Below are 235,947 nucleotides of genomic sequence, written 5' to 3' on the forward strand. Positions count from 1 at the left end.
GTGTGTGTGTGTGTGTGTGTGTGTGTGTGTGTGTGTGTGTGTGTGTGAAGTGTCTGAGGCTGGATTTGAACTCAGGTCCTTCTGACGCCAGGGCCAGTGCTCTATTCACTGCACCACCTAGCCTTAAGCTCTGTCTTATGTATGAAATGTTCCCTTCTTCCCCCTCTCCCTCAAGTTCCATCTTTCCCAAACTCTACTTTGCATTTATTGGTTTTGCATTTATGCTGTATATGTATGTTTTCTTCACCCCTCTGTTCTCCCTCATCTCACTCAATCCCTGTGAGTAAGGATTGTTTCACACTTTGAACTTGTATCTCCATCGTGCCTTGCACCTAGTGGGGTGCTTAATAAATACTTGTTGATCGGTTGATTTGACTAATCTTATTTCTTTCACAGTATCTATTTTTCCTGATTCTGGCCATTTCAATGTTGATAATATCAGAGTGTGTAAAATTCTGGTAAGTTGTGAAAATCATTTACTTCATTTTAATTTAGTAAAACATTTGGTTGAATTTTACTTTTAAACAACTTTGGGCATAGGAAAACCAGTCCTATTTAGCTTTTTTTTTTTTTTTAAACCAAAATAGCCTATGTGAGATTCTCCACCTGAGATTATGATAACCTGAACAGCGTAATAGAGGTACCACTGATCATTGATGTCACCTTGTGTTCAAGTCCCAGTTACTTTTTATTATTTGGATATTGCCTTCTAAGATTTGGCTATTTTTAGGTTGCAGAAATTCTGGGCTTTAATTCAAAATAGGGTCATTTTACATCTCCATTTAAATTTAAAATTATGTCTTTATTTTTCATAATGTTTGTTGGACTAAACCAGCAAGTTGATCCAGAATGGGGCTGACGTTGGCAGATTGCCATCTCACCTTAATAAAATAATACTTGTCTGTTGTACATTAAGGTTTATTCTGATGCTAATTATAGTATATGGATGGACCTGAGTTCTTAAAGTCCATGCCAGTGAAATGTAAGCTCTTACAGTCTTCCAGATTGGAAGGGACCTGTATCTGATATCTTAAGGTTAGATTAGCTAAATTCAGAGAACTTTATCACCAGATTCACTGTGGAGTAATAAATGTTTTCATTTAAAATAGCAACTCTTCTGGGTCATAGAACACGATCTATATCTTTGAGGGGGAGCACCACACCAGTTTAAATCAAGTTGATTTGAAGCATATTAAAGTTTTGCCTAATTCACTGCATTGGAATTGCATTAAAGATGTTTTGGTGAGGAGGGCATTCTGTGATTATTTAGTTCATTTGGGTCCTACCTAATTATGTTTTGCTATATTTGTTCATAAGCGTTTAAAGAGTACTTTTGGATTTTCCACCTACAGGTGTTAGGCCTCGAGATATTGATTATTTTCTTTTACAGGGCTCTGGCATCCATTCCTCTTCAGTATTGCATGGTATGGTTTTTAAGAAAGAAACTGAAGGTGATGTAACTTCAGTGAAAGATGCTAAAATTGCAGTGTATTCTTGTCCTTTTGATGGCATGATAACTGAAACTAAGGTAGGTAGATTTCAGTTGAGGAATTAATGGTCTCAAAGATGCAATTGTGAGATATGTACTCACTTCCTGAAGTCATAGCCAGAATATTCATTTCAGAAACTGGGTGCAGCCTTTTAGCAACAGCTATGTTCCATATTCCTGAACCTGGAGTCAGGAAGACCTGAATTCAAATCCTGCCTCAGTCCATAACTTTTAATCTCTTTCTGATCCAGTTTTCTTATCTGTAAAATGGGGATAATAATTAGCATTTACTTCACAGGGTTATTGTGGGTATCAAATGAGATGATATTTGTGAAGTAGTAGGTGCTTAGTAGTAAATATGTTTAAATTATAACCTTTACACTTTGAAACTCATAAAAAGGAAAATAAACAATTCTATTCTTAAGGGAAAATGACTGACCAATGTAACTTTTTGTTAGTTTTGTATGGATAACATTCCCTTGAAAAGAATAGCATACAATAAGACCTATGAACTCGCAGGGCTGGGTGGGTGCATACTTACTCCATCTACTGCAAAGTTTCAGTAGTACTCTTGGATTTCTTCTAGGGGTTCTGTGGTCTTGAGAATCTATAAAACTCTTTAAGAATTATCTCCACAAGATTGAAGTTTGAGGAACAGAGAAGGGATCTTTTGGTGCATCTTTCTCTTCTGTATTATAACAGACATGGAAGGGAAAGAACCAGGTTGTGTTTCAGAATGTACACATCAGAAATTACATATGAAAAAAATATTTAAAATTTTTTTTTCATACTTTAAATAAAATTTCATCTTGACAGGGAACAGTGCTGATAAAGACTGCAGAAGAACTAATGAATTTTAGCAAAGGAGAAGAAAATCTTATGGATTCACAAGTTAAAGCTATTGCTGATTCTGGTGCAAATGTAATCGTGACAGGTGGCAAAGTTGCAGATATGGCTCTTCATTATGCTAATAAATACAATATAATGTTGGTCAGGTAAGAATTGAATGCCTTTTTATACTTTTTAAGAAGGGTCACTTGCATATTATTTCATTGCAAAAAAAAAGTCAATAAAAAGTATATTTGGGGTGTGTATGAAACCCATGATCACTAATGACTGATTTTTATCAGTGTCCTTCCCTAAATCCTACACATAAGATCTACCCAACAAACTTGAAATCTTCCTTTAGAAAAGTGGTCCTCAGACTTTTGAGTCTGAGGACCCCTTTTATGCTCTTAAAAATTGAGCCCTCTCCCCCAGTGAACTTTTGTTAATTAATATTTACCATATTAGAATCTTTAAATAAATCTAATATCTATAACCGTATTAGAAATTAAGCTGTTTTGGTATTATTATGAAATTAGATTTTACCTTGTGGACCCCCTGAAAGGAATTCGGGGACGCTTCTACTAACCACCCCCACTCCTGCCCTATGAGTTTTTGAGAGCTGCTGAAATAGGGTACCCATGATTTAGTCTGTCTTCTTATCCCCAAACTTGTCCCATGAACAGCCCAGCTACTTTACCCCATTTTCTGATCATAAATTTCCTTGGTGTTATATTTAATACTTGCACACAAATCATTGTTGGTAATATGATAGAGCCAATTTATATTCTCTGAGTCACTTGGGAGTCTTGATTTCTTAATTGTGGTATTGCATGATTTGTAGCCATATAGCATAATCTGAAGAATACTGATGTTATTTGGAGCTTTCTCTATCAGGAAACAGCTTGGAATCATTTATAGTCATGTAGCGTTTCCCAAAAGCAATCTAGACCTATTCATTTCTGGACCAGCTTAATGTCCACCCTCCCCTGTGCCCTGACCCCATGTGTACAAATCCTGTGGGGCAGAACAGCAACTTGGCTGCTCACACCTCTTGGATGAAATGGGAGTCGCCAATTCTAGTCCTGTTGTGATGGACGACCACCAGACCTTACCACCTAAATTAACACCATGTTCTAAGGTCTTCTGAGCAGTCATCTGATCTACTTATGGGCTTTGACATTCACCTTGTTGCTGTGCTCTTAGGATTTCAGGCCTTTTCATATACCCTGAAGCTGAACTATCTTGTTTCCCACCTCCCACCCCAATTTGAGTTGAGTTCCTATCCCTTTTTAATTTGCATTAATAAATGCTTTTTCATTTATTCATCTGCACTGCCTGTTCAAGCTATGAAATAATTCAGTGAATTGCCCATCAGATGCATGCAGTAATCTGGTTAATAAGTATATTTCATCTACTCATTGTGGCAAAAAAAAAATCAAAAATTGTCATCCCATTTATGTATGTGAAGTGGAAGGGGAGTAGCGTACAAAATAACTTACTAAGTAATTTTCACATTACATTGAAACCTAAATGGCAGTGAATTTCAGGAAAGCCTTATAATTTTCCAGATGATTTAGGTAATTTTATAAAATAGAACTTTTTTTTTCCTATTTAGCTGTGTCAACAAAAATACTCTAATTCCATTTAAAACTAGTCTCAACTAAAAAGATTGAAGTTAGATTAAATAGGATTGTGGAACTGATAGTGATGATGAAATTCTGACATTGGTTTAATTTTTATTTGTTGTCCTTCCAGTTCTGTATATGAAAACTGAGTATCTATGGGTTATGAACTAAGCATTTTTTAAGTAAAGTTTTCTCAAATATTATCAGATGGTTTTTAAAAAACTCAAAACCTGAAACGCCCAAAACCTTTCTTAGCTCATGGGCTATACAAAAATAAGCAGCTGGCTGAATTCGGCAATTGGTTGTGGTTTTCTGAACTGGTGTTGCTCTTGGCTTCTATATATTCCTGCTTAACAGGTAAGCAGATAAAAGTGTCAAGGCAATTCCTGGGATTATTTGGTCTCCATGTTAACTTAATAAGAAATTGTAATGGTCTTTATTGGTGTTCTTTAATTTTTCTGCTTTTTAAATAGAAATTTAAGCTATAGTAATACCATGCAGTGTCTTCTCATCTTTAGCCTTCTAATTTGGTATTGACTTTGACTTTTGTCATGTTGATAGCTCACACACAAACTACTGGTTTAGAAACAATTCCTCCACTGATTGCTATTTGTTTCCTGTCTATTAAGTTAAAAGTGTTCAGTTGTGGTTTTTTTTGAGATGCTTTTTGATGTTTGCTCACCAAACTGTCAAAAGTCAAAAGAGAGAGGCATAATTGCTCAAATCTTCTTTTTCAACACTTCTAAATGAAGCAAAAAGAAATGAAATTGTAGCTAAGTGGAGGTTTTCCCTGGAAAAGCAAATAATGAATCTGAGAAAGGGGGACTACCACTTCCTTAGTGCTAATAACTTTTGTAGTGTAGCTTAAAATTACATTAGCTTTTTTTGGCTGCTATATCACAGCGTCATTTCATATATTGAGCTTATACCATGCTAAAACTGACCAGATCATTTTTAAATAAACTTTTATAAAGTCCTGTCTCCAGTATCTTGTATTTTGGAACCCATGTAAAACTTGACAGAGATTTAACCCTATTAAATTTCATCTTATTCATTTCAGAGTCATTCAGATCTCACTTCGGCTTTATGTACTCTATGAATTTTATTTTTAGGGTTCCATACTGCAACTCAGTTGATGAAAAAGGATCTTATATTTAGAGTACGAGTAGTTCAGTTCAGAGTCTGAAAATTGTGGGTTTTAGCACCCTTTGTTGAGCCTTTTTTCCGTTGCTCTTGCCAGCCTCACTGAAGAAATAGAAATTTGTACTAGACTTGGAATAATTTTGTATTTTTCTTTTATTTCATGGATTCCCATGGCAAAATAATTCTTCACAAAGTGGCAAACATCCTATCAGTGAATTAACTTTATTGGTCTTAGGACAGTAGGCAAAAATATTACTTTTTTTGTGGGTCACATATTTGAAGTCTTTATAGCTTAGAACTTGCCTTAGCTAAATCAGAGCTTACACTTTCCTGATATATAGGCTTTGACAACTCAAATAAGCACACTTTAAAGATAGAACTTATATGGAGGATTGAGAAATTCTGTGATTTATGTCTTTGGGGTTTCCATATTTCCCCTTTCTTGATGCAAGGAAGTACCCAACCAAATACAGAGCAAAGTAAGGCCCTGTTTGAACATAAGTTCCATTTACTTTTACACTGAACTTTGCTTTCATTTGCTGCTGCATGACAACTTCAGAAGGAAAAATTATTCTGGGAAGATATAATAGAGCATTAGGCAGGATCAAAAAGACCTGTGATTGAGTCCCAGTTATTGTCAAACTTCTGAACTTGTAAAATAGGAACTAAAAACTGCACTTGTAAGAGGGTTGTTGTGAAGAACATAATCTGTAATGCCCTGACTATGAAGACATATGTACAGATCACTTTTCATTGGATCATAGATTTGGAGCTAGAAGATACCTTGTATATATCACTCCAACATGCTTTGTCTTCCCCACTTCTATCTTACAGCTGAAGAAACTAAGAACCTGTTTATTAGGATTTGTCTAAGATGGGGGTGGCTAGGTGGCACAGTGAATAGAGCACCAGCCCTGGAGTCAGGAAGACCTGAGTTCAAATCCAGCCTCAGACACTTAACACTTATTAGCCATGTGACTTTGGGCAAGTCACTTAATCCCAATTGCCCTGCCTTCCCCCCTCCAAAAAGAAAGAGCAAACATGATTTGTCTAAGATATAGATAGTATATTCCAGATCTGGAATTTGAACATAGGTTCTTTGATTCTCAAACCAATTTTTACCAACCCTTTCTAAATGTGGCAGGTTATTGAAAGAAACTATAAACTGAAGGGCACCAGAAAATTCTACCATTAGAGCGTTTCCTTGCAAAATATTTTAGGGAGGATTTGTGGTAGAAAATTAGTTTCATGTGCAATCCGTAAGCCATGCCTTTTTTGTATTGTTAACACAGTGAATTACAAGTTTTGTTGTTTTAAAAGGTTGAATTCAAAATGGGATCTCCGAAGACTGTGTAAAACTGTTGGTGCTGTTGCCCTTCCTAGACTCGTAAGTATGTTGATAAGTTCATGTTTGAAATGTTTTTATTACTTTGATTATATTAATAAAATTCTTTTTTCCAGACTCCCCCTGTACTTGAAGAAATGGGCCATTGTGACAGTGTTTATTTATCAGAGGTTGGAGACACACAAGTGGTTGTTTTTAAGCATGGTAAATATGCCTTTGAAGAATAATTGCTTCTGGTTGACAGTGGTTTTTTACTTACCTTTTTAAAAAAAAATAACCTTTCAATTCTTACAGAAAAGGAAGATGGTGCCATTTCTACTATAGTACTTCGAGGTTCTACAGATAATCTAATGGATGACATAGAAAGGGCAGTAGATGATGGTGTTAATACTTTCAAAGTTCTCACAAGGGTATGTGAAAACAAGCTTGCTTGTTGAAATTTAGTTTAATAGAAATTTTTTAAATACACTGTAAATCCTTTTCATGTCCTAAAATCCTATAATCTTCAGAAGGAAAGATACTTTTCTTGCCATTACCTTATTTCCAATCATATACCACCCCTTAATTACCCCCCACCCTTCTATGGGATAGTTTTGAAGTTCTCTTTTTAGTTAACACAACCTGCCAGTGTTGGGGCACTGTAATGAAACTCCAAATATCAAACTACTACAAATTTGAACTCTTGGTATGTCCTTCATTATAGGATAAGCGTCTTGTACCTGGAGGTGGAGCAACAGAAATTGAATTGGCCAAACAGATCACATCTTATGGAGAGGTATACCAGTTTATCTGTTGTTTGCTTCTACTTTGGTCAGAATTAAAAATCTTACAACGTTTTATTTTATTTTGTTCTCAGACATGTCCTGGACTTGAACAATATGCCATCAAGAAATTTGCAGAAGCATTTGAAGCTATTCCTCGGGCATTGGCAGAAAATTCTGGAGTTAAGGCTAATGAAGTGATCTCTAAACTTTATGCAGTACATCAAGAAGGAAACAAAAATGTTGGATTAGATATTGAGGTTAGAGGACAGCTATTTTCTTTTGCATATACAACTGTAAAAGTTTTCAAATTTTAGCATTCACATGACTGGTGGAAGCTTTAGTGATATAAAATTGTAGTACATTCAATCTCTCACTTGGTGCCACTAAGATACTTAAGAATACAGGTTTCACTGCTTAAGAAATAGCAAATGCTCTGACATAATGATTTTAAAAGTATTTTTGTGGCTTATGATTTGCATTTGGGTGTATGCATGTTTAGAAAGAAAAAAATATGTAGTTTTGTGTTTTATTGGCAGGCTGAAACTGCAGCAGTAAAGGATGTGTTGGAAGCTGGCATTCTAGATACTTACCTTGGAAAATATTGGGCTATCAAGTTGGCTACTAATGCTGCAGTTACTGTACTCAGAGTTGATCAGGTGAGTAGGAAAAAATAAAATTCTAATAATTAAAAAAATAATTTTCTAAATTGAGTATCTTCCCCCCCAAAGATTACAAAGTATTTTCTATATTAAAATACGATTATGTGTATTTCAGCTAATTTAAGTGAAGGAATTTAAAGGATTTGATGTCATTATTGAATAGCTTAAGAGAGCCCAAGATAGGTGAGGAGATAGAGTACTTAGATTATCTAGGATACTGAAAGACCTTGCAATCAAAGTCTGTGATCCTAGAGAAACAGGGAGTGCCCCCTAGATGTTATAACACGTTTTGCTTAAGTTTCTCACTTTACTGATTTTACAGTTATGTTTCATATGGAATATTTTTTATGTTAAGCTTGGCATTTATATACAATATATTAAAACTATAGAGTCATTAAAAGATTTTCTTCTTCTTTTTAATAGATAATCATGGCAAGACCAGCTGGTGGGCCAAAACCTCCAACAGGAAAAAAGGATTGGGATGATGATCAAAATGATTGAATAGGTTAACTGAACATCTCAAAACATCCTCTTTGTATTTGAAGATAATAAAATAAATACTATCAAATTTTTATGGCCAGTATTATTCCACGTTTGTTTCTTTATGGGGGGAAGGGTGGTTTTGACCATTTTAAATAGCAGTGTATTAAAATGTCCATTTTCTCATGGATTGAGGATTTTCAACATTAAACCAATTTTCATTTGCTGCTTCTTAGCAGTTTACAGATGAGAAAACTGAGATTCTAGGAAAGAAGTAACTTTATTAAGTGGCAGAGATGTGAGTTTACCAGGATTCCAATGGTCTCATGACTTAGACTTTAAGGCCCATAAAATAGGCATTAAAATATTCATTAATATAAAAATTAAATTTTTTAAGTTTAGAATGACCTAATTTTACAAATGTCAAGATTTAAAACAATTTGTACACTTTTTAGTAGAAGCCAGACTTTTGAAATCTCCAGATTGTTTTAGAAACAAAATCTACCACAATTGCTATTTTAAAAGGTAAAAAAGTTTTTTTAGGTGCTGAGATTTTTCCTTTTTTTATTTTTCCTTTCAATGTTGAATTTTTTTAGTACTTCCTGAAGTCATAACCCTGTGAAGGCTCAAGGAAGTGACTTGACCAAGTATCAGATCCAAGGGTGTTCTGTGTCCAAATTAAGGGATGTTTCCATTGTTAGTTGGTGTTAAACAGCAAAGAGCTTAAACACCTCCATTTTGGAAGGTTCTCTCCCAAGGTCATATCTTATTCTGTTAGACCATAAGGTCCCTTGAAAAGAGCTACTTGTTAACTGAGGTATATGAATTTATTTAAACTTAAGAAAAACTAGGTTTATTTAATAACATATATAATAATATGCCTCTGTAGTAATGTATAATCCTGACCCACCTGGACTCCTCTTTAAGCATTCCCCTGGGCTTTGGTCCTCTCCCTCACCCTGAGGCTGCACTCTGGGATTTTTGTTTCCTGTCCTGCTTTTTTACTCCTGGAAAGAGGTCCTTGCTTGACATGGCTAGGCATGGATTGAAGGAATTCTTCCCCTTTCCCAGGTTCCATTATCTTTCTGTCTCCTTCCCAAGTCAGGCCTCCCAAGCTTTTGATTTTGATAGGGGGTTATGAGAGTAGCTACATGAAGTTCCTTGGCTTGTCTCTCTTTAACCATGGCCTCAGTTCCTACAATAAAATCAGTTCCATTATTCCATTCTATTATTGCTTAGGTGAACTATCCAGGAAACACTTCACAAGATTCTTCATCAATCTTTTGTCCAGTTTTGGTAGGAAATGAGTCACCACACTGAAAAATGTGTTTTTGAATCAGTGTAAATTTTACAATACTTAAGGAAATCAATCCTAGCCAAGTTTCAACACAGCAAACTAATAAACTCTTAAAATTATTAAACCAATAAATGGTATCTTTATTTTTCCTCTCAACGACAGAAAAATAAAACAATTGCCCACTTGTGAGTCTGTTTAGCATTTTCCCTGCAGCATTCCAGGACACATGATCTTTCCTAGAATTTTCAAATTTATGTGAACATGATTCAAGTTGTCTTTTTTTTCCCAGCAAAAACCAAAATGTGGGGTGGAATTCTTTTTCAGATTAATTTTTCAGATTAATTCGCTCATAAAACAGGAGGTAAGCTTGTGAATTTAGAACCTTAGTTGCAGGCACAGCTTGTACATGTGTATCACTGATATGAAACCACTGCCCCTTCGTTGATGCATTTTCAAATTCTATCAAGAAGAAAATTTAAAACAGGATTAAAATACAGGTATATTTTCCCTATTTAGAGTAGCAACAAAAATTCTCAGATATTTACCTTGTGGACTAGTTCCATCAAGAACAAGATTATAAAGATGACTATTTGAAGTTCTTGTCTTCACATAGGCAGTATAATGCCCCCGCCTCATAGTACCACTGTGTTCAACAATTCCGTATAAAGAATACAACACTTTTGTATTTCCTTCAGCAACATTCTGTAAGAATTGAAATTAATTTTAAAGCATTTCAAATTAGGGTAAACATCTCATCTGAAAAGTGTACTACTACTCCTTGAGTAAATGTTATTAAAGAACTGGTCAAAACAGTAGACTGACTTAAGAGTACCAATCAAACAAACAGCCCTTTCAAATGATTAAGATCAGATAAGTTCTCCTGAAAGAGCTCTGTGATCTCAGCAAGTTAAGAACTTCTAGCACTCTTGTCCATATCCTCCTGTTACTACATAGGATCTGCCCAGAAACTTTTTCATATCCCGCGTATATAGGACCTATATATATTATATAGGATCTATTCAAAAAGGTCTTCTGGCACTTAAAATTTTTGTTTAGGGCTAACTTTCAGTTTATTTTTTAACTCAAAAAGCCTCCCATCCCTCAACCCCAACTACACTTCATCCTTATGTGAACGATATTGTAAGCCATAATTTAAATACGACCATTTTTTACTTACCTTGCACTTTATGGTACAAAAAGGAGCCAAATCTATCACATCTGGAAACTTTATGTGCTTGTTAATTTTGCAAAGATTAAGACCAGCCTAAAAAGGAACAATTTATTTTTCTGAAGTTAAAAAAACACAAAACATTTCAGTGCTATACATACTATGTAAAACTTAAGAGAACTAGTTTTGTGTCTGGTTTGGTTCAAGGATTAAGGAGCCCAAGGGGTCCCACCTTTGTTATTTATCAGCAAAAGTCATTAGCGCTCTCTAGGCTTAACTTTCCTCATCTGTTGGTGAATTGACTAGATCTCTAAGGTCCCTTCCAAATGATCCCAATTTTCAAAGTTAGCCATTAACATGCAAAATAATTCTTATGGACCACAAAATCAATCTAGAGCTTCAATGGGAGGTTATCTACCTTTGCTTGTTCAAGTAAAATAGAGGACCCAGACTGATACTAATAATACAGCATTTATGCTTTAAAGTTTACGAAGTGCTTTTTTAAAATAAGATTATCTTACTTAATTCTCTCAAAAACCCTGTAAGTGCTCTTATCTCCATTTTACATCTGAGGAAAACAAGCATTCAGTTTTGGGATTTTCCTGAAACTAGGTCTGGTGCTCTTATCCACTGTTCTACTGTAGAAGTTTAGGATAGTTTATAACTCTGCACTACAAAAATATTTGTCCAGTCTTCTACCTACAAACTCATGCTTAGAGTCTTACTAGGTCTACAATCTAACTGATGTAACCTCGAGCATGAAACTAGGGAGGAGAAGAACCCAAAGGGAAAAGCTCCCTGACAATGAAGTAGCTGAGACAGACACAAAGATTTTCTAAAGATAAAGATCACAGCATCACAGACCAAGGTCAAGGAAAATAGTTAAGTCAATGTTAGGATTTGAGCCAAAATTCTCTAGTCCAAATCAATACCTCCCTGTGATGGTATTATTAATATTATAATACAAAATATTCAGTGATTTATACATGAAAAACTTTTAGTAATCACAACTTCTTTCCATTATGAGTTAATCCTTAAAGAGGCAAAGACTTTCCTCTGGGATACTGGCAGCAGCCTGGCTGTGGAATAAACATCTTGGCCTTTCTTCCCCTGAAACTAATGTTATAGCAATACTAGGGATATTTTCTATATTTCTCCATCAACTTCACACATTTTCCAATTGTCCATATTCTACTTATAATAATAACTTTTTCAATTCTTGCTAATTCCCTTTCAAGACTGAGACTTTAAAAAAAAACACCTCAGGAAGCTATAGAAAAGTATAGTTATCAATGAATTAGAACTAGAAAGGGCATTTGAGACTATATCAAGTCCAACCCACTTACTTTACAGTCAAGAAAATCAAGGCACAGAGGGGCTAAGTGAATTGCTCAGTCACACAACTAGTCCCGATTCAAAATCCTACTTCATGATTGCTTGCCTCTAAAAATTTTACTATATTTAGAGATGAGACTACTTATTGACCAAAGATAAATTGAATATTAAACATTGACTGATACCTGTTGAAATCTCTTTAAATGAAGAGTTAAAATGGGAGGAGCCAGAGAAATCAGCATTTGCTTTTTGGCATTAGTGTAAACATACTTCTTTTCACCTAAAGAAAAAAACCACCAGAAATTTGAAAGACAGCATTTTTTGTAGCACATCAAACAACTGAAGAAAAACCAATTTTCTTTCTTTTCACATTTAGCATATGTGAAGGAAGACAGAAAGACTAAATGGCATGTGCAGCTGACTCCCAACGAGTCCTGGCTTAGATCTATTTTCTAGTCTCCTTGAAAATACTGTGAAAAATTAATCAAACCCACAATGTGGCAGGGATTCTCTAAAACACTAAGAATACAAATACAAGAGGAAATTCCCTACTCTGGAGAGGTTTACCTTTTTTTTTCCTTTTGGAGGGGGGATTGCAGGGCAATTGGGGTTAAATGATTTGCCCAAGGTCACACAGCTAAGTGTTAAGTGTATGGAGCTGGATTTGAACTCAGGTCCTCCTGACTCCAGGGCTGGTGCTCTATTCACTGCTCCACCTAGGCACCCCTACATTTTAACTTTTAAAGAGCACACACACAATACAAAGAAAAACAAAGACAAGATAAAAGGTATCCAGCATTTAGGATTGAGAAAGGTTTCATATATAAGGTGGTGCTTGTACTGCATCTTTGAAGGAAAAATGGGATTCTGTAAGATGGAGATGAGACTACATATTCCAAGAATAGGAGACAGCCAGTGCAAAAGCAAAGTAATATAAATGTAAGATGTAGTGTCATTTTGAAAGAGAAAGCCTGTTTGGCTAGATTACAGAACAGAAGGAGAAGCTGGGAAGACAGGTTGAAAACAGCTTGTGAGGGCTATCTAAACCAAGCAGGAGTTTAAATTTGATCCTTGAGCAAGGAGCCACTGGAGTTTACTGAGTAGGGAAATGACATGGTCAGAAAATCACTTTGGCAGGTGTGTGGAAGGACAATGGGATTGAAGTGGGGGGAGACTTGCAGAGACACCAACTGGGGAGGTCACTGCAATAACCCAGACAAGTGGTAAGGATCTGAACTAAGGTGGTGACTGTATCTAGGGGAAGCTGAATGTGTGAACTGTTGTGGAGACAAAAAATGTAAAATTTGGCAAATGATTAGAAATATGGGTTGGGAACACTGCTGAGACTATAAACCTGGAAGATTACATGAATGATGGTACCCTTGACAGAAATAGGAGTTTTGAAAAAGTGCTGATTTAGAGGGCAGTGGTGCAATGCGAGTGCTATTTTGGACATAATGAGTTTGAGATGTCTCTTGGGCACCCAGTGTGATATGTCTAGCTGATATTTCTAACTAAAACTCAGTAAAAAGACCAGGATTTAGGATATAAATCTATGAGTTATTTGCGTTGAACTGATGATTAAACCTATGAAAGCTGATAAAGTCAGCAAGAGAGAATGGGAAACAGGGAAAAGAGGGCCCAGGACAGTATGTTGGGAAAACCCACAGTAAGGTGACAGGAGAGATACAGATGATAAGCCAGCAAAAAAGACTGAGGAAAAAGTAGACAAGTAGGAAGAGAATTAGGAGTACAGCGTCAAATGAGGGTGGTCCTGTCAAGAAGGATGAGGATTAAGAAAATACTATCAGATGTGGAATTAAGAGATCACTGGTGAATTTAAGAGTTCAACTTTCAGTTGAGTGATGACGTCAGAAACCAGACTACAAAGGTTTGAGGACTAAGAAAAAAGAAGAAATGAGTATAGACAGCCTTTTCTAGGAGTTTGGCTGGGAATGGGAGGAGATATATATATGTGTATGTGTATGTGCGTATGGGTGTATAAAATGATAATTTGAGGGAGTGGAGAATAGAAAGGTTTAGTGAAAATTTTTTAAGGATGGGAGAGACTTGTGCATGTTTGAACATAGCATAGGAGAAATAGAACATATGAAAAGGTGAGGAGGGATGAGTATGGATACACTGCTGGAGAAGATGATGGGAGATGGGATCCAGTACACATGCAATAGTTTGTCATGGCAATGTCAAAGTCCACCTCATTATTATAGAAAGGAGAAAATGGGGAGTGTGAAGATATTAAGATGACAGGGGAGAGTGTAACTAGGTGACACAGTAGATAGAGCACTGACCCTGAACTCAGGAGAACCGGAGTTCAAAACCAGCCTCAGAAACTTACTAGGTGTGCGACTCTGGGAAAGTCACTTAACCCCACTTGCCTCCAAAGACAAATAAACAAAAAAATAAAAAGATTAGAGGGGAGAAGAAGGAGCTCATGGCAAATGGCTTCAATTTTTTAAATAAAGTAAGTTCTCTCAACTGAAAGAATCTAGGTAGGAGGCACTGAAGACCTAAAGACAGAAGGTTTGATAGATCTTATCTTCTGTGGGGAGTGAGACTGGGTATCAAGTAGGAAGAAATAAAATGAAATATCCTACTACAAGTACTGTCCAGTTGAAGTTGGATAATAAGAATTTATAGTGTACCCAGGAAAATAGTTGTGTGACTTCCTACAGCTCCACTCAGTGTATGAATGTGCATGAAAATAGAGGAGGTAGATGGCAAGAGTACCCAGAGCTGGTGTCTAGCAAGGGATAAGGACAGACAGGATAAGGGGACAAGTGATTCTGACAAGAGTAGATTACACTGTGCGGGTAATTAGTTAATTAATTAATTGGGAAAAATGAAACTGAAGTTTGAAAAGCAGTAACAAGCCTGAAAATGAACTAAGGGGTGAGAGGGATTGAAAATCGTGAGGGTGAGAAATAGTTTTAGGGAAGATAAAGGATAAGGAAACCTTTCTGATTAAGAAAATAGAACATTGTGGGTAATGGTGAGATCTAGAATATGACCATTTCTTTGTGGAGTTGAGTTTAGGTCAAGAAATTAAAGAGATATTCAAATAGATGTTGAAATCTCTTAGCATAAGAGCAGGATCTGGGAAGGACAGAAAGAGAGAATGATCAAGGGTGGGTACAAAACAGCCACTTTAACTTGAATGGAGAGGAAAATTTCAATACAATGAGATGGAAAGGAGAGGTTGCCAAGTAATGGCAGGAAAGGGAGTCTTAGAAGTAACAGTGGTGAAACATTTGCCCCACCCAGGATGTCTGGATGTGTGAATGAAGGTATGGGTAGTGTTGGGGAAGGATATAATTTTCTTATAATTGTAATATTTTCTCGGTGAAGCCAGATTTCAGTGAGATTAAATTTACTTTGGAAATTCATAATTTTGTTCACTATGGAAAATCATAATTAAAAAGAATATATTTTTAAAATATTACTTTCAAAGTATTTAAAATATTACCTTTAATATCTGTCTTTGGTCCACTATGCTGCCTCTGTGTACAAACATCACAAAGTAGTTTGTTTGACCCTTGGAGTTTCTCATTACTAGTAAACTGATATAAACAATGATAGATTGAACATTCATCAATATTCATAGCTTCCCTGTTTGCTAGGGTACAAAAAGCAGTTTCTGGTACTTCATTTACTACTTCATAGATCTTTGTCCCAACAGGATAAGTGTCATTCAAAATCTCTATATTTATTTCATCAGGCTGAAGAAGTGCATCCAACTTAAGGTTTTTAAAATCACTGGCAAGGTCATCTTCTTCCTCACTCTCTTTCTTGAGACATATATCATTTAACTTACTAGCACATTCAACAGGAAAAGAAACACTCAGAGGGTCCCCTGCATCATTTGCATTTTTTACATTTTCCTCTTCTGTACAATTTGTATTTTCTGGCAAAGTTCCTATAGTATTCTCTTTGTCTCTTATATCTTTTTGATTTAAGCAACATTCTTCAGATTTTTCTTCCTCTTGTGAAAAGCAGTTGGATTCATCGTCTACTTCTTCTTGTGGTAAAGTTTTACTAATGTGTTGATGTTCTTCAGGATACTCAGTGGAACAGATATTATTGAGCTGAATACTTTTTTCTTGTAATTTTTGTTGCCTTCGTTGGTTCTGTGAAACAAAGCATATAGTTTGATAAAAGACAAAAATAAGCAAAGCTGATTAATGAAGAAAAGAAATATTTAGCAAAGGTGAATCAGCATCTAGGACTCGAGTCCTGACCCTTTACAAGCAAAAAACACAAAATGGTGAGTTCATCAACTCTAAACAATACTTTTACATTTGAGGCCACTTGGACCAGAAGACTACAAGTCAATCAACAAGTGGTCATTGAATGCTTAAATTCTGCTTGGCAATGGGGTATGTACAGTAAGAAATAAAAAGACACAGAGTAAATACTATATATGTAATAGGAACTTGGGGCATGAGTAGTCAATGAGGTGGAAGCTGAGCTGGGCTTTGAAAAATGGGTAGGATGATGAAGACAGAAAAGCATTTGTAAGTACTTACTAGGTGCCAAGTACTGTGCTAAATGCTGACACATGAATATAAAAGCAAAATTCTTTCCCTCAGGGAGCTTACATCCTAATAAGGTTACATCAATTAATCAAAAAATATTTCTTAAATACCTACTATGTGTCAGGCACTATACTAAGCCCTGGGATACAAAAAGAGACAAAAGATAGTCCCTGTCCTCAAGAAACAAACAATCTAATAAGGGAGACAACATGCAAACAAACATATACAAAGCAAGCTATATACAGGAAAAAGAGGAAATAATTAACAGAGGGAAGTCACTAGAATTAAGAAGGGCTGAAGAAGGCTTCCTGTAGAAGGTGGGATTTTTAGTTGGGGCTTAAAAGAAGGCAGAAGAGTGGAGGAGGTAAAGCATTTTAGGAACGGGAGAAAGCCAGAAAGAATGTCTGAAGCTAAGAGTATCTTGTGCCAGGGACAGCCAGGAAGGTAGGTCAGTGTTGCTAAGTCAAAGAGTACATGTTGGGGCAGCTAGGTGGTGCAGTGAGTAGAGCACTGGCCCTGGAGCCAGGAGGACTGAGTTCAAATCCGATCTCAGACACTTAACACACTTACTAGCCGTGTGACCTTGGGCAAGTCACTTAACCCCAATTGTCCTCCAAAAAGCAAAAAAAAAAAAAGTCAAAGAGTATGTGTTGGGGAGGAAGTGTTAAAAGACCAGAAAGTTAGTAGGGGGCTAGGTTATGAAAGGTTTTGAATGCCAAGCAGAGCATTTTGTATTTGATCCTGGAGACAATATGAAGCCATTGGAATTTATTGAGGGAGAAGAGTGACACAATCAGATCTAAGTTTTAGGAAAATCAGTTTAATGGTTCAATGTAGGAGAAAATGAGTGGGAAAAGACCTGAGGCAGGCCAACCCACCAATAGGCTATTACAAAAATCAAGGGGTGAGGTGATGAAGGTCTGCACCAGTGGTGGCAGTGTCAGAGGAGAGAAGGGGATGTATTTGAGACATGTTGCAAAGATTAACAGGCCTTGGAAAAAGACTGGATAGTGTGAGAGATGGTGAGGAAGCAAGTATGACTCCCAGTTGTGGGTCTGAAGAAGTGGGAGGATGGTGTTGCCTTCTACAGTAACAGGGAACATAGGGGTGGATGGGTTTAGAGGGAAAGATAATAAATTCTGTTTTGGACATAGTGAATTAAAGATATTCCTACAACACCAGTAATAAAACAGTAACATATTTCTATAGTATGTTGAGGGTTGCAAAAAGCTTTCTTCAGAACAACTCAATGAAGGAGGTACTGTTAAGTTCCCTTTTTTACAGATGAAAAAACTGAATCTCCATGGTCTATGACCACCGTTAGTAAGCGCCCCAAGAAGGATTTAAACCCAGGTCTTCTGACTCCCATTACTGTGCTTTTTTTTTTTTAATATGCCAGCAAAAGCAAAGTAATAGAAATTTAAGTATATGTAGCATGTGTCAAGAGTAGTCTAATTTGGGATAAATTTTGCTATAACTCAAAGAAGGTTATTAGTGGTTCTGTAGGGCTAACAAATGATGCAGAACAAAAACACTTCAGGCAGAAACAATAGCTTAAAAATATGTTGTATAGGGGCGGCTAGGTGGCGCAGTGAATAGAGCACCGGCCCTGGAGTCAGGAGGACCTGAGTTCAAATCCGACCTCAGACACTTAACACAAAAACTAGCCACGTGACCTTGGGCAAGTCACTTAACCCCAATTGTCCTCCAAAAAGCCAAAAAAAAAAAAAAAATATATATATATATATATATATATATATATATGTTGTATGAGTAAAAATTTCAAATATAACCAATTTCCTTATAAATGAAATATCTACTCATAAAATGAGAAATCGGCAAAAAAAACCCTTAACTATAAGAAAAACATCACATTATAAAATACAAGGTAGAAGATCATTCTTTATACTAACCTTTGCTTGTTTTTTGGCTTGCTTCTTTGCTTTTTTCTGCAAGTGCTTACTTGTACAAGAAGAAATATTATTCTTCTCTTTCATATAACTATTGTTATCTTTCTCTTCCTCACTGTCTTTATCTTCATCTTCCTTTGTTTTTTTGATATTTTTATCATTTATGTTTTTCTTACCACTCTTAAAACAGAATGTAAATTTTTTAAAAATTAGTAACATTATTTTCCAAAGGACTTAACTTTGGTTAAATGTTTTTATGTTGTAATTTAATAATATATATTTCCCTAATATTAAAATTAATCAGGATAAAAATTATTACTTTTTCAAGCAAAAAATAAGAAAAAAAGAAAATGGGTTGAATTTGTGAGCTTTACAGTCAATAAAAGTATAATAGTAATATAACAGAATTAATTAGGTATATAATATATACGAGATTTGCTGTGCAACTAAGAAAATTTCTAAATAAAGCATTCTGTTGTATTGTGCGGAGGTAAATTAACATTATAGCAATTCCCTTTTTTAAAAGAAAAATGATAGCTTCAAAAGAGAGTCTGTTTCAAAAAGGAGTTAATGTCAGCATGGTTTTACTGCCCATAATTATGAGGAAATGAGTTTCTAAGTTAATTAGTGATTTTACTAAATCAAGTCTATCTTTCTTCTATTGTGACAGTTTTGTATCTAACATTCACTCTAAAAGAATAAAATAAATATATTGAAGATATACAGACTTTTCTACAACCTTGCACAAAGAAGCCAGTTCTAACACTGTTATTCCTAATACTTATTAAGTTATAATATACTACATAATAAGACTATTAAGAGAGTTTCAGTAAATCCATTATAATAGTTAAATAAAAGAAATTAATGATTTCCAAGACTTACAGATATAACTGTCTTCTTTAGCAGAATTTAGTTTGTACTTTTCACTATTTTCAGGGAACTTTGCAAATAATATTTATCAATCTTAAAGCAAATTAATAATAAAAAGCTTCTTTAATAAATATTTTAAAGTCTTTCTTCACTTTATCTAATGGTAAAAATTTTACATAAATTAAACTCAATAGTCTTACCTGATCATCTAAAACAGGGAGAGACAAATCAAGGAAAGATTCATGAACCAAGGAGACCTTAACCAAACACCAAAAATACTTTTTAAAGGCAAAGAATTTACTTAAAGCATTACAATGTAAGGAGTTTTGTTTATTTTGAAAGAGAAGGGGAAGGGAATAAGCATTTATATAGCAACTAATAAGTATAGTGCCATAGTAAGCAATTTACAAATTATCTCAGTTGGTTCTCAGAATAATGATTGTTATCACCATTTTACAGTCAAGGAAACTGAAGCAGACAAAGGTTAAGTGACTCACCCAGGGTCACATAGCTAATTAAGTATCTGAGGCCAAATTTGAATTCAGGCCTTCCAGACTCCAGGCCTAGCATTCCACTGTACTCAGAATGCCTGCACTGACTGAAGATACACTAAAAATGCTTGGAATAAATTTTGCTGTAATTGTAATTAGATGTGGTACTGTAAGGCTAACAAATTACATGAAACAAATATATCAGGTAGAAATATAATTTTAAAATATATTATCCATATCCAACTAATTGCTAAATTAAAATACATTTAATTAAAATATACTGTTATTATATCATTATATTATCGACATCACTGTACCACCACCCTGCAAGTATAAATTAATGGAAGGAAATATGACCGTGTAACTAGATGTTTCAGGGGTTCAAGGACTTTTAAAATTAGCTTTATATGACACTATATACACCTGAACTAATGAAGTTTGAAAGGTATAGCCTTATTTGTAAAGTAGAAATTTAAACATATTTTATGTATTGAATACATCTAGTCATAATCAAACAATCTACTTACAGTTTTGCATTCTTCACACATGATTGTACTAGTTAGTTCTCCACCAAATATTCGATCCACAAAGCTTGGTATTGCCTTTTTTTTTTCATGCTCTATAAAAAAGGGTTTAACAAAATAACTGTAAAATTAACAGACAAAGCAAATGGAAAAAAAAGAAACTAGATAGCAAATTAACCCTTATAAATTGTATGAAATTTAAGGTCTCTTAATCAACAAACTTTCAAAGTAGTTCTACCCTTGACCTGGCTAAAGTTGTTCTAGGAACAGAAACTCAATATCATGTAATATTTAGTGAGAAATATAACATCAGCTTCAAGTAGAAATGTGGTGTAATCAACAGGGGAAACTAAAGGTCAGGAGATATATTCTCTAATACCTTTTCTTCTACCATCTAGCAATGTGACCTTAAACAAATCACAATCACTCTGGGCCTCAGTTACTTCATCCAAAAAATTGGGGAGGGGAACATTATTTCTAATGTCTTCAATACCTCTAAAATTCTATAAATATATGCTACTAGAGAAGAATTACATGAGAAATTCTGACATTTGGGGGAAGCAGATTTGGTTTACTAACTAATTTTACCTAATTACAACATGGTTATAAAAATATATGATATACCGTGTTTCCCCAATAATAAGACCTATCCCGAAAATAAGCCCTCCCCTTACTGTGTAAGATTCCTCTAAAATAAGCCCTCCCCCGAAAATAAGCCCTATTGAGATTGCTACTGTAGTGAAGGTGATCCCCTGCGCTACACGCTACATTATGGTACCCTCTGTATGCACCGTCCCCCCCACCGTGAAACGCACGCCGCACTCCGAGCTGCATCCAATCAGAGCTGCAGCAGTGAGCGCGTCATCCTGTTCTTTATTGAATTCATTATTGAATAAAGGTACATTTTTTTGTTCACATTTACCTGTTTATTAAAATTGCTGTCAATGTTCATTAAAATAAGCCCTCCCCTGAAAATAAGCCCTCTGGTGTTTTTCTGTCCAAAAAAATTAATAAGACAGTGTCTTATTATCGGGGAAACACAGTATGCATTATATTATATGCATTTACTTCAATTCAACTGAACAAGCTCCTACATTGTGTTAAGACTCATGGGATACAAAGACAAAAAGGAGAGCATTCTTGTCCTCAAGAAGCTTACATCATTCTGAAGTGAAACAGCATATACATAGAAAAATAAATACAAAATCTTTCCAAAGGACATACAAGACAATTATGGATCAGGGAACACAAACAACAACAAAGGCTTCTTGTAGGATGTGGTATGTGAGCTGAACCTTTGAGGAAGGTAGTCCTTTTTATAAAAAATACTACCAAATACAAGCCAAAGTCCATTTTCTCCTTTCCAGTATATTACCCTTATGGAAGTTAAACGAAGTCAGAACCATTTTCTGCAGACACTGAATATTTATCAACCTGGTCATCTAGGTAACAGAGATGTGTCTAAAGCACAGGCTGTACCAATTACCTTTTTACTGGCCTAGCCCCAAAGAGGTGAAAAATCAATGTTAAAGCAACTGGTAATGCTTTAGGTACTGTAAAACAGGAAAAATGGGGATGGCCACAAGTTTAACTTCCCTAATACACATCAATATACAACTAGAACACACTGTAATTTCCTTTTCTCTTATGTTTGAACTATGTTTTATATTATGTTTGAACTTATATTTGAACTGCTTCAGTGACTGACAACAAAGGTTCCATATATAAAACATCCTCAAAGAAACAAACATATGCTAGCAACACAGGACCTAAAAAAATAAAAAAGAATTTTACTTTGGTATTTGCGTTCCAGAAATCTGACATTACCTTTAATTTTCTTTTTAAGTTCTTCATCTAATTTTTCAGTGGAATTGCCAAATGCTTTAAGAATACCAGCGCTTACTCTCTGAAAATAATAAGTACATATAATATGATTATGTCTTATTAACTTCCGCATAATCACATTATTAAAAGAGGACTATAAAATACTATCTACAATAAAACAACTTTAAGAACTAATCATCTTTTTAATCTTGCCAACCCCTAAGGGTGAAAGTTATTGGTTAGGGTAAGAACTGAAGTATCTCAACTAGCAAACCATCCCTCTACCCTTTATATATTCACATGGGTACTTTTAAAGCACATTACTTAACGAATACAACTCTGAGTAAAAGGTCTTCCAACAAAGTCCTACTAAAAATTTGGAATATAAACACATGACCTAATGCTTAAGAAATTATCTGTTCAATTATCCTGTTTTACAGTTAAATGATTTTCAAAAGTACTTGTTATACTGAATTAGAGACATATTAACAAACATAAACATTTCCATATTTAAAAAAGAGAAAAAAAGGATTGTAGCTTTTTAAAAAAGTATATCATAAATTCAACATGTTAACAAAGCTGCCTTGTTTGTCTGCATCTTATTCTGAACTTCCTTTTATTCTTTTCTGTGCATTAAAAACAAAAACAGAAAAACAAATCAAACTCCCCCCACACATACACATCTCACTGATGTTTTCTTCTTCTTTCAAGGAGCATCATTATGACCAACCTAACCCCGCCCCCCCAGGCCAAAATAAAATGTGTACTCTGTAAAAATTAAACATAGGCATAACCAGTCCAGACATTGGCTGCCTACAAATGTATGTCTCATTCTGCACTTCTGTGAGTCACCTGTATCAAGAGATGGAAAAGTGCATGTCATCGTGGGTATTCTGGAGTAGTAGACTTAATAATCCTTAAAAATTATTACAGTAAAAAGGAACTTCTATATCTAAGGGGCTAATCAAACAGCTTTTTGTTAATAATTTCTTCTAATTTTTACCTTTTTTTTTTTAGTGGACTAAAAGCCCTTAAAGAAATGAAAAATGTCACCAAAGTAAAATTTATAATATTTAATAATTTTTTTTTGCCTTTTGGAGGGCAGTTGGGGTTAAGTAACTTGCCCAAGGTTACACAGCTAGTTTCTGTGTGTGTGTGTGTGGGTGTTAAGTGTCTGAGGCCGGAACCAAACTCAGGTCCTCCTGACTCCAGGGCCAGTGCTTTACTCACAGCACCACTTAGCCGCCCCAATATTTAATAATTATTGAAACATTAAGAAACTGACAGCATGTTCTTGTTTTCTAATTCCTTCTAAAGTCTTTTCATTAAACACATAATGTAGTGAAAAGTTCCAAGGAATCCAAGAACCAAAATTGTGCTTCATCACTGCATGACCACTCACAGGTAGGTGGGCCAGACTAGCTGAAGCAATGGGACACCCTAAGGAAGACATAAGTAAACATGTGCCAGGCAGGTCAAACCACCACCACTTTGACCACTATCTCCATTCAGACCCTGATGGACACAGCCCAAGACCCTCAGGCCCAAGAACCTTGGGAATAGTGTCCTCCAAACCAACAGACCCTCTTCTACCCAGCCCTCATATCCTCCCTCAGACTCTGATGGACATAATCCAGGACTCTGAATCCAAGAGTCTTGGCAATAACAATACTTCTAACCTATTTTCATCAGCTTGGGAAGCAACCCCCCAGTGGAGACAACTGTGCTACAACCATACTACTCAAGACCCAGAAAAAAAAGTTCTCACCAAATTCCTTGGCACTGTCAAATGCTTCAATATCACAAACAGCTATGATTTTATCAGTGGAAACAACATTAAAGAAACATTACCATCTACTTTGCCACTGCATCTTAAAGACTATGGGACCTTTCCCACACCTTGCAGCTGAAACCTTCCATATGTTGTCTCCCCATTAGAAGGAGAGTTCCTGGAGAGCAAGAGCTGTCTCTTTGTATTCACAGGACTTAACCAAGTACTTCTACACAGTAAGCACTTAATAAATGTTTTATTCATTCATTCATTACCAGCCTTAAAATTCTATTACTAAGTCAATGATAAATAAATGATCAGACTATAAAAAACAAATTTTACAATGATAGATTTACCTGGATTTCTTCTGCTCTCATCCCATCCAGTAGATACCGAAGCAGTTCCTGACTATCTTGCTGCTGAGAACCTTTAAATCGCACTGCTCTATTTATTTTTAAAAAAAAAAAAGGTAAAAACTACTAAAATATGAAGCACATTTACAAAATCCCAATAATCACATTTCTAATTTTGGAGTCTTTCCAGTTTATTTTAACTCCCATTTAATCTGATATCTTCTTTAGAAGACCTAATTTCTACTTACTATTTTGAGGATACAAGAAAAATCATAGAATATCTATTTGCTCACCTAACAGAATATACAATCAGATCTTTTCTGTGTTAATCCTAAGCAAAAATGTGTTATAGGCAGTGTCCTATTTGTGGTTCAATATACAATCTGAACAGGTACTCACTTTTTACAGACCTGAGAAAATAGCTCTTTAGGTGTCACAATTCCCCTTTGGGTTTCATGCATCTCATTAAGAAATTGGCACATGGCTGAAGTGAGAGGACCTGGAGGCTCAAGATTTACTTCTAGAGGTTCCTGAATACAAAAAATAAAAATTGCTTTTTTCAATCAACATTAAGGATAATTATCTATTTAAAACATTTAAAATAACAAAGAAACAGAGGAGACCATGGAGCCCATCTAATCCCACACCTTTACTTTATAGATGAGGAAATTTAGATGCAGAAAGAAATTTGCTTACAAGTCATACAGGTGGTAAGTTGTCAGAGGCAGGATTCAAAACCTCTGTTGTCCTCTGACTATAAGCCAAATTCTCTTTCCACTCACTCCATCATATTGTTTCCTTATTTTACAATTTGTTCACTTTTAATTAATGCTATTTTCTGGCCTTTCAGTTTTATGTGGTGTTCATCTTCACAATTTTCAGTTTTAAAAGTGTTTATTTCCACTTATAGACGGATGGGTTCAAAATGCATAAATTAAAACAAAATAAACTAAGGGTAATAAAATAAAATTTCTTTTTATTTATGCAAACACATTTTTTGCAATGCCTGCCAAGATATTTGTGTCAGTAGCATTCTCTAGAATAAAATATGTAGGTAAACAGATGCATAAAATAATAATATATATACAACTCTTAAAAATTATGAAAAAGGGTTTCATAATTATTTAATCAGTTTTATTAACCTGTAAATATTATGAACTTAGGAACCAAGAACATCATACTGAACACTTATACAAAAATATCTTTTAATCTTAGAAGACAATTATTTACTTCAAAGAAAGAAAATTCTCATCATAAACATAAATAAAAATACATACAGTTAGGGATAAATCAGGTGGTTCAATTTTCACTATCATTCCAGACATTTTTACTTCCTTTAATAGTTCTCTTAGTACTAGAGTCTGTGACAAATTCTGGAAATGGATGGGGAAAGAAAAAGGAAAACAAATTACTTTGGATGAAAAGTATGAAATGAAACAAACAGAAAGCAATAAAAGATTAGGGTTTCTTTTCTCATTACAGTTTTAGACTTGGGGAAGGTAAATTGTAAAAGAAAAACAACAGAAGAAGTATACCTCTAAAAATGTATAGTAACTTTATTTCTAAACTGGCAAAAGCTCCATTAGGTACAGGTACATTGCCATGTCAGAGTGTTACAAATGTATTTCTTTCTTGAAATCAGAGTTATATTAGTATATAATAATTATATTCTACTTTCAAACAGAAGCAATTTATTAACCTTAAGGCATATAGATACCCTTTCGAATTTAGGCTCAGGAATTATAAATTTGAAAATCTTCCTAAGAACTTTGTTTTCCAGTTAAGTTTTTTTCCAATTTGTTCAATAGTCAACATCCCACCAATAAAATAATTTGGAAAAATTTTTCTCAGGGTAGCATCCAATTTCCTGAATATGTCCAGCTTTTACATTTGTATTAAAATACCAATAAATATAAACTGACTTTGCATGATTTAATAATAACAGAAGGGTACAAATTAAAAACTCTCAAAGTAATTTATGGCTCACTTATCAATAGGTAAAAATAAATGTTTATTAGTTTATAATCTAATTAACATAACATCAATTTAAAATATTACACTGATCTTAACAAGCATGTAATTCTTTCTCGCATAAATATCAATTTTTACCTCTTACTCCAACATTTATTTTTAGTTTCTAATTAATTTTTTTCTCTTTTTTTTGTGGGGGAGAGGAGGCTGGGCAATTGGGGTTAAGTGACTTGCCCAAGGTCACATGGCTAGTAAGTGTTAAGTGTCTGAGGCCAGATTTGAACTCAGGTCCTCCTGACTCCTATTCACTGCTCCACCTAGCTGCCCCATTTAGTTTCTAATTAATTAAAATTAAATGGTAAGCTCAAAATTTTTATTTCACTTTCAATTTTTACTTCAATTTGGAGTTTGGTGTATGGAGCTCTTGATAAAGAAATTTTGACCACCAAATACTGCTCAGGAACTGTTCTATAATACAGTCTTAGAAAGTTACCTAGAATACTAAGAAGTTAAAAGTGACTTGCTGAGGATCAGTACATGTCAACAGGGGAGCTTGATAAAGCCAAGATTTCCTGATTCTGAGCTAGCTGTATACTACCAAGCAGACTCTCTTAAAGAAAAAAAAATTTCTTCCAACTATGCTACCTGGCTATATAAATCACAGAAGACCAATCTCTGAATCCAAGCAGTAACTTGCCAAAAGGGCAATGGAAGAAACACACAAATTGGAGCAAACTGTCAAAACCTGAGCACCAGAAGCAGCATAGAACTAATTAGGGATGTGTGACTGAGAAAGGAGGTGGCTATCCATGTATTAAGAGCAAAGATGAATATCCTGGGAACTTTATTAATACCTAAGTAATATCAAAATATCTGGACAAAGAAGGTCCCCAGGATCTTGAATAAGCCCTCTCTTGATGATTTTTGGGAGATCACTGCAAGTGATTTGGGTTGTGATTTGCACTCTTGAAGAGTAAATACATAGACATGATATCAAAGATCTAGAAGTTATAGAAAAGTAAAACATTTCATTAATTTATCTCATGCGATCCATCAAAATATTTTTTTTTAATTTTTTTTTTTTAAGCAATTGGGGTTAAGTAACTTGCTCAAGGTTACACGGCCAGTTGTTTCTGGGTGTGGTGCTGAGTATCTGAGCCCAGGATTCGATCCAGGTCATCCCAACACTGGAGCCGGTGCTCTTACTCGCCGAGCCACCTGGCCACCCCCCATCAAAATATTTTATAAAATTCTTAGGCATTTTAATAAACAAGTCCTATAAAATGGTGAGAAGCATAAGGATGAATAATTAACACTTGATCACCTGCATAACTGCATTAAAGAAACATGTATTCCCCAAATTACTGAGTCCTTTCACAGTCACTTGAATAGAAGAATTCAGTGGAGAATTTTCTTTAGTCACATTTTCCTTTTTCTCTCTCTCCTGTTCATTTTTGCTGTCTTTTTCTAATTTTTTGTTTTCAATTTCAGTTTTCTCTTGATCTTTTGATGCTAAAAAAAAAAAGGTTTAAGCAAAGTGTAAAACATTTATTATCACATAAAGGATTAATGAGAATGTAGCTATGCTTGTAAATTTTAACACTACAATTCAATCTGGACCAACCTGATTTTATTTATTTTTTTATTTATAGAATTACAGAATTTATTGACAGATTATGTCAAATATAAATGAATTGAGAGTTTTCAATAGCTCCTTTTATGTATTTCTGATGCCCTACTACAATCTCAGTAGGGCTGTTCCAGACCTTTCATTAAGCTCCCAATCTACACCCTTCTTTTAGTAGGTGGCCTCTTCTTCATTATACTGAGGCCACATATAATGAGCTCCCCCATCTACTTCAAAATCTCTCTGTCTCTCCCCATCTTCTCCTTTGCTTTATTATCAGAAGACAAATTAGACTTCCTCTGCCCTCCTCTCTCATCTTCAATCCCTTTTTTTCTTCTAGATTCTTTATCATTGCTTACCAATAAGTTTAAACAAAAAGAAACCTTCACTTGATCCTACTATAGTCTTATACAATTCTACTCCTTCACTATTCAATTTCTAAAAAGAGAGCTCTAAATTTGATGATTGCATTTCTTCATTTTCTCTCTTCATTTTCCATCAGCTGCTCTGCTTGTTTTTGTCTATATGAACTTCTTGGCCCTGTGCAGGACACCAGCGAGCAGCCAAGACCTTTCTCCCTTTCAATTTCTTTTTCTGTATTGTCTTTCCCCATTAGGCTGTAAGCTGTTTGAGGGCAGGGGCTGTCTTTATTTTCCTTATTTGCATGCCCTATGCTTAGCACAGTGCCTGACACATAGTAGGCACTTAATAAATGGTACTAACTTTTATTCTTCAACTCCTTCCTAATGTAGCTTCTAAACCTCTTCTATTAAAGTCACCAAGTAGACCAATTCAGTGGCCTTTCCTCAATTCTTATTTTCTTTAGACCTCTCTGCAACATTTCACACCATTCCTCCTCCTTGACATTTACTTTCTAATTCTTCCATCATAGCTACTGTTACTCCATCTTGTCTTTTAACAATCTATACATTCATGCAGACCATCCCACATGTTTTATTCATATATGGTTGTTGAAATCTTCATCTTTCTTCAAGACCTAGCTCAGGTGACACCTCCTACCTTACCTAAAGTTCTCAGATGTAAATGAGGGAACTATGTACCTACTTCCTCAAATTTTCCTGCATAACTTTGTCTGGATCGCTTTTATTGTATTTATCACATTCTACCTTGTAGCACACCTATCTGTGAACATGTCACATAATACCCTCCATTAGATCATAAGCAATTTAAGGGCAAGATTGTACCATTTAATATCTCTGTATCTCCAATGATTAAAACAGTGCTGCCTACTGCCCTGGAGCCAACTTAACCTGTCTTCTCGAGTTGCCATATTTTCCAGAAACACTGGACCTGGGGTACGCAGGAGCCAGAATGAGTCAAGGATGAAGTCCCACTTGCCCCATCCCTTCCCATGCTGATTTAATTTCAACCCCTAAGGGTCTGTTTGTCCTTGAGGGCAGAACTAGCTACAAGACAGGTGCCAGTCACTCGACACCAGACTGATGTACAGCTGAGATCCTTGTACAGCAGACCATCATATCCTCATAATCTAGCACTTCCCAAGGGAAAAGAATGCTGCTTTTGCCTTCCTACTTACTCCTGTTCCCCCACTCCTCCTGCTTCCTTCTTCCTCCTATGCCACTCCTCTTCTGAAAGGGAAGAAGCCCCACTCTACCCATGAGACTTCTCCTTTCTGTAACATAAATATTCAAGCTTCTGCCTAGATTGTGAATGCCTTTGTACTTTGTATAGGAGTCCCACGTGCATGTTTATTTCTCTTGTAATAAATACAGTTCTGACATGTCTCTTGGACTTGAGATATTTTTTTGGTTTACATGACTCTTCAGCTTACATCACAAAGTCTGTAAGAAGTGCTATGTAAATGGGAGTAATTTTTATTTATTTATTTTTAATTTGTTGAGGGAAACTTGTTAAATTGATGCAAGCACTAGTTTTGACACTGTAGGGAAGACACGTGTAAAATTGTGATTCTATTCCTTTTCATTCTTTACAAATGGGCAAAGCTCTTCTTGAAAAATGGTAAAGAATGCAGACACAAAAGAAAAATTTTAAAGTGCAACTAGTCCAAAAACCATTTCTGTGGATTAGCAAAGGGAAGGCAGCAGAACAAAAAATTCCAAGACAATTTCAAGGTCATCTTAACTTTACAACTCAAATGCAAATTAAAATAACAGTTCAATAACATATTCACCAAAGATGGCACTTGCAGTCTCAATATACCATTAACATTATTTTATTGTTAAAATACTGAAAAAACAATACAAGGCAAACTTCTGCAGTGGCCTCATATTTTAACATATTTAGCATTTCTGTACTCATTAAAATACAATGACATCTGAAATGAAGATGAACCAGAGAACAGTGAACATGAATACAAGGAAAACATGTCATTCCAATGAATTAATTGGTACTTTGTAATATCACCATTTACAGTCTGATTTTTAACAGGACCTAGCAAATTCTGCATAAGGTACTTTTGGATGTTATTCTGGATAAGGTACTTCTCTGCATAAGTCTTTTGGATATTAAGAGAAGAGCATTTTTTTCACATGAGATAATTATAACCCTGTACACCCCACAGCATGGATGCTAAAGACTATATTATAATGAGAGTCCCACATAATTAGAATTCGATATTTAGTGATAAAGAGTTAGATCTAAATCTTATACATAAGATTCACCAATCTGCTTAAGTGTAGAGCAATATTAAAAATATATATATATATCCACTACAAGACTTTACCTGGTCTTGGAGTTTTGACATTGGTTTGTTTTCTAATATAATCCACAAGTTGACCCAATCGACTTGAGCTGCTATATTGGACCTCCTCATCACACAAGTAACACCTGCCTCCCAAAAAGTACCAGAAGAAAACAATGACCAAAACCAAAACAAAATAAAACAAAAAACCAAACCTCATAGGTCTTAGAATTAAGACATTAACTTTAGATGTCAAATCTTATAAAAAAAATAAAACGCTTTTTTGTCATATCACATAAGCAAATTTTTTCTTTAGAATTCTGTACATCTTGAATAAAGCTTCTATTATCAAGTTAGGCAAGATTTCAAAAACAGTCTAATATCAACAAAAATTCAAACTTAACCTATAAGTGGAATGATGATTTGAAAGGAAAAATGTTAATGAGTTTTATATAAACCAATTTCAAGGTAAAGTTCAACATCAACATATTTACCAGATCTTTATGTCAGGTGAATCCTATTTGAAAGGCCTTGGTCAAAGAAATACTTTAAAATATCATACTATGCACCCGAATACATTAGAATACAATATAACTTATGTTTGTTTCCTTGCAAGGATATTGTTGAAATGGTCATTTATTCTCAGTATCTCTGCATTTTTATACTGAATTGTGGTCACTTTGGTATATAGAACTATATAATAAAAAACAATGATATTTCCTAACATTTTTCTGCAAAGTAGGAAAATATACTATCATTAACTAGAACACCATCAGAAACTACTATATAACCTACCTTCCTGAAATATATTTTGCACAAATTTAACTGCTTAATTTCAAATATATCTGTCCTCACTAGTTCAAAGTCTTTTGCAATCAAATGTATTCAACAGTTCCCCAAACTCACCACACACTCCAGTTGTACAAATTAAGCACCAAACAATGGGGTTCTGATCTTGGTGTGTCATAATGCTTGAGAGCATGCTGTTCTTGAGAATCTCTGCCACAACCCTAATGAAAGTAAGAAGCTTAAAATTATAAAAGTTTATGGAAGAATTCACAACCTAACATGAACAAGGAAAAGATGACTTACTGCTTTAAAAAAGTGAATGTTAGTTAGGGTGGTTAGGTGGTGCAGTGAGTAAAGCTCTGGCCCCAGAGTCAGGAGGACCCAAGTTCGGTTCGGCCTCAGACACTTAACACACACACACACACACACACACACACACACACACACACACACCCCTAGCCGTGTAACCTTGGGCAAGTTACTTAACCCCAACTGCCCTCCAAAAGGAAAAAAAAAAGAATGTTAATACTTCAATTCTTTATTAAAACTTAAGAGTCTTCAAAATAATTAAGGCCAAAATTCAAGTTTGAAGAAGAAGGTAATTAAGAAAAAGTCAGATATATCCTCACTTGTTATAAAGAAAGATTTATTTTGGGGGGGGAAGGGTTGTAGGGAGGAATAATGATAAAAAAAGAAAGAAAAGAGGGTCAATGAAATACTTTTTAAAATCACAGGAAAGAGAGGACATAAGAAAGCAGGCAGGTTTTGATACTTAGGTTAAATTTAGTATGTAATGAAAAAACAAGCTGCATGTACTAGGATCAATGGCTTTAAATACAATCCTCTTTTTCTGTATTTTGTGGAAATGTTCATGCATATTGCTGACTATTGAGTTCATTTTATTTATGTATACACATATATAAAAACATGTGCTTTATATGTTTATATATGTAGAGATTTATAAAATATGTCATGTTCTAAAAGTATTTCTCACAACCATTCCCTCTTTCCATTCCATCCTAACCTTAGTTTAAGTCATCCTTACCTTTCACTTAAACTTTTCAATTCAAGGCAATAAATATTAAGTACCCACTATACACAAAGCTTGGAAGCTAGGTGGCTGAGTGGATAGAGTGCCAGGCCATCAGGAAGACTCTTTTTCATGACTTCAAATCAGGCCTCAGACACTATGTGACCCTGGATAAATGACTTAACCCTGAGGCAGCTAGGTGGAACAGTGGATATAATAGCACTGGGCATGGAATGAGAAAGACCTGAGTTCAAAACCAGTCTCAGACACTAGCTGTGTATGCCTCTGGGCAAGTCACTTAACCCTGTCGTCAGTTTCCTCCTTTGTAAAATGAATTGGAAAAGGAAATGGCAAACCACTCCAGTGTCTTTGCCAAGAAAATCCCAAACGTGACCACTGAGAGTTGGTCATGACTGAAATGACTCAATAACAATATTACAAAGCACTAAGATAAGTACTGGTGATTCAAAGACAAAAATGAAATTGTTCTTGTCCTTAAGGATCTTATATTCTACTGAGAGGAAGCCTATAAGCATTAAAGAACTAATACAAGGTATATTGATCTGAGGAGGGAATCAGCCTCTGGGAATCAGGATTTAATTAGAAAAGAATTACAGAAGATCTGGCACTCGAGTAGTGTGGGAATTTGGAATCCTAAGAGGTAGAGGTAAGTAGGGTATACTTACATTCCAGGCATGGAAGCCACTATGTACAAATGAAGAGAGAGAGGAGTTAGAATGTCAAATTTATGAAATACTAATGCATTGTTGGTGGAGTTGTGAACTAATCCAACCATTCTGGAGAGTAATCTGGAACTATGCCCCAAGGGCTATAAAAAATACATACCTTTTGACCCAGCAATACCACTTCTGGGGCTGTATCCCAAAGAAATCACAGAAGTGGGAAAAAGACCCGTATATACAAAAATATTTATAGCAGCTCTATATGTGGTAGCAATAAATTGGAAATCAAGGGGATGCCCATCAATTCAGGAATGGTTAAACAAGATGTGGTATATGAATGTAATGGAATACTTCTGTGCTATAAGAAATGAGGGGCAGACAGACTTCATAATAACTTGGAGAGACTTATATAAACTGATGCTGAGTGAGGAGAGCAGAACCAGGTGAACTTTGTACACAATTACAGACTGTTGTATTGTATGCGTGACAACTAACTTCGATAGACTGGGCTCCTCTCAGCCAATACAAAGTTAGAAGACAACTACAAAAGACTCATGATGAAAAGGGATATCCACATCCAGAGAAAGAACTAGAGTCTGCAGACTAAAGCAAACTATTTGCTCTCTCTTGTTTGTGTTATGTTTTGTTTTATCCCTTCTTTCTCACTGTTCAGCCTGTTGGTTATAATCCTTTACAATATGACTAAAATTCAACATGAAAGTATTTGTAGAACCTATATTTGATTACATGCCACTATGGGGAGTGAGAGGGGAGGAGAGGAAGGGGGAGAAAATTTGGAACTCAAGAGATTGTGGAACTGAATGTTGTAAACTAAAAGTAAATAAATTAATTAAAAGAAAAAAAAAGAATGTGAAATTTAAAGAACAACTAGTTGATAAGTCTGGCTAGAACAAAGTACATGAAAAGGAATGATATGAAAAAAGTACTGAAAGCTAGGTGAGAGCCATATTTTGAAAGATTAAATACCAACTTAAAAAGTTTGTGTATTTCATCCTACAGCAGGAGTTCCCAACTTTTTTTGGGTTATGAATCCCTTTGGCAGCTTGGTGAAGCATTAGAGAATTCTTCTCAGAATAAAATTTTAAATTTGTAAAATACATAGGATTACAAAGGAAACCAATTATAATGAAATATAGATATCAAAATTTTTGAAACAAGTTCACGAACTCCAGGTTAAGAACTCCAGTCCTAGAAGAAATAAGGAGTCAATGATGATTTTTGAGAATAGGATTAAAACTATCAGAATTAATTTTTTTTTGGAGGGGGGAGGATTGGCAATTGGGGTTAAGTGACTTGCCCAAGATCACACGGCTAGTAAATGTTTAGTATCTGAGGTCGGATTTGAACTCAGGTCCTCCTGATTCCAGGGCTGATGCTCTATTTATTGTGCCACCTAGCTGCTCCAAGTATTTTTTAATATTACTATTGATAGCCTGGATTTCTTCCTCTGGAAATTGGTAATAATTTGCATTTCTCTAATCTGTAGGGATTTTGAGTATTTTTTTGGAGGAGGGAAGGCAAGGCAGTGGGGGTTAAATGACTTGCCCAATGTCATGCAGCTAGTTAACTGTCAGCTGTCTGAGGCCAAATTTGAACTCAGGTCCTCCAGACTCCAGGGCCAATGCTCTATTCACTGCGCCACCCAGCCAGCATTTATTTATTTTTGCATGTATTTATAATCTATTCCCTTACTGCTCCTCATGAAACAAAAATAAAACTCTTATCATGCTTCATCCAGCAAAAAATTTAAGTTAAAAAAAAAATCCCACATTAGCCATGCCTGAATGGATATTTCAGGCAGAATTTTAAGTTCATCACTTCTCTGGAAGGATATGAATAGCATGTTTTCTTTTCAGTCTTCTAGACCAGTGCTTCTTAAAAGTTTTTCCACTTGTGACCCCTTTCTGTTCAAGAAATTTTTATGTGATCTCAGGTATATAGGTATATAAAACAGGCATACAAATCAAACATTTAATGATAATAAATCATAAAGAAATTTTTTTTTAAAACAATTCTTTGTTATACGTATAATTTTACCATTTATTAAAAACAATAGTCTCAAATCTGAGCCAAAGTGTTTCTGGCAGAGTTCATTGGTGTTGCATGGTGTGATGGCATGCACAGTGTAAAGTACACATGTTGTATGATCACAACCAAGGCTGCAATGAAGTCATGCAATACAACATAGGTAAGTGCTGCCAAAAACACCTCAGATTCATTCATTACACATTCAATTTTGAATTAATTTTTAGTCTTTGTGCATTCAGAAACCTTTTATTGTTGCTAAATTTCTCATGATCCCCACATTCAGTTATGCAACTCCATACGGGATCATGACCCACAGTAAGAAGCACTGTTATAGACTCATGCTTTATCACTGCATTAGAATTGAGTTCTAAAGTCTTTCAAGTTTTGTTATCAAAGAGAAAAATCTCTATGATGGTATTACTACATAAATTGTTCTATTTCTGCTAACTTCACTCTGCATCAGTTCAAAGGTTTCCCGAGTTTCCTTTAAATTGTCCACTTTGTCATTTCTATTGGGACAATGGTATTCCATTACATTCATATTCCACGATTTGTTTAGCAATTCCCCAAAAGGCTGAAAATCTCTTGACTTAAGCTAAGGTGAATAGCCTAATAGTTCAATAGAGCATCTTAAGAGGGGAAACTAATTTTGATGTTAATTTCTTTAAAAGAAAGGATGTAGAGATGCTGCCCTGAATCAAAAGATGAAACTTTACATGGAATTATAAAAGAGTTGTAGGGAAACATATAGTTTGTGCCTTCAAGTAATAAATGGTACATTTGTAAAGCTTGTGTAGTTTTATTTCATGATATTAAAAGTGAATTTAAAAAAAAAAAAACCTGTGCTCAGAACCTCAAAACTCCAAGGGAGCACAGTACTACTGAAAGTTTTTAAGAAGCTCATAAATACAAATGATCCATGTTGACCTGTACAGTGATCATGAAAACAATAATGAAGTCCAAGGCTCATTAACAACTCCAACTTCAGCTTCTTCATCTTCTTTTAAAAACTAAGTCACTTTGTTCTATTTTTAGGGAAATATCTCTTTGGTTCATTTCAAAAAAAGATTGCATCTCCACATTAAATAATAATTGAAGAAAATTAAATTAATACTACTTTGATTCCTAAAGTTATCTTTCTATGTCCTTGAGTTGAGCTCAGGAATTTATCTTCCCCTCTGAGTTAGTTTCAAGTTATAATGAAAAGGAAAATTGTTATCTCTCATACAGGTAGCCCTTTAAGCCCTACAAGTTAACTTGGTACCATCACCAAAAGATATATCATCTGTCTCTGCCTGTCCTTGTACAATTAGGGGAGTTTATATCTCTTCCATGAAGATATACCAAGTCATATAGATGTGATCTAGCAAAGACTACAAGATACAGATGGGTCCCATAAAACAATGAATATTCCTAAAGTCACAGAAGGGCAGTAATTAGCCTCACATGAATGCCAGTCAATCTTTCTTAGTACAGTCAATTATAATTCTATAACCTATCAATTTTTCTCCCTTCCTATCAAGACCCTTTCTCTGCTGTCAATTGATAAAGAGGGTACCCTCCTTCTCATTGGAGTTTCTGGCTTCACTGAGATTGTCAGTCTGACTTACTTTGTTAACAATTATATGAGTCTGTTAATAAAATGATTTTGCTCAAAGCCTTGTAGATCTGTTTACCTTTATTATTTTTATTTGCCACATAATTCATATTTATATGACACTTTAAAAGTGGTAAGGAATTTTCTTTACAACAACCTTGTAGGTTAGACAGTACAAGAATTATAATCTCCAATTTACAGATGACAACACTAAGACTGTCAGAGGTGAAGGGAACATGATCACACAATTTTAAGGCAGATTTGAACCAAAGTTTCCTAACTCCACTACACCATGCTACCTCTTAAACAAAACCAAAACAATACCTGATGGCCACATTTAAGACACAGCCAGATTGAAGGATTTTCTTCATTCTCCCCCTCAGGTTTATCTTTTGTTCTGTTGTCAGTCTTGCATTCTTGGCAAACGTTCCATTGCACATTCATCAAAGACTTTTTCAAATTACTTTGTTCTAATCCTTTTCGAATATGTCTGCACATAGGTTCTGTTAAAAAAAAAAAAAGGAGAAACATTAAAGAGCAGAGATATTTTGTTAACAGCAACTTTGCTTTTGAAATGTCAATCACAGGGAGTGGCTAGGTGGCACAGTGAATAGAGCACCAGCCCTGGAGTCAGGAGGACCTGAGTTCAAATCCAGCCTCAGACACTTAACACTTGCTAGCCATGTGACCTTGGGCAAGTCACTTAACCCTAATTGCACAGACTTCCCCCTTCCAAAAAAAAAAAAGAAATACTTGGATGAAAAATGAAATGTCAATCACATATACAAGAAATTCAAACTCAGGCTTCAAAACTTCCTTTCTGGAATATGGCAAATAAGTCTAAAAATAACTGCACAGCACATCATCAAATGCTTTTTTATATGCTATAAGCCAAAACTGTGTCAGAATATCTGTATATTTTGTAGAATACATAAATTTTGTAAATAAATATAGAAATTTTGAAGAAAAAACCTTTTAAGTTCTTAAATATAACAAAAACCATACTTTATTTATACAGAATATTTTAACAGTAAAACTTTTATCACACTTAAAATGTTTAAAAAATAATTTAGGGGTGGGTAGGTGGTACAGTAAGTAGAGCACTGGCCCTAGAGTCAGGAGGACCTGAGTTCAAATCTGGCCTCAGACACTTAACATTTACTAGCCGTGTGACCTTGGCCAAGCAAGTCACTTAGCCCCAATTGCCCTGCCTTCCTGTAATGGGAATGGGAATGGGAATCTAAAGATCCTCCCTACCCTTTAATAAACCTAGGGGGGAATTTGAAGACCTTCCCTGCTTTGAAAGTAAACTCTGCCCTCTAAAAGGCTGAATGTAATCATATGGAGTCTGTAACAGAGGGAATTTGCTGATGGGTGGAGCAGAGCCCACAGAAAGTTTCCCTGCTGTGAAAATAAACTCTGCCACCTAACAGACTGAATGTAGTCACATGGAGCCTGTGGTGAGAGGAATTTGCTGAAGGGTAAAGTGGAGCCCACAGTGAGATGGTGGGAGAGAGAGGTGCTCAGGGTAGGAGATAAGAGAGGTTTGTTAGTAAATACTGATCTAATATTGGTTTGTGGGAAGGCTAAAGGATGCTGTGGCTCTCAGTGTTATTATGGCTTGTTAATTTCTTTACTATTATGATAGAATTGGGGCTTATTGGTTTGGGGATTTGGTTTTCTGGTGTCTAAATAAATGTTTCAGGGGCACCTAGGTGGCACAGTGAATGGAGCACCAGCCCTGGAGTCAGGAGTACCTGAGTTCAAATTTGGCCTCAGACACTTAACGCTTACTAGCTATGTGACCTTGGGCAAGTCACTTAACCCCAAAAAGCCCCTCAAAATTTTTTTTTAAAATAAATAAATGTTTCAGTTCTGTCCTCTTTATGGAGAGCCTGGTATATTTTGTGATCGAGCATCATGCAATATTTACAGTCATGGTCTTTATCATGATTGTGAGCACTGTAAATATTGCATTGGCGCTACACTTCCCCCCTCCAAAAAGGAAAAAAAAAATAACTTAGACCAAACTCATTATTTTAAATAGTTTATAAAGACATACATATATAATATGAAGTTATACTATTTTCCTTCTAGAGTTAATGTTTCATTTTAGTGGAGAAATGCAGTAAAAAAAAAAAATTACATTTGGGGACTTAAAAATTACTTCCTCCAATCAAGAAATAAAATTCAATATACGGTACCTAAAACTTCAGCAGCATCATCAGCCAATACAGTTTTTCCCTTTGTACGTTTCTTTCCCATATTAGCACTCTGCAGATTACCTAACAATGCATAAAGAATTTCCTAGAATATAAGAGAAAGTTAGTATAACAAAAATGTGAGTACATTACATATCAAATTTGTGAAGCAGAAACATAACCAAAACAACCTAAAACAGTATGTGCAAACCAAATCATTTAAAATGCTCTCAAACACTCTGGGTTTCATTCTGTAAAGCAAGGGATCCTTCATTATAATATATCTATCCCAATCTTAACTGGAGAAACCAGGGATTGTGAGAAAGGAAAGGTCTGGCTCCATCCTATCCAGAATTGGGAAATCCTAGATTACAGAGGGAACAAAAACAAACAAAGCCTGCCTACCCTATCCAAACGGACAGGAGAGGATAGAGCCCAGCCCTAGCAGAGTCCTAATCCAGAAACAGAGGCTGTAGTCATCTTGAAAGCCATGGGTCAAAGGGAGTTGATGAGATCACCAAGAAAATACAGAGAGTAAAAAGAAGTGAGCATTGAATAGGACTTGGGGGAATACCCACATGCATAGGGGAAAAGGCACAGATGAGTCAACAAAGGAATCTGAGAAGGAATGGTCAGACAGGTAAGAAAAAAAATCACAAGAGAGTTGTGTTATGAAAGCTAAAAAAGATTATCTAAAAGGAAGGAGTGGTTAATAGTGTAAAAAACCTCTGAGGTTAAGAGGACTGAGAAAAACTGAAGTGAGTGGGAAGAAAGTATAATGTAGACAACCTTTTCTAAGAATGTGACTATTAAAGGAAAAAGAGCAATAGCATGATAGCTTCTTATTCTACTAATTATTGCTGCTAACAAAATGCCATGTGTGGCCAGTCTAGGATGATGGCAAAGAGGGGTGGGAGAAGATCACATACCCTTTCTATCACTTGCATCTCCCCATTCCCCCTGCCACTATTCAAATGCAGACTGGACTCTATTATCCATCTCCCTCTCCTCTCATTTCAAAAGGATACCCACACTCTATAGGTCCCCTGATCCTGTCATTTCATCTACTTCTTCAATTAAGGGTGAAAAGGGATCTTATGTTCTCTCTCAAATTCAATCACAACACAACAATCACAACAATCCTTGTTTAAAGACTAAGGACTGTTCATCATTCCCACCCCCATAACCTGGGTGGGAAAATTTGAGGATATTAGAATCACAGTAACGTGTAGAAAGAGACATATGGCTACAATTTGCTTGGGACCCAATGAAAGAGTGGTGCTAAAAGATCTAAGCAGCATTCTCCCTTTCCATGTGGGTACCCCACAGCCTCTCTTTCTAGATGATAGTGCTAATTTGGACCTCTCTGACTTCAGCCTGCCTATAGCAAAGTCCCAAGGTCCTGCTAGTTATTGCTGTAATCTGAGGGTTTACTGTTATATTTAAAATACTGCTAGGACCACTTTTGTGAGCAGAGGAATTGTTCTGAAAGATGAAATTTAATGAGAACAATAAATAAAGTACTGTACACAGGATAAAATATGCAATGACATAAGGAGATGAGAGATGGTTGATATCAATTCTTTTTTATTTTTTTGAGACTTGCAGTCTATAGTGCACTGGTTCAATATAAACCCACATTATGTGAATTTATACCTCAAAATATAAAGTAAACTTAAATATATAAATACAGTTATCCTTTCTATTGTGGCCTTCCCCTTCACAGTTTTGATACATTTAGGGTCGGCATAAAATATTAGATGGGAACTGCGATCAGTGTAATGAATAACTATGATTCTAGAAAGATGCTACCTACTTCCTTCTCAGAGTGAAGACATTTTTTTTTTTACATAGTCAAACTGGAAATTTGTTTTGTTTGACTATCCACATCTGTAACTGGGATTTTGTTTTTTGGTTTTTAGTGGGAGAAGCAAGGTTAAGATGGGAGGGTGAGAAGGATTTTTGCTGACTGAAAAATATATAGTTGTTTAAAAAAATTCTATATACAGTAGCAATAAAGGAACTATGGAACGTTGGGGTTAGGAGGAAATGCCTACAGTAAATACAGAGGCAAGCAGAGATAATATTCACTTTCAACAACTCCTGAATTCACCTAACTGTACTATCTATTTAGCTCACAATATACCATTTTGTCTATAAGGATACTATGAAAGACTTAATAAATGCTTTGTTAAATTCAGGTAAACTAATTGCAGGGATTACTAGTCTATTGCTGGGAGAAAAAATAAAAAAGGAAAAGCTGAAGGCAGCAGAATGAATTTAACAATCTAGAAATTCTGAGTTCAAATGTGGCCTCAGACACTTACTACCTATATGACCCTGGACAAGTCACTTAACCTCTGCCTGCTCCAGTTTCCTCATCTATAAAATGAGAATACTAATAGCACCTACCTATCAGGGTTGGTGTGAGGATAACATGAGAGAACATTTGTAAAGTGTTTTCCAAAAATATAAATCCTAGTTTCTCAAGAGCTAAATGGCAAAGTGAATAGAGCACTCACTGAACCTGGAGACAGGAGAATCCAAGTTCAAATCCAGGCTCAGATACTTAGCTATATGACTCTGGGCAAGTTACTTAAGTGACTCTCTTTCTGCCTCAGTTTCTTCACCTTTAAAATAGGGGCATTAGGGGCAGCTAGGTAGCACAGTGAATAGAGCACCAGCCCTGGAGTCAGGAGGACCTGAGTTCAAATTCGGCCTCAGACACTTAACACAAAAACTAGCCATGTGACCTTGGGCAAGTCACTTAACCCCAACTGCCCTCCAAAAAAGAAAGAAAAAATGGGGGTACTAATAGCACCTAGCTCCAAGGGTTGTTGTAAGGATAAAATGAGATATTTGTAAAGTTCTTTGCAAACCTTAAAGGGCTATAAAAATACTAGCTGCTACCATAAGCAGCAGCACCACCACCCCCATTACCTAAAGTCATGCTGGTTCTTTGTGATCATGGCTTCTTAATATGTTACAGATTTGCTAGCAATTGAAGTCAAACTCACTGGTCTATATAGTTTATGGATCCTATACTTTTCCTGCCCTGAAAATCAAGAAATTTGCCTTTTCCAGCTACCTCATCCATTCTCTATGATGTTTCAATCATTTCTTACAGGAGCTTAGCATTCACATCTGCCAATTCTTTTAGTACCTGAGGATGTTGATTTGAAATCATAAGCTCTCCAAAGGCAGAGGCTATCTCAATTTTGCACGTGTAAACTCAGTGTCTAGCACAGAGATTGATTTTTGGTTTTTAACTGATTATCAGAGAAGCTAGTTAACCTCTTATTACATCCCTACTTATTTGGGTAATCAGCTTCTTATAGACCAAAAATTTTGTTCTGTCCAAAATCACTACAAGTATCAGCAGAAACAGGCAAACTGGATAAATGGGGTTTTTATTTGTATGTTGTTGTTCTTTTTTTGGGGGGTGGGGGAGTAAAATGATTAGTTCAATTCTAGACACGTTGAGTTTGAGGTAATAGTAACTATATCCATATCCATGTCCCATATGCAGACAGCTAGAAATTTAGGCATAGAATTTAGGGAAAAGAGTCAGGCTCAGTGAGATTTGAGAATCATCTGCATAGAGGTAATAATGAAGTCATGGAAATATTCATTTGTACCCCCCCCACACACACACACCCACCAGTTCTGTACATCAAGAATAAAAAATATCATTATACTCATACAGGGAAACTGAGGCTCATGGTCATTATGACTTGTGCGATGTTATATAGCAAATTAAGTAGCAGGCCTGGGATCTAGTCTTCTAAATCCTAGTACAATGTTGTTTCCAATACAAACAAGGTAACCTTTTCCCTGAATATAACATTTACTGTTAGCTCTATTCCTTTGCTTCTGCTATGCCTTCAGTTTGAAATGTCACCTGCTCTTCTCTATCTAGTCAAATTTTACCCATCCTCTGAGACTAGATTTACGTGACAAATCTCCCATGAAGACTTTTCTGACTATTCCAGTCCACATTGGCCTTTTTGCTTCTCTGAACTCCTGAAACACTTTACTGTGCAATTCACACTGGCACTTAAGTCATATACTTATTGTCTTCGGCTGTTTTGTATCCTCTCAAAGGATAGTGTATCCTAATATAAACGTATCTTTACAGATCAACATATCAGCACGCTTTCATGAGGGTCAACCCTACATCACAAGCTGCCTATTAGATATTTCAATCTATTGACTTGGATACATTTCAAAAAACCTATTCTTCTTCCAAACATCCCTTTAACCGTTGAGGGCTCCTCTATACTATTGATGTAGCCAAGTGGTACCAGGATAAAATGCTAGACTTAAGAGTCAGGAAGAAAGGAATTCAAATCTGACCCCAGACAGTTGCTGTGTGACCCTGGGTGTTATAACCTTTATCTGTCTCAGTTGCTCTATCAGTAAAACAGAAATAATATTAGCACTTACCTCCTCCCAGGGTTTTTGTGAGAACAAAGCGGTATGCTATTTGGAAAGTGTTCTGCAAACATTACAGTGCTATATAAACGCTAGTTCTTATACTTATTATTATTAGACTTCCAATCTCACAAATTCACAAATTTGAGTCAGTTTTTTACTCCTCAATTCCACCTCCCCATCTCCTATGTCCTTTTCTCTCCATTCACCCAGCTACCATCCTAGTTTAGGCCCTCACTACTACTGACTTGGATTATTACAACAGCCTTGTTGGTCTCCCTGCCTCCAAGTATTTCCCCTATTTCAATCTATCTTCCATGTCATAGCATACTAAAGCATAAATCTGATCATGTCATCCTCCCATCCCAAATCAATTAAATAAACTCCAGTTGTTCCATATTAGCACTAGGTTCTGTTTGGCATTCAATCCTCTTATAAACCTGGCTTCTTCCTACCTCTTTAGTCTTCTTACAAATTAGTCTTCCTCCACAGTCCAGCCATAGTAATATACTTGTTTTTGTTTTGGGTTTTTTTTTTTTGCTTTTTGGGGAAGGAAGGTAGAGCAATTGGGGTTAAGTGACTTGCCCAAGGTCACACAGCTAGTTTTCGTGTTAAGTATCTGAGGCCGCATTTGAACTCAGGTCCTCCTGACTCCAGGGCCGGTGCTCTATTCACTGTACCACCTAGCTGCCCCTATACTTGCTTTCTTTCAAACATGATTCTCAAACTTCCATCTCTGACTCTATGCACTGTCCTCCATGCTTAGAATGCTCTCCTTCCTTACATCTAACTCTTGGAATCCTTGGCTTCCTTCAAAATTCAGCTCAAATGTTGATTTCTGCAGGAAGTCTTTCCTAGTTTCCTCAACTGCTAGTGCCTTCTCAAAGTTATTTTGTGTCTAATTTATGTCTTTTACCTATTTATATATGAATTCATTGTCTCCCTCAAGAAAATACAACCTTCTTGGGAGAAAGGACTATTTCATTTTTGTCTCTGTAACCCCAAACCCTAACACAGCGTCTGACACACAACAGGCATATAATAAATGCTTGTTGATTGATTGAAAGCTCTATTATCTTTTTTTGTATTTTCTCACAGGATCTATTAGAATATTAATATATAATAGGCGATGAATAAATATTTGGGATTGATCAACTCAATACATGGTAAGAGTATATCCTAGGGAAAAGGTACAATATCAGGTGAGTAAAGTACAGAGATATATGACAGAAGTATTAAGAAGGAGGAAAATCAGGTGTGGGAAAAGGAGGAAAGAAGGGGTTTGCACTTCTAAACCTTTCATTTAACTGTGGTAGTTATAAAGCCATAAAATGTTAGCACTGGAAGAAAAATTCAATCCCTTAATTTCACAAAGTGACTCCTACAGGGTAACATAGCTAGATAAGCGGCAGTTGGGTCCCCTGATTTCAGGACAGTACTCTTTTCACTACATAAATATCTTAGTCCACCAAAAACTTTAATTGTTGCATGTTGACAATAAGAGCTTTCCGAGTTAATCCTGAGTAGAGGGCCAGAGGACAGGAGATTATGTGGAAATGAGGACCACAGAAGTTCCATCTTCAAAAGTTCACTTTACTTTAAATATAAAAGTAGAGATTTCTGATGAATCTATTCACTTTCATTTTTAAGGGAAATGAAGACATATCAATTGTTAGTGCAAAGTCCTAAGTCATTATTGTTCTCTATTTCCAGGTTATGTTCTGAGTTAATACTGAGTGAGAAATACCGTACATTTCTGAACTATACAGAATATCATGAGGGCATACAAGTATAGTGCTTCAAATATACATAGTAAGTCATATAGCAGCATCTAATCTACGTATTAATGCCATAAAGTCTGAGAGTTTTAGAGGAAGAGATCTTAGGTAAATTATATCCTTAAGTAAACCCATACCACACCTCAACCAGTTAGACAAGTCTAGTGTGGCATCCTCTTCTTTTTCATTCCTCTCCCTCTCGGTCAACTTGTCCTCCCTTACAATATAATTATAAGGTTTCTTTTGAGAATTATCACTAGCTCTTGAGAATGACCTTCTCCTTACGTGTGGTGGCCACACGGTTGTTGTAGGATCACAGTATTTTAGAATCAGAAGGGATATGACAGGCTGTCTAATCACAGGCCAGAATCTGGAGCAGAAGCAGGCCGGGAGAGGTTCGGCACCTGGCCCAAATCTAGGGAGTTCCGCACTGCACAGGGCCAGCGCCTCCCCGAGTTTGCACCACGTGAGGGCGACCACGAAAGCTCTTCCTACCACGTGGCCTCCTGGAGCAGCCCACGACAGTCCCCAAACCCACCCAAACGGTGCCACCCGGCAACTGTGGAACTTCAAGGTCTCAAGTCCAGTGGTCGCCTCAACTGCGCTAAGGGAGGCCACCGCCGACTTCTCTCATTGGACAGTTCCCTTAACTGAAGGAACGCTCAGCCAGTAGGACGGAGCAACCTGCAGTTGGTCAAAGAACTCGAGGAAGGAGGAAAGGGCCCTGAAGAGAGAGAGCAGCTCCGGTGCCTAAGGAAAAGGAAGCGACGTGTGTAGGGCTCACGGTCCTGGGGGCGAGAAGCGGCTGTGATGGCATGTCAGGGGAAACGGGACTCACCTACAAACACTGCTCCCATAGCTGCCCCTCTAAGGAGTCCGCGATTACCCTTCGGCCCCACCTCTTCTAAGTGACGACTTGAGCACTGCTCCCAGAGCCCCGTATTAATTTCCGGAAAGGGGCATTATGGGATAGGAATTAAAGGCTTGAATTCTTCCAGGCGTGCGACTGGTTCGCCTCCAGATGCGCGCGCAGCATAGAGGATCCGGAAACCCTGCTTGCCGCGGCTCCCTGCGGCCCTGTGTGGTCTCTAGTTCTGTGACTGAGACAGATTCAGAGCCGAGAGATTTTAATTCAAAACCTTGCAGCGCCCTCAATTTATCTGCGGGCTCCAAAGCCATTTCTCAAAGGTCCGGATCCAGAGAATTAATATTTAATTCGAAACCACCTCGCTGGTAAACTCTGCGTCGGCCTTTCCAGGGCGCTTCAGGTCTTTTCTCCAGGAAAACGGGGAGTCTGACGGCGACAGAACTTGGGGCGTGGGGGATGAGGGTTATCGGATTCACACCTGTAACCCAAACTTAGGTGTGCATGGAAAAAGCAGCTAAAATTACTCCATAACCAGAAGTAGCACTGCGAGACCGGTATCGTGCAGGGACATCCCGCAGAGTTATTCCAATTTCCTGGAGGTGCAGGTCTCCATCCCACAGTGCCAGAACTACTCCATCCCCTAAACCTGACAGCCTGCTCCTTCTCCAGTGAATTACCTCGCTGTACGTGTAAGGGGGAAGGGGATAGGCTGTTCCTATCCCCTAATTATTATCCTTCTCTGATCTTTCCCATTCTGCTGTCTGAGAACCTTTCTCTTTTGTAGTTTAGTAGAAAGATAACTAGACTCTAGTTTCGAATCCTTGGACTTCTACTCCCTTGTAACTTTGGGCAAGCAAAAGTTGAATTAGATGACTTCCAAGGAACTTTGAGAAGGCTCTAAATCCATGATCCTAGATTCCTTCTCTTCAGATTCCTTCCACCATCTAGTACCTATTGAAAACTTAATTTACTCCTGAAGACACCACACTTCATTGTGACTCTCCCAAACTCACTTTCTTCAGGACTCTCTACATTCTGACCAGATTTATCTATGGACTTCAAAGTCTCCTCATCAGTAAGTTTAGTACATAGATCATAGTCTACCCCAGGCCCCTCCACTGTTGGAATACCTTGACCTCCCTTCAAATTAGAACTGAAGTTGAGGTGAAGGAGAAATAACTATCCTTAAATTTGAGACCTAAATGACAATCAAACACATCTTAATTTAGAAGGCCTAATTGTTTTATGTTTGTTTTATCAGAAATCATGTCTAAAAAAAATTTTTTTAATATCCCACTTTCCTGAACAGCCTAAAATGACTGAAGTAAAGCAAGCTGAAGCTCAGCTGTCTGAATTAGACCTGCTCTCTAGTATGTTTCCTGATGAGAATGAATTCCTAATACACGATCATCTGGCGTTAGCAGAACTAAAAGATTATGTGGAAAAGAGGACCACAGAAGTTCCATCTTCAAAAGTTCACTTTACTATAAATATAAAAGTAGAGATTTCTGATGAATCTACGGTAATTCACTTTCATTTTTAAGAGAAATGTAGATATGTCAGTTGTTAGTAAAAAGTTCTAAAACATTATTGTCCTCTGTTTTCAGGTTGCGTTTTCTTTATCTTGTGCCCTCCCTTTTCAGTATCCTGCAATCCTGCCTGAAATCACTGTCAGGTCTGTTATAGAACATACAGCAACAACAAATGTTAACAAAACTTTTTGCCAAAAATTACATTTAAGAACTAAGATATATATTTTAATAGTTAGGAGATTTGGCATAAGAAAATTCAGAGAGATTTTCTCTGCTTATGTTTTCCAACAGATCACTCTCATTAAGTAGAACCCAGCAGGCCCAGCTACACACAGACTTAACTGCATACCTTCAAAAAGGACACTGTGGAGAAGTCTGCATACTAAATGCAACAGAGTGGGTTAAAGAACATGCGTCTGCTTACATCACAAGAGAACCCGCACCTTCCGTTACCACTTATTCGACAGATGTCACTTTCACCAGACTTTGGATCTATAGCCATCACGTGTACGACAAACAGAAAAGACAATATATTCTAGAATGGGCAACGGATCTCTCCCTCTCTGGATTTAGCATGCCTGGGAAGCCTGGAGTTATTTGTGTTGAAGGTTCACAAAGTACATGTGAAGAGTTCTGGGCAAGGTTTGTTTGTTTTTTTTCTGTATTATCAGACAGTTCATGATGCTGTATTTGTTAAGTAATAATAAATTAAGAATTGATTGTCTTCTGTGTGCCAAGCACTGTACTAGGCTCTAAAGATCCAAAGACAAAAAGTGAAATACTTGTTTTAAAGAGACTTGTATTCTATTGGGTAAGACGGCATGTACATATAAATCCTCTATTTGCATATAAGTATATATAAAATAAAGACAGGTGATGTAGGGAGGGAGGGTGTTAGCAATTGGAGGAAAGTTTTCCTGTAGAAGGTACTGTTTGAACTTGAAGGAAGTGAAGGTGAGAAGGAAGTACATTTCAGTTATGGGTGACAACCAGGGCAATGAAATTGGAGGAGTTCTGTGTAGAAGGAAAAGAGAAAAGGCTAGTTTGGGTAAACTGTAGAATGTTGGGAAAAGAGTAATGTACAATGAAGCTGGAAAAGAATGGTTGAAGCCAAATTGTGAAAAGTCTTAAACCCATCAGAGGAATTTATGTTTTGTCCTAGAGGCAACAGAATCACTGGAATTTATGGAGGAGGGGAGTGACATGGTCAAATCTGCACTTAAAGAAAATCACTTTTCAGCTGTGTGGAGGACAGATTGGACTGGGCAGATACTTGAGACAGGGACTCCATTTAGAAGACCATTGCAGTAATCTAGGTAAAATGTGATGAAAGCCTTAAGTAAGGTGGTGTCTATGTGACTAGAGAAAAGGAGTTGGATGTGAGCTCTGTAGAAACAGAAAATGGCAAGATGTGGTGACTGATCAGATATATGGAATGTGTGAAAATGAGGAGTCGGAGATAACACTTAGATTATGAACCTTGAAGATGGGAAGAATGATGGTGCCTTTAACATAAATAGGATCATATGGAAGAGGGGCTGAAATGATAAGTTCTTTTTGGGATATGATGAATTTGAGATGTGTCTAGGACATTCAGTTTGAAATGTTCAGTAGGCAACTGATGTGGGACTAGAGCTCAGGAGAGAAATTTTGGCTTAATATAGAGATCTATGAGTCATCTGTATAAGCTGTGAGAACTGAAGAGGTCACTAAGAATGTAGAGGGAAAATAAAAGAGGTCCCAGGACAGAATCTTGGGTTACACTGATATTTAGAGGTCCTGATAATGGAAGTTGAACCAAAAAGAAAACTGAGAAGGAAGAGTTAGACAGGTAACGAAAGAACTAGGAGAGAAGTAGGGTCATGAAAATCCAGAAAGAAGAGAATATCCTGGAGGAGAAATTGATCTACTGTGTCAAATTCAGTAGGAGGGTCAGGAAAGATGAGGACTGAGAAAGAAACATAAGATTTGGCAATTAAGAGGTGATTCGTAGCTTTAGAGAGTGGTTTCTGTTAAATGGTAGGATCAGAATCAGTTTGCAAAGGGTTAAGGAGTGAGAAGGGAAATAGAGGCAGTCAGTACAAGTCAGCATTTTTTAGGAGGTTGGCTGAGAAGGGGAGGAGAATAATAGGATAATGGTTTGAGGGGCACTGTAGGTGTAGTGAAGGGTTTTTGTTTTTTAAGGATGGCAAGATTTGAGCATGTTTGAAAGTAGTAGGGAAGGAATCAGTAGGTAGAGAGATTGTAGATTGGATAGACAAGGTGATCTGCTGGAAAATTTGGAATGGCTGGGATTGAGGGCATAATTTAGGCCTTGGTGAGAAGGGCCACATCATCAGAGAGTGGAGATTTGGAGAAGTGAATGGGAAGACAAAATCAAAAGATTTTGAGAAGAAAAGGAGTTCACAGCAAATGGCCTCAATTTTCTTAATAAAGTAAAAGTCAGGGTTCTCAGTTGAAAGGACAAGAGAAGATGTGAGAGGTTTGAAGAAAAGCAAAGGTTTGGAATAGCTGTGGATAAGAAATCAATCAGATAGGCACAGAAGGTTTGCCAAACTACAGTAAGGGCTATGTTAAGGTTAGACATCTTAAATTTGTAGTGTGTTCAGTCAGCATGATTGTATGATTGTCTGTAGCTCTATTCAGCAGCACAGAAGTAGGTACAGAGGAGGCAAATGGCAGGAAAAATATAGGGTTATGGTTAGAAATAAGTGGTCACAGGGTGGCTATGTGGCGCAGTGAATAGAGCACTGGCCCTGGAGTCAAGAGGACCTGAGTTCAAATGCGGCCTGAGATACTTGACACACTTAACTAATCATGTGACTTTGAGTGAGTCACTTAACCACAGCATCCCTCCAAAAAGCAAAAGAAAAAAAGAAAGAAAGAAATAAGTGGTCACCCACTTATCATGAAAATACTGAGCTAGAAATTCAAATAGATTGTAGTTTAAGCTCTATGGCAAACTTAACTGTTTAACTTTGATCAAGTTAGCCTTTAGGTCAGCCATGGAATGGGGTAAAGAAAAAAATCACATGAAAATAAGTCAGTTCTTAGATTAGCCTCTCCTCTAAGCACAAAGAGTGACAATAATTGTAGTAAGCAGCAGTACCACTTACCAACTATAATACCTCAAAGATGCATTATCTGAATGCAAATTCAGCAAAGGTAGCTACATCTTGCCTTTTTGCTCAGCCCCTGAGGAGCTTGGGCTGATTAGCAGGAAAAAGAAAAAAGAAATAAATCAGCTTGGGACAGCACACTAAGGATAAAAGGTTTCTCTTTTGTACTTTTCTCACTTGTTCTTGTGTCTTGACTCTTGGTATACATATCTTTACCATATCCCATCCCACCCCAACCCTCCTTAGATTGGAAGCTGCTCACATATCTGCCTTTGTATCACTATTATATTATATATTTTGCATGCATATTTTGGTCTGGATCTGTGATGTCATTAGTGTGACTAATTCCACCAATTCGAGTCAGCAACTTGTCTTCCACTTAAAAGTCTTAGTCACTAAAGGGAATGAGAAGTTAAGTGATTTGCCCATGGTCACAAAGTTAATATATGTAGGACTTTAACCAGGTTTTCCTTATTTCAAATCTGGTCTTATTCCACTACAGCATGCTCCCTATTGCTTTGCATGTAGTAACTGCTTAATAATGTTTATTGAACTGACATGCTGTACTTTCAACTGAAAGGTTGAATCTGGTCTTATTTTGATAGTGGCTTTATATTGATTTCATCAATTTTTTATTTTTTAAATAAACAAGTATACCTATTGGCATACCAATCTCTATGGTTTTAGGATTGTCAGGGCTTACAGTAGGCTACTGAAACAGATATCTGAAGTCTCTAGGTCTAAAATCCCATGATCTTGTACCCCATCTGAACTAGTAATATTTTACAAGCCATATATCTACAAAATTGGGAGTGCTGAGACAATAGTATAAATATAGTTTCTATAGTTATAACTATTCACAATCAGTTATGGCCAACCATATATGTTCTGGAATGACTACTTCAGTATAAAGGACAAGAGCCTTCACAGCCCAGTTTCTGTCCTGCCTTTGATAACTTCAGATCGTGAAAAGTACATTCATTTTTATTTTTTTTAATATCCTCCAAGGAAGCTGTCAATAAGTTATAATGGATATATTTTAGATTTGGTTTCATGGATAGAATCAAAATCACAGAATGTGACAGTTGCAAAGAATGTTGGGAGCTATCTAATCCAACTCTTTCTCAGAAAGGAATCACTATTACAAAGATACCAAACAAGTGTTATCCAGCTTCTACCTTTTGAAATAAGTGTAACCTTGGCAACCCTTGGTTTCTGTGACTGCCTGTTCTGTTTATGGATAACTTTAATTCTTAGAAGTTTTTCCTTACATCAAGCCTAAAACTGAGTCTTTGAAACTTTTATACATTGTTCCTAATTCTGCCCTCAGGGGCCAAATGGAACAAGTCTAGCAACTTCTACATGACAGCACTTGAAGCGACCGTTTATGTTGTCTTGACTATTCTGTTCTCCAGCAAAAAGATCTCCAGTTCCTTCAATTGACCTTTTAGGACATAGTGCTTTTTACCATCCTGGTTGTTCTCTGGAAACTATAACACCCAAATTGAACACAGTACTACTTCAGATAGATGTGGTTTGACAAAGACACAATACACAGGAACTGTTTCCACTTCATTGCTGGAAGCAATCCCTCTCAATGTAGCTCAAGATCATATCAGCTTTTTTTTTTTTTTTGACACTGCTGACTTAAAATAAGCCTACTGTCCACTGCCTGACACTGAGCTTGCAGCCTATAATTTTCAGGAAAAACTACTATATCCCCCATCTTATACTTGTGAAGTTGATTTCTTGAACCCAAATCAAAGACTTAATATTTATCCCTGTTAAATTTTATCTTACTAGATTAAGCTCAGCACTGCCAGGATTCTGACTATCTAGCTAACATTCAGAGTGTTAGTAATCCTTCCCACCTTCCTGTCATCTGTAGGTTAGATAAATATGCCATTGTGCCTTTAGCTACTGAAGAAATGTTAAATAGCTCAGGGCCAAGCACAGCTCCCTGGCACATGAGTCTGGCCATTTATCCAGTTCCATATCCTTCTTGGGCTATCATCTAGTACCTTGCCCCCTTTTTTTCCATAATAATATGTTTTCAAATACTAATGAATTTTCCAAGTAATAAAAGTCAGGCTCCCTGGCCTCTAATTTGTTGAGTCTAGACTCTTGTCTTCTTTGAAGTTTAGGACATTGGTGCTTCCCCAGTCTTGAAGTAGCTCTTTTACTGCAGTGCTTCATAAATCACTGACAATGACTCAGAAATAACATTTGCCAGTTCGATGGATTCCCAAGGACATAGTTCATCTTCATCAGACAATTTGAATTCCTATGAGATTGCTAGGTGCTCTCTTACTGTCTTGCGTATCAATTCACTGTTATCCATTGTGCTCTGGCCTTTCTTATACAAAGGTTGTGCTTAGTAGAGAAAAAAGCAAAATAACAGAACCTTCTGTCTTTTGTTATCATTTATTTCCACTGTATCTACCATAATCCCTTTCTTTTTCTCAGAATAGTTTTAAAAAATTATTTTTCTTGTTAGCTTTCCTTGTCAGGTTCAGCTCATTCAGAGCTTTAACATTATTATTTCCATTCCAATAGTACCATACTGTGCTTAGGTATTCATTAGGTTATCTGTGCTCACTTCCACCTTCTGTACACATCTTTTGAAAATCTAGTTGGTTGTTAAGTTCCTTGTGCATCTAGTTCAGTTTATTCAGACAATTCCAGTTTTTTTTCTTCTCAGTACAATTGTTTTTCTTTGTCTCTTCAGGATGTCTTTCATGCAAGTTTCTGATCCCTCCTCAGCTGAATTCCTCTGTAGAATTTTAGTTCATGAGATCCTGTCTATTGTTTTATTAACTGAACACTTTAAAATCTGCTTTCCCAGTATCTAAGGTGCATGCCAGATTGTGCTTGACTTTCCTTTTCATTATCAGAAACCCTAGGTTCCTAATAGTTTGTAATTCCCATTTCACCCTGCCTCCAATTTTTGCTATCATTCTACCCAACAACGAGTTCCAAAATAGAATTTCTCCATTTTGGTTAATTCACCTCTCTAAGAATGAAATTATTAAAGCTCGAAGGAGAAGGGAAAGTGCTAGGTACTATGCTAAGTGCTTTAAAATATTATCTCATTTGATCCTTACAACAATCGTGAAGTAGGCAATATTATTATTCCTTTGTGCCAGGCTTGTGACCCATTTCTCAGACTTCTTTTTGTCCAAGTGATTGGTAGTATACCTCAATCATATTTGTGTAAAAATGTAGTTACATAATAACCTATATTTTTACAGCTTTCATATTTTGTCTCATTTGATTCTTGAAACAACCCTAAAGGAAAGATAGAGCAACGATTATTATCCCTATTTTACTGAGAAGGTACCTGAGGCACCGATTGTTGAGTGGCTTGCCTAATGTCAGTGTTCTTTCCAGCGCATCATCCTGTCTCTAATATAATGGCTTCTTATAGAATAGCTCATTTTACATTTTATTTACAATCACTGTGTAAAGTAGCTAGTGTGAAAATTACCATCCTTATTTTATGGAATCCTAAGGATCACAGGTTAAATAACTGGCTTAAAATTAAAACTAAAACAAATTAAAAACCCCTAATACACAATGGCATGATGCTGAATTTGAAGTCAGAGAGCCTAGGTTCTGATTCTGCCTCTGACAGTTTCACTTTGTATAACCAAAGGCAAATCACTTGATCTCTTTGGATCTCAGTTTCCTTATCTCTAAAATAAGGGTCTTTCCCCCATTTAAATATATAATCATCAGTGCTTATCCTAAGTACAATGCTCTTTCTACCACATGCTAATTCATTGAGTATCAACAGATTTCTTTGCACTGAAAGGTGGGTTGGTAAGCCAACTTCTCCTTCTGTTATCTTCTGTTTTTAAAAGTTCCTGAACGTCTTTTACATTTTGGAAAATTTTTCTTTGAACATTTCTTTCCAGACTCCGAAGATTAGCATGGAAGAGAATTTTAATTCGCCATCGAGAGGACATTACTTTTGATGGCACACAAGATGAACTGCAGAAACAAAGAAAATTTTTTAATTTTGAAGAAAAAGTTTTTGATACAAATGGAAACAGAAGAAACCACATGGATTTGGGTCAGCTTTATAAATTTTTAAGTGCCAGGGGATGTGCTGATGTTTTTCGGATTTACTTTGGCATAGAGGGACAGTAGTTGAATAAAGTATACCTAGAAGACTTTTTTTTTTGCCAGTCATGGACTTATAAGTTGTCATTCCTGTTACGCTTGTCTGCTGAGGGACTGATGTGTATTTTAAACTTCCGATTGACACTTTCAGTCAAGATGGCTACCTGAACAAGGCAGACAGCTCAACTTCCACAGACCTCCTCCATTAAACCTAAAGATAGCGCCCTCTAGGTGGTGCAGCGAATAGAATACCAGCCCTGGAGCCAGGAGGACCTGAGTTCAAATCTGGCCTCAGACACTCGACACACTTACTAGCCATGTGACTTTGGGCAAGTCACTTAACCCCAATTGCCATCCAAAAAGCAAACAAAAAAACCCAAACCTTAAAATACCACAAGGCCAAGTAATCATGAAATCCAATGAGAGACTACATTAAGTGACTTTGTCTATCCCAGAATTGCATAGAATGGTAACCAAGAGCACATAGACAGTTGGAAAGCTAGTGTCAGCACAGGCCACCAAGCTAGATACCTCCCTGAAAATAAAAAGCATTTTGAAAGTAGTATTTTTACTTTATTACTACTTTTTTAAATAATAGGAAATACAGATTTACAGTTTCACATACAATTCTCAGACAAAAAAATTGGGTGTTGAATCTGCTTTATTCGCATTTCACTTTGCATAGTGTTGAAGAACTGAAGATAACCTTTAGAGAGATATCTTTTTTTTTTTTGCTTTTTTTTTGGAGGGGGGAGAGCAGGGCAATTGGGGTTAAGTGACTTGCCCAAGGTCACACGGCTAGTAAGTGTTAAGTGTCTGAGGTCAGATTTAGAGGGTTACCTTTATATCATGATGAGAAATCATGTCACTCTTTAAGATCTAGTCCTTATTGTCTGCTCTACCAAATCAAAATTACACTGCCCTCTTTTCAAGGTCTTCCATAATTCAAGTGGACTAAGCACTGTGGAAAATATGTATCACATTTAAGATATCCACTTTTAATGCAATTGTTGTGCAGAGGAGAAAGATAAGGTAAGTTTATGGATCAACTAAATGAAGCAAGGTAGTTCCAAGATAAGTGATTACAAATAGTTCTATAGGAATCTAGACTACTAAGAGATTAGTGTGGACTTGAGTACTTAGGGAAGTCTTTATGGAGGAAGGAACCTTGGTCCTGAAAAATGGGTATGATTTTAATAGGCAGAAGGTAGTGATAACAAAGGTAAAAGCTAGGTGGAACAGAGATTTCTTGCTGGGAAATAAGGTTGGATAGCTAAAATGGGCCTAGAGTGGCAATCAAAAAAAAAATCCAGACTTTGTCCTTGTGGCAGTGGGAATCTTAAGAGTTTTTGAGCAGGGAAGTGACCTGATGTAAATGCTGTTTGATGAAGATTAATGTGCTGTCAGTATGCATGGAGGATTCAGGGTAGGTAACAATTGATATAGTACTTTAAATAAATTATCTCATTTGAGTGCACAGCAGCTCTGTGTGGTAAGTACTATAGATATCACACATTTTATAGTTGAGAAAACAAGCTCAAAGAGAATAAGGAACTTGCCCATAGTCACACAGCTGGTAAATGTCCTAAGTGGTATTGGAACCCCATTCTTCCTGATTCCAAATCCAGCAATCTCTACTATGCTTGGTTCAAGCAGAGAAACCAATAAGGACACTTCCTGTTATTTAAGCATAAGTTGATGAGAGTAGCAGCTATTGGAATAGAAAACTAAAATCTCTTTTTTAGTGGAAAACATGGACAGACATAGGTTAGATAACAATAAATAGAATTGGAATTAGTCAAATAGCCTTACTTAACAGTCGGTAGTGGCTCAATGTCAGTTTACAAGGAATATGTCAGTGGAGTCTACCAAGGATCTATCCTTTGACCCAGGGCAGCTAAGTGGCACCATAGATAGAGTGTATGACTTGACAGGAAGACTCATCTTGAGTTCAAATCTGGCCTCAGACACTTACTAGCTGTGTGACCCTGGACAAATCACTTAACCCTGTTTGTGTCAGTTCCTTATCTGTAAAATGAACTTGAAAAGGGAATGACAAGCCATTTTAGTATCTTTACCAAGAAAACCCCAAAGAGGTCACAAAGACTCAGCCATGACAGAAATGAATGAACAAAAATCTTAGCCCTGTGCTATTTAATATTTTTATCAATGATTTAAGGCAATGAAAAAAGGTATTAGTAGTAGCTACTTTGTACCAGGCACCATGCTAGGCACTGGGAATACAAAGAAAAGTCAAAGTCCCTGCTTTCCGGGGACTCACTGTATCAGCAATGCCATATTCACAATGCCTATAGAGATTACAAATATGCTGATATAATTATCCATCACAAAATACGTCAGGTTTGCCATTTGGGGAAATAAACTAGAAAATTTATTAAGATACCAAAAGACTGAGTCCCAAAACCAGAAAGTGAAAGCCATCAGAGTAGTTATGACATTGGCACAGGTAGATAAAGTAGAAAGCACCCACATTCTCAAGCCTTTAAAACAGAACAGGCTACCTCAGGCAAAGGTCCTCCTCTCCCCACTCACAGCAACCACCCAGCGTCCTGGAAGAGCGCTCACAGCAGCTCCGGCCCCTGGCAGTCCTCAGCAGGAGTCCTAACTCAAAAAAAAAAAAAAAAAAAAAAAAGGGCAACCGCCACCAACTGCCAACCGCAGGACCGTTAGCTCGGCTTTTCACTTTCTCTTGCTCTGCTATGTCAGCACGTCCATGGGGCATGGGAGATCTTTAAATCCCATAACCCTTACACTCACACAATCTCATGGAGACACCATGCAAACAACAATGTACAATCAAGTAGGTATTTACAAGATCATCACAGAGGGAGGGCACTAGAATTAAGGGGCATTGGGAAAGGCTTCCTGTAGAAGATAGGATTTTAGCTGGGACTTGAAGGAAGTCTGGAGGTAGAGAAGATGGAGAGCTTTTCAGACATAGGGGATAGTCACATGCTTATCAAGTCTGTAGATGATAAAGCTGGGAAGAAAAGCTAACACTGGATGGCAGTCAGAATCCAAAAATATTTTAGTAGGCTAGAGCACTGGACTGAATATTAAAATGAAATTTAATAGAAATAAATGGATTCAAGAAATTTCAGAAATACTAGACAGGGAATGCAGCCAAATGAAAAAGATTTGGGTGTTTTAATGAACTTCAGGTTCCTGTGATTCAGTCTGTTTTAGCCAAAAAGAGCTAATAAATTCCTGGGATGCATTAAGGAGGTGAAAATTCTGATCAGTAAACATGTGGAGTACAATGTTCTAATTCTGGCAATGACATTTTACAAGTAAAATTAAGATACTACAGTGAAAATTCAGTTATTGAAGCACATGCAGATATTTTCTGCTTGATGCCATTCTCTAATGTGCAAAGGGTCTTTCCCTATCTAGTTTCATTCCAAATGACCTCATAGAAAGTTGAGGTGAAACCTTCCAGCTTTGCATAACTGAAGGTCTGAAACGTCTGCTGATTTAAAAAAAAAAATTCTAATTGGCTGAGAAGCAAGAAAGTAACTTAAGGAGATGCTGAGCCAAAACTGATTTGGCGTGAAAAAGACTAAAACATATTATCTCTTTATGTTGGTGAGGAAAGCAAGAAATATTTTGAGCTGCCAAATGAGGAGAAGCTGCTTCCATAGTATTTTAAGTTTGAGTTCAAGAAACTGCAGGTCACAGTAAGGCATATTAGGACCTAGAGGAGCCCAGATCTATTCCCCTACCCCCCACATCCTAATAGAACTCTTAAAAATGCAACATTAGGAGTAATGTTAAAACCTAAGAGAATCAGTTATAATGCCTCTATCCAGTCTAGAATTCCACAAAATGACTGCCAAAATCTTATGGCAAAGCAAAGGAAAAAAAGGGGGGAATATGAAGTACAAAATATCAGGTAATGGGGCCAGAGTAGCATCCAGTGTGTATATAGTGAGATTAGCAGAGAGAAGGAACCAGGGGTTCCATCCATGATAGGAGACAAGACCATGTTAACATCCTGGCAGCCTGTACCTAACCCAAAATTCAAGTAGCTTGGGTCTGAAACAGCAGAAGATAAGGCCAGATAATTCCTTTGGAAAGCAGGGCCTACGTTTAGCCACCAACTTCAGGATTAAGCTATGCCTTCCAATATCCAGGAATATGGGGACAGAGTTTGAAACACAAATCCATAATCCAGAAACAGACTGGAAATATGAGAAAACAAAAGAAAACATTAATATAATACAGAACAATCTTGAAAGAAGCCAAAGTTGTAAACTCAGAAAAGAGTAACTCCACCAGTCCAAGAAAAGTTTCAGAGAAAAGGATGTCCTGGTCACAGTAACTACAAGAGAACCTGGAAGGAATGAAATGGAACGACTAGAAAAGAAAGAATGACAAGGGGAGTTAATACCTTAGAACAAAGAGTGGTAAATCTTACCCAGGAATTTGCTTCCTAAAAATTAGGACAAACAGAACAAGAAAAAAAATTTTTTTTTGCCTTTTGGAGGGCAATTGGGGTTAAGTAACTTGCCCAAAGTTACACAGCTAGTTTTTTTGTGTGGGTGTTAAGTGTCTGAGGCCAGAACTGAACTCGGGTCCTCCTGACTCCAGGGCTGGCACTTTACTCACTGCACCACCTAGCAGCCCCTGAAGAGTAACTTTTTTATATTTAATTTTCATTTTATTTTTTCTCAATTACATATAGACCAAAAAATTTAACATTATTTAAAAAAAATTCTCTCCCTCCATCTTCTTCCCCCTACTTGAGAAGACAAACTATTGGATATAAATTATACATGTGCAGTCATGCAAAACATTTCCATGTTAGCCATGTTGGAAAAGAAAATGCAGACCTCAAAGAATAATAAAGTAAAAAACAGTTTGCTTCAATCTGCATTCACACTCCATCTGTTCTTTCTCTGGAGGTGGATAAAATTTTTCTTCAAAAAGTCCTTTAGAATTGTCTTGGATTGTTGTATTGCTGAGAACAGCTAAGTTATTCACAGTTGGTCATGCTACAATATTACTGTTACTGTGTACAATGTTCTTTCTGCTTATTTCACTTTGCATCAGTTCATGTAAGTCTTCCCAGATTTTTCTGAAAGCATCCTGCTCATCATTTCTTATAGATAGTAGTAGCTCTTCACAACCATGTGCCAGAACTTGTTCAGCCATTCCCCAAATGATGGGCATCTATAGGGAAAAATTTGAACAAATGTACAACACTATGATGGTCTAATGTGTATTATAGGGCCTTTAGATTGACTCATTTGTTTTCTGAACACGGAATACCTTTATTCAACTGCCTTTTGAATGCCTATGTAATATCTAAATATTACCTTATTTAATAAATCTTTCCTTGGAAATAACCTGCTCCAGATCTCATATAACACTTTATTTTGTAGCACTCTCATGCATTTACCATTTAATGTTTATTAAATAGCTTACTGTGTTAATGTCTCCTTGCTCTACTAGAGAGGGCAGAGATCATGTGTTTACTGGTCTTTGTATCTTGCTTACGTGTAGCACAGTGTTTGGTACATAATAAGTATTTAATAAATGTCTGTTGGTTGTCTTATTGGCTAATAGATTGACTAGTGGACAATAAGATATATGTAATCTGGCATGAGAATTAGTGACAATTATCTGCAGAAGTTACTTTTTTCTTATGGGGACCAAATTAATAAGTGCTTGGTGAGCATTCCCCCATTGATGGGCATCCAATTTGTTTCCATCTCTTTCTTAAAACAAAAAATTCCACTACAAATGTTTTTGTGCATATGAATCTTTCCCTGCTTTCTTTGGGGTATATACCTGATAGTAGTTTCTCCTAATAAAAAGGTCTAGTAGTTGGAAATTTGTCAAAATCACTTACCATCGGAATTTACTAATATCTCAAAGATGATGATGACAATGAGAACATGCCAAATTTTTTGGGATGTAGCCAAAGCAGTACTTAGGGGAAAGTTTATATTTCTAAATAATTACATGAATTTTTTTAAAAAGAAAGGGCAGATCAATAAATTAGGCAAGCCATAAAAAAAAATCCTAGAAAAAGAACAAATTAAAAATACCCAATTAAACATCAAAATGGAAATCTTGAAAATCAAAGGAGAGATTAATAAAATTTAAAGTAAATACCCCTATTAAACTAACATAAAATTAGGATCTGGCTTTGTGAAAATAAATGAGTAAACAAACAGATAAATAAATAAATAATGGATAAATCAATGAATAAATAGGTAAACCATTATTTAATTTGATTTTTTTTTTTTTTGCTTTTTGGAGGGAGAAGGCAGGGCATTTGGGGTTAAGCGACTTGCCCAAGGTCACATGGCTAGTAAGTATTAAGTATCTGAGGCCTGATTTGAACTCAGGTGCTTCTGACTCCAGGGCTGGTGCTCTATTCATTGCACCACCTAGCCGCCCCATTTAATTTGATTAAAAAAAAAAAGAAAACCAAATTACCAATATAAAAATGAAAAGCGTGGATATATCAACAATCACTGGAGAAGGAAATGGGAAGCCACTTCAGTATCTTTGCCAAGAAAACCCCAAATGGAGTCATGAAGAGTAGGACACTACTGAAACAACTGAACAATAATCACCTCCAATAAAGATGAAATTAAAGCAATTATATTAGGAGCTATTTTGCCCAAACATATAACAATAAAACACAATTTAAGTAAAATGATTATATATATATGTGTGTGTATATATATATATATAGCCCAGATTAACAGAATAAGAAAAAAAACTTATATGACCCCACTTTAGAAAAAGAAATTTAACAAGCCATTAATGAGCTCCCTAATAAAAAATCTCATGGACCAAGTGGTTTACACTAAAAAAATAATTAATCACAGGGACAAAGCCAAAAGGCAGAGTAAAAGCAAGGACTTGTTTGTGATCTCCCACAAACTACTCCAAATAAATATCTGTAAAAAAAATTGACTCTAGGGGTGGCCAGGTGATGCAGTGAGTAAGAGCGCCAGCCCCAGTGTCAGGAGACCTGGGATCAGTTCCGGCCTCTGATACTCGGTACCCACACAAAAATAATAACTGGCCATGTAACTCTGAGCAAGTTACTTAACCCCAATTGCTTTTTTTAAAAAAAAATGACTAAACAAATTATAGAGCAGCAAAAATGCAAAATGACAGAGTGAAACACATTTCCAGCCCAAGACAACCTGGAAGGTTGATAGGAAAGGTCTATTGTATCTGCCTGGAAGAGAAGCACAGACTAATGCTGGCTGTGCCAGCAAAAACTGGGCCCTGGTAAACCTGGAGCAGGCCTCAGGGGACTGAATCACTGGCAGCTGTTGGCAGTTTCCAGAATTATCAACCCATAAATGCCAGAGACAAGGTGAAAGTTCAGTATGGACTTTGTGGGAACAGGGGGTCCAGTAGTGTGTTCTGGCTTCCGCCCAGGGAAGGAGAAGCAGCTGAGATGCAGCAGTATGGCTGCTTCAGAGCTCCTGGCCTGCAGATTGTAGTGGGACCAAGCTACCATCCTGAGGGGTAATTGCTTTTATTTTAACCTGCTTGGATCTGGATCACTGTCTAGGTTGGAGGTCCTGGAGTGAGTGACCAGGTGCTAGAGCCGGTGGAGACTTCAGAGAGGGTAGCTGAGAAAACCCCAGCAATTAGGGACAAAGCTCTCCTCTCTGGAAGCAGAGTTCTACTGTGGCAAAAAGCTCAAAAGTCAAGTAATTGAGTGGCAACATGAATAAGCAAAGGAAACAAAGCAAGCACAGCAATCTAACTTTAGATACTTTTGGGGGGACCAAAAAGGATCAAAGCATGGAACAGGAGGAAGACAACTGTTGAGGACCACCTCCAGTGGGGCTCTGACCCTGACAGCTGAATAAGCCCTCTCAGCATAAAACCCTGCTAAACAGGCTCAGATCATTTCCCCATCCTGAAGGAAGTCTCACAGGCAGGGGCTTAACATCCCTGTGAGAAGCATGGTACATGCTCTCAGCCTGGGAACAAGGATGCTTGCAGTGTTCTGTAGCAGCAATCACCCCAAGCGTCCTCAGGGTTTGCTGCCAACACTGGTTCTTGGATCTGCTTTGATAAAGGAAAGCAACTCAAAATGGGTTAACAAGCTTACTTTAATCAGTCAAACATATATCGTTTACCTAGTTCAGGGGAAAGAGGTCAGCACCCCGAACTTCAGAATATACAGACAGAATTATCAAGACAGAAACAGATCTAGTAGACAGATTTCCAAACTGTCCAACCATTACATCCATACCCAATCAACATCTGGGTTTCAACATCTGGGTTTTTCAAAGCCAGGGGGCTCTGGACAATGGCTTCCCATAATCCAGATTGTTGGGGGCCAGGAAGTAATGGTATATGGGCTAGTGCCTGCTTGCTTGATGTATGACCTTAAAAGGTAATGAATAGAGCTGTGGAAGATGATTGGCTATATGTACCTATAAATTGCTCTGATACGGAAGTCAGATCTCTTTGTCGCGATGTAGCTGAGCCTGAATAAACAACTCCTGCAAACCTCGGGTGTTCTGTCTGGTAATTCCTCCTATGAGGCCGGTGACGACCGAAGACTTACTATGGGTAAGTGAGAGGACGGGATATCAATAGCCCCCCACAACTGGTGCCCAACGTGGGGTGTGGGTAGGGTCCAAGAAGACCGTCTGGGCTATAAATTAGCTCTCCAGACAGCCTCATCGGTAAAAGAGTACCGTTGAGAAGATGGGAGGGGCAATGAGTGCAGGGGCAATAAGTGTCCCCGCAATTTTGCCCGAGGAGAAAGGAGTTATTGCCGCGCAGCTTTACAAAGTGTGCGCGAAGGGTGGCGTAAAGATACCAATAAGAACGTGCCGCCAGTTTGTAGAAAAAATATGGACCATCTGCCCCTGGATACAACATGCGGGGGTGCAGCCAGGCCGATGGGCCGTGGTGGGACAACAAATGGCTTCATATGAGGGAACAAACCCGGGGTCATTAACCCCAACCAATTTCACCGTTTATCCTTAGCAGGCTCCTCTAGTGAGGAGTCGGAGGAGGAATCGACTAGCCGACCTCCTCAATATCTGTGGGAGGAGTTGAGAGAAGCGGAGAGGGGATTAGAAAGCGGGGAAGATGGCGACAGCGAAGGAGCTGGCTCCGCGCCTGTTCGCTGGGAACAAGAACCCGATCACTTTTAAGAAGCAGATAGATAACACCTTAAGTCCCACCTAATTACTCTTTCTGGTTTAGGTGATTAAATTGTGGGTTCGAGTCCCACTTAATTACTCTGGTCTGAGCAATTAAATTGTGGGTTCGAGTCCCACTTAGTTGCTTGTTTAGAATGAGTGGTACATGTTTTGAGTGATTGGTACTGTGCACAGAACTGTTACGTGTCGTATCTTGTGTTTCTGTTGTGTTCTGTCCCTTCTGTGTCTTTGTTTGTCCTATCCAGTCATCAGGTCCATTATGGGCCAAGGGTCATCCACAGCCGGCCCGTGTACTCCTTTGAAATGCCTTTTGGACAACTTCACAGACTTCCAGAAACGGGTCTCTGGATATGGGGAGTCTGTGACCAAATTTAATTTAGAAAAGTTCTGTACCATTGGCTGCAACTGCAGGACATTCCTTTGAAATGCTGTATCTCTTTCCCTCCTTCTTTCCCCTGCTGCTGAGTGCAGGCTGGAAAGGGAGAGAAGGAGAGCAAAATATTGTCTTGTTTAGGTTATATGATGGTAAATGCAAGTGAAAGAGTATAGGAGAAATGTTAAGAAATAAAGTATGTATATGATTTTAAAGGGGCTTTAATCAAAGTCCAACAGGAAGAGTAGACAGTAGTAAAAGCAAGAAAGTTTAAGCATGTGGCAAAGAAAGGAACATGGGTAGGAAGTTAAGATAGGTATAAGTTAGTTGCTATTGAAAAGTGTGAACAGAAGTTTTAAGATCTTTAAAAGTTTGAAAATCTCCTCTTCATTCCACTCTGGCCAAGTGGAGTGAGGAGAGGGTGATGGGAGGGGGAGGGAATCTTTTCCCTCAGAACAAAGAGGCAGGTAGATTAACATTTAACTATTTCCTGCCTGGCTTAAAAGAGAAAAGTTTTGTGTAACAGAATGCAACTAAAAGGCAACTGAATGCATTCTGGTCATCTTTGAAAAGTGTCACTCCTAATTTGATGATGAAGAAAAGTCAGAATTCATTTTACTATTTGGCATTTAGGCAAATTGGAATATTTTCCAAGATTTGATACATAAGGTGAGGTTTTTGGGTTCTCTAGAACTGGGATAAGGGAGTAGGCGCCACTCCCTCTCCCCTTGCTAGGGAAGTCAAAGCTATCACTTTCAAGGAAGTTTCTTAGGAGTGGACACAAAATTTATTGGAGTAAAAGTTGGAACAGCTAAAAACATTGGGGGGAGGCATAGCAGCTATATTGAGGGCCCCTGGGGCATGCAGATGACCCTCTTTCCTTTCAAATCCCGGGGACCACAACCAAGCTCTGCAACTGTGGGGAGAGGAGAAAAGCCTCTGCACTTGGTAAGCCTAATTTTCTATCAATAATTTTGGTATGTGATGAATCGGAAATGCAATTAATGTCATAATGTCATTGTTCTATTATGGTACCTCTAAATTGTAAAATCTAAATTGTGAAGTCCTCTTATACTGTAAAAATTGAGTGACAAATCAGTTTTCAATCTGAGTTTTGTTGAAACTAAAAGATGGAGAAAAAGTTGTGTAAAACTAGCTATGTTACTTTATCAGTCTGCTAACCCTATGTTATAACGTTATTTTCATGTGAATTGGATTTTTTATGTTATAATATCTGATGGTTTAAAGCTTTTATATTTGGGATACAAACAAGTAGTAACAATACTGCCAATATTTACTGTGATAGCTGATTGTCCATTTAACTTTTTGGCTATTCTGGAAATATACAGTGATTATAAGTTGATTGGTTGTATGGCAGCAAAAAAAAAAAAAAAGGATTTTAGTTGAGTATAACTTCATGTGGAGTTTTAAGGTCATCAGATTGGTAATTCATTTGTTCCTATTTCGGAGTTCAAACTTGAGATGATATCATTACTGGTAAACATCTGTACTATCTATGCTGTATGAAAAGCAGTTTCTCTTAAAGTTTTGGAGTATTGTAATTTGGGAAAATCTTAAGCTTCCAAGTCTATCTTTGTTTAAAAGGAAGTTTCAGTTAAGATTGTTTGAAATTGTAAGACTGTTAACTAAGTTATTGGGCTACTGTTTTAATGCTAAAACCTAAAACTGTGACAACTTTATACTGACTAGTTCTGCTCATTCAGAACAGTCGCTCTACTACTGTATAATGTTGTAAAATTACCTGGGAAAGCGAACTTGTATGAAGCTCCTAAACTATAAGCTTGACTTACTGAGAAGCAGCAAAGTCTATGTACAAAAGAGTAAAAAGGATCTCTAACAATTGGCCTTACCAGGACAATCTCAGAAAATTGTGAAGGGAAAGATGTTAAAGGGAATCCCTTATGTATATGAGTCCTGGCAAATCTTTGTGGTATATTGCAACTTAATGAGAGTAAATTGATGTTAAGATAAGAAGATTTGGGGACAAATGGGGATTTCCAAGCCCCTCCTGTCTCTAAATAGTGGTATGGATACCTTTGTATCAGATGGTTTAAGTATGTTGAGAAGGGTGTGAGGAAGTTTTAAGGAAGACAGAAAGATTTGTAACTAGATTTTATAATTAATAGCTCAATCATATTTGAGAAGAAAAGGAAATAAGAATACAAATGCAATATTGAATCATTATCCCATGGACTGAGATTGGGATTATAAAGTTACTGTAGAAAAGTTATATCTGTGTATATGTCATAGGGATCCCAGTGTATTTCAAAGTATAATTGGGTATTAATGCCATTGACTGAATTAATTGTTGGGATTAAATCAGAGACACTTTAGTTGAGAGAACGGAAATTTTAGTGTGAGATCAGATTAAGTATAGTTACAGAAAGATGAGGAATCTTGGGCAGTAGATGCAAATCTATTAGGGCAATGATTTATAAACCTGATGGGAGATTTGACTTTACGAACACCTATGAGGTTCCTTTGAAAAGGAATGTTCCCCACCTATTCCTGAGTCTAGCATTGAGGTGGAATGGATACTGCATGGTTGGATATCTGTAACTAACCTGAATTTAAACAGAATCAAGGATGTTCTATCCTGTCATATTTGGAATGTCACAGGTCCCTGTTTTTTTCCTTCTATAGCAGGTTTCTATGATCGGAGCAGGGAGTCAGTAAAGGATGTGAGCTCTTTCGTGTTAGCCTACTGGAAAATCTAATATTATTTTTATCTAAGATTAGAACATGTACAGAAAGTTATGCAGACTGCTTAAGATCATTCTAAAAGTTTTATGAGTCTTGAACTGTTTTAAAGAAGGGAAAATACTTTTAGAAGAAATTTTAAATCTCTAGTGGGATTTTGAAAGGCCTATTCTATGGGAAAATATGAAGGACAGTGAAATAGTCTGAGTAATGGGTTATACTAGCCCATACTCACCCCACTTCTGGTCAATTTTCTCTTACTCCTTTTTGGCCCTTGTTTGTCTAATCTTTTTGCTAGATTTGTGTTTTTTTAGGCTCAGCACCCTTCACTGGCAGGTGACTCTTCTGCCGGGAACATTGTCCGCTGAGTATCAACCGTTGCCTGAAGTCGTAACCCATCACCCCTTGGACCTGGCATCGGCCGAATTCCGGACCTTGGCTATGGACCCCACCCCTTGAACGATGATACCCTGAGAGGCAGGGAAAGCTCTTCCCCCCTCCCCAGCGGGAAGTAGCTCCGGAGGCTGAGATCATCGTCCTGTTCCCCCAAATGATTTCGGGTGTCATCTGTTTAAGGGGGGAATGATGGGGTACCTGGGGTCTAGGTCAATTTGTGAAACCAACTTGTGAAACCAGTCTGTGAAATTGTAACTGCAATTTGTATTGTAAAATTGTTATCTGTAAAATTCCTTTCCCAACCTCCGACTCTGCCCCTTCCCCCTACCCCACATTCCACCTAGGCAACACCCTTCTACCCCTTTTGTTCTTACTTAATCTCTTGATTAAGTAATCAAGGCCAGGGCTGGCCCACACCCTCCTTTATCCTTGCCTTTTGTCTCCTTAACCACCTGGCCCAAGTCTTATCTAAACTGTCTATTCACATGCTCCCCTTGGTCAGCTCTGACCTTTGTCTATGCATTGAGGCCCCCTCTCCTTACTTTTATTCCGGTGAGGGTGGGCGAGAGCATGCAAATTTGCCTAGACAGAAAAGAGCCCCCATACTTGTACCTCTGCTTTTAGGACTTGGTATTGCCGGGTCCACTGCAGTAGGGACCACGGCTTTGGTTAAAGGTAATGAGAATTTCTTATCTCAGCAAGAGCAAATTGATGCCATAATGGAAATGGGTCTCATGGGGTGCCTATGGCACACAACCGGTCTTTGTGTGACCTCTGCCCCGTACCAAAGATATTCTAGGGCAGCTAATCTGTCCTATACTCTGGGTTCATTTTTAAACGGGACATGGAATAAGCAGTTTACACTGAAGTTAAATGAATTAAGACATGCTATAGTTGTATTGAATTCTACCACCATATCTGGTCCCCAGTTATCAGCATGGACTGAGTGGTTCCAAAACATTACCCAATAGTTTGCCTCTTGGGGAGGTTTGGGGGCGTCAAGTATGGTGTTACTCTTGATCATAGGGTTGCTTGTCTGGTACCTCTGCCGATTGCAGAGAAGACAACAAGGATATATGTTGCTCACACAAAAGGCCATTATGGCCATTGAGGAAGGAGCAGACCCTCAAGTATGGCTGGCTTCCATGGAAGACATGTAACGCTCTTGAAGTAAGACGGGATCCGTTCTATGACGGGCAACCTCTCATGACCCGGCCGCCTAAGACAGGGCCCGAGGGCGTTGGGTTACCGAGGACGGGTAAGGTTCAGGGATCAGGAGATGACCCAAGCCAGAACATCCCGCATTCCCCTACTGCCGCCAGGGTCTGCTAAATTCAGGTTATTGCAACTGCACCGCTTAAGGCTGTACTGGACAAGCGTCCTGATTAAACAAAAAGGGGGAGATGTTGGGGGCCAGGAAGTAATGGTATATGGGCTAGTGCCTGCTTGCTTGATGTATGACCTTAAAAGGTAATGAATAGAGCTGTGGAAGATGATTGGCTATATGTACCTATAAATTGCTCTGATACGGAAGTCAGATCTCTTTGTCGCGATGTAGCTGAGCCTGAATAAACAACTCCTGCAAACCTCGGGTGTTCTGTCTGGTAATTCCTCCTAGGAGGCCGGTGACGACCGAAGACTTACTATGGGTAAGTGAGAGGACGGGATATCAATAGCCCCCCACACCAGATCAAATCACAGAACACATCTCAAAGTGAGCCCCAAAACAAAGCTACACATCAGGGCTTATATAGCCTTCTCCTGGCTCAGAGAATGTAACAACCTTATTGACTCACTGGCCAATCAAGAAGTATCTACTGAAAAACAAGCCTCCCACCCCAGGCTCCAGGTGCACTTTAGCCTAGGGGCAGGGAAGATCTTAAAAATTTACATTTCCATTACATGTTCTCAGGGGAAACTAGCATAATGTATCAATGTAGTATTAACTAGAAGCCTTGGGACAACTCCACTCTATTCTAAAGAGATTTAGGAAGGTTTAGAACATCCTCCTCAGTACTTGCACCCTTATAACAAGGATAGAATACACAGCCATCATGTATGAAGTGAATGGAAACTAGGACATGGTATAATACCAAAGATAGTGGCTTATGATGACTATGCAGTTTCACACTGTATATACTGGACTCTTAGCTGAATAAAGTTGACTCTGATTTCCACCATACTGGAGTCCCATCTTGTTTATGATTCTCAACCTCTGGGTAAGTAATCTTTTTATCTATCTTTTCACCTAACTTTTTCTTCTCAGCTCTACTGCTGTCTGGCAGGGCTCCTCTCTACCATTATCTCAGACTCTGCCACAGAAGGGCAGGGGTCCCTGGGTGGGCGTGGCTCCCCACAAAAAATGAATTCAGAATTCTTGAAAAGCTTCCAAGAAAAATATGAATTGGTTACAGGCCATAGAGGAGCTTAAGAAGGATTTTGAAAATGAAATAAGAGAAGGGGAGGGAAGATTGGGAAGAGAAATGAGAATGATGCAAGAAAATCATGAGAGTCAACAACCTGACTGAAGAAAATAACACCTTAAAAAAATAGACTAACTCAAATGGCAAAAGATTGGCTCAAAAAGCCAATGAGGAGAAGAATGCCTTAGAAAGCCAAATTTGCCAGATGGAAAAAGAATCTCAAAAGCTCACTGAAGAGAATAATTCCTTCAGAATTAGATTGAAGCAAATGGAAGCTAATGACTTTATGAGGAATCGAGATACTATTTTTAAATCAATTGCTTTATTAACTTCTAGTTTACATCATTCACTTCCGCAAGGTTATGAGTTACAAATTTGCTCCCCATTTTTTTCCTACCAACACCCCGAAATAGCAATCCCACTGGATACCCCCTCCTCCAATCTTCTCTCTCCCATATCTTCTCCCATACCTCCTCCGACTTTCCAGTAGGGCAAGGAGGATTTCCATGCCCCAGTGCCCATATATCTCATTTCCCAGTTACATGTAAAATAATATTAATAATACTATATATATGTATATATTTTAAACATTTGATTTTAAAACTTTGAATTCCAGATTCATTTCCTTCCTCCCTTGTCAATGACCCTTACAGGGAAGATAATCAATTCAGTATAGGTTGTATGTGTGTAGCTATGCAAAACATTTCCATAGTGGATATATTGTCAAAGACTGACTGTATTTCCCACCCTTCTATCCCACCTCCCACTTGTTCTATTCTCTACTTTGATCTTGTTCCTTTTCAAAAGTGGGTGCTTCCAACTTCCCTCCCCCCCAGTCTGGCCTCCCTTTCCTCATCCCTCCTCTCATCCCCTTCTATTCTGTAGAGCAAGATATCCTATTTAGTGTATATGTCATTCCTTCCCGAAGCCAAATTCAATGAGAACAAAGTTGATCCATTCCCTTTTGCCTTCCTGTTCTTCCCCTTCATTGTAACGATTTTCCCTTGCCTCTTCTATATGAGATAGTTTACCCCATTCTGTCTCTCCCCATCTCCTCTCATTATATTCCTCTCTCACCCCTTAATTTTACCTTTTAAGTATCATCCCTTCCTTTTAAATTGGTCCAGTGCCCTCTGTCTATTTATACCTGTACACATTCACATATGTATATGTATATATACACACATTCACATATACCCTCCTATGTAAACATATGTATGTATGTATACATACATTCCTATTCCCTTCAATTATTCTTATATTGAGAAAAGTTTCATCAGTTACAATTATTGTTTTTCCATGTAGGCATGTAAATATTTCAATTTTAATAAGTTCCTTATGATTCTTTTCCCTGTTTACCCTCTCATGCTTCTCTTGCTTCTTGTATCTGAATGTCAAATTTTCTATTCAACTCTGGTTTTTCCTCAAGAATGCTTGAAAGTCCTCTATTCCACTGAATAACCATATTTTCCCCTGAAATGTGATACTCAGTTTTGCTGGGTAGGTGACTCTTGGTTTTAATCCCAGCTCCTTTCACCTCCAGAATATCATATTCCAAGCCCTTCGATCCCTCAGTGTAGAAGCTGACAGATCCTGTGTTATCCTGATAGTGTTTCCACAATATTCAAATTGTTTCTTCCTGGCTCCTTGTAATATTTTCTCCTTGATCTGGGAATTTTGGAACCTGGATATAATATTCCCAGGAGTTTTCTTTTTGCGATCTTTTTCAGGAGGTGATTGGTGGATCTGAAGTCCCTCCAACCAGGGGCTGGTCAGGCCCACCTTGAGGCTAAAACCTCGGGCTCCCCTGGGGCTGGGGTTGGCTCCCATAGTGCTGTGCTGGCTGCTTCCTGCTGGCCTGCCAGGCTGTCTTCAGCAGGAGGTTAACTTCTCTGTGTCATTTTGTGGGTTCTGTAGCCCAAAGTTTCTTCAGAGTCACCTTTTACATAAATTGGAGGAGGTAGAAGATGGAGCCCCTTGGAGGTCCTGTTTCTACACCACGATCTTGACTCTGCCCCCCACAATCAAGATACTATTAAACATATCCAAACAAATGAAAAAATAGAAGGCAATGTGAAATATCTCATTGGAAAAACCGCTGACCTGGAAAATAGATCCAGGAGAGATCATTTAAAAATTAATGGACTACATAAATGCCATGATCAAAAAAAGAATCTAGAAATCATCCTTCAAGAAATTCTCAAGGAAAATTGCCCTGATGTTTTAGAACCAGAGGGCAAAATAGAGGTTGAAAGAATTCACCCATCACCTCCTGAAAAACATCCCAAAAAGAAAACTCCTAGGAATATTATGGCCAGGTTCCAGAGTTCCCAGATCAAGGAGAAAATATTACAAGCAGCCAGAAACAAACAATTTGAATATTGTGGAAGCACAATCAGGATGACACAGGATCTGGCAGCTTCTACACTGAGGGATCGAAGGGCCTGGACTATGATATTTCAGAGGTCAAAGGAACTGGGATTAAAACCAAGAATCACTTACCCAGCAAAACTGAGTATCATGTTTCAGGGGAAAATATAGTCATTCAATGAAATAGAGGACTTTGAAGTATTCCTGATGAAAAAATCAGAGTTGAATAGAAAATTTGACATTCAGATACAAGAAGCAGGTAAAGAGAAGGTAAACAGGGAAAAAAAATCATAAGGAACTTATCAAAGTTGAACTATTTACATGCCTACATGGGAAAACAATAATTGTAACTCACAAAACATTTTTGAGAATAGTTGAAGGGAATATAAATGTGTATATGTATATGTATATGTATACATACATATGGAAAATAGATCCAGAAGAGATAATTTAAAACTTATTGGGGGCAGCTAGGTGGTGCAGTGAATAGAGCATCGATCCTGGAGTCAGGAGGACCTGAGTTCAAATCCGAACTTATATACTTAATACAAAACTAGCCATGTGAGCTTGGGCAAGTCACTTAACCCCAATTACTCTGCCCTCCCACCTCCAAAAACCAAAAAAAAAAAAAAAGGTTATTTAGGGGTGGCCAGGTAGCACAGCAAGTAAGAGCACTGGCCCCAGTGTCAGGATGACCTGGGGATTGAATCCAGGCTCAGACACTTAGCACCCACCCAGAAACACCTGGCTGTGTAACCTTGAGCAAGTTACTTAACCCCAATTACTTAAAAAAAAAAAAACTTATTGGACTACTTGAAAGCCATAATCAAAAAAAGCCTAGATGTCATCTTTCAAGAAATTATCAAGGAAAACTGCCCTGATATTCTAGAACCAGAGGGTAAAATAGAAATTGAAAGAATGCACCTATCACCTCCTGAAAAAGATCCCAAAAAGAAAACTCCGAGGAATATTGTAGCCCAATTCCAGAATTCCCAGGTCAAGCAGAAAATATCACAAGCAGCCAGAAAGAAACAATTCATATACTGTGGAATCACAATCAGGATAGCAAAAGATGTAGCAGCTTCTATATTAAGGGATTAGAGGACTCAGAATATGATATTATGGAGGTCAAAGGGACTAGACTTACAACCAAGAATCACCTACACGGCCAAACTGAGTATAATTTTTCAGGGAAAAAAATAGTCATTTAATTAAATATATTATTTTCAAGCATTCTTGATGAAAAGACCAGAGCTGAATAGAAAATTTGACTTTCAAATACAAGACTTAAGAGAAACATGAAAAGGTAAATAGTAAAGAGAAATCATAAGGGACTTATTAAAGGTGAACTGTTTATATTCCTACATTGAAAGATGATATTTGTAACTTATGAGACCTTTCTCAGTATCAGGATGTTTAATTTTAGATTTTTAATTTGTTCTTTTTCTAGATTTTCAGTTTCATGCCCAATTCATTGATCTGCTTTTTCTCTTTTTACTGATATAAGCAATTAGAGATATAAATTTTCCCCTAAATATAGCTTTGGCTGCATCTCACAAATTTTGGCATGTTGTCTCATTGTCATTTTCCTTAATGAAATTATTGGCAGTTTCTATAATTTGTTCTTTGACCCACTTGTTATTTAAGATTAATTATTTAATTTTCAATTCATTTTAAGTTTCTCTTTCTGTTGTCAATTATTGAAGGTAATTTTTATTGCATTATGATCTGAAAAGGGTACATTTACTATTTCTGCTTTTCTGCATTTGATTGTGAGGTTTTTATGTCCTAACACATGGTCAATTTTGTGTAGGTGCCATGTGCTGCTGAGAAAAAGGTATATTCCTTCCTATTTCCATTCAGTTTTCTTCAGAGATCTATCATTTCTAACTTTTCCAGAATTTTATTGACTTCCTTAACTTTTTTTCTTGTTTATTTTTTATTAAATTTATTTAGTTCTAAGAGGGGAAAATTGAGGTTCCCCACTAGTATAGTTTTACTATTTCCTCCTGTATTCAACTTCTTCAAACATTTAGATGCTATACTATTTGTATATGTGTGTGTGTATATATATATTATATGTATATATATATTTAGTATTGATATGACTTTATTGCCTATGATACCTTTCAGCAAGATATAGTTTCCTTCCTTTTCTTTTAATCTTTTTCTACTTTTGCTTTGTCTGAGATCATGATTGCTACCCTTGTTTTCTTAGATTCAGCTGAAGCATAATAAGTTTTGCTCTAGCCTCTTAACTTTACCCTGTATGTATCTCTTTGTTTCAAATGTGTTTCTTGTAAACAACATATTGTAGGATTCTGATTTTAATTAATTCTGCTGTCTGCTGCCATTTTATTGGTGAGTTCATTCCATTCATATTTATAATTAATGGTAACTGTGTATTTCCCTTGATTCTATTTTTCCCTTCTTTATCCCCTTTTACCTCCCACTTTTTCCCTGCCTGCAAACGTTTTACTTCTGATCTCTGCCTTCCCCAATCTGCTCTCCCTTTTATCAGTGCCCCCTCCTCCTTATATTATCCCTGTCTCTTTTTACTTCCTTATTGGGTAAGATAGGTTTCAGTATCCAACGGAGTGTGTATGTTATTCCCTCTTTGAACCAATTTTGATGAGAATAAGGCTTAAGCTTTGCCTGATATTCCCTCCCTCCCATCTTCCCCTCCATTATAATAGCTCTTTCATGCATCTTTTATGTGGAATAATTTATTCTACTCAATCTCCTCCTCCTTCTTCTAGTGCAATTTTCTTTCTCACCCATTTATTTTGTTTTTTGAGGTGTCATCCCATCAAAGTCACTTTATATCTGTACCCTCTGTCCATATATACTCTTTCTAATTGCTTGTATAATAATAAAGTTCTTAAGAGTTATATTTTCTTGCCATATAGAAATATAAAGTTTAACCTTATGGGATTTCTTATGTTTTCTCTTTCTTGTTTTATTTATTTAATTTTTTTAACTTTTCATGTTTCCCTTGAGTCTTGTATTTGGAGGTCAAATTTTTTATTCAGCTCTGGTATTTTAATTAGAAATGCTTGAAAGTCCTCTATTTCATTAAATATTCATTTTTTTCCATTGAGAGATTATACACTTTTGCTGGGTAGGTGTTTCTTAGTTGTAATCCTGACTCCTTTTCCTTCTGGCATATCATATTCCAAGTACTTCACTTCTTCAATGTTGAAGTTGCCACATCCTTTATAATCCTGACTGTAGCTCCACAAAATTTGAATTCTTTCTTTTTGGCTCTTTGAAGTAATCTGTGAGCTTGATCTGTCAGCTCTGGAATTTGGCTATGATGTTCCTGGGAGTTTTCATTTTGGGATTTCTTTCTGGTGGTAATCAGTAGATTTTTTCGATTTCAATTTTTCCCTTTGGTTCTAATATATCAGGGCAGTTTCCTTTGATAATTTCTTGAAAGATGTGGTCTAGGCTTTTTTTTTTTCTTAATCATGGCTTTCAGGTAGTCTAATAATTCTTATATTATCTCTTTTGGATCTTTTTTCTAGTTCAGTTGTTTTTCTAATAAGAAATTTTACATTTTCTTTTCTTTTTTTTTACTCTTTTGATTTTGTTTTACCAGTACCTTGACATTTCAGACATCATTAGCTTCTACTCGCTCAATCTAATTTTTAAGGAATTATTTTCTTCAGTGAGCTTTTATACTTTCTTTTCTATTTGGCCAATTCTATTTTTTAAGGAATTATTTTACTTAGTAAATTTTTGTATATCTTTTCCCATGCTATTGCCTCTTTTTCATGATTCTCTTGCATTATTCTTATTTCTTTTCCCAATTTTTTCTTTTACTTCTCAATGTTCATTTTTTAGAATCCCTTTAAAGCTTTTCCCAGGAATTCTCTTTGGGCCCAAGATCAAATTAGATTTTTCTTTGAAGCTTCACATTTAGCCATTTTAACATTATTATCCTCTTCTAAGGTTATGCCTTCAATCTTCCTGTCACCATAGTAACTTTCTATAGTCAGGTTCTTTTGTGTTTTTATTTTTTTTGCTCGTTTTTTCTGCTTTTTTTGTGAATTGATGTTTTTATGTGAGAATTGGACTCTAGTGCTGCACTATCCTAAGCTTTTTGTGCTGGAGCTCAGGGTCTTACTGCTGACTTCCACTGAGCTTCAGGGCTTACCTGCTTGCCCTCACTAGAGGGTAGCTATCCTTATGGCTTTAACTGGAGGGTGGGGACATTCCCGTTGGCCTCCCCTGGGTGTGGGGTGTAGCTGCTGGTCTGCCCCAGAGGTTGGGCCCTGCTGCTGGGTTGCTATGGTAACAGTCTTTTTGGTGGCTGGCCCTGGAGGAGGAATGTGGCTGATCTGCCCTAGGGGTGGGGTTCTGCTCTTTGGTTCATATGGAAACAGGTTCTCTCTGTTGACCAACCCCAGGGGCAGGGGCAGGGGCAGGGCCTTGCCCAGCTCTAGGGTGGGGCTTCGCTACTGGTCAGCAATGGGGTGAAGTCCTAGCTGGTGAGCTGTGCTGGGGGTGGAGTGGCTGGGGTGGGACCTTGCTGTGTTGCACAGACTGCTCAGTTGCTTAGGAGGGCTGCTGGTTTGCAGGAGGGCACCATTACTAGTGGATTTCCTCAGTCTTGGAACCTTGCTGCAGACCCCCTCATGTGAGGCTGACTACTGTTGCTTTTGCTCCTGGACCCTGCTCCCCTCCCACCCCAGAGAGATTTCCTACAATGCTAGTAAGTTGCTTCCCTATTTCTAGATCAATTCTGAGGCAGTTTTCTAGTTGTTTGGAGGGGAATCTGGGAGGGCTTCAGAGTTCCTTCCTCACTCCTCCATCCTGGCACTTGAAGTCAAACATTTTCTGTAATGGAGATAAACTAAAAACCTTTGGGGCAGCTAGGTGGTATAGTGAATACAGCACCGGCCCTGGAGTCAGAAGGACCTTATTTCAACCTGGCCTCAGACAGTTGACACGCTTACTTTGTGACCTTGGGCAAGTCACTTAACCCCAATTGCCTTGCCTTCCCCTCTCTAAAAAAACCCCCAACAAAAAACAACTAAAAACCTTCCCAGTAAGATCAGGGGTGAAGCAAGAATGTCCATTATTACACTATTTTTCAATATAACACTAGAAATACTAGCTGTAGCAATAAAATGAGAAAAAGAGATTGAAGTAATAATAAGCAAAGGAACAAAACAATCACTCTTTGTAGACAATATGATGATAAACTTAAACAGAACCCTAGAGAATCAGCTAAAAACTAGTTGAAATAATTAACAACTTTAGCAAAGTTGCAAGATATAAAAAAATATTACCAATATATTACCAATAAAATATAGCAGGAAGAGATAGAAAAAGAAATTCTATTTGGAATGACTGCAGACAAAATAAAATATTTGGGAGTCTACCAGCCAAGACAAGCCTAGGAACTATATGAACACAATTACAAAACACTTTTTACACAAGTAAAGACAGATCTAAGCAACTAAGAAATATTAATTACTCTTGAATAGTAGGCTGAGCCAATGTAACAAAAATGACAATTTAACCAAAATTAATTTCCTTATTCAGTGTCATGCCAATCAAACTACTAAAGAATTATACTATAGAGCTAGAAAAAATAATAACAAAATTCATCTGGAAGAACAAAAGTTCAAGAATATCAAGGGAGTAAATTTTTTAAAAAGTGAAGGAAGGTAGCCTAGCATTTCCAGATTTTAAACTACATTACAAAGCAGTAATTATCAAAACAATCTGTTCTAGCTAAAAATAGAGTGGTGTATCAATAGAATCAGTTATCATCTTTATACTGATGATTCTTCCAGTCAACAAAAACAAAAAAAAACATTATTGACTTCTCACTTTTTCTCACCCCTCCCCCAATATCCAATTAGTTGCTAAATTCTGTAAATTCTACCTTGGTATCATCTTTCTTATATGTCCTTTTCTCTTCTCTGATTCTGGTACCACAATGGTATAGGCCCTCATCACCTTACACATGGATTTTTGCCATCACGTATTGTAAAGCGTGTATTGTATGAGCAGTTTTCCAGAGGACTGCTGCTGTGAACAGCTTTAAGGTTCTGATTACATAGTATAGTGAACTCTCTATATATTCAGTAATAAACTAAGAAAAAACATTCACAGAAACCAAAGTACAGCATTCATAATGTTATAACATAACAACTTATCACTAAAGTGACCACATAGTTTTCACCAAAGTGGCCACATGGTTTAAACAAAAGACATCATTCATTAAGTCCTTAACTCAATCATCCTTAAGGAGCAACCCTCCTTACAAAGGAGGGAGTACAAAGGTCAAAGTTCTCCACCCCTAGGTCACACTGTCTTAATCTCTCAGTCAAAATCTCTTCTTCTTGATTGGAGATTAGTTTCCAATCATCCTTAACTCAATCATCCTTAAGAGGTACAAGACACAGAGTACAAAGTTCTCCCACTGCCAGGCCACAGTAAATCATGATTTTCTCAGTCAGTATTAACTACCCAAAGAGAGGTCTTTTCATTTTGACTCAAGGATGGCTCTCAGATTCCATGGTTCCTCTTCCATGGTCCCAGCTTTTGCCTGAATTTACCAAACTGTCAACTGGATTCACAGGTAGGCAGCTCTCAGCTCCTTGTCCAGTTCCATATTGAAGCTCACAGTATCCAGTCCACCTCAAATCCTTCGAAGTTTGTTTCTGGGAAGACAAAGTTTAACAGAGGCAAAACAACATTCGTAAACATTGCCAGCACCATCATTAATTCACTATCTGCCTATGAAATCAACACAGACCCACAAATAAAGTCTGAGAATTCAACGCAAAATGTCATTATAGGCCCATGGCCTCCAAAACCCTCCTCCAGGACTTCTGTAAACAGACAACAAGAAAATCCTCTTTCAGGGCTTCCAGTAAGGTGCTAGGGCTTCTGTACAAAGTATCACAAACACAAGTCAACACAGATAGCACAGACAAAACAGATAGCTGGGATACCATTTCTCCATCTCAACTCTGCCACAACAAGTGTTCTCTTCTCAGTTATGCTCTTTCCCAGCTTGGGCTTCTCCTTATATATGGTCATTAGTTCCTTCCTGTTCTGCCCCTTCCTGTTGCATCAGCAAGTTTCTCCCACTGTGGGTTTCACAAATTCTGTTTCTTAACAAAAACTTGAACTGAAACAAGGGGCTAAATAATTGAACAGATGAAACAAGGTGCTAAGTACTTCTTTGCTTGCCATTACACCTATCTTCTGAGTTTCCCTGCCTCTGGTATTTCCCTAGTCTTTATGTTCTGTTCAGCTGTCAAATTGATCTTCCTAAAGCACAGATCTGACCATCTGACCCTGTCGCCCTCTTAATCAAAACTCCAGTGACTCCCCATTACCTCCAAAATTTTCTGTTGGGTATTCAAAATTTTTCATAATTTGATCCCCCCTCCCCCCAGTCATATAATGTGTAATCCAATGATACTGGCATCCTTGATGTTCCTTTTAATGCATGTTCACATGATGTATCCCATGCCTGTGATGCCCTTCTAATCTCTCCCTCCTGGCTTCCCTGACTGCATTCAAGTGCCAGCTATAATATCATCTTCTACAGGAAGCTTTTCCTAATCTTTCTTAATGTTAGTGCCTTCCTTCTGAGATCATTTCCAATTTATTCTGCATATCTCTTTTGTGATTATCTGTTTCTATCATGTCTCCATTGGACTCTGAGACTCTTGAGGGCAGGGATTAATTTTTCATTTTCACCTTTTGTTGTATGCGAGTCCTAGAACATAATATAGGTGTTTCATAAATGCTTGTTGACTGGCTATCACATTTGTAGGAGACCCAATGAAAAGATATGTGGTGGATGTTAGTAGATGGCAGCATGTTACCAATGACATGAAGCGGTATGATCTGTAAAGGAGTGTAAATAGCAAAAGGAGGAATAGATGAACACATAGAGGGTTACAATGAAAGAAGTCAAATATTAAAAAGTCCCAGGTAAGGTTTTACTGAAAATCCTGGAAAAACATCACATATCAGATAAGTAGAAATGGGTTCACATATGTATCAATGGAAGTAGTACTAATTCACATTTACATAGCATTTTAAGGTTTGCAAAGGGATTTCCTCAAAACTATCTTGTGCTGTAGGTATTATTTCCATTTTACAATGGAGGAAACTGAAGTGCACAGAGATTAATTTACTTAAGGAAGGTCAGTTCTTTGGTGTGTCATTGTGGGAAGAGGGCAAAGCATTTCCTTTTATTATTAACTGTGAGGTGACAGAGTAGTTATTTTTACCATTTCACCTTTTTAGGCCTTGGGATCCCACTTGTAAAAAATAAGCATGATGGAGTAGTTTTCAATATCCTTCTAGCTCTAAAGTTCTGTGATTGTGACTTTGTGACTAGTACTTTTCTTTGAAAAACTTTTCACGAACTTAATTATGGACGAAAACATTTCTGTATGGAAAGGACAAAGATTGTATGAAGACATAAACTTGTTATAGCTTTAAAAAGTGTATATTAAACAGGGTAGTAACAAAACTGACCTATATGAGTCCTCTCCTGACTTTTCTGTTTTCTTCTGTGTATCTTTAAATGTCTTAAGGGTGCTTTTTTTTTTTTGTATCTCAATCATTTATTCACTAACTTACCCCTTCCCCCAACAAAAGCCCAACATTTTAACGTTTAGTCAAGCAAAACAATAAATATTCACTATGTATGCCAGTGGTCTTCCACCAGAGCAGCACAGATGTTAAAAAGAAAAGAAAAAAACCCCACCACTGCACACTAGGTCCAAACGTCCCAGGGTAAAAGCTCACGTGACTAAGAGAAAGGGAGACCCGATCCTAGGAATCTCGGAAGTGACGTATTTCTTGTCTCTTCATTTCTTTCCCCTCCTTTTTCCTCCCCTTCCCCCCTGCCCCTGTCCCTGTCCCTGCCCCTCCCCTCCTATCATACCCTAGCTACCCATCTTTGGGTTTCTATTGGATGAGAATGGTTATCTTGCCTTTGGGCAAGGCTTTACACTATGACGTTTCCCGGGGCAAAGGAGAGAAAGACGGGGATGGGATTTCTAGAGCCGGGGGCCGGGTGGCGGGCGGCGGGCGGGGTGGGGGGGAAAGGGGGAAGGGGACGGGAAGGGGAAGGTGTTTGCTCTCTTCCGGCGGGCGCTGCGTACCCGGAAGTCGCTCTCCTGGCTGAGTGATTTAGTTCGCGCGAAGTCTGGGTATCCCGGGGCTTGGTGGCCGGTGGCGGATGCCATGGGTGGGAAGAACAAGCAGCGGACGAAGGGAAACCAGAGGGTGAGTCGAGTGGGAGGGCTTCGCGGGGGCGGAGCGCCCGCGTCCGGGCGTCCGGAGACGGTTGGGCATCAGTCCCCTCCTGTGCACTTTGTCTTGTTGCTCCGTCATTCCTAGCGTCCTGTTAGCCCTGGGAGGACCTTCAGAGGCCATCTTAGGCTAAAGTCCGCCTTCGCAGGAAAATGACAAGTTCATGGTTTGTTCTTCTTACGGTCCTGTGTGGATGTCTGAGAGATGGTTGCAAGTAGAGGGATGGTCGATGGCTCAGTTCTCTTTCAAACTGCTCCTCCCTCTCCCTACTCCTTTCTAAGTTAGGAAATTGCACAGCTGTTTGCACCCTGAGCTTACCTTTCGCAGCCAAACCCCTTGAAAAAGTTTTTACACCCAGTGCTATTTCCCTTCAATTCTGCTCAACACCAGCAAATGCCTGCCCCGACACTCCCTTTGAAACCACTGACCCAAAGAGCATTAGTGGCATATTCTCATTTTTCCTCGACTTTCTGCAGCATTTATACTAGTGGTCATCCAATCCTTCTGAATACTCTTGCCCCCATTGCCTTCAGAAATACTAGTCTCCTTGATTTGCCTGGCATTTATTATTTTAAACCCTTTAAAGATTTGCAACATTTTCACAGATTTCACTTGGTTATCTCATTAGCTCCCATGGATTTAATTTTTATCTTTCTGCTGTTTGTCTCAAATCTACATCTCCACCTAACCTCTCTGCCAACCTCAGATCTCCCATCTGCCTTTCAGACATCTCAGACGATGTCCAGTAGATATCTGGAAAGTATGCATATCCAAAATTGAAATCCTTTCCTCCCCTCCCCACCCCCCACTTTTGTATCTTCAACTTCACTGTTACTGTTGAAGGCACTACCATCCTCTACTCACTCTCTCATCACCTCCTGTCTGGTCTTTTGCAAAGACCTCTTGATTTCACCTTTGCAACATCACTCAGATAAAGCCTCCTTCTCTCCTCAGGCTCTGCCACCACCCTGGTTCAGGCCCTCATCACCTCACACCTGGTAAAAATCTATTAGTTGATCTCCCCGCTTGTAATCTTTCCCCACTCCATCCAGGACATCCTCCATTTATCCACCAACGTTATTTTCTTATAGATCATTTCTGATCATGTCACCAGCACTTGGACAGCTATTCAGTAAACTTAAGTGGCTTGCTTAAAGCTCCAGGATGTTAGCAGGATTTTACTGAGCCTGTCTCTAACCTGAGAATGATGAAATGGAAGGCCAGAGACAAAGTGGCAGTGATCAGGTAGCTGTTTAATTAATTAGTTTCATTATGAGGTGAGGAACAGATTTGTACATTGGGAATTCTCCTGATCAGAATGCCACCTTGCTAAAGTGAAAACAGAGATTATTATATACATAAATCACAAGTGGGAACAAAGTAGAGAAAAGGAGTTAACGAACAATTATTGTTCCCAGGGTCAGAGTGGTTTCCCATGACAAATCCATAAATGGAGGACAATATAACAATTCCGGAGTCCTGTGGGAGCAATATTGCTCAAGTCCATGGGGGTCATTACTTGGTGGGTCACAGGACCGGAGTTCTGGGACAGGAACAGGTTTTACAACCTTTGATTCACTTCACTTCAGGTACGGAAGGCAGAAGGATGCCAGTGATTGTGAGCCTTGTCCAGGTTTGATTGATCAGTTCAAGCTGCATTGTGAGTTCTCGCACTAGAGAGGCAATTCTAAAAAATCTAATCTATTAGTATATTCATTACTCATAGAATATCAATTATTATGATAATCAGCATTCTCTCCACAAAGATCTATATAAAATCCTCTGACTTTTAAAACCTGCCCCCTTCCTACCTTTTCAGCCTTCTTTCACCTTGCTCTACACGTATTCTGCCATGCAGTGACAATGGCCTTTCTGCTTTTCCACAAACAAGATGCTCCATCTCTTGACTCTGTGCTCTTCTTTGCGTCTGGAACACTCTCTCTCCTCATCTCTACCTCCTCACTTCCTTCAAGTCTCAGCTAAAGTCCTGCTTTCTGCAAGAAACTTCCCAATTCTTACTATCTTCCTTCTGAGATTATTTGAAATTTATCTTGTGTATATTTTGTTTGTGCTTAGTTGTTTACATGTTGTCTCCCTGTTAAACTGTGGAGGGAAGACTTTTTTGCTTTCTTTTCCCTAGTGTTAGCACAGCGCCTGGCACATTAGTAGGTACTTAATAAATGCTTGGCTACTTGACTTCAAATCCATTGCTCCTACCACTGTATCTCACTGGTTTCTTCCTAGCTCTTTTAATAGTTTAACCTTTTCGGATTCCAGATTTTTTTGTGGCCATTTCTCAAGGTTTTTATTCATAGTGGTTTCTTCTCCATTTTTACTCACTTAGTTTAGGCCATTTATCTATATGGGTTCAGTAATCACTTCTAGGCAGGTCATAAGATTTTTTTTTTGTCTTTTATTAATTTGTTTACTTTTATTTTACAAGATTCATTACCACAATTCCTTGAGTTTCAAATTTTCTCTCCCTCCCTCTCCCCCCACCTCCCCCATGGCGGCATACAATCAAGTATAGTATCTGCAAATACTTTCACATTAGGCATTAGTTAGGTTATAAAGAAGAATTGTAACAGGAAGGATTGTAACAGATAGAATGAAGAATGGGAAAGAGGAAACAAAACCAAACAAGAAAACGAAAAAGGACAGGTAGTTTGCTTCAATCTGGGTTCAATCTCAGTTCTTTCTCTGAATGTAAACATCTCTCTCCATCATGAGTCTTTTGGGGTTGACTTATGACTCTGGGTTGCTGAGAAGAGTCCAGTTTATCAAAGTTGGTCATCACACATACGTTGTGTCTGTAATTGTGTACAAATTCCTTTTGGCTCTACTCTTCTCTCTCAGCCTCAGTTCATATAAGCCTCTCCAGGTAAATATGAAGTCCATTTGCTCCTCGTTTCTCATTGCACAATAGTATTCCATAACATGCATATACCACAACTTGTTCAGCCATTCCCCAATTGATGGGCACCCCCTTAATTTCCAATTCTTTGCTACCACAAAAAAAAGCTGCTATAAATATTTTTGTACATATGGATCTTTTTTCCACTTCTATGATCTCTTTGGGATACAACCCTAGAAGAGGTATTGCTGGGTCAAAGGGTATGAAATTATTTATAGCCCTTTGGGCATAATTCCAGATTGCTTTCCAGAATGGTTGGATCAGTTCACAACTCTACCAGCAATGCATTAGTGTTCCAATTTGCCCACATCCTCTCCAGCATTTGTCATTTTCCTGTTTTGTCATCTTAGCCAATCTGACTGGTGAGATGTGGTACCTCAGAGTTGTTTTGATTTGCATTTCTGTAATCAATAGTGATTTAGAACATTTTTTCATATGCTTATAGATATCTTTAATTTCTTCCTCTGTAAACTGCCTGTTCATATCCTGTACAGGTCATAAGATTTATAATAAGATATGGTTTTAGAGATCATGATGTTATAACCACCTTTATTTTATAGATGGAGAAACTGTAGTTTAGGTAATTCCAGCCCTGAGCTCTAGACCTCTGTCTCCCACTACTAAATTTTACTAATTTGCCACAAGTAAGATAGTAACAGGATTTCCTGTCTCCTATTTAAATCTGCCAATTTGATAGCTAGAATAGCTTCCCTTTGTCAAAAAATAACTAGTTAAAAGCTTCCATTAAAAATGTGAAAAGTTCTGTTCTTGAAATGTGTGATCCTCAAATACTAATTCAGTGGTTTCAGCAATTTAAGTATCCTTCCTTCTGAATTTTAACAAGCTATATCTGAAACATCTGTGCATATACTCTTTTATGTATATAAAATTTTGAAAACAGATGATTTGCCCTGTAAGTTTTTAAGTATTTCAAATGTCTGACATATACACTCAGTTTTCTTTCTCTTGCTGGTTACATTATTTTCTTTTTCATTCCCCATGAAATACCTTGACATGAAGAGACATTTGAATCTGAAAAGCAAAGCCAAACTTCAGACATATAAAGGAGATTCTAGTTTAATCCAGTTTCCCCCCATTTGAATGACATTAAGACTCATTTTTTTCTCTCCAAGCCTTTTTATACACTACTAATGTTTGAGTTAATTTATCACAGAGATGTTTGCTAATCCTGAAAAACATTTTATTAAAGTTTTAACTATGCTGCCTTACAGCGTATCCATTTCTATTTTCCCGTCAGTGAAGATCTTATCTCCTAAGAATAAAAATGAATTGTCCCCAGTATTAAAGAGGTAGCATAGTACAGTGAAAAGACAGAGCAGTTATGAGAATATTTTTGTAGATGAGGCCCTGAACTAGAGTAGTAGCAGTAAATGGAGAAAGGAAATGGATGTGAGAGATGGCAGTGGATGGGTTATGAAAGGTGAGGAACAGGAAGAGGTTATTTAAGAATGACCCTGGAAGGAGCTGCTAGGTGGTGCAGTGAACAGAACAGAGCACCAGCCCTGAAGTCAGGAGGATCTGAGTTCAAATCTGGCCTCAGACACTTAACACTTACTAGCTATGTGACCTGGGCAAGTCACTTAAACCCACTTGCCCTCCAAAAAGCAAAAAAAGAAGACCCTGGAAATATGAACCCAGGTGTCTGACAAGACTGTGGTGTTCTCAGTAGAAACCAGGAAGTTTAGAGGAGGGGAGGCATTTAAGAGGGGGAAATAATTTGTTTGTATGTATGTGATTTAAAATGTCATCAAGGTGGAGATATCCATAAAAGTAGGGGTTATGTAGGACTGGAGTTAAGTCAAGAGACTAGGATTTGAAATTATTTGGAAGTCACATCTTGTACACAAACACATTGACAATATATTACGAATAGGAGTATATACATAGGAAAATTATTTAAATTTAATATTAAATTTTAATTTAGTGTATTTAAAACTCTTTGCAAACTTTGAATTGGTATTATTATTAATGTAGCTACTACATTGATGCCCATTGTCTTTGGGTCACCTGAAATTCCAATTCTTTAGAAACTATTGTGTTTCTAGGTTCACAGCCCTATAAAATCACAATGAAGCTGCTATTTTCAGTACTTTGATACACAATATAATCATATAAAATAGTATGAGTTAGTAGATGAAAATATCAAATGAATGTCTTAGACTCTTAGTATTTGGTGGAGGCTGAACATGAGTATGACAAGCACCAGTCTCCTTTAGAACTCTTAATAATATAATTTTTAATCTCTTATTTTTTCTAGGGACTCTTGTAGATCTTATGGCTTAACCATTTTTTTCTCAGAAGACTCTGCTCATTCTGGTGTTCCTTTCTTATTCTGGGTACACCTGTTGGGTCTCCCTTTAGCTATAGTATGTCTTGTGTTTAGTATTTTCTTTTATTTGCTTGTTTTCAACCTCAATTCCTGTATTGGAATTTTGTGTTCATACTAGTCAGCCAATTCCTCTTCAGTACTTAGATTGGTTGACTAGGTCTTTTTTGATCCTGCCCCCTCTTTAATCTGAATGCTACTCCTGCAGAAGATCTAGACTTTACTCTCTACCTCAAACCAGAGATTTTGCTGCAACCTGTGCTCTGTTTCTGTTCTGATGGACTAGGCTTGGAGTCTAGCTTCAGGTATGTTTGTGGGAACTTGAACTGTCTTCCTTGGTAAACTCTCCACCTTTGCTAGTCATGTTTACCTAAGAACTTTCTGACTTTGGTGTCACACTAATATTAATCTTTGTCAGTTTCTGTCTCTGTTTGGTTTGGATTTGTTTTATTTTGCTGTTCTGTATTGGATGGAGATGCTTGTTTCTTTTTTTGTTGTTGTTTTGTTTTCTTTATCATGATCTTTCTGGGGTCCTTTAGATATTTGCTGGCTTTTTTGTGAAACAGCTGGGCTTCCCTATGCCCTTCCTCATCACCATCTTAACCATAGGTCCTACAGTGAGTGAATCTACTGCCCATAGAAAATATCATATGACCAGGAAGTAGAGATACAAAAGATTAGAAGATCAGCTAGACTAGAACAAGTATACACAGAATAAGTCCATGCAGGAGGCAACACAATTTTAAGATTATTTGAGGTTGATTCTTCAGATATCTGAAAGAAGGGATAATTCAAAAGGTTTGGACAAAATCACAGACTTTATTTTTGAGGGGGGCCATAAAAAGGCATTTGGGAAAAACTGTCGATAATTACTGACTTGAATGCCTAATTTCCTGTTTTAATAAGGTCTTTGAGATTGATCTATACTCATATTGAAGGAATCCTCAAAGTATGAGATCTTTGCAAATGAAATTCTACAATAGACCACATATTTATAGTCACATGATTGAAAGCTTATAGAAAATATGAAACTATACAAGATTCTTTGAAAGATATAACAGTTTGTAACTTTATTAAGTGGCTTTCTGAGTAGTATTATCAAAGGAGACATAAAATAGGGATCCATTTACTTGCCAAAGATATTTGCCATTTTCATGTAGGTCGTCCAGGACAGAGTCTAAATCATAGCAGCATTCCCTTTAAGGTTCACGTGAGGTCCTACAGAGTGCCTATTTTTGTAGATGATTTCGTTCAGTTTTATAGATGTACTTATGATCAGAGATTCAGAACTGAAGGAACCTTAGAGGTCATCTCAGCCAACCTCATTTTTTTTTTTACAGTTGAATGTCTGACCCAAGGTTTTACAAATAGTTGGGGCAGAGCCAAGATTTAAACCTGAATCTTTAAAAGGTTCCAAATCCAGTGGTCTGTAGTCTTATTTAATCCATTTGTTCCTTTCTTCCTCCTTTCTTTCCTTTGTTGTTCAATTTATCTAGGTCTGAGAGAGGTAAATTTTGGTTTCACACTATTGTAATTTTACAATTTCTTCCTGTATTTCATTTGACTTTCCTTTTCCTTTAAGAATTTAGATACTATGCTATTTGTGCATATATGTTCAGTATTGATATTAATTCATTGTCTAGGATATCTTTTAAAAAAAGGTAGTTCCCTTCCCATCTCTTTTAGTTTTTTTTTACCCGTGGCTTTGTCTGAGAATATGATTAATACCCCTTCCTTTTTTTTCTTTAGCTGAAGCATAATAAATTCTGCTCTACTCCCTTATTTTAATTGTATTTAATCGTATCTTTCCATTTCAGTTGTGTTTCTTACAAAAATATTGTTGAATTCTGATTCTAACACATTCTGCTATCTTTCATTTTTTGTAGAGTTCACCCCATTCAGATTCACAGTTATGATTTCTAATTGTATATTTCTCTCTCTTAGTCTCATACTTATCCTTTTCTCCCCCTTTTTCTCCCTCTAACAGTATGCTTTGCTTCTAATACCTCCCATACTTGACCTCTCCCTCTTCCTGTTGTCTAAGATGTATTTCTTTACCCAATTACTCCTGTATGTGTATTCATATTTGTGTATTTTTCACTCCTTTAACCTGTTTAGATGAGAGTGAAATTCTAATGCCATGCCATCCCTCTCTCCACTGCCATTTCTTTGTTGTATAAACTCCTTTTCATGCACTGCATTTACATAGTTGTTCCCATTCTCTCTCTCCCTTCTCCCCCAATTGCATTCCTCTTTTCTATCCGTTCCATTCCATTGTTCTGTTAAGGTCTTCCAAATACAACAGTCACACGTAGCCACTCTAATTAAACTTTTTCTATGATCCCAGGTGATTCTGAGTTCTGAGGGGCTGCATCTATCATCTCCCCATAAAATAATGTAAACAGTTTGATCTTGTTTAGTCCCTTGTGATTTCTCATTCATGTTTGTTTTTTTATGCTTCTCTTGATTCCTATGTTTATATGTCACATTTTTTATTCAACTCTCTTTCATCAAAAATTCTTGGAAATCTATTTCATTAAAAGATCCATTTCTTTCCTGTAGTATTATTATGCTCAGTTTTGCTGGATAGATTTTTCTTGGTTGTAACCCCAGCTCTCTTGCTTTCTGGAATATCATATATCAGGCTTTCCATTATTTTTTAGAAGTAGCTGTTAAATCCTGTATGGTCCTGGCTGGTTCCTTAGTACTTGAATCCTTTCTATCTGCTTGCAGTATTTTTCCCTGCCTTGGGAGTTCTGAATTTTGGCTTCTGAATATTCTGAATATTCCCAGAAATTTTCATTTTGGGATTTCTTTCAGGAGGTGGATTTTTTCAATTCAGTTTTCTTTTAAAATTTCTAAAATATGATGTCTAATCTTTTTTTACGTTTATGTTTTTGTTGTGGTTTCATGATGCGTGTTGTGGTAGCATCGTCTCAAAGAATTCAGAGTCAGAACATCTCTAATCCAATTGTAGGCATTTATTGGGATTGATGCCCCTCAGAAGGGGGCTAGGTTTGAAGAGGAACTGACAACTTAGTAAGACAACATAGGCAAGTGTATCGTGTAATGATGCTGATTACACAACAGAAATTATGAATGTTTAAAAAGCAGGAAGGGTTTGTTAAGGGATTGTGTAATGGGGAGGGGTCTGATCTGTGACTAGGTGGTCAAACACCCTGTGATTGGCTAGCCATTGTTGTCCTGTATGGTCAAGAATGGATAGTTAGGTACTGTGGTCCTGTCTTGAGCTAAATGGATGATGTGATTGTGGGGGAGTACAAGAACACAATGTGAATTGGATCTGGGGGGCAATAGCTAGCTGGTGAGGCCTGAGGTATGGTTAAAATCAGATTGTGTGTTAAATCAGGACATGCCTGCTGTTCATTGGGGCCCATAAGGAATTTGGAATATTAGAGCTGGAACCAGCTTTATTAGGATTCCATCAGTTTACAGGTAATTCTTAAGTTACATCTCTTTGATCTATTTTGTAGGCCGCTTTTTCCTATGAGACAATGTAATTTTTTTTCTACCTTTTTTTGGAGTATTTTTACTTTATTTTATTATCTCTTGATTTCTCATGTAGTCTTTAACTTCCATTTGGCCAATTTTAATTTTCAGAGTTATTTTCTTCAGTAAATTATATTCTTTTTCCAAGCAGTTAATTCTCTTTTCATATTTTTCTCCTCTAATTCTTTTCTCTTTTCCCATTCTTTCCTCTTCTGTTCTCAACTGGTTTTAAAAATCATTTTACAAATTTTTTTCTTAAACTCATACTTTACTTCTAGCAACTCTTGTTGGACTTGTATCCCAGACACACTTTTTCTTTGGGACTTTGCTCCTAAATATTTTTTGAGTAATTTTCTACTTCTGTGTTTATGTGTTGAGCTTTTCTTATCACCATAATAGTTCTTTACGGTTGTTACTTTTTTGGCTTGCTCTTTTTTTTACCATTCTACTTCTTAACGTTGGACCTTATGTTTCATATTGGTCTCTGTATACTTCTAGGGGTATGTCTGACCTGAGTTTCTGTCACTTTACATTTACATTTAGCCATAAATATTTTTTGGACATACATAGTATTTAGTGTTTTAGTGGCTATTAGAGATTTGCAAAATAGAAGTGAAATAAAATATGAGAAATCTGCTGGTGAGGAACTTACAGGAAAAAAACAATAGTCAATTTTAAAAATAAGTTTTTAGTACTATTTCATCACCATAGTATTCCAGATGATAAATAGTATTTTAGAGAGAAAAAAAAGTCAGCACAACTGATTTATACATTGAAAAAATCTGAAAACAAGTGCAATGTTATAACACCTGGGGACATCCCACCTCCATGAAGGAATAGATTGGAGGATGAATGAAAAATATTTAAAGACTCATTATCGAAGTTGGAAGGCCTCTTAGATGGCATGTGATCCAAACCCTTTTCCTTTTTCAGATGTTGAATCTGAGACTCATAAGGACTTACATAAACACAAGTGATAATAACCATGTACTTTAAATTTCATCATGATACTTATAAGAACTAAGTGATTAGTAGTGTGGAAGTTTAAAGAATTGGAAGATTCAAGAAAATGTTACTGGAGTAAGTGAAGTGACAAAACTAATCCAAAAAGCCTTCAGAGCAGGGAGACAAGGTAATTTTGAAAATTTATAGGAACAAATTAAAAAAAAACAATAAAAGTTTCTTTATGTGAGCTAAGTTTGAAGTGCATTTCTGGCATCTTTCTGTGGCATCTCAGCAAGATTCACTAAACTCCCTATGTCCTTTTGGACTAGGTAAATATTCCATGCTGTGGAAACCAGGCAGCACATTTGTTTAAGTTTCCTTGATGACAAAGTAGGCCATTCTTTTAAAAAATATATATTTTTTATTTAGTTAAATATTTCCCAATTACATGTTAAAATTTTTTTAACATTTATTTTTTTTTAAATTTGCATTTCACATTCTTTCCTTCCTGCGCCTTCCCTACCATTGAGAAACAAGCAAGATGATATTGATTATACATGTGAAATCATATAAAATATATTTACATAAATTCATTCTCTTCCCCCCCCCAAAAAAAAAGGAAAAAAAGTGAAAAAAAATTTACTTCATTTTGCACTCAAAATTCATCAGTTCTCTCTCAAGGTAGATAGCATGTTTCATTATGAGTCCTTAGTAATTATGTTAAATCATGTTGATCAGACTAGCTGTGTCTTTCACAGTTAATCATCATTGTAATTTTGCTGTTACTGTGTACAATGTTCTCCTTGTTCTGCTTACTTCACTTTGCATCAGTTTTATATAAATCTTCCCAGGTTTTTCTGAAACACTCCTTGAAATTTATTATAATATAGTAGCATTTCATCATAGTCACAACTTGTTTAGGCATTCCTAAATTGATGAGTATCACCTCAAGAATTTCCAATTCTGGGGCAGCTATGTAGTGCAGTAAATAGAGCACTGGCCCTGGAGTTAGGAGGACCTGAGCTCAAATCTGATCTCAGACACTTGACACACTATTAGCTGTGTGGCCTCAGGCAAGTCACTTAACCCCAATTGTCTTGCCTTCCCCCCCCCCCCCCCCCCCCCCCCCCCCCAAAAAAAATTTTCCAATTTCTTGCCACCACAAAAAGAATTGCTATATACATTTTTGTACATTTAAGTCCTTTTCCTTTTCTTTGATCTCTTTGGGGTGGAGACCTACTCTTGCTGGGTCAAAGGGTATGTCCAGTTTTGTAGCTCTTTGGGCATGGTTCCAAATTGTCTCCAGAATGGCTGTTCTAGTTCACAACTCCACCATCAGTGTATTAGTGTCCCTGTTTTTCCATATCCCCTTCAGTATTTTTCATTTTCCTTTTCTATCATGTTAGCTACTCTAATACATGGGAGATAGCACCTCAGAGTTCTTTTAATTTGCATTTCTTTAATAGTGAGTTAAAGCATTTTTTTCACATAATTATTGATAGCTTTGATTTTATCTTCTGAAACCTTCCTGTTCATATCTTTTGACAGTTTATCAATTGGGGGATGGCTCTTATTTTTATAAATTTGAATCAGTTCCTTATATAGTTGAGAAATAGGGCCTTTATCAGAGAAGCTTGGTATACAATTTTTTTCCTAGTTTCTTGTTTTCCTTCTAATATTGGCTTCATTAATTTTGTGTAAAACCTTTTTAATTTCATATAACCAAAATTATTCATTTTACTTTCGATTATTGGTTTTTGTCTCATTGGTTTGGTCATAAACTTTCCTTAGTCATAGATGTAGCAGGTATATTTTTCCAGTCTCCTCCAATTTACTTATAATATCACTCTAAACATCTAAATCATTTACTTGTTTTGACCTTATCTTGGTATATGGTATGAGTTGCTGATCTGTGCCTTGTTTTTTCTGCACAACTTTCCAGTTTTCCCAACAATTTTTGTCAAATGTGAGTTCTTGCCCCCCAAACTTGTATCTCTGAGTTTATCGACCACTGTATTACTATGAACATTTACTACTACTATTTAATACCTAATCTATTCCCTGATCTACTACTTAATTTCTTAGCTAGTACTAGATTGTTTTCATGGTTAACGCCATGTAATATAGTTTGAAAGCTAGTATTGCTAGGCTAAGATCGGCCATTCTATAGAGTATTTGATACCTTATGTCTCAGGCTAAAAACAAAAAAATTCTCAAGCGAATATTTACTATGTTAACCAAAAAAGACTATCACAAGTCCATGAGACATTGTGCTATAACTATGTTTGTTACAAGAGAAATGAACATGCATGTAGAACCCTAAACCAGGGCAAAGAATTCGCAGTCTAAACAGAAGCCTGCATATTTATGAAATTTCCACAAAGAGAAGAGAAGAAACACAAATCTCCCCCTAAATGGGAGTGACAGAGGGAGAAATCATGAATAATTAAGATGATAAAAGCAGCTTTCTTTTCCCTTGGAAACTTAAACTATGAAGATATAGATGATCTGTTTATCTATAAGGGTCCCAGATGGACAAGCTGTTTCCCAGTCTAGTGCACACTGACTGGCATCTGTCTTGATTTTCAAGGGCACACAGGGAGTCCAGCTTGAGATGTAAACAAGTTATGTTAGCTCAGGGGGAGCTTTGTCCTTGACATATTCGCGGCCTCTTATATACTCTGAGTCTAGTGTTTCTGGAAAGTCTGGCAACTCAAAAAGACAAGTTAAGGGGCCCCCTTAGCAACTATGAAAACATTTTTTAAGGAATTTCTTATTGGGTCTTAGAAAACAATTCTTTGATCTATCTTCTTTTCTTTTCATCAGCCCTCAAACAGTGGCCGTGCTGCAGAACTCCTTGCAAAAGAACGCGGAACAGTACCTGGATTTATTGGCTTTGGGACATCTCAGAGTGACCTAGGGTATGTTCCTGCTGTACAAGGAGCAGAAGAAATAGACAGCCTGGTGGATTCTGATTTCCGGATGGTCCTACGAAAACTTTCCAAGAAAGATGTCACAACAAAATTAAAAGCAAGTTTTCTTCTTTACCTAAAAAATTAGGCAAGAAAGCCCTTTTATTCAAATAGTGTTCCATTAGAAAAGTCAAAGGTGTGTCTCGTGTTAGCCATGTTGTTTGTAAGGGAAATTAGATTAGGTTTAAATATTTACCAGTTATTTTTCTGAAGCATAAACTTCAGAAACATAGTAGCTGGATCTGCCTCCAGGTGATATATGAATTGATTTGTTGCTGTGATTTTTAAAAAAGATTCTTTAAATTTTGATTCTTTTGATACGTATTAGAAATGTAATTGTGAATTCAAATTATTTTAAGAGGATTTTTATAAAACGTCAGAAATTCCTTATTATATTAGTTTGGATATCTTTAAGTATTTCCAAATGGCAGAGGTAAAAGTTAACCTATATAACCTCCATTTACATTATTTAAATTTTGTCAAACTGAACAAAGTAATTGTGACATATATACCATGGAGGTGTTTTGTTACTCATATATTTCTACAAAGAGTATTAATAACCTTGCGTATATTGATATGTTGCATTAGGCGATGCAAGAATTTGGGGCAATGTGTGATGAAAGAGACGCAGAGATCGTAAAAGGTGTTCTTCCATACTGGCCAAGAATTTATTGCAAAATCTCTCTTGTAAGTACTGAAACACTTTTGTTTTAAAAATTCTATTTTCCTTTGTTTCAGTAATGAATGCTTAAATTTGTGTGATTTCTCTTTGATGAGTTTTTGAAAAGAACAGTGAATTCTGAGGAACATTATGAAAGCAAAGTGAAAGATTTCTGTATTTTATGTAGACTTTGGGGGACTATGTTTGTTTTTATAACTGTTGATAGCATGCTTTAAATCCCAATTACAGACTTACACAAATATTTTCTTGTTCTATAAATTACTTATTTTAAATCCTGATTTGTTTACTTGTTGAAGAATAAGGGAAATAAAATATAAGTTGGTTTCTTTTTTTTTTTTTTTTTGCTTTTTGGGGGGCAATTGGGGTTAAGTGACTTGCTCAAGGTCATACGGCTAGTTTTTTTTTGGTATGTTAAGTGTCTGAGGCTGGATCCGAACCTAGGTCTTCCTGACTCCAGGTCTGGTGCTCTATTCACTGTGCCACCTAGCCGCCCCCTATAAGTTGGTTTCTTATGTAGTCCTTCCAATAAACTAGCAAGGAGTAGATTCCAGCCTTGTTTTTTTGTTTTGTTTTGTTTTTTGGAGGGGGGAAGGCAGGGCAGTTGGGGTTAAGCGACTTGCCCAAGGTCACCTGGCTAGTAAGTGTTAAGTGTCTGAGGCCAGATTTGAACTCACTAGCCTTGTTTTTTTAAGCCATATATATACAACATCTAGTAACTTAATTACTTGAAAAGTGAAAGATTCAGATAAACCAGGTACTTGCCGTATAAGATCAAAAATACCTTGGTTATTTTCTTGATTTTTTTATTGGTGTTTAAAAAGAAAGAAATGCCTTCAGTTATATATTAGTTGTGCATGTAGGTACAGTCTTAGTAGGAAGAGGCAATTATTTTTTAACCTTGTTTGTATTTTCAATAGGATTATGACCGTCGAGTTCGAGAAGCCACACAAATAGCTTTTGAAAAACTTATCCTAAAAGTAAAGAAACATTTGGCACCTCATTTAAAAAGCCTTATGGGATATTGGCTAATAGCACAATGTGACACTTACGCCCCAGCTGCAATTGCAGCAAAAATAGCATTTGAAGCAGCTTTCCCTCGAAGCAAGCAGTCCGAAGCATTAGTATTTTGTAAAGATGAAATTATTAATGTAAGTTGAAAAAAGTTTATTTCTCCATTCGTGTGTGTGTGTGTGTGTGTGTGTGTGTGTGTGTGTGTTGCTCTCACTTTCTCTGTGTCTGTGTCTTCGTGATTTTATTGGTGTAGAGAACCTCCAGTAAGGAAACTCCTTTAACTAATGAAGATGGGTAACTGTTCTGCAATATGTAGTCTTAGTTGCTTGGAGGCACTGAGAAGTAAAGATACAGAGTCATAGATTTAGAACTGCAGGGGACCATATAGGCTGTCAAGTCGAACCCCCTAATTTCATAGTTGAGGAAACTGAGGGCAAGAGAAGTAAAGTCTAAGAAGACAGAGCCAGTTTGTATTGAAGGTGGGACTTGAAACCAAGTCTTCCTGACTAAAGCAGGCTTTCTATCAACTTTGTGTTTGTTGTTTGTAATTCAGTTCAGTAAGTTCTTAATGAAGTGCTTACTTCATGTTGTTCTAGGCATTGGGAATAAAAAGGCAAAAATGAAACAATCTCTAATAATAAGTTTACTTTTTAATGTGGGTTCAGCAATAAGACCTCAGAAAGTAACTTGAGGAAGGAAAGAGCACCAATAACTAGGGGGACTTGGGAAAGCTGCCTCGAAGCATTGTATCTGCCCTGATCCTCAAAGGAAGGTAAGGATTCAGAGAAGTGGAGGATTTGAGGGGAATATATAGGAAGATGCTTATTTAAATGTACAGAGTTAGAAAATGTAATGTTTTGCTCTGGGAAAAAATCTGCTTTGCTTGGAAAATAGAATGGAGAAGAAGATGCTACCTGAGCAGAGCCTAGAAAGAAGCTAATGATTCTAGACTTGGAAGTGAAGAGGAAGTGCATTCCAGGTTTATGTGAAGGTGAAAAGAAAAAACACGTTTCAAAATTTTTCATTCATTCTTTCAGCAAGCATTTTATTAAGCATCCATTGTAGCAGGAAGTATCTTAGGAATTAGGAGTTACAAAGGCAAAAATGAATAGTCCCTGCTTTTGAAGAGCTTACATTGTATTGGGAAGGAAGCAACAAATACTACACATATACAAATAAGCAAAATATGTCCAAAGTAATTTCACCCTTTTTTTAAATGACAAAACTATTTTTACTCATTTTGGATCAAAATTTTCCTAATTTACACATTCCTAAATGTGTAAATTTCCAAAATTTACACATTTCTTATCCCAAACGTAGACTTAACTTAAAGTTTTATTGAAGCTTTTGGCCCTACCATTATATGAGCATTTCTTTATACACAGCAGAACACAAAAAGAGAATTCCATATGAAACCTTAAATTTCCATTTCATACCCCTTGCTTTTGTAAACAGTGCATAATAAATTACACTTATAACACTTAAGACTGTCCTGCTTGTCTGTTTTTCTCTTCTGTATATTTAAAAATGATATTTCAGTATCCCTCAATTTTTTTTCTCAGCCCTTCACCACCCCTCATTTAAAAACCAAGAAAGAAAACATAATCAAGCAAAGCAGATCCACATAGTGGGCATGTCTAAAAATTATGTTTCTTTCTTCATCTTGAATCCATCAACTTTCTGGAGGTGGTATTTGGTCATTGCTTTTATCAGAGTTCTTAAGTCTTTCAGAATTGTTTTCCTTTCCCATGTTGTCCTTGTAGAAACTGTTCTACTTTTGTACATTTGACTGCATTGGTTCATACTTTCTAGGATTCTCTGAAATAATCTCTTTCATAATTTTTTTTTAAAGCAATTGGGGTTAAGTAACTTGCTCAAGGTTACACGGCCAGTTATTTCTGGGTGTGGTGCTAAGTATCTGAGCCCAGATTTGATCCCCCAGGTCATCCCGACACTGGGACCAGTGCTCTTACTCGCTGAGCCACCTGGCCGCCCCTAAGCAATTGGGGTTAAGTAACTTGTTCAAGGTTACATGGCCAGGTGTTTCTGGGTAGATGCTAAGTGTCTCAGCCCAGATTCAATCCCCAGGTCATCCCAACACAGGGGCCGGTGCTCTTACTCACCTGGCTGCCCCGCTTTCATAATTTTTTATGGCATAATCATTCTATTCATATATCATAATTAGTTTAGCCTTTGCCCCAGACATCCCCTTAGATTCCAGTTCTTTTGCAGTCCTTTTTTTCCCCTTTTAATCCTCAAGGAGCAATAAGTTTGTTTTGCTGTAACTGTTGGCTGCCAGTTGGTCAATCAACAAGAATTTACTAAGCACTTACTATGTGCCACAGACACTGAGGTGACTGCTGAAGGTACAAAGAAAGGCAAAAAAAGACTCCCAGATGTTCCATAAGGATTGTTCATTCTAATAGAGGAAACAACCTGTAAATATCTGAATATGCAGTCTTATCTATCTGTCTGTCTATCTATCTATAGAGAGGTAATCTTGGGGGTGGAGCTAACACCTGGAAAGATCTGTAGAAGGTGGGATTTGAGTTGTCTTTTTTTTTGAGTTTTGAAGGAAACTAGGGAAACTGAAAGGCAGGAGTGAGGGGGCACAGCATTCCAGATATGAGGGACAACCTGTTCAAAGGCATAGAGGTTGGAGATCAGGCTTAAGAAATAACATAGTTCAGTGTTGCTTTGTCATGGAATGTGGGGAGTGGGGAGTGAGATGTAAGAAGACTGGAAAGATAGGAAGGGCCAGGTTATGGCTATCTTTAAGTGTCAAACGGGATAGTTTATATATATATATTTTAAAGCAATCGGGGTTAAGTAACTTGCTCAAGGTTACACGGCCAGTTATTTCTGGGTGTGGTGCTGAGTATCTGAGCCTGGATTTGATCCAGGTCATCCCGACACTGCAGCCAGTGCTCTTACTCGCTGTGCTAGCTGGCCACCCTGGTAGTTTATATTTGATGCTGGAGATAATAGGAAGCCATTGGAGCTCATTGAGCAAGGGTATAGTATTATTAGACCTATCTTTTGGAAAAAAGGGGGGGAAACCATCTCAGCAGCTCAGTGGAAGATGGATTAAAATGGCAAGAGACATGAAGATCACTACTGCAAATGCAGTATTCCGGGCAAGAAGTAACTAGGGTTACAATCTGAACTGAGATTATAACAGTGTGACTAGAGAGGAAAAGATAGATTATATACAAGACATGTTGTGGGGGGAGCAGTGACAAATTGGCAATAGATTGGGTACATGGAACAAATTAGAGTGGATAGTTTAGGATGACGTTGAAGTTGTGAGTCTGGTGACTTAGAGGAAGGTGGTGCCCTGGACAGTGATAGGGAAGGGATAGAGGGAAGATTGTTGGGAAAGATGATGAGTTCCTTTTTGGATATAATGAGTTTGACATCCTTAGAGGGGCATTGAGTTTAAGATTTCCAAAAAGCAATTGGAGATTCATGACTGTTGCTCATCAGAGAAACCAGGGCTTGGATATGTAGATCTGGGAATTGTCTAGCGATTAATTCCATAAGAATTGATAAGATCACTGAGGGAGATAGTGTAGTGGGAGAAGAAAAGAAGACCCAAAACAGAGCCTTTGAGGATACAGTTGGAAGGTGTGAAGTGGGAGACTGAGAAAGAATAGTATGACGGAAAGGAGGAAAACCAGAAATCAGTCTCATGAAAACTTAGGAGAGATATCTTTAATTTGTGCATATCACATTTCTTTTGAGCTGCTGCAATTCTGCTTTGTTCATAGATCAGTGCCTTCTTTGATGTGGGCATGCCATGCTAAGCAGTCCTTTGCCAGTGTTTCCCATGTCATGCAATCGATTCCAAAGTTCTTCAGAGAAACCTTGATAAGTGTCTTTATATTACTTCCTCTGACCTTCATGTTAACACTTGCCTTGTGTGAGTTCTTCATAAAATACGTTCCTATTTTTTGCTTCCTCATAAAAAGCCTTCTAAATATTTTTGTACATCCTTATTCAGAGCTTGTCTTATTTAGGACAAATCCCTCCCTTAATTCTATTGTCCTTCTAATTTCTCCTCCTCCCATCTCCCTTTACTCACTTATTTCCTTGTTGAGTGTAATTCTGTATCCAGCTCCATGTTTCTTTCCTTTTTTGACCAGTCAGATGAAAGTGAGGTTCATTTGTCTGTTCTTCCCCCCCACCTCTCCTCTGTTTTTATATTTATATCAGCGTGCACACCCATTATGCAAAGATAATTTTCTCTAACCGTCCTTTCTTTGCCCCTATCCCACCCCCAGTTTATTCATCTTCCTCTCAGTTTCCATTCTTTTAAGATCATCATGATGTAACAGACCCCTAAGTCATCTATTTCATTCTTCCCCCTGTAAGATTATACTAAACTTTGCTGGCTGTGTTATTCTTGGCTTTAAGCCTTTGTCTTCTGGAATATTTTATTCCAGGCTGCCCTATCCTTAATAGTAGTGGCTACCAAATTGCATATGATCCTGACTGTGACTCCTCATTGCTGCTTGCTGTATTTTTCCTTTTGTTTCTAGGAGTTTACATTTTGTGATTTCTTTTAGGGGGTGACCAGAGGATTTTTTTCTATTTCCACTTTGCATTCTGGTTTTGAGAGATCTAGGAAGTTTTCTTTTAAGATTTGTTCAACTATGATGTCTAGGCTTTTTTTTGTGGTCACAGCATACGTATAGCCCAATGATTTAAAAATTTTTTTATCCTTGACTTGTTTCCCAGGTCAGTTATTTTGCTGTAAGATACAGTTTCTATTCTTTCAGTCTTTTGACTTTGTTTTAATAATGTCTTGTGGAATTATTGGTTACTTCTGCTCTATTCTAATTTTCAGGGGGTTTGTTGCTTCTTTACTTAATGCTTAGTCAGGGATAATTTATTAAGCACCTACTGTGTCCCAGGCACTGTGTTAAATTGTAGTGGTGATAATAATATCCTTACTTTATTTTAATCCTATTGGAAAAGGCTCTAACTTTTCTGCATTACATATAATGTTTACTTTTGGTTTTAGATAGATTTTATTTACAATACAAAGGAAAAGTACATCTATTCTTATGTTTTCTAGTTTATGTCTTAATATGTGGTCAGTTTTTTATAAAGCTACCATGTATGTCTAAGAAGTACAGTATATCCCAAAAATCTTAGTTCAGTTTTAAGCTTTAAAAACTCTATAAGTATAAATGCCTCATTTATTTTTTAAAAATTGAAAGGTTAATTATTTAAAATTTTAAAATATCGGTATGTTTCTTATAAAAATTAAATATTAATCAATTTCTAGTGGTTGTACCTTTCCGGTAAGCCTTTCCTTAACAAAGATAAAGAAAGAAAGGTAATTTTGCAAAACTAGTCAACACATTGATGGACTTCTGTATCATGTGCAGCGTTTTGTATCCATAGTCCTTAACCTTTTCAATGAAAGAATGAGACTGCCTTTTTATTTTTCTCTGGAGCCAGGTATGGGAATTTTATTCAGATAGTTTCACTTTATTTTTCATTTATATTGTTATCACTGTATATATTTTGTTGGTTCTGTTTACTTCTTTCTATATTAGTCTTCCAGTGTCTCTCTGATTTCCTTATATGTCTTAATATTCCATTGATGTATCACAACATGTTTAGCCATTGCCCAATTTGAGGGCCCCATTTTGTTTCATAAAAAATATTACTATGAATATTTTGATTTATATAGGACCTTTCTTTCATAGGTTAACTTTTTACTTGGTTGATTCTACTATTGTCAGCATCAATTGATGTACTTGGAAGTATTTATACAGGTTAAAAAACCCCACCAAAATAGACAAAAAAATAAATGTGGTGATGTTCTTCATAGGTTTTTGTGATTTCTTTTGGACTGTTTGCCCCCATAATTGAATGGCTCATAATGCCTGGTACTCTTATACCCTACTATATTATGAAATTCATCAAGTGCTTAATACACATCAGTTGGTATTGACTTTTATTCAGCTTGACATACTTTTCTGTTTCCCTCACTTTCGGCTAGGTTAAGAGGTCTTTGAATAATATATAGGGTTTGTGTCTTATTTTAATCTTTGTATCTCTCCTGTTGGCTGTCATAGTGCTCTGTATAAAGTAGGTTCTTAGTAATCATGTGTTGATAATGAATTTAAGTCTGCTTGGTTTAGTTTCTTCTCTCACTTTTGCACTGTCACTTTCTGCTGCTGTATCAGTATGGCTTTGTCAGCTGTCTTATAACTTCTGATTTGAAGCTTTGGGCTCCTGTCAACTGGGAACACAATGAAACTTGTTAGAATTGAGCTAAGGGCCTGAGATAACGTTTTGTGGGTAAAATATACGATCTTTTGTTTATGGCCAGGTTGATGTATTTTGCCTTATCATAGACATTTTTTTTTGCTTCTTTTTGGGTTTTTAGTTATATTACAAATGAGATGATTGACTAAGTGGTACCTGTGTAAATGTGTATTCTGTGCTGTATAAAACCCCAGAAGAAAGAGGAGAAAGTTTTTGCTACTTTGTAGCAACTCTGGAAATAATTTTGTTAAGGAAGAGGTTGAAAATCTTACTAAAAATGAGTGTTACAGAATTATCTGTAATTGCCACATATCCATGCTCTTTCTGCCTGTCATTGACTGTGCAGTGAAATCTCTTATTAAGTGATTAAGGTATGTTTTTTTTAAACCTTGTGTAGGTACTACAGGATCATCTTTTAAAAGAAACGCCAGATACACTTAGTGACCCACAGTAAGTTATGCTATATTTCTATTTATCTCACACTAAAGGTATATTTTTATTATTATAAGCCCACCTAGATGTTATTCATTAGTTATTCATTAGGTGACAAGTTAAAGATGGCTTTTAAATGTAGATTTTATTAGGGTTTATTAGAGTTGCCATACTGAAGTTTACAAGAACTAAAATTGTTTTCATCTAAGTATATTTTCTCTATTACATTGACCACATATGGGAAAAAAAAGCTAATAGTCTTTCCTTGTTTTTTCATTTTGCTTTTTTAATGTTTTGTTAATATTTTTCTTGTTTTTCTATTATATGACTTAAGTAATTTATCATTTCTGACCCTTAAAATTTAGAAACTCTAGAGAATAGAAGACCTAATTTCAAAAACTATAGTCTTTGAACCTTATTTTACCTTATTTTAGAAAGAACTTCTAGTGCATCACAGACCTATTTGTCTTCTTGCGATGTGCAAAATCACATTGTGTTTTCTAGTTTATGTCTTAATACGTGGTCAGTTTTTTATAAAGCTACCATGTATGTCTAAGAAGTACAGTATATCCCAAAAATCTTAGTTCAGTTTTAAGCTTTAATAACTCTATAAGTGCCTCAAATTTATTTTTTAAAAATTGAAAGGTTAATTATTTAAAATTTTAAAATATTGGTGGGGGAGGGCAGGGCAGTTGGGGTTAAGGGACTTGCCCAAGGTCCCACGGCTAGTAAGTGTTAAGTGTCTGAGGCTGGATTTGAACTCAGGTCCTCCTGACTCCAGGGCCAGTGCTCTATTCACTGAGCCACCTAGCTGCCCTGCAAAATCACATTTTCATTACAAAATATTTTCCCCTATGTTTTGATTTTGAAAATAACATATTTGAATTTGTTCCATCTTTCTTCTTCTCTTGCCAAATGTAGCAGTACCCTTTCTCCCACCTATCCGCGCTTCTAGAGAATAATTAAAGAATCATAAATAACCCTGTGAACATAACAGGAAGTTATTTAAAGTGGTACCAGTTAGATCAAGCTTTTAGAGTCATCATCAAAGAGACATTTCATCCCTGGATTTGCAGTGATTTTGTCACTCATCCTGTCATCATCAGTTTTCATAGTTTTCTAACTTCTAGAATCCCTTATATTGTAATACATTATCCACAAAGTGTTAATAAAAGATGGACAGTGGAAATAAATGTAGCATATTACTATAAGTAGAAAGGGTGTATATTATAATTTTATAGCCATAATAATATCTATGATATGTGTATGTATAATATATGTTGTATATATAATGTACAGTAGAAACTTAAATTCTATCCAGTTAAGTGTTCTTGTGTGTAAGACATTGTGCTAGACACAGGGCATGCAAAGACAAAATGATAAATAGACTCTGCCCTCAAGACATTTATCTTCTACTGGGGGAATGTAATGTTTAAATGGATAAATATCTACATGAGAATTTGAGGAAAAGGGCAGATCTGGAAAGGTTTCCATTAGGAGGTAGAACATGAGTTTAGCCTTGAAGTAAGCTAGGGATTATGAGAGGTGGGCCTGAAGAGGGAATGCATGTCTAGCATGTTGTTAACATGTGCTGTTACTTGGAAGAGGGAGATAAATTGCTGTTCAGCAAGTAAGCTGGAACAGAGAATGCATGAAAGTATGATAACATAGAATAAGCATAGAAAGATAGGTCAAAGCCAGAGTGCAAAATGGTTTAAATGGTAAGTTGAAGATTTTTAAAATTTTATTTTGGAGGCAATAGGAAGCTATTGAAGAAAGTTAAGCAGGGGAATGATGTGATTAAACCTGTGCTTTAGAAAGATTTATTTTGATAAAAGAATCTTAAAGCTATGGAAATTTAGGCTTTTGAAATAGTCAAGATAAGGGGTAATGAGTAGAGAGAAGGGAATAAATATGCAATATCTTGTTGAGACAGAATCAATGAGACTTGGTAACAGTTTGGATATGGGAGTTATAAGAGCCAATCATTTAACAAGCCTTTAGGAAGTGCCTGTTATGTTCCATGCAATGTGCTAAATGGGTGGCAGGGAGAGATAGAAACACAATATAAACAAAAACCAAAAGAAACAGTTCCTCAGGAGTTCACAGTCTGATAGGAGAGACAACTAGTAAACACCTATGTACCAACAAGATATGTACAGGATAATTTTTTAATGCAGGAATATTAAGGGGAATTGGGAAAGGGACTGGGAAGAGCAAAGGTTTATGCCAAGGCTGGACCCAGATGACTGCGGAGGAGAGAGTGAGGCTGGTGACTTTGCCCAGCCCTGCTTCCTTAATTCCAATTTACTTACAAGTCACGACATCACCTTCATGTCATTGGTCTTCTTTGACAACAAAGGACAAATAACAAAGTGATTTCCCTAAATTTTTTGTCTGATGGTGTTTCTCCCCTACCATGTAAACTCCAGAATCTCCCTATAGCCTTCTGGATCAAATATTGATTCTTGTACTTGGCATTCACAGCCCTTCATAAGTTAGTCTCTTCCTACCTTTCTAGCCTACCTAGATATACTCCTACCAGCATACTCTTTGATTCAGTGACACTGATTTTTTTGCTGTTCCATGAACAAGACATTCATCTCTTCGTTCTGGACACTTTCTGTGGCTATTCCCTATACTTGGAATGCTCTCCCTCCTTGTCTCTGCATATTGACTTCCTTTAAGTCACAGCTAAAATCCCATCTTCTATAAGAAGCTTTTCTCAATCCCTTTTCATTCTAACTTCCTTATTTCCTATTTATCCTCTATATTCTTTGTATATGTGTGTTTCCCCATTAGATTGTAAGCCCCTTGAGGGCAAGGACTTTCTGTTTCTTTTTGTATCCCCAGTTTAGCACAGTGCCTGACACTTCATAGTGAGGGAACTGAGGATATTAGAACAGAAAGTAGTAGTGGATATGAGTGAACCACACTGATTGCATCTTGTAACTTAATTTTGTAGTTAACTCAGTTCCCTTTCTATTCAGTTATAGGTCTAGTCCAATTTCTGTTATATAAGAAAATTTTATTACTTTATTGCATTTGAACCTAGGTATGTGTGGCTAGGAAGTTGGACCACCTCTACCTACTGCTTAGAGTTATGCTGATCAGAAGTGCAGTCAGATCCAAAGATTAATGCAAGGTGTTTTCTCACAGTTACACATACCAAGTAACCCAAATTTCTCACCTGGCTCTTGCAATGGTCAGTTTCCATTTACCTTTAATTGTACACAGCCACTTGGCAAGGGAGGGAGGTGGCAGCGGATATACATCTCTTTTTTCTGATTTCAGGGAATTGTACCTGTTCATTCTCCTGTCTCAGCTTAGAAAGTCCCTAATGTTTCTTCCATTTAGAAATCAAATCACCTAATTTTGTATCCTGGTTAATTGTTTTCTTTTAATTGGTATTATATGATTAATTGTTTTTAATGCATACAAGTCTGTCTCCCTCTGTATTTGGGGTCCATTGCCAAAGCTGAGGAAGGCTACTAGTCTCGATTTGTTTGGCATTTGGCATGCATTGATTCATTTCATTTTTCACCCACCACAGTAGGAACTTAATAAATGGTTTATTGATTGGTTGATTATTCTCAGTAAGAGAGAAACGAAGAGAAAGCCTTGGAGATTAATCATAGTTAGAGGGTAAGACATGGATGATCCACCATGTTGGCAAGCCTAGCACTAATGGTTTGAATCCTCCAGGCTAAGACCTCTGATTGTAAGTTTTCATTTATTCAGCATTGAGTATTTATTAACACCTACATTATGTAAGGCACTATGGTAAAAATTATTTGTATCATTTATATGCTTATATGTACATTCTTTCTGTCCTAGAGTATAAGGTCCTTGAAGGCAAGAATTATCTCACTTTTGTCTTAGTATTACCCTTAGCACAATGCCTGACATGTTATAAATAGATACTTTATATAATAGCTTGTTGATTAATTTGATAGTTGCTATAATGATTTTATAATGAGCATTTATGTCTTAATGATACAAATAATTCTAACTTTTATTATTTGCTTTGTGCATATTTAATACATATTCCATTATCCCCACCCCTTATCCCTTTCAAATTAAGAACTGTTCCGGAAGAAGAAAGAGAAGCCAAATATTTTCGAATTGTAACTTCTTCCATGTTGGCTTTAAAGAAACTGCTTTGCATGTTGCCGTCTGTTGAGCTTACCTCTCTAGAGGAGAAACTCAGACCTCTTCTATCACAGAACAAATTTTGGAAGTATGGAAAACATAGTTCACCCCAGGTATTTTTGTCCTTTTTACATTTTAATGCCTATCTTATCTCTCTACTTTTTATTTTTATTTTTTAAGATTTTTCTTTTTGCTTTTTTGGAGGGAGGAAGGTAGGGCCATTGGGAGTAAGTGACTAGCCCACACAGCTAGTTTTGTGTTAAGTATATGAAACCGGGTTTGAACTCAGCTCCTCCTGACTCCAGGGCCGGTGCTCTATTCACTGTGCCACCTAGCCACCCCTCTCTCTACTTTTTAGATTATACCTTTTTGATAAATACCTATTTACATTTTTCTGATCGATTCTGATTGTTTTTTTGAATTTTTTTTTTGATTTTTATTTGAACTATTATACTCTGTCACTTTTTTAGTCATTAATGCTTTTGATGGTAAATATATTTTACATACCTAATTTTCATAGGTATCCACATGTCTATTCACAAGAACCCAGAGCCATTCATATTTTCTTGTATTGTTATGGGGAATGAGAATTAATTTAAATTCTCATTAATAGATTTAAAAATTGTTGTTCTTTAATGTATACATTAACTACTCTTTATTTTTTTAAACCATAAACAACATACATATCCCAGTATTTTATTTGGATATTTATATGTGTGTAACAGAAATGAAAAAACTAGGCCTTAGTTTTAACACAGTTCTTTAAGTGTTCATAATTTTTACATTATTTCTCTTTGTTGTTTCTTTTAGGTTCGTTCAGCTTTTTTTGAGTTAATTTCTGCCTTATGTCAGTATGTTCCTCAGTCTGTGAAAGCTGAATCATCCAAAGTATCTCCTGCAGTTCTTGTTAACATTGATGAAAGTGATCCAGTGGTTTGTCCTCCTCTTTGGGAAGCTGTGCTTTATATCCTTACTACTATTGAGGTATGTAAGAGAACTTCAAAATTATTTTGTTCCCATGTTTGTTAATAGATCAATATCTAACTTTAAACATAATATTTATGTCCATTATGAAAACTAAAGATGGGAGAAGAAACTTTATCTAGATCTTGGTACAAATTTTAACTGAATATAGAAATGAAATTTACAAAATTTGTATTTAGTTTATTACTTTAAGTAGCAACCATTAATACCTAATAACTTATAGACAAACAAGAGCAGCATGTATGAGTCTTCAAAGGTAGATGGAATTGAGTTGTCATTTTTGGAAAGTAGCCCTAATAGAATTATTTTATACCAAATGCCTGTCCATGTGAATTTTGATCAACACAGATTTATGTTATGATTTTGACTATATTGTGACTATGACTAATGCTTATAGTATGACTCAATCTGTGTGTCTTTTTCTAAAATTCACTTTTTTAGAAGGGAAGAACATTATAGGAAAGGATAAATTGAATGATTAATTCTATTTCTATTTTTTGTTTGTTTTTATTTGGTAGGACTGTTGGAGTCATGTAAATCCAAAAAAAAATGTGTTTCCCAAACTATCAACTATTCTTAGTGAAGGAGGAGGAGGCCTAGCTACGGTTATATATCCTTATCTCTTGCCTTTTATTAGCAAGATCCCTAGTGCTACTATAGACTTGAACTTGGAATTCTTCAGAAATTTTTTCAGTTATATAACTAAAGGGTAAGCTATCCTAAATTTTGAAAGTTAAAGTACAAATAATTTTCTTTGGGAGTAGAAAAGTAGAAAAAATAATGTGTCTCCATGTAAATAATGCCATAGATAGTAATAATTTTTGTGTCTTGGACTAGATGTGTGAATTTATAGGTGTTCTTTTGGCTAAATAAGGGAGCATCTTACTTTATTGTTGGTAAGTATTCAATGGGACAGTGTGGGAGCCTAACGAGAGAGTAGGATGACTTACTGATCATTGTTGAACCAAGAGTTAGAAGGATTCAAATCCTAGTTCTGTCACTGTGGTAACTTAGGCAAGTCATTTTCATTTCCTCTTCTCTAGAATGAGAAGGTCAAACTGGATAATCTTTAATAGTCTATAATCTTCTATATTTATAGCTTTGGAGAGATAGTGAATAGAATGATAGGTCTGTAGTCAGTAAGACTCAAAGTTCAAATCCTGCATTGAACATTTACTCATGTGACTGTGGACAAATCACTAAACCTCTTCAGTTTCCTCATTTATCAGGTGAGGTAGTTTAGCCTCAGTGTCTTTTGAGGTCTCTAACAGCTCTAAATCTGTGTTTGTATGAATAAGCTTTTTCAAGTATTTATATAATCTAGTCAGTATACAGGGCCTGTTGAATTTGAAGTCAGTGTTACCCGGCTAGGAATCCCAGATCTTTCATTTACTCTGTCTGTGATTTTGGGCATCACTTTACTTTTCTGGACCTTATTGTTCTTATCTGTAAAATGAGGAGTTTGAGCTAGATGGTTTTCTGAGATCCCTTCCAACTCAGTATCTCTGATCTTAAATATTACCTACTTAAATGTGTTTTAATGTGTAATAATTCTTTAATTTGGAATTCTCATAATAGGTCCCAGCATAGACAAGATCTTAACTAAGGGTTTCATCAGCATAACTAGTTTTTAAAGTGATGATTTAAGTTCAACAAATAATGAAAACTCACTTCATTGTAGTGGTAGTAAAAATGTCTATATTCCATTTTCTTAAAAATTGTTTTTTTCTTTTAAATTTGTGCTGGAGTCACCTGCTAATTTGTATATCAGTTTTTGAGGCAATGTTATTTTGGGAAAATACACTCAATAATTTGAAGTAAGAAGGAAAAAGTTCTAACTTTATCCCTTTATAGTTTTGCAAGTGATGTCAGGTAAATAATTTAAGCCTTAGTTTTTTTCTCTTTAAGATGGGAATAATACTTGAACTATCTACCCATTCAGGGGTGTGAGTATAAAATGCGAAAACACTTTGGAAATCTAAAGTGCTACCTAAATATTAATATTAGTAGAAAATTAATGTCTTTTCAAAAAAATGTTCTCCCAGATTTCTTCCTGTGGTTTTAACTTGTCATTACTCCCTTTTTAGATAATATGAATATAATATAAATTATATTGATTATAAGCAATATAAATAAAAAGTATTTAAACTCATTGAATATAAGTCTTCCTAGCTGTATGAATATGAATAAATTAGTTAATTTCGGGACAGAGAGGCTTAGCAAAGTGAAGGAGTTGGTTTAGATGGCCTCTAAGCTCCCTTTTATCCCTTCACCTAAAGTTCCTTCAAACTTTAAACACATTATGATTTCTAAGTGCTTCTCATTTTTTGGTAGTTCTAAGAATGTCATTCTGGTGTTGATAGAATATTTTCCATAGTGCCTATTATTTTCATGCCATAATGTTTTTTATTCTTTTTTTTTTTTTAAATCAATCGGGGTTAAATAACTTGCTCAAGGTTACATGGCCAGTTATTTCTGGGTGTGGTGCTAAGTGTCTGAGCCCGGATTCGATCCCCAGGTCATCCCGACACTGGAGCTGGTGCTCTTACTCACTGTGCTACTTGGCCGCCCCAAATGTTTTTTATTCTTAATTAACTATAAGAATGAGACAGTTCGGTGGGGTGGCTGGGTGGCTCAGTGAATAGAGCACCGGCCTTGGAGTCAGGCGGACCTGAGTTCAAATCTGGTCTCACACACTTGACACACTAGCTGTGTGACTTTGGGCAAGTCACTTAACTCCAATTGCCCTCCAAAAAGCAGGAAGGAAGGAAGGAAGGGAGGAAGGGGAGGAGGGACAGTTTGATACTCAGAATTGTAAAATTACTGTTTTTGTCACTTAATTTATTATTTTTTAGATTATCAACAGAACGAATCCTAACCAGCCAGTCAGAACGCTCAGCAGTAATATCTGCATTTTTTGAATGTTTACGGTATATAATGCAACAAAATTTAGGTGTGAAAGAAGAATCAGTAAAAATGCAGAAGATGCTTATCAATGATCAGGTATTTATAGAATAAAAACAATTTATTTTTAAAATGTTTTGCTTTTTAATATTAATTGATGATCTTTATAATTTTTAACTTCTCATTTATTCATTAAATAACATATTATATTGGCTAGATAAATTTAGAATTCTACAGTCATTATGCCCAAACCTAAAATTATGGTGAAGTTGGAATTAACCATTTGTTGTGTCAGTGATCAGCCCTTAAAAATATTATGCAGGTTTCTTTCTATGTGTGTGTTTATGCCAAACACAGACATAGAAGGAAACCTGCATTATTTTTTCATAGCTAAGAGAGGCCATGTTACTTAATGAAAAAATAGAGAGCTGGCCTTAGAGTCAGAAAAATGTGTTAGGTGTGCGGTACTGGTTAAGTCACTTAAACTTTCACTGCCCCCAATTCATATTCATAGAGAGAAATTCCTCACTGGGAGCTCCCTGAACTAAAGAAAAATCACAGGTCTGGTTTAAAAAAAAGTTTAAGAAGTAATTCAAGCAGACTAATTATGACTGTAAGATCCTTAACTTTCAGAGTTCTGGGGAGAAATATATTTTTCAACAGTTTGTCAGGAATATATTAAATTCTTTCTCCTCAAAATTATACTTTTTTTGCCTTTCATTTTCAGTTGATCCCTTTTGTTGATACAGCACTGAAAGACCCAAGACTGCAGAATGAACAGCTCTTTGATCAGTTATCAGAAACACTAAATTCCTGGGAAACTAAAGCAGAAGCCCAAGGAGATGATACAGTAGTTAATACTTTGAAAAATGTGCTGAAAACTTTTTGGACAAGTCTATCAGAAATTTGTCTTCAGAAAATTAATGCACAAGAAACTGATGGGAAATCATTATTGGGCATATCTACCTTATTAGAAGTTCTTCAGAGGGCAGAAGATAGATGGAAACAAAGCAAAAAAAAAGTTTCCAAGGTCAGATTTATAGAGGAGGCACCTGAAAGTAGCACAGAGAACAGTGAAGAAAAGAACAAAACAGATATATATTCAGAAGAGAATATTGAAGAATCTGAATTCTGTTGGGATGAGAATCTTCCAATTCCTGTATCTCACCTAAGGAAAGGACCTCTGTATGACTTAGTTTGTAAACTTGCAGAACAGAGTATTGTACATATTGGTGAATTGAGGTCAGAACAGCACTTAGGCTTTTTATCTTCTCTTCTCAAGTCTTTCTCTTCATGTCAAGTATTCCAAGCTCTGCTGGACTTAGCAAGAGAAAAAAATGCCAGTGAAAGCCTCACTCCTCTACCTCAAGAAATAGGGAGACCTGTCCGCGAAAATCCTGCAATACAGTTTATGTATCACAGACTAATGAATTGGCTTGGTGAAGACAAGAAGCAAAACACTGATTTTCTGGTTGATATTTTGTACAGCATCCTCTCTTGCTGTGAAACTAATACAGAAAGAAAAAATATACTGGATGATTTGACAAAGGTATTACTAAGTTGACTCCTTCTTGACACTTAGTTAGCTGTGTATAGCTATGCACAAGTCACTTAACCTTCCTGAGCCCCAGTTTTTTTACCCATTTTAAAAATGGGTAGTACTACCTCACAGGTAGTCCTGTAAGAATTAAATGAGATAATGTTAGCACTTTGTAAAATTTGAAGTGCTAAATATAAATAGCAGCTATTATTATGATTGCACTTTTTTGCTGTTAGACTGGTATGTCATTCTATGAACACTTTAAAATAGATCAAATAAGTTGTAATTCAGAAAGTTAGTTTTTTTGGATTGCTCTATATTCACATAGGTAAGTCATTTATTAAAGTCAAGGCTTTTATTAAATGCTTGCTATGTTCCAGGAACTGTATTAAGCACTGGAACATAGTCACTCTTTTTTTGGCTAAGGCTATAAATTAAAGAATATGATATTGATCATTTTGGGGAAATTATACAAATGTGGGATGTCTGTTTAAAAAAAGACTTAGACCTGATAGCTGTCTTAAGACATCTGAAGGACTTGCTCATATGTAAAAGGGATTAAATTTGTTTTGCTTGGCTGTGAAGGGTAGAACTAGGAACTATAGATATAAATTTCAGAAAAGCTTCATCATAATTATATAGAGCTAATGACTTCAGTATGTAGTTCTCTTTTACTGGAAACATTAAAGCAGATAAGTTAGATAAATACAAAGAAGTTGCAGAACTTAGTTGATTTATGAGGTTCCTTCCAATTTCACATTTTTGTGATTTAATATGAGAATTTAATAAATTCTTTTAGTTACTGCCTTCAGTCTATAGATTGTGAATAGGTTCTTCTGACCATAAGTGACTTGGATATTTCACAAATTATTTTTGCCCTATTTGTGGATTGTAAGTAACTTTTTTTTCCCTCATTCAGTTGGATCTGAAATGGAATATTCTTCTTCGGATTATTCAAAAGGTATTTTCTTCATTTTTTTTATGGTTAATTTTTTTGTAGTTTTAGTACTGAAGTAGGTTGTATATTTCATCAGTCCTTTGGAATTGTGCTTGGCCATTACATTGATAAAAATTCTGTCATATTTTTTAATAAGGCAGTGTAATTACTGTAATAATAATTCACTATATAATCCCTTCATTTTCATTCAACATAGAAAATGTTTATGAGTGATAATGTAACTTAGTTGATAGAGAGCCAATCTTGAAGGCAGAGAGACCTAGATTCAAGTTCTACTTCTAGCTGGGTGATTCTGAGCAAGATGTTTAACTTCTCAGTTCTATAGGTACCTTTTTAATAAAGACTACAAGTTGCAAAAAAGGTGCCACCCTGCATTGGTAGAGGGTGTTTCCTCATTCAGGTGTTAATTATACCAATGAAATTACAGATTGAGTATCTAAACACTAGAGAAATGATTTGTGTCCTTTCTTTATATTTATATATATATATATATAAATTTTTTTTTTTGCTTTTTGGAGGGGGGAGGGTAGGGCAATTGGGGTTAAGTGACTTGCCCAAGGTCACACGGCTAGTTTTTGTGTTAAGTGTCTGAGGCTGGATTTAAACTCAGGTCCTCCTGACTCCAGGGCCAGTGCTCTATTCACTGCGCCACCTAGCCGCCCCTGTGTCCTTTCTTAATGGTTCCCAAGCATGATGAAAAAAATTTGTTGTTTGTCCTCCTTAAATTCTTCGTTTTTCCTAATGTTTTTGTTTTGTGTGAGATTTAAATTTCTAAGTAGCTTAAATTTTTAAAATAGATTTGCTCCTTAGGCCAGCAATAATCTACTATTATTGTAACCTAATTTTCGTGTTATTTTGTATGTATTGAACAATCCATTTAACATCAAACTTCAAATAAAAAAGAAAAAAATGGGATAAACTAAATTAAAATGAATAAACTAAACTTTTAAAAAACATAAACTAAAGAAGATTCTAAAGTAAGGATTTTTAGAACAAAAAGTCTTTGAATATTAGAGGCAAAAGGGACATTAGAAGTTAACCAGCTGAATTCTCTTATTTTTTGTATGGGGAAGTAGAGACCAAAAAGATAAGGTATATAGCACGTTGGTGTCAAAGCCAGGAATAGAACTTTGTTAAGCCTTGCTTTTGTGCTATTCAACACATTTTAAAAAAATAGATTATTTCCAAAGAATGATTTGTAAGGCATTTCCCAATCCGCACTTGGTTTTTGGATGTTTTTTTTTTTTTTCAGATGGCTTTGAAATGAACCAAGTTGCAATTTGCCTTCTTCCTCAATCCCCAAAACAAAAGGAGCATGAGGAACATGGATCAGCATGTTTCTGGAATGGATTGATGGATTTTTTTACCTTGAAGATCGGTCATTTGCAGTTAGACATCTGGGCTCAATAACATGCTTCTGGGCCTAAGTTTTTCTTTTTTTTTTTTATGGCAGTGTAATTTCAATTTTTAATACAGAAGTAACTTCCTACTATTATACATCAAGTGCTCTTTAATTTTAGTAAAATTAAGTAACTTAGTAAAATTAATTAATTTGGTAAAATTACTATTTATTAGTAATATTAGTAATTAAGTATTTTAGTAAAATTTTAGTAAAATTAAAGAACCAGAAAATAACATTTGTTAGGTATTTTTTATCTAAAATTCTTACTTCAAGATTTTTATGAGGGATAAAGTAGGCATAACACAGTGCTATACTGTATGGGGAATACAAAGGAATTATAAAATAGCCCTTATCTTGAAGAATTGCATAGTCTCTTTGGGAAGAAGACATATATTTGGAACATGAAAGTACAGAATGTTATATAAGTAAATTCCCAAATGAGTGGTACAGACAGAGTTTTTCAGAGAGGGGTGTAATCATCAGCTTCTGGAATAGTTGCAGAATAGTTTAATCAGTAGACTTTGTATAGAGGAGTATATCAGAGAATAGCATGAACAGAGGTGAGGGTATGATATTAGACAAACCGAAATAGAACAGAGGCTACATGTTTAAAAAATAATGGGAGACAAAGGTTTGAAAGGTTGGTTGGGGTTAATTGAGGAGTTTGGAATTTAGGGAGAGATAATGTGGCATATTGGCTAGAGGACTGACCTTGGAGTCTAAAGACTTGAGTGACACTATGCTCATGGGCAAGTCATTTAATCTCCCAAAGTTTCAGTTTCATCATCAGGAGAGTGGGGATAGTATACTTATGTATACTACTTACCTCACAAGGTTGCTGTGAAGACAGCTCTTTACGAACTTTAAAGTGCCATAGATGATACTTACTATTTTTCTTCAGATAATGGTGAATAATTGAAGGTTTCTAGGCAAGGGACTGATATTTAAATGTCATTTTAAGAAAACTAATGAATTAAGTAAACTTGCATATCTTTGGCCAAAATCTTGCTAATGCTTGCCTTTACTTTCATGTTTTCAGGCATGTTCAAGTTCCTATAAACACTTGTTAGTATCTACTTGGCTAAAGGGAGATGTCCTAGGAGAGAAATTGGTAACTTTGGCTGATCATTTGTGTAATAAGGACTTGGAAGTTGGAGTACCTTCAGAATCCTCAGAAAGATGGACCCTCTTAAGTTTGGTATTGTCTCAGCATGTTGAAAATGGTATGTTCAGTGTGGGTCTATTCTGCCAATTGGGGATCAGTTTTTGGAGATTCTAGAGTTGCCCAGATTCAGACCCCATGGACCATAGCATACCAGACCCTTCTATCTTTGACTATCTTTTAAAGTTTTTTCTAAGTTCATGTTTGTTGTTTCCATTAACACTATGCATCCATCTCATTCTCTGCTGTCCCCTTTTCTTTTTGTCTTTACCAACATCAGGGTTTTTTCCAGAGTCCCATTGTGTGACCAAAGTATTTAAGCTTCAGCTTCAGTATTTGACCTTCTAGTGAATGACCTGAAATAATTTCTGTAAGAATTGACTTCTTTGATCTCCTTGCTGACTCTCAAAAGTCAAAAGTCTTCTCCAGTACAACTCAAAGCATAAATTCTGTGATGTTCAGCTATCCTTATAGTCTTAATTCTCACAGCTACTTGTAATTGTCCTCCATTCTTCCCCAGTAGAGTATTGGATACCTTCTGACCTGAGGGGATCATTTTCTGATGTCATCTCTTTTATCATTTTAGTAATGTCTGTGAGGTTTTCTTGGTAAAGATACTGGAGTGATTTGCCATTTCCTTCTCCAGTGGATCACTTTTTGTCAGAAATCACTACTATGATCTTTCTGTCTTGGGTAGCCCTGCGTGGGATAGCTCATAGTTTCATTGTGCTGTGCAAGCAACTTGACCATGACAAGGCAGTAATCTAGGTTCAGTTAGCTTGTTGGTTGTTGGCCTAGAGAAGCCATAAGACTTTTATTATCTATATGTAAAAAGATTTAATTTGCAGGATCTGTTTCAGGCATCTTTAGTGCTCTCTTAATCCTTTCAATATTACTTGGAAAAAATTTAATTTTTTTAACTTGGGTTTTGTTAAACTAGTATGCTTTTCTTATAGAACATCAGCATTTTTAGTATGTGCTTTTGAGCTAAGTTTGAAAGCGTAGATTGAATAGTCACCTTGAGTTTTCTGTGTGTGTGTGTGTGTGTGTGTGTGTGTTTGTATGTGTGTATTTATGTCCATGTTTTCTTTTTGGTCTAGCTCTTTAATTTCATTAATTTAGAGTAGAATCTCTTTCCATTATTGAAGACTGGCAATATATCTATAATTTATGGTCTTAAAGACTTGCTGGGCCATTGATGGGTTAATTGACTTGCTCATGATTACATAGCTGGTGTCAGAGGCATGACTTTAAATATTTCACTCTTCCCAACTCCAAAGACCAGCTCTTTGTCTGTTTCTAATGCCATGCCATACCATGCTACCTATATATTTGGAGAATTATTCAAAAGAATTACCAATAATAAAAATATATAATAGAGGCACTTGAAAATTCAGTGATAATATTTGTAATATATTTTTAAAATTTTTTTCAACAGATTACTTGATTGGAGAAGTTTATATTGAAAGAATTATCAGTAAACTTAATGCAGCTCTATCCAAAGCAAAGCACGTTTCAGAAGTTGGAAATACTGAGTCACCAGTATCTTTCATCTGTGATGTGGCCTCTAACTTTTTCATCTCTAGGAAAGAATGTTGTTTAATGCCATCATCTGAAGAGTTGTTATTAACTATCTTTCAGTTGTGTGCTCAGAACCAGGATTTTACACATTTATCAGGTAGCAATATGCATACTTCTGAATAGTTATTTTTTTAACTCTGTTCTTGGGAAACTCAGCTTTGGTTACTAGAAAATACATTTGCACATGCTCTCATTATTTTAATGTGGAAATTAAAACATTGTTTTAGAGGGTTATAAATGCCAACCATGTTCTGTTTTAGACATGAGACTTAAGGGTTTCTAGAGATAAAACATCTTAAATAGTCATTCTGATTGTTCTCCCATGAGAATGAACATAGATTCCTTGAGAAATAAATTATTTTACTTACGTTTTTTATACCTAGCATTTAATATAGTTTCTTGCACATAGGTACTTAATGTTGATTGATTATTTGATAATAAATGTCAGAATAGAAAAGGATTTTGAGATACCAAATATTCTATCCCCATGACTTTATCCCTAAAGTATCCCAGAAAATGGCATTCCTGTTGTTGGTATTTAAAATATTTGTAACCATTCTAAGTTATAGGTTGGTATGTGACATGTACCATTTTGAGAATTATAGAATATTAGACTTAGAAGGGGCTTAGAGATCATCTTGTCATGTACCCTTTCTTCTTTCCTTCCCCCTTTTTATACTAGAAACAACCCTGGAGAAATAAAGTAATTCCCAAAGATCACATAGATGATTAGTGCTGAAACCAGGACTAAAAAAATATAGGTCTCCTTGTTCTCACGATGTATTTTGTAGCACCACATCACTTCATCTTGCCTAATAGTTAAAAGATAAAATAAAATCAACTTTGGTATCATATCCAGATTGTCTATTTTAAAAACTATATTTCTCAACCCTTGGTTTAGTATAGAGATGTCAGACTTGCTACTTGCAAGCTCTGTAGTACATGAACCGCATTAAAGTGTAATTGGGAAATGTTTAACAAAATAAATTTGTGGTTTTCTATGTCAGAATGCTGCCCTCAGGGATCTTTTTTGATCTGAGTTTGATACCATTGCTATAGTATATTCTCATGTATGAAAGGAAAAGAAATATAGACTTTTTAAAAAGACTTAATTATTACCCTCTCTGGAAATGATGATAGTATTTTTCCAATCTTCAAAATCAAAGACTGTAGTGCCAGCATTATATTCACAGTCCCTATGGTGGCTATGAATATGTTGGCGTAATTCTGAATCACAAAACATGACAGACCCTCCACATGGAAGACAGAACCAAAACATTTATTCAAGTACTAGAAAGCCTAATCCCAATACCAGAAAGCCAAATCCATCATAGCAACAAAGAAATCTTTACACGATAGCAATGCAGGGGGCACCACCATCCCCAAACCTTCCCCCTCCTAGGTCCTTCCCACAAACACTCATAGCTTGCTGCCTGCTTCCCCTCTCTCCCTCAGCTCTAACTGCTCTGACCAACTTCCTCTCGGCTCTGCTTCACCCTTCCTATACCACTGGTTTGGCAAGCTCCTCCCACCACAGACTCCTGTGACTCACGCTTCCATGTGACTCAAGAAGGTCACATGGGCCTATTAATGGATGGGAAAGTTAGGCAAAAATTTTTAACAATACAAAGACTTGTATGAAATCACATCAGTTTGTATTTGTTATGTGCTTACTTGTTTAGTCTTGTGATTCAGAAATGATTTGCTTGGTAGTTGAATGTTTATTTTCCATTTTCCATTTAAATGATGCTTTAAAAAACTGAAACCTATTGTAAACTACAGCCAAATTCAGATGAGTTAAGTATTTGGATATTTTGTGTTAGATTACATATTAACTGTTTGATTTTAGACTCCATTGTCTGTAAACTGAAGCATACTTGGTTATGTGGCTTACATTCACTGGTTCTTCAGTTTGAAAATGCAAATATGCACAGTACCTTCCTGCATTCATCTGCTCTTTGGCTCAAGAACCAAATTCAGTCTACATCCTTGGATGTCAAAAGGTAAGTTCTCTATACTCTATAACTTAGTATTTTTTTCTTTGTAATCCTTTGCAAAACATCCTTTGCAAGCCTTGTTTGTGTTCATGCTTGTATATTAGTACAGAGTTATTTTAAGTTTTTTCAATGATGATTTCTTGCTAACGAGTATTAAATGTTACCATGCTGTCCCTTTAAGGATAATTGGACATTGGAAAGAATTTATCTTTGCAAATGTCATAAATGCATCTCTAGTTTAGGGAAGGCTTAGAAGAAGTCTGCTATTGTTGGAAGCACCCTTTGGTATTCTCGTCCCAGTATCTCTGAAATGGAGGTTTTTCAGGAAACAGGTGTAACTAGAAACAAACTGGGATCAGATCTACTCTAGAGGTCAGCCACAGAATAATCCTAAACTCCAAGAATGGGAAAGTGAGGTGATATTTTCTTCTGCATTTTCATTGTCAGGATGAAATTCTTAGAAACATGGAACTGTTTCAAGAGGAGTGAATGAAGCATGAGATTTAAGATTAAAAGGACAAATATTTCTCATTTATGAGTTTGTATGATGTGGGAAAATCATTTACTTCTCAGTTTATCTTTCTACTTCAATAAAAATATCTTATACAAATGTCCTTAAATGAAAGTAACAGTCTAACTACAATATATTTTTTGTTTTTAGCCTTCAAGTTATGATGTTCACTGTTGATGACTTACTAAATAATCTTTTAGAAGCTTATAATTCACATTTCCTTCTGAGACTTTATGTTGAAAATATAATGCCAAGTGATAGTGAATGGGAAAATATGAGGAATTCTCTTTCTACACAGGTATGTTACAGACTGAAAAACTCCTTTAAGCTTTGTCTTCTTAAGAACTCTTTTTTAATGATTATTTGGATTTCATTGAAGCTAGCATCTTTTGCTTGCCATATAATCTGATGAGAGTGGTAAAACTTTCTACTTACTCTTTGACTCTTAATGTACACCTTTGTTATAATTTTAGAATTTTATTATTGCTCTGCCTATCCCCTTTTCATATTTTTTTTAATTTGGATCTTAACATTACATGTATAAGGTATACCAGGAGAACTTCTTTGTATCTCTCACTTTTTTTTTTAATTTGTAGTGGTTACATAAACCTCTTTTGGAAGGAAGATTGAGTTTGAACTATGAACAGTCCAAAACAGATTCCAAAGAACATAATACAGTGAAGCTTCCAAGTCATTTGTGTACCACAGCATTATTAAGCAAAATAGTCTTGTTGACTCTGAAAGAGGAAATAATTCTTGAAGATAATAAAACTGAAAAAATAAGTAAGTATTGCTTTGTAATGAAAATAAAGGACACCCTGGCATACATAAAATGTGTGAAAAGGGATAGTAAACACTACAGTTTTAGTTCTTTGAATGTAAAATTGTTTTAGCGATGAGGGAAGTTGAAAGACATAAATGATAAATATTAAATCAAACTAGAAATCAAATGGTAAAATAGTGACATTTTATTAGAATATTATAAGCAGTAAAGCATGAAGTAGGTCTTTCTTGTTCTCATCCAAGGAAGAATTAGTTATGTAATTAGTTACCAAAAGGGTTCTCATCATAATAAATGTTTAATTGAATTAAATTCTTGAGTTCCATGATACACTATAGCAGATGATACATGAGAAAATTGCAGTGTTTAGTTAAGAATTCTATACTTTTTTTTTTAATGCTGCCAACATTTTCATAGGGATATCAGTTTATTTATTTATTTATTTTTTTAAATAAGCAATCAGGGTTAAGTAACTTGTTCAAGGTTACACAGCCAGTTATTTCTGGGTGTGGTGCTGAGTGTCTGAGCCCGGGATTCGATCTCCAGGTCATCCCAACACTGGAGCCAGTGCTCTTACTCGCTGAGCCACCTGGCCGCCCCTAAGCAATTGGGCTTAGGTAACTTGCTCAAGGTTACACGGCCAGGTGTTTCTGGGTGGGTGCTAAGTGTCTGAGCCCGGGATTCGATCTCCAGGTCATCCTGACACTGGAGCTGGTTCTCTTACTCACTGTGCTACCTGACCGCCCCATATCAGTTTATTTAAAAAAAAAATTTATCTTAATTACAAAATAAGAAAAAAGAAAGAAACTTAAATACTAATAAAATTTTACAAAATAAGAAAAGAAAAACATTGTCATATGCACAACAGAACGTGAGAGAGGATTCAAAATATATAGCAATAAATTTCCATTTCAAGAAAGCCTATATAAATTATAGGCATTGTGTTGAGAGCTGTCAATCTTTGCTTCCTTATAAGTTTTCTTTTGTTCTTTGCTGTATACTTTTTACTTTGTTCTTTTCCCCCCTAGAAGGCTACAATTAAGCATAGTTATACATACATATATATCTATCTATATATTTAGATATAAATATATATCTATACACATACACACATGCACATATGTAAGCATACAATATATAGATACATATATACACAAAAATATACATGTATACATAAACATACATATACATAACCTTAGATAGCTATAATCATTGTCATATATAAACTTTTATATTTATATGCATCTATGTAAGACTGTATTATACTTATTTAACCTGTTTCTCTGAGGGTGGATAACCTCTTCCTCCATAAATCCAAGTCTTCCCATATTTTTCCAAGTTCACTAGTTTATCATTTTGTACACTATAGCAATATTCCCACCTTATACTGTCTAGTTGTTTTAAATAATCCAAAACAGCATTGACAAGTTCGACTGACCGGGCCTATTTTTCTTATTTGATTCAATCTGTTTTAGCCTTAACTTTGTCTGAACTCATGATTACAGCCTTCCTTCTTTTTCCCTCACAAATTCTACTCCTGCTCTTTATATTATGTTTGTGTGTATCTCCTATTTTCTGTTCTTTCCCACTCCTCTACTTCTACCTGCTGCTTTGCCTTCCTGTTACTTAATTTACTTCCACCTCCAAGGATCTCTCCCTTTTACTCCCATTCCTATTAATCTAAACATACTTCTGTACCCCCCTTTAACCTATTCCTTCATCCTCCCCTCTAAAGATCCCTCCTTTATCCTTTCCCCCTTCTTATCCCCTTAGTGTTTTATTTCTTTCTGAATTTAGAAGACTTTTATACTTTTCTAGATACATATTTACCTCTTGAACCCATTCTCAGTGAAAATAGGTTTCCAGAACTACCAGCCCTCTTTTCCCATCTAATTCCTCTGTGTTGGTTCTTCCTCTCACACCTCATTTGTATAAGATAATTACTCTTTTTAACTGTTCCTAAAAAGTTTTACTTTTTTAAAATCATATCATACTCAGGTCTACCTCAGTCTTTCTTACAAGCTACCCAGTTAACTAATAAAAATTTTAGGCATACATTTTAAAAGGTAAGTAGCCTGTCCTTTATTGAGTCCCTTGTAATTAGTCTTTGGTATGTACCTTTTATGTCTCTTGGTTCTTGTATGGCAGATTTTCTGTTAAGTTCAGTTTTTTTTTTTTTTAAATCCTGAAAGTCTGACAGTTCATTAAGTGTTCATTTTTTTTTTCCATTCAGGCTTATGCTTAGCTTTGCTGGGTATGTCATTTTCGGCCAGAACCCTAGTTTTTTGCTCTTTGATATATAGTGTTCCAAGACCTGTGATCTTTTAGTGTCTTTGCTGCTAGGTTTTATGTGGTTGTAATTGTGGATTGCCATATTTAAATTGATTTTTCTTGTTGCTCATAATATTTTATCCTTGAGCTGGGGGATTTTGGAATTTGACTATGATACTCCTGTGGGTTTTCCTCAGAGGATCTTTTTCAGGTGGTGATTGGTGAATTTTTTCTATTTTTACTTTCCCCTCTTATTCTAATGTATCAGCATAATTTTCTTTAATTATTTCTTGTATTATTGTATCAATATTCTTTTTTTGATCATAGCTTTTAGGTAGTCTGATAATTCTTTTGTTTTCTCTTCTTGATCTGTTTTCTAGATGAGTTTTCTTATGAGATATTTCACATTGTCTTCTCTTTTTTCATTCTTTATATTTTGTTTTATTATTTCTTGATTTCTTTTTTTTTTTTAAGCAATTGGGGTTAAGTAACTTGCTCAAGGTTATACGGCCAGTTATTTCTGGATGTGGTGCTAAGTATCTGAGTCCAGATTCAATCCCCAGGTCATCCCGACACTAGGACCAGTGCTCTTACTCACTGAGCCACCTGGCCGCCCCTAAGCAATTGGGGTTAAGTAACTTGCTCAAGGTTACACGGCCAGGTGTTTCTGGGTGGGTGCTAAATGTCTGAGCCCGGATTCGATCCCCAGGTCATCCTGACACTGGAGCCGGTGCTCTTACTGTGCTACCTGGCCTCCCCTATTTCTTGATTTCTTATAACTTGGCTAGCTTCTCCTTGCCTAATTCTGATTTTCAAGGAGTCATTTTCTTCCTTAAGATTCTGAATCTCCTTTTCTAATAGCCTAACTTTCTTGTCATAATCTTCTTGTTTTCCTTGTATTCTTATTTTTCTTTTAAATTTTTCCTCAGTCTCTGTCATTTGATTTTTAAAGTCTTTTTTTAAGTTCTTCAATGAATTCTTTTTGGGCAGGTGACCATTTGACATTACTCTTTAGTGTAGAAGATGGTTTCTTTGCTTCAGTGTTCTCTGAAGATGAACTCCAGTCTTCTCTGTCCCTAACTCTTTGTGGTTGAATTCTTTCTCCTTGGCCTGTTCATTTTTTTTTTTTAATTTGAAGCAGCTTAGTTTTTGTAGCCTCATATCCTCCTTCAGTTCTCCCCTCAGGTCTGGAACCAAAACCGAGACCTCCAGCCTCCTGTACATGCCCACAACCAGCAGCATCCCCACCCCATTGCTTTTGCACTCATTGGACATTTGTTGTTTCCTTCTTGAGGGTACCCTGGCTGTGTCTCTGTAGCACAGCTGAGTCTGGCGTTCCTTGTCAGCAGAGTTTCCCACAGTCTTCCCTGACTCAGATGCCCAACTCCCCTTACTGTTCTAGGGGTAAAAGTTTCTTCATCTGGGGTGGAGGCAGCCTCCCAACCCAACTAACCCCAGGACTTGCCACCTGTTTAAGCGATCCTAGTCTGGAGGTGTTTACTCTGCACAGGGACCAAACCTGATCCTGGAATTTTTCTTATAATTTCTCCTGGTTGTCTCACCCCTACTCTTAGTTATTTTTACCTCACTATGTTTACCCTGAAGTGCTATTATTATCTCATTTGTGGGGGAAATCTGGAGAGCTTGGAATTTTCTGACCCACTGCACCATCTTCTCAGAATCTTCTCTCGGCATATCAGTACTCTCCTTCAGATTGTTGTTCCTCTTGGAATGTCAGCAAAATCTGTTTTCTTGCTTTTTTAGAGTAGATAGAGTTCCAGATAACAATACGGATGGGTATTTTGTCTGGGTAAGGCTTTTATAAAAATGGTTAGATGAGAAATTTGGAGGGCTTATATAGATCTGTTGTTATTTCTTTCTTCCAGTGGGGGTTTCTGGGAAAATGACATTAAAAGGCAGGAAATTTCCTGGCTCTCCTAAATTTCCCCACTAATAATTTTAAATAATGTCTTAAAGAGAACTTTAGAGGGGTGGAAATAATTTAAAGTTGGGGTAAAGCAGTTTTCTAGCCTAAAACAGATTGGATAGACACTAGGAAAGATCTGACCTCCCAGGGTGGTGGTCTTGCCTGATTGAAGTGCAGGTACTTTGGGGTAGGCACCATCAAATCAGCAAACCACAGGCTCTGAGGGCAGCTGTATAGGTGGTAGCTTCAGGTTCAGGAAGTTTTGCACCATGGACTCTGGGTGTCAGGGGGAAAATTCTAGGACCCTCTGCTGGTGGTGGATCTGAATCCCAGGTGACCAGAGGTGATCCCAGGCCGTGAGTGAGCAGGATCAAGTATGATGAGTGTGGTGGTAAAGGGATAGGACCCTCCTGGCTATGGCAGCTTACAGGAGAGCAGAGTCCCAGGTTTCAGTTCCAGGGCACAGAGATGAACTGAAACTTTTGTAGCCATGGGAATGATTGTAGGGAGTTATTGTGTTTGTGGGGACAGCATTGCTGGGGGTCCCAGTACTTGAGGTCAGACTGCCAGATAGAGTTCAGAAAAAAATAGCATAAAAAACCTGATATCTGAGACATCCCCCACACCTTGGGGTTAGAGCTTGACTTTAACATACAGTTAACAACCAATAAATAAGCTGCTAAAAAAATGAATAAACAAAAGAGAAAGAACTCAACCATAGATAGCTACTGTGGTGATAGAGAAGATCAGAGTTCAAACTCAGAAGAAGTGAAGTCAAAACAGTTCCTTCTAAAGTTTCAGAGAAAAAGGTAAAATGGTCACAAGCCCAAAAAGAGTTCATGGAAGAGATTTAAAAGGACTTTAAAATCAGAAAGGTTGAAGAAAAATTAGGAGAAAAAATAAGAGTAATAGTAGAAAATTATGAAAAGAAAGTCAACCAATTAGAAGAGATTCAGAAATAGAGAAGAAAATAGTTTCTTAAAAAAATAGATTTGGGTAAGCAGAAGATGATAACTTCATAAAATACCAAGATAAAATAACAAAAATCAAAATAACTGAAAAAAATAAAAAAGAATTTGAAATCTCATTGCAAAAATAACTGATGTGAAAACATATCAAGGAGAGACAATAGAAGAATTGTTGGACTACATGAAAGTTATGCTAAAAAAAAGTCTAGACATTATACTTGAAGAAATTAAGAAAAAATCCCTGAAGTTCTAGAACTTGAGCATAGGCTCCCAAAGTAGGCAATTTTGTCTCCTATAGGGCACTAGAATGATCCAGGGGGTGCATTGAGTAATAATAAGGGGGTGGTGGAAAATAAGGAAAGAAGAGAAGAAAAAAAAATTTTTTTTGGAGGGGGGAAGGCAAGGCAATTGGTGTTAAGTGACTTGCCCAAGGTCACACAGCTAGTTAGTCAAGTGTCTGAGGCTGGATTTGAATTCAGGTCCTCTTGACTCCAGGATTGGTGCTCTATTCACTGTGCTACCTAGCTGCCCTGAGAAGAAAATTTTGAAAAACCCTTTGTACATGTTTAATCTGTTGTATGACAGTTAAAGTCATAATGATTGCATTATTTTCCAAATAAACACACAAAATTCAAGTTATAACTGATCAGTGGTTAAGTCTGCCGACGGGTCTTAACAAGCAAATGTTGGCAGGTGAGCATTTCATGCATTTTTGGAAAGTCCAACATGCATTAGCAGGAATATTTGCATGTAGTGACTTGTTTACAGTATGATACTACATGGTTACATGATGCAATATTGTGTTATCAAAATTAAAATGCAGGAAAACCCCCACAAATTTACAATAAATTATTAAATTTAAGATGCTTCATTAAAAAAAATATTTTTTTGAAATGATGGAATTTTTAAATAAGCCATTAAAGGCTAAAAGAAAATAGATTTCCAGGGGGGACATTGAGTAATTTTTTTAAAGGGTGTGGTAGGCCAAATTAGTTTGGGAACCTCTGGACTAGAGGGTAAGATAGAAATTGGAAAAATCCATGGGTCACCAAAGATATGCCAAAATGAAGACTCATAGGAACATTATAGGTAAGTTTTGAAGCTCCCAGGTCAAGGAAAAACTTCTTCAGGCAATAGAAAGATACAGTTTAAATATTGTGGAGATATAGTTAGAATAGCACAAGAATTAGCAGCTTCTACATTAAAAGACTGAAGGGCATGGAAGATGATATTCTTAAGAATAAAGGAACTGGTTTGAAGAATAGCTTACCTAGTAAAGCTGACTGTAATCCTGCATAGGGAAAAAATGAATAGTGAATTAAAGAACTTTAAGGTTTTCTTGAGGAAAAGACCAGGACTGAACAGAAAATCTGACCTACAAGAACCAGGTGAAGTTAAAGCCACATGTAATAAAGCTAAAATAATTAAAAGAGATAAATAGGGAAACTTTATTATGTAAAAGGTATCATCAATATTAAACCTATATGCACAAAATGCTGTAGCACTAAAAATTTTAAAAGGAAAAGCTGAATGAATTACATATGGAAAAGGATAGGAACACTTTCATAGTGGGGGACTTCAACCTTCCCCTCGCAGAACTAGATAAATCTAAGTTAAAAAAAAAAGTAAAGGAGATAATTAGAATCTTAGGTAAACTAGATATGATAGGTGTCTGAAGAGAATTGAATTGGAATAAAAAGAAATATATCTTTTTCTCTTTGGTATATGATACCTTTAAAAAATTGACCACGTGTTAGGATATAAAAACTTTATAGTTAAGTGCATAAAAGCAAAAATATTAAATTCATTCTTTTCAGATTATAATACATTAAAACTTTCATTTCACAAGTGACCATGGAAATACAGATTAAATGTTATTTGGAGACTAACCTATCTTAAAGAATGAGTAGCTTAAAGGGCAAACCAGAGAATAAATAATTTTATTAAAGAGAATGATATTTAATGAGATAATATACCAAGACCCATTGGATGCAGTAAAAGCAGTATTCAGAAAAATGTATATCTTTAAATTCTTATATCAGTAAAATAGAGAAAGAGCAGATCAGTGAATTGGGTTTGCAATTTTTAAAACTAGAAAAATAAAACCCCTCAATTAAATACCAAATTAGAAATCCTAAAAATTAAAGGTGAGATTAACAAACTTTAATGTAAGAATTAATAAGTATAACTAGGAGTTGGTCTTATGAAAAAAAAAAACAATTTTGGTTAATAATATTAAGAAAGAAGGAAAACAAATCACGAGTCTCAAAGATGAAAAGGGTCAATATAATACCACTAATGATGATGAAATCAAAGCAAGTATTAGGAATTTTTTTTTGCCCCATTATATGCCAGTAAATTTAACAATTTGAGTGAAATAAAAACTGTGTTGATTAACAAAGAGGAAATAGAACATCTAAATAACCTATTTTAGGAAAATTAAACAGGTCAGAAATGAGCATCCTAAGAAAAAAGCATCAGGACCAGATGGATTTATAGATGAATTTTTCCAGACATTTAAAGTTCAACTAATTCCAATATTAAATAAATGATCTGGAATAATAGGCAAAGAAGTCTGAACTCTATTAATAACAGAGATAGAGGGAGCGGCTAGGTAGCGCAGTGAATAGAGCACCAGCCCTAGAGTCAGGAGGACCCAAGTTCAAATTTGGCCTCAGACACTTAACACTTAATAACCGTGTGACCTTGGGCAAGTCACTTAACCCCAATTGCCCTGCCCTCCCCCCTCCAAAAAGCAAATAGCAATAAAGAAAAAATATAGAGCTGATACCTAAACCAGGAAGAGCAAAAACAGAGACAGAAAATTATAATGAATATAGATGCAAAAAATCTCAAATAAAATGTTAGCTAGTAGACCACAACAATATATCATGAAGATTTTACATTGTGACCAAATGGGATTTATAACAGGAATCGTTTAACGTAAGAAAGACTTAACATAATTTATCATATCAGTAACAAAAGTAAGAAAAGTCATGATTATCTCAATAGAAGCAGAAAAAACTTTTGATAAAATACATTTGTTTCTATTGAAAGCATAGGTGTAAATGGATTTTCTTTAAAATGATAAGCATCTATCTAAAACCATCAGCAAGCATTACTTTTGAAATGGGAATAAGCTGGAAGTCTTCCCAATAAGAGAAGGAATGAAACAATGCCCATTATCATTAATATTATTCAATATTTTATTAGAAATGCTAGTAATAGCAATAAGAGAAAAAGACATTGAAGTATGAGAATGGGTAACTATCTCTTTTATATCTCTTTTATATGGGTAAGCTATCTCTTTTTGTGGACATTATGATGATATACTTGGAAAATCCTGAAGAGTCAGCCAAAAAGCTAATTGAAACAATTTTATCAAAATAATAGGACCTAAAAAATATATATATATATATAAATAATATGTACATAAATATAAGTGTAAAATAAACCCACATAAATCATCAGCATTTCTGTAATCACCAAGAAAGTTCTGCAAGAAGAAATAGTAAGGGCTATTCCATTTTAAAAAACCGTAGAGAGCATAAAATACCTTGGGGTACACCCTCCAGGACAAACCCAGGAACTATATAAACATGAAACACTATACAAGTAAAGTCAAATTTAAATCATTGGAGAAATATTAATTGTTCATGGGTAAGCAGAGCCAATATGACAAAAATAACACTTCTACCTAAAGTAATTACTTGTTCAGTGCCATTCCAATTAAATTAACAAAAAAATTATTTCATTGAGTTAGAAAAAATGACAATTCATTTGGAAGAATAAAAGGTAAGAATATTACAGGAATTAATGGGGGAAAATGTGAAGGGAAGAGTTTTGGCAGTACCAGATCTTAAACTGTATTATAAGGTGGTAATTATAACTGTCTGCTACTGGATAAGAAATAGGTAGATCAGGGGCAGCGAGGTGGCATAGTGAATAGAGCGTCAGCCTTGGAATCAGGAGAACCTGAGTTCAAATTTGGCCTCAGACACTTGATACTCTAGCTGTGTGATGTTGGGCGAGTCGCTTAACCCCAATTGCCTTACCTTCTTTCCCGCTGGCCCCCCCAAAAAAGCATTCAAAGAAATAGGTAGGTTGGTGGAACAGAGTAGACACACAATGCACAGTAGTAAATGATTATAGTGTGTGTGACAAATAAAAAGATTTAAGCCTTTGGGACAAGAATTCACTATTTGGGGAAAAATTGTTGGGAAAACTGTAAAGCAGTCTGGTAGAAATTAGATGTAGACCAATATCTTGTGACCATTAATCAAGATAAGGTCAAAATGGATTTATGACCTAGATAAAAAAAGGGGGAATATAAGTAAATTAGAAGGACATATGGAACATATTACCTATCAGATTTATGGGTAGGAGAACTTATGAGTAAGAGATAGCGTTCTGAGATTTAAAATGGGAATTTTGATTATATTAAATTAAAAACGTTTTGTACAAATAAAACCAATATAGCCAAGATTAGAATGAAAACAGAAAATTGGGCATATTTTTTATGGATGGTTTCTTGGATAAAGGTCTTATATCTCAGATATATAGAGAACTTTGTCAAATTTATAAAACTGTGAGTTATTCTCCAATTGATAAATGGTCAAAGGATATGAAAAGGCAGTTTTGGATGAAGAATTCAAAGTTATCTATAGTCATATGAAAAAAAGTTCTAAATCACTGTTAACTAGAAAAATACAAATTAAAACAATTTTGAGATATCACCTAACCTATCAGATCAGCTAAAATGATAGAAGGGGGAAATGACAGATATTAGAGGGGATGTGGAAAAATTGTGACACTAATATACTGTTGGTGAAACAATGAGACCATTTTGGACAGCAATCTGGAGAGTTAAAACTATATACCCATTGACCCAGCAATACCACTATTAGGTCTGTTTCCCAAAGTGATCAGAGAAAAAGGAAAAGAACCTATATGTTCTAAAATGTTTATAGCAGCTCTCATTGTTGTACTATAGAACTGAAATTGAGGAGATGTCCATCAGTTGGGGAATGGCTGAACAAGTTGTGGTATACAATGTGATGCAATATTGATTGCCATGCTGTAAGAAATGATAAGTTTGATTTTAGCAAAACATGGGAAGACTTGTATGAAATAATGAAGAATGAAATGAGCAGAACCAAGAGAACATTATATATAGTAACAGCAATGTTTTTTGAAGAATAACTGAACAAGTTATTTTGAGTAATTATAAATATTCAAATCAACTACAAAGGACCTATGATGGAAGGTGTTGTCCATCTCCAGAAAAAGAACTGATAAATAGGAGTATGCATCAGATGGTTTTACATATCTATATCTAGCTATCTATCTCTGTTGCTTGGTGGCCTTCTCTAGTCACAATGGGGGATGGGTAAAGAGGGAGGGATTCAATTTTAAACATAAAGTATATTTTAAAAAATTAATAAAATTTAATTTTAAAAATGATCCCCCCCATACAACATTTAGCCTCTTGATAGGGGAGTAAAACATATATTGTGGAAAGAATAAGAAGCTGAAATGATAAGTAGTGCAGCTAACTAATTATTCAAAGTGAAAAAGTTGGGGCAAGGAGAAGAGCCTAGCACTTACTCTTTGCATGTTAAGTGGACTTTTCCAAATGCAAAAATAAAACTTCATCCTTGAATCCATGGCTATGACATAACCATTTGAACTTCTTATTCTAGATCTGTATTTGCATATCATGTGGTCCTTACGGTATTTTGACAGGAATAGGCAGAATGCTCAGTATTGGGAAGTGAGATTGGGCAAATAGAAATGGCTGAAGTGTTTATGCAAGTATATCTTTTTAGTCTGATCTCTTCATTAGTTGCAGAATTGCTGTATTCGTTGCAGTGGTGTGAAGAATTAGAAAATCCAAATAGCATGCTAATTGAATTCTGTGAGACGCTTCAAGGAATGGGAATTACTTATGATAATTTATGTATGCTTAGCAAGATACCTGGACTGCTACAATTGATATTTATCAGGTAAAAAGCCCTTTTAGTTCCTGACTTCTTTATTTTTGATGTAGACTGTCGGGAGATGTGGAGCTGACTTCATGTACTGCCTTTTCACCAAGAGAATTGATTTAAATTTTTTTCTTTATCTTGAGATTGGTAGTAAACTGTGTTGAAGATAATGTGAGTCTTCTTTAATCAATACCACTCTGTACCTATGGGAAGGTCACTTACTATCCCCAAGTCTCAGTTATCTCATTTTAAAAATTAGGATAATAATATTTGCATTGCCTAATTCAGTGTCATTTAGAAAATTACAGAAGTGTATATGAAGTATTTTGTGTAAAATCATGGAAATGAGATATGTGTGTGTATATATACATATGTATATTTTAGCTGTGATTTCATTTACTTCTAAAATACTTCCCTCATTTCTCTGAATCTGTATTTATCTATTTCATATGAAACAATAATATTCCATTATTTTCCTGTATTGCAGTTTTAGTCATTCCCCAATAGATGGGTCACATCTAGTAAATGCATGCCTAGGCCCCACCTTAACCTTCATTCCATTACTGCCCATAGGACTTGGAGGTTCTAGATCCTTTTTGGATTTAGAATGTTAGCTGATATAAACAGTAGAAGTCGTTTATTAGTGAGGATACCAGAAGCTTAAGAAAATAACACTTTTGGCTTGGCAATAGATAGAGAGCTATATAGACATAGGGTAAATTAGATACCCTCTGGATAATTAAAAAAAAACCACATTTAATTGACATATTTGGTATTTTCCCCCCATTTGCAGTAACAAACCCTCCCAGATACAGTACCTTCACATAAAAAAAAAAAACCCTCAGTAAAACAGCCTAATACTTCAAACAGTTTTTGTTTTTGTAATTTACTATTTGTTAACGAAAAGGAAAGATCTATACTTTATAAATTTGAGACCGACATTATGACATTTAACCTGAATTTTATTGTCTTTTAGTATGGTTTTCATTTACATTATTGTCACCATTGTGTATATTGTTTACTGGTTCTGCATTAATTTGTACCGATCTTCGTGTATTTTCATTACTTTCATATACCACATATGGTTAAACCATTCTCTGTAATTGTTGAATACACACTATTTCCAGCTTTTTGCTTTTAAAAATAGTTCTGTGGTGAATATTTTGGTACATATGCAACCTTTCTCTAATTGGCCTTTGATGGTTAGCCTTGGATCATTTGATCAAAAAGTTTAAATTTAAGGATTAGTATCTTTTGTAGTATAGTTCCAGTTGAGTTTTATGAAATATTTGGATCAGTTCACAGCTCTACTAGCATTGAATTTTTTTTTTTTGCCTTTTTTGGGGAGGGCAATTGGGGTTAAGTGACTTGCCCAAGGTCACACAGCTAGTGTTTTGTGTTGTGTCTGATGCTGGATTTGAACTCAGGTTCTCCTGACTCCAGGGCCGGTGCTCTATTCACTGCCCCACCTAGCTGCCCCTGACTAGCAATGAATTTGTGTTACCACCTGCTCACTATCTCTTCAGCACAGACTTTTTCCTTTTTTTGCCAAATTAAAGGATATGAGGGGTCAAAGTTGTTTTATTTGCATTTTGAAAGATACATAATATTTTTACAAAGATGGCCTTTATAGCCAGTTTTCAAACCAGTAATAAATTTTAGAAAATAGATTTTTTAATAATTTTCTTCTGTTGTTTTTCTTTTAGGTCCAGGGACACTGGTAAACTTTGGGCTTTAACAATTTCTAAACTGATACATTCTAAGAACATTTTACCTGATGATCTTAAACAACTGTATAAGACAACAGAAGGGTATTTTAATTTATTATTATTATACTTTATAATTTCTCTTTAGGCAGTCATGCATGCTACCTTTCACTGAAATGAACTAATGAGCTTATATAGTTTTAGGAAACACCAATTATATTTTTAAAGATTTATCATTTTTGTAGGAATGCTCTTTTCCAAATGCTTTTCAACTGAATTCTATTTGAGGAAAGTGACTATTTGATTTTGGCATTGCTTTTTGCTTGTCTAAACAATGCATTTCAAAAGTCTGTTCTCTTACTTTGAACCAGAACTGTCAGTTTTTGTCATGAAGTGATTACTTTTTCAGAGTTAGGGCAAATTAACTTTTTTTGACTTGTCAAAGTAGTAGAAGCAGATCTTCATTATCCTTTGCTCTTAAAAGAAGAAAATTGTATTTAAATAAATCAGTTTTTCTGAGCTCTTTAAGAAAGTTAGGCAGCAGATGTTTAGAACTACCTTGTGTGATAGTATGGAAGTAGCTTTTAATAATTGAATTAAACTCTTAATTGAAAGTATTTCTAGTCATATACCGAGAGATGTAATGAAATACAAAAGTTAAAATATTGAAGAGCAAATTGTATCAAAGAAGCTGTGTGGACAGTGGAAAAATCACTGCCACCTTCCTCTGATTGCCCCAGTTGGAAGTATTCTCCCCCACTCAAGCTGTTTCTAGAGTACTTCATATTATTTTGCCTTAGGCATGCACTAACTTAAGCTTTTTTTTTCTATTGAAAGCCCCCTATTGGTGTTATTATTATTTAAAGAAATCACTTTGCTGATTTCAGTAAAGTATAATATGTACTATCAGCATTTTTCAGTAATTAATGGACATTAATGACCCTTTCCTTGGTTAGTCTTTCTAACTCCTTGTTTTGACTAAACCTAGATTTCACCTAATGACATACCTTTTCCATGGAAGGCTACTCTTGTCTTTCAATTCAAGTTGAGAAGAAAAGTGATAAGTATGCTTCTCATACTGCTTCCAGATATTGTTTTTGCAATGTCACTTAAGAAGCATTTGTTTTTGATCTCCAAACCATCTCATATGCTACCCTATCCTAATTGTAGCCATCTGAAGACTTTCCTTGGTACTGAAGTCCAAAGTTCACAGTGTTCTTCTAGCATCTCCCTTTTTCACTCTTTGCTCCTTGAACCTCACAGTTCTGATTTTCTCACCTTCATTGTGCAGTTTCCATGACCTTCATTTCTATTGTGAACACAACAATCATATGGCTATATCTTTGTCCTCATCACTACTTGTAACTACTGATTTGAGTTTCCCCAGTTCAGAATTTTTATGTTCCCTATGTTTTTTTTTCTTTCTTACTATTTCAAAGGAGATAGTCCTTGTTAAGGTGAATTCTGATTTTTTTATCCCATTTCTTTTCTCCTCTGATCTTGCCCTGTCATTAATATTAATCCCTTTTCCCTATCATATCTGTGACAATTTCTGTTAGCAATTTCTCTTTTGTCTATAAACATGTATTCCTCAATACTTTAAAAAAAGCTTTTCCTTAACTCTGCCATGTTCTAAAGCTTCATTATAACCTGTCTTGTCCCATTCACTAACTACTAAACCTATTGAAATGGAGCTATTTGATTTTTACATTACTTCTTACCCTTTCTCCTAATGCCAGTTTTCCTTAAAATCCTTTACAATATGATGCCATGACACCATATATTTGGTATTTTTTTGTCAAGGGTATCAGTCACTTAATTGCTAACTTCTGTGGTCTTTTTGCAGTTGTAATCCCCTACATCTCTGTAGTGTTGTGGTAACCACACATCCTCCTACTTGATTATCTCCCTTTTGGCTTCCACAACAATGAACTTACATATTTCTTTCCTTATGTCTCCTGAGTACTCTTTCTCCTTTTTCTCCTTCTGCCTCCTTAATGCATATATTTTCTAGGGTCTATTGTTGACTTTTTAAAATTTTCTTTGATAATGATATCAGTTCCCATTTATTTAGTGAATGACTCTTACTTTTTCTCAAGCTCTAGACCTACACTCTGAACTGCCTACTAGAAAATTCCATGTGGATAGGTCATCATTTGCCAAGTTCTATGGATTATAATTCTACAGTAATTCCCAAGGCTATCACTCACTTTATATTCTTATTGCTGCTGGCCATAGTTTAGGGCATGGGTCAACACCTGACCTGAGGACTGCCCTATATGAGCTAAGAATGTTTTTTTATATTTTAAAATACAACAAAACTTAATTTTAAAAGTACAGTAAAACTTTATTTAAATGATAAAAAAAGACACATTTTTAGGTCAGGAGCTGTATAAAACAGGTGGAGGGCTGGATATGGCCTACCAGGAGACCTTTATTGCCTCTTGCACTGTGTATTACAGTAATTTAAATTTCAGTTCTCACTGGTTAAATAATCCTGTAGAACATTATCAAATATCTAGTCATCCTATAGAACATTATCAAATTAGAGTTCCTAAAGTAGAACTTTAATGATGTCATTCTTGCTCAGAAACCTTCAGTGATTCCCTGTTGTGTATTGGATAAATTAAAACTTTTTATTTTCATCTCCAGGATACTCCACACCTGTCTTATCTTTGATTAGTCTACTCCATACCTTTCTTTTCAGCCAAATAAAATTCCTCATCATTCTCTGAACATGTCTGAGGCTTTTACACCTCTATACCTTTCCAAGTCATTCTAAATGCCTGGAATTCTCAACTGTTTCCTTATTTCCACAGTTTAAAATCTTAACCTTTTGTTCAAGGCCCAAATCAAAGACTTTCTCCTTGAGAATTCTTTCTTACTTTCCTCTGCTCCCTTCTTGGAAGTGTTTGCTCTGTCCCCTTTGATCTGTCATGAAAACAGTCAGTTCATGCAAAGTACAGTGAGGGAGGCCTGTGATCTTTGCTAGCAGGAAGATTGAGGCCCATGGATGGCTTGAGCTCCTGAGTTCTGAGATGCAGTAGATTATGTTTATAAGGTAGCCACACTAGTACAACTACTAACACGTAACAAATCAGTGTGTTAGACCCCAAGAATGGAGGAACAAAAGAGGGGTCAACTGGCCTGGGTTGGAAACAGCTGCTTAAAATTTCATGCTGATTAACTGTTTTTCAAGGAATATCTTCTGTAAGGGGATTTGTTTTCTACTGTATGAATACAAAATGTAGCTATAAATTTTTTTTTTTTACTTTTTGGAGGGGGGAGGGCAGGGCAGTTGGGGTTAAGTGACTTGCCCAAGGTCACACGGCTAGTAAGTGTTAAATATAAGTCTGAGGCTGGATTTGAACTCGGGTCCTCCTGACCCCAGGATCGGCATTCTACTCACTGCACCACCTAGCCGCCCCAGCTATAAAATTTTTAAAGGTTAAGGTCCCTGATTCCAAGAAATTGAAAATGTTTTGTGAATAGGAATCAGACAGATTTACAAATAATTATAATACAAAGCATAACAATGCATGAGAGGAACCATGAGTGGATTACTCTCTTTCTGGGTGTGGGTAAGATAGGGAGACTCAGTCTCAAAAGTACAAAACAAAACATAAAATAGGAAAAACAGTTGATTGTTAGCAGAAAAAAAGGATATATCCTTTAGCTTTGACAGTGTAGTATTCACATTGACCATTGTATTTGGCCAAACTTTGGCTGCATTTTTCTTGATGCATTATGTGATACAAGTTGAATAGCTTAAACAAAAAAGGGATGGTTATTGGGGATTTTTCTGAATTAACTATACTATATATATATAGTATATATATACTATATATATATAGTAGAAGTATTATTTTAAAAATCTTTCTATAACATCTTTTCTCCTCTGTGGACAGGTTTTTTCCAGTAACTGAAGGTAGTTTGCATACTGTTCAGAGTCTCTCTCCATTTTTGCCTTTAGAAGATAAGGAAGAACTAGTTAACCAGTGTACAGCTAGACTTTTGACATGCACAAACAAAGATCTTTGTAATATTGATGGTAAGTTAACTTTTAAAAAATAACTTTCATGTTAATCTGTACTCCATTGAGTAGTTATGACTGGAGGTGATACTTATTTTTAGAATGAAAAATTAATTAACTGGTAGAATACATGCCATGCAAATAAAATGGCAATATATATTGCTGGACAATGATCATTTGTCACCATTCCTGTGCCTCTGCTACGTACCATCATAAGGAAGGTGTATAGCCACAGTGAACCCTTTAGTTCAGTCCTTCATTTATGAACATAGAATACCTTGCCACTATATTGTAAAACTTGGAGGTTCCCTTTGTTTACCTTGGAAGTCCTCTGATTTTATAGATGAGAAAACCAAGGAGTTCAGTGACTTTGAGAACCCACATGAGAATATCACAGAATTTCACTGTTTGCAGAGATCTCATTGACTTTCTCTGGTTCTACACATAGCCAAAATAAGAATTCTCACTGCAGCACATGCAGCATCTGGTCGTTCAACCTTTATATATAGAAGACTTCTGATGAATGGGAGCCCACCACCTACTGCATCAGACCATTCCACTTATGGATAACTTTGATTGTGAAGACATTTTGTCTTAAGATCAAGACTGTCTCTGCAATTTCGCTCATTGCTGTGAAATAGCCACCATGTCTTCCTCAAATCTTCTCTTTCTCTATGCTAAACAATCCTTATAGTGTAAACTAATCTTCATAAGGTATCAGCTTGAGTTCCTTTACCACTCTTGTTGTTTTCTTTTGTATGTCCTCCAGTTGAGAAATACCCTTCTTTAACTGGGATTCCTAGAATTGAACACAGTTATTCCTGGTGTGTTCTGACCAGGGCAGAGTATAGCAGACCTTTCACCTTCTTATTCCTGGAAGTTTTGCTTCTCTTAATGTAGCCCAATTTCACAGTAACTTTTTTGGTAGCCACATTCACCCTTTTAACTCATTGAGCGTATAGTCCACCAAACTGTGCAGATCTTTTTCAGACAATCTGCTATCTGACCATTCATCTCCCATATTATACTCATAAGGTTGATTTTTTTTGAACCCACCTTGAAAGACTTTGCATTTGTCCCTATTAAATTTTGTTCTGTTCAGCCCAATGTTCTAGTCTGGCAAAACCTTTTTTCATCTTCACTTGTCTTTCAAAAATGTTAAAGAGCATAGGCCCATGCATAGATTCCTAGAGCATTCTACTAGAGATGGCCTGTCAAGTTTTGTTTTTTAATTCTTATTTAAACTGCCTAACTTATTCTATCTAACTTAGCAGATACCAAGTAAAATTGGTATTTCCATTTACATAGTAAAGCAGAAAATAAGATTGTACATAAAACTGCAGATTGCTATCAAGTACATCTTGCTCTTTTAAGTATATGATTTTACTTGTAACTTTCATGTCCAGCTTGCTTATTTCTCACCTTCCTTCTGTTGTCTTTTCTTCCTTTAAAGAAAAAAATGTTCAATGATCTCCTTTTTTTTCCCTGTTCCCAAGTCTTCACCATTAGAAAAGGAAAAAGAAAACCCAGGGCTTTCTAACAAATAAGCATAGTTAAGCAAAAGAAATTTTAAAAAATGTATGTTTTATTCTGCACCTTGTGTGTCACCTTTTTGTCAAGAGTGAATGTGCTTCATCATCAGCCCTCTAGAGTCATGGTTTGTCATTGCATTGATCAGAATTCTCAAGTCTTTCAAAGTTGTTTTTCTTTATATGTGATTGTTGTATAAATTATCCTTTTAGTTCTGCTACTTCTAGTGAAAGTCTGACCACATAACCATTTCCTAGTCCATTTAACTTACTACATTTTTGTATCTTTTTCACAAAAATGGCAAAACAAATACATTGCTATCATAGATATCTAGGCAAACAATGACATTGCTCTGCTTTATAGAAGAGGAAATAAGTTTAGTAAGGCATGACATTATTGAAAAAGTTATGCTGCTTTCTATGATCATTGTTTCCTTTCCTATAAATTGTTTAATAATATTTTGTCAAATTCATTCCATCCAAACCACTCTACAGTTTTGCACATTCTGTTCTTTTTCATTCTTTGAAAGCCAGTACATTTGATCTCTCCAGACAATTCCACATTGCCCTTTCCTTTCTCTACTGTCTTTCAGATATCATTGACATTGGCTCAGCAATAATATCTACCACTTCTTTCGGTACTAAGGATATCGTTCGTCTGGGATAGGACACTTGAATTCATTAAGGGCAAAGAGGTTCTCTCTTAATTATCTCCTTAATTAGCCATTTTTCTTCTTTTTACCATTCAAAGGTCATTCTCCTTGGCAGAGAAGTAAATTTAGAAATACATAGTTCTACTTTGTCTTGTCACTTACCATGTTATCCATCCCCAAACAATGGTCCTACCTCTTCTTTGAGCTGCTTCTTTTCCCCCAGTTAAGCAGTACAACTCCCCCTCCCCCACCCAAACAAAACAAAAAATCTCATAACTATCTCTTTGTTGTCCTTGGCTTTCCTTGCCAGCCTTAATTGTTTTGAACTTGAGCACTCTGCTATATGTATATATTTTTTAAAGAAACATAAATATAATATATATATAATATAATATATAATATATTTATATTATATAATAATATAAATACAATTTATATTAATCCATTAAAAGGGGAAATAGGAAAATCAACTTCTCTCATATCAAAGAAATGCTTAAAGAAATTAAGCAAATGCATTTGATACAGTGATCACATCTGACAATGTAATTCGGTATTTTGTCCAATAGAGCCTCCTTCCTTCCCACATTCTCTGCCATAAGGAAGGATGTATCTTTTCATTACTTCTTTCCCTGGACCGTCAAAATTTTTACTCACACTTCAGCTTCCTTTTTAGCATTCTTATAATTTACATTGTTATAGTCCTTGTGGTTTTTTGTCCTTTTGATCTGCTTATCAATTTATCCAGTTTTTCATGCTTCTCTGAACTTTTCACAGTTGCCTAATGTTTATACAGTATCATTTCAAACTTTTATGTTTACCTTCTGTTATTTACTCTCATTTCCACATTGTATATGTAGTTTTAAAAAATCTAGGTTGATTTGTGAGTTTTTTGTCCATCTACATCACTCATTTCAGACATCTACTCCAATTTTTCCTGTGTTTTCTGAATTTCATTCAAGTGCATCTCATCCCTTTTGGGCTGATTTTGTCAGAATTATAGTTCATAGATTTCTGCATATTCTTCCCCTGAACCTTTTGAAATCTACTCTTTGAAAATCTTGGGTATATATCAATTCTGACTTTCTTCCTTATCACAAGTTCTATAAAAGTTGAAAACTTTTCCTTCAAAATTTTCATCAATTTCCCTCTCCTCCCCCCAACCCCTCTGTTTGGCAAAGAAAAGGAAAATTCTCCCCATTGGTTTCTCTTCCTTCTGAAGTATGAAGTTATCAGAAATTCAGATCAAGAAATTATTAGCTGCTCTCTTTTTGGCAGAAGAACTTTAGCATATGTCTAGATAATTGAGATCCTGCGAAACTAGTGATGAATGATCAAAAGTAGTTAGAGAGCTTCCCTGGCATATCGTGAGTACACACCCTGGAAAGACCCTGGAAAGAGATCTCTGTTCCTATAATCAGGTTAATTGATAAATAGCTTTCTCATTTCCCATCAGCATTGAGTTATCAACCACCTATCCCCATTTTCTTCTAGTCTTTTATATAATGATCCTTTAGCAATACCTTGAACTTGATAATTCCTTTTTGGATATGTAGATGCTTCTTCCTCAGAGCATTAAACTTTGATTTTTAGCTCTAAATGTACAGCTCTCCTGATCTCTAGTAAGACATTTCTCACTGTATCACACTGTGTCCTCTAAGCTTAACCCATCTCTTCTCTTGGTAACTGTTGATTGACATGTGAAGGAAAAGGGAAACATACTGTTGCTTTTTGTACCATAATTCCAATCCATTCATTATTTCTCCATCCTATTGATTAGCTATTTAGGTTGGGTAATAAGAACTGAGTTTCATTTACTATGCATAGAAATCACCATGAAGCATTTTTTTATGGCTGCCATATAGGTGATGATAAAAGGGAAAGTGTCTTTTAAAGGTGGAAGAAAAGTTTTTAAAATTAACATATTTTTTTAAAAATTATATATTTCCCCCTTACTTTGACAGATGAGGAAACTAAATTTCAAAGGCATATAGCTTGGCTAAATCAGTTTCTCGTTTAATTTTTCTTTAAATTAAAATTGAGTCAGTATGGTATAGACTTCAGAGGTTCCCAAGCTTATTTGGTCTACTGTCCCCTTAGGGGAAAAAAAAATCTTTACTCAGCGCCAACCTCCTTCCCCCTCCCCCAGGGGAAATCTTCCTTTAACCCTTGAATGGTTTGGGTTTTTTTCCGAAATTTGTGTCACCCAAGGCAATAGCCACTGACCCCCCCCCCCCCGCCCCAATAATTCCATTGTCTCCCTGGGGTGATATGGCCCACTTTGGGTACTTATGGTATAGAGAATAGAGAGCCAACTGGGTTCAAGTTCCACCTCTGACACAACTGACTTGCAGAGAAGGTGCTGACCTGAGTTAGTGGTAGGAATTTCCTCACTTAGGAGTTCCCTGTACCAGTGAAATCACAGGTCTAGTTTCTATCCCTATCCCTAAGTCTAAAGAAGTTGTTTGATGCTTTGTGTAAGTGCTCTGTAGATTTCTTTTAATAATTATTCATTTGAGGAGAAATTGATCCTTTAAAAGAATAGATGTCCTATAATATAATACCTATATCATTTTCACATTGGCTTTTGCTTTAGGAAGTTTTGGATATCTTTCCATTTTGAATTCTTGTCTGAGAAAGGGAAGCATCGACAGTAGAGAGAAACTCTATGGAATACTAAAAATTATCATGTCATGGAAGAGTGACCATGAAGATATTTTTCTTTTCAGTTGGTAGGTCATTCACTATATTATAATTTTCTTCTTTTTCTGTATATAAAGTGTATTTCTTTTTTTCTTTTTTTTTTTGCTTTTTGGAGGGGCAAGGCAGGGCAATTGGGGTTAAGTGACTTGCCCAAGGTCACATGGCTAGTAAGTATTAAGTGTTTGAGGCCAGATTTGAATTCAGGTCCTCCTGACTTCAGGGCCGGTGCTCTATTCACTGTGCCACCTAGCTGCCCCTCCTAAAAAGTGTATTTCTTAACATAGCTTGTTAAACTTACAGTATTGTAGAACTTTAAGTCAAAAGGCTAATGACAAGGTTGAAATGAATTATCTTTAGTTTTTTGTCAGTTAAGCATATTTTTAATCCTTTGTGTTTTTGGTGCAGCAATTTGAAAGAAGCAAGTCCTCAACTACTTGGCTTAAATATAGAAATAATCCGCTTACTTTCCATATTACTGAAGTATTCTTCATCTCTTTTGGTGGATGGTGACTGGGACTTCATCATGTGTTCAATGTTGGCTTGGTTGGAGGTAATATGATTTCTTATGTTTCCACATAAGCATTAGTAATTCTTTAATTTTTAATGAAAATTATATGGAAGAAACTAAAAACATTTTACATCTATCAAAAGAGTAGTTTGTTATTTATAAACCTTTATATCCAGTATCTCACTTTATCTGTACTGAGTAGTTTTTTTTTTTAAAGCAATCGGGGTTAAGTAACTTGCTCAAGGTTACATGGCCAGGTGTTTCTGGGTGGGTGCTAAGTATCTGAGCCCGGATTCGATCCCAGGTCTCCCGACTCTGGGGCCAGTGCTCTTATTCACTGCACCACCTGGCCACCCCCTGTACTGAGTAGTTTTATGAAGGTAAGTGTAGTATTCCCATTTACAAATAAAAAATAAGGTCACTGTCATCAAATAACTTGCTAAAATTCATAAATCTATTAATAAGACTAAAATCTAAGACTTCTCGTTCCACTTGTAATGTTATTTCCATTATATTGCCTTGTTTCTTGCTATTATGCATCAGTTGTTATGTTGATTAGTGAATAAAATGAAAGATAAGAAATTGCTAGCAAATCACATATTCTGATACTATATCATAAATATATTAATATTTCTTTTCATTTGCTCTTTCTTTTTAATCTCTGCCACTTGGAGAGTTCTTTAAAGCAAGAGACTTTTCATATCATATTTCTTAGTTTCTTATGAATGTACGTATTCCCAAAAATTCATAAAATGGAATTTGTAAGTACTTTACAGAAGTATATTAATGATGATCAACCAACCAAATAATGAGTATTTATTGTTTTTGCCAGGCACTGTGCTAAGTGCTGGGAATCCAAATGAATGAAATAATCCTTATTAATAAGTGTAGAATAAATATAAGAGAGGAAGGGAGAGTACTAGTCATTGGAGGAAATCAGAAATCTTTATGTAGAAGATGGTACTTAAACTGTGTCTTGAAGGAAGTGAGGGATACTTTAAGGTGTAGGTGAAAAGGAAGTACATTCCAGGCCTGGGGAATAGCCTGTACAAAAGCACAAAGAAGGAAGATTGAATGTTATGTGAGAAATAGAGAGAAACCCACTTTGGCGAATAAGGTTGAAAATAAAAAGGAGTCTTGTTGTGAAAGGTTATGAAGGCCTTTAAGAGTCAAACAGAGAGCTGGGCTTGGTGGTGCACACTTGTAATCCTTTCTACCACCTGTATGCAAGGAGCATTGGGGAGGGTGAGGATGGTGGATTGTTTGAGCTCAGGAGTTCTGAGATGCATTGGAGCTAAGCTGACCTAAGCGGATGTCTTGGTTATATCCCACACACTCATGGGGAAGAGTTAGGAGAAGCACAAGGCTGCCTAATAAGGATGAACCAACCCATGTTCAGAATGGAGCAGATCAAAACTATGCAGATCAGCAGTGGGATAGAGTGGCACTTCCATTCTGGGAAAGATAGGGAAGTCCCATTCCTAACCCTCTGTGCCCCTCCTGAAAAAAATAAAAGCCTAATGGGAATTTATATTTTATCCTAGGTGTAATAGGGATCCAGTGGAATTTATTGAGTAGTTGTAGTGGCAAGCACCCCAAGCATCCTCAGGTGGCTGCCCACACAGGTTCTTGGATCTGCTTTGTTAAAGGAAAGCAATTCAAAATGGGTTAACAAGCTTACTTTAATCAGTCAGACATATATCGTTTACCTTGTTCAGGGGAAAAAGGTCAGCACCCCGAACTTCAAAGTATACAGGCAGAATTATCAAGACAGAAACAGATCAAGTAGACAGCTTTCCAAACTGTCCAGCCATTACATCCATACCCAGTCAACATCTGGGTTTCAACATCTGGGTTTTTTCAAAGCCGGGGGGGCTCTGGACAATGGCTTCCCAGAATCCAGATCAAATCACAGAACACTTCTCAAAGTGAGCCCCCAAAACAAAGCCTCACATCAGGGCTTATATAGCCTTCTCCTGGCTCAGAGAATGTAACCACCTTATTGACTCACTGGCCAATCAAGAAGTATCTGCTGAAAAACAAGCCTCCCACCCCAGTCTCCAGGTGCACTTTAGCCTAGGGGCAGGGAAGATCTTCCAAATTTACATTCTCATTACAGTTGTAAAATAACATGGTTCTGTATGCTCTTAAAGAAAATCATTTTAGCCAGCTGAGTGGAGGTAGGATTGAAGTGGGGAGAAATTTGAGGTTGTGAGACCAATTAGGACACCATTGAAATAATCTAGGTCAGTAATGATAGCCTGAAGAGAGTAGTAGTTGAATATGAGGGATATTGTAGAGGAGAAATGGCAAGAATTGGCAATTGATTTTGGGGGTGGGGTGGTAAAGGGGGAGGTGTAGGTGAAGTGAGGGAGTACAGGAAGGCTGGAAGAATGGTAATGCCCTTTACAGAGATTGGGACATTTGGAAGAAGAGTAGATTTTGGGGAAAGATTGAATTTGAGGTGTCTCCAGAACATTCAGTTTGAAACATCCAATGGACCTGAAATTCAGGGTAAAGACTAGCATAGAAAATGTAAATCTGGGATTCATCAGTATAGAGATGATAATTTTACTGGGAGGACTTGTTGAGAGTACTGAGATAAAGTATAGAGAGAGGAAAAAAGAGGGTCCAACACACCTTTTTGCATGTGAGGATACATCAATATGCAAAAATTTACAAGTTTATCATTATATGAAACTTAAGTTATAGGAACTCTTCTCCACATTATTACTTGCCTCTGACTTAGAAGATGAGTCCTCTGGAATTGAGTCACTTAGAGGTTAAGTGCCAGGGTTATATAGCTAGTAAATGTCAGAAGTAGGTTAAACTTAGGTCTCCCTGACCCAGCATTCTATTTTTTACCCCTCTGTATTATGATATATTCAAGAAAATTTAGAGAGGGCCCACTTTTCCTTTTGAAAGTTTGGGTCAGTTCGGTTTGGTTTCACTTAAGTTCAGGATTATGCTTCTCAGCTACAAACAATTCACACTTTAAGCATTATGTAAATTCACATTACACAAATTTGATTTTATGCAAAAGAATTGTGAAATAAACTGCATTCCAAAAAATCTTATGTAATTTTACTCTGCTCTCATCACTGTGCTCTCTCTCTCCTTTCTCTTTCTTTTTCTCTCTCCCTTTCCCTCTCCTCTTATCTTGGCTTGGCACTCTGTGACCTCTCAAACCCCTGCCAAAAAAAAGAAACCTAAAAAAAATCCTTCAAGTAAAAGCAGAGGAACCCATGGAGAGAGACTACCACTCCTATGACCTAATCTTGTCTGGTAGACCTCAAGCCTGAAGAGAGGAAAACCTTTGCTCCATTCCACCCACCTTCCCACATATATGATCCCTCCATTCTTCTGCCACTCCGTGTTCAAGTACTTCATTTACACCAAGCCCCAATGTGTCACCCATTCTCTTCTGTCTGTGTCTGTGTCTATGTCAGGCCCACAAGTGTCTTCCACTCCTCCCCACTCCTGGTATTCCTCCTGATCTTGGTTCTCTGTTCCTGGCCCCTACACGTCCAGCGAATTTGCATAATGTAAACATCTCTTAAAGGCGTGGTCTGCTTGAACAATTCATTTAAATATAAATGTAACCCATGTTTCAAAAAGTCTCTCTTACAGAGATTGTTGATGTCCTCTTTAAGATCACAGGGTATTTAGAAAAACAGCTCATGTTGGCATTTTTGAAGTGACAGTTGAAAAATGTTTTACGAAGAAGTGCTTCTCCCTAAGGAGTCAGCAAGAAGGTGATAAGTTTTATCTTTGGTCTCTGAGGAGCTCTGAAGGCTTTGTGGAGAAGACAAAGAGGGAAGAAGGTTATGTGAAACTTCTTCCATATCAAAGCTGTTGTAAGTGATGTGTCACAAAAAAAATCTTATAAAAATTGAGTAGCTCACAAATAGAGTATTTTAAAAAGATTTGTTACACTTAAACACCAAAAAGTGAGCATTTTCTCTTATAAAGTAGGACAGAAAAAGATAATTTTTATATGAAATTATAAATTTCTCTTTATATATAGCTTGCTTTTAAAAAGATTATATAAGAAATTCAAAATATAGCAGCCATCCAGTTTGTCTGTTAGTTTCTGATTTTCTTTCTTTTCTAGGTATTTTCTTTTAAATACTATTGTGAGTGGAGGGGTTGGCAAACCTATCACTGTCCCCTTTCTTTTCATCTCCACACTACTCCCATTCCCTCCAATTGAAAAGTTAAAAAAGCAAAATAAAAACTTTGTAACAGATATTTATAGACAAGTGAAACAAATTCACACATTGACCATAGCTGAAAAATCTTTGATTGATTCTTCCCCTTGAGTCTACTACCTCTGTCAAGAAAAGTTAGAGAAAATTATCTCATATAATCAGGCTGCACAAGTAGATTTCTGTACAAATAAGGAATAAGAGGGAGGGGAGGGCAAAGGAGCCAATGTGGCAGAATAGGGGTAGCGGTCCAGCTGAACTCTTCTAATTTTCTACTCCAAATGACTTTTTAAAATATGTCAAATTGAATTCTGGAGTGGCAGAGCCAACAAAAGGTCAGGATAAGATATTTTTCCAGCCCAAGACAACATAGGAGGTCAGCAGAAGAGGTTTATGACACTAGAGTGGGGGCCAACCCAGAGCAAACATGGTGGCAACACCAGCAGAGCCTTGGAGTTAGCTGCAACATTAGTAACAACAGCTGTGAGAGCTCTCGGCCCAGACAGACTGGTCAGAAAGAAATTGTAGGGACCCTGAGCTGACACTGGGACCAGGACCCTGAAATCTTGTCCATATGTGATTCTGGGTCAGTTCCAGGGTGGAGAGAAGCACCCATATTGGTCACAAGGGAGTAAGGGCTCTGGTTGCTGTTTTAGGGTAGAGAGGAGTACTAGTACTTGAAGCCACAATGGAGGAAGGGCCCTTCCTGGGTAAAGACCAGAACACCAACCAGGAGAGTGGTGACCACAACAACCAGGAGAGTAGAGTAGTGACCACACCTCTCCTAGAATCACACCACTTTAGAAGCACTGAAAACTTACACACTCTTAGAACTAGCTCTGAAAACAGCAGCAGGAAAAATTCTGAAGCTTGAGGACAGTGCCCCAAGTGACCACATCCCCAGATGAACAGAGCCCAACTCTTTTTTTGCTTATTCCACTCTGTTTTATTTTTTTTGCTGGTAAAGTACTTTTTATTTTAAAATTAAAATTTATTTATTTACTTTTAGTTTACAACTTTCAGTTCCACAATCCCTTGAGTTTCACATTTTCTCCCCCTACCCTCCATGATGGCATGCAATCAAATATAGGTTCTACAAATATCTTCACATTGAACATTAGTCAAGTTGTTAAAGAAGGATTATACCCAGTGGAGTGAACGGTGAGAAAGAAGGGACAAGACAAAACAAAACACAAAAGAGAGAGAGAGCAAGTAGTTTGCTTCAATCTGCATTCATACTCTGTAGTTCTTTCTCTGGATATGGATAGCCCTTTCCATCATGAGTCTTTTGAAGTTGTCTTCTAACCTTGTATTGCTGAGAGGAGCCCAGTCTATTAAAGGTAGTTGTCACACATGTGTTGTGTCTGTAACTGTGTACAAAGTTCTCCTGGTTCTACTCTCCTCACTCAGCATCAGTTTATATAAGTCTCTCCAGGTTATTATAAAGTGCCTCTGCTCCTCATTTCATTTAACAGAATAGTATTCCATTACATTCATATACCACAACTTGTTTAGCCATTCCCCAACTGATGGGCATCCCCTTGATTTCCAATTCTTTGCCACCACAAATAGAGCTGCTATATTTTTGTACATATAAGTCCTCCCACTTCTATGATTTCTTTGGGATACAACCCTAGAAGTGGTATTGCTGGGTCAAAGGGTATGCACTTTTTTTTTTAAACAATTGGGGTTAAGTACTTGCCCAAGGTTACACAGCCAGTTTTTTTGTGTGTGTGGGTGTTAAGTATCTGAGACCAGAACCGGGTCCTCCCTACTCCAGGCCAGTGCTCTTACTCACTGTGCCACCTAGCCGCCCCAGGGTATGCACTTTTTTATATCCCTTTGGGGATAGTTCTGGATTGCAGAGCCCAACTTTATCATAAAGTTCAGAGTCAAGAAATTGGCCAGAAAAATGAGCAAACAACAAAAAAAGAACTTGACCATAAAAAAGTATCAAGGTGGTAGGGAAAACCAAGATACAGATTCAGAAGAAGACAATGATATGGAAACAACCGCAAGCAAAGCCTCAAAGAAAAAGGTAAATTGAACCCAAGCCCAACAAGGATTCCTGAAAGAGTTTAAGAAAGAGATAAGCATGGTAGAGGAAAAAATTGCAAAAAGAAATGGTTCAAAGAATTCTGAAAAGAGAATGAGCAACTTAGTAAAAAAAAAAAAGGCACAAGAAAAATAGTGAAGAAAATAACACCTTAAAACACAGAATTAGCCAAATGGTAAAAGAACCACAAACATTCACTAAAAAAATAACTCCTTAAAAAATAGAATAGGCCAAATTGAAAAAGGGGTACAAAAACTCATTGAAAAAGAGAAGTCCTTAAAAATTAGAATTGAGCAAGTGGAAGCTAATGAGTTCGTGAGATATCAATAAATAATGAAAAATTTAAAAAATGAAAAAAGATGAAAATGTGAAATATCATGAAAGCAACTCAATTGGAAAATAAATCATGGAGATACCATTGAAGAATTATTGGACTACCTGAAAGTGATGATAAAAAAAAAAGCTCAGACATCATATTTGAGGAAATTATAAAGGAATACAAATACTCCCCCTGTGTCTTAGATCCAGAGGGCAAAATAGAAATTGAAAGAATCCCCTGATCACCTCCTGAAAGATATCCCAAAATTAAAACTCCCAGGAATATTGTAGCCAAATTGCAGTGCTATCAAGTCAGAGGGAAACTATTGTAAAGCAGCCAGAAAGAAACAATTAAAATATCATGCTGCCACAGTTAAGATGACAAGATTTAGCAGCTTCCACGTTAAAGGAACAGTGGGCATGGAATATCATATTCCAGAAGGCAAAGGAGGTAGGATTAAACCAAGAATAACCTACTCAGCAAAACTGAGTATCATCCTTCAGGAGAAAAAAGGTGGTCATCTAATGAAATAGAGGACTTTAAAGCATTCCTGATGAAAAGACCAGAGCTGAAGAGGAAATTTGACATTCAAACATAAGTCTCAAGAAATCAAAAAAGGTACACATGAAAGAGGAATAAATCATAAGGGACTCAGTTAAACTGTTAACATTCCTATATGAGAAGATGATACATGTAACTTTATGCAGAGGACAGAGGTGTGAGTTACGTTGAGATGATCTCCCAAAAAGGGGGGGGGTGAGAAAGAGGGATACCCTAGAAGAAGGGGAGAAGAAAAAAATAAATTTATCTCTAATAAGCATTCAAGGAAGAACTTTTACAGTGGAGGGGGAAATAGGAAGGGGGTGATTAGCAGCATCGCTTGAACCTCATTGTCATTGGAATGGGTTCAAAGTGGGAAGATTTTATATATATACACTTAAGTTAAGTATAGAAATCTATCTTACCCAATAGGGAAGTAGAAGGGGAAAGGGATAAAAGAGAGGAGGGGGTAGATTAATGGAGGCAGTGGTCAGAAGAAGAACAGACTTGAGGAGGGGAGGGAGTGGATAAAAAAGGATAAATAAAAGATACAACCCTGAGGTACTACCTCACACACTGGATTGGGTAACATGACAGAAAAGGAAAATGACAAGTGCAGGAGGGGAAGTGGGAAAACACACACACTATAGCACTGTGGATAGAGTTGTGACCTGGTCCAACCATTCTGGTTTATGAGATATACATAACCTTTGACTAGCAATACCACTCCTAGGTCTGTGTCCCAAAGAGATCAAAGGAAAAGGAACTATATGTACAAAGATATTTATAGTAGCTCTATTTGTGGGGGCAAAGGATTGGAAATTGAGGGGGGTGCCCATCATTTGGAGAATGACTGAACAAGTTGTAGTGTATGATTGTGATGGAATACTGTTGTGCTAGAAGAAATGAAGAACAGGATGGTTTCAGAAAAACCTATAAAGAAGTAAATGAACTGATACAGAGTGAAGGGAACAGAAATAAAGTTTTGTTTTTTTTTAAAGGGATACGGTGGGTAGCAGCTGACATTTGAACCTCATTCTCATCTAAACTAGTCAAAGGAGGGAAGGATGAATGCAATACCCACATGAGTTGGGTACAGAAGTGTTTTTACTCATCATGGAAATAGGGAAAAGGGAGAAGGGGAAATGGAAGGGTAGAAAAAGGAGACATTTATCCTAAGTATTTATAACACTCTGAGGATAATACTAAACTATTTATAGCTTTTTTTGAGGTGGCAAAAAATGGAATGTGAAGGGAATGAGTACCCATTTATTGGGAAATGGCTGAAGAAATTATCATATATTAATGTGATGGATTACTACCTATGGTACAAGAAGTGATGAAGGGGATGGTATCAAAGGAACCTGGGAACACTTGTGTGGACTAAGGCAGAGTAAAGTGAATAGAACCAGGGAACAGTTTATACATTGAACGACTTCAGGAACTCTGATCAGCATAATGTCAACCACAATTTCAGAGGATTAATGATGAAACATACTGCTGCTTTCTGGTAGATAAAAGACTGAATACACACAACACAACTATACATATATAAGTATGTGTGTGTGTTGTTTTTTCCCTTTTGGACATGGCCAATGCAGAAATTTGTTTTGCCTGAATACATATATTTCTAACAGGGTTTATTTTATTTTGTCCTCAAGGAGCAGGACTTGGGGAGTGGGGGACAGGGGGAGTTGGAGGGGAAGGGAAGAAAGAAAAGTGTATTTTTGCTGATTGAAAAAATAAATATTTAATTTTTAAAAATAGTTGTGTGATCCTGGGCAAGTCATTTCTCCGAGCCTCATTTTTCCTAATTTTATTTTATTTTTTTTTGCTTTTTTTTTGGAGGGCAATTGGGATTAAATGACTTGCCCAGGGTCACATGGCTAGTTTTTGTGTTCAGTGTCTGAGGCCGGATCCAAACCCTGGTCCTCCTGACTCCAGGGCCGATGCTCTATTCACTGCGCCACCTAGCTGCCCCATTTTTCCTAATTTTAAGAAATATTTTGCATTTTCTTTTTTATTGTATTACTTTAAGGATTGAATGGATGAAAGGAATGATTTAAGCATTTCAAGAATATGCTTTATAAAGTATTAAAGTATAATGTAAATATAGTACCATTATTGCATCTGATTTTAATAATTAGAAATTTGCTGAATTAATTCTAACTGATTGTTATTCCAGACAACAAGTGAAAATCATGCACTGTATCCTGTTCCACTTGTGCAACTGTTTGCCTGTGTTAGCTGTGATTTGGCTTATACTCTGAGTGCTTATTTCAGTTCCATAAGCAGCAACCTTCCTGTAAACCTAATCAGTGAATGGCATGAGTTTTTTTCTGAAGGCATACACAGTTTACTTTTACCTCTTTTGGTGAAGATTACAGGTAAGTAAAAAGTGAAATAATATCCTGTTCTTGAAGTGGTTGCTCGATATTCATGGGATTTGTCCATAAAGTTATCTATAGGTTCATAACTAGATGTATTTATAAAAATTCAGATTAAAAGAAAATGAAATGGTATTATAAATGTTTGAAGTAGTATGGGAAGGGTAAGAAGAAGAATGCTGAAAGTGAGGTAGAAATAGCAGTTGTGTTGCTTTTTTATAGCCTTCATATAATATGATGATAATTGATAACTTTGGAGTTGAATACATACCTGACTCCTAAAACAGTTGCAAACAAGCCTTTTATTTCTTTTTTTTAAACAAAAAGTATTTATTTTTTATTGAGCAATCAGGGTTAAGTAACTTGCTCAAGTACACGGCCAGTTATTTCTGGGTGTGGTGCTGAGTGTCTGAGCCCGGGATTCGATCTTCAGGTCATCCCAACACTGGAGCCGGTGCTCTTACTTGCTGAGCCACCTGGCTGCCCCAACAGTATTTATTTTTAACATTCTTTTTAAATTTTGAGTTCTAAATTCTCTCCCTTATTCCCAGCCCTCCCCTCCCCACATTTACATATTAGCCTTACTACAAAAAAAAAAGCCAAAAAGAAATGGAGAAAATTATACTTCAATTTGCGCTTAAGAGTTCATCAATTCTCTCTCCCATGGTAGAGAGCATTTTTTCATCATGAGATCTTAGGAGTTGTCTTGGATCATTGCATTGATCAGAGTAGCCAGGTCTTTCACAGTTGATCATCCTCATAATAGTGCTGTTACTGTGCACAGTGATCTGGTTCCTCTTATTTCACAGGCTTTTTATTTTTAACATGACAAAAATACTTACCTCTCTTGCTTAACTGATTTTTTTCAAGAGGGTGACATAAACAGTCAAGCATTATTTTGATTAGAAAGGTTGTTTGACTTGTCACTTATGCCATGGGCTTTTTGATCTTGTTAGGAGTTGCTGGTTTGAATACAGTGCTGTGAAAAAAAAAATCTCTTACCATCAGAGTCTAGTCAGTAACTGCATGGTTCACAAAGTCTTATCCAAATCACTTCCTTTTCTTTTGAAGTCTATGGTATATGAGTAGGTCCTTGTTGAAGAAAAAGAGAAGGAGATAGCAATAGTCTGAAGCAACCGAGTTTTAGTGTTATCCAAAAGTGCACCAGGGCATTTGGTTGTTTAGGAAATTTCAAAATTCCTTTGCTTTTTAAATCAGAGAGGGCTATTCTTAGAGTGTTTTTTTTTTGAGGGGGGAAGGTAGGACAAATTGGGGTTAAGTGACTTGCCCAAGGTCACATGGCTAATTTTGTGTTAAGTGTCTGAGGTCAGTGCTGATTCCAGGGCCTGTGCTCTATTTACTGCACCACCTAGCTACCCCGAGTTGTTTTTTTTTTTTTAAAGCAGTCTGGGTTAAGTAACTTGCTCAAGGTTACATGGCCAGTTATTTTTGTGTGGGTGCCGAGTATCTGAGGCCAGGACTGATCCCAGGTCTCCTGACGCTGGGGCCGGCACTCTTACAAACTGTGCCACCTGGCCACCCCTAAGCAATTGGGGTTAAGTAACTTGGCTCAAGGTTACACGGCCAGTTATTTTTGTGTGTGTGTTAAGTATCTGAGCTCGGAGCCGATCCCAGGTCTCCCAACTCTGGGGCCGGTGCTCTTACTCATTGCGTCACCTGGCCGCCCCGAGTATTTTTTTTTAATAAGAGAAACATTGGATTATAACTGTTAATGAGGAGAGAAAGAGGTTAATAGGTGGATTATTTAAAATATTGGTTAGCACTTCTAGGTCTGTATTCCAAAGATATTAAAAAAAAGGGAGGGGTGAAGGATCTATTTGCACAAAAATATTTGTAGCATCTCTTTTTATGGTGGCTAAGAATTGGAAATCAAAGGGATGCCCATCAATTGGGGAATAGCTAAAAAAGCTATGGAATATGATTGTGATGGAATGTTATTGTGCTATAAGAAATGATGAGCAGATTGCTTTCAGAAAAACCTGGAAAGACTTACATGAACTGATACAAAGTGAAATGAACAGAACCAGGAGAACTACAACATTATACATCAACAGCAATATTATACATTGAAGAATTGTGAATGACATAGCTATTCTCAGCAATACCATGATCTAAGGCAATCTCAAAGGACTAATGATGTAACACTATCCACCTCCAGAGAAAGAGCTGATATTGTTTGAATACAGACTGAAGCATGCTGTTTTTCCCTTTTTTTCATTCTTTTTCTTGTATTTGAGGCTTCTTGTATGAAATGACTAACATGGAAATGTTTTACATGGTTGCGTATGTATAACCTATATCTGATTTGCTTACCATCTTAGGTAGGGTAAAGGGGAGGGAGGAAAGGAGGGATAGAAATTGGAACTGAGAACTTTTTTTTTTATGAGCAATCGGGGTTAAGTAACTTACTTGCTCAAGGTTACACAGCCAGTTATTTCTGGGTGTGGTGCTAAGTGTCAGAGCCTGGATTCGATCCCCAGGTCATCCTGACTCTTACTCCCGGTGCTCTTAACTCGCTGAGCGACCTGGCCGCCCCTAAACTGAGAACTTTTTAAAAAATGTTTAAAAAGTGTTTTAACAAAAATGGTTAAAAAGTGTTTTAACATAGTTGGGGAAAAATAAAATAAATGTAAAAAAAAATAGGGCTTTTTAAAAGGATTTAATGAAGCATTGATTTAGAACTTAGTATGTGAAAAGCTCTGTTACTGTTCAAATTCTTACTGACATAAACCCCAATGAAAGAAACCTGACCTTTCCTCCACTCATTAATTTAAAAAACTTATGGATTTGGGCCAGGGTGGGGCGGGGAGGGAGAAATACACACACACTCACACACACACACACACAGGGGGGTTGGGTTCTGAAGTCTTAATTAGACTATCTTAACTAAATATGGGACTTTTTTTTTAAGGAATCTACAGCGTAAAAACACAGTTGAAGGCCATAATACTGCATTTGTATCTCTAAGCAACAAATTTACTTTGTATTAATAGTATTCTGCAACCGTCTACTTATTTTCTCCCAAGTATTAATTATGGTAACTGCCTCATTGGATCTTTTGGTTTTGTTTTGTTTTTCTTTTATTAGAGGAAAGCAAAGATACATCTGAAACATCTTTTCAGAATTCAGTGCTGATACCTTTGGGCGAAACACTAACATACATCTCAAAGGATCAACTGCTCAATCACAAACTCGCCATTAGATTAAAACCTGACCAAAAGACAAACCTTCCGGAACGTCTCCAGACCTTGTTAAATACACTCGCCCCATTACTTCACTTCAGAGCTAGACCTGTGCAAATTGCAGTTTATCATATGTTGTATAAGTAAGAATTAAATTAATATACTGATTGTGTTGGGTTTTGTTTAGCTTTCAGCTTTTGAAAAATGTGTATGTGTGTATCATTTTTTTTTCTTCATTTTAAAATTTGGACAACTCAGATTGTGTTTAGTGAAAATTTAGAGAATTTAAATTTATGTGGTATAGAGAAAACTGCATGCAATAAATTTATTTAGGAAGTATATTAAGTGGAAGAAGAGGTGTTATATTTCTAATACAGTGCTAATTTCTATAAAGTGATTCATTTTAAAAATTAGTTCGTATTTTTAGGGAAGTTGCGTTGAGAACTATACTATCAGTCTGTGTGAATTTTAAGTATTTAATTATTAAAGTATTTCAAGTTAATAATGATAGCTAGAATTTATGTATTGTTTTAAGTGCTTAACAAATATTATCTCATTTTATCCTCACAACAATCCTGGGAGGTAGGTGCTATTATTATCCCTCTTTTATAGATGAGGAAATGGTGGCAGGCAGTTTTTAAGTGATTTTCCCAGTAACATAACTAGTAAGTGTCTGAGGCCTGATTTGAAATGAAATTTTCCTGACTTCAGGTCCATCAGTCTACTGTACCACTTAGATGGTACTGCTTTTAAAATCATAAAATTATTTATAAGATTAATCATAGAGTTATTACAGAATTGGAAGGAGCTTTAGAATTCATCTAGTCCTTGCCCCTTGTTTAACTGATAAAGAGGTATTTATAATCAAAGGCTTACTTTCAAGGACACATTAATTTTTTTATTGTTGTTGCTTAATATTTCTTTAAGAAGTGTTTTCGAAACAAATTATTTGAAAAGCAAATTTATGTAATGTTAAAAGATGAGCAAATATAGAATTAGGTGGCACAGTGAATAGAGCACCGGCCCTGGAGTCAGGGGGACCTGCGTTCAAATCTGCCCTCAGACACTTAACACTTACTAGTTGTGTGACCTTGGCAAGTCACTTAACCCCAATTGCCTTGCCTTCCCTCCTCCAAAAAAAGAACAAAAAAAGAAAAGGGAATGTCCTTTAACTTTAATAATGAAATAGAAAAAACAAAATTTTGTGGTCTCTCAGTGTTGACCTTACTTACATTTGCTTACTATATTTATTTTGAATGTTATATTGGTTATTCAGCTTTCTTTCATTTTAAATCACTTCATACAAGTTCTAGTTGTATGGTATCTTAAGCTACATTAGGTGCATTTACATAGTGGATAATTTGTCCCCATGGATTATTTAAACTTAATGTTCTAATATAAAAATAAAATATCAATCTTGGATATAAGTATAATTGAATATACAGGAAAAAAAAATTTTAAGTAATGTTTCCTCTAACCCTTAGGTTGATGCCTGAATTGCCAAGGTTTGATGATGATGATCTTAAATCATATGTTGATGAAGAAGAAGAACCTGCCTTGTGAGATTTTTAAAATTTTAATTTAATTGTATTTGAATCTTTTTATATAGTTGATTTTAAAATTCCCATTTGATAAGTTATTGTTCTTAATATTTACAAATAGATCATACTGGTATAATTTATAAGGTTTTGTGACCTAGAGTTTGGTGTCTGAAGTTGGATTTGAATTCATGTCTTTCTGACTGAAGGTCCAGGAGTCTGGCACTTAGCCACCTATCTGCTTCTTATTTAATTAGATACCCTGACACTTAATATTAAAAGACTTCAAAGGGAATGAATGAAAAAAGGATGTATTAAATGCTTACTATGTGCTAACCATTACCCTAAGGGCAGGGGTAGTGCTTCCTTCCTTATATTCGATATCTAAAAGTTTTGTTGGGGCGGCTAGGTGGTGCAGTGAGTAAGAGAGCTGGCCCCGGAATCGGGAGGACCCGGGATAGATTCTGGCCTCAGATACTTAACACCCACACAGAAAAACTGGCTGTTTAACCTTGGGCAAGGTACTTAACCCCAATTGCTTTTAAAAAATAAATAAATAAAGGTTTTGTTGCATGTGAATCAAGAAGAATTGGCCTTACATAGCAGTTAGTTTCTTCAACAACTATCTCGTCCATACTTGTCTATACATGTTGTATGCCCCCTGTAGAATACAAACTCCTTGAGGGCAGGGCTATATCATTTTTGAATAGTAATATATGTTGCATATAGCAGACCCTTAATATGCATTTGTTATACTGAATTTAGTTTAATTACCTGAGAAATTTATTTTTGTGTTTCTTTTTTTAGGGCTGGTGTTTGTTTCTTATTTAAGTGTTCACTTTTGGAAAGCAATCCTCTTCATTCCCTCCTCACCCCTATCCTCAACCCTATCCCCACCACCAAAATAAAAGGAGAAAGGAGGGAGAGAAATAAATGGTTATCTAAAACCTTGAAAATTCTGTGTTTGTAATGGGAAGGCATGGCACCCTTAGTTTGCTTTATTGGAGAAAACAGTAAATTTTTAAAACTGTCATTGGATATTGGGAGTTCTCTCATCTCTGTATTCAAACATTCTTCCAGATTAAGGAATATGAGCCCCAAGAGTAGATCAAAATATACTTTATCCATTTGCCTCTCACAGTAAGCATTACTAGTAAATTGGTCAGCATTGATCAGTTTGAATCTTTTGTAATCTCGGCGAATGTTAAACCTGAGAAAGTTTTCAACTATTTGCTGCATGATAAAAATTAGATAAATTTTTTCATGCCTATAACCTCATACAAAAACTCCATTCCTCATCCTGATATGGAATTTCTGGGTTTTCTAAGCCTATGCCAGTGGGTTATAAGCTTTGGCATTTCTGGGCAAGCTAGAAATCCTCTGTACAGGCTTAGTTATGGTTTTTATGCCTGTCATCTGAGGGCCAGCTAACCTAAGTTTTGGAAGGCTTATCAATAAGTCACTTGCAGAGTGATGGATTTTTTGACTGTCACAGCTCCAGAAGACTATCCATCAAATTATAGAGCAGTTGTGATCTATATTAGTGGAAGAGTATACACTAATCATATCATGAATCCTTAAGTACCTGAAATATGTGTTATTCTTCTTATAGTTTTCACAATAATGCAGTGCTAATGGCCATTATAAAAGAAAATTGTTTTGCTTGTACTGTTTTAAGGGCTTAAGACTATTATTTTTCCTTTTTTAAAGCCTTCATATGGTTCAAAAGGTTAAAGGTTAAAAAAAAACCTTAGTAAGGTGATAAAAGTTTTGGTTTGGAACTAACTGGTATCCTGACTTGCATAAATTGTCCTTCAGTTTGCATAATTGCCTTGTTGTCTTAAGTTTAAAATTGTAATTTAAGAGGGGCTAGGTGGCACAGTGAGTAAAGTGCTGGCCCCAGAGTCAGGAGGACCTGAGTTTGGTTCTGGCCTCAGACACTTAACACCCACACAAGAAAACTATCCGTGTAACCTTGGGCAAGTTATTTAACCCCAACTGCCCTCCAAAAGGCAAAAAAAAAAGTAATTTAAGGAATCTTAGGAGCCAAGATATCTGAAACATTTAAATAATGACTAATTTGGCAGCAAATTGGGGAAAAAAAAGATTTAAATTTTAGAAAATATTCCATAATCTATAATTTATCATCAATTCCTAGGTCACCACCTGTAGCTTTGATGGCTGTTCTTGGCATCTTGGAAGATTTACTAGAAAATATTCTGGAGTGTTACCCTGTTGGAGAGTTTGCAGTTATTCAGCCATTGAGTGAGGAGTTCTGCTATGTTTTGGGGTACCTCCTCACATGGAAATTAATACTTACTTTTTTCAAAGCAGCTACATCTCAGGTATGTCCAAAATCATTAGCCTTGTCCCCTCTTATTCTTTATATCCCACTAAAAGAAAATAAAGTGTTTTTCATATTATCTGAACAACTTTGGACCTAGTCTATTTAAACTTCCTCTTACTTATTCTTCCACCTCCCCTATCCCTTCTTTCTCTTTTTTTACCCCATCCTTATTATCTATATTGTTCACTTTTTTTGATTCTTCCCCATTGGGGGTTAGACAACAAGCTGCCCTAGCCTTCTTCAAATTCCTGTGGAACTTGCTTTTAACTGACTGTAGTCCCTGCCCCAAGTACCTTCTGGAGGGAAAGGACCCACCCAGCTGGATTTCAGTTCCTTTTCCTTCAGGATAGATGTAGCCATCCTTATTGGTTCCCTGTCCCAGTTCATCTGACTGGGCTGAATTACTCTCTGTTGATTTTCAAATAGAATGACAGATACCTTGATTGACAGTATATACAATATTCTGTATCCAGTTTACCAAATCTGTATAAAGAGGAAGGATGTATGCTTTTCTGGAGCCAAGACTGATCATTTCATTTAATCCAGATCTTGATGTTTTTAGTGTTGTTTTCCTATACACCACTGTGATCAATTGTGAATGTTGTCCTCTTGGTTCTTCATTCTGTATCATTTCATAGAAATTTTCCATGTTTTTCTAAGTTCCTTAATGTTTATCATTGTTTATTCTATGGCAGTATTCCATTACAGTATTGTATCACAGTTTATTGATCCATTTTCTTCAGTCTGGGAGCACCTACTTTGTTTTCAGTTTTTAACTTCCACAAAGAATGCTATTTTTCATTTTTAAGCAGCTTTTCAAACTACTCACTCCATTGCTATTAAGATTTAGTTAATAAGTTTAGTGCATGTGATTGAAATTGAAAAAATCAGTTAAAGCTGTCCAAAACTAACCTTAATGGATAATGTGTAGTAGTTTTGTTGCTGTTATAGTTTGTTTTCATGTATTTGTGTTTAGGTCTAGAGCTGGGGTGGGGAACCTCTGACCTCAAGGCCACATGTGGCCTTCTAGGTTGTCGGGTCCGGCCTTTTGACTAATTCCAAGTTTTACAGAACAAATCCTTTTATTAAGGGGGTTTATTCTGTGAAGTTTGGATTAAAAAGATAAGGAAGGTTGGAGGAAGAATGACTGGCACAAGATGATAGAGTCATTCTTTGTTGTCAGTAGAACTTGAACTCGGGTTTTCTTCATTCTCTCTGTGTCTAGAACTCTGAACAAAAACTAAATATTTCTCAATGAACTGTAAACCCAAGTTTTTCTCTTCCTCTAGTCTTTCCTTTTCTCCCTCATTCCCCAATTTCCAAAAAAGTCTAAAGTACCAGTTTGGAAGGAACAAAAACTATTTCCTAAAACAGTTAAACTTGAACATCATAGTAATAATTCGCATTTATGAAATATAAAGCACTTTGCATACACAAAGTACACAATACATGTATAGTAGGTATTGCAGGCATTAGCCTCAGTTATATATAAGGAAAATGAGACTCAGAAATGGTAAATGGCTTTACCACAGCTGCACAGATCATGAATGGTAGAGCTGAGAGCTACACCAAGGTTTCTTGGATTTTAAGTCCAGTTTTCTTTCCATTATGCCTCTTCATGAGAACATTTCTGAAACCAAACTTAAATCAAGCAAATATAGTCCATATATTGTTGTAGAACATCCATTATGTTTTGAGTATTCTATATCAATGTGAGGTCATTTATAAAAATTGATTTATGAAGATTCCAGCTCTCAAAAAGTTCAGCCTAATAATGTGGACAAAGATACTTGATCAACAAATAAAATGTTGGTAAATATAAACTATGTAATAAGAAATTCAATGATCAGATGTGTAAGGTATTCAGAGAAGGCTCCAGGAAGAGGGAACTTGCACAAGGATTTCAGCATTGTCCTCCTTTTGGCAAACAAGTAGCTACTCCGTGTAGAGCATGGTTGGGGGGCCAGGAAGGGGAAGGGCATAAAGGTAGGTAATTTTACATCCTTATATAAGGGGAATATCCTCTTTTCATCATGAGGCTTATGGCAGTTCATGCCTCAGACATGCTTCACTCTTCTATGTAACCATTTGGGCCCAGGACTTCATTTATCTTTACCTTGGTCAGGATCAGGAACTGGACATCTCGCCTGCAGCCAGACCCATACACACACACATACTCAACACACCTTCATTCTATATTCTCCCTCTTTTTCATGGATTGACAGTCAAATCATATTACCCTTTTGTTGCTGTGTGTAGGGTGTGACATTCTTGTTCTCTACAGTAATAGGGAACTCAAACTCAAAAACAGGGCCTAAAGGATCCTTTGCAGCTGCATATTGACTTAGAAAACCACATATTCCAGCTTCTATTGTGCTTTTATTTATTTTGTTCCATATTTCCCAAGTACATTTTCATCTTAATTTGTCACACTCAAGTGCTGGGGGCTGCAGGGCAGCTTGACCCCTCTGCCCTACAGCTCTGGCACTACTCAGAATGTTTCTGAGTTGTGGCTCCCTGGCTTGAAACTCCTTTCAGTGACCACTCTGCTATCTTCTCTCCATGTCAGCCTCATTTCTTGAGTGTGCTGCTTCCACTCTTTCCCTAGCTTCCCAGGATGCTGTCCTGAATTCCCATTCTGTGTTTACAAACTGCCCTTCAATATTAGACCTGTATCTTCCTCCAGGAAATTGCTTTGTATACATTTCATATTCATTTAACTGTACATGTTTGCTTCTAAAAGCATGCCTTCTTGAGGGCAGGGATAGTTTCTTTTGTCTTTGTATTCTCAGCACCTAGCATATAGAGCTTGATAAATACTTAGTGAATTGAACAGAATGACCTAATAGAGGAGATACAAACAACAACAATGAGAGAATAGAGTATGATGAGTGCAGAAGAGAGGTAACAGTGCTGTGAAAGGTCTGAAGAAGGAAGGATCCACTGCCAACTGGGGAAGTTGTGTGACTTACCAGAGATGGCGTTTGAATTAGGTCTTGAAGGATGGGTGAGATTTTGGTGGGTAGAAGTGTAGGGTTAGAGGTTTAAGAAAAGGTATTCTAAATATAGGGAAGTGGTATGAGCCATGAGGAGAAATTGAGAAATATATACAGGGGATGGTGAATACTTCAGTTTGGTTGGAGCATAGAATATGATGGGGAGGGGAGTGGAGGGGGGAAGCACAGATTGTGAAGGGCCTTGAATGTCACACTAGCTTGAATATTTTTCATTTTGCATTTATTGAAGGGTTTCAGTAAGAGTAGTGATAGTGGATTTGCACATGTGAGGAATATAAAAAAAGGCAGTCACATGAAGTCATGTGATTGGAGTGTGGGGCAAGACTGGATATGGATTAGGAGGCTATTCGAACAGCCTAGACAGGTAGTAATAAGGAATTTGAAAAGAGGAGGATGTAGTTTAGAGCAAAGAGTATTATTCAAGCTTCTGTTCTCATCGTCTGAGTTATTTCATAAAATCATAGATCTAGAGCTGGAAAAACCTTCACATCTCGCCCAGCCCCCCATTTTGTAGGTGAGGAGACTCAAATCTATGGAGGTTAAGTGAAGTGCCTCGGCTCACACAGGCAGTCAGTGTTGGAGGTAGGATTTCAACCCAGATACTTTGAGTCACTTTTTCCCCCATTGTCATCACACCTGGCTTTAGCTGTTTTTGTGTTCCTCATTGTAGTTTAATCTGCAATCACTAACAAATAATTTTGTCTCCATCAGCTTCGTGCCCTTTATTCGCTGTATCTTAGAAGAACAAAGAGTTTGAATAAGCTGCTCTATCACCTATTCAGACTTATGCCAGAAATACCCACCTATGTTGGGTCAGCTGTCGAGCTCCCAAATAAGGAAACTAAAACATTTTTTACAGAAGAACTTCATTTACATGTCAGAGGTCAGTATATTGTTGTATTCTCTGTTCTTTTATGAAACTAGCTTCAGACTTAAGGTTAATAATATGCTTTTTTTCCAGGGAAAGACCTTACATCTTAGGGAAACAGCTTTTTTTTTTATTCTCAAAGTCAAGAGAAATCATAATTTTTTTTTGCCTTTTGGAGAAATCATAATTCCTGACAGAAAATTGGCTTAAGATGTTCTAGAATTCTCATATATGATAGGAGAAATCATATTTTTTAGTTCTATCCAGAACCTGGGATTGGGATGGTCATTGAATATGGTTAATTCTGAACTTTAGCATGCTAAACTTTCAATATTTTACTAGGTAAAAGTTAGGTGTGGTGTTACATACCTATAATCCCCACTTCCAAGGAGGCCAGTGCTCATAAAATCTCTTGAGGTTGGGAGTTCTGAGCTTCACTGGGCTAATAAGACAATTAGGTGTTGACATTAAATCTAGCATAAAAATGGTGAGCCTCTGGGAGTGGGTAGAGGGGGTTCAGGTGCCCTAAGGAAGGGAGAACTGGCATGGGTCGAAAAAGGAGGTCTCCCTTGCCTGATGAGTAGTGGGATTGGGCCCATGAGAAACCACTGCATTTTGAACGCAGGCTAAAAAAGGAGACAACCAGTCTTTTTTTTTTTTCATTTTTCAAATGTTTTATTAACTTCTAATTTACATCATTCATTTCCACCAGATTTTGAGTTACAAATTTTCTCCCTGTTTTTCCCCTACACACCGCCCCAAAATAGCAGTCCCACAAGATATCCCCTCCTCCAGTCTGCTCTCCCATATTTTCTCCCATACCCCTTTTGACTTTTCCAGTAGGGCATGGTAGTTCTCTATGCCCCAGTGCCTGATTTTAAAACTGAATTCCAGATTCATTCCCTTCTTCCCTTGTCACCTACCCTTACTGGAAAGATAAGCAGTTCAGTATAGGTTGTACATGTGTGGCTAATGCAAAACAAGAACATAGTAGATATATTGTAAAAGACTGACTATATTTCCCTCCCCCCCAGCCTGCCTTCCCTCTCATCCCCTTCGCCCCCACTCTCCTGTAGGGTGAGATACCCTATTTAGTGTGTATTTCATTCCCTCCCCATGCCAAATTCAATGGGAATAAGGTTGAACCATTCCCTTTTGCCTTCCTATTCTTCCCCTCCGTTGTAACCGTTTTCCCTTGCCTCTTCTATATGAGATAGTTTACCCCATTCTGTCTCTCCCCATCTCCTCTCATATTCTTCTCTCACCTCCTAATTTCACCTTTTAAGTATCATCCCTTCCTGTTAAATTGGTCCTGTGCCCTCTATCTATGTATACCTGTAAACATATATATACACATTCACATATGTATTCATATGCCCATATACCCTCATATATAGACATATATATATATATTTTCTATTCCCTTCAACTATTTTCATACTGAGAAAAGTTTCATCAGTTATAATTATTGTTTTTCCATGTAGGAATGTTAATAATTCAACTTTGATAAGTTCCTTATGATTTCTTTTCCCTGTTTACCTTCTCATGCTTCTCTTGCTTCTTGTATCTGAATGTCAAATTTTCTATTCAACTCTGGTTTTTTCATCAAGCATGCTTGAAAGTCCTCTATTCCACTGAATGACCATATTTTCCCCTGAAACATGATACTCACTTTTGCTGGGTAGGTGATTCTTGGTTTTAATCCCAACTCCTTTGACCATGGAATATCATATTCCAAGCCCTTTGATCCCTCAGTGTGGAAGCTGCCAGATCCTGGGTTATCCTGATTGTGTTTCCACAATATTCAAAGTGTTTCCACAATATTCAAATTGTTTCTTCCTGGCGGCTTGTAATATTCTCTCCTTAATCTGGGAATTCCGGAACCTGGCTGTAATATTCCTAGGAGTTTTCTTTTGGGGATCTTTTTCAGGAGGTGATCAGTGTATTCTTTCAACCTCTATTTTGCCCTCTGGTTCTAAAACATCAGGGCAGTTTTCTTTGAGAACTTCCTGGAGGATGATTTCTAGGTTCTTTCTTTGATCATGGCTTTCAGGTAGTCCAATACTTTTTAAATTATCTCTTCTGGATCTATTTTCCAGGTCAGTGGTTTTTCCCATGAGATATTTCACATTGCCTTCTATTCTTTCATTTGTTTGGATCTGTTTAACAGCATCTTGATTTCTCATAAAGTCATTAGCTTCCATTTGCTACAGTCTAATTGTGAAGCAATGATTCTCCTCAGTCAGCTTTTGAGATTCTTTTTCCATCTGGCAAATTCAGCTTTTTAAGGCATTCTTCTCCTCATTGCCTTTTTGAGCCTCTTTTGCCATTTGAATTAGTCTTTTTTTAAGGTGTTATTTTCCTTAGTCAGGCTGTTGACTCTCAATTCGTAATTTTCTTGCATCATTCTCATTTCTCTTCCCAGTTTTTCCTCCACTTCTCTTATCTGCTTCTTAAGGTCCTCTGTGGCCTGTAACCAATTCGTATTTTCCTTTGAAGCTTTTGGTGCAGGAGTTCTGACTTCACTGTCTTCCTCCTGTTCCATGCTTTGCTCCTTTTTGTCCCCAAAATTGGAGTCTAATGTTGGAATCTTCTGTCTGCTTTGTTTCCTTTGCCTGGTCATGTTGCCCTTCAGTCACTTGACCCCTGGTCTTTTTGCCACAGTAGGATTCTGCCACCAGACAGGGGAGCTTTTGTCCCAAACGCTGGGGTTTTCTCAGCTGCTGGAGGTATTAGATGGGTGCCCTCTCTGAGGTCTCCACCTGCTCTTGGCAAGCTGGTCACACCCCAGGACCTTCACCCTAGACTGCAATCCAGATCCAAGCAGGTTAAAGCAAGAGCGATTATACCTCAGACTGGTTGCTTGATCCGCCTACAGTCTGCAGGCCAGGACCTGAAGCTGCCACATGGTGCTGGCTGGTTGTGCCTGCGTCTCAGCAGCTTCTCCCCAGGGGCAAAAGCCAATGTACTCCCTCTTACTGGGTCCCAAAGTCCAGACTGCACTGACCCCTCACTTTGTCCTTTGCATCTGTGTGTTGATAATTCTGGAAATGGCCACAGCTGCTGCTGATCTGGAATCCCTCCTGCTGGGGGCTGGTCAGACCCGCCCTGGGGCTAAAACCTCCGGCTCACCAGTGCCTGAGCTCTGAGGGCACTGCACTGGCCGATTTCTGCCAGCCTGAGGGCCTGTCCTCAGCAGGAGGTTAGCTTCTCGGTGTCATTTTGTGGGTTCTGCAGCTCCAAAGTTTGTTCAGAGTCCCCTTTTTACATTGATTGGGGAAGGTGGAAGCCAGAGCTGTGGGGAGATTGTGCTTCTACTCTGCCATCTTGACTCCGCCCCCCGACAACCAGTCTTATAAAAAAAAATTTTTCTTTTCCTAGATATGCTAACTTCCAGCTAGAGATATGCTTCAGTGAATGATCTTTTGGGGCCTAAGATGGAGTGCCTAGAACTTATGGAACTAATAATGAGGAACTTAAAAACATGCTAAACAACAGGGATCTAAAGATGAACTTAGGCACAGTCCCTTAAGAAACTTTAATAGTAGGGGCAGCTAGGTGGTACAGTGAATAGAGCACCGAGCCTGGAGTCAGGAGGACCTGAGTTCAAATTTGACCTCAGACACTTAATACTAGCCATGTGACCTTGTGACTATTTAATGGCATGACGGTTAGTATCATCTTTTAACTTCTAAAAAAGTTTTTAGAATATTGACTTTATCTCTAATTATAATTTTAAAACCTTATAGTTTTATTACATAAAAATCATTAAATTGAACTTTTTTGAATGTCACTTTTGTTATGTTTTTAAAATGAAAGATTGTGTTTTTCAGTATATCGTAACTAGAAGATAACGTTGATTATAATAACATATTATATAAAACATATCACCTAACCCCAGTTGCCCTGCCTTTTCCCCTCCAAAAGAACACTTTCATGACACATGAAACGAAAACATACTTCCAACAGAAAAGTGAAATATTCTCTCTGGAATATCATGTTACATATTTTCCCCCTAAAGTTTCTTTTTTTTTTTTTTTGCTTTTTTGGAGGGGGAAGTATGTTTTCATTTCATGTGTCATGAAAGTGTTCTTTTCCTATTCTCACTTAATGGATAGTTTTCACCTTTTTCTCATTAAAAAAAAAATTCACCAGTTTGGTATGTAGTCGAGTCATTTTTAAAATGTAGGATATATAAGAAGAAATTGACACAGCCTTATTGAAACCATACTAATGTTTTTTGTATACCATTTAGTTCCTTTAATTACAACTACTGAAAAGTTAGTATTTTTTTTAATGGACCTGTGATTTTATGGACTCCCCAGTGTGAAAACCAAGCTAAAATAACAAATGTTCTACTGAATTAGTAGATGAGCATGATGAGTCTTATTTATTCACATTTTTTCATATTTATTTATTATTTGCGCATCTTAGTTGCCAAATACTAAATTTGGCTTTAACACGGTTCATCCTGAATTTGAGAGAGAAGAAAATCAGCTGACAACACTGGAAGCTAGATCTTCTTTGCATTTAGCCGTGTTGTTGCCAGTGAATAAAACTTTATTTTTTAATGAAAATGAACATCGTGTAGATGTGTGTATATATAGATAGATAACCAAGACTTTTTCTCCCCTAGAGACAGAAACCCTTTCATCTCAGATTCCTCACTTGGCTTGTTCTGTCTATCAAATCACGTTAAAAGATTTGCCAGCTATGGTTAGACTGTGGTGGAATAGCTGCGAGAAGCGTGTTTTCAATGTTGTAGATAAATTTACAAGCAAGTATGTGAGTAACATGCTTTCCTTTCAAGAAATATCTTCTGTGCAAACAAGTACACAGCTATTTAATGGCATGACGGTTAGTATCATCTTTCAGCTTCTAAAAAAGTTTTTAGAATATTGACTATCTCTAATCATAATTTTAAAACCTTATAGTTTTAGTATGTAAAAATCATTAAATTGAACTTTTTTGAATGTCACTTTTGTTATGTTTTTAAAATGAAAGATTGTGTTTGTGAGTATATCGTAACTAGAAGATAACGATTATAATAATATATTATATAAAATATATAATATGTTGATTATAATATAATTATAATCAGTGCTTCATTCTTAAAATAAATTGAGTACAGTGTGCAAGTTTTTGTTTTACTCTATATTTCTGTGCTTCATACCTGGACAGTACCAGCTCCACAATTCCACCTGTTAATAATTTCTTCTTTCCACAAGGCCTATGCTTTCCTAATCCCTTCGAGCTGAAAATAGCTCTTCCTTTTCAAATGTCTTATACTCATATTGCCTGGATTATCTACTTTTCCTTTATATAATACATGGACCTCCCATTAGATTTGTAAGATCCTTAAAAGCAGGAGCTATAATTTTTTATGTTGTCCAGCTCTTGGCATGGTACAAAGTTATATGATTAATGTATATAATAAATACTTCTTGAATAGTATATTTTGACATTTGAATCTGTCATCAAAGAACTAAATTTATAAATAGCAAGTACATTTAACACTGATCTATTTATATACTCAAATTCATACATAGTGATTTTTCTTAAGTAAAGATCTTTGCTTGCAAGTATTCTTATGGGAATAATGGTTTGAAGATTGCTGCTTTTTTCTTCCAGGTAAAAGCTCGCTCTACCACAAGAGAAGTCATTGCTACCTACTCAGTTGATGACATATTCATTGAACTTATCATTCAGCTTCCTTTGAATTATCCACTGGGCTCAATAACAGTGGAAAGTGGAAAAAGAGTTGGAGTGGCTGTTCAGCAGTGGCGTAACTGGATGCTACAGTTAAGCACATACCTCACCCATCAGGTGAGTTTCATATGCCATGTCTATTAGATTTCCAAATGAAATCAGAGCTGCTTTTTGACGGAGGAATTCCATCTGGCTCCCAAAAAGTGGGAAGTCATTTGAAAAGCAAACAGTTTACAAAACTTAAACACATTCTCTTATCCAAATCTTAATTTGTGAAGTCTAATTTGAAAAAACTCCAGTGACATGGTATACATACTGACATTGTACTTTTTTTCTTTCTTGCTAGAATGGAAGTATTATGGAAGGCTTGGCATTATGGAAAAATAATGTGGACAAACGTTTTGAGGGTGTTGAAGATTGCATGATCTGTTTCTCAGTCATTCATGGTTTCAACTATTCTCTTCCCAAGAAAGCTTGCAGAACATGCAAGAAAAAATTCCATTCAGCCTGTTTGGTAAGACTAGAAAAAAAAGTTCAAGAATTGTGAGTGATCTGTAATTGGTGTAAAGGATGTAATACTTCAGACACAAAACCAAAAATTGTATCAGTATTACCTCAGATTTTTTTGTCTTTTTTTGGAGGGCAGTCGGGGTTAAGTTACTTGCCCAAGGTCCCACAGCTAGTTTTTGTGTTAAGTGTCTGAGGCTGGATTTGAACTCAGGTCCTCCTGACTCCAGGGCCAGTGCTCTATTCATTGTGTCACCTAGTTGCCCCTACCTCAGATTTCTTAAATTTAGTTAATGAAATGGAGTCATAAATAGTTCTAGTAGACTGGTAGCACTGTTGAATTTTATAGCTACTTCCTCAGTTTTTATTTTTCTATTTCAAGTGACTAGTCCAAAAAAATCAACAAGGAATAAGAATAAAATACTTTGTTTTGTTTTGATTTGTATGTTTATGAAGAAGTTGACATTTAAAAAAACGTTTTAATACCTTTTTTCATTTTGTAGGAAGTTTTATTTTGGAGATGAAAGTGATAGGCTTGCATGTTTTTAAGTCCTGATACATGATGTAGTCTGTAACAGTAACGTAGAGCAGATCTCTTTATCATCACTTTGATTTTGAACTAGAACAAAGCAACTGTAATGTTTTATTGTCTTTAATTTTTTTTTAATATTTATCTTTCTTTTGCAGTACAAATGGTTTACATCTAGCAACAAATCTACTTGTCCACTGTGCCGGGAAACATTTTTCTGAGAAAGAGATTGTTTCATTCAGAGATTACTGAAGTTGCTCTGTCACTCCCATCAAACATTTCAAGTGCTGAAGAAACCATTTTCATATGACCATTATTTCTGAATAGGATCAACTAGAAAATTCCACTGTTTTTTTGTGATGATCCTAAAATAAGGCTTACTGGCCCCTATATTGTTTTGTAAAGCATTTGGAAGCTTTTCTTTGGCATAAAGTATTGGCAAATTCACAATGTAAAAAACTCTGTTTATTTTAATTTGCATATTAAAAATAAATTTGAAAATAACAAATTACAGAATTTTTGTTTACACGGGAGAATCGTTGAATTGTGGAATGCTAACAAACTTGCTATTCATATTCCAAATACCTATGTGGAACATATCAAATGAGGCATTTGATAAGGGCTACAGATTACTATAAAACTAAAAATAGTTCTAATTATGCTAATATAATTTTTTTTTTGGAAGGCTAATATAATTTTGGGACAGCAAGGTGGTGCAGTGGATAGAACACTAGGCCTGGAGTCAGGAAGTCTTCTCTTCCTGAGTTCAGATCTTGCCTCAGACACAACTAACCGTGTGACCCTGGGTAAGTTTGTTTGCCTCAGTTTCCTTATGTGCAAAATGAACTGGAGAAGGAAATGACAAAACACTCCAGTATCTTTTCGATGAAAACCCCAAATGGGGTTACAAAGAATTGGACATGACACAAATGAACAATAACAAAAAATATATAATTCTAAGTTAAAATTTAAATTTGAAAATAGGCAGCTATTTAAAACTTCTTTACTCTTCTGTTACAAATTTTTTTTGTTGTTTTTGAAGAGGGGAAGGTGGGGTGATTGGGGTTAAGTGACTTGCCCAAGGTCACATGGCTAGTTTTGTGTTAAGTGTCTGAGGCCGCATTTGAACTCAGGTCCTCCTGAGTCCAGGGCCAGTGCTTTATTCACGATGCCACCTAGCTGCCCCATTCCAAATCCGTTTTCTGGTGGAGGGGAAGAATTTCATAGATTAAATGAGTTTGTCAGTGGAAATAAACAGTATGCTTTCAGAGGCTTTGAGAGATACTGAGAATAGGACAGCTCTCAACTAACAATGAATTCACCTTTCAATCTTTCATGTCCTTCTTGTTTAACTTAAAAAATGTAACTGAATTTAAAGAAGCTTTTTGAAATCCAAGATAAAAAAAGAGGAAAATTAACAGGTGATATAATGTGGCCTCCATTTTTATTGTCAAGTTTTCTCTTACCAAAAACTAGGATCAAGGCAGAAAAAACAAAATTTAAAAGACTAATAATTTTGTCAACTTGTAGCAGTTAATTAAAGTTAATTAAAACTTAAAAAAAATCAAAGTGCATAAGATGACTTCAAGGATTTATGAAATACTAGTATATATTACTACTTAAAAAATCAATCTCACTTCTGTCATGATTACTTAAGTTCAAGAGTCGAAATGTCATACACTGGTAATAAACATATATAAGATACAGCACTTTTACATCCACAACTTATGGTAATCTGAAAATTAATGTAATATTTGGGGGAAGAATTCTCCCAAAATCTTTACTGATCTTGTGTTTGACTTCAGGAGTCAATCAAAGGAATTTTTTTTTTTAAGCAATCAGGGTTAAGTAACTTGCTCAAGGTTACATGGCCAGTTATTTCTGGGTGTGGTGCTAAGTATCTGAGCCTGGATTTGATCCCCAGGTCATCCCGACACTGGAGCCGGTGCTCTTACTCGCTGTGCTACCTGGCCGCCCCATCAAAGGAATTTTTTAAAATAACTTCCTGGGATTCACTGTTCACAGTTCATTTATGGGATGAATGGAATACCTACTTTTCAAGGCTTTAACAACAATGTAGCAGTTTTATTTTTAGATCGATATTTGATAGTGTATCCTCTTATTCTATAAAGATAGAAAGTATTTTTCTTGTGAAGAATAACATTTCCATAATTGTGTCAGAGTGTTTATGCAAATAACCTAAAAGTTTCAACAATAAACACAAGAACATTTAAATCTCATGGTACTAAAAGTCCATTAACTCAAGTCCAAAGAACTAAAATCCAAATGTTCTTACTGTAGGAACAAATTACATTCTGTACTGTATGTGGATGTTAAGTTACTGTCATATCAGTGGCATGAAATGCCATCAATCTTACGCTGCCCATTTTAGAAAGGATAGATGCCTGTTGCAAAATATTTTTTAAAGTAAAATTTCAGTATTTTTTTCCAATTACCTAGTTTATCTCCCTGGAGTCCCCAACAAATAGCTAATGATAAAAATAATGGGTAGTAATGTGCTTTCTTTTTGGTCCTCTGAAATCATGGTTTGGCATTCACAAAATATTTTTTTATAATATTGATCAAATGAGAGCCTGCGTGGTGCATTGAACTGATTTCAAATCTAGCTGGACACACTGGCTATGTGATCTTGAAAAAAATCACTTAACCGTATAGTGCTCTAGGCAACTCTCTTAAGATTCTAAATTTCAGAAGATGGTGCTAACCTGCATTCATAGAATTTCCTTATTCTGGAGTTCTCTATTACAATGAAATAGGTCTAGACCAAAGCAGGGGGAACCTGTGGCCTTGAAGCCACATGTGGCCCTCTAGGTCCTCAAGTGGTCCTTTGACTGAATCCAAACTTAACAGAACAAATCCCATTAACAAAAGGATTTGTTCAGTAAAACTTGGACTCAATCAAAAGGCCGCACCCCAGGGCCTAGAAGGCCACATGTTCCTCACCCCTGGTCTAGACCTTATCCCTATCATATCACTCAAATCCCTTAAAAGAACTATGAAGGAAAATCCACAATAAAATTCTAAAAAGAAGTGATTTCTTTCAGGAGAGCAAACATTTTCTGCAGATATAAAAATTATTTTTCTAATGAAAGTACATTTATATATGTCAGTAAATAGGAATGGGGAAATTTAATTCAGGTGATCATTACATATTTTACTGTGGGCAAGATCCCACAGAAATCCCTTAGAAGAAACGGAGTAGCCATCACAGTAAATAAAAAGGTGAGAAAAGCAGTACTAGGGGCAGCTAGGTGGCACAGTAGTGCACAGCCCTGAAGTCAGGAGGACCTGAGTTCAAATCCGGCCTCAGACACCTAACATACTAGCTGTGTGACCTTGGGCAAGTCACTTAACCCCAATTGCCCTGCCCTCCCCCCTCCAAAAAAAAAAGCAGTACTACTACAGGGTATAATCCAAAAACAACAGAAAGACATGTTTGAATCTAAGGCAAACTGTTCAAAATCAAGCAATGCAAGTCTTTGCTCCAACCACTGATGTCAAAGAGGCCAAAGTTGATCTGTTCTATGAAGAACTACATCTAGAAGTAACACCAAAACCATATCAAATTCATCAGAGTGGACTGGAATGCTAAAGCAGGAAATAAAAAGACAATTGGTGTAACAGGTAAGTCTGGCCTTGGAGTACAAAATGAAGCAGGGCAGAGCCTAATAGAGTTGTCAAAATAACTCACTGGTCATAGCAAAAACTTTTCCAACAACTCAGAATTTGACTCTACACGTGGATGTCACCAGATGGTCAATATAAAAATCAGACTGATTTTATACTTTGCATCCAAAGATGGAGAGGCTCTACCTAGTCAGTTAAAATGAGCTAGAGTTAACTGTGGTTCAGATCATGAGCTTCTTACTACAAAATTCATATGTAAATTGAAAAAAGTAGGGAAAACCATCAGCCCATTATAGTGTATGACCTAAATAATAATCCTTATGAATATGAAGTACAAGTGATGAATAAATTTAAGGGATTAGATCTGGTGGATAGAGGATGCCATACTGTACAGGAAAGAGCAATAAAAAACATCCGAAAGAAAAAGAGCAAGAAAGCAAAATGGCTGTCTGATGAGGCTTGAAAGGAGAAAGTGAAAGATACACTCAACTGAATGCAGAATTCTAGAGAATAACAAGGAGAGGTTTTTTTAAATGACCAATGCAAAGAAATAGAAGAAAACACTAGGATGGTAAAGAGATCTCTTCAAGAAAATTAGAATTATTAAGGGAATGTTTCCTTCAAAAATGGGCATGATAAAAAATCGTAGGGACTTAAGAAGAAAACTTGGCAAGAATATTCAGAAGAACTATAAAAGAAAGATCTTAATATCACCAATAACTACAATGGTATGGTTGCTGATCTAGAGCCAAATATCCTGGAGAATAAAGTCAAGTGGGCCTGAGGAAACATTCTTAACAAGAAGGCTAGTGGAGGGGAGGGAATTCTAGCTGAGCTATTTAAAATCCTAATTATGATGTTAAAGTGCTGCACTCAATATGCCAGCAAATTTGGAAAACTAAACAGTGGTCACTGGATTGGAAAGATCAGTTTACATCTGAATCCTAAAGAAGGCCAAGGTCAAAGAATGTTCAAGCTACTGAACAATTGTGTTCATTTCACATTCCAGCAAGGTTATGCTTAAGATTCTTCAAACTAGGTTTCAACAATATGGGAACTGAGAATTATCAGAAGAGAAGGATGGTTTTCAAAGAGGCAAGGAACTAGGGACCAAATTGCCAACATTTGCTGTATTATGGAGAAAGCAAGCGAGTTCCAGAAAAGCATCTACTTCTGTTTCACTGACTACCCTAATATCTGTGTCTGTGTGGATCACAACAAAACGTGGCAAGTCCTCAAAGAGACAGGAATATCAGATCACATTATTGTCTCCTGAGGAACCTGGATGTGGACCAAGAATCAACAATTAGAATTAAACATGGAACAACTGACTGGCTTAAGAATGGAAAACAAGAGGGGTGGCCAGGTGGCGCAGTGAGTAAGGGCACCAGCCCCAGAGTCGGGATGACCTGGGATTGAATCCGGGCTCAGATACTTAGCACCACACCCAGAAATAACTGGCCATGTAACCTTGAGCAAGTTACTTAACCCCAATTGCTTAAAAAAAAAAAATGGAAAACAAGTATGACAAGGCTATATATTGTCACCTTATTTAACTTACATGCAGAGGATAATATATGAAATGCCAGACTGGATGAATCAAAAGCCAGGAGTAAAGTTTCTGGGAGAAATATCAATCATCTCTATATGCAGATGATACCACTCTGATGGCAGAAAATGAAGAGAGTCCCTTAGACAGCAAGATCAAAACAATCAATATTTAAAGAAATTAATTCAGACTATTTACTGGAAGGTCAAATACTGAAGCTTAAATACTTTGGCTACATGATGAAAAGACAGGATTCACTGGAAGAGACAATGATGTTAGGAAAAATATAAAGCAAAAGGTAAAGGGGACAACAGAGGATGAATAAATAGATATTGGAATGGAAGCAAAAAAAAAAAAGAGGGCCTGGATAGACTTTGGGAGATAATGGATAGAAGGGTCTGGTGTGCTACAGTCCATAGGGTCATAAAGAGCTGAAAATGACTTAACAACAACATAAGTCAAACCCTTCTCTCATTACTTAGTGACATTTGCTATGACATACATTTTTATTAATGTTCATGAATACTTTAATAAGCCTTTCTGACTTACCTTAAAGCCAGAAGAGGCTTTTCTTGAAAAGCCACATATTATATTTTGAAAAGCACTGGTTTAACTTAAATAGTTTACCTAAATTGTTCTCAACACTTAAAAACTATACTTTACATCTTTACCTGACTCTAAAAATAACTTTGGCTTTAAAAGTACTAGTGACTGAACATTTCACATTACATATATTAGAACTTGTTGAACTTTAGGACTGAAAGAATTTCTCGTCCTGCTTGTCTGGAAAGTACAATTTTGCCTTGTAAACCATATTTCTTCATTGTTTCCATAATTTCATCTGAAATAAAAATGAAATATAAAATCCCATTAACTGTTTTAGTAAAGTTTACATAATTGTGATGTTTGCTGAAAAAAAAAATAGCAAGATTATAATAACAGGATATTTTAAAACACCTTTATCTGGCAAAATGACCTTATATTTTATGAACTTTAAAAGTTTTTTAAGTTTTATTATACAACTTACTTTCATGGTGGTAGTTTGCTTAAAAGATGAAAAGAAATAATTTAAAGTAGTAATTACTACAAATATTTTTTTAAATTTTACTTTCTTGACTATTGACTGCATTACATGTAGAATATGCATACAAAAATACAAATATAGTGCCAGTTTTATACATATAGCTCATTTCTATTTGTCTTTGTTTCATGAGTTATCTTGATCAAGGATCCAACATTTAAGTGGCCATCTAATTGTTGATTAATCTCTCCATATTGGCTGTGTTGTCCCTCAAAAAAAAAGATTTGCTCTTTTGCTAGAGCCATGCTATTGCCTTCCAAACATGGTATATGTAAACTGGCAAAGCTTCTGCTCTACTGGCATAACTTTCAAGAAAAACCCAGGGTCACCTCCACGAGGTAAGGAAGCATGTAAGTAGTACTTTACTGCAGAGCTAAGGTATGGCAAATACACACAAACACACATACATATATACAGCAAAATATATTTACTTATATATTTCATAAATATTTCTAAAATATACACATTTATATGCAATGTATATATCTAAAATGTTGAATGGACTCCTTGTGGTGAACTCATAGAAAGATATGGATAAGAATTACACAAGATGGGTTACAATCTTGATCAATGGAGGGAACTTCAAAATTGATGAGATCACAAATTCATTCAAGTATTTCATTGAATGTTACACTGAAAATATGGCACTGAAGACACGTTTAGTGTTAGTAAATAGGGTTCCTTATGAGTTTTCAACCTGTGTGCTAAGAAAACAGTATCTGTTTCTGATAATAAAAATCTCAATTTTACTGGAATAGAATGTGTAATGTGTTTTTGAAAAAAATGATCCCTTAGAATGTAACAGAAAAAGCAAATTAATTTCAAACCTAAGGAGCATTGTTGAATTTGAGATATAAAAAAAATGAATGTGCACCTCTGTGAGGGAGGAATGGCAAGATCTCCCTTTTATTTTGTTGCTTTGGGAAACTTCTGGTGTGGACACTCCACCCAAACAGATCAGCAGCTAGTTTTTAATCTATACGCCTTATAAAACTGCTTGGGGGTAATTAATTGACTGTCACAGTGACAGGGTAAATATGTATCAGCAGCAGGAAGTGAACCTAGCTTTTTCTGACAGCAAAGCCAGACTTCTATCTCTTTTATCTTGCTGTGTCTTACATACTCATTGTTTTTTTAACATCAATTTTGAAATTTTACTTTTACATTTTAAAAAAAATTTGACTTCCAAATTCTCTTCTTCCCTCCAGACCCTTCCCCACCCACTGGGAAGGTGAGTAATATGATACCCATTTTTCATATGACATCATGTAAAACATTTCTATATGAGCCATGTTGCAACAAAAAAAAGAACAAGAAAAATAAAGGAAGTGGAAAACAATATGCTTCAATCTAACATTCATCAGTTTCTCTGGAGGTGGAAAGCATTTTTCATCATTAGTCTTTTGACACTGTCTTGGAGCATTGTATTGATCACAGTAGCTAAGTCTTTCACAGCTGATTATTATCTCAATATTTCTATACAATCTACATATAATATACAATTCTCTTGGTTCTGCTCACTTCACTCTGTATCAGTTCGTGTAGGTCTTTGAAGGCTATTCTGAAACCATCCTGCTCATTTCTTATAGCAGGATAGTATTCCATCACAATCATATACCACTTTTTTCAGCCATTCCCAACTGATGGGCCTCTTCCGATTCTTTGCCACCACAAGAAGAGATAATATTTTTGTATGTATAGATCATTTTCTTTTTTCTTTGATCTCTTTAGAATACAGACTTAGTAGTGGTTATTACTTGGGTCAAAGTTATGCAGTTTTATAGCCCTTTGGGCATAGTTCCAAATTGTTCTCCAGAATGACTGGACCAATATACCAACAGTATATTAGTGTACCTATTTTCCCATATCCCCTCCAGGGTTTGTCATTTTCCTTTTCTGTCCTATTAGCCAATCTGAAAGGTGTGAGGTGGTCCCTCAGGGTTGTTTAAATTTGTATTTCTTCAACTAGCAATTTAGAGCATTTTTTCACATAACTTTTAGTTTTTATAAATTTGGCTTAGTTCCCAATATATTTGAGAAATGAGGCCTTCATCAGAGAAACTTGCTGTAAAAAATTCCTTCCCCCACCCGTTTCCTGTTTTCCTTCTAATACTGGCTACACTGATTTTGCTCGTGCAAAAACCTAAATTAACCCATTTTATCTCCCATGATTCTTGCTATCTCTTTTTAGTCATAAACTCTAATCTTATTCATACATCTGACAGGTAAATTTCCTCCGTGCTCTCCTAATTTGCTTATGAAATCACCCTTTATGTCTAAATAATGTACCCATTTTGACCTTATCTTGGTATATGGTGTGAGATGTTGGTCTATGCCTAGCTTCTGCCAGAGTGCTTTCTAGCTTTCCCAGCTGTTTTTGTCAAACTGAGTTCTGCCTCAAAAGCTTAGATCTTTGGGTTTATCAAACACAAGATGACTGTGGCTGGTTACTACTTGTGTAGTAAAATTGTGTACTCAATCTATTCCACTGCATTCATTAGTATAAGATAGTTTTGATGATTATTGCTCTGTAATATAATCTGAAATTTGGTACTGCTAGTCTGCCTTTCTTCGCATTTTCTTTCACTGATTCCCTTGACATTCTTGACCTACAGACATTGTTAATAGCATGATTAGGTAGCTCAAATTCAAGGTAGGGAAAAAAACAACATAGATATCCACAGTAACTGATCAGCTGAATGAAAAAGGATTTAATAAAAGTGTAGTCAAGATGACTGGAGATGGGAAGTTCATTGTAATGAGAATATGGTGCTTGGAAAAACTTATAGACATTTTTATGTCTAAGTAGCAGTATATACATTTAAGAAACTTTGTCAAAATTAATTTTGTTTTAAAAGTATTAAGACTACCTAATATCCAATTAAGCAGCATGTATTAAAAACCTACTATATCCTGTCCCTCTCCAGTGTTACTATCCCATTATCTTATGCTTTGAAAACTTTGTTATATAATTTCAGATAAGTAAATCATTAAAAAATAGACTCAACTATATTACCTGGATTGTTTTCTTTAATAGTGACTAAATAGAAAAATCCTTCTGGTGATAGTAGGTCTGCAACCAAAGGGAAGAATCTGTCCATGACTTCTCGGCCGTTTCTGCCACCAGCCCAAGCTGCCTCTATTCCATGACTTCCTACCTGCATCAGTTGGAAAGCATCTTTTAATTTTTGTTGAATTAAAATTATGTCTGGAATTTCAAACTATTGAAATTCTTTTTTTTTTTATGAGCAATCGGGGTTAAGTAACTTGCTCAAGGTTACACGGCCAGTTATTTCTGGGTGTAGTGCTAAATGTCGGAGCCCAGATTCGATGCCCAGGTCGTCCCGACACTGGAGCCGGTGCTCTTACTCGCTGAGCCACGTGGCCGCCCCTTATTGAAATTCTTAATCAACCTTAGATTTCCATTGTTAATATTTTGTTGGAGAATATAAATTAATTTCTATACACATTTGTCCTGCTTTTAAGAAACCAGTTACAGTATTTGGAAAAGTTCAAACTTAAAGTTCTAGATTAAGTGCTAGAGATCACATTATATTCTTTGTTTTATAGAAAAACAAAGGAGTTTTAAGGCCCTTTTTTTAAAGGTAAAAAGCATAAATTTAAAGCATAATGACATATTTAAAACATTTAAGAGATTCTATTTAAAAATGGACACATAGCTTTTAAAGAATATATGCAAAGATACACTTCAAAAAAACCCACCCCCTTGCTTTGGGTCCAAAGATGACCCAATCATTATATTCTAAAAGTAAGATTTTGAATAGATATGCTATGAATGACCCATGGTAATTTCATGTCCAAGGTGGAAAAATCTTATCTTAGAGCTGTCATAGTAGCTATGTTCCTTCAACAGAGGAGGGCTCAGTATTTATTTGGTTTACCAGGCTATATAGGAAAATTGGGGTACTACTTTGGTGAATCTGTGATCTTAGAGTAGGTGTTCCCTCCAACAGAGTTTGTAACTCATCTGTTTTCTCATCTGGTGAGACTTTTGCCCATTTTGTCTTATAAATCCTCCATACAGGACTTGAGAGATCAAGAAATTTCAGAGGAAAGCCTGCCTTAATTCTCACCTTCACTTGGCCATGACCACTGATATCTCTTTGAATCAAAGAGAGATAAAAACAGGCCTTCTAAATCACTCTCCAGGTACTTATTTTGTGGACAGGCCTCTTGTTTTCACATTTTAGGTATTCTGTTCCCTTTGGAGGTGGGACTTGATGTGCTTTTCTTTTTACCTTTAGTACTTAAAGCTGAAGTGGGTAGAACCTTTTGTGAGATTAAGGGAAGAAATGAGAAATAGCTCACTTTAGTGAACTAGACATTAATTATCTTCACTAGTAATGTGATCTTTATTATGTAGAATAGTGAGTAAAGAGTAATGAGTATCTCTGTAACCCTTAGAATATAATTCTCTGGGCGGGCTTTTGTTTCCTTACCAGTAAAGCAAAGAGGATAATGTCTGACATTTCTTCCAATTCTAAAATTCTAAGAATATTGCCAGTTTGTTATTTATAAAGTCATTGCCTATGGTTCCTCCAGTACTGAGCAGGATTATTATGACAATAACACATGGTAAGGATAAAACCTAACTCATAATAGTCTAATCCTAACTCAATTTTATTATTAGTAAATAATGTAATCCTTGGTAATTGGTAGTAGTTTTATAATCCCCTCCCAATTTGGTTTGATCTTTGAGAAGGACAATTTACACAACTACTACAGTTCAATTAAACAAATATTACGTGCACAGCATCATGTTACACAAACTGGTTATACAAAGACAAAAATAACTTCAAGAAATTTCAACTTCTAATTAATAGAGAGCAGAAATAGCTGGCAGAATCAGGAGAGCTATCACAAAGGGTGTGGTTCCTAAGCTATGCCTGGGGGTGGAGGGAAAGGGTTCTAATAGGTAGAAATAAGTAAGAGGGGGCATTCAAGCATGTATGTATGTATGCACCGAGGTGGGATATAGAATGTTAAACTGGGGAAACAGAGAGTGACTAAGCTTGGTTGGATTTGAAGAAGAAAATAGGAAATACTGTTGGAGAGAAGAAGATCAGCCTATTTATTAGTCTTAAATTTCAGTTTGATGAAGTCACTGAAAGTTTTTGACCAAACTAGTGAGACTTTAGGGAAAAAAATTAGTTGTGTGAAAGCTTTATTTGAGAGGGAAGAAACTGGTGAAACCAGATTATTCTGTAGTCAGGATATGAGAGGCAGGCAGATAGTACAGTGGACAGAGTAACAGGTTTGCGGTCAGGAAGACCTGAGTTCAAATTCGGCCTCAGAAACTAGCTCTGTGACCCTGGTCAAGTAACTTAGCCCTGTTTGCCTCATTTGCCTCATAAAATGAATTAAAGAGAGAAATGGCAAACCATTACAGTATCTTTGCTAAGAAAACCCCAAATGGGGTTACAAAGACTCAGACATAACTGAAAGATGTGAACAAGAACCAGTCAGGATAAGAGGTCATGACCTCTTATGCTTCAACATACTATCACAGACATCTTGCTCTGTGTCCTGTTTATACATACATAGCTCATTTCCCATCCATTTTCTCATTTTTGGAAAAATAAACAAATCAATACTGTTCATTGATTCTGGTATGAAAATAGGGTAATGAGATGGGGAATAGAGAAGAAGGATGGATATAAAAGATGGTGTTAAAAAATCAACAAGTTTAGCAACTAGTTGCATTTTAGATAACTGAGGTTATGATGCTAAGCAGTATGGTGGTACCCTCAAGCAGTAAAGAGGCTTGGATTTGGGGACAGACAACATTAGCTTTTGACAGGTAGAATTTGAGACACCAAAAGGACAAGTGGAACTGTTTAGCAGTCAGTGTATATTAAGGAGTCATCTTCAAAGGTGACAATCAAATCAGTGGAAGCAAATGGGATGACCAAGAGAAACTGTAGGGAGGAAAAGGTGGCCTAGGACAGAGCCCTGAGGGATGTCTATGTTTAGGAAATAGGAGATACATAAGGTAGTAATAGTAAAGGAGGAATGTAGTGTCACGGAATCCAAGGACATAAAAAGATGCAGGAAGGGCAAAGAGGTTTTTGTTAAAGTCTTTGCTTAATTGCTAATTCTTAGCCACCTAGGGATTATGGATAACTTTTTGTTTAGTTTTATTGTTTTTACATATCATTTTCTCTTAACAGCTCTTCCTCCCAAAACGAAGTTTTCTCCAACACATATAAACATTTAAGCAAACTAAGACACTATGAACATGACTTAACACAGTATAAACCACATTCTTCCTCTGTACTTCCCTACCCTTTCTACTAAGAGGAGGAGGCATATTCTCACCATCTCAGCACTCTGGGAGCAAGATCAGTCATTGTGATTAATCAGTTCAAATAGCTTTTAAATGTTTTCACATTATTCCAGTCAGTGTGGGCTCTGTATCCTTTACTTTGCACCTATTTATACAATTCTTCCCATGTCTTTCTGATCGAGTCCATTAAGCTTTGAAACTCTGCCTTGGGTTTAAGCTGTCCTGCGTAGTAAGTGAAAGGAAACTCCCTTAATTCCTTTCTATCTAGCCAGCCCCAGATCATACTACAAATCCCATTGATCCTAGAGATTTTGTTAAATGTCCTGCTGCCATATGCATATCCCTTCTCCCATCTAGATTTTAATTTTTGCTACTAAGAACAGTAATCAGACTACAGATATTTAGCACAGTGCATGGCACACATTAGGTACTTAATTGCTTTTATTCAATTATTCTCTGGTTCTATTCACCATCTCTGAGACTCTCTATGCCAGAACTATCTTCCTGGCCACCATTACCCTATGTGTGTTGTCTTCCCCTATTAGAATACAATATAAGCTTCCAAAACACAGAAACGATTTCACATTTGAGTCTGTATTCTCCACATCCAGCTGTAGCTGATACATAGCATCCCCCAACATTTTAAGTTACTGTTGTTCTATATGATGAATCAAAGAATATATTCTGTCCCCTGGCTTAATCTTGACTGGAATCTTGTTGTTGTTTCTGAAAACTATGAAATGTATGTATGAAGACCTTGCATGAGTAGGGGGAATTTCATTTAGTGGGAATAACTTAGCCATTTGAATCTTCCTCCAAGCTTCAATACTTTTGTGAATGTGTGTAAAATGTCTCTGAAAGACCTAAAACCAAAGAGTTAGTGAGAACTTCATCATGGATAGCTTCAATTTTATCATTAAAATAGGAGGCAAGGTCATCTGCTGAATAAAACAAACTAGGAGTAGAATCAAGGTCTTGAGAGAATAAAGTTCATAGTGGATCAGCCACTATAAAGTGTGTGACAGTCAATCACAGATGAATGAACAGATTTCTGTGTAGCAATGAAGGCCCACATGAGATAAAAATGACATGAATTGTTTAACTTATTCCAGAAAAAAGGTGGGGATTTGCTAGCTATCGAAACAGAGTATTCAGCTGACTGAAGCAGGGGTTGAGAGGGGCAATAACAGCTAGAAGGTTATAAGGTAAAAGGGGTCACTAATCACTAATCCTTATGAGGGATTAGTAAGGTCATTAGTATGACCAGGAGAAAAGGGTGGATCATGGAGTAAAGAAGTCCTGAAGTCTTAGGTAGCTATAGCAGTGGTAGGCTTTTTATTTTTCCATCTCTTACCACCACAGTTTTAATCAGGACCAATACAGAGTAACATGCGGAGCTGCTCACTTTGCAGCAGCAGCAGCTTTTACCCACCTAACCATGTAACAATGGAGGGAGGGGTAAGTGCCATTTTGCTACCCTATACTGGAGATAGGTCAATGATGACCTAATAAAATTCATTCACTACTAGCCAATGGGTAACAAAAATATATTGGTCATTTTAAATTTTATACATTTCTTACCTCTTCAGAAGGTGTTACTACATAGGGTGGGTTAAATACCAGAAGATCAACTTTGCTGGATAACCTTGGTAGCAATCCTTTGGCCTGGATATAAATCAAAATAGTCAAATGGACTTTGTGGTTAAATGTCAATGCCTTCAATGTCACTTGCATTATTACAGAAGACATGTGTTTAATGTACTGCAAAACATGGCAGGCTCAGGGGCTGAAATATCTTAAAATATCACACATTTTCATCTTAAGTCTCACATAAATTTATACAAAATATAGATATTTTTGGAGCATGTAAACCGGGTCATCAAATAAGCATAAAATGTCTGGGTATGTTACTGCTATCCAACAATCCAGATTGTGCACTTCAGTATATTTTTATAAAATGAAGTAAAGGGCAAGCAGAATCCACAGATTGAAGCAAGTCGGAGACAGAAATACTTGCATTTCATAAATACTTAAAACCTAATACTAGTTTATAATTGAGAACGAGAAGAAATGATGCATTTTTTTATTCAATAAATTCAGTTCAACTAGACTGTGGAATCTTGTCACTGTTTCTAAAACAGTGTGTTAGTGTGTGTGTATGTGTGTATACACAGATATATGAATAATGTAGAATTTATTGAGAAAGAGAATTTATGCTTCCAGAATTTCTATGCTACCTGTGTTTTTGCTAGTTCAGATTTTTTTCTAAATCAAATGCTTCCTTATCATGGCTACCCTACAGTATTTCATTTAAATGTTATATTTATTCAGTGTCAAATTCTGACCCAGAAATTATGAAATAGTATACATCAAAGATTTTGACTGTCAAGATTCTATAAGTTTTCTAAATTCTAATTCCATTTTTAAACTTAAAACTGTTAAGCAGTCACTGGATGATTAAAAAAAGACATGTTTATTCAGAAAGTTAAATTTCTTTCCCTGGCAGTCCTTAAGAAGAGATTCATCTTGATAAAGCACAGATAGCATTTTGCCTTTTCTTTTTAAATAATTATTAACCTTTTTCTTGAGTACTCAGGGTTAAATATTTTCTGTACACTAGTTAAGAAGGCAAAGATATTACATTTTAGAAAGACTTCCATCAAAAACTGTTAAAAAATTTTTTTTAAAACTTAGTACTTAAAGAATGAAGTTTCAACTATCCAAAAAATCCAGCTACTCATGACAACTATTCTTTTTTTTTTTTTTTATTAAGCAATTGGGGTTAAGTAACTTGCTCAAGGTTACATGGCCAAGTATTTCTGGGTGGGTGCTAAGTGTCTGAGCCTGGATTCAATCCCCGGGTCATCCCAACTCTTACTCGCTGTGCTACCTGGCCGCCCCTCATGACAACTATTCTTTTAAAAGCTACTTTATATGTTATCTTATCCATACAATAATCCTGTGAAATAAAAACACTGCTTAGGCACTGACAAGTAAAATAACTCCAATAGTCAAGTGTCAGACGTCAAATCTGAAACCAGGTCTTCCAGATTCTATCCACTATGAGTGGCTCTTTACGTCTCTCTATGACAACCTATACCTTTTAAAAATGGGGGAGAATTTTTTATTTTATACCAGTAGTGGAAAAGGACTACTATCTCACCAAATCTGTGATTATTGGCTGAATGTGAACTTTGTTACACAGTGCTGTCTCCAAAGTACAATCAGCTGCTTTTGGGTTGATATCAGTACACCTATAAAAAAAGATAAAAAACAACAATGTAAGCCTTGGAGGAATAAATAAAACCTTACAAATTAATGGGGCAAATCTATAACAGAAATCAAGAAATGTTTAATTTTTTTGTAAGAAAAGAAAGTAGAAGGGGGAGGATAGGTGGTGCAGTTAATAGAACACGGCCCTGGAGTCAGGAGGACCTGAGTTCAAATGTGGCCTCACACACTTAACACAAAAACTAGCCGTGTGATCTTGGGCAAGTCACTTAACCCCCAATTGCCCTCCAAAAAGCAAAAAAAAAAAAAAAAAAAAGGAAACAAAGAAAGTAGAAGAATAAGTATAATGCTATAATAATGGGCAAGAAAACAGATGCATATTTGTGGCTTTTTTTTTCCTGATAACTGCTATCACTATAAGACTGTTTAGAATTAAAGAATGTCAGTTGAAAGGGATTTTATATATAATTTCTTTAAAATAAAATTTAAAAAACTAGAGAGGAGTAACTTGGACCCAAATTAGTGTTTCCTGTATACTTTAAATTGTTAGAAAAGGCATACTATTCGATCTTGTGGATTTTATGTATTTAACTACTGCAATTAAAAATTAAACATGTATACCTTGTAAATACTAACACAAAGTATTGCATTCAAATAACTATACTTCAATCAATTACTCTCAATACATTATTTGGTATAATTGGCACAATTATACTTACATATACAAAGCCTGAGGGCCAATAATTGAAGCCAGGAACGCAGATACGATGCCAGATCCTGATCCTATTTCAAGGCACATCTCTACTCTGAATTGAAAATGTTGTATTTAGTAAAAAGAAAATCAAAATGAACTCTACCAAATGTAACCTACTAGTTTTAGCATAAATCTTTCCTGTTCTGTCATTTCCCTCTACAGAAAGTTAACACTATAACCATACACAAAAATACTTATAATCTTTTTATGCTTAATATTGTAAAGCTCAAAACTGCAGAATTATTCTGTGTATGCAAATAAGTAGTATCTTATTGAATCAGGAAAAACAATGTACACTGGTAACATCTCTAAATGGCTTTAAAGGTAATTTCAGTAAAACATTACATAAAAACTACATATTTATTACCTGAATAAACAGAAGTATTTACTAAGTGTTAATTTCCCTAGTCTTTTAAAATAACATTAGAGGTTTAACTCTATAACATGCTGTATTAGAAAGGTAAAGGACCCTTGGTAATAATTTGAAGTGACAATGGAATTCCCTATGTGCAGTAAGGAGATTGAGAAGACTTTGGTGAAACAGTGAAATACTTACACTAATGCTAGTGCTTTTATGGTATTATCCAATCTAAGAGCCTAATATTAATTCCAAGAGAGACAGTTGGTATGGTGGATAGAGGAGAACAGTTAATTCTACCTCTCATACATTTTGTATTACAATGAACATTCCACTTAACCCCTCAGTACTCTAGCAACTCTCCAAGGATATATAAATTAGGGAAAGTAACCCATGCATTAGGTAGAAAGGAGAGTCCCAAATCTTATGAAATTACAGGTCAGGACCAAAAATATATTCCAAGCTATTTGATTATACTTTATCTATATAAATTATATATCTACAAATGACAAGAACCCCAAATCAACCCGATGGGATGAGTAAGTGTCCTACAGACATATTTACATTTTTTCTCTTTAATTTAATTTTATTTAATTTCAGATCTGCATTCTTTTTATTACCCCTTCTTCATCCCCCTAATTGTAAAAGCAAGAAAAATAAAACCTTTGTTACACATATGTATAGTCAAGCTGAACAAATTGGCCATATCAAAAAAAAAAGTCTCAATCTATACTGAGTCTATAATCAATCTATATTCCCTGCTGGGGAGGGAGTAATGTGGTTCACCTAGATATCTTATCAGTTGTGGCTAGTATTGTGTTGATTATTTCCTAAGCCTTTCAAAGTTGTTTGTCTTTACCGCCATTACTGACATAAAACATTTTTACCCCATCTATCAACAAAGTAATAAACTTTGGAGAATGCTATCCTTTTTAAGTCAATCCATATATTTTAGTTGCTCTATTTAAAAAATAATTTTTATTGATGTTTTCTGTTTCTTACATCACCAGGGTATCCCATGTATCCCTCCTCCTCAAGAGCCCATCCCATAAGACAAATGGTGGAGTTTTTTTGCTTAAGGGGGGGGAAATCAGCACACCTGATACACTGAAAAAGTTAAAAAATATGTGCGCTGTGTTAACATCTGTGGATCTCCCACCTATACAAAAGGACATCTTCTATCTTTTCGCATGAGTGCCATTTAATCTTTCTAATTTTGTTATATTTACTTTTGATTTCTTTAATGTGTCATTGCTTCCATTTACACTGTTGTAGTCCCTGTGTATACCGTTTCCTTGGCTCTGCTTCACTCTGTAACAGTTTACAAATCTTTCAATGCTTCTCTGTATTCATCATATGCATAATTTCTTACAGCATAGTAGTATTCCAATATATTCATGTAACACAACTTGTTTAGCCATTACTCAATCAATGGGCATTGCCTCTGTTCCCAATTCTTAGCTATCACAAAAAGCACTGCTATAAATATTTTGGAGTAAAAAGGGGCTTATTTCTTATCAATGGCTTCTCTGGGTATAATATACCCAGTATTGGGGTCTCTGGTTCAAAGCATATGGTCATTTTAGTCACTTTATTTGCATAATTCCAAACTGTTTTTCAAAATGGTTATATCATTTCACAGTTCCACCAACAAATAATGCACTAGTGTGCCTATCTTCCTATAACCCCTCAAAGACTGTTGCACTTTTTTTTTATCAATGCAGCTAATTTGCAAGATGTGAAGTGGAACCTCAGAAATGCTTTGATTTGATTTTCTTATTAATGATTTGGAGCATTTTTTCATGTGGCTATTGATACCTGGCTGTTCTTCTGAGGACTGTTTGTTCATATCCTTTTGTATCAATATCTATTTGATTGAGGGATGGCTATTAGTTATTGATTGTTAATATATTTTGGATACCAAATCATCAGAGAAATTTAACACAAAGATTTTTTCCCCATTCATCTACTTCTTTTCTTTTCCTAGATGCATTTTTTTTATGCAGAAGCTTTTCAGTTTCAAGTAATCAAAGTTATCTATTTTATCTTTTGTAATTGCCTTCATCTCTTCTTACGTTAAAAATATTCTTATCCATAGCTGTGAGAAGAATATGATCTGTTCCTCTTCTAATTTTTTTATAGTATGATATTTAATATTAAGGTCATATATACAATTAGAATGTTTTGTGGATGTTTAGTTTAAGGTGTTGGTCTAAGCCTAATTTCTGCCATACTGCTTTCCAGTTTTCCCAGCAGTTATCAAATAGGGAAATTTTTTTCCTGGGTAACTTAGGTTTTTTTCTACTTTATTAAACACTGGACTATTCAGTTCTATTGTTTCTGAATCTCCTTCATCTAGTCTGCTCCACTGATGTATTTTTTAACCAATGCCAGATCATTTTAATGACTGCTGATTTATAATATAGTTTTGAGTTCCAGAAGTGCTAGTATCCCTTTCTCCTTACTTTTTTTCATCATTTCCCTGGATACTATAGATATTTTGTTTTTCCAAATGAATTTTATTTTATTAAGCTTTGTAAAGAGTCCTGTTGGTAATCTGAATGGTATAGTATTAAAAGCGTAAATTAATTTTGGCAGTATTGTCATCTTTATTATATTGGCATGCCCTAGCATATGAGCACTGAGTATTACTCTAGCTATTTAAATTGTTCTTTAATTGGTCAGCTAGGTGGCACAGTGAGTAAAAGCGCTAGCCCCAGAGTGGGGAGGACCTGGGATCGGTTCCAGCCTCAGATACTTAACACCCACACAAAATAACTGGCCGTGTAACCTTGGGCAAGTTACTTAACCCCAACTGCTTCAAAATAAATAAATAAATAAATAAATTGTTTTTTATTTCTTTAAGGAACACTTTGTAATTGAATCTATACAAGTCTTCTGTGTGTTTTGGGAAGTTGATTCCCAAGTATTTTATGTATTTTGTACTAATATGAAATGGTATTTTTCTATCTTTTATTGCTTGTTTTGTTATGATGATATAGAAATGCTATTGATTTCTGAGAATTTCTTTTGCATCTATTGACATAATCACGGGTTTTTGAATATTTTGGGTTTTTTGTTTTTTGCTTTTTTGGAGGGCAATCAGGGTTAAGTAACTTGGTCAAGGTTACACCTAGGTTTTTTGTGTGGGTGTTAAGTAACTGAGGACAGAACCAAACTCAGGTCCTCCTGACTCCAGGGCTGGTGCTTTACTCACTGCACCACCTAGCCACCCCATATTTTGGGTTTTAATACAATCATGCTGATTTGTTTTTCTAATGTTGAATGATTCTTGTACTCAAGAGTATCAATCCCACTTGATCACAATGAATGATATCCTGGATAACTCGCTGTAACCTGTTTGACAGGATTTTGTTTAAAATTCAGGAGTCAATATTCATTAATTATATTGGTCTACAGTTTTCTTTCCATGTTTTATTTTTCTCTGTTTTAGGCATTAGGATTCTATTTGTCTCAGTAAAAAGATTATGGTAAGGGTCTTTCTTAATTTCTGAGAATAATTTGTGATGCATAGGTACTAACTGTTCTTTAAAAGTTTGATAGACTTTTCTTTTGAATCCATCAGGTCCAGGGACTTTTTCCTTTGGTAGTTTCTTTATAGCTAGATCTATTTCCTTTACGGAGATTGGATTATTTAATATCTTTATCTGGCCTTCTGATTGTTTTGGTACGGTAGTATTTTGAAAGTATTCCTTTATTTCTTTTATGTTCTCAGTTTTGTTAGCATATAATGTTATGATCTTTTTTTCTTCTTCTGTATTTGCTGTGATGTCAGTCTATATATTTTAAAAATCATACTGTGCTGTAGTATGATTTATACCTCCTATTAGGAAGGTTCTAGTTGCTACACTATCATAAATAATCAGAACAATAACAAAAATCAGTTCCTTACAAGGCATGAATATAGCTTATGTTTGTAGCCTATTCTGTGATATTTTAGAATAAGACACAAGTTACAAAAGAGTGTTCATTCATTCTGTAATTTAGTCAATCCAAAAGTTCCATTAAAGTCTGTGACTATAAAAAGCTGACTGGTTTCAAAGGAGAGATAAATTAGTGCAGTATAACTATTTGAAACACAACAACTATCCAATCAAATGTATCCAGGGAACTCAGTTCTTTATGCCATTACAAATATGTGTGAATGTTCAAATTTCAGCATATAAATTATCTACAAAATTTCAAAAGTCCTTTTATTTACAAAGTATTGAGTTCTCAATAATTATCTTTTTTACTTCAAAAATCTTACCAACCCCCAAACCTTCCACCTTCCCAATTACTATAGCAGGTAAACACTGTGCTCCTAGTCCCTCAGGCACCCAACCTAGCTGGGTCTCAGCAGTGAGAGCAGAGGAAGGGGAACACACGGGATGTTTGAGAAAGGATGAAAAGGTTTGGAAGAGTTGCTATGAAAAGTGGGATAGTGAGTTGATAAGGAAGGTATAGTAATTACCTAACAGCAGTGAGGACCTAGTTGAGTTTAGGTAACATGAATTTGTAGTAGACTCAATCACAATTTGCAAAACTTTCTCCACCTTTGCTCAGCAGCACGTGTGTAGGAGTGAAGAAGATGAATGGTGAAAGATTCAAGGCTGAGGCTTGGCTGGTCATAATCAGTGATATGATAATGGGGCTAGGGATTCAAGAATAGGACAGTGTAGAGTTGAGTCAAGATGGGGAGAAGAGGAGAGAGTAGCTAGTATGGGACAGATGGCATGAAAGAGAATTGAAGGGTCAAAGGATTGGAGGTCATTGTGAGAACAAAGAGTAGGGTCATGTAAGTGAAGGCATAAGGAGAGATAAAAAGCCAATAGATTATGGCTGGATAAGGAGATTCCAGAATTCTTGAAGATGGAAGTAGTACTTTTATGGATCATGGCAAGATAAAGGGTGTGACCATCTTTGTGGGGCTTACGAGTGGCTCATGGGAGGAGAGAAGGTTGAAAAATTGAATGATTAGGGCATTTGAGGAAGAATCAGTATTATGTATGTTGAAGTATGAGGGCAGGCTTAGGTAGGTCAGAAAAATTATAAGCCAGATATCAAACTCATTGAGGCAGGAAGGAGAGGGATCTGGTGTTCTGTAGACAACTGATACCAAGATTCTGATTGATATGAGTAGCATGAACCTCTAGGGAAGAAAGGCTACTGAGTGATGAATGAAGGGAGAGAGCCTAGAAGTGCAGTATTATTCTAGAAATGCAAGTTATGGCAATGTCAAGAAAAATAAATTGAACAAACAAGCCTTGACAATAAGAGGAAAAAAAACTATCATTTTTTGCAGATGATATGCTAGTTTACTTAGTGTGCTCCTAGAGAGTCAACTAAAAAACTAATGAAAAGAATGATCAACTTCAGCAAAGTTATGGTTGTCTATTAAATAGACACACAGAATCATCAGAACTTATGTTTTTGCCAACAAAGCTCAAAAGGTAGAGATAGAAAGAGAAATTTCATTTCATACAAATGAAGACATATCTAACTACCTGAAGATATATTAATTGCTCACAGGTAAGCTGAGCTAACACAATAAAAATAAAAATACTACCTATGTTAACTGACTTAGTGCCACACGAATCACACTATTGAATTACTTTATAAAGCCAGAAAAAATAATAACAAAATTGATCTGGACCAGGAGTCAAGAATATTAAAGGAATCAATGAAAAGAAATGCTAAGGAAAAGGATCTGGCAGCACTAAATCTTAAATTATACCACAAAGCTGTAATCAAAAACAACTTAGTACTTGATAAGAAACAGAGTGGTTGGGAGGCAGAGTCAAGATGGTGGAGAAATGGCAGCAACTTGCCTGAGTTCTCCCCAGAACTCCTTTAAAGATTTTTAAATAATGCCATAAAACAATTTCTGAAGTGGCTGAAACCACAAAAGGACAGGGTTAAAATAATTTTCCAACCAACAACAACTTAAAAGATCTAGAGGAATGGATGAGAGTGAAGCACAGTCCAGCACAAGCCATGGCAACGCAGACCTCACCCCAGCAAACCAGGAGCAAGCTTTAAGGAGCCACTGAATTAGCAAAGGCAGCAGATGCATCTTCTTCTAGAACTCTCAGTCAATAGATGGTAATGGGTTTAAACAACTGATCAGAAGGAGATTATAGGGGTCACTATAATACTAATAATAATAAACAACTGGGGGCAGAACTGTTACTTGACCTGTACTCAGATCCAGGTCATAGACCAGCATGGCAGTCCCAGGGCAAGGAAAAGCACTTGGACACCAGTACTTGAGGCCACAGTGGAAGAATGAGTCTCATCCAGAGTTCCAGGGCAGAAAAGAGTGCTTGTAGTCACTCACAGACCAGAGGATAGGCCAAGAGTAGTGAACATACCCCTTCTTAGATCACACCATCTTAGAAGAACTGAAAACTTACAAGGCCCTAGAAGTATCTCTGAAAACAGCTACACAAAACTCCTGAAGCTTGGGAGAGTGTGCCCTCTACCCTGGAAGCAAAGTCCTGCTTAAACAAAGAGTTAAAGTCAAGTAATAGGCTGGGAATATGAGCAAAGAACAGAAAAAATTCTGACCATAGAAAGTTACTATGGTGACAAGGAAAATCAAAATACACACTCAGACGAAGATAACAAAGTCAAAGTTCCTATGTACAAAGGTCTAAGAAAAATATGCATTGAAAATCTCAGGCCACAGAGGAGCTCAAAAAGGATTCTGAAAATTAAGTTAAGAGGGCAGCAAGCTAGGTGGCACAGTGAATAGAGCACTGGTCCTGAAGTCAGGAGAACCTGAGTTCAAATCCAGCCTCAGACACTTACTCAGCTGTATAATCCTGGGCAAGTCACTTAGCCCCAATTGCCTGGCCTGCCCCACTCCAACCCCCCCCCCCCAAAAAAAAGTAAGAGAGGTAGAAGAAAAATTGGGAAGAGAAATGATAGTGGCACAGGAAAATCATGAAAAAAAAGAGTCAACAGCTTGGTAAAGGAGACACAAAAAATACTAAAGAAAACAATACCTTAAAAAACAGAATAAGCCAAATGGTAAAAGAGATACAAAGAGTCAATGAGGAGAAAAATGCCTTGAAAAGCAGAACTGGCTAAAGGGAAAAAAAGGCATAAAAATTCACTGAAGAAAAAAAACTCCTTAAAAAGTAGAATTGCCCAAATGAAAAAGGAGGTAAAAAAGTTCACTGAAGAAAATATAATTCGTTAAAAATTAGAACTGAGCAAATGAAAGCTAATAACTTTATGAGAAATCAAGAAACAATAAAACAAAACCAAAAGAATGAAAAAAATAGAAGACAATATGAAATATCTCATTGAAAAAAGAACTTATCTGGAAAATAGATCTAGGAGAGATAATTTAGAAATTACTGGACCACCTGAAAGCCTCAATAAAAAAAAAATAGAGCCTAGACATCATCTTTCAAGAAATTATCAAGGAAAGCTATCCTGATATTCTAGAACCAGAGAGTAAAATAAAAATTAAAAGATTCCACCAATCACTTCCTGAAAGAGATCCCCAAATGAAAACTCCCAGGAATATTATAGCCAAATTCCAGAGCTTTCAGGTCAAGAAGAGAATAATGTAATTAGCCAGAAAGAAACAATTCTAGTACACAGGAGCCACAGTTAGGATAACACAGCTTCTACAGTGGCTCCTAAGGCATGCTCCTGGTTTGCTGGGGCTGGGTCCATGCTGGCATACCTTATGCTGGACTGTGCTTCACTCACCCAGGAGCAACAGACCTGTGTTTAGCAGCTTCTACATTAAAGAATAGGAGGGCTGGAAATACGATATTCCAAAAAGTAGAGAAGTTAAAATTATAACCAAGAATCACCTACCCAGTAAAACTGAGTATAATCCTTCAGGGGAAAAATATTCAATGAAAAAAATTAATGAAAGAGAAGACTTTCAAGCATTCTGGGTTTGTTTTTTTTTTTAAAGCAATTGGGGTTAAGTAACTTGCTCAAGGTTACACAGCCAGTTATTTCTGGGTGTGGTGCGAAGTATCTGTGCCCGGATTTGATCCCAGGTCATCCCAACTCTTGGGCCAGTGCTCTTACTCACTGTACCACCTGGCCGCCCCACTTTCAAGCATTCTTGATGAAAAGACCAGAGCTGAATAGAAAATTTGACTTTCAAATACAAGAATTAAGAGAAGCATAGAAAGGTAAACAGGAAAGGAAAATCATAAGAGACTTAATATGTTAAACTGTTTACATCCCTATATGGGAAGATGATACTTGTAACTCATAAACTTCTTCATTATTAGGGCACTTGGGAGAATATACAGACAGAAGGTACAGGTGTGAGTTGAATATGAAAAGGTGATATCTAAAAAAACAAAATTAAGGGGTGAGAAAGAGGAATGCACTGAGAAAAAGGGAAAGGGAGGAGCAGGATGGGGTAAATTATCTCATATAAAAGAGGCAAGAAAAAGCTTTTACAAAGGAAGGAAAGATGGGAGATGCAAAGGGGAGTGAGTGAACCTTACTTTCATGAGAACTAGCTCAAAGTGGGAATAACATACACACAACTTCATATAGAAATTTATCTTACCCACAGGAAATGAGGGGTAAAGGGAATAAAAGAAGGGGCAGGGAGGGAAAGGAGATAGAAGGAAAGGCAGATTAGGACAGAGAGTAGTCAGATGCAAAACACTTTTGGGGAATCACAGGGTGAAATGAGAGAGAAAATAAAATAAACAGAGGTGGAGACAGGATGGAGGGAAATATAGTTAGCAATTATAACTGTGAAAAAAATTTGAATCAAATTTCTCTGATAAAGGCCTTATTTCTCAAACATACAGAGAACTCTGTAAAATTTATAAAAATAGGAGCCATTCCCTGATTAATAAATTATCTAAGAGGTATGAACAGTTTTCAGACAAAGTAATCAAAGCTATATATAGCCATATGAGAAAGTGCTCTAAATCACTACTGATTGGAGGAATGCAAACTGAAACAATTCTGAGGTATTACCTCATACCTATTAGATTGGCTAATAGGACAGAAAAGGAGAATGCTAAATGGAGGGGAGGTGGAGAAAAGAGACATTAATGCACTGTTGGTGGAGTTCTGAACTGATTTAATCATTCTTTAGAGCAATTTGGAACTATGCCCAAAAGGCAATATACTTTGACCTAACAGTGCCCCTACTAGGTCTGTATCCAAAAAGCGATAAAAAACAAAGGGGAAAAGGACCTTTAAGTACGGAAATATTTTTTTAACAGCTCTTTTCTGGTGGCAGGGAGTTGGAAATTGGGAGGATGCCCATCAACTGGGGAATAGCTGTACAAATTGTGCTACGTGACTGTGATGGAATACTATTGTGCTATAAGAAATGACCAACAGGATGCTCTCAGAAAAACCTGGAAAGACTTATGTGAGCTGATGCAAAGTGAAATGTACTGTATACAAAGAAACAGCAATATTGTAAGATAATCAGCTATGAATGACTTAGCTATTCTCAGCAATACAATGATTCAAGACAATGACGAAGGCCTCATGATGAAAAATGTTATTCATCACCAGACAAAGAATTTATGGTATCAGAATACATACTGAAGCATACTTTTTTAACTTTATTTTTCTTGAGGGTTTTTTTTGGTCTATGTTTTCCTTCACTACATGGCTAAAATGGAAATGTTTTGCATGACTACATATGTATAACCTATATCAAATTTCCTGCCTTCTCAGTTAGGAGGGTGGAGAGGGAGGAAGGGACAGAATTTTGGAACTCAAGGTTTTGAAAACAAATGTTAAAAAATTGTTTTTACATGTATTTGGGGGAAAATAAAATACTAAATAAATTTTTAAAAAAGAAAAAAAAAAGAGTGGTTGAGCAATGAAACACATTAGGTACACTATATAGAAACAAATGAGCACAATAACTGTGTATGATCAGCCCAAAGATTCCAGCTATTGTGGCAAGAATTCATATTAAATAAAAACTGTTAGGAAAACTAGAAAGTAGTCTGGCAGAAACTAAGCATAGATCATATTCCAAGATAAGCTCTGGGATCCCTTTTCAGTTTTCTTTGGCATAGTGTCCAACCCTTCCCACCTCCCTCCCCCCACTAGATTTAAAGCTCTTTGTCTATAAGAACTATTTCTTTTTCTTATTTGTGTCTCCAGGGCCTTGCACTTAGCAGGTTTCTAATAAAAGTGTAGTGAAATGAACTGAAAGTGGGTACATAATTTAGACATTAAGGCCAAAATCATAAAAAAAAATTAGTTGGGGCATGGAAGAAATTACTTGTAAGATCTATGAATGAGGAAGACATGACCACATGAGACAGAGGTTCACATAAGACAAAATGAATAATTTTGATTACATAAAATTAAAACTATCTGTACACACAAAAACCAATGCAGCTAAAATTAGAAGAAAATCAGAAAACTGGGGGGGGGGGATCTTTGCAGCAAGTTTCTCTGATAAAGGTCTAATTTTTAAAATATAAAAGAAACTGAGCTAAACAGCTATCCCTTAACAGATAATCACAGGATACAAACAGGCAGTTTTAAGAGAAAGAAATAAAAGCTATCAAGTCATATTAAAAATGTTCTAAATCACTCATAATTTAAAAAATCCAAATTAAAACAACTCTGAGGTATCACGTCACACCTATCACATTGGCTAACATGACAGAAAAGGAAAATGACAAATGCCAGAGGGGTTGTTGAAAATGACAGATGGAATTAAGTGTGGAAAAGTAGGTATACTAATGCACTGCTGGTAGAGCTGTGAACTAGTCCAACCATTCTGGAAAACAATTTGGAACAATGCCCCAAAAGCTATTAAACTGTGCATACCTTTTGATCCAGCTATAACAATGCTAGATCTGTATCCCAAGGAAATTAAAGAAAAAAGAAAAGAACCCATGTATACAAAGATATTTATAGCAACTTTTTGTGATGGCAAGAAACTGGAAACTGAGATGATCACCATCAATTGAGAACTAAATAAGTTACAGTATATATATATATGTATATATATATATACACACATACACACATATGTATGTTTGCATATGTATATATATATGTATATGAATGTGATACAATACTGTGCTGAAATGATGAAGGGGATAGTTGCAGAAAAACTACCCATAAGACTTATTCATGAACAGATGGAAAGTGAGGTGAACAAAACTAGGACAATAATTCATAGAAAAATAACAATATAAAGATAACCAACCAAAAGATTAGCAATTTTGGTCTACACAATGAGCAAGCACAATTCCAAAGCACTCATGATGAAAATATGCTCTCCTTCTTGAGATAGAGAACTGATTTAAGAATATTTTTGAGTACTGTGGAAATGTTTTGCACAATTGTATACTTGTAATGAGTTTTGTTTTTACTCGTCTTTTTTTTTTCCTTTTTGGAGAGCAATTGGAGTTAAGTGACTTGCCCAAGGTCACACAGTTAGTTTTTTGTGTTAAGTGTCTGAGGCCGGATTTGAACTCAGATCTCCAAACTCCAGGGTCTGTGCTCTATTCACTGCACCACCTGGCCACCCCTTTTCTCTTCTTAATGGGCTGAGGAGGTTGAGAATTTGGAACTGAATATAAAATTGATAGTAAAATAAATGGAATTGAAAGAATAGTACCTTCTTCCCAAGAGTGTTGTCAGGATCAAACGAGATATATTAAAGTGCCTTGAAAACATTAAAACGCTATATAAATGCTAGTTGTTATTATATGAAGTTATGAATGGCCAAAAAAAGGTAAAGAACACATCATTAAATAGTTCATTAGAAGGAGGAGATTAAGGTACTAGGAAAGTGACTTGTGTAAGCTGAAGCTGGGTTTTTTAATGAGGCTAACCGTAAACATCTCAACATTACACTAAACAAATCTCAAACCTAAAACGCTTTAACAAAATGTTATTCACACAAGCAATCCTATTTTTTTAATACTGTCACTCCTATCATATTATGTGATTGACACACCAAAAATAAATTCCAGGACACAATTCCCCGTAGCTGAAGACGGAACTAAATTACTCTTAAAAAAAAAAAAAAAGAGCTTTTTGCTTCAGCTCTTCAACCGTAAAATGAGCTGAAGGAAATGACAAACTATTCCAGTATCTCTACCAAAAACATTTCAAATGAGGTCACGACCCAAAAAGTTGGACACGAAAGAAAAAAAAAAGACTGAACAAAAAGACTTCCGGAGCCAAAAACGCACTTCCGAGTTAGGCAAAATCAGTATTTTACCAGAGTCAGTGTTAAATGCGATTCCAAAGATAAAACGGGAGCAGACCACGCACTTCCGGCCGCCCTCTGGCACCGCCTTCCGTCCCCGCCCCTTCCTTTCCGGCACTGCGTCCCTGCCCCGCCCGCCCCCGCCCCTTCCTTTTCCCCCCGCCCCCCGGCCCCCCCCGCCCCGCCCCCGAAGTGATGATCTCTTCTTTCGCTTCCCTTTCCTTTTCCTCCTCTTTCCTGTCCCTCGATTTGCTCCCACCCTCTCACCCCACGAGCTCCGCGGCCTCTGCCTCCAGTGCATCCAGCAACAAGAACGTATCTTCGGCAGGTTCATATACCTCCTGGAACGCACCCTGTCCCAAGTGTCGGTGCAATGGAGTAGAAAAACGTGGCGGGGCCCAGCCCCCCATGGCCATGACTGCAGAGCTGCGCCGCGCGCGCATGCGTAGCTTTGAGCGCTCTCAGTCTCGAGCTTTTCGTAAATCCCTGGAGCGCGCCCGTGCTCCCGGAGCGTGCGCAGAGCTGACCCCAAGCCAGGGGCGCCTGTATATTTGTTGTCAATGTTCTTGCCAGAGCTACCTCATTGTTTGGATGTCTCCCTTCAGAACTTTGAGGGTCCTTATTACATCCGTTCCTCTCACAGATGAATGTCTAAAGCTACATCTACCCCTTAGGATTCTGGAGTTACCCCCAGAGAAGTCTGGGATAGAACAATTATTACCAGTGTGGGCCCCCCCCCCCCATTAACGTTTAGATCAATTTATTCACCCAAGTCATAAATAACTTTTAGAAATGTGCATTCATTACAGCTGTTTAGTTGGTAAAAACAAACACGCCTAGTCCAAAAAGTATGTACAGAGGCCAAAGAAAAGTGTATCAAAGTTTAGAGATGAAATCTGGCTAAGGTTAACTCAGCTCATTTCTGGAAATCCTTTCCTTCCACTTGTGGGATGCTCAAGAAGTTCGCCTTTGGATCTTAAGCTTCTTTGCTGGATACTTTGTGGAGCCACGAATTATATATTCATCAAGTATGCTCTTGGTTCCTACTGTATACATTGATTGCCATTAGCAGACCTTAAGGCGAGAGTGTGATGACCCTTTGAAATTTGCAGGGACCTCTTCTGACCCAATCTTGGTGAAGGAGAGAAGGAAGGAGTAGTATGCGAGGCTTCTTCTTTCCCTTCTGGTGTTTCCTCCTTAAGGATTTTCCTGAAATGTCGTACTTGTTATAATAATCTGAATGACTCCTGTTCTAAACTAGAATAACCCTTGTGTCAAAGTGCCAACTGTGTGAGACTCTCCCCTTATTAGTGGAGATTAGTTCCTTAGACCTGAATAAGGAACAGAGGGAAGTAGAGAAGAGAGATCTGGATTCTTCTGGCTTCCAGCATGGAGAGAGAAGATGCAGGGTTCCTACCCTTCTTCAGGCGCATGAAAGGAGAAAGGTTTTGGGAACAAGCTGACACGTATAACTGCAAACATAGCTCTGTTCCTGGCTTGCTAGAGACTTCAGTAGAATTTCCGCTTGGGTGAGATTTGATTGTCTCTTAGATAAATGAAGTTATCTCACCTCCAATGGGAAAGCTCATTTACTCTGTGTATAAATTATATTCTCATATATGCTTTTTCTGATTTCAGTTTTCTGTCTGAATAAATGCATTTATTTGCTATTTTCCATGTGTATTCATTGTGGAGCTGGCATTTGATGGTATGGGAGTCAAGCCTTGAATATAAAACTTGGGACCTTCCTTTTCCATTAAGGAATAGTGATCAGGAGTTTAGTTTGAACCTAAATATTACATTTCCAAGTCTAGTGATAGTTAAGGGACCAGATATAATTCTAGCAGGATTCCCCTCTCCCCCTGAGGAGAGTCGGGGGCCAACCTTTGGCCCCAATCTCCTCCTTCCCTCCTGGAAGGAACCAAAGTCTCTCTTGGAGAAGAGTAGAGGAGATGATGGAGATGTCTGTCCTTCCCTCCCTCTGAGCCTCCTTTAGATAGACATTTATAGACAGACATAATCTACTTGGGCAAAAACAAATCATTGCTTCCCCCACCCCCAAACCCTCATACTGATTCATATTAGCTTTGTAATTTATACATGATGCCTGTGGCATGACCAAATTTCCTCTGCTTTTATCCAAACATAATCTATGTGCAAAATCACTCTTCTTCCAATAACTCTTCCTGCTTGTAGTCTAAATCCTATGGTTGAAATTGATTGATTGGATATTTTTTATCACTTTATGTGAAGGGATAGCTTGATTTAGTAAATAATCAACCCACCATTCATAGAAAACAATGACGGAATGAAATGGGGTGGGAAGTGCCTGCTGTGGCTACCTGAGTGTGGTTATTGGCTAGTGAATGATCTCTGAGGAATAGGTATCATTTACATATAGGAAGAGGAGAGGAGACAAGCCTTCCATCACTTGCTATGCATGTCTCCTACAGGAAAAGGAGAGGCAACTTTCCATCTTGCAGCACCTATGTCCTCCCTAATTTTCCCCATGTTCTGTCTGATTTTCAGCCTCTACTAAGAGTGTGAGGAGGCGTCTCTAAAAGGAAGTGGCAGGGGGAGAGGGAGATGGCTTCTGTCTGCATGCTTTCTCATCTTGTGCTGTGTTATCCTGATTTCCAGCTTCCAGAAGCAACAGAAGAGAGTTTGTGGAGAGGGGGCCTTTCTGTCCCTTTCCCAACCATGTACTTTTCAACTTGTGCTGTTCATATTTCCATCTTGGGGCTCCCAACTTCTGCCTGATCTCCAACCACTAGTAGGAATGTAAAGAGTTATATTAGGGCCTTCCATCAGGCTGTGCTCCTTCCATCCTGTATGTGGGGAATCTCCTCTTCAGCTTCTAGTGAAAAGAAGGAAGATGTTTTTAATGATTAACAAACTCCTACCTATTCATATCCTACACATCCCAGTGATTCTGGACCTCTCTAGGTGATCATTCTCCTGCTATTCAATTCCTTATTCCCCTTCCCCCCCCTTCCAAGGGCATAGCCTCATGACTACTCTTTCTAGTTCTGGATATACTTTCACTTATTCCCCTCAACTCACTATTTGAGATGGGTGAATTTGAATACTCCTTGTTCCTCATTGCATCTTCCAGGTTCTCCCCCTACCACTATTACTTTCCTTTGAGGTCCATTTGTGGGGCATGTCAGCACCCATCAGAGACATTTGCTAAAATACCAGGTTGGTCCATTCTGGAGAGCAATCTGGAATTATGTCCAAAGGGGTATAAATAATTTCATACCCTTTGACCCAGTAATACCACTTCTAGGGCTGTATCCCAAAGAGATCATAGAAGTGGGAGGAAGACCCATATGTACAAAAAGATTTATAGCAGCTCTTTTTGTGGTGGCAAAGAATTGGAAATTAAAGGGGTGCCCATCAATTGGGGAATCGCTAAACAAGTTGTGGTATATGCATGTAATGGAATACTATTGTGCTATAAGAAACAAGGAGCAGATAGACTTCATATTTACCTGGAGAGGCTTATATGAACTGAGGCTGAGTGAGAAGAGTAGAGCCAGGAGAAATTTGTACACAATTACAGACACAATGTATGAGTGATGATCAACTTTGATAGACTGAACTCTTCTCAGCAATTCAGGGTTATAAATCAACTCCAAAAGTCTCATGATGGAGAGAGATGTCTACATCCACAGAAAGAACTAAGTTTGAATCCAGATTGAAGCAAACTACCTGCTCTTTTTCTTTTTCTTGTTTGGTTTTGTTTCCTCTTTCCCATTGTTCATTCCATCTGATACAATCCATCTTTATAACCTGACTAATGTCTAATGTGAAAGTATTTACAGATAATATACTTGATTGTATGCCGCCATGAGGGGGAGGGAAGGTAGAGAAAATTTGAAACTCAAGAAATTGTGGAAATGAATCTTGTAAACTAAAAATAAACAAATTAATAAAGACCAAAAAATTTTTAAAAAAATTAAAAAAAAGGTAATGTAGCAAAATTGAAAATAAAATAAAATACCAGGTTGGAGGTGCTACAAAGAGTGACAGAGATTGGGAAGTGGGTCCAGTGTCAATTTAGACTTTGGGTGGTGATACAGTTGTGCTGGGTATAGATAGAATCATGATTCCTCTCACTGAGGACAAGACAGCTATTCCTGATCCACAAGTGGTCCTCAATCTGTCCCTAAGTGACAAAATGGAACTTTCTTATCAGAGGTTGAGAGGGTTGCCCTGAAGAACAGTTGAATCATTATGTATCTGACCTGGGCAGTCAGATGCATTATATATCTGGTATTTTGGGGAATTGTCTTGTTTTCTAATAGTATGGGGGGAGGGGAGTAAAATTTTCACTGTATAATTATGGTGAATATGTATTTACCTGGAAGAAGTGAGGTACCTGGGGTGGCTAGGTGGCACAGTAAATAGAGTACTGGCCCTGGAGTCAGGAGGACCTGAATTCAAATCTGGCCTCAGACACTTACTAGCCATGTGACCTTGGGCAAGTCACTTAATCCCAATAGCCCTACTTTCTCCCCTCCAAAAAAAAAAGTAAGGTACCTTAGTTGACTTGGTGGTAATTCTGAGTCATTGGATGAGGTCGATGGAGAGGACTTATTTAGGCACTGGGGAAGAAGGGAACAGCCCTTAGGCCTCTTAGGGGGCAAAGATTTTGTATCATTCCCCTGATGAAGGTCTCAGCGAGGAGATTTGATTAGATAGTGGTACAGGGAGAGTTTCAGTATCAACTTATATTACAAAAGACTTGGCTTCTTAGCTGCTTTACCACATAACTCAAGATGAAGAAACGTTGGCTGTCACAAGTGCTCATGTGGAGGCTCTGATGTTCCTGGAGCTGCTCCAGCTCATCAGTACCAACTCACACCAAGAGAAATCTGTGACTACACTGAGATATCATCTGTGCTGCAAAGATGTGGTATTATCCAACACATGGATCAGAATGTGAGACTTTGAGACTTAATCTTTTTGAAGGAGGAAGGAAAGGCTTGGGGCTTCTGGTATTCTGTATTCTTCCACATTTTTGTTCTGATATTTTTCCCCTTCCTTAGTACGACACATGACAAAAAGACTATTGAAATGGAGGACGGTCCTATAGAATGTCATTAGGACCTTGCCAGCAAGGGGTGGCATGTGATAGACAACAGTTTTCTGATACATCTCCCCTTACACTGACACAGTTTCTTCCTCACACAAAACTTCCATTGTCCTAGTGTCCCTACTAGCTTCCCTGGTAAAACTTCCTCCCCACCCCACACCCCCATGAAACCTGATTGGCTCCAGTTTTTCTGACACAGCTGGCCAAGACCCAATAAAAAGCCCCAGCCATGTGGATTCCATGCCTCTCATATCTGGTGAGTGTGGGTGACCATATGAGTCATCATCTCGTGTAGATCTACTGCTCAGAGACTTTCTGTGAGGAAATGAGGGAGGCTGCATCTACAATATATTCCTCCTCCTCTTATAATGTAGGTCTTTATTTCTTCATGCCTGTACTATTATAATAACCTACTGTTTTCTTCCTTCTACAAGTCTCTCCCCAGTCTAGTCTATCCACCATTTATTTAGTCACCAAAATGAGAAAGTAAGGAAAGTATTCCCTACCAGTGCTGGCTCTTATGCCACAATGGCTTATCTCTACTAGATGAAGGAATATTTATGCTATTAATTTATCTCTGCTTATAGAGTTTCCTATTTATGGGAACATACATAAAGATACTATTTCAATTTGCCTATATTGCATTTGTGACTTTTTAATGGAAGCACTGCCTGCCACCTTCTGTCACTGCTCTATGGTATCACAAGGGTTCTATCTATGCTTCTCTGTATTTATCATATATATCATTTGCTACAGTACAACAATATACCATTACATTTAAGTACCACAATTTGTTTAGCCATACCAGAGTCTGCTACTGAGCATCTACTTTGTTTTTAATTCTTTTCTGTTACAAAAAATGCTCCTGTAAATATTTTGGCATATATTGGAGCTTTCTTTTTTATCAATAGTTTCTTGTGGTAAAAGTTTAGTAATGGAATTTCTGGTTCATAGAGTATAGAAACTTTAGTCAACTTTATTTATATAATTGCAAATTGCCTTCCAGAACAGTCTCTCCATGTTGAAGCTCTACCAACAATACATTAGCATGCCTAGCATCCCCTAGCATCCCCAGCACTGACTACTGGCATTTTTGTCATCTTTGCCAACTTGCAGACTGTGAAGTGAAATGTTAAGGTTATTTTCATTTGCATCTCTTATATTATTAGTAATTAGGAGCATTCTTTAATGGGTTTATGAATACTTTGCAGTTCTCCTTTTAAGGCCTTGTCAGAAACCTGCCAAGATAAACCCAGGAACTACCGTGTTTCCCTGATAATAAGACCTATCCCGAAAATAAGCCCTCCCCTTACTGTGTAAGATTCCTCTAAAATAAGCCCTCCCCCCAAAATAAGCCCTATTGAGATTGCTACTGTAGTGAAGGTGATCCCCTGCGCTACACGCTACATTATGGTACCCTCTGTATGCACCGTACCACCCCGCCGTGAAACGCACGCCGTGCTCCGAGCTGCATCCAATCAGAGCTGCAGCAGTGAGCGCGTCATCCTGTTCTTCCCCAGTGATTTGCTTATTGAATAAAGGTACATTTTTTTGTTCACATTTACCTGTTTATTAAAATTGCTGTCAATGTTCATTAAAATAAGCCCTCCCCTGAAAATAAGCCCTCTGGTGTTTTTCTGTCCAAAAAAATAATAAGAGTGTCTTATTATCGGGGAAACACGGTATATGAACACACAAAACACTTTTCACACAAATAAAATCAGATCTAAATAATTGGAAAAATATCAATTGCTCATGGGTAGGACAAGCTAATATAATAAAAACGACAATTCTACCTAAATTAATTTACTTATTTATACCAAACTACCAAAAATTATTTTATAGATCTAGAAAAAATAAAATTCATCTCAAAATAAAAAAGTTCCAGAATATCAAGGGAATTAATGGGAAAAAAATTCAAAGGAAGGTGGCCTAGCCATACCAGATCTAAAACTACATTATAAAGCAGCAATCATAAAAACTAGTTGATACTGCTAAGAAAGAGAATGGCACTAGAATTACTTTCTGTTGTTGTTTTTTTTTTTTCCCAGCAGTTTCTAAAAAATGATTAAGGAGTTTTTTCCTAGGTAATTTATGTTTTAGTAAATACTGATTTATGGGGGTATTGTTTCTCATCCACTTTTGTCTAGTCTTTTCCATTGCTCTATCTCTGTATTTTTTTAAACCAATATCAAATAGTTTTGATGATTGCTGCATAATAATGTAGTTAGAAGACTGGAAGTGCTATTTTCCCTTCATCTCTACCTCTTTTCATTATTTCCATTAATATATTGGAAAAGGTTCTAATGTATTCCTATTGCATACGATAATTGTTTTGGTTTTAGATAATTTTTTTAATGATGTTACAAAAAAGATTGATCTGTACCTATACTTTGTAATCTTTTTAGCACGAAAGAGTACTGTGCTTTGTCAAGAACTTTTCTCTGCATTTATGGAGATAATCATATGATTTTGGACATTTTGATTTTTAAAATGATGAGTTATATTGATTGTTTTTCTAATGTTAAACCACACTTTCATCCCTGGTATAAATTCCACTTTTTCATAATGAATGATTTTTTTTCCTCCTCTCCTCTCCTGTCCTGGGGGGAGGGATAATTCAGCTAGATCTATTTCTTCTCTGAGATAGGGCTATTTAAGATTTCCATCAGGCCTTCTTTTACTTTGAATATTTTATATTTTTGAAAGTATTTCCTTGCTTCTTTTGTGTTCTCAGTTTTGCTAGCACATAACTGCATAATATATTCTAATTTTTTAATTTCTTCTGGTTTTATTGTGGGTTTCACCTTGCTCATTTATTATTTTATTGATTTGATTTTCTGCTCTCTTTTTAAAAATCAGGTTAGCTAAAGATGTATCAATTTTATTAGCCTTTTTGAAGAGCTATCTTTTAGTTTTACTTATTTCTTTGGGATTGTTTTGGTTTCCAAATTTATCTGTTTATCCTCTAATTTCTAATATTTTCTCTTTTGTGCTTGAGGTTTGTTTATTTGTTGGCTTTCTGATTTCTTAAATTCATATTCAGTTCTCTAGTCCTCTCTTTTTTATTTTGTTAGCATATGTTTTTAGGAATATGATTTCTCCTTAAGGATTGCTTTATCTGAATTTCAGAAATTTTGGTATGTTGTTTCATCATTATAATTTTCTTTCACATAATTGCTAATTGTTTTTATTATTAGTTCTTAGGCCCACTTAATATTTAGTCTTTCATTTTTTTTTTTTAAGCAATCAGGGTTAAGTAACTTGCTCAAGGTTACACGGCCAGTTATTTCTGGGTGTGGTGCTGAGTGTCTGAGCCCGGATTTGATCCAGGTCATTCCGACACTGGAGCTGGTGCTCTTACTCGCTGAGCCACCTGGCCGCCCCTAAGCAATTGGGGTTAAGTAACTTGCTCAAGGTTACACGGCCAGGTGTTTCTGGGTGGGTGCTAAGTGTCTGAGCCTGGGATTCGATCTCCAGGTCTTCTCAACACTGGAGCCGGTGCTCTTACTTGCTGTGCTACCTGGCCGCCCCAAGTCTTTCATTTTTAATTCTCCAGTTGGATCTGTGTTTTTTGTTTGTGATCTCTGAACCAATTAACAATTTTATTCAGTTACGGTCTGTAAAAGATGTATTTACCATTTCTTCCTTTTTACGTTTGTTTGCAGTTTCTCTGTGCCTTAATATATGGTCATTTTTTTAATAGTTTCATGTGGTGTTGAGAAAAACATGTATTCTTTTGCAGTCCTATTTATAAGATGCCGTGAGTTAATTCTAGTTCCTCCAACAATTTTTTCAGTTCCATATTTTCCTATTATTTTCCTTTTTGTTAGATTTATCAGAAGTGAGAGAAGAATACTGAAGTCTCCTTTTCACTAATGTGTTACTGTAGTTATTGTCTTCTTGTAGGTCAGTTAGTGTTTCCTTTATTAATCTGAATGCTGTCATTTGAAGAACATAAGCTTGTTACTGATATTGGTTTGTTGTTCATTCTTCATTCAGAATAGTGTAGTTTTCCTGTATTTATTTTTTGAATTTTTTTGGTTATGTCTTACTATAGCTCAATGGAATGGAATGGAAAGATCTTTTTCACACATTAATAGGCCTATGTGATCTGCTTTGAACTTGGGCCCAGCTGACTGCTGTGATGGAGTCTGAGTGACATGGAACTTGAGTCACATGGAGCCCATGGTGAGAGGAGCTTGCCAAATGGGTGGAGCAAGAAGAGAGAGTGAGGCAGAGCTGGGAGAGAGTGAGGCAGAACAGTCACCATGAGTGAGAGAGGGAGGAATTTTGCCTAGGGGAGCTTGTTTGTGGGGAAGCCAATTGGAAGGAAGGCTTGGGGGATGTTGGTGCTACCTGGAATGGTGATGTGTATAAAATTCTTTGTTACCATGGTGGAATTGGCTTTCTGGTATCTGAATAAAAATTTTTTGGTTTTGCCTTTGAGGAAAATGCAAATTCACCCTAGAAATATGCATGCATATTCATAGAGGCTGCTATGGATATCACATTGGTGATATATTCAGTTATTTTTTCCTTTATGATTTTGGATGCTAGGCACCTGGAGTGCATAAATTTATCACTAATACAGAATTGGCTGGTTTTGTATTGTTCCTTTCAGCATAATATAGTTCAGTTGTTTATTCTCTTATTTTCTGAATGTTTGTTTTTATTTTATCAGATGGCATGATTGCAACTCCTGATTTTTTTGGATTCATTTGATGAATAGTAAATTAATTTCCATATCCTCAGTTTTATTTTGTGTTTATCTTTATTTTTGAAACGTGTTTCTTGTAAGCAGCAGATTGTTTTGTTTCCTTATCCAATCTGTCCCTCATTTTCCTTTTATTGGATTGTTTATTCCATTCACATTTAAAATTATGAGAGGGGCAGCTAGGTGGTGCAGTGAATAGAGTACCAGCCCTGGAATCAGGAGGACTTGAGTTCAAATTGGGCCTCAGACATTTAACACTTACTAGCTGTGTGACCTTGGCCAAGTCACTTAACCCTAATTGTCCTGCCTTCCCCATACAAAAAAAAGGCAAAAAAATTTATGAGAGGTGGATTTATATTTTCTTCAATTTGTCTCTAATGTTTTTTAAGTTATAATTTTCCCCTTCTTCTGCTATAAACACAGTATTATTATGTTCCTTCAGTTACTTTAGCTTATTCTATTTAAAGAAGCTATTTCCACTAGCTCTCTTCCTCTCATCTTCTATTCCCTCCTCCCATTTTTTACCTTTTTCTCTTTGAGGTTTTGCTTGATATTTCTTTCTTTTCTGCTTTTATCTGTTTATTTAATTGTCCCCTTTTTTTCATCTGTTGCATAGATTTTCCCTTTCTCTCTTCTCCTTCAACTAGTCCTGTTCATTATTTATTTAAATGTAATTTTTTTTGTGTGTGCTTCTTTCCAGAGAGGCTTTTTCTCATTCTCTTCTTTATCCATCTTCTTTTCCTGTCTACCCTAGGCCTTCATTCTCTGGTTCCTGACCCTTATATTTATCTAGTCCATCTCTTTTCTCTGTATTCTTCATGGTATCAAAACTTTCAAGATATTGATTTTGGGCTCTACCATTAAAGCACTGGAAAAAAATGAATAAGAGGTGCCCAGGTTTGGGGCTAGATTTTGTTGCAAGTACATATATGTTGGGTCTTTCATTTGGCTAGTATAGCCTTGTCACTGGTAGCATGGTGCACAGTGGGGAAAGGGATGCTGAGTTAAAACAGGCTAAACATCATTTCATAGTTTTTTAAAACATTATTTTCAATTCTGGGTGTCCTAGGCCATGGAGTTGTTTTATCTTTGGGAAATAATTTCTCTTTTGGAGAGGTTTGAGAGGATGAGATGAGAGAAAATGTCTAGTCCTTTATCTTGTTCATCACAAGTTCAGAAGTCCTGAACTTTTAAAAAATTGATAACTGTATTTAGTATAATTGGTTCCCTTCATAATCCTATGTTTTATTTTATGCATTAAAAAACATCATTCTGAGATATCATTCATAGGTTTTGCCAGAATGCCAAAGGAGTCCATGACACAAAAAGGGTTAAGTTCTCCTCAGCTGTATGAAATACTTGCAAATTTAAATCTATGATCTCTATGCCTCCTTCTGTCTTTAAAAGTGCTATGATCCTATATGTTCATATTTTCAGGACATACGGTGTTGCAAATCCCCTTAGGGACATCTTCTTGCTGAAATCTGTAAATTCTAACCACTAGATGGTGATGTTGCCTCATTAAGTGGCAGACCTTATGCGTAATGGTCCTCTCCAGGAACAGGAGATTGCTGAAATCCTAGAAACATCCATCCAATATGGGACTTCCTCCATTTCTTTTTTTTTTTTTAAGCAATCAGGGTTAAGTAACTTGCTCAAGGTTACACAGCCAGGTGTTTCTGGGTGGGTGCTAAGTGTTTGAGCCCGGATTCGATCCCCAGGTCATCCTGACACTGGAACTGGAGCTCTTACTCGCTGTGCTACCTGGCCACCCCTTCCTCCATTCTCTTAATAAAAGAAAGTAAAATTAAATATCACTGTACCAGCATAAGTATTAGACTTTAATACATGGTATTTTATATATACTATAAAACATATTATTGTTGTTCAGTCATTCAGTCATGTCTGACAGTTTTTCATTTCCTTCTCCAGTGTGTCCCCATTTTACAGATGAGGAACTGAGGCAAATCGAGGTTAAGTGAATTGCTCAGGGTCACACAACTAGAAAATGCTGAGGCCAGATCTGAACCCAGATCTTCATGACTCCAAGCCCAGTGCTCTATCTACTGCACCACCTAGCATATACTAAATTATACTATATATAACAAATTCTATACTATAAGACATATACTGTATTATAAATATATAATATAAAACATACTTAGGTTATATTTATAACATGATCCATATGCAACACATTTTTACACATTATAACATGTATGTTTATAACATATGACAGCATAATATATATGTTTCATATAGATTACATTATAAATATAACCTAGGTATAAATAAATTTATAGAAATGTAGCACAGGCTCTGGAACTACACTGCCACTCCCCTTTGCATTGGCAAATCAGGTCCCCCCAGAAATCCATCCCATATGACAAACAGTATTTTTTTAGAGAGGACAAAATAAACCAAAACAAACTGATGAATATGTTGAAAAGGTTGAAAGCGTGCAATGTGTAGAACCTCCCATGTCCACAAAGGGGTGAATTGGGGTTATCTTGTCGTATCTCTTCATTTAAGTCATGTTTCATCTTTATAATTTTGTTACATTTACTTTTTATTTTTTGGTGTAATCATTGTCACTGATTTCTTGGCTCTGCTTGCTTCACATTGCATCATTCTATACAGATCTTTTCATGCTTCTCTCTATTCATCACATACAGTAATATATTCCATTAAGTTCATGTACCACAATTTGTTTAGCTATCTACTTTGTTTCCAATTTTTAGCTGTCACAAAAAGTGCTTCTATATTTTGGAGTATATGGAGGCCTTCTTATTAGTAGCTTCAAATGATAGGATTCAAAGTGATAGAATCCTAATAAAGCTTCTCCTAGCCCCGATATTCTAACTTCCTTATGGGCCCCACTGAATGAATAGTAGGCATGTCCTGATTTAACCACACAATCTGGTTTTAACCACACCTCAGGCCCCCAGACTTAATATAGCCACTACCCCAGCTAGCCACTGCCCTCAGATCCAATTCACATATTTGAACAGGTATGTTCTTGTATTCAGCCATAATAATCACATCATCCATTTAGCTCAAGACAGGACCACAATACTTAACTACCCATCTTGACCAGACAGAACCATAATAGCTAGCCAATTGGAAGGCAACATGACCAGAATGTTTAACCACCGAACCATAGAAGGGACCTCTCCCCTATTACCTAATCCCTTGACAAACCCCTCCTGCCTTTTTAATATTCATAATTTCTGTTATGTAATTGCATCTTTACCCTATAAAAATCCCTCTTGCTTTCTCTGAAGTTGCTGTTTCCTCTTGGAACTCAGCCCGCTTCATGAGAGGCATCATTCTTAATAAATGCCTATACTTGTATTAGAGGTGGTCTGACTGAATTCTTTGAGATGGTTCCATCACAACACATCATGAAACCTCAACAGTTATTGGCATTGCTGGGTGGGCAGAGTCTCTGACTCTGACCCCTCCCCATTAAACCACAACAAAAGGATATAGATACAGCAACATTTTTTTAAATTTATGCAGTAAAACAAGCATTTCTATAACATAGTACAATAAAAAAGATGCTTCTACATGGAACTGCAAATCTATTACACACAACTTGCTATTCCTTTCAAATATACAACAAAATTATCATGTAAATTTTTCCTGCTCCTCCCACCCCAAGATGGTTACCATTAGTCCCAAACATATGTGTGTATGTATGCATATGCACATGCGCAAAGTTATTCTATATGTATCTCTATCCATTTTTTCTCTGGATACAGGCAGCATCTTTCTTCATATATCCTTTATAGTCCTTAAAACAATATTGCTGTTACTGTATCCAAAGTTCTCTTGGTTCTGCTCATTTCATTCCTCATTATTTCATGCAAGTCATTCTATGTTTTTCTAAAATCATTGAGTTCATCATTTCTTATAGCACAGTAGTATTCCATCACAATCATATACCACAATTCGTGTAGCCATTCCCCAATCGGTGGGCATCCCTGTGATTTCCAGTTATTTGCTATCACAAGGAGAGCTGCTAATAAACATTTTAGAACATATAGATTCTTTTCCTTTTCCCCCTAATTATATTCAGAAATAGACTAATCAGTGGTATACTTATCAATTGGGGATATATATTTTAGATATGAGACCTTTATCTGATAAATTGTTTATGAAATTTTCCCCAATTTTCTACTTTCCTTCTGATCTTCACTACATTTATTTTATTTGTACAAAAACTTTTTTTTTTTTTAAAGCAATGGGGGTTAAGTAACTTGCTCAAGGTTACACGGCCAGTTATTTCTGGGTGTGGTGCTGAGTGTCTGAGCCCGGATTTGATCCAGGTCATCCCAACACTGGAGCCGGTGCTCTTACTCGCTGAGCCACCTGGCCACCCCTAAGCAATTGGGGTTAAGTAACTTGCTCAAGGTTACACGGCCAGGTGTTTCTGGGTGGGTGCTAAGTGTCTGAGCCTGGGATTCGATCTCCAGGTCTTTTCAATACTGGAGCCGGTGCTCTTACTCGCTGTGCTACCTGGCCGCCCCTGTACAAAAACTTTTAAATTTCATGTAATAAGAATTATCTATTTTACAAATAACTTTACTCTCTATCTCTTTTTTATTCATAAATTGTTCACCTATCCATAAGTCTGATAAGTAATAAATCCCATGTTCTTCTAATTTTCTTGTGAAATTTCTCTTTATATCTAGGTCATATCTCCATTTTGACCTTATCTTGGTAAATGATATAAGATATTGTTCTATGCCCAGTTATTTTTTTTTTCACTATTTTCCTTCTCAGCCTCCTTTCACTTTATCCCTGTTACCTTATCTTCTCCCCTTAGCCTCTTATTCCTTATTTTACCCACCATGCTAAGCTCCCCCATTATCTATTATTATCTTGTGTAATATCCTACCCTCCTTATCTTGATTTATACATCCTTCTAAAAGTCCCTCCCAATCCCCCCAGTTTTCTCACCTCTCTAGAAGTTCAGAAGACTTCTAAACCCCTTCAGACGAGAGTAAAGTTCTAGTATTACTAGCCTTCCACCTCCACTTGCTTCCTCTGTATTAGTTCTTCCTTTCATGCCTGTTTTCATGAGATAATTTCTCCTTTTAACGTTTTCATACCCATTTTTTTTAGAATCACCTCATCATACACAACTTAGTCCCAACCTTTCTTTCAAACTATCTTAGTAATGATAATGTCTTAAGAATATTATTAGTTGGGGTGGCGAGGTGACACAGTGGATAGAGCATGGGCCCTGGAGTCAGGAAAACCTGAGTTCAAATCTGGCCTCAGACACTTAACACACGCACAAAAAACTAGCCATGTGACCTTGTGCAAGACATTTAACCCCAATTGCCCTCCAAAAAGCAAAAAAAGAAAAAGAGAGAACATTATTAGTAATTTTAACTAATATTAATAACATGTTCATATAGTATAAGATATTGATTTGACCTGAATCAATATCTTATAATTAGTCTTTAATTATTAACATATTTCTTCTGGATCTTTTATATTGAATTTTCCACTGAGTTCTGGTCTTTTTGTTACAAATACCTGAAAGTCTTCCAGTTCATCAATTGTCCTTTTTTTTGTTTTGCATTCAGGATTATACCCAACTTTGCTGAATTAGTTATTCTTGGATGTAACCCCAGTTCCTTTGCCCTTTGAAATATAATGTTCTAAGACCTACAGTCTTTTAGTGTAGAAGCCACTAAGTCTTATGAAATACAGATTGTTTTTCCATGCTATTTATATTGTTATTTTTTTCTTTGTTGCTTAAAATTCTCTCTTTAACCTGGAAATTTTGAAATTTGGCTATGATATTCCTGTAAGTTTTCTTCTGAGGATCTCTTTCATGTGGTGATCTGTTGATTCTTTCTATTTCTACCTTACCTTCTTATTCTAGAATTTCAGGACTATTTCCCTTAATAATTTCTTCTAAAAAAAAAAAGATGAGGAAAAAAAGGGGGGGCAGTTAAGTGGCACAGTGAATAGAGCACTGAGCCTGGAGTCAAGAGGAACTAAGTTCAGATCCAGCTTCAGACAGTTATCACAAAACTAGCCGTTTGACCTTGGGCAAGTCACTTTACCCCAATTGTTCTACCTTCCCCCCTCCAAAAAGCAAATTAATAATAATAATAATTATTTCTTCTAATATTGTATCCAGAATCTTTTATTGATCGTAACTTTCAGGTAGTCTGACAATTCTTTTTTTTTTTTTTTTTAAAGCAATCAGGGTTAAGTAACTTGCTCAAGGTTACAGGCCAGGTGTTTCTGGGTGGGTGCTAAGTGTCTGAGCCTGGGATTCGATCTCCAGGTCATTCCAACACTGGAGCCGGTGCTCTTACTCGCTGTGCTATCTGGCCGCCCCAAATAATTGTATTTTATTTTTTTCCTTTTTGGAGGGGGGAAGGCAGGGCAATTGGGGTTAAGTGACTTGCCCAAGGTCACACAGCTAGTTTTTGTGTTAAGTGTCTGAGGCCAAATTTGAACTCAGGTCCTCCTGACTCCAAGGCCAGTGCTCTATTCACTGCACCACCTAGCCACCCCATAGTCTGACAATTCTTATATCCACTCTCCTCTATCTTTTCTCCAGATCAATTGTTTTACTAAAGAGATGTTTCAGATTCTTTTCTTTTTTTTTTCTGATTTTATTATATCTTAGTGTCTTATAACATCATTTGATTCTATTTGTCCAATTCTAGTTTTCAAGGAGTTTTGTTCCTTAAGATTTTGTATCTCCTAGGGTGGAGTCCAGATGGCATAATAGAAACAGGACCTCCACGCGGCTCTGGCTCTCACCACCTCCAATCCATGTAAAAGGGGACTCTGAAAAACTTTGGAGCTACAGAACCCACAAAATGACACACAGAAGCTAACTTCCCACTGAGGACAACCCTGCAAGCCGGCAGGAATTGGCCAGCACAGCGATCTGGGAGCTGAGCCCAGCCCCACACCAAGGTTTTTGCCCCAGGGCAGGCCTGACCATCCATGGGCTAGAGGGACTCCAGATCACCAGCAGGTGTGATGGTCCAGAATTATCAACACATAGATGCTAACGACAAAGTGAGAGGTCAGTGCAGTGTGGACTTTGGGACCCAGTAGTTGGGAGTGCATAGGCTTTTGGCCCTAGGGCAAGAAGCCACTGAGGGCTGAAGCCCCCACATGGCAGCTTCAGCTCCTGGTCTGCAGACTGTAGGGGGACCAAGTGACCAGTCTGAAGGGTAATCACTCTTGCTTTAACCTGCTTGGATCTGGATTGCAGTCTAGGGTGGAGATCCTGGGGTGTGTGACCAGCTTACCAGAGCATTTGGAGGCTTCAGAGAGGGCACCCAACTAATACCTCTGGTAGCTGAGAAAACCCCAGCGTTTGGGATGAAAGCTCCCCTGTCTGGTAGCAGAGTCTTACTGTGGCAAAAAGCCCAAAAGACAAGTAATTGAGTGGCAACATGACCAGGCAAAGGAAGCAAAGCAAACAGAAGAATCCAACATTAGACTTCTATTTTGGGGACAAAAAGGAGCAAAGCATGGAACAGGAGGAAGACAGTGAAGTCAGAACTCCTGCAACAAAAGCTTCAAAGGAAAATACGAGCTGGTTACAGGCCACAGAGGACCTTAAGAAGCAGATAAGAGAAGTGGAGGAAAAATTGGGAAGAGAAATGAGAATGATGCAAGAAAATTATGAAATGAGAGTCAACAGCCTGACTGAGGAAAATAACACCTTAAAAAACAGACTAACTCAAATGGCAAAAGAAGCTCAAAAAGGCAATGAGGAGAAGAATGCCTTAAAAAGCCAAATTTGCCAGATGGAAAAAGAATCTCAAAAGCTCACTGAGGAGAATCATTCCTTCGGAATTAGATTGGAGCAAATGGAAGCTAATGACTTTATGAGAAATCAAGATGCTGTTAAACAGGTCCAGACAAATGAAAGAATAGAAGGCAAAGTGAAATATCTCATGGGAAAAACTACTGACCTGGAATATAGATCCAGGAGAGATAATTTAAAAATTAATGGACTACCTGAAAGCCATGATCAAAGAAAGAACCTAGAAATCATCCTCCAAGAAATTCTCAAGCAAAACTGCCCTGATGTTTTAGAACCAGAGGGCAAAATAGAGGTTGAAAGAATCTACCAATCACCTCCTGAAAAAGATCCCCAAAAGAAAACTCCTAGGAATATTATAGCCAGGTTCCTGACTCCCGGGCCAGTACTCTATTCATTGGGCCACCTACCCAGCCCCCATCTGCTATTCTTCTTCTTTTTTTAAAGCAATTGGGGTTAAGTAACTTGCTCAAGGTTACACAGCCACTTTTTTTTGTGTGGGTGTTAAGTATCTGAGGCTGGAACTGATCCCGGGTCTCCTGACTCCACAGCCAGTGCTCTTACTCACTGTGCCGCCCCCTTTTTTTTTTATATACTTCTTTTTTTTAAATTGTTTTAAAATATGAACTCTTATGGATGTTAGTTTTTGTCCTACTTTATTTATTTATTTTTTATTTTGCTTTTTGGAGGGCAATTGGGGTTGTGACTTGCCCAAAGTCACACGGCTAGTAAGTGTGTCAAGTGTCTGAGGCTGGATTTGAACTCAGATCCTCCTGACTCCAGGACTGGTGCTCTCTTCACTGTGCCACCTAGCCGCCCCCATTTGGTATTCTTTAGATGAAAATTTGTGAAGTGAAATTTTTTGAAGCTTAGTCTGCTTCCCTCAGGGTTCGCTGTTTGTTGATTTAGTGGAGTTGGCCTAGAGGTATCTACACTTCACAAGGACCAGACCTCAGTCCCTGGAGTCTTCTTCTGTAGTCTTCTCTGAGGTCCTCTCAAGAGGACTTAGGGGACAACTGCATTACCCCTGTATTTTTCTATTCTATGCTCATTTCATGTTGATTTTCGGTTTGTGGAGGAAAACTGGAGAGCCTGGAAATTTATTACCTACTCTGCCATCTTCCCAGAATGCACCTTAGCAATATTGTTTTAAGAATGATGTAGAACAATCAAGTCATTTTGACTATTATAAATACTCAAATTAAAAATAAAAGACATAAAGAGAGATTGTATCTATATCTAGAGAAAGAACTGATAACTAGAAGTATGTATAGAATAATTTTACATATGTACACCTACTTATGTCTAATGATAGCCATCTCTAGGACAGGAGTAGGGGGAGAGAAGTAAAAAAAGGAAAAAAAATTTGCATGAAAACCTTGTTATATATTTGGAGGGAACAGCAAGTTGTACATGATAGATTTGCAATTTCATGTGCAATCATCTTTTTTTATTGTACTGTCATGTTTTTTTTTGTTTTCTTTTTTTGCCTTTTGGAGGGAAGTTGGGGTTAAGTAACTTGCCCAAGGTTATGCGACTAGTTTTTTTTGTGTGGGTGTTAGGTGTCTGAAGCCAGAACCGAACTCTGGTCCTCCTGACTCTGGGGCTAGGCTTTACTCACTGCACCACCTAGCCCCTATTGTACTGTTACAGAAATGCTTGTTTTGTTCCCTGAACTGAAAATAAAATAATTTTTAAAAAAAGAATATGAACATTTTCGTCACTTTATTTTCATAATTCCAGATTGCTTTCCAAAATGGTTGGACCATTTTACAGCTCCACCAATAAGGTATTAGTGTGTCTATCCTTCTATAACCCATTCCAATACTGATTGTTGCTCCTTTTTTTGGCTGGTTTTTAGACTATGAAGAAAAATCTCAAGGCTTTTTTGAACTGAATTTCTTTTATTATTAGTGATTTGGAGCATTTTTTCATGTGATTGTGAATACTATGCAATTTTTCTTTGGATAACTGTTTTTTTTTTCCATATCCTTTGACCATATCTCCAGTGGGGAATGGCTATTAGTCATATATATACATATATATCCATACACACACACATATATGTTCATTATTTATATATCTTGGATATGAAGCCATTATTATAGAAACTTGATACAAAAATTTTTTCCCATTCAACAACTTCTCTCCTTATCTTAGATGCATTAATGTTGACCATGCTGAAGCTTTTCAGTTTCAAATATATCAGTTATCTGTCTTATCTTTTGTAAATGCCTCCATTTCTTATTTGCTTAATACTACATCTCCTACCCATAGCTGTGACAGACATATGATCTATTTCTAATTTTTTGTAGCATAATCTTTAATATTAAGATTATGTATCCTTTTAAACTGTATCATAGAATATGTTGTAAGGGTTGATCTAAGCCCAATTTCTTCCAGACCACTTCCCAACAGTGTTTATTCATTTATCTATTTGATAATCAAATTATGAATTTTTATAGGGAATTTTCTGCTAGGTAATCTGTTTTCCATTTCATGAAACACTGAGTTGTTGAGGTCTATTGTTCCCAAATCTTCTTTGTCTAATAACAATAATAACTAACATTTATAGTGTACTTACTATGTGCTGGGCACTGTGTCAAGTGCTTTACCTCATGATTCTTCAAACCACTCTGGGAGGTAGGTGCTCTTATTATCCACATTTTAACAGATGAGAAAACTGAGACAAATTGAGGTTACATGACTTGCCCAGGCTTAAACATCTAGTAAGTGTCTGAGGACCAGATATCTGGCCTTCTCTAAACCTATCATTTATGGTCCTTTAAAGATTACTGACAATTTGGCAATTACATTTTTCAATTCTTTCAGTATCCTGATATATACTCTACCTGGAATTGTTATCTTGAATTCATCAAGGCAAGTTAGGTGCTCTGGAGTTTATTGACTAGGGGGGAGCTTTGGTCAATATTTAAGGAAGACACTTTGACAGCTGAGTGGAGAATGTACTTATCAGTGGGGAGAGACTTTGTGTATAAAGACTAACCAGGAGGCTGTTAGTACAAGTATGAGGTGATGAGCACATGTATCAGGGTGATGTGTTAGCGGAGAGATGGTAGAATGATAAGATTTGGCAATAGATTGGGTATGTTCAAATGAGGAGTTGAGGGTGATTGAGATTGTTAGTATGGATGACTAGGATGGTGGTGCCCTCAAGGGTAATAGTGAAACTATGAAGAGAGAAGGGTTTGAGAGGAAGGAAAAATGAGTTTTGTTTTGGACACATTGATTTTGAGATGTTTATTGGACATTCACTTTGAGATGATCCATAGGCAGTTGGCAATGAAGGTTTTCAGGGTTTATTTATTTGGTTTTTCTCATTTTGTAATCCTTAGAGATGCTTTCTAGGTTTCTTTTGGTGATCACACAAGATTTAGAACCAACCACTATGAAGGGGGGAAAAGCTTAAAACCATATGATTTAGAACTGGAAGGGATCTTAGAGGCCAAAAAGTTCAACCTTCTCCTTTTATAGATAAGGAAACCAAGGATATGAGAAATTAAATTTATTGCCCAGCATCTCACTGTTAATAACTGTATAGGATTATGAATTCAGGTCAACCTGATTCTAAGCCCACAATTCTATCCATAATACTACCATACTGCCCCAATATTCCAAAATAACAAAATGAAAAGGCTAATTGACATAAATAACATACCCTGCAAGACTGAGTATAATCCTCAGAAGAAAAAAAAAAGGGAAGGTGAGGGGAACCTTTAATAGAATAGAGTATTATCAGACATTCCTGGCAAAAAGACCAGAACTGAGTAGAAATTATAGAATGTAAATACAGAGGTCAAGAGAAACCTAGAAAGGTAAATTGTTATTATTGTCGTTCAGTCATGTCTGACCCTTTGAAAATAGCAGGAAGAAAAAAATCCAAAACTTGGGACAGTGACTCCCTACCTCTAGGTGAACAGAGCCCAACTTTAACATAAAGTTCAAAGTCAAGAAATAGGCTAGAAGATTAACAAATAACAATGAAAAAAATCTACTATGGTATTAAGGAAGACCAAAATATACACTCAGAAGAAGATAACAATATGAAAATAGCTACAAAGTCTCAAAGAAAAATGCTAATTGGACCTGAGCCCAACATAAATTTCTGGGAGAGTTAAAGAAAGAAATGAGCAGACAAAATATTGGGAAAGAAATCAAAGAATTACAGGAAGATTATGAAAAGAAAATTAATAGCTTGGTAAAAGAAGCAAAAAAAGCAAAAAAAAATACTGAAGAAAAGAACACATTAAAAATATAATTAGCCAAATGGTAAAAGAGGTACAAAGTCTCACTGAAGAAAGTAATTCCTTTAAAGTTGGGCAAGTGGAAGCTAATGGCTTCAAGAGATATATAAAAAAACCCAATAAAGCAAAGTCCAAAGAATGAAAAAATAGAAGAGAGTACAAAATATCTCATCAGAAAAACAACTGATCTGTATAATAGATCAAGGAGAAACTGAAAACTTATTGGACTACCTGAAAGCCATGATTTAAAAAAAAAGAGCCTAGACATCATATTTAAGGAAATTAGTGAGGAAAACTGCCCTGAAAGCTTAGATTTAGAAAATAAAATAGAATTTGAAAGAATCTACTGATCACCTCCTGAAAGAGATCCCAAAATGAAACTCCTAGAAATATTATGGAAAAATTTCAGAGCTCCAACATCAAAGAGAAAATAATTCAAACAGCCAGAAAGAAACCATCCAAATATTGTACATTCATAGTCGGTATCACACAAAATTCAGCAGCTTCCACATTAAAGAAACATAAGACTTAGAATATGATATTCTGGAAATTAAATGAGCTAGCATTACAGTCAAACATAACCTGTCCAGCAAAACTGAGTATAATTCTTCAGGAGGAAAACGAGTATTCAGGAAATAGAGGACTTTCAAACATTTCTGATGAAAAGATCAGAGATAAATAGAAAATTTGACATTCAAACATAAGATCCAAGAGAAGCAAGAAAAGGTAAGGGATTCAATAAAATTTAACTGTTTACCTTCTTATATGAGAAGATGATACATGTAACTCCTAAGAATGTTATCATTTTTATAGCAGTTAGAAGGAGTATGCATGGACAGATAGCATCACAATAGATTGTGTTGGAATTATCTCCAAAAATCTGAAGGGGTGAGAAAGAGTGGTGAGGGGAAAACAGAGGAAGAATGAGGAAAATTTTCTCACATAACAGATGCACACAAGGAAGAGCTTTTATAATGGAGGGGAAAATGAAGGGAGGAAGACAATACTTGAATCTCACTCTCATCAGGATTGATTCAAATAGGGAATGTTATATATATATACACACTCAGTTGCATATAGAAATGTAACTTACTAATAAGAAACTAGGAGGAGAAAGGAATAAGTGAAAAAGAGGGGGAATGCTAAAAGGGAGGAAAATAGACTTTTGAACAAAATAGAATTTTGAGGAGGGACAGGATAGAGAGAGAAAAGAAGAAATAGAAGCAAATGAGATGGAGGAAAATACAGTTAGTAATCATAACTGTGAATGCAAATGGAATGAGCTCACCCATAAAATGGAAGTGGGTAGCAGAATGGGTAAGAAAGCAGAATCTAATGATATGGTGTATACAAGAGACACACTTGAAAAAGAAAGACACACACAGAGTTAAAGGACTGGAGCAGAATCTAATATGTTTCAGCTGAACTAAAAAAAAATAGACATGGATAGTAATCATGGTCTCAAACAAAGCAAAAGCAAAATAGACATAATCAAAAGAGATAATGTGGGAAACTACATTTTGCTAAAAGGTACCATAGACCATGAAGTAATATAAAAATGTTTTATAGCAAGTTTCTCTGATAAAAGTCTCATTTCTCAAATACATACTGAGTATAGAACTGATTCAAACTTATAAAAATAAGAGCAATTTCCCAACTGATAAATAGTCAAAGAATATAAACAGGCAGTTTTCAGAAAAAGAAATCAAAACTATCTATAGTTATATGAAAAAAATGCTCTAAATCTCTACTGAGTAGAGAAAGGCAAATTAAAACAACTCCAAAGTACTCCCTCACACCTATCAGAAATGACAAATACTGGAGGGGATGAGGGAAAAATAGATACACTAAGGAATTGTTGAAGGAGTAGAAAATTGACCTAAACATCCTAGAAAACAATTTAGAGCTAGACCCAAAGGCTTTAAAACTGTGCATACCCTTTGACCCAGCAGACCATTACTGTATCTTAAAGAGATTTAAGAAAAAGGAGAAGGACATATATGTTCTAAAATATTTATGACAGTTCTTTTTGCGTTCAAAGAATTTGAAATTGTGGGGATACTTTTCAATTGGGGGATGACTGAACAAATTGTGGCTTATGATTATGATGGAAGACTATTGTGCTGTGGTAAATAATGAGGGGAGTGGTTTAAGGAAAAAAAAACATAGCAAGACCTATATGAACTGATATATAGTAAAGTGAGAAATCCTGAGAGATCATTTGGACAGTAATAGCAATGTTGTTGATTTGATCTATAAAATGATTCAAGACAATTCCAAGAGACTCATGATAAAATAAATGCTATTCTCCTAATGAACTATGAGTGCAAACGGAAGTATAATTGTATCACTTTGTTTTCTTGATTTTTTGAATATGTTTTGCATGATTTCATGTGTATAATTGATATTATATTTCTATCCATCATGAGTCTTTTGGGATTGATTTATATCACTGCATTGCTGAGAAGAGTCCAGTCTATCAAAGCTGGTCATCACACGTACGTTGTGTCTGTAATTGTGTACAAATTTCTCCTGGTTCTACTCTTCTCACTCAGCATCAGTTCGTATAAGCCTCTCCTGGTAAATATGAAGTTCATCTGCTCCTGGTTTCTTATAGCACAATAGTATTCCGTAACATGCATATACCACAACTTGTTCAGCCATTCCCCAATTGATGGGCACCCCCTTAATTTCCAATTCTTTGCCACCACTAAAAGAGCTACCATAAACATTTTTGTATATATGGGTCTTCCTCCCACTTCTATGATCTCTTTGGGATATAACCCTAGGAGTGGTATTGCTGGGTCAAAGGATATGAAATTATTTATAGCCCTTTGGGCATAATTCCAGATTGCTCTCCAGAAAGGCTGGATAAGTTCACAACTGCACCAGCAATGCATTAATGTTCCAATTTGCCCACATCCTCTCCAGCATTTGTCATTTTCCTCTTTTGTCATCTTAGCTAATCTGACTGGTGAGATGTGGTACCTCAGAGTTGTTTTGATTTGTATTTTTCTAATCAATAGTCTTTTAGAGCATTTCTTCATGTGCTTATAGATATCTTTAATTTCTTTCTCTGAAAATTGCCTGTTCATATATTTTGACCATTTATCAATTGGGGAATGACTTGTATTCCTATAAATTTGACTAATTTCTCTGTATATTTTAGACATGAGTCCTTTGTCAGAGACATAGGTTGTAAAAATTCTTTCTTAATTTCCCACCTCCCTCTTAATCTTGGTTACATTGGCTTTGTTTGTACAAAAGCTTTTCAATTTAATGTAATCAAAATTATCCATTTTATATTTTATAATGCTCTCTAATTCTTGTTTATTCATAAAGTCTTTCCCTCTCCACAAATCTGACAGGAAAACTATTCCTTGTTTTCCAAGACTGCTTACAGTATCAACCTTTATACCTAGATCATGCACCCATTTAGACTTAATTTTGGTATATGGTGTTAGATAATGGTCTATGCCCAGTTTCTGCCATACTATATTCCAGTTTCCCCAGCATTTTTTGTCAAATAGTGAGCTCTTATCCCCAAAACTAGGGTCTTGGGGTTTATCAAACAATAGATTACTATAGTCGTTGACTTCTGAATCTCATGTGCCTAATCTATTCCATTGATCCACTCCTCTATTCCTCAGCCAATACCAAGCAATTTTGATGAATCCTGCTTTATAATACAGATTGAAATCTGGTATAACTCATCCACCTTCCCTAGCATTTCTTGTAATTAATTCCCTTGATATTCTGGACCTTTTATTCCTCCAAATGAATTTTGTTACTATTTTTTCTAGCTCTATAAAGTAGTTTTTTTGTAAATTAATTGGTATGGCACTAAATATATAATTTAGTTTAGGTAAAATTGTCATTTTTATTATGTTGGCTCAACCCAGCCATGAGCAATTGATATTTTTCCAATTAGTTAGATCTGACTTTATTTGTATGAAAAGTGTTTTGTAGTTGTGGTCATATAGGTCCTGGGTTTGTTTTGGCAGGTAGATTCCCAAATATTTTATAATGTCTACAGTAACTTTAAATGGGATTTCTCTTTCTATCTCTTGCTATTGAATTTCATTGGAAATATATAGGAATGCCGAGGGTTTATGTGGATTTATTTTATATCCTGCAACTTTGCCGAATTTATTTATTGTCTCAAGTAGTTTTTTACTTGATTCTCTAAGTATATCATCATATCATCTGCAAAGAGTGATAGCTTGGTCTCTTCTTTGCCTAATTTGATTCCTTTGATTTCTTTTTCTTCTCTAATTGCTATTGCTAACACTTCTAGTACTAGATGGAATAAGAGGGGTGATAGTGGACACCCTTGTTTCACCCCTGATCTTATGGGAAATGCTTCTAGCTTATCCCCATTATATATAATATTTGATGATGGTGTTAAATACATGCACCTATTATTATAAGGAAGGCTCCATTTATTCCTATACTTTCTAGTGTTTTTAATAGGAATGGATGTTGTATTTTGTCAAAAGCCTTTTCTGCATCTATTGAGATAATCATGTGGTTTCTGCTAGTTTTATTGTTGATATGATCAATTATACTGATGCTTTTCCTAATATTAAACCATCCTTGCATTCCTAGAATAAATCCTACCTGATCAAAGTGTATGATTCTTGAGATAAGTTGCTGTAGTCTTTTTGCTAACATTTTATTTAGAATTTTTGCATCTATATTCATGAGGGAGATTGGTCTATAATATTCTTTCCCTGTTTTATCTCTTCCTGATTTATGTATCAGTACCATATTTGTGTCATAAAAAGAATTTGGTAGGACTCCTTCTTCACTAATTTTCCCAAATAGTTTGTAGAGTATTGGAATCAATTGTTCTTTAAATGTTTGATAGAGTTCACTAGTAAATCCATCTGGGCCTGGAGATTTTTTCCTAGGGAGGTGACTGATGGCTTGTTCAATTTCTTTTTCTTAGATGGGGTTATTTAAGTAATTTACTTCCTCTTCAGTTAATCTGGGCAAATTGTATTTTTGAAAATATTCATCGATTTCCCCAAGATTGTCAAATTTATGTGCATACAATTGGGAAAAATAATTCCTAATTATTGTTTTGATTTCCTCTTCATTGGAGGTAGATTCACCCTTTTCATTTTTGATACTCATAATTTGGTTTTCTTCTTTCTTTTTTTTTTATCATATTGACTAAGGGTCTATCAATTTTATTTTTTTTCCCATAAAACCAGCCCTTAGTTTTATTTATTAATTCAATAGTTTTCTTAATTTCAATATTATTAATCTCTCCTTTGGTTTTCAATATTTCTAATTTAGTATTTAATTGGGGATTTTGAACTTGTTCTTTTTCTACCTTTTTCAATTGCATGCCCAATTCATTGACCTCCCTTTTCTCTAATTTAATCATGTATGGACTCAGGGATATAAAACTTCCCCTAAGAACTGCCTTTAATGCATCCCACAAATTTTGGTATGTTGTCTCATTATTATCATTCTCTTGAATGAAATTACTGATTGTTTCTATAATTTCTTGTTTGACACAGTCATTCTTTAGGACTAAATTGTTTAATTTCCAATTAGTTTTTAGTTTGTCTTTCCATGGCCCTTTATTGCATATAATTTTTATTGCATCATGATCTGAGAAGGATGCATTTAATATTTTTGCCTTACTGCATAGAGTTGTGAGGTTTTTATGCCCTAGAACATGATCAGTTTTTGAGTATGTGCCATGAACCACTGAGAAGAAAGTATAATCCTTTTTTTCCTCATTCAGTTTTCTCCAGAGATCTATCATACCTACCCTCTCTAAAATTCTGTTCACCTCCTTAACTTCTTTCTTGCTTATTTTGAGGTTGGATTTATCAAGTTCAGAGAGGGGGAGATTAAGGTCTCCCACTAGTATAGTTTTGCTATCTATTGCTTCTTCTAATTCCTTTACTTTCTCCTCTAGGAATTTGGATGCTATACCACTTGGTGCATATATGTTAAGTAATGATATTGCTTCATTCTCGATGGTGACTTTTAACAGGATATAGTTTCCTTCCTTATCTCTTTTAATTAGATCAATTTTTGCTTTTGCTTTATCCAAGATAAAGCTTTTTTTACTTTAGCTGAGGTATGATATATTTTACTCCAGCCTTTTACCTTTACCCTGTGTGTATCCCTCTGTTTCAGATGTGTTTCTTGTAAATAGCATATTGTAGGATTATGATATCTAATCCATTCTGCTATCCATCTCTGTTTTATGGGAGAGTTCATTCCATTCACATTTACAGTTATGATTGTTATCTGTTTCTTTTCCTCCATCCTATTCCCTCCCCTGTTAATGCTCATATTTTTCCCCCTTCTCAATTCTCCCCTTAATAGTTTTCCTTTTGATCACTGCCTCCCTCAGTATTCCCTTAGCAACCCCCCTTCCTTTTCCTCCCCTTCCCCTTTACTTCTTCCCTCCCTACTAACCACCCCCCCTTTCATAGCCCTTTCCCCCTCCTACTGCCTGTAGGATATTTTTATACTTAATGAAGTATGTTATTTCTTCTTCGCACCAAGAGTGATAGGAACAAATCTCAAGCAAAGCTCCTCTCCCTCCCCTCTTTCCCTCTAAAATGATACTTTTTGTGTTTCTTCTCTGTAGAGTCCTAAAACGGGTTGTTATACCCTCCTTGCACCAGAACCAATGAGGGAAAAGCTCATATGATTCTCATCTCCCTCCCTTCTTTTCCTCTGCTATATTGTTTACTTTTATTTTTTTTTGCTATATTGTTTTAATGCCTCATTGTGTGACATAATTTACCCTTTTCCACTTCATTCATTCCTCTTCTTCCATTGCAGTCCCTTTGTAGCCCTTAATAAGATTTTTTAAATCATCATTTTGTGTATTTTATACTCATACCCTCTACTTGTTTATAAACAGTTTGCTCTTATTAAATAGCAGTGTGTGTGTGTGTGTGTGTGTGTTTGTGTGTGTGTGTTTACTTTGTTTACCTTTCTATGGTCACTCTTGCATCTCGTAATTGGAGGTTGAATTTTCCATTGAGCTCTGACTTTTTCATCAGGAAGGTCTTGAACTCTGTTATATCGTTGAATGACTATCTCTTTGCCTGGAAGAATATGCTAAGTCTTGCCGGGTATGTGATCCTTGGTTGTAACCTGAGCTCTTTTGCCTTCCGGGAAATTGTATTCCACTGTCCCTGATCTTTCAGTGTAGAGGCTGCCAAATCCTGTGCAATCCTCACTGTGGACCCTTGATATTTAAATTGTTTCCTTCTGGCCGCTTGAAGTGTTTTCTCTTTTACCTGGTAGTTCTGGAGTTTGGCCACAACATTTCGAGGACTTTTCAGTTTGGGATCTCTTTCAGCAGGTGTCCGGTGGAGTCTCTTGATTTCTATTTTACCCTCATGTTCTAGTATCTCAGGGCAGTTTTCCTTAATGAGATCATGAAGAATATTGTCCAGGCTCACTTTTTCATCATGATTTTCTGGTAGGCCTATGATTCTCAGATTATCTCTCCTGGATCTGTTTTCCAGGTCAGTTATTTTTTTATTGAGGTATTTTACCTCTTTTTCTAATTTTTCATTCTTGTTGTTTTGTTTGACTAATTCTTGGTTCCTTGTAGAGTTATTTGTTTCAATTTGGTTGATTCTAGTTTTTAGCAAATCATTTTCCTTGGTTAATTTTTGGAGCTCCTTTTCCATATCAAACACTTTTCTTTTTAGAGAGATGTTTTCTTCATTATAATGTTTTTCTAATTCTGCTATTTTGGTTTTAAGAGAATTATTCATTTTGTCTCCTATCTCTCTCATTTGGTTTTCAAAGTTCCTTTTGAGCTCATCTAGGAGAGCTTTCTGTGCTTGGGACCCATTCCCTGTTGATGTTTCAGCTGTGGGTGTGGAGTCCACATTGTCTCCCTCTGAGGATAGTAGGACTCTAGAGTCTTTGTAGTTTCCTTTCTACCCATTGTGAGGCAGGGCCCTAGCCATGCCCTTCCTCTAGGGATCCCAAGCCTTTACTGTAGAGGGTTTTGCCCTGGATCAATAGTTACTATGTTTTCAGGGTGGGGGTGGGGTTGGAGCTGGTGAGGTTCACTCTGTCATCCTGGTTTTTGGAGGTCCTGATAGGGGCTATTTTAAAAATTTCTGGGCTATGAAGTGGTAGCCCTAGGAGTATTTGCTGTCCTGGACAGGGGCCCCTGCATTTGGTTCTTACCTAGCTCTTTCTAGTCCCAGCCCTTTGGTGATAGGCCTGGTAGTGGCCCTTGTGGTTGGTGGGATGACTCCCCCCCCCCAAGTTGATCAGGCCTTTTCTGGGCCTGCCTCTGCTCCCCACTCGCCTTCCCGGCCTGCCTCTCAATATTATGTATTTCAAAATGGAATTTTAAATCATACTATTTGGGGACACTAATATGCTGTTTATAAATTAAACAGAAAATCTTGTTTTTTCTTCTGAAAAGAAATAACCTCTCTTTGATTTTGAAAAATTCTGTTTTCTTCTTGTATGGACTTTTTCTTATTCTTAGAATATAACAAGATTAATACCCGTCTGAAATTAAAATCAGTAAGTTTAAAAACAAATATCTATAAGTTTATATTTCTAGTTGCAAATAAATTTTTAGTTTTTTTGCCTTACATAAATTGTATTTTTTTTCCTTAACCTCTTTTATCCATGGTAAAGACTTGTTGAATATGAAGGCAACAAAATATTATTGCCATTAGTGCAAGGATCACGACTGTAGATTAATTGTATAAACTATGCTCAAAAGAATCTTGAGGGTTGAATTTACTTGCTTACATCATGTGAAATCTTTCTCCACTAGGCCATTGTTAGGGAAATATGTCAGAAGATGATGGGAGCTTCCATGTGATGTGAGAGACAGAACATGCTGTGAGGAGAACAGTAAATCAGAGCAGAGAAGGTGCTTCTTCATGCTTATCACCTTTTGCTTCTCTTTCTCAGAAATAACAGTCTCATTTGGTGGATTTCTACACAAACACCCATAGATTGCCTGTCACAGAAATGGTACTTTTCCAATATAAGTGAAACTTAGCCCACAATGTATTTCAAATGTTGTTGTTATTTATCCTTTGATTTTGAAAAGGACCAATGATGTCATGGCTTATATTGAATTTAAGTGAGGCAGAGTTGCATGAATTCATCAGCCTCACTGTCTCTTCTAGAGTCATCAAAGTCTGTGTCAAGACAAAATTCAGGACAATTGGCAATGACTCAGGATGCAGTGGGTGACCTTGGCATCTTTGATATCTGACCAAGGTCTATGCCCTCCACAGGGCTGGTTTCACTTGCTTCATGGCCATTGGAAGAAATTGTCCTCATCTGCCCATTCCACAGGGGGAAGTCTTCACATGCTTGGAGTAGGCATCCTCCTATCTCACCCTATCAGTGATAACCTTCAATCTGGTTTAGCTTGTTTGTTGAGATGGTTTTACTGGGGTGTGGTTGCTGTACATTCTACAGTTTCTTGGAGTCATAGTTGAGAGTTGAGTGCCAGGTAGACACCAAAGGTACCTGAGTAGCCCTGAAAAGGGCTTGTCTAGTCCTCACACCAGAGGTACTATTCCTCCCTGAATACCCCATACACCCTTTGCTTCAAGTACTGCATAAGAGGGTGAGTACCTATGCACCAAAATGGATGGCATAACTAGATGTTTGGTATATGTATCACAAGGTGCTTAGTCATATGAAAATCTGTAATGTATAGTGCCCCAATAACAGATACTATGAAAAGGAAAACTTACATTTCTACTTTTACTAATAGCCCTTCAAATACTAAAAATATAAAGTTCCTTACAATAAATATTTTCCTGCATTTTTCACCTGAAATAGATTGTGATTTTCAAAGACAGGAACTTGGCTGTGAACTGTGCTCATGTGCTTGTATGTAAGCATCTCCAGTTTCCACTACATGTGCCAAATTGAGCCTCCCTCCTAACATTCCTCTCCCTATCATCCTGCTCTGACCTTCTTCCAAGATAACCACCAAATTATCATGCAAACTACTGCCTGCCTCCTCCAAAATTACTAATAGCAACTATATACTTTATTCTTTTGTAATTCTTTTACAAAAATATTAATTTATTTTTAGTTTTCAACATTCACTTCCACAAGATTTTTAATTAAAAATTTTCTCCCCATCTCTCCCCTCTCCCTACCCCAAGATAGCATGCATTCTCATTACCCCTTCCTCCAATCTGCCCTCCATTCTATCACCCTGTGACCCTTCTATTATCCCCTTCCCTTCTATTTTCCTGAAGGGCAAGATAGATTTCTATACCCCATTGGCTGTATATCTTATTTCCCAGTTGCATGTAAAAACATTTTTTAACAATCATTCAAAAAAACTTTGAGTTTCACACGCTCTCCCTTCCTCCCTCCCCATTTACCCTCATTAAGAAGGAAAGCAATTCAGTATAGCTTATACATGTGTAGTCATGCAAGACATTTCCACAACAGTCATGTTGTGGAAGACTTAACTATATTTCCCTCTAGCCTGTCCCACCCTCCCTTTGTTCTATTCTCTCCTTTGACCTATCCCTCCTCAAAAGTGTTTGCTTCTGATTACCCCTTCTTGCAATCTGCTGTTCCTTCTTTTATCATCCCTATCTTATCCCCTTCCATCTTACTTTCCTGTAGGGTAAGATATATTTCCATACCCAGCTGAGTGTTCATGTTATTCCCTCCTGAAGCCAAATCCAATGAGTGTAAGGTTCACTTATTCCCTCTCACCTCCCCTCTCTTCCCTTCCATTGTAAAAACTCTTTCTTTCCTCTTTTATGTGAGATGACAAAGGTCTCATGAGTTACAAATATCATCTTTCCATGTAAGAATATAAACAGTTCAATTTTAATATCCCTTATGATTTCTCTGTCCTGTTTACCTTTTCATGCTTCTCTTGATTCTTGGATTTGAAAGTCAATTTTTCTATTCAGTTCAGGTTTTTTCATCAAGAATGCTTGGAAGTCCTCTCACTGAAATTCCATGTTCCCCCCTGGAGCATTATGTTTAGTTTTGCTGGATAGATGATTCTTTGTTTTAATCCTAGCTTCTTTACAGGCCTCTAGAAATTGAAAACAGCTGCACAAAACCCCTGAAGCTTGGGTCAGTACACACTCCACTTAATAAAAGGCTCAAAAGTTAAGTATTTGGCTGGGAAAATGAGCAAACAGTGGGAGGAAAAAAACCAGACTATAGAAATCTTATTTCCTTGGTGACAAGGTACTTACTTCCTTGGTGGCAAGGAAGATCAAAACATGGTGACAAGGTATTTACTTCTTTGGTGACAAGGAAGATCAAAACATACAACCAGAAGGAGACAAGAAAGTCAAAGCTCCTACATCCAAAGTCTCCAAGAAAAATATGAATTGGTCTCAGGACATGGAAGAACTCAAAAAGGATTTTGAAAATCAAGTAAGAGAAGTAGAGGAAAAATTGGAAAGAGAAATGAGAGCGATGCAAGAAAATTATGAAAAACGAGTCAACAGCTTGCTAAAGGAGGCTCCCCCACCAAAAAAAATGCTGAAGAAAATAACATCTTAAAAAATTGACTAACCCAAATGGTAAAAGAAATTATCAAGGAAAACTGCCCTGATATTCTAGAACCAGAAGGTAAAACAGTTATGGAAAGAATCCACTGATCACCTCCTGAAAGAGATCCAAAAAGGAAAACTCCTAGGAATATTGTAGCCAAATTCCAGAGTTCCCAGGTCAAGGAGAAAATATTGAAAGCAGCCAGAAAGAAACAATTCAAGTTTTGTGTAAACACAGTAAGGCAACTATATACTCTAGAGTGGGAAATTATTCTTTCAAGATCAACTGCTGCTACACTATCAATGCTTACAAATAAGAATTAGTAAAAAAAAAAAAGTAAATTATCCATTTTATAATCACAAAGTTACATTCTGATGTGTAATATTATCTATGTTTTATTGGGTTTTTAAAATTGATTTTGTTAAATATTTTCTTTAATCTGGTTCAGTTGTACTTGGGAGTGTTTTGGTCCATATGGGACTTTGGGGCCAGATGTTTGACATCTCTGATCTACAGTGTCAAAGGCTACAGAGAAGTCCAGAAAGATAAGGTGTAAGGGAGAACAGAGGCTGAGGCCAAGGCATGATTCCTTTTCAGGAATAAAACTGAAATGCTTTCTCTGTTTGGCTGTCAAATCCACTAGAACTCATTTGCAATTTTATAGGTGACAATGTGACAAAGTTTTCTCAACCAGTCTGAAAACACTTCCTTTGTAATGTTACCCTATTTGATGAAGGACTTTCTTTTAATATTTTGATACCTGATCTTTTTTCTAATTTCTATCCATTTCTTTTTTTAAAAAATCAAAATTTGTTAGTGAGTTGTTAGCATACTGAGTTTGGTTTCTTCAGAATATATCCTTCTGGAGGATTTACCTGTTTCTTCTGATCTACTTTTCTATGTAGAATTCTAGTCCATGGGATCTTATTTACCCTTTTCCTGAATCCTTTGAAATCTGCTGTTCCAAAACTGGGGTCTATGTCAGCCTATGTCAGGCTTTAGGCTGCTCTATCACAAACTATAAGAGCGAGTAGTCACTTTCCTACAATGTTTCCATCCTTTTCACTTTAGTAATCTGCTCTATTTTAGTGAGAATCAGATCCAGAATATAATTTTCCCTCATTAGTTTCTTTACCTATTGAAGAATTAAATAATTGCATTGTTATTAAGGCAAATCAAAAAGTTATTTATAGCTCTGCTTTTGGCAGATAGAAAGATCCTGTGTCAGTTAATTGAAACTACTCATATGTATCATGCCTTTACTCCAGGCTTATAATCTGTATTTCAAACCTCCCATATTGGTTTCATTTTTCTGTTAAAGTTATCTGTAGTATACTCTGATGACAAAAACATTTCTCTTTTTGCCTCCATTAATCTTTACCCAAATATTCTCCACCATGTTCAGTAATATCTCCTCTCCTCCTTCTTGGATCTCCACACATCAGTGTGTCTTAACACAAGGCCTCAACCCCCTTTTGAGTTATACTTTTTCCCAACAAGATACACCCATCCAGAACAATATCCTAATCATGGCTTTTAGCCTATCAATTGTCAGTGATACCTATGAAGTTGTATAGCCTCCTCAGGACTTCTGGTGTATCTTACTTATTATCTAAGCTTTGTGTATTTATATGCAGACATTCAAGGCCAGGATTTTACTATTGGCTCTTTTCTTAGGATTTATCTTCGAGGAGCTTCTTAATTACATACTATTTTATATTGTTTGCTTCTTTATGTATGTTTACCTTGTTTCACCAATTAGTTCTTTTTTTTTTTGGAGGGGGAAAGGCAAGGCAATTGGAGTTAAGTGACTTGCCCAAGGTCACACACCTTGTAAGTGTCTGAGGCCAGATTTGAACTCAGGTCCTCCTGATTCTAGGGCTGGTGCTCCATTCACTGCCCCATCACCAACTGGTTATTAAGTTCCCTGGGAGTACTTTTACATTCCACATTTAGCTCAGCAAAGTGCTAACTGAGCACACAGTGGTACATAAAAAACCATTTGTGTGCAGTGTTACTCAGAGTGGATTGAGAAGGGGTTGTGAGTGGTTGAGAAGCTTTGCTAGCAGCCATTCTGGCTCTGCCATTTTAGTCATATGCCATAACCTTGGTTAAAAAGGAACATGTTATAGCTACCCTTCCCCTTTGATCATTTTGATGTTCCTGGCTTCTTATCTTCTCCTTGATTTAAAGTCTACTTTACCACACAGCTTTACCTAACATGAATCCAGAAAATCAGCTAACAACATCTAGTCTATGACATGGGACAATGGTAAGTATTACGAAACACAGGATAGTAATGATTGTATTCTAGGAATTAATACAAGACAACACTTAATCAGGTTTTTTTGTTTATTTTTTGGTGGGGTCTTACATTGTGGGTACTACCATTTCTTAGGGGAACTCTAAAATTCTGAATACCAACCAGTCTAGCACAAAGAAATGCACTTTTCTGAATGAACATTATGTTCCCAAAAAGCATAAATTCCAAGAACATTTGTAGGCCAACTGGTATATTTGTTTCTTTGCCTCAGTCCATTGGCTTTAATGAATTAGATACTGTGGCACCCCTTCTTTTCCCCCCTCCCTTTTTGTCTTTCTCCCTCTTCATTCCAATTTCCTAACCAATCATTTCCTGCATCTTCTTTCTTCCTTGATCTTTGATCCCTCCCCCCCCTTTTTTTTTGGATAGAGGCCTCTTGAGCCTACAGGGGGTCTTGTTATTAGGATAGGATTAAGTCCTTAACTTTCCATAGGTATGTGGGTTTTTTTTTTTTGGTAGCCATGTTAGATTGAAACCAATAAATCAGTTTTTATTAATCCTGCTTGTTAATTATGCCCAGTGATTTTGGCTAAAGCTAAGACAAAGAATGGGATAAAGGAGAAGAGAGGAAAAGATAGGATGGACGGGGGGATGGTTAAGGTGGAAGAATGGAGAGTGTTAATGTGTAGTATATGCATATGTTTCAAGGAACAGTCTAGAAGTATATAATGTTCCATGGATACCTCTGTGTTAAACTGGATTTTATGGTATGCATTAATTTTCTTTCTCTGCAAGACCCACACTGAGTGGTGAATAAAGCTGCACATCAAAGGTTTATCACATTACAAAGC

At 36.5% G+C, this 235,947-nt stretch overlaps 5 protein-coding genes and 1 long non-coding RNA gene across 19 annotated transcripts in view; 3 read left to right on the plus strand and 3 right to left on the minus strand.

Moving 5' to 3' along the window:
* The window catches only part of CCT8 (chaperonin containing TCP1 subunit 8), a 19,450-nt gene extending 11,014 nt beyond the window's left edge, over positions 1–8,436 (plus strand). Inside the window, exons 6-15 of the mRNA XM_069075055.1 lie at positions 397–458; positions 1,391–1,528; positions 2,306–2,484; positions 6,406–6,472; positions 6,547–6,634; positions 6,725–6,840; positions 7,134–7,205; positions 7,287–7,451; positions 7,731–7,850; positions 8,277–8,436. Of these exons, the coding sequence (XP_068931156.1) occupies positions 397–458; positions 1,391–1,528; positions 2,306–2,484; positions 6,406–6,472; positions 6,547–6,634; positions 6,725–6,840; positions 7,134–7,205; positions 7,287–7,451; positions 7,731–7,850; positions 8,277–8,354 (1,085 nt within the window). The 3' untranslated portion in view covers positions 8,355–8,436. The remainder of the gene's footprint in view (positions 1–396; positions 459–1,390; positions 1,529–2,305; positions 2,485–6,405; positions 6,473–6,546; positions 6,635–6,724; positions 6,841–7,133; positions 7,206–7,286; positions 7,452–7,730; positions 7,851–8,276) is intronic.
* Positions 8,437–9,740: 1,304 nt separating this feature from the next.
* On the minus strand, positions 9,741–46,261 carry USP16 (ubiquitin specific peptidase 16). Of its 6 annotated transcripts, XM_069075049.1 has the most exons (18): positions 46,110–46,261; positions 39,063–39,165; positions 37,183–37,361; positions 31,617–31,720; positions 30,753–30,856; positions 27,725–27,912; positions 25,707–25,802; positions 24,829–24,959; positions 24,433–24,520; positions 22,309–22,387; positions 20,485–20,576; positions 19,667–19,723; positions 18,600–18,776; positions 15,618–16,278; positions 12,319–12,413; positions 10,808–10,894; positions 10,176–10,332; positions 9,741–10,089 (listed from the first exon to the last, which is right to left on the minus strand). In XM_069075049.1, exons 2-18 carry the CDS (start codon positions 39,121–39,123, stop codon positions 9,956–9,958), a joined length of 2,490 nt encoding a protein of 829 aa, XP_068931150.1. In that variant the 5' UTR covers positions 39,124–39,165; positions 46,110–46,261; the 3' UTR covers positions 9,741–9,955. The 6 variants fall into 6 exon arrangements, with proteins under 6 accessions (XP_068931150.1, XP_068931152.1, XP_068931151.1 ...); XM_069075051.1 differs by lacking the exon at positions 19,667–19,723; XM_069075050.1 differs by lacking the exon at positions 39,063–39,165 and having other exon boundaries at positions 46,110–46,253.
* Positions 46,262–46,289: 28 nt separating this feature from the next.
* Positions 46,290–54,980, plus strand: RWDD2B (RWD domain containing 2B). Of its 6 annotated transcripts, none has more exons than XM_069075058.1 (5): positions 46,290–46,634; positions 47,449–47,661; positions 47,747–47,814; positions 47,963–48,313; positions 54,708–54,980. In XM_069075058.1, the coding sequence occupies exons 2-5, from the start codon at positions 47,455–47,457 to the stop codon at positions 54,940–54,942; spliced, it is 861 nt and encodes a 286-aa protein (XP_068931159.1). In that variant the 5' UTR covers positions 46,290–46,634; positions 47,449–47,454; the 3' UTR covers positions 54,943–54,980. The 6 variants fall into 6 exon arrangements, with proteins under 6 accessions (XP_068931159.1, XP_068931160.1, XP_068931162.1 ...); XM_069075059.1 differs by having other exon boundaries at positions 46,290–46,504; XM_069075061.1 differs by having other exon boundaries at positions 46,290–46,459.
* A 22,730-nt stretch (positions 54,981–77,710) lies between these two features.
* LOC138151509 (uncharacterized) lies at positions 77,711–81,673 on the minus strand. The gene is made up of 2 exons (XR_011165843.1): positions 81,536–81,673; positions 77,711–79,063 (listed from the first exon to the last, which is right to left on the minus strand). It is a non-coding gene; the product is annotated as an uncharacterized lncRNA (long non-coding RNA).
* On the plus strand, positions 81,493–170,774 carry LTN1 (listerin E3 ubiquitin protein ligase 1). 3 transcript variants are annotated; one of them, XM_069075063.1, is made up of 30 exons: positions 81,493–81,659; positions 94,229–94,432; positions 94,963–95,061; positions 95,974–96,204; positions 102,750–102,802; positions 106,869–107,049; positions 107,747–107,920; positions 108,439–108,629; positions 110,776–110,923; positions 111,552–112,373; positions 113,284–113,325; positions 115,764–115,947; positions 117,325–117,564; positions 119,317–119,470; positions 120,126–120,273; positions 120,572–120,758; positions 131,768–131,927; positions 133,616–133,720; positions 137,524–137,666; positions 142,424–142,559; positions 142,936–143,080; positions 152,347–152,548; positions 155,657–155,894; positions 157,236–157,310; positions 159,448–159,634; positions 163,365–163,536; positions 168,158–168,378; positions 169,153–169,347; positions 169,577–169,744; positions 170,425–170,774. In XM_069075063.1, exons 1-30 carry the CDS (start codon positions 81,618–81,620, stop codon positions 170,485–170,487), a joined length of 5,310 nt encoding a protein of 1,769 aa, XP_068931164.1. In that variant the 5' UTR covers positions 81,493–81,617; the 3' UTR covers positions 170,488–170,774. The 3 variants fall into 3 exon arrangements, with proteins under 3 accessions (XP_068931164.1, XP_068931165.1, XP_068931166.1); XM_069075064.1 differs by having other exon boundaries at positions 168,164–168,378; XM_069075065.1 differs by having other exon boundaries at positions 81,642–81,659; positions 94,229–94,323.
* On the minus strand, positions 170,710–199,859 carry N6AMT1 (N-6 adenine-specific DNA methyltransferase 1). Of its 2 annotated transcripts, XM_069075066.1 has the most exons (6): positions 199,670–199,859; positions 186,802–186,888; positions 186,015–186,105; positions 184,433–184,516; positions 179,561–179,702; positions 170,710–176,304 (listed from the first exon to the last, which is right to left on the minus strand). In XM_069075066.1, the coding sequence occupies exons 1-6, from the start codon at positions 199,843–199,845 to the stop codon at positions 176,198–176,200; spliced, it is 687 nt and encodes a 228-aa protein (XP_068931167.1). In that variant the 5' UTR covers positions 199,846–199,859; the 3' UTR covers positions 170,710–176,197. The 2 variants fall into 2 exon arrangements, with proteins under 2 accessions (XP_068931167.1, XP_068931168.1); XM_069075067.1 differs by lacking the exon at positions 184,433–184,516.
* Between the last annotated feature and the right edge of the window lie 36,088 nt (positions 199,860–235,947).

This window comes from Petaurus breviceps, unplaced genomic scaffold, assembly GCF_028583685.1.
Source record: "Petaurus breviceps papuanus isolate PSGF00001 unplaced genomic scaffold, PetGlider_PUasm1.0 90897, whole genome shotgun sequence".
Lineage (NCBI taxonomy): Eukaryota > Metazoa > Chordata > Mammalia > Diprotodontia > Petauridae > Petaurus > Petaurus breviceps.

Excerpts from the sequence above, each read along its gene's own strand:
- USP16 (XM_069075049.1), bottom strand. The coding sequence starts at position 39,123 with ATGGGAAAGAAACGTACAAAGGGAAAAACTGTATTGGCTGATGATGCT. Across the intron at positions 25,803-27,724 it reads TCTTTAATGCAGTTATGCAG|AATTTGTCACAGACTCTAGT; the intron begins GTGATCAAGTGT and ends ATCCATTTCCAG. Across the intron at positions 24,960-25,706 it reads CACCTGATTTATCCCTAACT|GAACCTCTAGAAGTAAATCT; the intron begins GTATGTATTTTT and ends TTTTGTATTCAG.
- RWDD2B (XM_069075056.1), top strand. The coding sequence starts at position 47,191 with ATGGACTTCAAAGTCTCCTCATCA. Across the intron at positions 47,215-47,448 it reads ACTTCAAAGTCTCCTCATCA|CCTAAAATGACTGAAGTAAA; the intron begins GTAAGTTTAGTA and ends TTTCCTGAACAG. Across the intron at positions 47,662-47,746 it reads AGATTTCTGATGAATCTACG|GTTGCGTTTTCTTTATCTTG; the intron begins GTAATTCACTTT and ends CTCTGTTTTCAG.
- N6AMT1 (XM_069075066.1), bottom strand. The coding sequence starts at position 199,845 with ATGCGCGCGCGGCGCAGCTCTGCAGTCATGGCCATGGGGGGCTGGGCC. Across the intron at positions 186,889-199,669 it reads GAGGCCGCGGAGCTCGTGGG|AGTAGAGATGTGCCTTGAAA; the intron begins GTGAGAGGGTGG and ends TTTTCAATTCAG. Across the intron at positions 184,517-186,014 it reads AGCCAATAATCACAGATTTG|GCCAAAGGATTGCTACCAAG; the intron begins GTGAGATAGTAG and ends ATTTATATCCAG.
- LTN1 (XM_069075063.1), top strand. The coding sequence starts at position 81,618 with ATGGGTGGGAAGAACAAGCAGCGGACGAAGGGAAACCAGAGG. Across the intron at positions 112,374-113,283 it reads TACTGGATGATTTGACAAAG|TTGGATCTGAAATGGAATAT; the intron begins GTATTACTAAGT and ends TCCCTCATTCAG. Across the intron at positions 163,537-168,157 it reads ACTTCATTTACATGTCAGAG|AGACAGAAACCCTTTCATCT; the intron begins GTCAGTATATTG and ends TTTCTCCCCTAG.